Source organism: Chionomys nivalis, chromosome 18 (assembly GCF_950005125.1).
Source record: "Chionomys nivalis chromosome 18, mChiNiv1.1, whole genome shotgun sequence".
Lineage (NCBI taxonomy): Eukaryota > Metazoa > Chordata > Mammalia > Rodentia > Cricetidae > Chionomys > Chionomys nivalis.
In genome coordinates, this window is record NC_080103.1 from 47,143,257 (window position 1) to 47,382,424 (window position 239,168).

The 239,168-nt window shown below is 46.0% G+C and overlaps 1 protein-coding gene, 1 non-coding gene and 1 pseudogene across 3 annotated transcripts; 2 read left to right on the top strand and 1 right to left on the bottom strand.

Moving 5' to 3' along the window:
* Positions 1 to 53,426: 53,426 nt before the first annotated feature.
* Positions 53,427 to 221,104, top strand: Tspan5 (tetraspanin 5). Of its 2 annotated transcripts, none has more exons than XM_057793216.1 (8): positions 53,427 to 53,861; positions 181,880 to 181,930; positions 206,987 to 207,133; positions 210,471 to 210,641; positions 213,042 to 213,167; positions 215,142 to 215,189; positions 215,295 to 215,411; positions 219,102 to 221,104. In XM_057793216.1, exons 1-8 carry the CDS (start codon positions 53,781 to 53,783, stop codon positions 219,165 to 219,167), a joined length of 807 nt encoding a protein of 268 aa, XP_057649199.1. In that variant the 5' UTR covers positions 53,427 to 53,780; the 3' UTR covers positions 219,168 to 221,104. The 2 variants fall into 2 exon arrangements, with proteins under 2 accessions (XP_057649199.1, XP_057649200.1); XM_057793217.1 differs by lacking the exon at positions 53,427 to 53,861 and adding an exon at positions 66,610 to 66,636.
* On the bottom strand, positions 139,492 to 139,586 carry LOC130890312 (U6 spliceosomal RNA; annotated as a pseudogene).
* Positions 221,105 to 235,420: 14,316 nt separating the features above from the next.
* Positions 235,421 to 235,492, top strand: LOC130890317 (small nucleolar RNA SNORD113/SNORD114 family). Its single transcript, XR_009058747.1, has one exon. It is a non-coding gene; the product is annotated as a small nucleolar RNA SNORD113/SNORD114 family (small nucleolar RNA).
* The last annotated feature ends 3,676 nt before the right edge of the window (positions 235,493 to 239,168 follow it).

Genomic DNA, 239,168 nt, shown 5'->3' on the forward strand with positions numbered 1-239,168 from the left:
ACCTAAGTTCTCCTCACTGTTGAGCTGTGTGTCCAGGCCCATAACATAGTTTTTCATGGTCCAACTTTTCTGAGATCAAATTTCAATGGAAAGATTCAAGTATGCATAATTTATTTCTTTTCCATCTTATTTTTTAAGCTGATGAATAACAATCGTATTGTTATCTGGGACACAAAGGGATGTTTTGACACATATACATTGTGTAATGAGCACATCATATGTAATTAGCATATCTGTCACCTCAAACAGTTTTCATTTCATTGTAGTCATTTTCAGCAAGATGAGTGGACCTGGAAGACGTTATGCTAAGTGAGGTAAGTCAGGCCCCAAAGGGCAAATGCTGCATGGTCTCACTCATCTGGAATCCAACGAAGCTAATCTCATAAAAACAGTGGTTATGAGCAGCTCAGGGAGTGTAAGGTTGGGAGAGATTAGTCATGTTATGATTTATAGGGGAGATGTTCCCTAAAATGCAGGCATGGAAGGCTTGGTCCCCATTGTTGGAAGGTGACCTGCCTATTTCTGCCTTATAAGTGCTGGAATTAAAGATGTGCACCACCTACCTATGCCGGACCATTATTTCTAAAGTGATTATCTTATTAGTCCACACACATTTGTAGGAAATGTGCTTTTGTTTTAATATGCGCCCCTCCCCCCAAATGAGCAGTGTGGCCAGCCCTGCCCATGTTTTGCATGACCATGTTTTTACAGACCATGAGTGAACCAGTAAAGAGTACGAGGACTTCCTAAACTCCCGAGCACTGGAATTCAGACAGGATGTAGCCAAGGAGTGAATGCTGTCGGTTCAAGGGAGAGCAATTTGTTCTGAGTTAGCTTTCTCAGCTCTCTGGCATTACCCTAGGAACTGCATTTTAAACCTTTGGGAAATCAGATTTCTAACGCGCACTCCCCACCCCTGGAAAGAACATACTCCCTAAGAGATATCTGTGACGCTGGCAGGCGGCATGCCTGGTTCTCTGTACGAGACCTCCTCATTCCTGTAATCATGGCTGACCCATGCTGTGTTTAAGATGCTGGTAAAGATTTCTGCTCTTGCCTTGAAGATTCCTTCTTTCTGCTATGTATTATTTGTTAAAATGCTATTTAAAAGCAACAATAACCCCTTTAAAAAGTATTCATGGAATTATGACCATGGCCAAAGTTTCTATTTTACCAGAAGAGATGAATATAAATAAAATGCCCTTAAATCTATCCCCGACAGATAAGTGCTAAGGACTGGAAAGATGTCTCAGTGCATAAGACCTGGGTCCATTCCCAGCACTCACACAGCAGCGTACAACTTTTGTAACTTTAATTCTAAGAAGTCTAACGCCCTCTTGTGGCCTCACCTAGCAATGGGCACACATGGGTACACGTCCATGCCTGCAGGCAAACACTCATAGATATAAAGTAAAAGGAAATCTATGTTTTAAAAATCTCAAGTAAAGCTAAATGGAGGTCAAGGTGATCTTTAAAAGCAAATGCTAGCATCACGCAAAGCTTTCTCCTCTCGATAGCTTTCCCCTACCTGTAAAATGCTGTAATTACGTTGTCCAGTCCTGATTTGACATTTTCCCCAGGAGTTAGACTAGGTAAGCTAGATTCTCACAATCTCATACCTGTATACAGAATTCTCCGGCAGTTTGTGGACCATCAACTACGGACTTGAGTGTGTTGTTTCCCTAAGTGACGTGTCCAACAATGCTGTGGCTCTCAAGTAAGATTATCTTGAACCTCATCAGCACCTGGGCCATCCCCCACACATCACAGCCTTCTGGAGTTTGTCTCCTATCTTTGTCCATGTTCCGCTTCCTAAATCGGTCTTCCTAACTACACTGGGGGGGGGAGGGAGGGAGAGGCACTGGAGGAGTGAGGAGTCTTTTCTCAGAGGATTGCTCTCCAGAGGCACTTTTCTCTCTTCAGTGCCATAAGCTGTCTCCACAGGCTGTGCTTTGGAAGCAGCTGTGGCCGTTAAGGGGCTTGTGGTATGAGACATTCAGGTCAGGTATGTGGGAGCATAGATGAATGGACGCAGACCAGGAGATACTGAGGGGCCGTGCTCTTGCTTTCCCAGTGGCACGGTGTCACAGGTCACTGCTTCCCAACAAAGCAGCAGCAGCCACCGTGCCTCAGGACACATCAGGTCCCCTCACACTTAGGCAGTCATTTCACGTGGGAGACACATTGTGCAGTATACCCACTGGGTAGTTTGAATGTCATTGGTCCCCATCATCTCACAGGGAGTGGCACTATTGGGAGGTGTGGCTTTGATGGAATATATGGCCTTGTTGGAGGAAGTATGTCACTGTGAGGACAGGCTTTGAGGTTTCCTATGCTCAGGATACCGCCAGTGTTTCAGTTGACTTCCTGTTGCCTGCAAGATGCAGACTCTCAGCTACTTCTCCAGCGCCGCGTCTACTACACACTGCCCTGCTCCCCGCCATGATGAGAATGGACTGAACCTCTGAACTGTAAACTGCCACCTCACTTATATGTTTCCCTTTATATGAGTTGCAATGGTTATAGTGTCTCTTCACAGCAATAGAAACCCTAACTAAGACAAAAGATGGTCCCACGGACTAGGGTATATCTGAGATAGGCCTGATCATGTGTGTGTTTGAAGGAATGAGGAACTTGGGATTGTGGATGAGAAAGGGCAGTTGAATACTTTAAGGGCTAATAAATGGGCCACACTAAGAGGAGCATGGAAGACAGTGGTGTTGAATGTGATTTGATGAACTGTGGGGGGGGCTTCCTCAAGAGGTTTCAGAGATGTGGCCGAGAGATCATTCTTGTGATAGTTTGGTAAAGAATGTGGCTGCCTTTTGCCTGAGGCTAAAGTGAAGAGTTTTAAATTAATTCCCTTGACAGAGGAAATCTCCAAATATCCTAGTATAGACTGTTGTGTGGTTATTAGTGCTAATTCTAATGAGGATATAGAATGAAAAGGAGCAAGCTGAGCAAGCTGTGTAAAATTTAAAGAGAAAAGGAACACCAAAAAGCGGAATGGAATAAGTCCTGTGTTCAAGGAGATAACACTAAGAAATAGAACAAAGGGAAGGTGACCTCAGGGCAAGAACCCACCCAGCTAAGTTTCTAACTTGTGGAAAGGAACTAAAGAAAAGTTTAGAGCCGGGTGTGATGGTGCACACCTTTAATCCCAGCACTAGGCTGGGGGTCTCTGAGTTTGAGGCCATCCTGATCTAGAGATCCAGTTTCAGGGCAGCCAGGCTTAGGCAGTGAAAGGCAGAAAGTTGGTGAAGTTGTAATTGAATGTGGGGGCCATGCTCCAGCCCCAGCAGGCAGCAGAACTTGGCAGCTTCAGCACGCGGTTCTGGCTTTAGAGTTAGGGATAGAAGAAGCAAGCTATGGAATTTACCCTCGAGTCTAAGGAAAGTCGCTGAGGCGGGGCATGTGTCAGGGGTGTCCCTCAACGGAGGCCCAGAGAGTTCATTGCACGAAGCTGTGAAGTTGAAGCTTGGATTGCCTTGGGGAATCCAAGATGTTAGAGATGCCAGAGTTGTGGGATACCTGCTGGGTAGAGCTGCTGGCAGGGAGAGGAACCAGATGAAGAGGAGAAACGTGTTACAGTCAGCAAAGCTGAATGTAGTTGGAGATCTAATGAGTGCTTTGACTCAGAGATGGTGATACAGAGTTCGGAGTTTGCCCAACTGGTTTTCCGTCTTGCTTTGGTCCAGTATTTTCTCAGTGTGCTTTCTCCCCTATGGTTCGAATGGTAATCTCCTGTGCCATCCATGTTGGAAGTATGTGTTCTGCTTTTTGATTTAAATTTTACAGGGGATGACAGTTAAGAGATTGCATGACTCTCAGAAGATGCTTTGAACTTTTAACATTGTTGAAACTGTGATAGGTTGTGGGGACTTTTGAAGTTGAACTAAATGAATTTTGCATTATAATACTGTTACAAGCGTATGGGGGACAGGGAGTGGAATGTGGTAGTTTGAACGTAATTGACTCCCATAATTCCAAAGGGAGTGACACTATTGGGAGGTGTGGCTTTGTTGGAGTAGGTCAAACCTTATTGGAGGAAGTGTGTCACTGTAGGGACAGGCTTTGAGGTTTCCTATGCTCAGGATATCGCCAGTGTTTCAGTTGACTTCCTGTTGCCTACAAGATGCAGACTTTCAGCTACTTCTCCAGCGCCGCGTCTACTGCACACTGCCCTGCTCCCCACCATGATGAGAATGGACTCAACCTCTGAACTGTAAACTGCCAAATGTTTTCCTGGTCAAAGTGTCTTTTCACAGTGGAAGTAACCTTAACTAAGACACCAGATATAGTAAGGCAGCAGCTGGTGCGGCCTCAGCACCTCCCCCAGCCCTCAGTGCTAGATTCCTGGTCAGGTCTGACGCTGAGACCTCTGTGCTCTCCATTGACCTCCACAGGTTCACTTACAATCAGGAATACCATGCTTGCGTCTGTGCAATTAGCTCACTTGCCGACTGCAATGACCTGAATAAAGTATCTGTTATCATGAAAAAGACAATGAAAATAAAGGTTTTCAAAGTAAAAGTAAGATTTGAATTCTGTAGGCTTTGTTTCTATTGGATCTTCTGCTTGGCATTTACTTGGCCCTTCCTGCCTTCCATGGTCCAAACCTAATATCATGTGACCTACACATCAATCATCAGCTCAGCTAGTGGCCAGCATACCTGAGCCCAGAAGGAAGAAATCCATCGTCTTGCTCAAACTTAGCATCTCTCTAGAGCCTTACTGAACACGGGCTGGTACTCATGGCCAGACAAGTGCCTGTGAAAGTCTTATGTTTAAAGATCAGCAGTGCCTTGCCTAGGCTTTGTTCGTGGTGGGATGACATGACATATAAACTGAAGTTGTGTGGGGGACAGAGTCACGGTTGCTGTATCACATGGAGAATGGTAAAGGAAAACAATGAAAAATCCTGTGTGCACCTGTGTGTGCATGTGTCTGTCCATGTGTGCACAGGGAGAAAGACAGGAGACGCTGCAGCCCTGTGCTCCCATTCCACATCTTCAGAGATGCTCCCCTCTTTTCTCTTCTTGTTGAAGTGGCTCTCAACTCTTTGCCACCAGTGGAATCTCATCTTAATTCACATCCCATGACCAAAAAGCTGAAATGATGCAAATGTTGATATTAATCAACACTGATACACCAAGGATGCATTATCCATCTCTCCGTGTCATATTGGAGGCAGCTAAGGACAGGATGCTTTGCTGGTCCATGGTCCCATGGCTATTATAAGTGGTCAGTCTCTGTCCAGACCACAAGCCTTTTCCTGACCTCTCTTCCACTCTTCATTTCTAGATCCTGCAGGTTCTAGAATGGGGAAGGGGTTTCAAGCTCTCCACGGTGAACATGTCACAGTGTGCTGGGCATACAGTATCATTTCTCCCCAAGCTGTACAACAGCCAGCAGCTGCATTAAGATGTTAATGAGCATCTGCCACTGGATGACTGAAGAAGCTGCCTGTACCAGCATTTCCTACGCCTAGCCAATGCTTGCAGTGTTCAGCTGTGCTTATGGGTTTTCTCCCTGCACACTGATGAACAAACACAAGAGAACTCAAGAAGAGTGAGAACGAGACAATGCTGCCCACTGAGAAAGATGGCAGAAAGCTAGCAGTGGGCTAGCCTCGGGCATGCTGAGGTGAAAGGATAGCCTGCAGTTTAATATTCTAGAAGCAACTCATCAGTGTCTTCACCGATATTCCCAAAGGCGACTCTCGTACTCCACAGAGTTGCATTTATTTTAGAGACAGAAGAAATGAGGTTCAGAGAGAGGAAATTATTTGCCAGAGAGGAACTAAAGCCCCCACCTGGACTTCAGCATGCTACCTTTGGTCCTGATCTGCTTTACATCCGACTCTCCTCAGCCTCTGAACTGTTGAGTGAATGGTACCCGCGAATCTAGCCCAAACTCTACTAAAACACCAACAGTTATTTTTCCTGTGAGCCTCATATAAACTATTTAGAGGGCAGTGGCCTCGCTGATCACATAGAAGGCCAGTTATATAATCTTTTCATTAGCGCAGCTTTCCTGCATTCACCCACCTTGTAGTCTTTCATTGGGCTATCAGTAGACGTCTGACAAATGACGGCAGATGTCAACAGACCTTCCTTCCATGGCCACTCCGTGCTCCCCTCCCGCACTGTGTCATGATTCCTAAGGACAGGTACCAAACAAGGATGAGCACAGTAAGCAGGGCTCACTAAGCTGCGTCTGGAGGCCCCTACTCTGTCAGTGCTGGCTCATCTGTTTGCAGGGTTAACTTATGCTTTTGGAAGCAAATGTCTGTGCAAAGAGTGGAAACTGAACCCCCGAAACCCGTAACATTAGACAACAGAGATGAAACTTTCTCAAGATTTGTAAAGAGAGGACAGGTAATCCAGCGTTTTTACAGAGTGGAAAGGAGGTCATTCGTTTGAAAAGATATGCCATTTCATACCTCAGCGGCGCTCTGGGTCCTTAAAAATGCAGTGCACGGCCACAGGCCAACACTGGCTCAGGGCTGTGTCTTTTAATCCAGCTCTGAGAGTTAGCTCTGAAAGCAGCACATTTGACAGGGGCCATCAGAGGTTCGGGAATGTTCGGGAAAAGACGGCAGTGTGCTGACAGGCATGTTCAGGAAAAAAGAGTATGCAAAGAAAGCCAGTCTGGCTTTGTTATTCCTCCCCCAAAGACAATGACATGGAAGGGAAAGGTGCTTGGGGATTGTGGTGGAAGGAGAGTCACATGGTCTACATAGCTACCATCTGCTTTAGGATTAAAGAGTTTCGGAGTCCTCTGACAGGTAGCAACCCAAACCATGTAAGTCTAGCTTTCAAGAGCTATACTCCCGGCTCTGGGTAACAAACTCAAGCCCGATCCCCCAAAGTCTTTCAATACTGAGAAGGTTTTAGAAATAGGAAAGTGTGTAGATTTGTTGGTTACGTTTCTTGGTTTTGTGATAAAATCACTGGCAAAAAGAAACTAGCGGAAGAAAGGGAAGGAAGGGAAGGAGGGAAGAAGGGAGGAAGAAAGGGTGGGTTTCGGCTCACAGTTTGAAGGTACATCCATCACTGTGTGGAAGGCGTGGGGGCAGGAATCCAAGGCAGCCAGCTGTTCACATCTCATCCACGGCTAAGAAGAATGGAGAGATAAATATGAGCGCTTGGCCAGCTTTCTCCTTTTTCTACACTCCAGGATCCCAGTTCATTGAATAATGTCCCCCACAAGTGGAGTGGGTCTTTCCACCTCCTTAATGTAATCTAGAAAATTCCTTACAGGCATGCCCAGAGACCTGCCTCCTTAGTGATTCTAGTTCCTGTCAAACTGACAGCGCTAACTATCAGGGGGTAGACATGGAGATCAAGGAAGCCTGAACATGGCTCTGTAGTGATATTTTGTGTGTAATCTTGCCTGGAGATCAGAGAGCAGAGTAAAGCCACTAGTTAGCCATAGAAGCCTGGCAGTGGTGGCACACACCCTTCATCCCAGCATTCAGGAGGCAGAGGCAGACAGATCTCTGTGAGTTCAAGGCTACCCTGGGCTACACTAGCCAGGCAGTGGTGGCTCACACTTTTAATCCCAGCACTAGGGAGGTGGAGACAGGAATGATATGGCTGGATGGAGAGAAGAATATAAGGCAGGAGGAGACAGGAGTTTATGCAGTCTGAAGATTTGGTAGGAGCATGCAGTCTGAGGTTTCATAGAGACAGCAGTCAGTCTGAACATCCATGGAGACGAGATTGCTCCTTCCGTCTGAGCGTTGGTAGTGGTTGAGCTGGCTGCTCTGCTTCTCTGATCTTCAGCTTTCACCCCCTAATACCTGATTCTGAGTTTTCATTATTAAGAACAATTAAAATTCATGCTACATGGCTCAGGGAGCCTTCCATAGAGACAACAGTCTCTTTTATCAAGTTCACTCCACAAACATGCCATTAGCCGACTGTGTTGCTGCAAGCTCCCTTTGGTACCAGAATGTAGAGCCCTGCCCCTATAGAGTATCCTCTCTGGCCCCAAACCTTCAAGCAAAGCTTGACTCATAGTTACAGGTCTGGTCTGGTGATGGGGAGTGTGCGGTACCCTTTAGGAGGCTCAGTAGACCAACTGTGCTCTTGTCAAAAGAACTTGATGCATTTTCGAGGTCATTGCTGAATCCCACCCAGTAGCCAATGGGGGCACTCAGGTCCAGATGTGGAGCTCAGCTGAGCTGCTTACTGAAGTGGTTGCGAGCAGTCTGAAGCTTCAGCACCACTGAGCTCAGACATCTGATCTTGTCACGAAGGATGGCAAACTTGTCTGGCTGTTTGAGACGAGAGGCTCAGGGTTACATTCTGTGTCCAAGGACCCCAGCGCATACCTTTAATAAAATTCTGACTAATAGCATGTTTGTGGTGTGTGTGTGTGTATGTGTGTGTATGAGGGGAGTAACCAGAAAGTATTAAAGAAACTGATCAGGTTCACAGATCCTAAGTTAGACTGCCTGGGCTCCAATGACTCAGTTTCTCTCATGTGTAAACTAGAGATAAGCAAGACCGAGTAATTGTAGGAGTAAAATGAACTAGAATGTGATCCAGTTGCTAGACTGATGTAAAATGACAATGATTATCTTGTCTTCCCAAAAGGGGTACCATGGCATCTCAGGGCTGGACACAGCCTTTTAAAGAGTGTCGTTTAAGCTGCAGTCTGAAGGATGTGTAGAAAAGGGACAGTGGAGAGAGCTGTCAGAGAGTGGCTTTCAGGGCAATGATGGCATTTTCCTTGTTTGTACCCCCCCTCAACACACACACACAAAGCTGAGTGGCGGAGGCACTGAGGAGCTATCTCAGTAGCTTTTCCTCCAGAAGGATCCTGCTGGATGAGAGCGGAATGGCAGCCAAAGTGAAGCCACCTGCCAGCCGCCAGGACAGGTGTCAGTGTCATAGGACATAGGACATAGGACAGTCTTGTTAATGGAGTCACAGGGCAGGCGGCTTCAGAAAGATAAGGTACTTGGTAGCAGTGTAGGGAGAGAAGGACATTTTATTGGAGGCGAGGCGTAAGAAGCACAGAAAATGATTGTTTGGCACATGTAGCCTTAGTGAGGAGTTTAAGGTTCCCGGAGCAGGCTGAGAGGTACAGCTGGAAAGTGAGGCTAACTGGGTAGTCCTAGAGGGTTTTAGAAGCCAGGCCAAAAGTGGGGATTTGTCTTGGACGGCACTGAGGAAGTGTGTCTGGTGGGAAGAGATGAACTGGAGGTGAGTGTGATGGAAGGCAGAGGAATTAGGAGTCCGTTGCTGTGTCTGGTTGTGACATCACGAGGGATCGAGCAGTAAGAACATTGAGTGAAGGAGGAGAGAGGAATCCAGAGGCAATCCCTGCAGCCCAGAGGTGGGTGAGGGATGATGCTGGGTCCTGGTGGGGATACGGAATGGATGGGAAAACATTTCACAGTGTAGAGCAAGGGTGACAAATGGTTACTGTATTGATTATCTACTGCTGTGTAAAAAATTGTCTCCAACTTACGGGATTAAAACGACAAACATATATTATTTTTACGGTTTCTGTGGGTCAGCGATCCTGGCATTGGGTCCTCTATTCTGAGTCTGTGAAAAGGCCCCAATCCAGGTGTCTATGGTCTTATCAGGGTAGGGCCATTTGCAAATTCAATCACAGGTCTTTGTGGCAGCCACAGGGAATCTCCACAGTGGTTTCCTTTCTGTTGTGAGACTCTGCCTCCTAAAGAGGGTTTTCACAGTCTTTCAAAAGAGCACCCCTTGTGCTAGGGACCAAGTGTTCAAACATATCACCCTGTTGGGGAACATTTACCATTCAAACCAGGACTAGATGGCATGCTTTCTCCTTCCTAAGGACCACATGCTTGCTGCCTAGTTCTGGGTCTGTGGCCAATGCAGCCATGGTCTTTGTTGATGTCTTTTATTCCTAGTACCACCAAAGGCTGAGAGGATAAGGCTGAACAGAGTTGGCCCTGCCCCTCCCTGGCTCTAACACTGGGGAGAACTGATCCTGCCCCTTACCAGTGGCCTCTCCTGAGCAGCACAATAGAGCTGACCCCGTTGTTGGTGGTGGTGATGGTGGTGGCGGTGTGTGTATGGGGGGTTATGGGTGAACTGGCCCTGAGAGTGGAAGAGTGGAAGAGCTGGACCCACCACGTAGTGGCTTGAATGAGGGAAAGACGCCCTGTGGTGGGCGAGGGAGTTGACCTTCCCTCTTACCAGCTGCAGCACTCGGAAAGCCAAGCTTGCACCCCACCAGGGCAGCATGGTAGAGCTGACCCTGTTGACTGGGTGAGGGGAGGGGGCGTGGGTTAGCCAGCCCTCAAACTGTGAGAATCTGGCTCCACCCCTCACCTGTCTTATGGTGGTGTGGGCGAGGGAGAGACACACCCCACCTCACCTGTGACTGCTGAAAGAGCTGGCTGGCCCTGAGTTCACGAGAGCGCAAGAGCCGTCCCTGCCCATCACCAGCTGCAGCACCTGTACCTCTCCTGGGCAGCATAGTAGAGCTGGCTCTGGTGATGTAGGTGCTGACACCAGGGGCATGGAAACAGAACCCGTCCCTGTCCTTGCTCATTGCTGCATTGGGTGAACTAGGTGGGGTGAACCAGCTCTCCCTGGTGGTGAGGACTGGGCTGACCAACCCTGCAAACACCCAGGCCCAGAACCAGGACTATGGCTTTGCCTACTCCCACACCCACTCCATCTATGATCTCCTAAAGCACATGAAGGGGCTGGTCTGTTAGATCTAAAGCTATAGGACCTTGGTGATACAGGGCAACATCAGGATATCCAAGAGGGGTCTTACTGATGGCCCAGTATTGATACTGTAGCAGAAACTAAAGGCCTCAAATGAAACCAATGACTCTTTGCAATAAACACTTGTAAGTTAAGATACATGGACTAAAGGGTGTACTGAGTGACTCACTGTGTCACACTACAGCTTCCATGGCCAGATTTTTCTTTCTTTTCTCTCTCGTTTTTCTTCTCTTTTAAATTTTATTTTATTTTGTGGGGGAGGTTGCAAGGGCAGAAGCCAGATATGAAGGAATGGGGAGATGAATGGGATTGAGATGCATGATGTGAAAGACACAAAGAATAAATACAAAATTTTTAAAAAGTGATTCATAATGGCCAGAAGGTGGTGGTGCAAACCTTTTATCCCAGCACTCAGGAGGCAGAGGCAGGTGGATCTCTGAGTTTGAGGCCAGCCTGTGTACAGAGCGAGTTCCAGAACAACCAGGATACACAGAAAAACCCTGTCTTGGGGTGGGGGGCAAAGGTGAGCCAACGAAGTCCAATACAAGGGGAGGACATTCGACAAGGATGTGCACACTAGACAATAAGGGTCATTGGGGACCATCCCTGTTGGCTGTGCTGTGATGATTGCCTTTAGGGACTCTATTCAGTGTGGCTAATTGTTGGTGGCTGCAGACCCCTGGCCCCTTGACTTTCTTTGCCTGCCTCAGACCCTTTGCCTGCTGGAGTGAACAACTTGTTTTCCTGTGCCTGCAGCTGCTCCGCGCACGAGACCCTCATGGGCTCCTGATGGCAGGGGAGTGAATTCTGGTGGGTTTTACAGCTGGAGGTCCCAGGCGCTGGGGCGTGGCTATCAGTTAAGGATCTCTATATAGGCTTCCCTGGAGCACAATAAAGTTGGCATTCTTGTTTCAAGGATGACCCGTGTCCCCGTGTCTCTGTCTGTGTGCGCGTGTTTTTAAATCTCCAGACTAGTTCCCGGCTCATGTACCGTCCCCTAGTGCAGGCGCTACAGGTAGTGAAAGAAAATTAGGAATTGTTCCTTTTGTTTTATGTATTGAGACAGAGTTTCATGTAGCCCAGGCTGACCCTGAATTCATTATGTAACCAAGAATGACTTTGAATTTCTGCTCCTCTTGCCTCTACTTTCCAAGTGCTTGGATTATAGATACAGACCACATGCCCAGGTTATGCAAGGCTGAGGATCAAAACCAGAGCTTAATGAATGCTAGGCAAGTAAGTACTCTACCAACTGAGCTAAATCCCGAAGCCTCATCTGCATTGTTATGTGAAATCTTTTGATTTGTAAATACTGGTCCTTAGTTTAAAAATGTTATATGGATTTAAAACATCCTGAGGTTGGATCACGAGAACCTGCCGTGAGGTCGCTGGCACAGGAGCTGTAGTGGAAGGGGCAGGATTGGAGAGCCGAGGCGAGCTCTTGATGTGGAGAAAGATGCATGGATGGCAGGGCAGATCACTGCTAAGACAGCGGGAGCTGGAGAATAGAAATGCCAATCATTTGATCCAGGTATCTGTATTCATATAAATTCTGCAGTCGTATCGATAAGAATGGCTTATTTTCATTAAAGCCAAGCCTTTGAGCCTGCGCTGACAGCCGCACATCAATATAAAATGAGACACTTTGCCATCCTCGGCTCTGATCTCAATTGGACAGGTGGCTTCCTGCTCACTAAAGGAATGGAAAGACAATTGAGCCTTATTAGGTGGGAGGGCAGGCTACACACAACAGGAACACTGGGCTTTGCTTAGAAGAGAGAGAGAGTGGCAGGATCAGAGCTCCCCGTCCCTCAGAAGAGCTGCCTGAGCTGGTCTCTGGCCCATGTTAGGGACGATTAGGAACTGTTTCCAGACAAAGACTTGAGCTTTAGCCGACTCAGAGGAATGTGCTGGGAAGACAAGCAGCTCTCAAGTGTGTCAGAGAGCTGGGCTACACAGCATGGGCTTTCATCCTAAGCACACACACCTCAGCGAAGCTTAATTTATATGCCTTTGCTGAAAGGCTTCGTAAGCAAGAAAACGTCACGAAAATCCTTCTCGCTGCTTCATTCAGCAAATCCACCTGGTACATACACGTGTTAACTGCAGGAGTCACAGTGGAAGTCTGCCATGGTCATTCTGCCCCAGTACCTGAGGCTACCAGGCAAGACAGGTACTCATCAAATAAGAATACGAAAACTTGGATGTATATTTAGTGGGGGAAAGCAGAGGTGCTCTGGGAACATTATTTCAAGTGACTTATCACAAGCAAGTGACTTGAGAATGCATGCAGAGAACCATGAGGTACAGGTTCACTTTGGATTATGTAAGTGACAATGCAGAAACTATGTGTATATGTGTGTATGTATATCTGTAACACACACACTTCACACTCAGTATTCAAATTGTTCTAGTATATCCTTGGAAAGAAAATCATCTTACATTTATACCCAGAACCATAAAGTAGGAGTTGAGCGTTTCTTAGAACAGTGAGTCCCTTTGCCCCTAAAGTGTTTTTTCTCCCTTATGTTGTCATACAGAGGTAGCTATGTAAGTCCAGAAGAGGAGGGCACATGACAGGCAAGGATGTAGAGAACCTCCCATGCTGCAGGAGAAGCATTGTGCTGGGGAGAGCCTGGCAGTTTAGCAGTTAAGCACAGAGTTATCATGGCTCAGAAGTTCCTGTGCTGGGTATATAGACAAGAAAAATGGGAATCTGTGCCCACACAAAACATCTGTGTGGGCATTTATTCATAATATTTGCAATAATGATATAACTGGAAGCTTCTTACCCACCTGGTCCCATAACCGCTTTTAAAATAGTCACTCAGAGGCTTAATATTAATTACATGCTGTTTGGCCTATTAGCTCAGGCTTATCATTAACTAGCTCTTACAACTTAAATTAACCCATTTCTATTAGTTTCTATTTTACCAAGAGGCCTGTGGCTTGTCACCACACATCTTACTTCTTTGGCAGTTGCTTGAATCTCCCTCAACTCCATCTTATTTTGCCCTGCATTTAGTTTGGCTTTTCCATCTAGCTATATTCTGCCCTGCCATAGGCCAAAGCAGATTCTTTATTAACCAATAGTAATAAAACATCCACAGCATACAGAAGGGTGTCCCACATCATCTCCTCTTTTCTGTCTAATTAAAAAGGAAGGTTTTAACTTTAGCATTGTAAAATTACATATAATAAAACAGTTATCAAGCAAAAATTATAGTTATAATATTTAGTCTATTTGTACTTAGCAAAATTAAAGAAACTACTGTAGTATCTATCTTTGTGAGTCTAAATTTTCATATTTAATTTATCTTTCATAATAACTAAGGAAATCTATAATTTTAACTTTTTAACTCCATCAAAGATTCCAGAAGGATATATTACCTAAATAACTGGGAAGTGTATTATAAGCAACTTTCAAAACTCTAGAAATGATAGAGACATCTGGCTGCCTGGACAGTCACCCAAAGTTTTTCTGTAACATTGGGGCATCCATTTTCAGCCTACAGGCCCATAGTATCTGGCAGACTTTTCAATGAAGCAGAACAGTTGAAAGTCTTTCCTGCTTATTTTGGCAAAAATTGTCAGTCACTTTTTTTGTCTGGCAGACTTTTTCATGAAGCAGGAACCCTAAAGAACTGTCCCACCTTGTGATGGCAAGTTTAGCAGTCATTTTCCTATGGGTCCTGCATATCTAGTTTATACAGCATATTGTCTAGCGATCCAGTCAAGAGCAGTTTCTTGCTCAAATGGCTATTGTCACCACATTGAAAGCAAACTTAATAAGGAACATCTTTGATGCCCATCATTCTCTTGAAGTAATTGGTACTGCTAGGAGCAAATGTGTCTCATTGTCGAGAAAAGTCTAAGTTCTTAAAATGCGATATTCTGTGTCTTTGAAGTGTTTGAAAAGTACCTATCTATTTGAACTGTATTTCTGCATATCAAGAAAACCCAACATGACTATAAGTTTGATGATTATAGATGACTATTAATTTGTATTTCTTAACTATACATTACATTTTTAAATGAGCTGCATAAACATAATACCTTAAACAAGAGTAGAAATACTTGCCAGGCAGCGGTGGTGCACACTTTTAATCCCAGCACTCTGGAGGGAGAGGCAGACAGATCTCTGTGGGTTTGAGGTGCCTGGTCTACAAGAGCTAGTTCCAGGACAGCTAGGGCTGACACACAGAGAAATCTGTCTTGAAAAGCCAAAAGAAAAAAAAAAACAGCTAAAAGTACACATATAGTATAATAAAATTGACTTTAAATTTGTATCAATAAGCCAAAATCCATACCAACATAGAGTATTTTGAGATTAACAGTTTTTTTGTTTTAAGAATTTAGATTCAGTAATCTACCCTTTCCCCTCATTTCTATATCATATCACCCTTCTTTTAGAAAGAGATTGACTATGACCATTAAGCATTTATAACCAACCCCCCTTAAATAAAAACATAAACAATATTTTGGGAATTTAGGCATAGTTTTCTAAACTACCTTTCACTAATTGGGGGCACTGGTAATCTTATGGGGATCCTGAGAAAATTTAGAATTATGGTTAAATTGTGGCTGTAGTAGTCTATGAGGCTATATCATCTCAGCCAGTTGTCTTGAAGCTCTGGATCTTAGATCACCTGGGCCACCACTCCAATGGAGACCTCACAAGGGGTCTTACTTGATCAAAACATATTACCCCAGAAGGAACCCACAGCTTCTCCATCTTCTGTGGAAACAAAAGCAGAACCTCTTTTCCAAAGCAACATATCCTTAGACCCAAATTTTGAAGTCAAGATACCTGTATATTGGTTTAGCTTAGCAGCCCCCACAATGAACTGTCTCTCTGTAGTTAACTCATTAATAGTCAAAAATTAAAAGAAAACACGATAGTATACATAATCCAGAATCTCTGTGAATTTTTTATCTTTCTGTGGCTTATTATTATTTTTTTATTATTTTTGCTATCTCTTTAAAAACTTTAATTTCTAAAAACTTGTTTTCTTTCTATAACTGTCTATACCCATTTTTAAGCCTATGAACATATATTAAACACAGCATGACCCATATTTTTGTCAGAATCTGTCTTTATTGCCTATCTGCAGAAGTGGGTGTGGCTAGGACCAGAGTGGCGGCATTGGCTGATGGTTCTGCCCCACTTGATTTTTCAGCAATGGTGGAGGTAGCAATGAGCGTCATGCTTACCACCCCCCACCAATGTTGTCATCAGGTAGCATGCAGCCAGCCCACAAGCTTATTTTTTATCTGTATGAGTAAAAGCTAAATTCACCACATAATGTGTAGCTTATGAGTCTGTCTGTACAGAGGAAACCTACCATGTCACTTAGCTCATGGTGGCTGGTAACTGGCTCCATCTTGCAGGCCACTGTTGGGAGACTCTCTGTACTGTGGCTGGCTTGAGAGACTGGGAATCCAGTATGACTCCATTTTTGTGCATTTAGAACCCTTCTAAAGCTTTTTTAGATCCATTTGTGGATCCATTCCATACATTGGGTGTTATTTGTAACTGGAAATCTCATCCTGCCTGGTCCCACAGCTGCTTTTAAAATAGACACTCAGAGGCTTAATATTAATTATATACTGTTTGGACTATTAGCTCAGGCTTATTGTTAGCTAGCTCTTACAACTTAAATTAACCCATTTCTATTAGTTTATATCTTATCAAGAGTAATGTGGCTTGTTACCTCACATCTTGCTTCTCTGGTGGCTGCTGGTGTCTCCCTGACTCTGCCTTCTTTCTCCCTGTATTCGGTTTGGCTTTCCCAAATTGCTATACTCTATTCTGCTGTAGGGCAAAGCAGCTTCTTTATTAACCATTGTCACTAAAATACATTCACAGCATACAGAAGGGCACCCCCATCATAGTAACAAAGTGGAAACTTAATTGTCTATATGTTGATGTTAAATGTCTATATGTTGATGAATGTATAAACACAATGGGATATAGAAGTGCAGTGGAATATTATTTGTGCATATAAAACAATGGAAACCAGTATGGCGGTTCCTTAAAAAAAAAATCTGGAAATAGAACTTATATAATGTTCCTGGGTATACACCCACAGGATGGTAATTTAGTATACCACAGTGATGCTTGCATATATCCTTGTTTATTGCTGCATTATTCATAATAGGCAGGGAAAGAGACCAGCCTGGATGTGTATCAACAGATGGCCCGATAAAGAAAATATTAAACAACATAAAATGTAGTTTTATACATCCACGAAGAGAAAATGAAATCGTGACATTTCCAGGAAAATGGATGCAACTAGAAGTCATTAAATTAAGGGAAATAAGCCAGACTAAGAAAGACAAATAAATACTTCATGTTTTCCCTGATGTGTGGAACCTAGATTTAAAACGTATTATGTGAGTATAAGGAGAAGAAAATCCACTGAGAAGGAAACTCGGTTTTATAAGCATCTCTAATGGTATTTTGGCATGGGGGGCATTGTCATACAGGATGGTGTGACGTGCCCCAGTGGACAAAGACCTTGAGACCTGGCCAGTGTGGCCGAGTCATGATGCTCAGACCCCGCTGTCATTACTTGTGTTCATTGTGGACAGATAATGATGTGACTTGCGTGGCGAAACCAACTCACGCAACAGACGTCGAGCAATTCTGAGCACGCTTTCTAGGTACGAGGATGAACTGTGAATCCATCAAGAATTTGAGAAAAACTACCAAGATGTGACAGCGACATCAGACTGAAGCAAAACCTTTAAAACAAAAAGAGGAACCGCTCACTCAGTGTGTGTGGTGTGAACGATGTATGCAGAGAAATAAAAATCTAATTTCATGAATATGTTTTGGGGGGAAAAACTACATACGAGGGAAAATGACAGGCTGTGTTAGAGAGGCAGGAAACAGCATTTTAGTGATTAAAAGCAGGATTACAAAATGAGAATTAGACCAACCATAATGGCATGTGCCAATTACTTTGATGATATGCAAAAGCAAGTTCAGGTGAGCTCTACTAACACAGACAAGCCGGCTTGCGTCCTGCTTCAGCCTCATTTTCTCCATTCCTTTTAGTCTTAGTTTCCCCTTTGGTGTTGATGAACAGCGCTTTGAGTTCATTTTGCATTTGTGTTTTCTATTTTCACTTTGTAGTTATTTCTGGATGACAGACTTTTTTTCATATGTTAGGATCCGGCATCTAGACATTCACATATAAGGTTATTTATTATTAGTTACAAACGCTCATTTTCAGGAAAGGATTATAGCTACCACGTTGTCATTGGCAATGGGCAGGCTCAGGTTGATTGGCAGATTCTCAGCAGCACGGTGAGGGCTCCTAATCCACCTGCTGGCTGTCTTGTTGGCTTCTGCTTGTTCATTGCTCGTAGCCAATAAGACAGCTGCTCTAGCCCCGCCCCCCCATCTCTTGTCACATATGCCTAGTGTAATGGCCACAGGCACACAGACTGGAGGCGCATTCTTTCACTCTTTAATTTTATGTGATCTGAAAACCAAGATATTGCTTGTGGGCAAGTTTCTCTTCTCCACACAGTCAGAGGCGATTTTATTAGAACTGTTTTAGCGCAGAGGATATGTCATCATGTCCATGGGAGCACACTTTAAGTATCTCAAATTAAGACTGTTCACATTTCAATGTCTACCTCTGTGCCACTTTAGAACTTGCCGCATTAAAATACGTATCATGCATATTTGTACCTATCAGTACAAGGTGACGTCTGGACGCACTTCCTGTGGGTGAAGTTTGAAAACATTGCGGTATGTAAAGCAGGCCAGCTCAGAAGATGACAGGTTGCGTGAATCCATTTTAATAAAATGTCTACAGTAGGACGTCTATAATCAGGAAGTAGAAATAAGTGTTTCTCAGGGGTGTGGGAAAAATAGGGAGATATTGGGGGCGGGGAGGTCATTGTTCAAAGGTATAGGTTTTCTCTTGAAGCTGATGAAAATGCCTTAAAATTGTGATGGCTGCCCACTGGAGCCTCGTGGTGTGCTGCAGCCTTTCCTCCCAGAGTTCTAAAAGCTTAGTGCTGAGGGTGACGCAGCCGGGAGGTTTGGGAACTGTATTAAGCGGAGGTTTGTGGAGAGGCTGACTCACTGGGGAAACGCCCCTGGGCGGGGTCAGGGCGACCCAGCTCATCTTTCTCTTTGCTTTCTCTAACACATGGTCCCACCACGATGTGGTCTTCAGAATCCAGGAGAGTGGGGACTCATCAATTAGAACCACGAACCCAAATTCACGTTTCTCTTTACAAGTTAATTGCCTCAGGTGTTTTATTATCACGACAAGGAGCAGACTAGCACACAAAACATAACACAAAGCATTGATTTACACATTTTAAATGGCAGCTTTCGTGGTATCGGAACCTTGTCCCAGTGATGGTCCCGTTAGCAAAGAAGACATCCATGGGACCAGCCCTCATCCATCCTTCCTAGCATGGTGGGGAGAAGCTGACACAGCCCTGCCCTGTGAGTGAGACTCTTTTCCTTTCCTCTCCTTATATTTCATTTTCTCACCAATAAACCTCAGGAATACTTAATACCGTTATCTTTCTTTAAAATTTTGTATGCACTGGCTGTTCATAACATGCATTATCTTTAATTTAAAAAATTCTGTTTCTTTAATTTAGTCTGGATTTTTGATGCCATACTTTTCTGAATGATAACCCAAGGTCCCCCCTTCAGATTTTCACCACTGCCCTTCCAGCACCCCTCATATTGACATCCCAACCTTCTTTCGTGCCTCTAACCTTGACTCTTCTCCATTAGTCTCCAGGATTCAGAGTGGAGGGGTGGCTGATACCTCATCAGCCCACCACAATTCCATTAGCGCTTCCCTCCTGGGGCCGAGGCAAGGAGCTGAGGGGAGACGTGACTGATCTGATAATCCCAACTGAACCAGTGACAGCAAATATTTGAGATGTCGGAAAAGGCTGTTGTGTGAAAATTAATATTGGTGTTAAATCACACACAGGCATGATTTAAGAGTTATGCCAAAAATTTAAAAATTATAAAACCACACAACAGGTTGTTCTGTTTCTCCATTCAGGGCAGTAAATTAACATGCTTACATCTTTCAAGTTCAGCAACTTGGCAAGTAACTGCAAGCTGGAGGATCCAAATGTCTCCTATGTTTAGCTTTTTAATGTATCTAACTTGTGGCTGCCTCTCTACCTCCCTACTAACTTAATACACGGCTTCATATTAAGCTGTTTGCATTTTTATAAACACACACGAGACTGGGGGCGGGAAGTCAGCCAGGAGTATGCAAGGAGTTCATGGGAAAATCTTCTTACTTTCAAAACTGGTCCTGGAGCTGATTTGCAGGGAGAAAAGCCACATGTGGTTTATGGACGGTTAGTCGTGAAATCCCCAAAGAGCAAAACATCAGTTCCTGCTGAGAAAGACTTACTGCCTGCTTCAGTCTTTCATGGGCTTTACAGACATTATCCCAAATTCTGGCAATAAACTTACAAGAGAGGCATTATCACTTACGTTTTCTAGGTGAGAGAACCGAAGGATAGAAACACAAAGGGATGTGTCAAGGGTGTGGAGCTGTTACAGAAAGGACCATGTCCAGCACAGGAAAGAAGGGGTGTGACAGGTCTCAGTGTGCAACGCAGGCTGGCATTGAACTCGGATTCCTTCTGCTTCAGCCTCCCAAGTGCTAAGAACCCAGACATGCTCCACCCCACTCCATGTTGACAAACCAGCCAAGACAGTGTCGTGTCCTCTGTTAGCTCGTTCATCTATTGAATTATCCCTGTAATAAACAGCACACTGCCCCGACAGCGGGTCTGGAACAATGAGGAAAACGAGAAACACGTTTGAGATTAGTGTTGTGAATCTAAATAATTCTGATGGCAAACGATGAAAGGCTGTTAGTAGAAGCCAACACCTATATGAAAAACAATAATTTTCTAAAATCGGCCTCCCTAGTCAGTAGGGATAGCTGCCAAAAGAGTTCCCCTGGGTCTCTATTTCATTTACAGCTGTGACATCTTCCTCCATGTATGCTGGGCTGCTTTTGAAGTGAATCTAAAAAAGAATGATTTTTCTTTGATATGTAAAGTTCAAAGTGGCTGTGTTAGTTTAAGAGTTGAAGAATAGCGTGCAGGTGAAAAGAATTTGGGGCTCATTGGTAAACTGTGGCCTCCACCCAAATCACAAATATTTGGATAAAATCAGGAAATCACCAACACGGCAAAGGAGCAATGAAAGGAAACGGACCGCCTAGAAGTCTGGAAGTGGGCTTTGATGCCCCTTGGCTTCATTGTACAATCAGCAGTGAATTCAGGCCAAGACAAACACAATCACAGTACGGTTATTCATCTCTTGGTTGTATGCTCCGGCGACTCACTCAGACACAATATCAACAAGAGCTTCTTTTAGGAGAGGTCTCATGGATGCTCATTATTTCTTTATCGGCATTATTATCACGAGAAAAGCCTTTCCCATGCCCCTCACACTTAAACTATCACGTTGCATTGGGAGTTAGGGATGGGGACATTTTGTAAAATACCCCTATAGTAGAGGAAGGAGGGCAGGGTAGAGGTGACTGACTAGGAATGTCCTATAGTACGGAATATAGTTGGAATCACAAAGATTAATGCTCATATTTTAACGCCCCCCCCACCTGTGAAGATTTTCCCTTCTGTAGCCAAGAGGGAATTTAAGAGGTGATTAAGGACTGTGGTATGCAGAGAATGTCTTGGGTTATCTAGGAGGGCCCAGACTAACCACACCTTCCCCAACTGGCTCTAGAAAACCATACAATGATGAAAGAGTCAGATAGATGCTACATTGTCAGCCTTTAATTACTAATTAGGAGTGCCCCTTTATTACAGAGAAGACTATCCTATGGCTATGCATTTGCCTTCCCTTAACGCTGGTGGCTTTGCTTGGACTGAATAAGACAAACCAAGCAGAATCCTGCAGGCCCACGGACTAAAACCGTCACTGTGGCTAATACCAAACGTGGGCATGGCATGCTGCGGTTTATTGTCATCACTGTTAAAAAAACAAAACTTTATGTATTCTCCACGTATAAAGGCATAAAGGAAAGCATTTAATCTAAGGCACATGTGATAATAAGGTGCAAGGTAAAGTCTCTCTAACTCCCATCAGGCTTGCTGATAGCAGCTTACGGGCTCTGTTTAATAAGCTAGCCTTTATTTGAAAGGGATTGCTCTTCTGCGCCCATACCCCGTTAATGCCATGCACGCTTCCTCTTCCCTATCCTCTGTAGCCCTCTCTCACTACACCTTCTCTGGTTACACGCCACACCCTGCTTGCCCCATAGGACTCAACTAGACTTCATTCTCTGCTGCCAGTGACTAAATGGCCAAAAATTAATGTGTTAATTTAATTAACATATGTAGAGTTTACTAGTGGCAAAGTCACCGAGACCATTCCCTGAGCTTTATGAGGGGCACATTTAATAGGAAGCTAATGAGATCTGAGCTTCATGCCTTTCTCCTTGCCGGTCCCCTTATACGGCCTTCTGCCGAGGCCCCATGTAGCCCATAATCAGTTCCAGAGTTTTATAGAGTTCCCAGAAGTAAACTACCTGGATTGTAAGTGGTCATTGCGCCTTTCCACTTTGACCATCTGCCATGATGCAGTCTCCTGGGACATTAGCATTTGGTTTAATGGGACATAGTTATAGGAGACGTGGTCACTCCTTATACACTTAGATGGTTTCTGGTGGAGCCAGTCTAGCATGGCTTCTGGATGCTTCCTGCTCCTGGAGCTAACCACTAGTATCATGCTGAAGGAAGAAGATAAGACTATGTCCTTCACACCCTAGCATGGAGGGACACAACCAAAATAAAGCTTAACAGAGCCAGAAGTTGTTCTGTGGGAAAGCTCTCTAAGTGAAGGACAAGGTTCTCATCTAGACAGACATTCTTTCCTGTCAGGAATGCGCTTGATGATACATTATATATAATTATAAATGCAAATGTATTTTATGCATATCACAGAGAATAGATCTTTATGTAGACACAATTCTCTTACAGTGCATCTATGTGAGATTATATGCTTTAAGCAGTCCATCAATAAGACACAAATTTTGGCCAGCAATTCTAGAAGAGATGAGAATTCATTTTTTGAACCATCTGTTGAGAGTTTACTTTTTTGTCATTATATAGAAAGTCTTGTTACAAAATTGATATAAAGAGATGATAAAATAATATGCATCAAAAATATGTAGATGATGTATTATAAAAGAGAATCAGAGAATTAAAAAGAGTTATCTGTATTTCTAGATTTAGAGGAACTCTGAATCCATTTTATGACAGAATCTCAGAGGCTGAGTAACTTATAAGGAACGAATTGATGGCTTACAAGTCTGGAGGCTGGAGAGTTCAAGGCTGAAGCGTGCATCTGATGAGGCTTTTCTCACAGCATCATCTCGTGGTGGAAATCAGACAGGCAAGAGACAACACCAGAGTAGCAGTTCTCAACCTGTGGGTCGAATGACATTTTTACAGTGGTCGCGTAACAAATATCCTGCATATCAGATATCTACGTTACCATTTATAACAGCAGTAAGATTACAGTTATGAAGTAGCAACAAAAATAATTGTATGGTTGGGGGTCACAACATGAGGAACTGTATTAAAGGGTCTCGGCATTAGGAAGGTCGAGAACCACTGCACTAGAGAGGGAAGGGGAAGGGGCCAGTAGGAATCGCTCTTCTGATAATGTTACTAATTGTCACTTCAAGATTTCATGTACTTTTATTTTAAACAAAAATTTACATTCATATTTTATTTGGTGCCCTTTTTGAGGGTGCTGGATGGGTATCGAACCCAAAGTTCTGCTTATGTAGGTCTAAGGTACATCCCTAGACTATATGCTTCTGGAAAAACAGTTCATTATCCAAATCTGGCAATATATGGTTCATTGCTCATTGAAAGTCTTTGTCTCACTTGGTCATGTTGCAATATAGAGACATAACCCAAAACCGCAGTGTGATACTTCTGGAAGCTAGATTGATGTTCTGAGCACAAGGGTCAAACAGAGATCAGTTAACACCCCCCCCCCCCAAAAAAAAAAGTCCTTTTTTTACTCTGCCTCTGTTTCCAGGGGAGCCTGAGAGTTAGCTTGTTAAGGTTAATAATACACGGTGCCACCAACTGTGTGACTTAACCAACGGTAATTATTTTCTCACAGTGCTGGAAGCCAGAAGTGTAAGCTGAAGGCATCAACAGGGCTGGCTGCAGAGAATCTTCTCTGGTCTCTCCCTTACCCTCTGGTACTCATTGGAATCAGTGTTGCTTGGCTTCCAGCTGCACCTCTACCCTCTGCCTCCTCCCTAGATGTTTTCCTTGTGTGCACGGCTCACATTCGCCCTACCTCCCTCCTTCCCATCTTCTCTCCCTTCCTCTCCAGCTCAGTGCTGGGGATCAAATCTACAGTGGCGGTGTACGTTCTAAACAAGCTTGACCTCTAAGTTCCAAATTTCCCAGTTTTTATTTTGTTTTGTTCTTTATTTTTGAGACAGGGCCTCACTTTGTGGTCTAGGCTGGCATCAAATCTTCCAAGCTCCTGCTTCACCCTCCCCGGAGTTGAGATTACAGATACATACCTCCATGTTGAAATGGCTTTCTGTTTTTTTAAGGGTAACAGTCTTGGTGGGTAGGGCCCACTCTAATGACCTCTTGTCTTATCTACATCCACATAAGCCCATCTCCAGAGCAGCTCCCATTCTACAGTAGCGTGATTAACACTTCAATCTATCTTTTTGTGGAGACACAGTTCAACCTAGAATTGTCCAATGGCCTATTAGCATTTTCCCCTCTTTATAAAAGCAAGCAAAGATAATACCAAATGTTAACGAGCATACAATGCAGTAATCATTTCTGCGGCTGAAAGGGTGGTTCAGGAGTTAAGAGCACATACTGCTTTTACAGTTTGGTTTCCAGAAACAACACCTGGAGGCCCATGACGGCTATAACTTTGATTCCGGGGCATCTGACACCTCTGGCTTCTGTGGGCACCTGTATTACACACACACACACACACACACACAAAATTAAAAATGATAAAAAAAATAATGCCTGGCGGTGGCGATGCATACCTTTAATTCCAGCACTGGGGAGATAGAGGCAGGGAATCTCTGAGTTCGAGGCCAGCCTGGTCTATAGAGTGAGTTCCAGGACAGTCAAGGCTACACAGAGAAACCCTGTCTCAAAAAAACAAAACAAAACAAAAAAAAACAAGAAAATCCAACAACAACCAAAAATCTTTTGGAGTGATCATTCTTCTATGTTGCTATGGAGATTGTCAATTAGAACAACTAAAACAGAATTTAAGTTCATACCATGTTAAAAAAAATGCCATAAAATCAGAAACTTTGTCTGGCTTTCTTTCCTCAGCTTCAAAGACAGAAATTAGCATGCAGTATGGACTAAATAGAGATTGCATGATGTAGAAATGCCTACACCAATGTCCTAGCAATGGCTAGAATACACAGAGGTAAATCTTGTTATGCCCTGGAGTCTAGACTAAGTATGTCAAAAGTTTTCCCAGCCTGAATATCCATCATAACTTAGGTCTTTATAAAAATAATAAATATATCTTTATAAAACTAACAGAATGTGTTAATTATATTCATGATGAAATTCACACAATGGAACAAAACTATATTTATATATAAGTTAACCATATAGGATAAATACCTATTATATATTCAGTGAGCCACTAATGAAAAAGGTCAAATAATTCAGTTCCCAGTTCCTTCTGAACTAAGAAACTGGTAACAATGACCATTGCCGCGCTATAATTTCTTTACCTTTAAATTTTCATTAAGAATATCAGTTTTGAGCTGGGCGGTGGTGGCACACGCCTTTAATCCCAGCACTCGGGAGGCAGAGGCAGGCGGATCTTTGTGAGTTCGAGGCCAGCCTGGTCTAGAAGAGATAGTTCCAGGACAGGAACCAAAAGCTACGGAGAAACCCTGTCTCGAAAATCAAAAAAAAAAAAAAAAAAATCAGTTTTGTTGGGCAGTGGTGGTGCAGGCCCTAAATCCCAGGACTTGGGAGGTAGAGGCAGGTAGATCTCAGTAAGTTCGAGGCCAACCTGGTCTACAGAGTGAGTTCCAGGATAGCCAGGAATGTTACACAGAGAAACCGTGTCAAAAAAAAAAAAAAAAAAAAAAAAGAATGTCAGTTTTTCTGTCTCTGAGATTCTCTGGCATTCACTCTCACTGGTCTCAAAACTGACCTTTAGTATTTAGTCCATTTGGATTTAAACAATGATGTCTATTATTATCACTTTGCTGTGGAGTTTGCACTACGATATGCTCTCTGACAGCATACTTTGCTTATTTATTTTTGCTAAGGATTCCCTCCCCACTTGCTTAGTGTGTGGCATATACTGGCTGAACCACTGGATTAAAGAAATGGATGAGAACTATGATAAAGGACTGAACTCATGCAGAAAGTCTGGCAGTCTAGTCCGGACCACAGTCCCCTGGTTTTCCTCACCTGAGTTTTACTGACTTTTCTCATGAGTGGTCTCACTCATTCTGTGCTAGGATTTGCAGAAATACCATTTTTCAAAAAGCCCTCATTTTTTTTTCTGCAGAAAGCTGTCGTTTTGCGTTTGTCTAAAATAATAATCGTTATCTATTTTATTTCAAAGGAGGTTTTCTTCGCCTTCAATAAGCTCCTCCAACCTTCTGTCCTGTTTATCTGTCTGAAGAGGGGCTCGCTGTCTGTTCTCACAGCCCGGCAGTTCGTGCTCTGGCCCTTTAATCTGGGTTCTTCATGTTCCCTGGTCAGCGGTCTCCAGGTCCTGCCCACATGGTATGATTAGAAAGCTAAATTCTCCTTTGTTGGACCAAGGTCAGGGTTACAGAGAGAGCCCACTCTGTAGGAATATGAAAACAACACCAACTGCCTTTGAAACATTATTAAAAATTATTTCTGACTGTGCCAAAATACTTTTCGAATTTAACCATTACATGTCCACTGTTTCTGCAAAAGTGGTTATACAACTTCCACATAAAGATGCTGCTATGTAAAGCTATGTCGGTTTATCCCTGTGGGTTGTTTATTCTGTGGGATGGTTTGTATTCCTTTAAGATAGTTTGTAAGTGTTCAAGGCTGGGTCGCCAGTTGAGTAGAGGCTTTTCTGCAGGAAAGGGTTTAGTACAGATCTAAGTTCTTCTCTGAATTTGCATTATTGGGACAAAAGTGATCATCTTTACTGAGCCTCTTAAAAACTAGTCTTTAGTAACAGTGCTAATAAAATACAATCACAACCACAAGGCTGAGTGTGCCAGCAGCCTTGGATGGTCACACATTTTTGTGTTATTTCTTTGATTACATAACACTCAATTTTCTTATGAATGTGAGCTGACAGGTCGAAGGTTCCCTTCTGGTTAATGATTTCTCCACAGATGTTCCATCGACCAGTTGTTAGTTGGGGCATTACTGATACTCAGGCCAGCCAAAGAGAGACCCTGTGGTAATGTTCACTGTGTTGGTAAATTGCCAAATGCCACTTGAACCTGCTGAGGAGCTAGCCCTGGGAATACGGCTGTCCACTTGCCCATTTCACACGCAAGCCTGTTTGTCTCCAAGTGTCCTCTAAGACCCCTTATCTGGGGAGTGAGCTGACTCCCCTGACCCTGTGGCAGGAAGGGAAGAGAACAGAACAACCTAAGGAAAGGCAAAACAAAGCTCTGTGTCCTTGAGAGCAGCTAGAAGGTGAACTGTTTCCAACCAACTTCGCTATTGTTTATCTCATGATATGAAGGGCTTTCTGTGGGAAAGAAAGCTAGGATCTCAGCCATGGGAAAAAAAGCTCGGCTCCAGCTGTTGGTCTCCGCTGGGCTGGGTGTTGACCTGCCGTTGTCTTCTCTACCTGCCTCTCTTTAGGGCGGAGATGCGAGCTCTGCTCCTGATTCTTGATGGGGCTATCCATCTGGCTGCCGTAAGGACATAGCTATCTCAGTTGGTTTCTGCTGGATGTTTGTAACCCCCAGTTTTGATGGTGTCACCTTTTGTTGCTGTTTGTTCTTTTGCTTGGAAGCTTCCCCTGAGGGCACAGAACTCTATTGGGAATCATCTACTTACTACCTGCCTTAAAGGGGCCTCCCTGGTTGACTTCTGCTGAGTTAAATTTTTTTTTATTCTTGAGAGTTGCATAGATATAAATAATGAAATAAGACTCTATTTAACGCACATTTCCCCCTCCAACTCCCCTACACGTCCCTCTCAACAACCCTCTCAACTTCATGTCTTTCTGTCCTTTTTTTCTTTTTTTCTGATAACTTACTAATTCCAGTTAGAGCCTCCATGTGTGTATGGTGTCAGGCCATCCACTGAAGCATGGGGTTCCTATCAGTGGTCATATCCTCCAGAAGCAATGGTTCTCTCTTTACCAGCAACTACCAACTACCAATAGTGCCTTGTTAAGGGGCGGGGCTGGAGATCATCTATCCCAGCTATGACAGTGTTTTTTGTCTGGTTTGATCTTCTGCACGTAGTTGTTCTGAGTTCGTGAGTGCAATAGCCTTGTCGTGTCCAGAAGAGAAGGGGCACCCATCCTTTTTCTGGCTCTTGCCTACTTTCCTGTGATGCTCCCAGAGCCTTGGTGGGAGGGGTTGATAGAGGTGTTGCGTTTGGAGTTGAGCACTCAATATATTTTTTCAGCACTCTTACCGGTTGAGTCTCTGCACTGACCATTTATTGCCCATTGCAAAAAGAAAATTCCCGGATCAAGGTTGAGCGTAACCCAGTTCTACTGGTATAAACATAAATATTTAGAAAATAATTTGACAGCATGGCCATTTAGCAAAATAAGAATAATGTGTTCTACCCTAGAGCCTATGGCTTCCTCAGCTGTGAGTTTTGATAAGAATTACAGTTCTAGGCATGTAACTGTCTTGTGGGGCAGGCCTCAAATCCAATTAGTCACCCTGTAGAAGTCATGCCCCCACAGCTCCACTGAGTGCGTCTTGCCTGGTAGGTTGGTATTCTAGTACACAGGGTCCAGTGCTGGGTAAGACCATTGATGTCTTTTCTCTTTCAGCATTCTGCATGGCACCTTCTGGACCATGAAAGAGGCTGAATATGTTGTATGTCCGATGCTTGGCTGTCTGTCTGGTAGTTGTTACTTATCTTTTACTTGGGTTGGCTGTACACTCAATACATTCATTCATTCAAAATGAAAACTATGGCTACTGTAGACCATTCTCCAGGTTATAGGGTATAGCCTGTCTCAAAAACAAAAACAAAGATGGATTCAGTCCATGCATCCAAAAGTTTTTTTATTTTATTTTATTTTTTTTAAAGAGTGCCAGCAAGGTGACTGAGAGAAGCGTGCCGGGATAAAATGGAGGTGCTATGTAGTAAAAGACAGAATGCTTGCATACACACGGAGCTTTTTTTTTTTTTTAAGTAAGGATAATTTAGTTTTCCCCTTTCAAGATCATAAAAGCACCATATCCATATCAGTTGCTAGAAAGGAAAGGATGCGGTAGAACGGTCCATTATCCCAGGCATACATTACACTTCTCTGGCGTGGCTTAGCATCATTTTGTCAGTTAATAAAGATAAACCATGGATCCTTTAATGGGATTTATATTAAACCACTTCCTTGTCTTCCGGGATGTCAAACTCTCGTGGGTTATCTGCTGTTTCATCAGGCTTCCTCCCTCAGTCTCCTCTACTTTTCTCTTATCTCGGATCCGTGGTGGTGCTCCTGGAGCCTCCATGAGCATCACTCTATGGACATACATGTCTAGGCTCTGGTTCTGCCCCCATCTCTCTGGTGACAGTCAAAGATGCTTCCTCTGACAGACTGGAGCAACCGCCTGCTCACTGTCTCCACCTGAAGACTAATCACACTCCACACTCAGCAGGACCCAAACCCCTGTTCTAGATCCTCCCTGAGTCTTCCTCACTGGGATTAGCCACCAGTGGCTTCGGAGCAAAGACCCAGGAGACAGTTTTGATTCCTTTTTCTTCCTCATACTTCATATGCAGCCCAGGAGTAAGACTTTTATTCTGTCTTGTTGTGTTGTGTTTGAAACAGGGTCTCACAATGTAGACCAGAGGCTGGCCTTGAACTCAGATTTTCCTGCCTTGGCCTCCTGAGTATTGGGGTTACAGAACATGTTACCATGCCCAGCTTTGGCAAGTCTTTTATATATACCTCCAAATACATATGCAGTCTGATTTTCCCCACCCCCATGCTACTATGAGCACAATTTCTTCAGCCTAAATTATTGAATATAGCCTTCTGCTTTCACTGTTTTCTCAGCATCTCTAGCCTCTTTGTCCTCAGTATGGAGACCAGACAGATGTGTGTGTGCGCCCACGCACTTGAGCGCATCCATGCCTCACAGGACCAGGTATCTCCTCTACCATTGTCTTCCTTTGAGGCAGTCTCTCACCGAGCCTGAAGCTGGAGGCACACACTGCTTGCCACCTAGCTGTGGGGTTACAGGTGTGCTCAGCTTTTTGTGGGTGTTAGGCAGACTTTTCTGACTCACCAGCTGCTCCCTAAATAACCACATAGAGACTTAATATTAATTACCAATGCTCAGTCGATAGCTTATGCTTGCTACTGACTAGTTCTTACAACCTACATTAACCACTGTTATCAGTCTGCATGTTGCCACATAACTCCTGGCATTTACTTGTCGTCTTGTTTGTCTGGCTCCCTCTCCATCTGGCTGGTGACTCCACCCGTCTTCTTCCCAGCATTCTCTCAGTCTGGCTCTCCCACCAGATTCTTTCTGCCTAGCTATTGGCCAGTTGTCTCTTTATTAAACCGATGAGAGCAATACATCTTCACAGTGTAGAGAAGGGTTATTCCACAGCAGGGCTCTGAGGATTTAAACTTAGGTCTTCATGTTTGCTCAGCCGACACAGAACCATCTCCCCAATCTCCAGCCTCTTCTGAGACAGTGTTTCACCTTTCCCACGTAGCCAAGATGATCTTGAACTCCAGATCCTCCCATCTTTACCTCCAAGGACTGAGCCTACACACCTGGCTTCAGGTAGATCATTTTGCAAATTAAATAAGCGCTTACTCCAAGCTGGACAAGTGCAGTTGTCAGACTAAAGACAAACTCCATGTCCTTTTATTGTCTATAGGCTCCCTCATGTTCTAGCACACTCCCTCTGCCTCTCCAGTCCCTAACTCCCTCACTCTGCACCAATAGCAATATATCACTAGTGCTCTGGGTGGCCCTGAGCCTTGCCCTATGCCAGCATCTTTGTATTTTGCTGTTCCCCTTCGCGAGAAACACTATTCTTTGGAGGCAGCGGTGGCGTACCCCTTTAATTCCAGCACTCGGGAGGCAGAGGCAGGAGGATCTCAGTGAATTTGAGACCAACCTGCTCTACAGAGCAAGTACCAGGACAGCTAGGGCTACATGCTATTCATTTAACATACAAGTCCTGAATCTTTGTGTAATAATCTAAAAACTAAAGTTCATTCTGAAGAAAGGGCTGCCCCTGGTGGACCTGCTGGGCAGCCAGAGCAGGAACCAAGGGCAAGGTGAGGCCAGAAAGGGTGAGTGGTCTCTGCCCGTGCTGGAAGCCCACCTGCGTGGGCATCTGGTATCTTCGGAACATCTCTTCATTGCCCGGCTCTGTTGCGCTCAGATCTTCTGTTTGCTTTAGCTGGAGGGTGCTATAGCTGGGAACTAAAGGATCTAAGGTCAGGGGTTTGCAAATTTTCCTTAGCATCGGGCACATTTCAGAGACCAAAACCTCTGTGCATGAACAGTGTATGAACCATTCTAAGGCCTCACCACTTGGAACCCACTTCCTTTCCCACGTGCTTCATGCAGGTACTTTGGAAGAGTCTTCGAAATCTCTCCCAAACAGGTTCTGTCCAGCTTTTTCCTTTCAAACGCGGAGGTTTTTGAGCAGGAACTCACTAATGAAGGCAGCCTACATGGTTAAACTCCTAAATCCTCGCGCAGTTTCTCTTCCTTCACATAGTATGGAGATCTACTCTCTGGGTCCATCTTGGGCGTTCGCTGTCTGTCCCCACAGAAAGCACAGGGAACCAAATTCTCCCTAGCGGCTTCGCTCCAAGGTGAAGTGAACAGAAGAGCTGCAAGGCTGGACTGCCCTGGATTCTGCAGCTACTCCACGGTGATCTCATTTATCTAGGCTGCTCCACTTTCAGTCTCGCTGGTAATTCCAATGGCCTGCGCGATCGTTATCTGGCCCTTGTGGGGAGATTAAAAAAAACAAAATCTTGTTAGTTTTAAAGGGAACGTTTCAGTGATTGAAATTTTATCGTCAGGATGGCCATGGAAATTATATTCTGGAAATTAATCATAATATATATATATATATATATATATATATATTCTGCCTTAGGAAATAGCACTGAGACTATGAGCTTACCATTGAAAATGAGGATTGTTAAGTAACTTTTGCTTGTCTTAGGTGACTGACAAGGAGGCCACTGTAGGCTCATTTGCCGTCTAATGACGTCTAATGTATACACTGCATGCATACTTTTTAATGATCCCAAAGTCATTGCCTGGCTACAACTTGTATCCTTGGGAATGTCTGCCAGAAGAGGAGGGACCACGCTCCTCGAGGCTAAGATGAACGCCTGCAATGTGAAGTTAAGCTGGCATTTCTCTACCCCTTGAATTGATGCAGAAACTTGAAGGAGTCTTTCTACACAGTTGTATTTAGGCGGCTCTCCCCGCCTTCCTCACTCATGTGAATTTCTTGTACAATGTACCTTTGCCGGATTGGGCTATTGGTATCTGCATTATTGCATGCCGAAATGAGATGGTAAAACGTCAGCCTAACTGCAAGACAAAGCTCCAGAGAGTGACTCCATCTTTAAAAACAGATTTACTTTTCGTTACACATATGTGTCTGTGTCAGTGTGTGTCACATGTGTACAAGTGCCCTCAGAGGGCAAAAGAGGGTTTTGAATCTCCACCTGACATGGGTGTGAGTAATGAACTCGGGTCCTCTGCTAGAGCAGTCTATGTTCTTAACCACTGAGCCATCCCTCCCACTCCTCCATCTTCTTTGTAAGGAGGCCTGGCTCAAGGGTTTCTCTCCTACACAGACAGTACTTGCCGTCTCTGTCTTCCAGCACACCGAAGCAATACTCAGTGCTTTCATTTCTGATATCATTGTACATTTTCTTTTGATAAAGAAATTTAGGGAGGAGGCCGGGCCTTTGATTTGTGGGGAAACCATGTTCTGAGACTGCGCTGGCTAGTTTTGTGTCAACTTGACACAAGTTAGAGCCATTGGTGTGGAGGGCGCCTCAATTGAGAAGATGCCTCCATAAGATCAGGCTGTAGGGAATCCTATAGGGCATCTTCTTAATAGTGATTGATGTGAGAAGGTCCAGCCCATTGTGGGTGGGGCCACCCCAGGGCTGATGGTCCTGGGTTCTGAGAAGCAGGCTGAGCAAGCCATGGGGAACAAACCAGTAAGCAGCTCCCCTCCGTGGTCTCTGCATCAGCTCCTGCCTCCAGGTTCCTTCTCTGCTTGAGTTCTGTCTTGATGTCCTTCATTGATGAACAGCGACGTGGAGGAGTAAGGTACCTAAACTATTTCCTCCACAAGTTGCTTTGGCCACGGTGTTGTTTCATCTCAGCAATTGAAACTCTAACTAAGGCAATCATCCATCTTTAATGAATAGGAACTCAACAGGAAACCTGGCAGGGAGAAAAGGTTCCCACCTCTGTCCTCATATAAATGAGCGAGCACATAGGCACCCCGACTTCACGCGGCAACTCATCACACGGGCGCTCATCTCAGCATCTAGCTGTGTCTCCCAAACTCAAATTTGCTCACATAGTACGACTAAAAATAAAATTGGAAGTCGAGAAAAATGAATAATTCAACTAGCATACTCAGTCTGGAATATCTGAAAGTTCTTATTTAACACAGGATTGAATTTTCCCAGCTGTTTACATTTTCTCCCTGCCTCTCCCACCTTCTCTGTCTGATTTATATCAATAGCCAAAGCAGCTGCGGATTGAAATACATATGCATTGGTTTTCTAGACTCCGGCTTGACCCTTCTTCCTACCTCTTGCCTCCACCTTTGGTCACTCCCCCTCCCCCTCCACGGTCACGGATCTCAGGTCCTTTGGCTGCTTGTGTACTGAGAAGCAGCCCACCCTGGGTGCGCATATTATCTGGTGCTTGTGGCTAAAGGTATATGACCCCGACAACGACCACAGTCCCTTGATGTACATAGGCTGCTGTGGAAAATGCTTTCTCATTACTGTAGACAAAGCCTTGCTTATCTCAGTAATCCACCATACTTGGATACATGAAGGGCTACCCCCTCCACCAGGAGACTTGGGGGCACTGAAGATCACATAGGCTTAAGATTTCCCAGAATTCTCCACTGAAGAGCAGCATATTGGTACTTGTTAAAGATTCAGATTCCTGGATCCCAAGCAGATACATAAGTAGAAGTACCCAGAGAAAGGGCCTGCAAATCTGTTTATATCAATTGTCCTAGAAAATTCTTGCTACCACACAAAGTTGGAAAGACGCTATAAAGATTTCTGAGGCTCAACGCCAGCAGTTCTGCGAAGATCCAGGAACCAAAGTTCTTGGTGTTTATATTCTATCAGATCTAAAGTGTCAGAGCTATATTGTTAGCAGGGTGCAAGGAGATGCTGGTCCCCATGGGCTACATTCTTGACCCCAGGGAGGTATTCTGGGGCCTGCTGAGTTCTGAGGAGTTAAGGGAAGGGACATGATGTCTTTCAGAAGGAGAAATTGGACTCCTTTTTAATTGTCTTGGCTCCAACCTGGTTAGATCCTGTTCCAGGTATGCACTTTGGATGTGTTCCTCCTCCCCAAATGGTGGCATGGTCCATTAGTGTCACATTCTACAGAGTGTTTCTCCAGTTCACAGAGACTCTGCCCTGCCCAGATGCTGTCAGAGAGAAGGAGGTGGTGATAGACCAGTTAGAGCTGAGATGCAGGCAAGAAGGTAGCATTACAGAAGCTGGAAGTCAGGAGCATGATCATTTCTGGGGTGGTGTAACAGAGGAAGGTACTGGGTTCAACATACACTGTTTGCCTTGAAATTACTTCAACAAGCTAAGGAACGATAATTCTTAGTCTGTACCTCAAGCTTTAGTTTCCCTACGTAATACTAAGTATTTATGGAGTAAATCTGAACGTAAAATTCAAGTTTTTAAACAATTTTATGCCTTTTAACTTTTTTTTATAGAAGTTAAACGATAATTGAATTGAAATGAAAACAAAAGTAGGTTTTTGATTATCAATTACTTTGTATTTTATACCCAGTAACTTAAGCACGTCACTCTGGAATTGATGGATTTGAAAGAAATGCTGAATATTACTTAGTGCTGTTATGCTAGTGGTGTGAAGATGTTGGATTTGTGTATGATAATTTGACTCATATGCAAGTCAAAACATGCACATTCTTAATCAGCAGCTGGTTTAATATGCTCTCCACACTTGTAAAAAATGAAAAGTACCGCAAGCTATTTTTTGCCTTGCCATTCATGCTGTTGGCTGTGCTACTGGGAATCCAGCAAATGTGGTACATCTGGGGTCCAGGACAAAGTCACAGCTTCAGTAGAAAATATGTCCCTCCTGTAGGTAAGGAGAGAGCAAATGTAGGCTTAATTCTACTCCATGCTCTGAGAAGTAATTTTCCAAAGTTATGTGTCAGCTGTGTGTGGGTGGTATGCACCTGTGATCCCTTTCCTTGAAAGGTAAAGGAGGGAGGGTCAGGAGTTCAAGACCACCCCTGGCCAGTCACATGAGACTCTGCATCTAAAAATTAAACAAATAAATATGTATAAAATTATGTGTGTCACTTGATTTTTCTTTCTGAGACAGGGTTTCTCTGTGTAGACCTGGCTGTCCTGGAACTGACTTTGTAGACCAGGCTGGCCTCAAACTCACAGATCTGCTTCCTCTGCCTCCCAAGTGCTGAGATTAAAGGTGTGTACCATCACCTCGCTTATTTGAATTGTTCATCTTTTCTCTTTGTTTTTATTGAGCTATATATTTTTCTCTGCTCCCTTTCTTTCCTCTCCCCTCCCCTCCTACCCTCTCCCATGGTCCCCATGCTCCTAATTTACTCAGGAGATCTGGTCTTTTTCTATTTCTCATGTAGATTAGATCCATGCATGTCTCTCTCGGGTCCTCTTTGTTGTCAGGTTCTCTGGGGCTGTGAATTGTAGGCTGTTTTTCTTTGCTTTATGTCTAAAACCCACTTATGAGTGAGTACATATGATGTTTGTCTTTCTGGGTCTGGGTTACTTCACTCAATATGATGTTTTCTAGATCCAGCCATTTGCCTGCAAATTTCAAGATGTTGTTTTTTTTTCTGCTGTGTAGAACTCCATTGTGTAAACGTACCTCATTTTCCTTATCCATTCTTTGGTCGAGGGGCATTGAGGTTGTTTCCAGGTTCTGGCTATGACAAGCAATGCTGCTATGAACATAGTTGAGTACACGTGGTACGATTGAGCATCCTTTGGGTATATACTCAAAAGTGGTATTGCTGGGTCATTGAAGTAGTTTCCTAGTTTTCTGAGAAATCACCACACTGATATACAAAGAGGCTGTACAAGTTTGCACTCCCACCAGCAATAGAGGAGTGTTCCCTTTACCTCACATCCTCTCCAGCATAAGTTGTCATCAGTGTTTTTGATCTAGGCCATTCTTACAGGTGTAAGATGGAATCTCAGAGTTGTTTTGATTTGCATTTCTCTGATGACTAAGGATGTTGAGCATTTCTTTAGATGTCTTTCCATCATTTTAGATTCCTCTGTTGAGTGTTTTCTGTTTAGGTCTATACCCCATTTTTAAAAAATGGATTATATTTTTCTTTTGATAACCATTTTCTTGAGTTTTTTGTATATTTTGTAGATCAGTTCTCTGTTTGATGTGGGGTTAGTGAAGACCTTATTCTGTAGGCTGCCATTTTGTCTTGTTGACTGTGTCATTTGCTTTACAGAAGATTTTAAGTTTCAGGAGGTCCCATTTATTAATTTTTTCTCTCAATGTCTGTGGTACTAGGATTATATTTAGGAAGTGCCAATGTGTTCAAGTGTACTTCCCACTTTCTCTTCTATGAGGTTCAGAGTGGCTGGCTTTATGTTGAGGTTTTTGATCCATTTGGACTTGAGTTTTGTGCATGGTGATAGAGATGGATCTATTTTCATTCTTCTATATGTTTATAACCAGTTATGCTAGCACCATATGTTGAATATGCTTTCTTTATTCCATTTAATATATTTTGCTTCTTTGTCAAAAATCAGGTGTTTGTAGGTGTGTGGATTGATTTCTGGATCTTCAATTCGGTTCCGTTGATCCTCCTGTCTGTTTTTATGCCAATACCAGGCTGTTTTCAGTACTATTGCTTTTTAGTAGAGTTTGAAGTCAGAGATTGTGATGCCTCCAGAAGTTCCTTTAGTGTACAGGACTGTTTTGGCTATCCTGTGTTTTTTGTTTTTCTATATGAAGATGAGTATTGTTCTTTCTAGGTGTGTGAAGAATTTTGCTGGAATTCTTATGGGCATTGCATTGAATCGGTAGATGGTTTTTGGTAAGACTGCCATTTTTACTGTGTTAATTCTACCTACCCAAGAGCATGGGAGATCTTTCCATTTTTTGGTATCTTCTTCAATCTCTTTCTTCAGAGATTTAAAGTTCTTGTCATACAGGTCTTCCACTTGTTTGATTAAAGTTAATCTGAGATATTTTATGCTACTTGTGGCTATTGTGAAGGGTGATGTTTCTCTGATTTCTTTCTCAGCCCATTTATCATCTGTGTAAAGAAGGGCTACTGATTTTTTGAGTTAATCTTGTAACCTGCTACATTGTTGAAGGTCTTTATGAATTATAGAAGTTCCTTGGTGGAATTTTTTGGGTTGCCTATGTAAACTATCATATCATCTGCAAATAGCGAGAGTTTGACTTCTTCTTTTCCATTTGCATCCCTTTGATCTCCCTTTGTTGTCTCATTGCTCTAGCTAGGTCCTCAATTATTATATTGAAGAGATATGGAGAGAGTGGACAACCTTGTCTTGTTCCTGATATCAGTGGGATCGCTTTGAGTTTCTCTCCATTTAGTTTGATGTTGGCTGTTGGCTTGCTGTATATTGCCTTTATTATGTTTAGGTGTGTTCCTTGTATCCCTTCTCTCTCTAAGACCTTTATCATGAAGGGATATTGTATTTTGTCAAAGTCTTTTAAGCATCTAATGAGATAATCATGTGGTTTTTTTTTTCCAGTTTATATGGTGGATTACATTGACAGATTTTTATATGTTGAACCATCCCTGCATCTTCGGGATGAATCTTGATTATGGTGGATAATTTTTTTTTCTGTGTTCTTGTATTTGGTTTGCCAGTATTTTATTGAATATTTTTGCATCAATGTTCATGAGTGAGATTGGTCTGTAATTCTCTTTCTTAGTAAAGTCTTCGTGTAGTTTAGGTATCAGGGTAATTGTAGTCTCATAGAGTTTGGCAATGTTCCTTCTGTTTCTATTGTGTGAACTAATTTGAGGAGTATTGGTACTAATTCTTCTTTGAAAATCTTGTAGAATTCTGCACTGAAACTATCTGGCCATGGGCTTTTTTTAGTTAGGAGACTTTTGATAATGTTTCTATATTTTTGGAAATTATAGGTCAATTTAATGTACTTATCTGGTCTTGATTTAATTTTGTTAAGTGATATTTATCCAGAAAATTGTCCATTCCCTTTAAGTTTTCCAATTTTGTAGAGTACAGGTTTTCAAAATATGACCTGATGATCCTATGGATTTCCTCCATGTCTCTTGTTATGTCCCCCTTTTCATTTCTGATTTTGTTAATTTGGATATTCTCTCTCTGTCTTTTGGTTAGTTTGGATAAAGATTTGTCTATAAAATATTTTGAGATTAACAGTTGTTTTATAGATTAAGGATTTAGATTCAATAATATAACTTTTTCTCATTTCTATATCAGCTCATTTTCTTTTAGACAGAGATTGACTATGAGCAGTAACATTTTGTAACCAACTTCCTTTAAATGAAAACAAACATTTATAAATAATATTTTGGGAATTTGGATATTGTTTTCTAGACTACTTCCTACTATCAGTGGAGTTTTTCTGTGTCCTAGCAGTTACTCCCAAATAGCCATAAGAGACTTAATATAAATTATAAATGCTTGGTCTATAACTAAGGCTTATTACTAACTAGCTCCTACAACTTAAATCAACCTATTTCTATTAATTTATATATTGCAACATTGTGGTTTTACCTGTTTTCCAGCATAACCTGCTCCCTCTGTGTCTCTTGGTGACACCTCTGATTCTATCTTCTTCTTTCCAGCATTCTCAGTTTGACATTCCTGCCTAAGTTTATCCTGTTCAGCTATTGGACAGTCAGCTTTCTTATTAAACCAACCACAGGACCCTCCACTGACATATCTATGAAAGCTTTTAATTCATTTGGTCGTTTCTGTTTCTTTATTCTAATATAATATATTATATAATATAAATAATATTGTACGTGAACATATGCAGGATACTGGTAAGGCAGCCCCACACAGATACAGCCTGGTTCTTGCAGTCTGCTGGAGAAGACCTGAATCCCTGCAAGGAGAACAGCAAAAGCAACGTGGTCTTACCATCACTTTCTGGATCACCTGTGGGGAACTCAGTGCCCTCTGATAGAGCAGAGAGGCCAGAAAGGGGCTGTCTGAATGATACTTCCTAAAGGACTCAGTTTCTGGGGCTCCTACTCAGGGGCCTCCTAGTTTCTTCTTCCAAAGGCTGTTCTCACCAGCCTTCCTTGGGGGTCTAAGGAGCTATTAGCAGTTGGTAGTTTAGTAGAGGCACAGCTCCCTATATAAAAGAATGCTGGAATAAATGTTTTATACTCTTAATTTTTAATTCTGCTTGATTTCCAAAAGTGAGGGCACGCAAAACTCAACTGTAGAATGTGTATCATGTACATCAAATTTTTATCACATTTCAACTCCAAGAGCAGCTTATTTCTGTCTTGAACTGTACCTGTTTGTCACTCGTTAGTGGATTTTGCTTCTATAGTAAATTATGCATGATATCATAGTTATGATTTCAACCAATTTAAAAGGACATTTCCACAGTGGCAGAACCTTGCAAGCGTCGCCTCTAACCATTTCCAGAGTTTCTTCATGATTACAAACAGAAACTCTGCTCATTAAACATCAATGGCCCCCTTTCTTTTCCTCGGTCTCTGTTAACCCCTTAGTTCGATGTATTCTATGGTTTAATACTATACTCAGCATCTCTTACAGCGAATCACACAGCATGTATTGTTTCATGCCTGAATTGTTTCAGCAGAGTATTAATACCTTCATAGTTCATCCATGTTGTGACAGCTATCAGAATTTCACGCCAGTGAGATGGCCCAAAATGGGAATGAAATGGGTAGAAGTGCTTGCCATGGAAGCCTGATGCCCTGTGTTCAGTTCCCGGAACTCACCAAAGTCTACAGGAGGTGGCTGATAGCTGTGGTCTCAGTCAGCGCTTCTCAGGCAAGGTGGGAACAGAGAAGATGCTTCTGGAAGCTTGCTGGCCTAGAGGATGAGGAATAGCAGAGACACCAGGAAAACCTCAACAATGGAGAGAAACAATTCCCCAAGGTTTGTTCTCTGACCCTCATTTTGTGCCACAGTGCATGTGCACCCGCTTGTACACACACACACGCACATGCACACACGCACGTGCACACACATGCAACACACACATGCACACACACATGCACACACACACACAGAGAAAATGCATGTACACATACATACACACACACTAAGTATTTTTTTGAGAGCTGTCAGAATTTCATTCCTTTTAAGGTAGAAATATCATATACTTAATATAAAATGTAGTTGCTATCCTCGTTTGCTTTTTGTTGCTACGCTAACCATTGTGGTAAAAGTAACTCAGGGTCAGAAAGGGTTTATTTTAGTTTAAAAGTTTCAGCCCATCATCAATAGAAGCCGAGGCAAGAACTGAATTAGAGACCACGAATGGTGCTTCCTGGCTTGCGTCCAGGCTTACATCATCAATAGAAGCTGAGGCTTCTGAATCAGAGACCACGAATGCTGCCTCCCGGCTTCCTTCCAGGTTCATGCCCATCTACCGTTCTTCACAGCACAGACCTACCTATCCAAGGATGGCAATGTCCATGATGGCTGGGCCCTCCTACCTTAATTGGCAATCAGGAAAATGCCCCATCGATATGCCCATAGGCCAATCTGATGGCCAATCTGTCATCTGATGGTCCCTCTTCTCAGGTGACAAGTTGTGGTAAGTTGACATTAAAACCAACCATCACAGTTGCACGTAAATGATTATGATGTATAATTTAGTTATATAATGATATATACATTTCATTTAGCTGTTGATGTCCAGTTGGTTATTTCTACCCTTTGATGGATGGCCAGTGGTCAGTACTGACGTTGTCTTTGGTTTCTTATTCTCAGTTCTTTGAGATGAGCTGAGGACTAGAATTTCTGGGGATTATGGAATTTTCTATAACATCCTGATGAACCACTGGAGGGTTTTCCACAGCAGTTAGAACCTAGTGGGTAAGTGTAAAAATTAAAATTCACTCTTTCAGGCTTGACCTCATTCAAATCAACAACTCAGTCTAAGACAGTCTTGATTAATGTAATTTTTGTTCCTGGAAGCTGTATTCAGTAATTTCTAGAAAAGAAAAGGAGTGGAAGGAGGGGGAAGAAAAACAGAGTGGAAGAGGTGTTTCTAGTATAACTCTATCCTGATCATTAACCACATATGTCTTGCAGGCTGCACTTAATCCATTCTGACCCATGCGTTTACTTTTATTTCTTCCAGTACTGGCTCAATCGGGAATCCTGGTATGTTTTATCTGTGTGGGGATGGTGGTGGTTGAAGAGACAGTCCGACTATATAACTCAGGCTTGCCTCCAATTCACAACCCTCCTGCCTCCACTGAGTACGGGAATTACAGGCTGCATCACTAGAACAGGCCGGGCACACATGCCCCCATGGGCTGTGTGCTCAGTAAATATTGACTGTTGAGTCAATTGATTGTGAAAAATAAAACCTGAACAGACACGATATGTTTGCTAATACCCATTCCTGTTTCTAGACAGCGAGTTCAATGGTCAGTAATTACAGCTGAGTAGTTGCAGTTTTCTTTGGACTACCAGCCAGCTCCCAACTAAAGACACAGACCTATTATCAGTTATAACCTTAGCTTAGGCTTGTCCCACTAGCTCTTTTAAATTAATTTAACCTGTGTCTGTTCATCTAAAGTTTGTCTTGGGGCTTTTTACCTTTCTTTCATTCCATATGCCCTACTTTCCTGGCTGAGTGACCCCTGGCATCTCCCTGTTGTCTCCTTTTCTTTCTCCTCAGATCCTAAGTTCCTCTTCCTACTTACTCTCCCTGCCCAGGAGTCCTACTGAACCTTTTCCCTCACTACTCAACTTTTTATTAGTCTAATCAGGAGCCTTAAGCAGGCAAAGTAAAAGAGCAACACATCTTTACATAACTAAACAAATGCAGCACATCTTTACATAGTCAAATGAATATTCCACACCATAAACAAATGTAGCAAAACTTTACGTAGTTAAACAAATATTTTGCAACATAAACAAAAGCAACACATCTTTGCATAAGCAAATATTCCACAAAACAGTTGCATTGCAAAGTCAAATGTCACAGAAGCAGAGTTCTGTTTTCAAAGATTTTGTTTATTCTTACTTTATGTGTGTGTTTTCTTTGCATGTATGTAAGTGCACCAGAAGCATGCAGTGCCCAGGGAGGCCAGAAAAGGCCATCAAATCTGTAACTTGAGTTACAGACTGTTTTAGTTAAGATTTCTATTACTGTGAAGAGAGACACCATGACCACGGCAACTCTTATAAAGGAAAACATTTAACTGTGGTGACTTGCTTGCAGTTCAGAGGTTCAGTCTATTATCATCATGATGGGGAGCATGCAGGCAGTCATGGTGTTGGAGAAGTAGTTGAGAGTCCTGTATCTTGCAGGCAACAGGAAGTAGTGTCAGCTTCACACTGCATGAAGCTTGAGCAAAGGAGACCTCAAAGTCCACCCCCACAGTGATACACTTCCTCTAGCAAGGCCACACCCACTCCAACAAGGCCACATCTCCTAATATTGCCATTCTTTTTGGGGGCCATTTTCTTTCAAACCACCACACAGACCCTTGTCAGTTGCTACGTGGATGCTGGAAACTGAACTTGGGTCCTTTGCAAGAGTAGCAAGAGCTCTTAATCACTGAGATAGCTATCTCTCTAGCCCCAGAAGCAAAGGTTTTGGAGGTAAAGAAAAATCAATGTTCATAGAGGAAATTCCTGGATACAGTTAGCATGCCCAGAGTTAAATGGAGCAGGCTACAGAAAGGGTTGGATTATATTGAACCTGGGAAAATATTTGTGATAGATAGGCGGGAGGGGTCTGTGGTGTGGGAAATGGCATTTCAGAGCTATCTGGAACTTGGAATGAGGTTGGAAATAAAGGGCACATGCAAGCAGTTTGCCTTCTATGAATGAAGCAGATTGAGAAGGAAACCACTCCAGAATGCGCTGGGCACTGAGGCCAGGCTCTTGATTGACAATCACAGTCTGAGAAAAGAACTGGAAAAAGCTCCCATTCTGGTGAAGGATTTCTCTGCTCTGTTTGTGGACGCTGACAAATGTAAGGTTTAATGAACAAGATTTTTCTCTGTACAATAAGATCCAGAACGGAAATAGAAAACACTATCCTGAGTGAGGTAAGCCAGACCCAAAAAGAGGAACATGGGATGTACTCACTCATAATTGGTTTCTAGCCATAAATAAAGGACATTGAGCCTATAATTCGTGATCCTAGAGAAGCTAAATAAGAAGGTGAACCCAAAGAAAAACATATAGGCATCCTCCTGAATATTAACCTTCATTAGACGATGAAAGGAGACAGAGACAGAGACCCACATTGGAGCACGGGACTGAAATCCCAAGGTCCAAATCAGGAGCAGAAGGAGAGAGAACACGAGCAAGGAACTCAGGACCGCGAGGGGTGCACCCACATACTGAGACAATGGGGATGTTCTATCGGGAACTCACCAAGGCCAGCTGGACTGGGTCTGAAAAAGCATGGGATAAAACTGGACCGCAGAACATAGTGGACAATGAGGACTACTGAGAGGTCAAGAACAATGGCACTGGGTTTTGATCCTACTGCACATACTGGCTTTGTGGGAGCCTAGGCAGTTTGGATGCTCACCTTACTAGACCTGGAAGGAGGTGGGAGGTCCTTGGACTTCCCACAGGGCAGGGAACCCTGACTGCTCTTCGGGCTGATGAGGGAGGGGTTCTTGATTGGGGGAGGGGGAGGGAAATGGGAGGCGGTGGCGGGGAGGAGGCAGAAATCTTTAATAAATAAATAAATAAATAAATAAATAAATAAATAAAAAAGACCTTTCAAAAAGATAAAAAAATTAAAAGAACCAGATAAGGTAAAAAAAAAAAAAGATCCAGAATATTGTGTATTAATGGAAAACGTATGCCAAAACATCCATAATAGTTTTCTTTGTATGATTTCCATGAAGGACTCTTTAAAGTTGTCTTCTAAATATTAAATAATGAAGATATCTTTTTTGTCTCTGTAAGGTGAAACTTTGAAAGTTCACATTGTATTGATTAGGATGTTTTGATCTAAACTGCAGAGAGAGCCTTTAACTCAATCAGTCAGAAGGAAAATGCACTGGGAAGAAGCAGGCTCGCTTATGCCAGCAGCGGGAGGGCAGGGGAAGCAGGAAGGTTTGGAAGGTGGCAGAGGACAGCCACTCCTCACCCAGAGGACAGCCACTGCTCATGCAGAGGACAGCCACTGCTTGTCCATAGGACAGCCACTGGGTCATCCAGAGCATCACAGAGGGAAGCCCAGAGGGTGCATGGTCTTTCTCTACTCTCCTAAGTGTCAGGAAGGGAGCTTCTGATGACCTGTGCCCTACTTCTCATATGGAGAGGGCAGGGCCTAGTTCCCAGATTCTCATAGGTTCAGCTGTTCCCAAAACCAGAAGAAATTGAGGGACTCTTACTTAAAGGAAATGGGATGGCAGAATATATATATATATATATATATATATATATATATATGTAACTTATTTGTCCTAATTTGAATTTATTATCCATTTCCTTTTCATGTATGTTCATGTAGGCATGTGTATGTCATAGCTCTAGAGTGGGAGTGGGTGCTTTCCTTCTATCACGTGGCTCCAACTAGGGATCAAACTCAGGTAGTCAAGGCTTTTCATCAAGTATCCCGACTGCTGAACCATCTCATCAGCCCAAGCTGTAGTAATTTTAAAGTGTAGAAACTCTGTCTTACATTGTTATCTTTTGCTTGGGGCTCTGAAAACTTATTTTTTTAAACATAACTTCTTTATTGATTCTTTGGGAATCATGTACCCTAACTCCACTCATTTCCAAGTTCCCCATATCTGCCTGTCACCCTTGCAGTATCCTCTCCAAAAGAAAATTTAAAAAATTAAAACCAAACAAAAACAAAAACCCAAACAAACAAACAAAAAACCCTCTTCACTTCTCCATCTTTTCTGCCTCTCCAGAATCTCTTCCTTTGTCTTATGACATTGGGAGCTGTGTGTGCCACATGCTAGACCCTTCTGTCCAGTCAGCTTTATTTGAAAATGTTCATTGCATTGAGTCATTGGTCTGGTTCAAGGCCTCTGGTTTCTAGCATTCCATCATCACTGGACCCTCACTGAAACTCCTCTTGGATATCCCATGGCTGCCCTGAGTCATGGAGATCCTGCAGGTATCATTCCACAGGACCAGTCCCTTTGTGAGCTCCAGCAGGCCATAGATTGGGTAGATGTTAGGGTGGGACAATCCACGGTCCAGGATGTGGGCCTGGGTGGTAGCTGAGCTGGTCAGTCTGGGCAACAGGGATGCTCCTCTCAGATGAGGGGCAGAGTCAGCTCTTCTACATCCATGCTATCAGGGTGAGGGGTGGGGCCAACTCTCTTGAGTGCAGGGGAGGGAGCAGGTCTCCTGTGAAGGGCAGGGCCAACTTGCTTGCTGCTGTGTCCAGTGAGGGGCAGGGCCGGCATTCCCAGGGCCAGCAAAGGGCGGGACTGGCTCAGCATGGCCCTCTGATTTTATCACGCGTGGTTCCTATGGCCCCCTGTGGCAACATGAGCCAAAGACATCAGCACAGACTTCGGCTGCAGTAGGACCTTGGACCCAGACATGGTCCCCAGAAGCAATTGAGTTTGGATGTCACTATTGCCCCAGGTGGTACCACAGGACACTGAGATTGGTGTGGCCCTGGCTGCATCATGGCCCTCAGACACCAACATGGTCTCAGGTGACTGAGCAGACCCCGGCATCCACACGGCCCTTGATGGCAACAGGAGCCACTGACATCAACTCAGTTCCTGGCTGCTGTGGGGCCATGAACCCAGACGTGGCCCTTGGCAGCAGTCTGGGATCTGATATCACCATGGCCTGAGTGTCAAACAGGCCACCCACATCACCGCTTTCTCTTCTTCCATTCCAGTTCTTTCCACAGCACAGGAACCGTTCTGCTTCTCCTCTCTCACCACCACACATTTGCTCACCGTAATGGCACTCACCTGTCCGGCACCACAGGGCTCCAGGTAGGCTGTGGATGTCTTCTCACCAGCCCAGGTTTTGAGGACCTTGCCTAGACCTGCCTGAGCCCAGAACGCATCTTCTTTAGTGAATATGCACAGGGCATGGGACCCGAGGCCATAGTGGTAGAATAATCCTGGGTGAGTAGTTAGCGATGGTTTAGAGAAACATAGCATTGAGTTTCCTTACTTTGCAATGGAAAAGAGGGCACAATATTCATTGAACATAGCAAAAGTATTGTTTGATTTTATATCATGGTTTGCTGAGAGAAATGTGTTAGGTTGATTCTATGTGCAAAGTATTTGTGTTGGGATGACCATGGTTTTTATCAGGGTTCTTTGCTTTGCAAATTTGAGACACTCACTTCAAAGTATGTAAAGCCAGGGTGAGAAGATGTGGTAGAAAAATTCTTTGTGAAGAATTTGTAAACCTCTGGCACAGAGCCCTGTTGGGAAGTCTTAGAGAGTGCAGGCTTATGTGTGAGCCTAGGCGGCTGCTCCTGCTGTCTGAGCTGGTGATGCTGTTTTCTCCTCATTTGGGCTCCCTTCTCTCTGCAGAGGAGGCTCTGGCGCCCTCCTGGAAAAGCCTGGAAACGTCTCCATCTGCAGTCAGGGGCACCCTTGCTTTTGGATCCCAGCTAGGGAGAGAGAAGTCTGGTGTTGTCCTAGTTTGTATTCATTCCCTCTGGTTGTTGTGGGGTCCACATGCAGGCTTGGGAGTTGTGAAAGTCTGAGAGAAAGGAGTGAGTGTGAGCTGTTAGGTCGCCTGAGAAGTTCCCTGTGGATGCTGAACAGAGGCAGAACCTGGGGGAAGAAAGAGCAAAGCGCATAGATGGTGGTGTAGCAGGAATGTGGGAGGCGTTGGTGGTGATTCTGGAAGATGGGAGACAGAGGAGAAGCTGTCCTAGTTAGACTTCTCTGCTGCTGTGATAATAAACTCACCAAAGCCAACTTAGGGAAGGCAAGGATTTGTTTCATTTTATAACTCCGAGGTCACTGAGTGAAGTCAGGCAGGAGTGAAAGGCAAGAACCAGAGGGCAGGAACTAAAGCAGAGGCCATGGAGGGGTGCTGCTCACTGGGTTGCTCCCCATGGTTTGTTTGCTCAGCCTGAGTTCTCATAAAACCCAGAACCACCTGCCCAGGGTTTACCCTACCCACAGTCGGTGAGGCTTCCCACATCAATCGCGAATCAAGATACAGTCCCACAATCGTTCCCCTGGGGCCAATCTGACACAGGCAGTTCCTCAAGCGAGGCTTCCTCTCCTGAGATGATCCCAGTTTGTGGCAAGGTGACAAAGCCGAACCAGTGCAGGACCTCAGAAGGAAAGTAATCAAGTCAAGGAGCTTTCTTTCAGATGTGTAGGAATGGCTCCTTCTCTCAAAGCGTCGTAACTAAGAAAGTGGTCTCACGGGCAGGAAGTCCCGAGAAAGAATTCCTTCAAGACTGGATACATTGGTCATGCAATGTAGTTTGACGGCCCAGGTTCTTTCTTCTTTGCGCTCTGCTGTCCTCGGTGTGGTCTTTATTACCAGGTGTCACGTGTAGCATAGCGGATGAAGTTCAAGGGCAAAGTGAGGTCATTTCTTAGATACAAGAAGACTTAGAAAATTCTCCTTATCACATGTGGCAGAGAGAAAAGAAAGAGAGGCCTCCACACTGGCAAACCCCTGGGGTTCTGGGCAAAAAAAGGCAATGGCAGGCGACCAGTAGTATGGGCTACAAAGCAGACGATAGGACATTCAGAGCTGAGGGAAGCAAAGAGACCTTGACAAAAGAGTCAGAGTGGAGGGAGGCAGGAAGAGACAAACAAGATGGAGGCAGGCTGGTGAGCTTGCTAAATGCAGCCTTGGCAGCGGAAACGCGGTTGTAGTATCTTGCTGTTCATCAAGGCAACTATGAGAACACGCTTTACCTGTTTTCACTGCCATTTAAAAAACCCATTAGCTTTTCTGTAATTAAACTTATTAACCGTTTTTCCAACCTCAGAATCTTAAATGAGACGGTTTAGCAAAGTCCCCGTAGATCTCTTCTCTCCTCAAAGCAAGCTGGAATTTATTGGATTGTGATGGATTTATATGAAGTGTGATCGCTTACTTATTTCTGTCTTTATGTTTTGCTTTCTAACTATAAAGGCTATATAGTTTTATTTCCTTGAAAACTGAAGACCAGAGACATGAAAACAAGATCACCTACAATTCCACAGCTGTGGTGGGCATCTCTGTATCTGGAGGCTTTGAGAGGCAGGGCTGAGGCTGGCAGCGAGAGGAAGTGCCCTGCTTTGTAGGAGTCAAAAGGGAGGTGGTTATGTCCTGTGGACTGGGGCAAATATCTGGATAACCAGACAGAAGCCTCATTATTTTACTGAGGTATGTATTTTACATTGTGAGTTTGTTTCTTCTTGGGACTAGGTGTCCGTGGAATGTGTCACGAGCCACTAGGTTTCAAACTGGATGCTCTGGGCCTGCTCATTCAAGTGTGGAATTCCCTGCCCCCGTGCCATGATTCCCTCAGCCAGACTGCAGCTGGGGCTTGTAATGGTTCACTCATTCTGATGAGAGTTTCTGCTCAGAGGCCGTCATGGCCTTAGTCTGAGTTGACCTGCTTGGAAGCAAATGTATACCCTTATCCTGAGGGTAGAATAGCTTAGCACAGCCATCAGCCCTACAACTGCGTCATATCCACAACCACTATTATTTGCCAGGAGATGACGCTTACCATTTTCTATGTGATTGTGAACAATACCGTAGACTGTGTCATATACATAGTACAAGAATAGGACAAACAAATGTGTCATCTAAGTCACAAGATTCAGAAAGCAAATGCATCTATAAAAATACAGCAGATCCCATTCTCACCAATATTTTCGAGTCTCCTAGTTTGCTCCCACCTCTATGCTTTTTTTAATTTTTTAAAAATTTTCTAGCATAGATAGTGTGCTGCTTGAGTTTTGTCAACTTGAGAAGCGGGACTCTCAACCGAGGAGTTGCCTGCCTCAGACTGGCCTGCAGGCAAGTCTGTGGAACCTTCTCTAGAGTAATGATGAATGTGGGAGGGTCCAGGTCACTGTGCTGGTCCTACGACTGGGCAGGTAGTCCTCAGGAATACAAAAAGGCTGGCTAAGTAGACAGGCAATCCAGTAAGGAGCATTCCTCTGTGGCCTCTGTTTCAGTTTTTGTCTCTGGGTCCCTGCATTGACTTCCCTCAGTGGTGGACTGCAACCTGTAAGCCAAATAAACTGTTTCCTCCCACGGTTGACTTGGTCATGGTGTTTTATCACAGCAATAGAAAGTAAACTAAGAAGGATCGCTTACTCATCAAGGAAATATGTGTGCACATACTCTCTTGCCAACATAGTTGTTCTACAACATGGTAACCTACTGTGTATGTTGCTATGCACCTTCTATTTTGTCATTAAGCAATATCACTTAGAGATCATCCTGTATACTGTGCTTTTAAACTTTCTAATATGTCAATACATCAGCATGTTCTTTACAATCATCACCCTTAATAGCTATAAACACCGAGCAAATGATTCATTCCATCCTCTAATATTTACCACACACCTGCGGAGCACCGGTGCATCTCAGATAAGAAGTGACAAGCCACACCCTAAAAGGAGTTTCAGCCTGGAAAAGATAGCCCAGTAAACAAGCAGTTACAAACTGTTGCTAAGTGCCCGTGTGGGTGCTGCAGGAACAAAGGGTGAAGCCTCCAAGATGTTAAACAAAGGCACTGAAGGATCGATAAGGCAAGTTAGTTCATAGACATGAGGCAAGAGGACCCTAGCCGGAGACCAGGAGCATGCGTAGGGTGCAGAGGCACAGACGTGGGGAAGATCTGTAGGAGTCGGGGACAGCCCCAACTACTTGATCTACCAACTTGTGGTCAAGTGTTCAATATAAATAACGCTATCACATACAACTTGCAGTATATAGCTCTTTTCATATCTCGGAGTATTTCTTTGGCTACCTTCCCAGACATGAGACTGCTGAGTCAAAATGTAATACTTTGACCTGAGACATACGGGTAAACTGCTTTCCAAATGGACCCTAGCTCTCACATGTTGCAGCTGCCCAGGCCTGGTGATACATTGCAAGGATGAATGTGTAAACCAGTGCTCCTTATCTTTGAACCTTTCTCATTAAGTTAATGTATACTCTTTGATAACCAGAAAGTTAAATTTCCCTATATATGTTAATTTAGATTTCTTCTTATATCTTTTGGTATGTATGTATTATTTTGAGACTTTGTGTGTGTGTGTGTGTGTGTGTGTGTGTAGCCCTTGATGTCCCAGAACTTGCTTTATAGATCAGGTTAGCCTCAAACTCAGAGAGATCCACCCTGCCTCCCTAATGCTGGGATTAAAGGTGTGTGCCGCAATGCCTGGCTTGTTTTTTGTCTAGACAAAGAGATTCCATACTTTAGCTCTGATAAGCCCTTCTTACGGCACAGGTATTCAGACTTCCTGTTCATGTTTGCTGCCCATAGCCTTTTCTGGTTCGTCTGACAGATACGTTGTTGTGAGGGCACACGTAGTCACATCCACTGGTCATTTCCTTCCATTGTTTCTAAGGCAAGGAATATTTCTATCATGAAGTTTAACAAATATTCTATTTTCTGGGTTGCTTAAAATATATTTAGCTCATTAATCTTCACAGAACTTTGGATATACGACATGACTCAGGACTCTTTAGCTAGCGCTTCTTTGTTTTTCGCGGTCCTCCAAACTGGAAAGGAGTGATTGAATGGTACCTTTTCCATTGATCTTTTGTCTTTTCTTTTTGGAGATAGCACCTCAGGTAGGCCAGAATGGTTAGAATTTAATATGTAGCTAAGGATGACCTTGAACCCCTAATATACCTCTTCCTACTGCCAGAGTGTTGACTATACAGACACACACCACCACAGTTTCATTGATGTTTAAGGCTTTACTTTCAGAGGTGTTTTAGGTTCATGGCGAAGGAGGAGGAAAACTACCTATGGGGTATTAAATTTATATGAAATTCCAAAAAGAAAATAAAGGCAAAACTATGGAGGTATAAAACCTCAGTAGCTTGGGGCAAAGGGAAGTGAGGAGTCTAGGCAGAGCACTGAGGGTTTTTAGGACAGAGAAAATACATGGTGTGACGCTCTAATGAGAGGTACCTTTCATTAGACATTCATGTAAGCCACAGGTGTGCAGCACCAGAGGCGGGCCCTCACCAAGCTATGGAATTTGAGTGATAATTATATGTCAGCAAAGGTTCATCACTTGCCACAAACAGACCCCTTTGCTGCGGAATGGTGGTAAAGCCAGAAACTATGCATGTGTGAGGGCAAAGGCACTTGAGGTATCACTTAAGGATAAATCTCAGTCATCACTTGGATTTAATTCTAGTCCTCTATTGAAATGTGTGCCACCAGCTTAGGAGAGACCTTTCCTCTGACTTCCCCAGAATTCTGCAACGGCAGATCTATTTATATATGGAAAGAATTACAGCAGCGTGGTTAGGCTTAGGTAAGCTCATCAGTGCTCTGTTAATAAAGGAAATCCATTGCTGGAAGAGGACCTTACTCTGGATGAGCTGGATGGAGGGAAAGAAGTCTCTTTCACCCGCTGCTAGCCATTGTCATGGTACGGAGTAGGATTCCTGGTCCTCCGGCCTTCTGGGTACCCTGACTCATAACTGTGTCTCTAACATAGTCCCAATCCTTCTGCAGGCCAGGCGGGCCCAACTAGAAATTTTACTGCAGGTAAAAGTAAACTTGCCTTACCAAAACTTGATTGCAGGTTGCCAGCTTGAAGCCAGTTTTTGAGCAAAAACAGAGGGAGTTACTTAGTAAAACCCTTCTCAGAATGCTCTGACCCTCAAGCCTCCCCAAGCCTCAGAAGTTGCCGCCTGTGGAGCTTTTTTAACATGCAAATTTCTGGGCCCGGTGTGGCAATCTCACTGGGTGGTTCTGGATTTATTTATTTATTTTATCTCTATCATAGATGTTTGAAGACGTAAGCAAATTCCCATAGATGTTGCCACACATTTCTTAGCTGTTCTTCCTTTTCTTCCCACGAAACATTGGCACCTGTTTCCCTGCACTCGTGAAAAGAGTGTGAATACACAATTACTGGGTACCTGCTCACGGATACTTCTCAAACAGTTTCCACCCAGAGGTCAGTGGTCTGCGTCTCTAAAGCCAACTGGGATATGGGATTCCCCCTGGTCCCCCTCCCAACTCCCCGAGGAAGACGGTTCTGTAACTCCTGGATCACTTCCTCCGTTAGGAAGCAGTTGTGTTCCTTAGGCGTTATTCCGTCAAGGATGGGAAGATGGTCGTGCTGTGGAAGTGGACCTGGGACAAGACTCCTCGGGGAGGCTCCCCTTTCTTACCCCCATTTGCAGGATGAAATTCGTCTCTCTGGCCCACGGGAAGGTTGGGTTAGTGACAAAGAGATTCAGAGTATCCTTTGCGACGCCCATACCCCCACCCTAACTCCCCTTGCGCACCCCTCAGCAAAGCCTGTGGTCACTCTCTGCTCTGCTGTTGTGTAGCAAGGGTCTGCATAGCGGTGCAGGAGGAGGACACAGAGGTTAGGCAGCAAGGGGACCCTCTCTAGGTGTGTGTGTGTGTGTGTGTGTGTGTGTGTGTGTGTATAGGGGGTCACCCAACCCACCCTCGTGCCCCGAAGTCACTCTCTTTTCTGGGGTCCCTCCAGAGTAGCTGATGGCCGAGAGAAGGACCAGCAGCTCATCCATCGCAGTCGGTCCCCCTGTCCAGGGTGCTCTGGACCAGCGCGCTGCGGGCTGTTCCCTCGGATCCCCGGGCAGCTTGGGGCTCGGGAAGAAGGGGCGGGGAGCAAAGAGTAGAAACCAAAGGACGGGCGGACCGCGACAAAGGTGGCGCGACTGCGTGGTGCGGCCGCCTCTCGGGAGCTCCCGAGCACGAGTCGAGCGCGCGCGCGCGCGCCTTGCCGACCCGGGCGCCGGGCGGAGCTGCGGGCCGGGGCGGGCGGAGCGAACGGCGGGCGGAGCGAGCGGTGGGAGGCGCGCGAGCGAGCGGGCAAGCGGGCGGGCGGCGGGCAGCGTCTCCGCCGGCATCTGCGCGGCCGCATCTGCCCGGAGCCCGGGGACCGAGCGCCGGACCCGCCGCCTGGCGCACGGACGCGAGGTTCCTGCTTTGTGCTCCGTGCCGATTCGGCGAGTCTGCTCGGCGGTTGCGGTTGCGGCCACCGCGTCTCGGCGGCCTCGGAGGCCCGCAACTGGAGGTGCCGGAGCTGCTCGGTCCGCGCGGCTGAGCCCCGCGTGCCCCGCTGCTCGCCGGGCTGCTCCGAGCAGCGGTGCTCCGGGGCTCCAAACTCGGGCTGGCGGGGAAAGTGTCTTCATGAACCCAGAGGATGTCCGGGAAGCACTACAAGGGTCCTGAAGTCAGTTGTTGCATCAAATACTTCATTTTTGGCTTCAATGTCATATTTTGGGTAAGTTGGAGCGCTCCTGGGCTTCCAAGTGCGTGGCAGTTGGGTGGGCGACGATCCCCCACCGAGGTCTCTGCCTTTACTTTTCGCCGCCCCTGGGGCGTCTGTCCTAGTCCAGGCGAGTGGCGTCTACCTTCCGCCTTCCCGGCTCGAGCGCGGGGGAGAGAAACACTTCATCCTTTCCAGGACCCGGAGGAGGTGAAAAGAGGAACCGAGTCGGGCAGGGGGCAGCCAGGCCTCAGGGTGGCTTTCTTTCTTTTTTCTTTTTTTTAAAAAAGGGGATTGAATGGCTTGATGGGAGGACGGTTCGGCAGTTTGAGGAACGAGCGAGCACACGGATTAGATTTGCTTCCCGGGGGATCTGGATGTTGGGCAGAGCGTGGTGTCATAATGGGGCAGGCTAATCGGGCAGAGCCGACCCCGAGATCCACCTTCCAGCGCCGTTCTGATTGGCCGAGGGCTTGGCTCGGTGTTGCCGCGGCTGGTCTGTGCCGTGCTCAGCGTGTATCTCCTTGCACCATCTCAGGCTTTGTGTAGGATGCAGATGCCGTGGTGTGTGGTTCTGTAATGTGCACGTAAATAACACGTCCTGCATGCTCCTCTCCGGCTGTAAAGCACTCCCTTTGCATAATGGACTGGTCAAGTGGGCGTGTGGGGTGGAGGGATTTATTTCTCTGTGTATCCTTGTGGAATAACTAGTCACCAGTCAACATATGTTTCAGTGTGCGCGTGCCTCACGTCCTCCCTTTTTAAAGGGGTGACACACAGCGGGCCGGGTTTTAGAAAAGCAAAGAAGAAGGTGTGTGAGACCTGTTTTACTGGCTAAGCAGGCGAGCAGCTGCTTGCACACCGGCTTCAAACGGTGCTCTGCTTGGCACTGCCGTGTGCGGGGCGTCTATTGTAATCAGGCTGGGACCCAACTCTTTTGTTTTGATTCTTTTCTGCGACCTCACAAACGTGTTGAACAACCAGACAAAGAGTTCTCTAGGACGAGGGGACAATGGTTGATTGGAAGATTATATTATTTTTCACCCCACCTCTTCCTACTGGATCGTCTTCCTCCCTGGCACCCTCTCTCTTTGGGAGGTAAAGATGGTGGCCATCCGTGGGGGGTATCCCCAAGTTTCTGCGAGGTAAATAAACAATGATCCTATGGCCTGAATATAGAACGTTTTAATTTGGACTTCCCTTAATTGTGGCTGTTTGCTGTATATAGAGACATCTGTGAGAATAGTTATAGATTCTCTTTAGGTTCCGGGTCCCCCTCAGTTACCCACTTATTTTATTATTTTTTTTTTTATCAGAGTGACCACGTGTGTTTTGTGAAAGGACGTGGACTTTGGCAGCATGTCATCTGTTCTCAGGACTGGACCAGATTGATGAGGGGGCATGGGAATAGATAACCATATCCAACCATTCACAATCAGTTTTGTGTCAGTCAGTGATAGTACGTGGTTCCTGGGAGCACCCCCTCCCCCAACTACTGTAAATAGAACAAGAGGAAATGGTTTTCTTTTTCTTTTTCTTCTCTCCTGGACCCTTTCTGGAAATGTTTGAAAGTGGTAGGTAGGCACGCTTCCCAGGGAGGTATTCTGATAGTATTGAACTATGAGAGGCAAGGGTTGTGGAATGGGACTGCAGGGGTGGTGTGTGCAGGCCTCCTCGTTCTGCTTGAGCACTTCCGAAAGTTGCACATTTCGGCTACCAGGCAACAAAAAGCACCCACGGGCTTTCTCTGCAGTTTCATAGCAGGGAGTGAGAAGAAAATAAAAAGGATTGGGGACTGTTTCCCTGGCAGTTTGGCGTAATTTTGTAGAGAGCACAAAGGCAAATTTAGTCCCGTCTCTGGATTAGGTTGCAGCAAAGCCCCTGAGCGGAGAGCATTGACAAAATTACAGATTGCTGATGGCATGGAGCGTTCCAGAATAGGGCCCACATCTTGTCTGATTTTGAAGGTGTTCCTGTGGGCGGTAGGTAGTTTTGTGGGAAGCCAGAGAACAGACTGAGGCTGTGAACTAAATGGGCCCTCCTGGGCAGTGGTGCTGAGTAGGCGCCTACTTCAGAGAGTCCCTTACACTCCCTGTCCCTTTCAGTACCAAGGCCCACCCTTAGCCCTTTCTCGATACCGCTCGATACCGCTCACCGTCTCCAAATTACCTTACATTTAAATGTCCCATTTTATCAGGACCTGGGGCTCTGAGCAGACAGCAGCAGGAAAGCACCCGTGTTATAATTAGAGCAATCCACACTAAAATGTTGGTGACTGGAGATCTGGCAGCAGCTGTAAAAACTTGCACACCTTGGCTCTCCTGAGCCTCCAGCCTGCGTGGTTGCCAGAAATGGCAGAGCCGGTGGTTCAGCTGTACAGTTATGAAGGGGAAATTGCCAACAGAGACCGCGGGTTCCTAATCTCTCACTTTCACAATGACATGCAGACTGAATTAGAAATTCATTGAAGACATTTGAAAGTAATAGTTCTTGTAAAAATAAACGCGAGCACACAGTGGCAGCTGAGACAGTTGGGATCTCTTGCTAATCAGCACTTTGACTGTTAGTCACTTAACTGCCCCGGGCCTTTGTTACCGAGCTCTTACGGTGAAGGATTTGGTTGGATTGTGAGGTTCTTTCTGGGTTTGAGAAAGACTTGGTTGAGTTCTACTCTGCCGGGCAAAGTGAACTAGAAGAGATGAACAGTAGTCTATGATGGAAAAGGCACGGACGCGGAGACTTGCCTAGTTATGGGCTGTGCTTCACCGAGACTCACTCACAGACAAATTTGTTTTTCATTTCTACCTCAATGAGCCTTGCACTTGAGAAAAAAATACCCCTCCCTGAATTCTCCTTGCTCGTTGAGTTATTGGCATGGCAGGCCTGTTTCCCTGTCGGCGCCGTGAATCTCCGGTGTAGTCCTCTGAGTCATTAGCTATATTTTTATTATCAGAATTACAGTTTCATGTGTAAAGTCCCAGTTCTTTTATATAACAGTTGCGATATGCTGAGCAACAAAGCCAGCATCTTGTACAGATTCCTTTCTTGTTAGTTATCACAGGGTGGTGGGGGAAAAACCTTGTTTTTCTTGTTCTATGTTGGAAGAAATTGAGCCAGCAGGAGTTGATTTTATTGAGGGTGTTCATAGGAAGACATTTCTCAGAAACACTGAGTTGTTTCTGGGGCGTAGGAGAGAGGAGGAGAGGTGTTTTGTTTTAAGGTCAGTCCTTTGGGGAGTGAATCCCTGAGTCCCATCACTGACCATTGGTGGATGTTTTGTTCTGAACCTTGACACTTCTACTTAACTGTTTCTCAGCAAGCAACGGGACGTCAGCACCCATCCTGGTTATTTATGGCTGCAGAGAGCGGTGCCTTAAGGGTTAGCAGTTTAAAACAAAACCTCATTATTACAGTTCACAGTTTGGCGACTGGACCACTCCTGGGGATGGCTCTACTCTGGGGTCTCTGCACAGTTGCTGCGAGCTGTGGCTATCCTTTTCTGAGGTCTCCTTTGGGTGGAGAGCCCAGGCTGGTGCTCTCCTGTGGTGGCAGGAGATGTTTCCTGACGGCTCAGCTGTGGTTGTTGGCTGTAGCATGGCTCATGGATTCTGCTGTCTCTCAGGCTTGAAGCAGCTCCCAGGCAGTTTAACTGCACCGCCATTTGGCACATTAATCCAAGCCCCCATGGAGTCTTCTCAGTTATGAGTTCAAGGTCACTTTGTCGAAGGTTACGAAGGTTACGTGGTGGTCTGGTGAGGTTTACGTCAACCTGATGCAAGCTAGAGTTATCCGAAAGGAGAGTACCTCAACTGAGAAAACATCTCTAGAAGATCCAGCTGTAGGATAGTTTCTTAATTAGTGATTCATGGGCGAGGGCCCAGTCCATTGTGTGTAGTGCCCTCCCTAGGCTGGCGGTCCTGGGTTCTATAAGAAAGCAGGCTGAGCAAATCATGGGGAGCAAGTCAGTAAGCAGCACCCTCCATGGCCTCTGCATCAGTTCCTGCCTCCAGGTTCCTGTTCTGCTTGAGTTCCTGCCCTCGCTGCTTTTGATGATGAACTGTTACATGGGACTGTAAGTGAAATAAACTCTTTCCTCCCCAAGTTGCTGTTGGTCATGGTGTTTTATCACAGCAATAATAATCTAAGACGTGATATCAGCCATCTTTAGAAAATGGCTTATTAGAAAAAAATCTGACCCCATTGGTCAGCAGAAGCCCTGAGTTAGTCAGTGGGACCACTTGTTATTTTGTTCTCTGTGCTGTCTGAGGACTAGAGCAGCTATTTTCTGTTTGAAGCCGAAGGTCTCTTTGGTGTGCTTTATGCGACTTTGTGTCAAGCAGAGGTTTATGCAGAATAGATGACAGACGGTTGCATATCATTTATTTCCACAGGACTTAAATTCCAAGAGAAGGGAGATTCGGGGAACCTTGGGCTGGGGACGGGGCCCCAAGGAGGATGTCTTATCTTATGATTCAGTATAAATGGCGAGATGTTCTGGAATGATGGTACATCAGCACTTTATAAGTCATAATTTTTGTTTTAATTTGCTAGACATCTGTTAGCTTCGATGGCAACCATATGGGAGTCTAAATTGCCTTTTGAATTACAGGGAGATGGTAGGAAGAAAGCTCAATGTGGCTACGGCAGTGTCACGTGAGAAGGTAGGGAAGGTGCGCAGACCTCAGAGGGGAGAGTTGAGACTCACCATCTTCCTCCTTCCCTCTGGGGTGTCCGCCCTCGCTGGATGGTGTGCTTAGAGGTCGAGATGGCGCCAAAGGCAAAAGTTGGAAAAGCAGGTAACATCCCGCCCTGCGCAGAGTTTCAGCTGGGAGCTCATTTAGTTGGGTCGCTCTGTCCTGACGTTCAGATTGGCACATCGTTCCTTACAAAAGTGGAAATGAGGCGCTCTTTGGATTTCACGTGGGGTCTTGCTATCTAACCCAGCCTGGTTTCCAACTGTGGCTCATCTGTTATTCCTTCCTCAGTCTCATGAGTGGCTGGGGCTGTAGGTACAAACTGCCATGTGTGCCTAGAACTGTGTGCATTTTCAAAGGCCACCGCTCTACAATTATGATGTCCTTTTAAATATCCTGCAAAAAATTTCTTACAAAAAACACACGATGCTAGTTTTGTGACCAATAAAGAAATTGGAGCACCGAGATGGGAAACGGCTTTTGCGGTGTTGGAGTAGTTAGAGGGGTCGCTTTGGGAGTGTCAAGTCTGTTCTGGAGCCAGAGCCCCAGTTTCTCAGTCTGAAACTTATTTTAGAAGATGCTTGTTATTCTAAAATTAAACATCAAGTAAGTCATTTACATCTGTTCATAATTGAAAAGTGATAAAGTTTTTGCATATGCCACAATTAACACCACCCACAAGCACACACCGAAAAGTTTAGGATGAAATGTTCTTAAAGAGTATGCGAGAATAGTAAATTATTATGGCTGTCGAAAAATTCACAAGTGACAATTAGAGTATGAAGGAGGGTATTTTTGAGTTATATATGTTTATATCTACACATAATAGGACCATCTTCAGGATTCCAACTTTATCTTTCAGTAGGGGATGGTAAGGGCCTCCTGTATGGGGACCCTCTCCCCATCATTTCCTTATGCCCAGTGCGTCACATGTTGTCTGAAACACAGAGATATTTAATAGATGCTTGTTGAATGAATGAAGTTCAGAAAGTTGAGAAAGTCCATGGGATTTGGCTTTCCAGTCAAAGAACCCTTTGCTTCTGTAACGGCAGCCAGCATCTAAGGGGAGTCTGTCTTTGGAACATTTGGTTAGAGAGTTGCATCTGTCTTCAACCCAATGTAATGTCTCTCTGAAATCTTCAGCCTCCCAACTTACTGTTGATTTTGTGTGGGTATTTTGCCTGCATGTGTGTCTGTGTACCACATGCGTGCCTGGTTCCTGCAGAAGCCAGAAGAGGGTGTTGGATCCCCTGGAACTAGAGCAGATGGTTGTGAGTCACCATTGTGGGTGCCAGTGCTCTGAGCCACAGAGCCGTCTCTCCAGCCCCCTAGTGTTGATTTTTCAGTTTAATTTTAAATCTCAAACCTATAGGAAAATAACAACTGATAAAGTTTTATATTTAACAAAGTTATTCATGTTTAAGTTTTCCACTTGTCTTTGTCGTGGGTCGTGATAAAGTTGTCTCCCTCTTTGGCTCTCCCAAACACTTCCAGTGTGAAGTTTGTCTCCAGGGGTGTTCTCCTTGATAGCCACAGTACCACCATTGAAGACGGGAGATTACTCATTTCTACCTCCCAGTCCTTGGGGTCTCCTTCACTCTCCCAATCTCAGTAATACCATCTTTACGGCAAAGAACTGCAGGCCAGAGTGATGCATCATGTCTGCTTATGTCTTTTAAGTCTCTTTCAGCCCCTCACTTTTAGGACCTTGCCACTTTGGAAGATTGTAAGCGGATGGCAGACCGACTGCTTTCAGTGTGGGCTCCTGCAGGCTACTGATGCTTAGGTTCTGGCTATGTATTTTGGGAGGCAGAATCCAGAGGGGATGCTGTGGCTCTGCATCTCATCAGGTAGCAGTGACTTCTACTTACACTGTTGTCCACCAAATGTCTCTGCTCATGTAGCTACTTTGGTTGCTTTGAGACCTTGGGAGGAGCATCGTGACTTAGAACTGTTTTTTGCCAAGTCACTTTGAAGCTATAGACTAGCCCATTTCTTCTTGGCTTTTCAGCTAACTAATATATATCAGTAATGTTTTATGGCTTCTCCCTTTCCATCCTCGTATGGTTTCAACAGTGAACCCAAATGAGTCCCTCTTCTCTTGAGTTGTTTCTGTAAGGTATTTAGTCACACTCACTGCTCAGGCACCCTGGACCACAGCCCCTTACCCTCACGGGGACATCTTTCTTCCTATGGTACAAGCTCTAGGATCCACCACATTCTTCTGTTACTTGAACCTTTATGAGAAACCTGTCTTGCGTGGTCCTTTCCAAAGGCTTATTATCCCTCCCCTGTGGTCCTTCCTTATTTTAAAATAGCCACTATACTGTTTCTAAGCCCACTTTTCATCCTTCGAGGATCCCAGGTCCTAGTATCTCACGGACAGGCTGCACTCTGGCCTGGTCGCAGGCTCTGGTCACGATGCTCCGCCCAAGGTCTCATCTGTATGCACTGTCATGAATGCAGGAACCAGAATGGAACACATTTTCCCCAAGTTCTTCCAAGCCTCCAGAGCGCCGTTACCCTTGAGCTCCCCACTTGTAACAGAGCTGGGTCCTGAGCCAGAAGCCTCTCCTGTGCTGACTTGGCTTGGAAGAGGCAACTCTCACGTTAGAGAGCAGCGTTTAGTTACTCATCGGGAAGCCTGGGAAACTACATTTCCAGAGTCATTATCCTGCATTAAATGAGATTATACATGCGAAAGCACTTGGTAAGAGGCAGATCTCTCAGTGCAAACATTAGTTATTAACTCAGGCTAAACTGCAGTCGTCTCCCGACAGCCAGGAAACATAGTTGGCTCAGGCTGAATTTCTAGTGAAGTTACACCCTCTGTCTTCTTTCCAAGTGACCTGCTAAGCCTATGCACCCAGGGTGGGCACTAATCTCTGGAGCCATACCCTTCATAGTAACGGTTTCAATTTGGATCTGGTATTGCATAGATCTGTTTAAATGTTTATCCTGGCCCATTGCTTTCCCAACTCAGCAGTATCCCTAAGCGTCCTCAAGAGCTGTAGGGGCGTTGTGCACGGGGGAGTTTGAGCCGGTGTGTCTCTCTTCTCCAAAAAAGCTTGGCTGTTAGTTTCATTATTTTGGAATTGCATCAAATGTTTTGCATGGGAAAAAAAAAAGGAGAGAGAAATGCATTAGTCAGCCTTCCATCACTCTGACAGAGCTTGAGGGAACTGACTTAGGATGGAGAGGTGTGTTCTCGTTCACAGTCTCAGTGGTCCTGTTGTTTTGAGCCCGTGAAAGCACAGCACATCATCTTGGCAGGAGTGTGTAGAAGCTACTCAGGCCATGGTGATGGAGCTGTAGAGAGAGGGCAGGGAAAGCGTCATGGTCCTAGGATTCCTTTTAAAGCATTGCCTCCAATGACCTGCCTTCTTCTCGAGAAGCTCCGCACTTAAAGACTCCGTCTCTTCTCAGTAGTCCCAGAAGCTGGCATCTAAGATTTCATGCTTTATGTGGTACACATCATAGCAGAAGATTAAATTAGAAGATAGGAGGATGAAGAAGAGAAATCATTGCAGCCGTTAGAAGTCCATGGGATTCATTGTTTTCGCCAAGGAAGCCTAAATGGCTAAGGTATGTTAAAAAACCTTGGTGTTGGAGCTGAGGAAGCAGCTCATTGGTGGAATCCTAGCTCAGTGTGCTCAGGGCCCTGGCTTGTATCCCCTTCAGTGTAAAATGAAAATGGAAGGTAGGTAGTAGGTGGGTAGAAGGCAGGAAGGCAAACACATAAATGATTAAACAGTAGTGCAGATATGGCATCTTCTCTTTCGGCGTTCATCGTAGGCGATATGACTTCTGTAGGATGTGACGAATTGCAGTTTTACCCCCCCTTTGGACATACTAGCAAGCTAGAAAACCTCCATGTTTTCATTGGGGAATCTGATTCAGTAGGTCCAGACAGGGTATAATTTGTGGCATTAGTGTTGTACTTAAAAAAAAAAAAAAAAAAAAAACCAAAGTCTTACAGATAACTCCCATAACCAGGCTGCGCTTTACTTTTGGGGGTGGGAGAGATGTGTCTTGACCCACCCTCCATTTCCGAGGGATAGGAGGCACACACATGAGCAAAGGGTGCTTGACTCCGGCACAGGAAGCTGCGATGCAGCCCATTTAATCCCGCAAGGAATTTCTTACTAATCCAAAAGTGCCAGTTTTATTTTTAAACCCGAGGGCCCTGAAAACAAAACGAGAGCACGCCTTTAAAGAGAAAGTGTACCACAGTGACTATGTCAGCCATCGGGGCCATTGAGGGGTGGAAGCTACTTAGAGGAGGCAGGCTGGAAAACTGCGCCCCTCAGTGGGGTCTGCCTACATAGCCAAAGATGGCGAGGTGCTTGCCACACACCGTTGCCCCTCTGAAGTGCCACCCTTTCGGCCACAGCAGCTCTTCTAGCCGGCCTCCATGTCTTGGGGTGCTGGAACCTCTGACCTCGATGGCGCTCTCATGAGAGGGAGGCCAGCCAGCAGCACAGCCGCTGTGACGGCTTCACAGGTGACTCTGCTATCGGACATTGCAGGGACATTTCTTCTCCCAGTTCTAGTTCAGCAGTGCTGCCAAAGTATGATGTCTCTGTTTTCCTTACAGTGAAGGCTCCCTCTAATATACAGAGTATTCTGCACGGTGCAGGTGCCCTCCCTCCTCCCCTCCGTCCTCCTCTCTCTCCCTCTCCTCCCTCTCTTCTTCCCCGTCCCTCCCTCCCTTCCCTCCTTCTCCATCTCTAGTCTCTTCCTTCCTCCACCCCTTAAATAAAATGATGTATTTTGATTATACCCAGGTACCTAAAGTGGAGATATTTTGAAAAAGTCGAAATTGTGAATAAAAGTCTCCATTCTTTGAGACATTTCACTGGGGCTAGCCCCACTCCTAGAATAAAAAACAAAATAAAAACAAATTAAAAAAAAAAACCCGTAAAATCAGCGTGGCATACAAACCCTATGGTTATCCTTGTGATACTACCCGCATGTGTGTAAATGATTGCTAATTAAGAATTGTATGGTATAATTAAAAATATATAATCACCAATCTTATTAACAGAGTAGGTTGGTTCAAGGATGGGTGGTGGGACAGTTTGCCACCTTCGCCACAGGCTTGGTGATGCTGTCGGCTTCCCGCGGCTGTTTACTGTTTAGATGTAGATCACACAGCATAGGCTCTTCGGCTTGTCCAACGTTCTTTCCAAATTACACTTGGCACCAAAGCTTGCATTTCTAAAAATCTGGAGGGAACAGCTGGTGCTCTAATAAATATTCAGGTCGGCTATTTTAATGCTGTGTACTCAATTAAGTTGTCCTAATAAAAGAGGAGCACTAGCCCTAAGCATTTCTCAAAGTACAATGTTTTGCTTCTAACAAAAATTTTCTCCCAGTGGAACTATTTCTCCCAAGCAGCCTTAAAACTTGACTGTGCCCAGTAGGTCTTTTGCCCAGCCATGCTGAGGTTCAGTCCTGAAGTCTGCACTTCTGTGGCCCATACCTTTAACTGGCGAGGACTTTGGGCCATTAATTCACTTTCTAGGAAAAATCTTGGTTTTGTTTCCCGAGATTTTCTTCTATGTTCAGACTGGCCTTGAACTCGCGATCTTTGTGCCTCGGATCCCAAGTGCTGAGATCACTGGTACATGCCACCACATTCGGCTTAGGAGAACTGTTCCTATGACATCGCAGTACATAGTAATCCATAGTGCACCTTGACCTGGTGCTCTGGTGTTATGCGGAGTCTGCTGTTACGAGTTTGGGCTTCAAGAATGTGGCAGTTTTTCTTTGGGTTCACCTTCTTAATTAGCTTCTCTAGGATCATGCATAATAGGCTCAACGTCCCCTATTCATGGCTAGAAACCAAATATGAGTGAGTACATCCCATGTTCCTCTTTTTGGGTCTGGCTCACCTCACTCAGGATAGTGTTTTCTATTTCCGTCCATTTGCCTGCAAAATTCAAGAAGTCAAAACATTTAGGCGATGAAAGGAGACAGAGACAAAGACCCATATTGGAGCACCGGACTGAAATCTCAAGGTCCAAATCAAGAGCAGGAGACAGAGCACGAGCAAGGAACTCAGGAACGCGAGGGGTGCACCCACACACTGAGACAATGGGGATGTTCTATCAGGAACTCACCAAGGCCAGCTGGCCTGGGTCTGAAAAAGCATGGGATAAAACCGGACTTGCTGAACATAACGGACAATGAGGACTACTGAGAACTCAAGAACAATGGCAATGGGTTTTTGATCCTACTGCACGTACTGGCTTTGTGGGAGCCTAGGCAGTTTGGATGCTCACCTTACTAGACCTGGATGGAGGTGGGTGGTTCTTGGACTTCCCACAGGGCAGGGAACCCGGATTACTCTTAGGGATGATGAGGGAGGGGGACTTGATGGGGGAGGGGGAGGGAAATGGGAGGTGGTGGCGGGGAGAAGGCAGAAATCTTTAATAAATAAAAAAAAAAAGAATGTGGCAGTTTTCACTCTGCTCCACCCAGCCTTAGGACCTGAGACAGATGACCTACTTGTTGGCTAAGTCTTTTCTTCCTTCGTCAAATGGCATCTTCAGTAGTAGTTTTCATATGATTTTTAGTGCTGGGTCCTGTGTTTGAATGCAGGACCTCACTCTTTCCAGGCAAGCAAGCAAGAGTCTGACCATCAAGGTAAACCCCATCTTAATTACTATTCCTTTTTTTTTTGAGACATGTGTATCACTGGCTGGTCTGGAATTTACTATTTAGGCCACACTGAGTTCCAACTCACAGAGATCTGCTTGCTTCTGCCTCCTGAATGCTGGGATTAAAGGAGTGTACACCACTGGCTAATTAATATTCTTAACAAGTTTATTAAGACCTAGAATCTATCTCGTCATGAGGATGAGAGGAAAGACGTGTGTAAACCACCTGCAGTCTTCTATACATGTTAGCAGTTACCACTAGTTTTTCAACACCATCATGTCTTGATGACTTCCCCTCCCTTCTTTGGAACCATTAAGGTCATTGTACAGTGGAACACGTATTTTTTGTTCCCTGTACTGTTCTGTCTACATAAGTGCACTTTCAGGATAACTAAAGAGAAATAGATCCATCTATTTCCCAGTGCTCTTTTTGCTATCTTGGGATAACACAGAATTCCTATCATGAACACCAGGCCATGAATCCATAGCTATTGTTTATTTACTGTTAATTTCTCACTTTTAGTACCCAAAACATTTGTTGCCTTCTTATTGCTGTGACCTGTAAGAGGCAGCTCAAAGGAGAGGGGTTGGTTTTGGCTCACAGTTCGCAGATACAGCCCATCGTGGCTGGAAGAGCATGACAGTATCTCTATGGCTAGGTGGTCACATGACTAGAACATACATTTTGATAGGCCAAGATGCAGAGAGTAGAATGCTGGCCTTTATGTTTCCTAGGTAGTTCAGTCAACTTGACAGTGAAGAGAAACCATCGCCCCTGGTTATAGCAATTCCTCATTGTCTTTGCAGAACCATACTGCAAATTAGAATTTTGGGCCAGGAAGCCAGGCTGCAGAAGCTCAGCTCCGGTACTCATCCTGATATCTAGTATCGGGCTGAGGGGCTGAGAGTTGAAGTACTCTATCAGCATCTGCTAAACGTGGGTATTGGTGAGCTCTCTAGGTGGCGTAACTATAGTTTCAGCTTCTCACTGTAACATAAACACCACGTATTGGTGCCATGTCTTATCCTGTAGTTTTTGATATATTCCCTAAGTGAAAACCTGTCTGTGATAGCCATGACTTGTGGGTTTCCATTTGTATGTCCTCCCAGGGGATGTCCAGCTAGGATTTGGGCCTACAGCACCTGGATCGTTGATGGACTGGACCATTTATCTCAGTGAATGAATGACTGACTGCCTAGCTTCTCCTCTGGAGCATAAATGGGATGTGCTATGTGCTTGTGTCGCAGTATAGCCACTTGATGTAGAAGGTACCAGCTCTCATATCTAAGCACACTCTTTCTCCTGGCTAGGCTTTCCTATCCCTGGAAGAAAAGGCTTGGGTGTACAAGACTAGAGGCTTGAAGAACAGTGCCACTGGTTCCCGTGTAAAAGCTGTGCTCCGTCCCCCTTGGTCCCCCATGATCCCAAGAGTAAGTTCCAAGGGGCAATTGTTGCAAGCAAGTAGCATGGCCTTGGACATACGCTTGTGTCTTCCTGGAGTCTTTCAGGTGCTTGCATGTCATGTGGGATACTGTAGCCCGTCCTTGGGTTCGGTAGTCGAGAAGGGGGCCAGTGATGTGGCATGTGCCTTGAGCAATCTCCCTCTTGATGCTCCCAGTCTGCTGATGACATTTGAGTCACAAGGACCATCCATTTCAAGCTTATTCTTTTAAATAAGTTCTGTGCGTAAACCTGAAAAATGCTATTTAAAAGGGAAAAAATTAAACATATCTACTTAAAGGCACATGGCGACAGTAATATGGCTTATTGACTTCTAGATAGCTGGTGGAACCTGCTGGTCGGCTAGGCCACCAGCTTGTTTCCTGTTTTGCAGTGGATGTTAGGAGGTGTATGAGTGTGGCACCAAATGAAGAATTTCTTCTCACCTAGAGCAAAGGATTAAAAGGGAGTCGAAAGGAAACAACTTCCTTATTCAAGGTTATTTACAGCTGTCGGTTGAAGTTGTCTCCTGGAACCCTGAATCTCTAGGAATCTTACTTTGGGAAACCCCATGTTTAAGCAGTCTGAAAAGGCAAACTGCGTTAAGTCACAGTCTCTGAGGTGCTGTGGTTGCAGAATGCGTCTGCATGCTTGTCTTCTCTGTGTTCTATTTCTCGTCGAGAACTGGGCATGGGAAGCAGAAGTCTCCACTTCTGAAAAGTTGTGAACCCCATGGTTATGGTTACTGAGGAGCTATAGTTCAGGCACAGAAGGGAACATAATTTGAGGCAGTGTCTGAGACTAACAAGAGGTAAACCTTAAATGCTTTGGAAATCTGGCTTAGGAGTTTCATTCCCCCCTGTCCCACCCCACCTTACTGTTAGGTTCAACTTGGGAGTGAGTATTGTTGTTTGATGCATTTTAAAGCAGGGCACTTTCTGTATGCTTTTCTATCGTGAAAGCAATACGGAAATATTGGCAGAACTTTGAAGGAAGGATGTTTCCAATCCCATTCTTCCTATTCAGCTGTGTTAGACTGGAAACTCCTGCCCAGCTGCCTAGAGCAGTGGACAAATGCACCAAACTGAGCAGCTAGCCAGCCAACCAGGCAAACACCTCAGAGTTTCACGCTAGTAGTCTGTGAGGCTGTGCGTCCCTCAGCTTAGATGTGGAAACTGTTACATCACTGCCCTTTAAGCTTGTTCTTTGAATTTCCCAGTGTCTTTCCCCTCAAGATAGCATTTAGAATAAGTGTTTTTAGTATACAGAGCAATACCTTGTGCATAAACACTGGTTTCACTCAACCCGAAAGAGGGGGGAAGGAGGCAAAATCAATAAACTTCCTGCGGGCATTTGAAAAACCGTGTACTTTTAGAAGGGATTACCAGTGACGAGGAGCTGCAGGATGAGAGCTCCTGTCTTCTTTTCTGTGTTTTTGACTATGACTTTCTGAGGGCAACGTACTGTAGCTGGGATAGCCTGATCACCTGCTTCGTTGTTGGTGCCCCTAGCAGCTAAGGAAGGGCAGCCACCATCCCAGGACGCTCAAGGAGAACAGCTCTGAAGCTCTCTAGTGTTTGAATGTCATAGCAGGAGTACTAAGGAAAAGCGTGTGTGTGTGTGTGTGTGTTGGTCCCAGTTCCTTTCACTTTGCCTGTTGGCTTTTGAGAGAATGAATTGAATGAAGTGCTGTCTAGATGATCTAACTGTATGTGGCATTTTCATTTCTTCCCTGAGTCTGTAATATTTAATAGTTCTTGGTATTCTCGCTGTATGCTGAGAGTTTTAAATTGCTATTCTGTGAGGGTTTGAAATAACTATGTAAGTTTGAAATAGTGTTTTACTTATTTTTCCTTAAGAGAAGGATCAGTATTTTAGAAATGAATGGAAGGCCCCAAAACAACAACATGGAAATTCTTGTATTTTGTGAAATATGTGATTATTGAATTTAAATGTGGATATGTATCGTTACTGGATATTAAGTACCAATTTAAATCCTTGGATTCTTTTAAACATAGGTGTGTACTGTCTTTGTGTGTGTGTGTGTGTGTGTGTGTGTGTGTTGGGGGGATGACCCAAATTACTGTGGTCTGACCTCTAGACAGTTTCACCATGCTAAGAGAATAAAATGTCTATCATAGCATATATAAGATTTGAAACGCTATGGGACCTTTCGTTAATTTGTTTGAAACACACTAGCCAGGGCTAGTCTCAACCCCATGGTAATCTTTCTGCCTCTGCCTCCCCAGTGTCGGAATTATAGGCACGAGCTACCAGACCTGTTGAAATGAACCCTTTTGAAGTCCAAAATAAAGTCTAGAGACAGCTTCAATATTTACAGTACATGCAGAAAGAGCACCATTGCGTTTTTGATTTGTAGATGGGAGCAGAAAATAAACCCTGAACTGTGAGATTATTGCATCTCAGCTGGGGACAGCCAACAGCTCATTCATTATTGCTAAGCACCTTTCAAAACACAGTTTTAATTTTAAAGGTCTTTCCTATGGAACTTCCCCTCGCTGCTCCCTTCTTTCTGTGACTTTAATTGAAGAATCGAGAGACAGAGAGTTTTCTTCAGGGAAGCCAAATCTTTCTTAGTCTTTAAAAAAGGTTAGCCTGCTGCAGGAAGAAAGAAGGTTGGAATCCTTTTGAACAGGAATGGCTGTGCAAATATTTAATTCATTGTTCCTTGGTTGGTCTATTTAGGGCAGAGTACTGGAAGGAACCATGTTTTAATTGGCCCTTTGCAGACTTGATTACGTAACCTTAGGACTCATATGTTGAAAAGGACATGGAAAAGCTCTCTAGTCTCTGCTGCTTATCAAAGTTCTCTTTCCTCACCTGATCTCTCTTAATGATGGATTCTTATTCTCCAAGCACAAGTTACAAGCCAGGGGACAGACCTTTCTCCTGGCTGCTCAGCAGTTCATGAGTCTGAGATGCCCTGGGCCTCACTTGCAGCGACAGTGTACAGAGAGGACCAGCGGGAGTCCCTGTGGCTCTGCTCACAGGTCAGGCTTTAGCTCAGGCCAGCGGTGAGAGTGTCTGCACACCATTTACACACTGAACCGGGGTGCTGTTGGTAGGAAGCCTGCACGCTGAGTCGCCCAGGCTGCCAAGTCCCAGCACTTTGACTCCATTTGGCTCAGCTTGGCAGCTTTGGCACAGTCATTTTGATTAACATCAACCTTGCTTGTGTTAAGTAACTATTCGGATTATTTATTATGTATTACTCTTACGCTTTGGAATGAGGGGCCAAAAACTTTTGCCTCATATGGACTCCATATGCAGCTGTTAAGTTAGCAGAAACACAATTAATTGGCACATAGGCTGCATACTGAATAGATTAAGCTAGACAGCATAGGCATTGTTTGAGATTGTTGTCTCTAATATTTAAGAAAGCTGTTAGGTGTCTGAAGATGTGGGGGTGATAAACAATCTATGAGTTCACATATGTCCCATTTTGTATTTTTATTATTGAATGCAAATATCCGTGGAATCTTTGTTGTTTGTTTTGCTCTGATGAGCTCCAGAGTATGGAATGACATAGCCGGAGAAAAACAGATGTCTCCTCTTTATTTTTGTTATTCTTCCACCCTCTCAAGCTAGACAGGGAATGTTTCAGTGGATAGGAGACAGCCTGGGCTCAGATGTCGGTCTGACACCTCCTACCTGCATGATTGTATCTAGGCAACACCTTTAGGGTCATTGCCGTGACCAGCCCGCTGAGGGTCGCCCAAGAACACTGACAGCAAGAAAGCACCCCACTGTCACTGTGTGCTCTGGGTCACTGTCACCTAAGGAGGGTGTTGTCCGTATCCAGGAATCTCCAGAGCTCATGTTAGGGATGTGTTCCTTGAAGGGTAGAACTGGCCACTTTTGAGGCTTGCTTTCCACCGTCCTCCCGTGGAAGCAACTTGGGAGTCCATCTCTTTTCTTTACCAGTGACTCTTAAGGTTTTCCAGCGGGGACAGCTGCCACACGCTCACATTGCTCACCTCTTCTCATGTTTAACTGCAGCTGCCCAAGCAGCTGTGCGTTGCTGTGGTCCGCTCCTGTGTTGTCTTGAAGCTTTCCTCTTCATCCATGGGGGTCCTTGCACGTGTGCATTGTGTGTGCAGGTGCACGTGTGTGCGTGGGTATGCGGAGGCCGGAAGTCAACTTTGGATGCCATTCCTCAGGTGCCGTCTATCTTGCTTTCTGAGACTGGTTCTTTCATTGGCTTGGGACTCACCAAGTAGACCACACTGGCTTACTTGGTGTCTCCTATCCCTGCCTTCTCAGTACTGGGATTTCAAATGTGTACCACTGGATTTGGCTTAGAAAAAAAAAGGTTCTAGGGAATCAGACTTAGGTCCCCGTACTTGCCTAGCAAGTACTTTACCAACTAAATTATCTTCCTAGCTAGGGGTCTTTTGAGGCCATTTATATATGCATCATAATTACAATTAAATATACATAAGTATGCCTAAAACACCTTAAATATGCTAAGTAATAATTACCCATTGAAATAATTTAATTAAATTTGAAGTAATTTTAATTTAGGAACAAAATAAGTATCCATTTGGCCCCCACTACAAAAAAATTTGTTACACCCAAACAGGTATGTTTATGAAATTACTTAGTTTATTAACATATAATTTATACCGAATATTGCATTCTCTTAATTGAATTTGCCCCTGTACGCTTACAATTTTGAAAATATTTTTAAACAAATGGTGTCTATGAGCTGCTGAACTTAAGGACTCTGGCATTTTGAATTTTTTGTTGTTGTTGTCTGTGAAGTAACATTCTACATCTAAAAGAAAAATGGTTGATGCTATAGTAAAAGATGGCAGCTCTCTGATGGGAGCATCTCTAAGCAGAGTTTGGATTGATTTTCACCTTCTGAGCTATCACGGGTGATTTTTCTTCCTTTGTTGACATAGGAGATTCCTGGAACTCAACTTTTACCGAGACTGCGAGCAGCTTCTGCCTCTTCATGGTGTTGTGGTTCACTTTCTTGTTTTATGACACGTCTCTAAACACAGACAAGTGTCTAAAGATGAAAAAGTGGGCTGGAAAGGGGACGCAAAGCCAAAGCTAGATGGGCCACCGTTGAGGGAATTGCATGCCTGAGAACAGCAGACTGCGCCATTGGCTTCATGTTAACTCAGGAAGTGTCAAAGCCCCTTCCAGGGATGGCTTGCCTGCTCGCTGCCATTATGGCCTGTGATGTGAAGAGCGCATTGAGGCTCTTTTTTTTTTTTGGTTTTTCAAGACAGGGTTTCTCTGTGGTTTTGGAGCCTATCCTGGAACTAGCTCTGTAGACCAGGTTGGTCTCGAACTCACAGAGATCCGCCTGCCTCTGCCTCCCGAGTGCTGGGATTAAAGGCGTGCGCCACCATCGCCCGGCCGCATTGAGGCTCTTGGGAAGGAATGGCTGGGACTGTGAGCTGCAGAGGCATAGCCATCTGTCCTTGAAAGTCACCATAGGCATTGGGAGATCTGTTGTACACCCTACCTGATAGTTATACTACAAGCGAGCTCTACCTGGGTCATTGCTCTGGGTTGTGGTTGCAGGGAGCAGCCTTCAGAGGTGATGTAATGTCTTTCTCTAGACAAAGAGCAGCCTCTGCGGACAGTGAGGCCCCAGCATCCCAAACATTGGTCCTCAGCTCTGATGCCTACCCGCTGAAGCTACAGGTTCCCTCTTTGACCTTTAGAGCAAAGAGAAGCAAGGCCAGAGTGCTGTTCCTGCCGCCTCCTGTACTCTGTGTGATGGGTCCTTAGTGCCCAGTCCAGGAATCTGTCTTCTTCCAGGGTTCAAAAAGCAGACAATGGTTAATTTATAAGCTTTTCTATGGGGTGAAGTCAAATCTAGACTGGACTGAGTCTCTGTGTACAGCTTTTCTATATATCCAGTTAGATGCGCTCTGTGTGGGAAGTCCTCATGTGGGCTTCCTCCACAAAGAGCATGGTTAGGAAGCAGGACTTGGTACCCACACAGCTTGTCAGGTTTCTTAGACCCAAGGAAGGCCCTTAGACACTTCTTCCAGTGTCACTGTGCTTCAAGGGACCTTCAAGAATTGTGTCCCACCGGGCGGTGGTGGCGCACGCCTTTAATCCCAGCACTCGGGAGGCAGAGGCAGGCAGATCTCTGTGAGTTCGAGGCCAGCCTAGTCTACAAGAGCTAGTTCCAGGACAGGAACCAAAAAAACTACGGAGAAACCCTGTCTCGAAAATTAAAAAAAAAAAAATTGTGTCCCGTGTTGGGCGATTTTGAAACTGAGCGTGTTAAGTCCACGTGTGATTGTTGGCTATGGAAGAGGAGCCTGAAACCAGGGGTGTAGTCAGCCCCCTTTGGGGGCTGCACAAACTGCAGCCCAGTTGAGGCAAAAATGCAGAATTTTCCCAGATGCTTGGCCCTTAAGAACAGCTGGAGATGGGAGAGCCCTCACGAGGTGATTCTGAGACGAGGCAGCAAGGGCATGTCTTGGCAGCAGCTGGCCTCTGATGACATGGGGCCAGAAAGACCCTGAAATCGGCTGTCTGGTATTTGTAAGTTGTTTTCAGACCCTTGGCCCCAGTGCCGGAGAATGCTTCCAAGCTCACCTCCCAGGTGGCCAAGGGGAGTTAGTGAAGAAGGTATGATTAACATTAACCCGTCATGTAGCTGGTCAGAGCCAAGTGTAGACATTGGCTCAGAACAATTTTGTTTGCATTTCTTTGTGGTTTCCCTGTAAACATACGCACTTGTTAATCTGCGATGTTCCCCTCCAACCCTCATGAAAAAGAATAATGTCTTTCAGCGGGCCTAAAGTTAAGGCACTAAATGGCAAAAGATGCCCAGGTAGGAAATATGATGTTGAACCTTCCTCCTATTGTTTCCAGGGTGAATCTTACCGGTAGCTGTCAGACCCTAAACAGAAATAACATTTTTTTTATTCACTTAATGATATGAGAAAATTATTACCTGGCTGTGGCTGCTAATTGAGATCCAGCAGGAATCAAGCTGGAAACCATGAATTCAGAAACAGGGTAAAATTAAACATGGATCAGGAAGTGGGTTTTAATGAGATGCTATCTGTGGGAGGGGGACCCCTGTGTCTGAGGGCTGCCACAGATAGGCTGTGGACTGCACAACTCTTCCTTGGTGCTGTGTTGTGTGCGTTAAAAACTGGGATAGTGGCTGCCGCTATAAGCTTTAAGTGGCATAGAAAGTGGGCAGTTCTTTTAAAGTTGAATGTCTTCGGGCGTTTCCGGTGGTGTGAGTTACATCTTGTCTCTCCCATTTTGAAGAGAAGGTTGGTGGTAGGAGTGAGGGGCTTCTCACGGTGGGGCTCCCTCCCAGGGGGAGGAAGTACTTCAAGTGGCGAAGAAGGCTCAGAGGCAGGGGAAGTTTGCGGAATGGTCCGAGAACCCTCCCACTGTGTGTACTTCTCTGCTTGGCCCCACGGGGACACCAAACACAGTGGTTGCTGAAGCTGCCCTCGAAGTCAAGGAAGCGTTCATTGTTTGCCAGTGAGAGTCAGTGTGGGCTTGGTCATTCGGGGACAAAACTGTTGTCTCTTGGCTGTGATTTTTATCTTTATTGATTCTATTCTTTTGAAAAATTCTACAGTGCAGTTTTGCACGTCTGTGGGGCTCTTTGTAGAGAGTGGTAGTTTGCGATGAGGTCAGATGACGTCAGCTCCTGGGGACAGTGTGTTTGTTATCAAAACGAAGGGACTGTGGACCATTTTTTAAAAAAGTAATTTTCCTCTCAATTATACATATGAGACGTTTAAGTGAATAGGTTGACAGAAAGATAATTTTTGTTGTTTTCTGAGACACGGTCACTTCCTATAATCCCGACTGTCCTAGAACTCATTGTGTAGACCAGGCTGGCCTCGAACTCACAGAGAGCCACTTGACTCTGCCTCCTGAGTGCTGGGAACAAAGGCATATGCCACCATGCCCAGTGAAAGATAATTTTTAATATACAGTTATTTTATGGCAAATAATTTTAGGAGAGAGATTTGAATATTAATGTTTTTCATTACCATTGGACATAAATTCTCCTAAAAAGATGAAGACTTTTCAGGCGATTGGAGAGGATGCAGACTACATTTGGATGTGGAACTATTCCCACCTCACATCCAGTGGCCACAGTTACCTGCTGTAAGAACCTATTCTTCTTCTTCTTTTTTTTAACACTTTATTTATTTATTTATTTATTTATTTATTTATTTATTTATTTTTGGTTTTTCGAGACAGGGTTTCTCTGTGGTTTTGGAGCCTGTCCTGGAACTAGCTCTGTAGACCAGGCTGGTCTCGAACTCACAGAGATCCGCCTGCCTCTGCCTCCCGAGTGCTGGGATTAAAGGCGTGTGCCACCATCGCCCGGCTTGTAAGAACCTATTCTGTGCGACAGTTTGACTTTCGAAGCAACCCATGCTAACTTCTTCCAGTCCCTTGGCCCCTGTCTTGGTTCCTGCTCAGAGGAGGCTGGGTCAGGCACCTTCATAAGAACATAGAGATCTTGTCCTGAGTGCCATGCCCTTTCTCTCCATCTCTCTACAAGAGGCTTGTGTAATAGGACTGCAGCGCTTGCTGTCGGAAAGTCTGAGTTTGTATCTCTCTTTTTCCCTCCCCCCAGTTTTCTCGCCGTGATGGCGGTACTGGGGATTGGGTCCAAGGCTTCATTCATAAATACAAGTACTCTGTCTCTGCAATACTTTCCCAGCACTTACTTCTCTTACTTTCCAGGAGTTATTTTGCCTCGGCTTAAACATTTTGAGTCTTGGTTTCCTTGTAGATGAGGTGAGTGTGTTGGGAGATAGTTCTCTGTGGGTCACTTGTGTTTTTCCGTGGGGGCTAGTTAAAGCATCGCTGCCTGGGGGACTAGCCTCCAGCAGCACAGGGCACAAGAGGAATCCACAGAGTCGGTGGGTACTATGACTTTTTTATCTGAGGGGGTTAAGGGAAAAAGACACACACTCTCTTGATGGTTTCCTTCAGACCTTTTCTTTATTCTTTTATATTCTCTATTCGTTATTTTCCTGATTTCCTTCTCTCTTATTCTTGATGTTTTCCTTCTAACTCTACCTTTTAACTTCTCTCATTCTTGATGTTTTCTAACTCATTTTAACTCTGTCTTTACTCTTTGCCTTACAGCTTATATACCCCAGCAACTCTTTCCAGCAATGTAGAAATAACAATGTGGTTACATTCTGTTTTTCAAGCGAATGATTACATGAATACAAGTGAAATCCAGCATGTTTTCATATCCCTTAACATGATCAAACATTTTACATGCAGGAGAAAAACAAAGTATCCCGAGAACCCAAGCACCTTGTTATAGATTAGCAGTGTCGGCAAGCAAGCAATTGTTTTTACTGTCTGGCTGTGTTTTGTGGTTACGAAGAAGCGACCAATCACTTCATTACTTATCTTGAAAGATAATCTTATAAGGAATCTTAAAGGAATCACAAATCTAATCTTTCATATATGAAAAAGAATCAGTCAGCTCTACTTTAAATATTTAGGGTACACACCCACTTATTAATTTTTTTTTTTAGGTTAGGAGATTAGATTGCGGGCAGAAATGGGTATAAGGAATTAATCACTACCTTTGGTCATCATCCAGTTCTAGCAAGAAAGACACGGCGGTTAATAATATAATTGGACTGCTTTGTTCTAATTCCCTGACCTTAATGAGTTTCTCATATGACTATATGCTTTTCTGAAACTTTAGATTATCTTCTCAAGTTTTTCACCTCAAAGGTCTTTGGCAAAATCATCTTAGTCTAACCTTAAGTTATTTTCAAAGCTTTGTTTCAGCTACGATGCACTCTGAAACCTGTGAACATGTCTCCCAACATTACAATTAGAAGAATTTAAACTAGCTGAACTACCGGGAGTCAATTGTTTTCCTTAATCATTAACCTAAGCCGCAGTCTGTATGAGTCCTCAATAGAAACTCAGGTGTTCCAGCTGGGTGACACTTCCTTGTTTTATGTTTTTTATCATCAAAATTCTATTAAACTAACATTATTATTATTATCAGTTAGACAGAACAGCTTAAGAAGAAATCATCTTCATAATAATCCACAGGTAAAAATGCCCAGTAGAACGGGACATATCTATGAGATAAACACACTACATTACAGGCAGTGGGGGATCTCCACACACCCGCTCACACCGTGCCAGATACCAGAGAAAGATGGCAGCCACAAGCATGCAAAGGCACAGCAGAAGCAAAAGACATTCCGGAGTCTGGGTCTGGGGGGTGGGGGTGGCTTGTCTGTTTGAGATTCGCCCATCAGTGATTGGGCTGACACCTGAACTTCAGTCGCCACCTGCTGCCCCTCTGCCATGGTCACCAGCATTAGGCTGCTGGTCGCTTTTGAGCTCAAGCATGTCTGTAAAGTTGATGACTGTTACACAATGTTCGGGTTCTTTACGCTCAGGTGTTCTCAGTCACTATGAGCTCTCTGCAATGTCCTGTGGGAATCTGGGCTTGGACAGCGAGCTCATGCCTTCTGGGAGCTGAGCCCTGCCAGAACCTGGGGTGAAACCCCATCATCCAGGTCTTCTCCCACAAGTATCCGGACAACCATTGGGGAACGGGCCTCTAACTGAATCAGCACCATTGGGGGTCATTACAGCAAGGAACTGCGGCGTGCCATCTCTCCACTACTGAAAACCTGGGCCTGGGGGGACGGACACTGAGGCATCCTCTTTGCAGGAGTCAACTGTTGGTTCTGTATCTCTGATCCTAGGGTGTCGAGCATTGCTTTGGTAGCTAGCTAGCATCCGCCTAGGCTGATACTTGCACTGTACCGTGAGCATCAGCTGTGGTGTTAACTTTCTCAGTGTGGGCTGCTCTGTGTCTTCTCACTGGTCCTCATCCTCTGGCTCCGGCCATTCTCTCCTTCTCTCCTCCCTCCCTCCCTGCCTCCCTCCCTGCCTCCCTCCCTGCCTCCCTCCCTCCCTCCTTTCTCTTGACACTGCACCTCTCCTCCTCTCTGGTGGTAGGGCTGATCTCTGAACAGGATTAATGCCAAGCACATAACAAGGACTTTGCCGTGGTTTTATTCCTATTTTTACTTCCTCCTTCTGGCCCCAGCCTTAGCCATGCTGCGGTCCATAGTGTAGGCAGGTGTCACCTGGCCTGTCTGACTGCCGCTGGGGCGTGAAGCTTGAGGAATTGGTGTTTTCCAGCCCCATAGCTTTGTGCTAATCTCCGCTTTCATTGACATTTCACCGTCCCTGTCTTTGATCGCGTGTGTGGCGTGGACCAAAACGAAACTGTAAAGGCAAAAAAGTCACGCGTGCAAAGCATTGACCTCAGAAGCCAGGTTAGCTGCTGCCATTTCCGTGACAGTTGCCGGGTAAGAGCTGGTTCCAGAGCTCCAAGCCATGCTTGCTTTTTCCTGAGCCTCTGCCCCTCATGCTGGTCTGTCACTTAGGGAGACCCATCGAGCAGTTGGGTCCTTCAGCGTACACTCTTGACAGCTCTTCCCAGGAAGATTTAAAAGTCATCAAAAACATAGCTATGGGACTGGCGATATGGTTCTGCAGGTTAGGGACATCTGTCTGATATGAGTTTGAACTCTGGATCCTGCAAGGTGGAAGGAGAGAACTGAGCCCTGAGCATTGTCCTCTGACCTCCGTATGCTTGACATGGCAGACGTGCACACACACACACACACGCACACACGCACACACGCACACACACATGCACGCACTACACCACACCTAATGCTAGGAATGTGGGTTAGTGTGGAGTGTGTGCTTAGCCATCTGTAGCATCACAAAAGAAGACAAAATTGTATTTTTTTTTTGTAAAATGAAAAAGGAGAGTTAATATATATTTTTTTCCTTGGGTCAGTTTGGCACATGGGGTGTAGATATGGATTCCCTCAGCCAAAAGTGCCACTCAAGGCCCTGTTTCCTTTTCAGTTTGGCTGGCTCTGGGCAGTCATCTTTGTTCTATTTTGTAGCCTGTCCTTTCCCTCCCTGCACCTCACTTTCTTACCTGATGTTTTTTGAGTCACAGCAGATGTTTGTTTTTTAAGGGCTTTATCAAAGTCACCTTTAAATGGTTAATTTACAAGCCGGCTATTAAACCGAATTTTGCAGGTTTCCAGATCAGATGGGCTCAGGTCTGTCTGATTGGGTCCACCGTGGCAATGGCTTTAAACAACAGGACACAGATGCATACATCAGTCAGCATTCCCCTGTCTCACGTAGGGTCTGGTGGTGGACGGCACATCACAGTTCTTTGTCATAATGTGGGGGTGGTGAGTCACTTAGAGCCCATGTCCCGTGATCCTTCAGGTCCGCGTGGGAGAAGATCTGGATGAGGAGTTTCACCCTAGGTTTTGGCAAGGCTTGGCTCCCAGAAGGCATTCCATAAATTGTTTTGCATGCTTGAGTGCCTAAGAAAACATGAAAGTGCTTAGTTAACTGTAAAGTGTTAGTCACATGTGAGTTACTTCCATCCCCTACCCCCCTGTCCTGGTCCCCCCCATCCTGGTCCCCTCCCCACGTCCCAGTCATCCCCATTCCGATTGCAAAGTAGATCAAACTCAGGTGCAGCAGAGAGAGGAGGGCTGATGGAGGAGATGCGGGCATGGAAAATACCCACGATACTGGCCTTTCTCTCCCCTAGTCGTTCTGTGCTCCCTTGCCCTGGAAGGTGTCCAGGCTGGGATGTGGCGCAGCCTCTAAGGAGCGGGTGGTCTCGGCTCTTGTGTCCATCTATAACAAACCCAGAGCTCCTTCCAAGGGTGGTTAGCTTTTGTCTTCTCTACCCCCTCATCTCATGGACTTAGAACCATTTCTGCCTAATTCTCGCCAACACTTTCCTATCTTCATCTGTAGGGATTTTATCGGCCACCATTTTCATGTGTCCAAAATATCTTTTCTTCCAGATCTGTAGACCCTTCTCTATGGATTTTTCTGGAACCCTTTATTGAGTGAACTGGGGGATATATCTGATAAGATAAGGGTGAGGTCACTATGTGTTTTTAAGAGCCTCACTTTGGGACAGAGCAGCTATCAAAGAACCCCTTCCATGTGTGGACTTATTTTTATAGCAAACATTAAAAAATAGCAGACGTTAAAGTATCCATTTAATGAATGGAATTTATTATAAAGAACAAAAAGGGAAGGTAGATTTTTGTGCATGTAATTTGATAGTATTTGAAATGAGAATTGTCATTAGCTATTAATGTGGCTTAACATTTTGTTCTAAGGACCAAAGTGTTATGAGTGTGTTTGTGTATGCATGTACTTGTTAGCGCTCAGATGGGAGTTATGAGTGTGTTTGTGTGTGCAGATATATGTTAGAGTTCAGGCAGGAATTATGAGTGTGTTTGTGTATGCATGTATGTGTTAGCACTTAGGTGGGAGTTATGAGTGTGTTTGTGTGTGCATGTACTTGTTAGCGCTCAGACGGGAGTTATGAGTATGTTTGTGCATATATGTGTTAGCGCTCATGTGGGAATTATGAGTGTGTTTGTGCATGTACGTGTTAGCGCTCAGACGGGAGTTATGAGTGTGTTTGTGCATGTACGTGTTAGCGCTCAGACGGGAGTTATGAGTGTGTTTGTGCATGTACGTGTTAGTGCTCAGACGGGAGTTATGAGTGTGTTTGTGCATGTACGTGTTAGTGCTCAGACGGGAGTTATGAGTGTGTTTGTGCATATACGTGTTAGCGCTCAGGTGGGAGTTATGAGTGTGTTTGTGCATGTACGTGTTAGCGCTCAGGTGGGAGTTATGAGTGTGTTTGTGTGTGCATGTATGTATTAGTGCTCAGGCAAGAGGATCAGAGTGTAGCTTCCAAAAGTCAGTTCATTCCTTCCGCTGTTGGTCCCAGGGATTGAAGCCAGGGTACCAGGCTTCTGCAGCAAGTGCCCTGTCACCAGCCCTGCTCATGTTATAAGTGCCTGGGATCCTTGGTTTTGTATGTAGGAAAGTCTAGATACTGTTCCTTTCCCTATGTATGATGTATTTCAGAAAATGTAGACTTTGAAGTCATTATTTCAGGGTGGTGCCACCATTGTAACCATTGTGGTTCCTTTGTTTATTGGATTTCTCCGGAAGGGTGGCTGTCAATCATTGTGAATTGTTTGAGAAACACAATTGTTCCTCAGAGTGATGGAAATAAGCGGGGACCAGATGTGTTTTAAGATTTTCGGTTCGGGAAAGCACCCAGGGTTGCCACGCTTCGTCTGAAGCAGAAGGCTGACGTCAGCGCCCCTCGGAACGCTAACAACCTCATCTTTGGCAGTGCTGACGGGTGACGTTCTGAGCAGGTCACCACATACACTGAGAATCACTGAGTTGTTCAGGCGAATGTGTCTTGTTGAGATTGCTGAACAGTATGTTGATTTATGGACGTGGAAAACTGAGGCAGGGTGCGTTTTAACATTTCCATCCCAGTTTTACCACAGTCGCCAGGGAGTTTTGAGGCTGTGTGAACAAGATTATGAGGCCACCCTCAGGTAATTCAGGGTTATATAAGGAACCTTCTTGGCTCTCTTAACATCTAGACCCAGTTTTTCTAGCTGACTCAGAATCTTGGTAATCCCCTCACCCATCTCCAGATTTGCAGTGCTTCTTGTATTCCACCTACATTGACGTTACCCTGGTCCAGCCTCCATCCTACATTGACGTCACCCTGGTCCAGCCTCCATCCTACATTGATATCACCCTGGTCCAACCTCCATCCTACATTGACGTCACCCTGGTCCAGCCTCCATCCTACATTGACATCACCCTTATCCAGCCTCCATCCTACATTGACATCACCCAGGTCCAGCCTCCATCCTACATTGACGTCACCCTGGTACATCCTCCATCCTACATTATCATCACCCTGGTACATCCTCCATCTTACATTGATACCTACATTCACCCTAGTCCAGCCTCCATCCTCTTCATCCTACCACCTGCCTCCTGATTCCTCCCTGTGGTCAGAATGTCTGTGTCTATAAGTGACCCTCTTCATTCCTCAGGGTCACCTTGAGACCTTATGCCTTTCTTCTGTCTCTCCAGCGGTTCCCCTGCTTCCCCGTTAGGTTAACCCTTGAACTACTCTGTCATACTTCCAGGACTTTTCCTTCCACACATCTATCATAAGTAGACCAGATCACTATTGCATATTCTGGTATTATTTGGGAACTCGGCATTCAGTGTAAGGTGGTGGAGCCATTGATGGTGTACTCTACATCCAAGCAGGGCCTTAAAAGGCCCCCAAAGACTTGGCTTTCAGTGACAGTGTGGTTCACATCTGTAATCCCCACAAAATTATTAATAGTGTCCCCTTTTGACTTTGACAGTTACTAATTTGAGGTGACAATATGTATGGTGATCCTTTTTAAAGCCCCAAAGCCATTGAAATAAAGGATTTCATCTTCAGGTTCTAGAGAAAGAGAGCCGGGTTGCAGATGCTATGGTTTGATTTCACTCCTGATTGAAGATACATTTTGCTCTAAACTCCGGCACCATATGTAGACGCCTAGGCTTTTTTTTTAACGTTTTGAGGAAGGAAGAACACTCTGTATGCACCTGGGATCTTGGAATGTGATGGTGGGGGGCATTGGACTGTTCTAGAACTGGAAAATAGAAGGTAGTAAGGAAGGCCCTGGTCAGAAGGACTTGGTCAGCATGGGTGGAGGCTGCTGCCTCCTACTCTTTGGGGAGATGTTCTCATTCCAAAGGAATCTGGTCTCCAGGTGGCCATTGGTAAGGGGGACTGTGTGATTAATGAGACTATTTGATGGAGGGGCCTGTGTGATTAGTGGGATCACTTTATTAGCGAGGAATCATGATTAATGGGGGCTATGTGATAAGTGGGGGCACGTTGCTAGTGTGATCACGTGGTTGGAGACGCTGTGATTAGTGAAGGCCATGTGGTGAGTGGACAGACTGTTGTGTGATTAGCGGGGCCATTGACGAGTGTGGGTCATGTGATCAGTGTGAGCCAGGTGATTAATGGTGTAGTGTTGGGTGCATAGCCTTCCCCTTTCTGTGCCCATTTGTATACCCAAAGAATATAGCGTGGACGGTGCCGGGCCAAGCTTGGTGAATCGGGAAGAACAGAAACCTAACAGTGGCATGAGGCCCTGTTTCTAAGGTCTGCTCTCGGCACGTCCCCGGAGACTCAGTTTCCCCTTTTTGAGTTGGCTGACACTGGCCTGCCTCAGGGAAGGCTCTGAAGAATGGATGCACAACAGGCTTTGCAAGGCACTTTCAGATTGCTCGGTCCCTTCAGGGGAAAAGAGCTTTCTGTGACACCGGTCTGAAGATAATTTTTATCAGATTCTATAGCCTGAGGACTCACAACAGCAAAGAGCCCTTCTAGGGCCTGGCTCCCGCACTGCAGGTGGACCAGCCCTTGAAGTGACAGATGCTGGCCAGGCAGCAGGTTCGGGTACCTAAGGAATGTTCCCCCGAGAGGCCTGCGCAGTCAGGAGGAGATGCCAGGAAATGAAATGAACTGCCAAAGCCCTGGCAGGTGGGCAGTGCTCACTGAGGGCAGGTGTGCACCGTTCTCACGTTCAGGTACCTCCGCGGGGTCAGGCTGGAATCTGCACATGCCGTGTCAGGTGCTTTGACCTGCCAGTGTGCACATGAGGCTGGGATGAGGGGCTCCGTGAAGTGTGGCCTGTCTTGTTTTTCTGGGTATCAAGGTTGTATGCCATGTTGCGCTGTACTTGCTGTGGAGAACAGAGCCACCCTGGCATGAGAATGTGGGGGATTCTCCAGCTGGATGATTCAGCAGAGTCTTTGCAAGGCCTCGCTAATGGTTAAATATCTACAGCAGGCTGAATTTGGATTGGCTGAAGAGCAAGGTGAACCGAGGTAATCATAATTACATGATTTTTTTTCAAGTTCTGGCATCTTGTATTCTCTGCCAACCAGAAATATTCTGACAGAACCATGGCCATGCCTCTCCTCGGTGGAGCCTTCCAGATGGTAGCTTCTCAGCCAGTGAGCAGAGGAGAGCTTTGGAAAACCAGGCATGTCTTAGTTCCTCTCCTCGGTGTGACCTAGTGAACTATTGGTCCCTGTCTGTCCTGGGTTTCAGAGCGGGCCTGGTGTCTTTTAAAAGGCCTTGCACAAGGCCCGGTGTGGTGGGGATACACCTGTTATTCCATCAGTTTGGAAGCTGAGGCAGAAGGATTCTCAGTTTGAGGCTAACCTAGGTAACATATTGAGATATTTTTGCCCACTGGGGGTGGGGTGGGGTGAGACAAGCAAAAAAGCCACCAGGCCTCAAATCTTAAGGGAGGAGCAGGTCATTTTTCCCAATAGTAAATGACTCTGTGAATAGAGCCCTTCAAATGTTTTCTCAGAGAGCTCTGTCAGCTTAGTGGACCTAACAAGGTTATGGATAAAGGCACACCTTCCTGTGGGAAGCATAGTACACAGAATGGTGCTACACGAACCCGTTTTCTAGGTGTGGTCCAGCCTGTTCAGTATCTGGCAGTGAGACACCCTTCCCCCACTGAGGGGCCATCACTACTAAGCATTCAGTTCAGCGAGGTTTATAGAATGAGTTTGTCTGGGGCTAGAAGAGAGTTAGATTGTGTCTTTTCTTTGGGAGTCATGGTAGGGGGAGGGAAGACATGTAAACACACACACACACACACACACACAAAGTAGTGTGTAAGCCTGAGAGTGGAGCAGATGGGCATGCTCAAGGCTGTGTTGTGCGGGTTGAAGGACTATTAGGGATTTGCTGAGCAGACCATGGGCCATATTTCTCTATGTGGCCCAGTGACCTGTAATAGCAACAGGGCTTCTTTTGAGGGTCTCATCTCTTCTTCTCTTTCAGCCTTAGAGAACCTTTGCAGCCTACCCTGGGTGTGCCCTACTTGAAACTCTTTTGGTTTTTCAAGACGGTTTTTCCTTGTCGCTTTGGAGCCTGTCCTAGAACCCCACAGAGATCCACCCGCCTCTGCCTCCCCAGTGCTGGGATTAAAGACATGCGCCACCACTGCCCGGCTTCCTACTTGAAGCTCTTACTCAGTCCCATAGATACTGAAGTGTTCATTTTCTGTTATTTCTTGCTCACCTCGATTGTAACCCACTGAAGGCAGGAACTGCTCCACCCACATCAAAACGCAGTTAGTACAAACGGCAGGCTTTCAGGCCGACTTTAGGGCAGATAGGTAGAGTGTGTTTATGCAGGTCATTGTGACAAACTTTTCAACACCATTCCAGTGTTTCAGTGTGTATGATTTTGAAAATGGTGCTTTTTGTAGGGTTGGGGAGGTGGCCCCGTCAGCAGGTACTTGCTGTGCAAGTCTGAGGATGTGTGAACTCTTACTGCTTGCGTCAGAGGCCCAGCATGGAGCATGTCCCTGCGCTAAGGATGGGGACGTGGGGATCCTTGGACAGCGGCCAGCTATTTTAGCCAGATCATGAGCTTCAGGCTCAGTGAGAGATCTTGTTTCAGAAAGTAAGTGGAGAGCAGAAGAGTAAGACAGATGACTGTGGTCAACTCTGGTCTCTACATGCACACACACACACACACACCACACCACACCTCACGGACACACACTCTATTGGTTTTGTTTTAGAAAGGCGCAGACTTGTGGTTGGCAGCCCATCCTCATTCATCTGGTGTCCGTTCATTCATTCATTCACTCACTCATAAGCTATTCCTTTCTTATACCAGACTTTCTCTTCTGTGATTTTTTTTTTTTTTTGAACCTTGGATATTTTTTTATTGCTCTGGGGATTTTCTTCCAACTTGATAATTATTTTGATAAATCTTTATCACTTAGATAGTGGCTTAGAGTTAATTCTTTTCTATTAAGTACCTTTTAGGGTATAAACCTTTTGAGAAATCACCACATTTCATTAATGACTTGTGAGACTTAGCAGCAGCTGACATTGATGATAACGGAGTGTGCTTCGGATAGAAATTCTTGAGGCGGACTTTCCGAGGTGGAGCTTAAGATGTGTGCAGACGTACATAACTTATTGTGAATTTCGGCCGGTGTGTCAAGATAACAGGAGACTGGCAGCAGTTTCTGTTTACTTTTCTCATGTAGCACGTACGATGTGGTCAGCACAGACTTGCATATGCCAGCTTGGATTAACTCTCCAGATACCCCCGTGAGCTATGAGGTGCCTGAACTGTTCTTCATGTGGTGTGGTGAGGGCTTGAGACATGGAAAAGTTGTTCGTGGCCATGGTTTTGTGCCCACAAATAACCCCTCTGAAACGAAAGGGGTCTAGTTATATACAACGTAGATTGCAACTGGAAGATTTTGAAATTGTTCATAAACAGACTATAATATTCTTTTACCAGTTTATGTTCAATGTTTCTTTTAAGAGGTATATATGTTTATTTTATGTAGCGCCGTTTCTTTTTACTTCACGGTGCTAAAAGGTACATAGCCATGATGGTTAGTTTTGAACCCATTTGAAAACGATGTTGTCACATGTCCATTGCTAAGAGACCTTCAGGACATTGACATATCCAGAGCAAAGTGAAGCCAGTTAAGGATGATGAACTTTGCCTTTTTCATTGGGCCACATAGAAGAATGTTAAAGTAACTTCTAGGTCGTAGTAGCCAGCACATGCTCTCTTGTTAGGGTTGTGGGCCACTAGAGGTGGGCAGTCCTGGGGTGCAGTGTGGAGTGCAGGGGATGAACTGTGGGATTCTGGAGAGCAGGGTAACCAGGTTGGCAATCTGGTGCCTTGTAGAGGGGGCGTTACTCTCCTCCAGTTGATAGTTGACCTGAGAGTGTGTGTGTGGGTGCCAGATCTAACCATTTTCCAGGAGTAGCTGAGACTTCACGTATTTTTCAGTTGAGAATTTATCAACTTTCATACTCAAGAAAAAAGGAAATGTAAATGAAAACAAACAGCATTTGACGGTATTGGTGGGGGGCACATTCGAGGAGAAGCAGGAGCCTTCGGAACTGTATCACATCCGAGGACCATCCTGTTGGCACAGCAGTCACGTGGCTGTTTTCAGTTGTCCTTTTAAGGGTTGGCTATCCTGTGTGCATCTCTGCCTTTCCAAGGCTGTTTGCAAGTTAATTTCTTTTTTCCTGAAATTTCTAAGTAGTCTCTTCCCCCAGATGGGAGGTTGGGGCTTTTGATGGGTCTCTGTACAAGCGAGTAATCACTAGGTATATTCTGCGATGCGTTTGTGCTTTCATGCTTGGAATGGGGAACGCTGTTAAGGATCGCATACAGCTTGAGTTAAGGGGTCATTATCTGGGCCTGCTCTAGATTACACAGAGATTCTTATAGCTCTGGTGTTTGTTGTAATGAGATTTGACCTGCCCGGGGAGCTGTAGATGCTTGGGCGAGTGTTCAGGCCTTAATATTGGCATCTAAATTCTAGGCATGTTGCCTGCAACTTCCAGTCTCGAAAAAAAAACTATGTCAATCTGTTCCTCTATAACCTAGTGCTTTCGCCTCCCCCTTTGTTTTATATTTAATCATTCTCTGTGGCTTATAACACTGGTCCAGCCGAGAGATTTACGTCTTTTATTTCCAACCCCATCATTATTTTTATGTAAAAAGTGTGTTTTGAGTTACAACAGTTGAGGGAGATCAAGCTTGGACTCTGTAAGGAGAAGGGAGATGTCCCAACAGAGTTCATATGGATGAACGTTCTGCTCTGCGCCATGTTCCCACTGTAATCCAGAGGGCTTGTTTGCATTTACACGGAAAGGACAGTGACCATATTTGGACTGACTCTAAGCCACATAGATATAGGCCCCACATCGTTCTTGGAGGCAGGGGGTGGGGAGCAAGGTGAGTAGAAACATTTGGAAGAAATAGTTCCCCCTGTTTTCTTTGCATCTCATTTAGATTATCTGATGCGTGACGTTTGCTCCTATTAGTCTAGTTTCCCTCATGTTTTCTAGCCTTTCTTCTGGAAACAATTTCAAACCGAGAGGGGAGTTCAAAGAGAAAAAGAACACCGTGTTCTTCCGTAGAACTCTGTTCTTCACGTTTGTCCGGGTAGCTGCAGAAGGTGGGGCAGGACCACGCCTCCCACTCACGTCTTCTGCCTCCCCTTGGTCTGCGTGAGTTCTTCCTCCTTTCCCTCTCTCTGCCCTTGCCTTGCAGGTCTCTGAGACACAATCTTTTGTCTTCAGCCCAGACTGGCCTGCAACCCACTCAGTCTCCTCCTCGGCCTCTTGAGTGCCGGGTGCAGAACATGAGTCACTACACCTGGCCATGGCTGTGACATTTTGGGGGGATTGTAGAGTCAGCTGATGCACAGAATGTCCTTTCTTTTCTCAGAGGATGCTTTCTGTTCTCTACCTTACTTCAATACTGGCTGAGTTTGTGTCCTTTTCTGGGAGAGAGGCAGGGTGCACTCACCAAGACCTGGAGTTTCTCTCCTCTAGATTCCTACAATGATTCCTTAATCAAATATTCTTTATGTGGGTATTTTATGATGTTTATTCTTTTACCTAGTAAACACACACACAAAACACAAACTTAATCGACGGTGGTTTGAAGTAGTTTGAAAAAAATGTTTGTAGTAGGGTATATGGTAAACACCTTTAATCCCAGTTTTGGGGAGCCAGAGGTAGGTGGGTCTCTATTGGTTTTGAGGCCAGACTGGCCTAAATATTGAACTCCTGGCTATCCAGGACTACATAGGGAGGCCCTGTCTCAGAACACACATGCACATGCATGCACGTGCACACGTACCTTTGTATACACTGGGTACAGACCTTGTGTTACATTGTTCTCTAAACAACATTACATGATGGGTATTTCCATACAGTTTACATTTTCTAGGAATAATGTATAATCTAGAGATGTTCTAAAGTACATAAGGGGATATGCATAGGTCATGTAGAAACAAGGTACCATTTTATGGAGGAGATTTAAGCATCCAAGGAATTTGGTGTTCTTGGGAGCCCTGGAAGCAACTCTGCAAGGATACTGAAGGTAGCTATGCTTTGGGACTCTGGCCTGCATTTATGAGGAAAGCTGGTAAGTTATGCCATCTCGATCTCATGCAGCTCACATTTTAGTGGTGGGGGGGTAACAAATGAATAAGATAGAAAATATGTTAGATAGTAATAAATGCTGAAAGAATCAAGTCAGGAAGGGGAGGAGGGAGGGGCAGAGAGACAGACAGACAGGCAGACAGACAGAGAGGGAGGGAGACAGAGAGAGTTCTTGATAAGAGGGCAGGGAAAGTCTCCCATGGGTTTGATTATAGAGGAATGATCTCAGGAAAGTGACAAAGGCCAGGGCAGGAGAGCAGTCTTGCCCAGCCGCTGGAGCAAAGGCTTGTTGAGAGGCATCCTGGTCGTGAGAGATAGGCGCAAGCAGAGAGATGTTGCTCCAGTACTGGCTGTAAGGGAGAGGAGAAATAATTGGAGAGTTCCGAACACAGGCGATCCAAAAGTGATCTGATTTGTGTCGCGAAGAACTCCTCCTTTTGTTTTGCGGAGCAGAGCAAAGGAGTGAGGTCCAAGGTTAAAGGTAACAGAGAGAAGAATCAAAGCAGGCCAGGGTAAAGTCCCTGTTGGCTTATCAGAGGGACTCAGTGGTTTTCAGATTCATCATCATCGCCAACATCATTACTGTTATTATTTTTGAGACAAGAGTCTCACTAAGTAGCCTTGACTAGCCTGGAATTTGCTTCGTAGACCAGGCTGGCCTTGAACTCAAAGAAATCCAACTGCTTCTGCCTCTGGAGTGTTGGAACTAAAGGTGTGCACCACTATGCCTGACCGAGGATCGGTCCTAGAACCTCATGCGTGTCAGGAAAGCGTGCTGCCTAGAACTTTTCCTGCTCACCTCCAACATCAGAACACATGAGGCTCACCTGGGCTGTTTGTCAGTGATTTCACTAGGAGTCTGGAACTCTCCGGGCCTCACCTGTACTGGCGTGAGAGTGGTCCTTGAAGCAGATGCTGATGAATACAGGAGTGATTTGGGGATGAGTGAATAACTGGTTATGGAAAATCCTTTAGAGATACTTAGCTATGAAGTGTTTTCAGACTCAACGGCTTTATTTTCTACAAACACATTACTCAGCTTAAAAATGTAGCATGAATTTTCTCTCAATATTTATCTGGCACAAAAGATATCACTAAGCTCAGCATTTTTTTTTTAAAATTTGAGAGAAGGTACATATTTTATGGACTAAACACAAAGCTCTGACAGTCTCTTTTTCTGCCCCCTAAATGCATGGTTTTCAGAATGAATGAATGAATGCTACTAACAGGATTCATTCACAAAGAAGCCATTAAATGTTTCAATAGGAAGCTGGACTCAGGGAGTAGATTGGATGAAGCCATTAGAGATGGATAATAGCCAGTTTGTAATCTTGGGCCCAGTGGACCAGATCTGGCTGGCCCTTGCATTATACCAGAGCTTCAAGGAAGGAGAGAGTTTGGCCCTCGGACCAAATGCTGTTGAGGGACAAAGCTTTGAGGAAGTTTTGGTTGTTTTGTGAATTAACTTCTATTTTGCCTGGATAGAATTGGGTCAATTAAGAAAAATGAGTCATGATTTCACTGGCTGATGCTGAAGTCAAGTGCACACAGCCTTTGGAACCAAACTGCGTTGGAATCTCGTTCTGATGGACAAGTCGTGTTACCTTGGGTTTCCTCCAAGGAAGGAACAATTAGTACCTGCTTCCTCAGTTCGCAGAGGGCTCGGAATTTATGCTCATGAGGCACCACTGAGTCTGACATAAACACTCAACAATTAGCCTTTCTCCTCTCCTTCCTAACGATCATTGCTATCACCATGATCACATTTCAGAGACTTCAAGTCTTCATCTGCCTTCTGAAATACAGAAGACTCTTATCTTAGGTACTGCTCTTTGGAGGAAGGGTAGCATTGGGTTGCCTGGAAATGTTCACCTGTGTCCTCTGCCCACAAGACAATGTGTTTGGTGTTGTTCAGCCTGGGTTTATGGTCAGCAGTGGCCGGAAGCCTCTTGCTGTCTGTGCACAACAGCACCCTTCTCTCCCTGCCAAAGAGGTGGGCACCAACTTGCTTCAGGGACGTGTGATGAAAATTAATGAATAACTTAATGTTTGTGGCTCTAGTCCTTTAAATTCTAATGAGCATCAGTTACTGCTCTGACGGTCTCTCCGAGTGCTAGCGTCAAACTGCTCTCCGAAGCAGGAGCGTTGATTAAAAGGGCTTTTCTTTATGTAGTGTGGGGAAATTGTCTCTTAAAATGTGTCCTGTTACTTTTTGTGGCCGTCATTCCCCAGATCTAAAATTTTATCCCTCCCTTGGCTAGAGAAAAAAGAACTCTAATGGAGTAACTTCTCAGAGCACTCTCTAAGAAAATGCTACCTCGTAGTAATTAATTAGATTTGGGGGCCCAGCATCTTTCATTTTTGATACTTTGTCATCTTGTAGCACTTGAGTCTGAAGCAGGCAGCAACCTTCTGAAATTTCTCATTGCAGATTTATGGATACCTTGGATGGTAGAGACAGTCTAAGCTGTGTGTGTGTGTGTGTGTGTGTGTGTGTGTGTGCTTATATTAAGTATTGTAGAGGTGTTAATGCCTACTATTTGGGGATAGATACTATTAAATATGGCCAATAAAATGACTTTATTATTTTTTAGTGTAACTCTGTTTGGTAATATAATACATTTTCATATGCAGCAAAAGAAGGTATTTCTTTGAGTCTTAGTATTGTAATGGACTTTTGCCCAATGTAGAGTTATCTTAAATAACTAATTTTCAATGGGTATCTTTCTGTCCATGGATGAAATGTTAGAGAATGTGAATGTGTGTATGATATTCAAATAGGGTACTTTCCTAACATGCTGTTTTTTACCCTGGTTTGGTACATACCACTAGAGGAGTACAGGGTGGGTTTGGATGGGTCTGGTTCCTGAGAGGATCCGGGCGCTGGACCCAGTGAGGCCTTCTGCCTGGACTTCACAAATCAGTATTTGTTTAATCCCCAAACCCTTTGTTCCCATGATTACTAAATTACAATTCAGCCCCCTGTGTTGTAAACCTGAAGATTAGTTTACACTCTTGATTGATACATAAAGAGAGTTTTATAGTCTCTGGAACCCTGTCTTTTGAGAAGAAAGAACAGCTCTCAACTGTAATTTTGTGAAGGACAGATGAGATTATTACAGGTTTGGTCTTGGGAGGCATGTTGAGGAATGCTAATACTCACCTGTGCTAATCTCTGCTGATTTCCTAGTGACCTTTGCAGTGGTGTCAGGCTGTCCCCTCCCAGTGTCTGACTGCCCCCTCCAGGTGTCCGGCTGCCCCCTCCAGGTGTCCGGCTGCCCCCTCCCGGTGTCCGGCTGTCCCCGCCAGGTGTCCGGCTGCCCCCTCCAGGTGTCCGGCTGCCCCCTCCAGGTGTCCGGCTGTCCCCACAGGTGTCAGTGCTTTGCAGAGACGATAGCATTTGTTAAGGACGTGACCAGACTCTGTACACACAGATCCCCCAAGGAAAGGACAATTTGAAGTTAGATAGGATTGGCATCCGGACTGAGACACGTTTATTCACCAGTTCTGATAGCGGGTCAAACTATTTTAACCTCTTACACAGCAGAATAAGAAGCTAACAGCTTCCCATTCTATCCCCACTGACCTCCTTCTGCAAAGGGAAAGGGAAAAATAGAGAAGCGGGATGGTGCTTATCTTCGAGGTATCAGAATTTAGAGCCTCTTCAGATCTTCCGGGTTTTAGCAGTTCGGTGAATCTTACCTACTCGGTCTCTTATTTCTTCATCACGGATCTGTAATTTTGTAAAGTTCCGTTAGTCACACTCCTCTTTGTAGAGCTGCTTCTTTCTACCCTGCCAGACAGTTTTGGAACTCCTCAAAGCTTAGGCTAAGCCCCTCACCCCCCACCCCTTGGTATTTTCTTTTGAGGAATCCTTCCTTGCTACTGAGTCCTAATCGACCTCATTCCTAAGCCAGAGCAGCTCTGTTACCCAGCGGGCCCATTGAATGTTTTAAAGGCTTCTCAGACCCAGCCAGATAACCCACTGCTTGCTCCTTCATGAAAGCGCGCTCCCGTAGCTTTTGTTCCCCCAGGTTCCCCTGATTTGCATGAAGCCATCCAAAGGGCCTCACACATGCGTGCATGGCTCTCCTGGGGAGGATGTAAAAGGCGCAGTCACTATGGGCCCATTTAAATGGGCCCTTGAAAAGTTAGGCATAGGATTACCACAAGAACCAGCACTCCACGTGTGCGTTCCCAAGAGAACTGCGAAGCAAGTCTTCGAATGGAACGCACACATCTGTGCTCGGTGTCAGCATTGTTTGGAAGAGTGGAAAATGGAGGACACAAAACTCTTGCTATCCAGCAGTGGCGCGTGTGGGTAAACAAATTGTGCTATTTTCGTATGGTGCAGTAAAAGCGAGAGTAGCAGTGCATGCTGCAACATGACTGGACTCGGGGAAAATTATGCTAAACTGTAGTAGTCATCTGCAAAGGACCACACGTGTGATTCATTTCTGTGTCCAGATCAGGCAAACCCACAGTGACAGGGAACATATCAGGCCACAGGGAGAGAGGGATGAGGGTTCTTTGGAGGGATTTGAAAATGTTTTCTGTTTGGGAACAGTATGGAAAGATGTGCTATATTATGAAGCTACTAAGATTTAAAAATAGTGTAGATGGTGATTATGCCCGTCCCCTAGGGCTGCTGTAACCAAGTTCTTCCAGCTGTGTGGCAGGAGCACCAGAAAGCTTATCTGACAGTTTGATAGACAGGAGGACCGAGAAGGAGGTGTGAGCGGGTGGAGCTGCTCTAAGGGCTCAATGGCCAGTATGCTCCAGGCTCCTCCCCTGCACCCGTGTGAGAACTATCTGGCAGTCAGTGGCTTGGAGACCCTTCCCCTTATTTCTGCCCCTATCTTCGTGTGACTTTCTCCCAGTGTGGACCTGTCCAGATTCCCCTTGTTATTAGGCCATAGTTATACCGGAATTGTGTCCACCCGTGGTGACTCCCTTTTAGCTAATTATACCTGTAATAACTCTGTTTCCAAACACTGAAATTCTGGCTATGGCTTTAACGTATGATTTAGGGCATGTACCATTTAGTCTATAGCAGTGACTATTAGGTTGTGTGATTCACTTCAGTTAAGAAAGAAGAGGAAGAGGAGGGCAGGCTGAGGAGATGGCTTAACAGTTAAGAGCACTTGCTCTTGCAGAGGACTTGAGTTTGATTCCCAGTATGGGTAACCCCGGTTCCAGGGGATCCAGTGGCCTCTTCTGGCTTCCTGATTATCAGGCATGCAAGTGGCGCATAGTCATACATGCAGGCAAAGCACCCATACGCATACAAATAAACAACAACAACAACAACAACAACAAATTTAAAGACAAAGAACAAAAATAAGGAGAACATAAAGACACACACAGATAACAGTGCAAACAAACCCTCCCGGACTTCCAACATCAGAGAGGCTCAACCCCTTATCACGGTCCGACTCCATGGTGTCTGCTTGCCCCATCCCTCTGCCTGGCAGCTGCTTCTGTCCGCGGTCTGATGGAAGTTTCTTCACCTTTACATTGCGGCCCCAGTGTCAGATTGCAGGAGAACCCCTGTGTGGCCTTCCAGCATAGGACAGCCTCGTCACTCATAGCCCTGTGTTCCAGTGACCGACCGCTGTGTGGCAAAACGCAGCAAATGCCATTGGTTTAACAGCCACTATTTTCCTACTCGTCGGAATTTTGTGGGCCAGGAATTCAGACAGGACGCAGTTCTCTGTCTGTCGTGTGGAGCCTCCTGGGAAGATGTGAGCGCTGGGGAGAGATTCCATTTGTGTGTCCAGACTGGCATGACTTGAGGCGAGGCTCAGCGTTCCTGCCCCGGCTCCTTCACGGCTGAGATGCCCTCATAGCAGGTGACCTCAGGGTCTTCACACTTCCCCAGGGCATTTAGAGTTCCAGGGACCGGAGTACCAGACATAAAAATAAGTAAGAAACTGCATGGCCTCTTCTATCCTAACCTTGAAGTCACATAGCATCATTTCCTCCGTAGGCCCACCCGGATGCACAATGGCCTTAGGTATCACTTCCCAGTGAACAACAAACTGGAATTCGAGGCCGTGTTTAATAACTGCCCACATATGCAGTTCTATATTGTCAGAATGTTTGAGGTCCCCCTCCCCCAATTCATATGTTGAAGTCTATTCCCCAGCCCTATAATATTAAGTCCCGGGGGCTTTTCTGAAGTGAATAGGTCCTAGATGACGTGGACGTGTGTGTGCTCCTATAAAGCAGGCCCAAGGCAGCCTCTTTGTGCCATCTAAGAGCAGCAAGCAGCCTCACTAGACTTCCGTCTTCAGGTGCCGCAATCCTGCGAGAAGAAATGGCTGTTGTTTTGTAGTTACTCCTCCCTGGTAAATTCGTTTAGCGGTTGCCTGCATAGACAGGTGCTAATCAATCTGTGTTCCTTCACAGTGCCCCTTGGTAAACCATGCATTCCCTTACATCATGATTTAATTGACTTCTGCTTTTCCAGCAAGGCCGGTAGGCTTATTTTCCCAGCTGTTGGATTCCGAGCCTCTCAGTGGCTGGAACAGAGTAGGAGCTTGGTAAATTGATAGAAACTGAAGAAAAGAAGACCCCCCCCCAAAAAAAAAAAACCCATAAGCATTGCAGACCCGTACAGCAGTCTGAGCCAGGATTCACAGACATGTGACCCATGGCTTGGTTGTACCATCTCCCTGGTCCTCATCCTGCAGGCAGTGAGGCCACTTTGTTGACACCTGCAATTAGACACAGCCACATAAGTAAAAGTGACGCTGAATGTTTGCCAAATGCCTTTCCAGAAGCAAATAAACAGAATTAAAAACTTAAGGTTTAAACAGGCCATCGCTGATAGGGTCGTGTGTGCTCATGGATCTCTGTGTTTATTGGGTGGCGGCAAGGTGGGATGTGGAACGCTTTTATTTTTAACAGACTGCCTTTCTCCGAGTTTTGTGGGGGCTGATCATGTTTATTTAACACTCCCTGTGGAGTTTAGCTTGACATCCTCTCATCTGCCTGGCTCCTCGTCTCTTGTAAAAATTCTAGGTGGAGGAGAGTCACACGTGACCGTGCCAGGCACCGTTCACTTACCTCCCTGCGTCTGCACAGCTGCCTGACAGCTGTGTCGGGCTTGTTAGACGAGCGCCAGTTTCCTTTTCCTGCCTGTAAAATTCCCAGGCAGGTTTGCACAGGACCTTTTAAAACGCAGGGCGAGGTGGTTCTGTGATTAACGGTGCAGTTTTCGGTTTCTTCCCTTCTACCGCAAAGACCCCCAAGGCAGTGCAGTATAGTGTCAAGAAACACTGACTGCGGAATTGCATGGACCCGAGTGTGAACTTTGACCCTATCACCTTGTATCGATATAATCTTAGACATGTTAGTACCTTCCATATGCCTTCCCTCACCCCTTCACAAAAGGAAAGGGGCTGAGAGAGGTGTAGGGAGTCAGTTTGCTTATGCCTACAATGATCTAGTGTGGTTTGTCAGGTAGAGAACATTTAATCAATATTGGTTATTAGTTATATAGACACAACTGCTTGGGGTCTACTTGGAATTTATATGAGGAGTATAAAGACTGATCTTTTTCTGGCTGTGTTTCTCATTGGCAAGAAAGCTTACACTGTTTTAGGTCTGGACTATTAGTATAGTATTAGTGAAACCATTCTCAGCTTGCCTTTGTCTAATCCTTGAGGATTTTGCTTTGAAAAGTTTATAGTAAAGAATAAGCATGGGTCAGAGAGATCATGACTCAATGGATAAAGCACTTTCTGCTTAAAGTAAGGACTAGTGTTCAAATCCTTAGCGCCCATGTGAAAAGCTGTAGCCATGGTCAAATGCCTGTAATCCCAGCACTCAAGAGGCAGAAGCAGCCCAGTCAGTGAATTAGACACGTCAAATCGGTGAGCTCTGAATTCAACTGAGAGACCCTGCCTCAATAAATAAGGTAGAGAGCAATTGAGGAGGACAGCCCATTTCAACTTTGGACCTACATATGTATGCATGCATGCATGCGTGCGCGCGTGTGCGCGTGCACACACACACACACGTAAATATATGCACACCACTCACATGCACATGCAGAAAAAGAATAGAAGCTGTAGTGGCATTTCATTTGTATTTTAATAAATAAAGCTTGTCTGGGGATCAGGAAGCTAAAACAATCACACTGGCCAACCTTTCAGACTAGGTAACAAAGGCTCACATCTTTAATCCCAGTAGCCACACTAGTTTGCCATAGAAACCAGGCAGTAGTGGTCCCAGCCCTAGATAGGATTGTAAAATGGGAGGAGACAGCTCTCAGTCTCATTCTGAGGTTTCCTGGAGGCAGGTAAGAGGTCAGAGCCAGCGGCTGGCTGCTCTGCTCTTCTGGTCTTCAGGCTGAACTCCAATATCAGTTTCTAAGTTTTTAATTAATTGTGCTACAGTAAGGTGAAATGAGGACTTTTGGAAACTGAATGTACTTTGCTACATTTTTCTGACGTCTGTGGTAGTTCATGCTGCCAGGTAGAATGTGGGCTTGTTTGTTTTGTGTCATTTAATTTAGAATTGGTGGCTCGTCAGGGCCAGCACTGAATGAGCATAGTCATCTCCCAGGTGGCGGATGAGAGCCCCATGTCCTCTGTTCAGAAGGGCTGGGATGGCGGCAGATGCTGAGGCTTGCGGAGAAGTGAAGTTGGAGGAGGGAGGGTTTTAGAACAGATGGTTTCTTGGATATCTGGGACCTGTCCAGTTCTAAGCTTTGAAACTGATGGGCCAGACCCCGAACTGGCACAGACACAGGCGGGGTTGCCAGAACAAGAAGTGGGGGCCTAGAGTGATGTCTTTGGGGCAGCTGCCGCTGTTCAGCTGGTGGACTGGCACAGTTTGCCTTGGCTTTCTGGGGTTTAGTGAGATGACTGTGTGTGTGTGTGTGTGTGTGTGTGTGTGTATACAATAACAACAATGAGATGGGAGACTGGGCTCTGATCATGTGGGAGTTGTGGGCAGACATAGAAGGGTTATCAACTGCTGAGCCATGCAGGACTTGGATGGGACCACCGTTGACATGGATGGGAAGGGGTGAGTGTAGGAACCAAAGCTACATGCATCCCATGCTCATCAGCCTGGAGTTGTGGCTTGTGTGGAACACAGAGGGATGCTTCGTGGGAGGGCATGGCTGTCCTCTCAACATCAGCCTCCGAAGACTAGAAGCCGCTCTCAGACGTTGCTAACACCCTCTAATACCCTTTTGGAATAGTTAAATGGTTCTTGGCTGGATTCTCCTACTTACCCTGCCTCTCATTAGCTGCATGTCCTTGGGCAAATTATTTAATCTCTCTGTGCCTGGGTAATTTTGTCTACAAAATGAAAACTCGGACTACATGATGTTTTATGTCCAGATCTGACTGAATAATTTTGATGTTTTTTTAAAAAATGTATTTTAGTATTTTCTTTTAAATCTGAGCTTCATAAATTTTACTTAAGACATATATATTTCTTTTTTTGTGAAGATTTAGATAAAACTTTTCAGTAACTAGTGTTAAGGCATTTGGGAATTAGAGTTTACTATCCTGTTAAGGACCTCTGTTTTCTCAATTGGTCTTTATATACAGTCTTGTTCCTTTTGTTGTCGGGACAGCCCTAGGTGAGGAGAGCTAAGGCCCAGAAAGCATGCCATAGAACCATGGGCGCTTTTCATGGGCACTTTGAAGCCACCTGGTTCTTAGAGGCCACCTGGTCCTTAGAGGCCGCCTGGTCAGCCATGATACTGAGCAGAGGAGGAGACTGAGGCCTCAGAATGTTTTCTGGGGAGTGAGGCCGTGCAGTGTGGGCTTCAAGTGCAGAAGGTGGGCCTCAAGCACTTGACCCCTCAGCCCCTTCAGAGCCCCTTCAGTGTGCCTTTCTCATTTGTTGTTTAGTGACATTTGGCAGAGTCACCTGACAGAGGTCTCTCATACTGACTCTCCCCTGATAGGAATGCTGTCTGGTCCTCACCCAGGTCCAGCAGCGTCAGGGTGGGATGCTGTCTCATCCTCACCCAGGTCCAGCAGCATCAGGGTGGGATGCTGTCTCATCCTCACCCAAGTCCAGCAACGTCAGGGTGGGATGCTGTCTGGTCTTCACCCAGGTCCAGCAGCATCATTTTAAGGCAGAACTAATTAAGGAGCTCCAGGTTTCCTCTTGAGCATGGCTGCCTCTTTAGGAACAGGGCTTGGGGCTCGTGTATATTTTTCGAAGCAGTAACCTCTTTCATCCTCACCTCCACTTCCTTCTCCCTGGGGTTTTAACTTGTGGGAGGGAAGCAGAGGGATGGGATGAGAGAGGAGGATTCTGTGGAGTGTGAGGAAGCTGAGGGGCTTGTGTTCACGTGGAGCTCAGAGGCTGGAGTGGATCTGTAGCAGCGTCTGCACCTTGCTCATCCACCCGGTGTCAGGAGATGGCTTTTGGGCCAAGTTCTGTGGAGTTGGAAAGCTTCAAAGAGGTTGATGTGCGTCCTGGGAATGGAATTCTGCTTGCGTCTCATCTTCCTTCTACTTTTTAAGCTCACCGTAGCCACCTAACACCCTGTCACAGTTCCCATGGCTCTGCTACCAGCCCCCTTCCTGTATTTCTCCTTCAGCCTCTTCTCCCTCACTGGACACTTTCTTTATATTAAAACATTAATTTGTTAACTATGTCTGAAATTCCAGCTAATCTAAGTGCCCTGGCTGAACTTGATTGTCAACTCGAGTCTCACTTGAGTAATGAACCGGCTTCATCAGTTTGTTCTGTGGGCCCCACCCACTATGGACAGTGCCATCCGTAGGCAGGTGGTCCTGGTCTGCAGGAGAAAGCTAGGGAAATATGGGCCCTGATGTCCATCATGATGAACTGTGACCTGGAAATGAAAGATGAAATAAACCCCTTCTTCCCAAGTTGCTTTTGGTCTGAGTATTCTATTAGAGCAACAGATAGGAAACTAGAAGGGTTAAGAATCAACACATATATTTAATGTAGTCATTTTCTTGACCCTAAAACTGCTGTTCGGAAGTCTCCCAAGAATCCAGAAATAACAGGAAGTTGGCAGTGAGATTTTTGTAAGGAGAAAGGAGCTGAGGAATTGAGGGTGAGATTAATGGAGAGAGAAGCCAATGCTGGCCACAAAGGAGGGACAATTTGTTAAGTGAGAAGTGAGGGAGAAACTTACCGTGTTGTTGTGTTCCACCTCAGGCATTCCAGTAACTGCAGATTTTAGTTTAATATTTATCTTTAATTTGCATCTGTTCTGAGCATATGCAGGCTTCTTTCCTGGTCCCGGTTCCCTGAGTCCATGGAATAACAGCTATCACAGGAGCATGTACATGCCATCGAGTGCCGTAAGTTACCTAGCGATGATTTAAACGACACCAGAGGATATATATCGCTTATATGCAAACCGTGACATTTGATACAAAAGACTTGAATGTCCTTGGAGTTTACTGCTGGTGGGAACTGGGACCAGGCCTTCATGACTGTCAAGGGCTTTTGTCTTCTCTCTGGCCCAAGGTTTTCAAAAATTGGCAAGAAAGTTGTGGCATTAGCCTGGTTTCAAGGTTCGAGGTACAGAAAGTGTCCAGCAGGAATGTTATTCCAGCAGACGACACAGGGGATAGTGCGGGAGTTTCGAGAGTAGCTAAGGATAGGAGGGGTGGTCCTCGGCTGAGTCTAGACTGACAGATGTTTCTAGAGCCACAGCAGTGCTAAGCAATAGTTTAGCACTGATAATTTATCAGAGTTTCTGCCAGGGTGACTGTGATGCGCCGGTAACCAGTATCTCTGTTTCAGTAGAACTCTGGGACGCGGCCACAGGCTGCTGGGCGTTAAGGTGTCATCTGCATGTGGTCAGAAAGGATGGGTGGAGGTAGGCTGCGGGAAAGCCAGAGCGCAGGCCTCATTCCCACGTGCTTTTCCATTAGCTTCCTGAACTTACACATTTAGTCAGAGGCAAGCTGGCAGGATTGAAAGGGGATAGATGGCATTCATCATCCAGATTTAAATTTGTTTCTCATTAACAGACATTCTGCCTGTAGTGCACCATGAATTAATGTTTTATAACTCTTCTAACTGTCTTATGGAGGGCATAATTAGTCATAAGTGTTTGGGTGTTAGAAATGTTAATTTGTTCAGTGTAGGCATTGAAATGTTGTGTCATTTCGATATTTTTAACAGCACCGAAAGCTCTAAGAGGACGAGAGTGGCCCTGACCTCTCTTGACCTCTGGGAGTCCTGCTGAACTGCCTCTGCATTGGCTGACCTAGGTCACATGCTCATTTCTGGTCCTATCAGCCGGGATGGAGGCATCGTCACACAAAAACCTTTGCCCCAGAGATGTGAATCAGCTTCTGCCCTCAGGAAATGCTGTGGTGTGTGCGTGGGGTGACAGGGCTGTGGCCCAGTTGAAGATGAGGAACCTGGGAGACTGACTAAGAAGACTGAAGATGGAGGCAGAATTCTGACACAGCCGCGAGGCCCGGAAGGTTGAAGCTCTCTTCCTTTTCAGCGTCTGTACTTACGAATCTGGGGATGCTGTTGATCTCATTTCTGGGAGATCAAGCCCCTGCTAAGCTGCTTCCTTAGAGGGAAGTGATTGTTCGGGCCATTGGCCGTTGTCTCTGAAAAGCTGCAGAATAAAGAGCTCTATGAGAAAAACATTTCCAGAAATCAGGAATGGATAAAGAGATGCAAGGGGCCATTTAGTCAGCTAGATGAAGGCTGAAAGTGATAATTGCCTGTGCTTAGGGAAGGTTAAAATTGGAAAGCAATTGTGAAAACACAGTTTAAGCCACTTGGGGGGATGCAGGAGCAAAGTAAACACTTGCTGTTTGGTAGTTACCGACGCACAATTTTAAATGTACACGCCATCCTCAGCACCCCCCCCCCCCCCCCGTTTCTGTTTACAGCTTGTAACAGTTCATACACAACCACCCTCAGAAGATATCTTAGGCTGGGCTGGGCTGCATCCATCACCATTTTTTGTTGTTTGGCCAAAACTTCAAAGTCTACAGAAGCCACCAGAAGCTTTTATGGGGAAAGATTGGCATGTGAGCAGCCAATGAAGTAAGCAGTCTGGGACCCTGTTGTGTTATGATGGAAGGGAGTTTGGACCTCAGTGTCCTACAACGGCTACATTTGCACGATTAGAGAATGCAGAATTATGGATAGAATGTTGGCAGCTGCTACTGTAGCCTAGTGATGTGGATTCTTGCTCGTTCACGAGGTCTCTTTTCTTTTGCTCATTGAGACCATAATAAAAGCGAGTGGGTTTTACTCCCGTCACTTACTGCACAGTTAATATACTTTGAGATCCTTGGGAGAGCGGAGCACGGACACTGTGTGAGAGCCTGCTTCTCTGTGGGGAAACGGTGCTTATCAGAAATTGTAACATTACTGTGACTTTTCCTTCAGAACCTTCATATTGAGATATTTACTGGACCTTGCTATATTTCAGTATATTAGTTTGTGAGGAAAATGTCAAGTTCACATGCCTCTGCAAAGGGCCTTGAACCACCTGCGCAACTCAAAACAAAGCAGGTTTTGGAGTACTCCTGATTAGTTGTGATTGAATCCACAGTGCTGACCTGGGCACCGCCCTGCAGTGTATGTGTTCATGTGTGCTTGTGGAGGCCAGAGTGCAATCCTCTGTTCCCGCCGCCCCCCCCCCCCCCACGTTTGGAGACAAGGTCTCCGACTGAACCTAAAGCTCTCGATTTGGCAAGACTAGCTGTTCAGTAAGCTCCAGGGGTCCTCTTGGCTCTATGTCCCCAGTACTAGGGTGACACGTATGTGCCAACATGACCAGCTTCCACTTGGATGCCAGGCATTCAACCTCAGGTCCTCATGCATGAGCAGCAAACACTTGGCTGACCAAACCATCTCCTGAGCCCCAGGTACTGAGCATTTAATTCTTGTGTCTCTTCTACCTTCCCATACTCTTTAAACGCATGCATTTTGAGCTTGGTGATTGTCACAGTGCCAAGTCTAAAATGGTGGAAAAAAACAAAACAAAGCAAATTCATGTCTTCTTCTTATCTGTCTGTCTGGTAGCACCTGATAATAAATACGTAAATACTTCAGGGGAAAATCTTCATAGTTACAAGTTGGAGTTATCGCCATGAGGGAAAATAGAACATGGGAAAGGGGCAAGGTGAGAGAGAGGAAGGGAGTTGAGATGGGTGAGATTATTCGCGATGCTGCCGAAAACTGAAGCGTGGAGAGGAACTAGGAGATGAGGGGGATGGGGTGGGGATGGGGGTGAGGAGGGTTGGGGTGGGGGATGGGGTGGGTGGGTGAGGAGTACATCCATGTGGAACAGCGTTGGGGAAAGCTTTACATAAGACAGTGGAGGCCGGGTTGCTTGTCTGGGAGTGGTTGCAGTGGTCATCCCACACCATGTCTTCCATTCCCTGTTTTCCTGTGCGTACAGAACAGCTTGTTTTAGCCCTCTCCCCGCTTAGGCCTGCGGAGGAGACTTCTGGCTGTTGGCTTTGTTCGAGGAGTTCACCGGAAAACATGACAAGTGCTGAGAGCTTCGCTTATGCAGAAGAATTTGACTGAAGGCTGCATCTTGTTCTTGTAAATCCTTTGATGCTTCGCCATTGTCTTGGAGCCTTTTCATTCTGCTCGCTGGCAGCTACTGGGCTGGTAAAGCCCTCACCTCCAGCTTGTCTCCGCGAAGCTGGCGCTGGCTTCCTCCTCCCTCTCTTCCTCCTGGGACAGGACAGAAAGCTCACCCAGTTACTTCTTCAAAATGAACTGGACTCATTTTCTGGGGAAGGGATTCTGGGACATTGGCTAGTAGGTTGTGGTTACTCCCCAGTCTGGAATCAGGATTCTAGGGCATCATTAGGTCCAGCCATATCCTGTCTGAGACAGGTGCCTGTGTGACCCATTGAGAAGGTTCTCTGCCCCCATGCTCTCGGCTGAGGCCAAGCGGAGGCAGAATTCACTGTAATTCACTGCTTGCCATACTCTAGAGGCCCAAGACAGAGCACGGGACTAGCTCAGCTCAGAGGAAGGGCGTGTCTTCTATTTTTTAGGAAAATATCCCAGCCACCCAGCCTGGAGTGGGATAACCCTGTGTGGGAGACAATTACACTCAGTAAGCTCTGTGGCCCCCTTTGCCCAAGAAGGCCCTTTTTGTATGCAGTGGAGTTGGGGCTGTGGTGTGGGAGGTCCTTCTGTCTATTTGTTGCTTTTATTGGTTAATGAAGAAAGAAGCTGCTTGGCCCTGTGACAGGGCAGAGTAGATCAGGGTGGGAATTCCAAGCAGAGATAGAGGAGAAAAGAAGGTGGAGTCAGGAGATGCCATGTAGCTGCCAAAGGAAACAGATGCCCTGGAATCTTACTGGTAAACTACGAGCCTCATGGTAAAATGTAAAATAATAGGAATGGGCTAATTGAAGCCGTGAAAGTTAGTTAATAAGAAGCCTAAGCAATAGGCCAAGCAGTGTTGTAATTAATATAGTTTCTTTGTTATTATTCGGGTCTGGGAGGCCAGGAAACGAATGGGTAGCCTCTGCCTGCAGGGCTGGAAAACAGTTTGTCTCCTGTGACAAGGACGTTCCCGAAGGTAGTGGAGACTCCGAGTGAGTAGCCAGGACTGGAGGAGTAGCTGAGGACAGTGGAGACTCCGAGTGAGTAGCCAGGACTGGAGGAGTAGCTGAGGACAGTGGAGACTTCAAGCGAGTAGCCAGGACTGGAGTGGTAGCTGAGGACAGTGGAGACTCCGAGTGAGTAGCCAGGACTGGAGGAGTAGCTGAGGACAGTGGAGACTCCAAGTGAGTAGCCAGGACTGGAGGAGTAGCTGAGGACAGTGGAGACTCTGAGCGAGTAGCCAGGACTGGAGGGGTAGCTGAGGACAGTGGAGACTCAGAGTGAGTAGCCAGGACTGGAGGAGTACCCGTGCCTTCCTACAGACTGCCCTGCTGACTACATTTGTCATCATCTCTTAGGCAGTACTAGAAATGACTGTTTCTCCATAAGAATGACTTCAAGGTATAGGGCCTTAGGCATTCTCAGTAACTTCAATATGTGTAGGGCCATGGGCTTGATACCCAGTACTGCTCCTCCCCCCAAAAACAGAAAGAGAAGGTGAGTTCAAAGACAGATTCCTCATGTCAAATTCTATCCTACCAATGACCATGGTATCCAGGAAGCTTGGGTGGGGACACACACCAGCCTTGTTCACCATTCACCAATGGGTGTTTTAAGAACTAATAACTTTGTGTGCTGTCCTTGAACGCCTTGCCTAAAGCAGTCCCCTGCCTCTGCCTGGGAAGCCATGTCTGTGTCACCATCCGGGCAGCTTTGGGGAAGACAGTAGTAAAAGGAGCAAGGGGGCTTTGGGGTCCACTTGCCTCATTGGTTTTTGAGGGTGGTGAGGAACCCCAGGTGAGCCAGTAGATAATGAAGACCCACGGTGAAGGGCTGCCGCTGACAAGTGGACGGCTTGTCAACAGTCATCTCAGATTAACCGGACTGCTCTCTGTACCCCGGCTCCAGTGTGCTTCTTGGGCTTAGTTCATTCCCCTGGCCGATATGTGCTAAGCACTGAGTGGGCCAGTAATTGATGGTGTCTGTACGCTGGCCTCTGCCCGCCTGGCTCATGATGAAAGCCTGACTTTTATAAACTAAATTTGAACCCCAATAAGAGGGAAGCTGGCTCGGCTATTGTCAAATCTTAATGTTTCTCCTACTGGGAGGCCTGCAGTGGGCTCAGCTGGAGACGATGTTGTCTGAGCCCGAGGCCCTTTCTTCCTGCAGCCAGGCTGAGAACTGCAGATCGCATTAGCCTGCTACACTGAAGGAATGTCCTCCTGCTCTGTGCACCGGAAGCCGCCAGAATAGGTAGCAGGGCCTCCTGGCTCGCTCGAGCTTCCTTTGTATCCTCAGGCCTCAGCCACTCTGGCCCATCCCTCCCGTGCTCATCACTGGCTTTCTCTGTCCCCCACGCCCGAGTTTGGGGAGGTGGTGGTTCTTTTGTTTTCTGAGGGCAAGGGATAAATACATTCTGCTGTAAGCATCATCTATGGAAGAGAGATTGAGGACATTAGTCCCCTACCCTGAGAAGTTATGGTGATAATGGCAAAGACGTTGTTAGAAGCATCCTTTTAACAGCCCCATGACCAAGCTCAGTCATCTATAGAGCAGACTGGACCCAGGTCCAAGATCACAAAAGAGCATGTACCAGTATCTTCTTTTCTTGGTCACCACTCTTGTCTCCAGGCCCAAGACACCACCGGCTACCGCTGTTTCTTAGAAATGGATTTCTACAAACAACTGTGCTTGGTGGCTGTGTCTACCCAGAAGGACCTGCGGAAAGGCTCACACTGAGATGCATCTTAGTTTGCCTCTGCTGCTGAACAGAGGCCCTGCCTGCTGCCCTGGCCCCTGCCCCGCCTCTCTCTCAACTTCAGTCTTGGTTGATCTTCTCCACTGTGGCTGCAAGTGGAGTAGCAGAGACACTTTAAAAAGTCCTGTCCCTGGGCTGGAGAGGTGATAGCTCAGTGGTTAAGAGCATTGCCTGTTCTTCCAAAGGTCCTGAGTTCAATTCCCGGCAACCACATGGTGGCTCACAACCATCTGTAATTAGGCCTGGTGCCCTCTTCTGGCCTGCAGACAGAATACTGCACCTTCCCCTGGTACCTCTCACTTGGCTTAGTTGTTATCTGTGGGGCTTGGGCAGCAGTGTTTCTTAGTAAATGATTTAATGAGGCACCTGGGTTTGAACTATCGTGTTAATTGTTGCCGTTTACTTTCTTGCCCTTCCTGTTCTGCTGCCGCCCTCTTGGCCAGCTTGCGTGCACCCTGACTTGCTGACTAAACTCTCTACCGTTTGGAGTAGTAGGAAAGCTTTCTCCTAGACAGAAACGCACAGGAAGAAAGAAAACGATGTTCATGCAGGAGTGGGGGAAAGGAAAGAAATGAACTTGGTTTTGATAGCGTGAAAGTTTTGGTCTCAGTGGGAGAATCCTCCAACAATCAAACCAGAAAACGCTGCCGTGGAGAGGTTGAATGAGGGCGCATCCTGAATGTGGACTTGTGGCTCAAAGTCACCGGACCAAATGGCCAGTCTCTACTGTGACGGTCTTGGAGGGTTGCACGCTCTTCTTTTGGAGAGAGATACTTTAAAGGGGGCTGAAAAAAAAATGGCTCAAGACCCTACCGGGGCCAGGACACCTGGGTCCCATACACCTGTTGTCTCCAGCCAGTGTTGGGCTCTCAAAGACCGGATCTTTGGTGAGTCCTGGGGAGCAGGGAAGAGGTTGACAGGGCGGGCCAGTTGGAACTGTGGGGCGTAAGAAGACGCCACATGACCCATCTTCATGTCAACTTACTCTGCCTTCGGTTGCTGTGGCGAGAGGGGCCAACCTAGATAGAAACCGGGGTCCCTGAATGGCCCAGCCCCACCTTAGCAGCTGGGGGCAAGAACACCAGTTTTGAGGGGAGAAGTTCAGCGGGTTTTCAAAAGTTAGCTCCAAGAGTTAATGGAAAAAGAAGAGTCCCTGTCATAGGGTCCATATGGGTCCCTGCCACAGGCATTCCACGGTTGTGGGGGCATGTAGGTTCCTGTCACAGGTAACCTTGGTGGGGTACGTGGGTTCCTGTCACGGGTATCCTTGGGGAGTGCACAGATTCATGTCACAGGTGCTCTGGCGAGGGTGTGTGTTCGTCTGCACCAGTCTAGAATCCTGTGAATCCAAACAGACTTTTGGTTCATTCACACCCCAGCAGCGTGTCTCGCATGTTGCACTGTAATGAATCTGGTTCCAAGTTAAAAGTGGTTTTTTTTTGTGAAATCCTGTGGGAAAAAGTGTCAATTTATGGATAGGTGTGGTGTATATAGATTTCATGTAGAGCTTCACAAATAGGTTCCTTTTTTAAAAACCACATACTTTAATTACAGACGGAAAGTATCTAAGAAAAGTTGGACTAAATACACACATGCGCGCGCGCACGCGCGCGCGCGCACACACACACACACACACGCCAATTGCAAATAAATGATACAAACTGCACACAGGAAGGGGAAACACTTACTCCACCACATTAGACTATCAAACCTACTTCAGATGAATATGAAGTCTCCCAGAAACCAAGGCAAAAAGAGAAGCATGGTAGGGAATAGATTTCTTCCCCTTCCTCCTTCCCTTCCCCCATGCCTTCCTCTTTCTCCATCCCCTTTTCTGTCTTGTCTTCCTCTTCCTTTTTTGTTTTTAAGTCTTGGAACTAGGAATTGATCCTCGGTCCTCACTCATGCTGGGCAAGTAATCTAGCATCAACCTTGTTTGTACTTGGGAAAAAGAGTAAAAATGACACAGAACCTTGCTATATTCCTCAAGCTGGCCTTGGATTTATTCTGTAGCCAAGGCTGGCTTTGAACTTTCCTTCATCTGTTCGTCCATCCATCTGTCTGTCCATCCATCCATCCATCCATCCATCCACCCACCCACCCACCCATCCCTTCCAATTATCTGAGATTAGAGGTCTGTACCATTAAGCCTGACTAGAAATCTTTTTTTAAAAATAAAGAAGGAGAAAAGACAAATTATGTCATTAGTTGAGCATCTGTTGTTCCTGTCTGAGATTATGTAGTCTGTCATTGTATGTGTCCCCATCTTGGCTACATTTGGAAGTTCATATTCTATGACAGCTTCCCACCTGCAAGGTTGGTTTTTCATGGGAGTCTTGAGGGATCCCTAGGCTGGACCTTGGCTCTGGCCCCTCGATGAGCTTAATTCTCTTCTCTTAGTTTGCAAACTCAGTTGCAGGGTTGCTAGGAGCTAGAGGGTCTTCACGGAGGTGACACTGGGAGCTGCTCACACCAGTGTGGCAGGTGAATGGTGGTTGGTTCTACTCAGGAAAAGGCCACTTAGAAGCATGAGGTGGGTCTTGCAGTGAGACCAGGGTCCATCCTTCCTACCTTAGGGAGCCGAAAGGTGGAAGGCCTTTGCTCCAGCAGCCTGCCTCGCCTCTCCACAAAGTCCTATGTCCTCTATCTTCTTCTGAATCACAGTCACCTGACGAGCATGCAGAAATGCTTGGAAAGATGAAAATGTATTTTTAACACTGGAATGAGAGCACAGTAAAGCTTTTGAGCTTCAAAATTGGATTGCTTTACCAAGCTGAAGAGTTCTCTTTCTTCTTCCTTTAAAAATACTCACAGAATTGGAGGAATTAAAAAGACTCCGGGGCTGGGAATGTAGCCCAGTCGGTAGTGTGCTTGCCTCGTATGCAGAAGTCACGAGTTCTGTCCGCAGCATAGCAATATCAAGACAGTGCGGCCGTGCACAGCGGCAGCCCTGGCGGTTGGGAGATGATGGCAGGAGGATCAAGAGTTCAAAGCCAGCCTTGCCTACATGACATAGATACTGTCTTGAAAACAACAGTGAGAACACTAGCACCCAGAAAGGCAGGGAATATGTGTTCAGTACAAGGTCTCTTTCCTTTTTCCTTATTTTGGAATTTGTAGGGGAAACCCTTTTAGTAGGTAACTTTTTTTTCACTTTTACATTATTAAACTATATTATGCTCTATCTAAATCTCTTAAGCACCACCCCAGCTCATTCCAGTTGTTTTTTTCATAGATGGACCTGCAGACTGCATATAGTATTAAAGTTCTACTTTGATTGTGCTGCGAGCACCTTGGGCTCCTTCTCATGAGCGGGTCCACACGGGGGTGGCCTGGCACTGTCTCACTCAGCTCCTGGTTTCAGAGCATGGTGGCAGAGATGCAGTAGGTAGCTCTGTTATCCTGATGGGAATGGTTAGGATGGCATTGGGTGTGTGAGTCTGCACAGCATTATGAAACATTTGTGTTTCTAGAGCATAGGCTTCAGGAAGCCCAAGAAATTGCCCTGTGCTGTTGTTTGGTACCGGGATGAGACATAGCCTGGGGGGTGGGGTGGGGCGGGGCTGAGAAAATTCTCCATAGCCGACTCTCAGCCTCTCAGAGTGACGTTCCATCATAGCTTTTCCCAAGACTGAATGATGAAACACTAATGTATATCCTTTTTTATCCTATGCACCCCGGTTTTGAACCTCTCCAGGTAGCATCAGGCAGGGACAGGAAGTCACAGACAAATAGAGTGGTTGTTCAAAATGACCTCAGGTGTTCTGGATAGTCAGGAAAGTGTTTCTCAAGTGCCAGTTGGGCTCGGGCCTCCTCGGAGTGTGTGTGGTTAGGAAGTAAGAGGGGTTGTGTGGCTTTACCATGCTCGGTGGCCCAGGCCCATTGCCTATTGCAGAGCACTTAGAGGGTTGAAGGGGAGGTGTGTGAGTTAGGATGAGGTAGGAAGTGAGGAGCAGGCAGGAAGGCACCCTCGGCAAGAAGAGCTGTGCCGCCTGGCAGCCTACCTAATTACACTGCCCCTCGTGGTTTGTGAACTTCACGTCTGTTCGTTGTTGCAAAGACACTTTCAAGTTGCATGATCCTGAAGAGTTATTCTTGGGGTTAAGACAGCAGGAGATGAAAAGACAGTGGGGTGTTTTGGAGCTTGGCCTTTTGTTTCTGTTCTTTCCTCTGCTGTGAGGTGGCTAACCAACGATAGTTTTGGGTTTCTGATCTATTGACAACATACTGGCCTTGCTAGCAGAATTACTTCCTTTTAAAATAGCTTTAAAAATGTCTCTTTATTTTTATATGTACGGGTGTTTTTGCCTGTCTGTATGCCTGTGCTGACAGACATACCAGATTCCCACAGTTAGAGACTGTTGTGAGGTGCCATGTGGGCAACCAAGCCTGGGGTGCTCTTAACCACCGAGCCATCTTTCCAGCCCCTCGGGATCGCTTCTTTATTTGAGCTTCTGGAATGTGGTCTTTGCCATTGATGGCCTGGCACTGATGAGGCCTGTCTTCAGTGAGCCATGCACATTTGTTCCTGGGGTTGAGAATGCTGTGTTGCAGAGCAGCCAGTAGCGGGCAGGCCGGAGGAACTAACTGGAAGGTAGCGTGACTGTGTTCTTGTTCTGATGTAGATGACAACCAGTAGTTTATGCATGGCATCCTGTTGTCACTACATGATGCAGGTGAGACCACGGGATTGCGTGAGAGCTGGTGAGTTCTGGGGTGCAGGAGAAAAGAAACCACAGGAGAGAGGAGATGCGTTTTGGGGGAGACCATGACGAGGCAGGTCCCATCTGTGAACATGGTGAACGTCCTATCCTGAAAAGACCAGGTCAATTACTCTCCAGCAAACTTCCCCACTGTCTGTGATTTCGAGTCTCTTGGTACATTGTTGTGGGTGGCCTCTTGGTTCATTTTGACCCGGAGCCGCCAGGCGGAACTCTAGCAGTACCTGCCTCTTAGCCCCAGGTCCACTGCCATTTAAGGGCCCACTAGTTCTCTGCACAGTTCTCTGTGTTTGTGGAGATGGCCTTCCTAATCTGTGCAAGTAGGTTAGCAGGGGGAGGCATTTTGATTTTAGCGGGGAGAAATGGAAAAAAAGGAAGAATGTGGCTTTGAGAATGGGGCACTTAGGCGCCCATACTCTGGGGCTTCGTCTGGGCGGGATTGGCGGGTGTCAGCCTTCTGTGTAGCGGGTGCCTGCGGAGGCCAGGGAGAGGAGACTTGCATGAATAGGACTTGGTGGAAAGAGACTTGGACATGGCAGAATGTTTCTGGTTTTCCCCCAATAGGGAAGAGCTTATCTCAGTATCTCCTGTCCCTTCTCCTGCCAGTGTGACAGCATCAGCTGTGCCGCAGGTTAAGTCTGTACCATCAACCACAGTAGAAAATAGTACATTTGCTTTTGAAAAACACTCAGGAGTTACCCCAAATCATCTAAAACACGTGTCCCCAAGAACACATTTGTGAATATAATTAAAAACATTATCCTTCACAGCAAAAGGCCTGGACGTAGTCCAAATAGCCGTCGCGTGTGAATGGCTAACAAAGGGTGGAATAGCCGTACAGTGGAGTACCACACAGCAGCAGAATGGAGTGGAATTATAAATGTATATAGCAACATGCATGGAGATTCAGCATTGTACAAACCCGTTTAGAAGATACTCCAGTGTAGACAAAACTAGTTTGTGGTTATTCGGAGCAACGTCTGGGGTTCAGCACCACAGCGGAACTCTGAGCTGTGACCGTGGTGTGGTCTTGATTTGTAGAGATGGTTGAACGGGTGTGCACACTTGTCAAAACCCTTCAGCTGTACATGCCACATGAGTGAATTTTAAGTCAGTTTTACGTTGAGGTTTTTTAAGAGTCATGTTTAAATGTAAGACGTCTGTGTCATTCCTTATAAATTTTGTTATCAATTATGGCTTTTTTTCTATAGGTAGGAACAAGTTCAGGTTTCAAAAAAATGTAAAAGTGGCATTTTATATTATAACCTGTGTAAAATGGGAATTGTTCATACGCTCAGACTATTATTCCATTTTAATTCTATCTAAACAGCCTCTGGATTCTATTAGTTTTGTAAGGCTTTGGAGACCATTTAAAGTGCATGTTTCCCCAGGATTTTCCTGTACCTCTTTGGCAAGCTTCATACTTATATTGTTTCAAGAGTATAAATAACAGCAGAAGAGAGTTCTTTTGGCGGACTCTGTGTCCTTTCCTGTTGTCCTGCCTCTTTTATGTTAAATCAGCCTGCAGTTCCTGTCCCTTCTGCCTTTGAACTTAGAACACGAGGTCCCTTGACCTATACCTGATGAAGAGAGAGTATTACAGTTCCTGGTGGAAGCTGGGTAGGACAGACGCTGGCTTCTGAGAGCCCTGAGCGGGGGCAGAAAAACAGGGAAGCAAATTGCTACTTGATATGTGCATGGGGGTCGGAAATCAGTGACATCACCCAACTGCACCCCACGTGGTGCCATCACCTGCCCCTGGGGTCCTGTAGAATGCTTAATTGGAGAGTCGGCCACTTGAGGAACCAACCTGTGGTCTAAAAACCTTAAAATTTCACAGTGATATCTTGTCATGGCCAACCAAATGTGATCAAACCCAAATGAAAGGCAGTTGGGTTTCTGAAGATGCCCGTCTCTTGAATGTTTAGGACAAAGTGCATTAAAGTGGGTGATTGAGCTTTTGAAGGGAGGGGTCTGATGTCTGATAGTGTGTTGGAGTCTAGGTCCTGGTTCAGTTATGTGGCCAACCATTGGTGGCCTGTACTTGTTCTTTCTTGGAAAAGACAGACCAGAACGCAGGCACTATGTGTTCTATCTTGGCTTTTTGGAGATCAACTTCAGCCTCTCCCAGATGGCACTCTTGGGGGGCATTGTGTGGGTCAGGAGGCTTGGGGTGCCACTTATCATCACGCTGATTAACTCCATGACAGGGAGGTAGCTCATTTTGTGAGCTTGGTGATCTCAGCTATGCTATTTCATAGGTTGTAATAACCCTGCCACCATCGATGGGGTTTATGGTCACCTGGGAGGCCAATCTCCGCGTGTGTCTGTGAGAAGTTTTCCAGGTTATGTAACTAAGGTGGGGAGACCCACCAAAACAGTGCATCAAAAGGAGAGCATGAGCTGAGAACTAGCAGTTCTAGTCTCATGCTTCCGGAGTAAACCATGGCTGGCTGCCTCCTGCTCCTGCCCGCTCCTGCTCCCGCTCCTGCTCCTGCTCCTGCTCCCGCCCCCGCCCCTGCCTGCTCCCGCTCCTGCGCCTCCCTGATAGAATGGACTGCATCCTGGATCTGTGAGCCAAAATAAGGCCTCCCTTCCTTAGCTTGCTTTTGTCTGGCTGTTTTATTACTGCCTGAAGGCAAGTGACGAATACCCAGGGCTTTCTAGAAAATTAGATGAGATGAACTGAGTGAGCACGGTAGGTCTTTGTAAACCCTTCTCGGTTGGGAAGCTGGCTCTGGACCAGCTGCAAGAGAGCCGAATGCCCGGCGACGCCTCGGGGCATCTGGTAACGCCCTTTTCATTTTGCAAACCCAGGGAATGAGCAGGGAGCGAGGCCAGCGTTTGTGACCCCAGGTGCTGTTTTGTTGACAATGTGGTGTTTTTGAGGCGGGGACAGCGCCCCTTCATTTCCTGGTTTGCAGTGCACTGTTATCAGTTCCTTAATACACCGCAGCGTGACTGGAATCGCAGACCGTGGCTGCCAGGCTGAGAGTCCGTCCGCTCACTGGAGGCTCATTACCTGTGATTGCAGACCCAGGGAGGAAACCCAATGGTGGGAATGGAGCTTGATGAGCTATAGGAATAACTCGGCAGGTTGGTATAAAAGGGTGGGGCGAGGGGGTGCCTTCCACAGTGACATCCCCTCCACACCCTGCTAGCAGGATTGCAACACCACGTGGAAGATTCACCGTCCTTTGTTCTGCTTCACAGTTTTGTCAGAAAGCGAAACAAACAAGCAAGCAAACAAAAACCCCATACTTAGCACAAGGGGATGAAATTTTGGGAGTCGTGATAAGTATTTTTAAAAAGCTTAAGTACATTATTGGTTTTCCTGTTTTGGACTCCCTTCTGGAATTCTATATGTGGCTGGCAGCCTGGTCCCTGGTTGTAGATTTAGGCAATGCGGAGAAGGAAGCAATTATCCAGCTAATGCAAAGAAATCCTGCCAAGGAGCAAGAAGGACATCCCTCACCCCCTCGTCAATTACGGAAAATTGGTGTTTATAGGGAGTTAAGTTTCCTGGGAATCTGCTTTCTCTTCCATTGTCAGAGGCCATAAGCGAAGGCCTGGGCGTGTTTCCGGCCTCTAAGCCGAGGCGGAGATCCCGCTGGTAAGCACCCACCTTTGGGGGCTCAGTTGTGCTTTGGGACCAGGAATGATCTTGGTTCTCAGAGATTCGTTGTCCCTAAAATGCTATAGAGAAAGCGTGCGTTTGCCCACTTTCCTGACTGTGCTTGCTGTGTGGGAACTCGGCATTCTGGAGTACAGCTGTCTGGTGTTCGAGATGACCTTGGTCTGGGTTGCAGCCTGCGGCAGTCCTGGGAAATATTGGGAGGGAAGTGTCCGTCTATGAGCCCAGCGTTAGCGGTCGGGGGAGTGATTTCCAGTCACCTGTCCAGGATCTGCTCTCTCACCTGAACAATGTCACGGTGCTCCCTAGGCCATGTCTGCAGTTTGTAATCTATCCTCTCGACCGAAGAACAAATTGACATATGGCATTCATGAAGACATCTTTAAAGACAAGCTTGCTGCACTATAAGCTATGGTTAGGTATACACTCAGTGACATTATCTGAGCCTCGACCCTAGAGAAACGGTATTTGCATCTTCCAGGAACCCACACACTCCCTTTCCGTAGCCTTCTTAGGCCACGTCAGGAAGCCTCAGGGAAGTGACCCCGTCTGAGTGACATAACTGCGTCTTCTTGGCCCTGACGCTGTTTGGTACTCGCTGTCCTGTGCTCTCGAATCCTGGGAAAGATGGGAAACCTGAATATTTGGATAACAGTAAAAGAAATAAATGGAAGGCCCGTGGGAAAAGAGAAGAAATTACATTAAACATAGTCAAGGAGCCGGGAGGAGAAAGTCTTTAAAAGTTGACAATGGCAATTCTAAGTTTTGTCTTCAGAAATGACAGGCTCGGAGAATGAAAAATGGGGCTGTAACATTTTTGGAAAATTGAAGTTAGCACCCCACGCTGCCCTTTCTTTTACTCAGTGAGACAGGCGGCAGGAACAGATTTCTGTGATCCTCTGCAGTCGTGTGACATTGGCACATTTGGCTCGTTTTTAAAAGACTCCGCAAAGTCTTAGACGTGGAATGCTTTTTCCTTTTTCATCCTGCAGGCCACAAGGAAGTTAGTTCCTTTTTAACTTTCCGAGACACGCTGGTTTTACAAAACAGGAAAATGAAAGGACTCTCAAAAGAGTGAGACAGAATACCCAGTCTGCAGAGTAGACAGGGCCCAGCCTGCTCCACTGGACGGGATGGCTGGCAAAAGGCCCCCATGTGGGAACTGCCTGTGAGGGCTGGGGATGTCGCCTGAGGCTCTGCATTGGGTCTCCGCACGGTGAGAACAGGAACACCTTCAGAACACCGGAGAGGACCAGTGCTGGAAAGTTTGGAAGTGCGCGTGTTTATGGACCAGGTCGGAGCTCTGAGGTTTTAGGGAGCTGATATCATACCCGGCCTGCCTGGTGCAGAGTTCCTGGTCAGGACTCAATCCCTTACTTTTCGTGGAGCCAAGGAAAGGGCAGGCAGCCTAAGAGGAGACTGATAATTAGTCTTACTTAGAAGGTGAGAGACAAATTGGCAGTGTGGATATCCAAGAGAACACAAACGGGTCTTTGTTTTCACCCCAGAAATCTAGAAATCATGGAGGCTGGGCGCCCCCAGGTTCTTCTGTAGCTGCAGGAAGGTTGACCTGGCTGTGCCAAATAAGCCCTATAACTGGATTCCTGGTGCCCACAGCAGTGCCACCTCTTCGCTCCCAGCATCCTGGCGTCTATTTGATTTTGTTTCTGGATGCCACGAATGCACCACCATTTCCCTTCCTTGGCTTCTTCACATTTTGTGGAGGAAGGCTTGGGAACAGCCCTTAGCACATCGTGGCAGGCAGGACATCCGCTACAGGAAGAGCTACTGTCCCTCTGCCCCCTCACCCTTGGCTGGTGGCCTCACAGCCTTCCAGCTGCCAAGGGATTCAGTTCCATGCCTTTGTCTATGGAGCAGGAGGGGGCACCACCTCCTTGGCTCCCTATCTCTGTTTGGAAGCCAAAGTCGCTCCTCGGCTCGGATGGGGCATGTAAGCGGTTGAGTTGGAAGATCAGAAAGGGTATTGTTCCTGCCCGTTGTGTGGTGAGCTGGCAACGGGGTGTGTACCTGCCGTTGTCGTGGTTGTGGGGAGCTGCAGAAACAGTGTCTGCAGTCACACCCCATGCTCCAGGACCCCGCTCCACGCAGACTTTCTGAAGAAGCTGCTTTCCTTCTGATTAACCTGTGCAGTCTCTTCTCTGGAGTTCTGCATTCTAGAAGCCACGTTGCCCAAAGAGAATCGCTGTAGATTTAAAAGCATCAAGCACATTCTTCCTGGTATAAATGGAGAAGAAAGGAGAGTTTGTCTGTTTCCTTGCCTGTTTATGAAATAACTAGTGGGTGACCCTGTTCATCTACATATTCAATGCCCTAGACCTGTCTGTGCTTTTTTTGAAAAACTTGTTACCTTGGAAACAGTGCCCCAGCTTAGAAATTGTATGAGGCCTGCTGTCTATTTTTTTTTAAGCTGGAAAAGTAGGGGAATGGGGAAAGGTTACATTTTTTTCTCGAATATCTTCAGGAGTCAGGAGAACAGGGTCGGGAATGAAAAGGAGAGAGATGTGTTCTTCTTGTAACATTTTCAGAATTCTCCATTGAAATTATTTAAGAATTAGATTTGGTTGGCTGCCAATGAGTGACAGAGGCCCACCTTCTCAGCTGAGGACTTTGCCTCCATGACTGGTGAACTGAGGAAGCTTCGAGAGTTCTGAAAGTTCTGTGCTCCATAGGGGAGGAACCTGGCGTCCAGAGTTGAGGTAAATCACCCAGCGCTCATTTCGGCCTCAGGGTTCAATCTGCTCCAGAAGTCAGGCTTCTTGTCTCAAAGTGTAGTAGTTTTTTTTTTGTTGTTGTTTTTGGTTTGTTTTCTTTTCTCTACGCCCATCCTGACTCAGTCACTTGCTCAGCGTGCCCTGGGAGGTGAGGCTGGGGTGAAGGGTGTGAGAAAGCTATCTGCTTGAAGCTAAACATCAGTTGGCTAGCTTCGCAAACCGTAAGGAGATGGTGATGTAGCCTTAGATTTTAAGTCCCTCGTTTCAGGCAATAGAAGGAATTAGATTGAGTATGGAACTTTCGAAACTCTGAGCCTTTCAAGCACACGCGTGTGCGCACACATGTTCACATGAAGGAAAACAAAAAGATCGCTAGCCGTGTAGGATGGTGGCACGGGGGCAGGGGGCGGGGTGGAAGAAGAGGAGGGAGGGGAACCTGAGATGGGGATGTAAAATAAATGAATAAATTTCACTAATAGTAATTCTTCAAACCTGGCCATATAAACAGGTGGGAGCCAGGATGTCCCACATCCGAGAAAAGTACAGGATGTACAAGCGCCGGGTGGGTACAGACAGCGAAAAGGATGGGGCACAGGGCAGTGGACACACACAGCTCACAGACTGACGGCCAGTCTTAGCCAGCAGCTTCTCAGGTGTAGGGACAGTGTGCAGATTAGGTATGGAAGCATGCAGGCGCAGATACGAATGTTCAGATAACAAAAATCACAGAAAAAATGCTATATAAATCATCAGGTTAATAAAAATCTCTCAACATTTCCTAAAAATTTCCCCTCGTGTGTGTGTGTGTGTGTATGCAAGTTTTATAAAATTTTAGTAAAGATTTGAGTATGTTCTGTATCTATAGTGGGGTGGGGAGTTTGCTTTTAGAGAGGAGATACTCCGTCCCTCTCAGCCCTCCCTTCCTTACACGGGGCGGGGGGTGGGGGGGGCGTCGGAGGATGGACGGGTGGGGATGGATGAGACAGAATGACAAGGAATAACATCTCAGCAATTTTCTATCTTAATTCAAAACAATAATAATCTCCTTTAAAAAAAAATCCCTTAAAGACTCCCTATCCCCTAAATAACCAACACATTCCTCATCTATATAATATTCTCAAAACCTTTTCTGTTTCATCAGAAACTAAAATATCCTGATATTACACTCAGAACTATTTCATGTCACCTGCTTATTGTATTTCCTTTCTCTGTCTTTCAAGGGCTCGAGTGTGTTATCATTTCTGGATGCTCACATAATTTACAAAAAGATAGAAAAGATCAAACAGTATTATAAAATTTTCTCTGTCTTACAATTTATGTGTACAGTCTGCTTTTCCAATGTTATTTTTCCAATGTTCCAAGACTTTGGTTTTGAGTCTATTTTATACACATCCTTATACCACCAAAAAGAACAAACTTCGCAGCAGAATTAGAACTGGAAAAGCAATTAACTTTATACCCTCTCTCACAACTCATGCCATCTACCTGCATGCAGCCCCTCTTCACTCCCCTTATAGTTAGACTTTCCTTCATGTTAGGAAAAAAGCTTCAAATACTTCAGTTAAGTCCAAATTAATCAGCGATATTATGAGATTTAAGCCCAAATACCCACACATTTTGCTGTTTCGTGAAAAAGTTAATCAGCAATACTATGGCACTTGAAGACCAAATATCTACCAATTTTGCTTTAAAATGAAATTAAAATAACCTAGGTATACATTAATTAATCCAAGTAGGCATCTATGATGAGCACACATTGTAGACTCTTTGCTCCAAAACCTGTCTCGTCTAGGGACTTTCAAACATGTCATTTACTTACTACATTTTATTGAGTCTCCCCATTCAGTATTCATGACTATAGGAATTAACTGCTTTTAAAGTCTGTTTAAAAAATAAAAGCTCTTTCCCATACATATGCCTTTCATATTTGTTAGCTCAGAGGGCAGGAGCCGGGTTAGTGTTTTGATTCAGGAAGCTCTTGCCTTCCTCGAGGTTCGTGAAGACTCACTTCTTCTGCTCTTCCAGGTTCCACCAGAATCTTTAGCTGTTATGTTTTTTAGCCATGGCGCTCCAGGACCCTCACTGTGGGGCTTTTGCACTCTGGGTTCCTGTTACTATGAAATCCATGATTCTTTCCCTCCTAGAATCTCTCCAGCATTGACTCCAACACCTACCATGATCCACCATTATGCAAGTGACGTTATTTGCCCCCCCGCCCCCCAATTTATTAGTTGTGTTCTATATCAGGGACCATTTCTTTGGGACCTTTCCTACAGCAACTCATGATCTTCAGCACATTCAACCTGTCATCACAATGGACCTGAGAAAGGACGGTGCAGTTAAGACCGGAAGACCAAGCAAGGGAGGGGGTGGCCTGGTTTGGAGGAACACTGGTCTGAGTCTGACTTTGAGCTTCTCTGTACTGGCAGTGCCGTCTTGGGACAGCTTGGAAATGGAGGTTATCACAAGGCTAATTCTTAGATTTGCACAGTCCAGACTGGCTGAGGATGACCTTGAACTTCCACTCCTAATCATCCTGCTTCTACCCCCAGCTCAGAGGCGGGTGCCACCACACCCAGTTCATGTGTTTCTGGGGACTGAACCCAGGGTCCCTTGAAACTGTAGCAAATCCTCTACCACCCGAGCTACTCAGATGGGTACTGGGATTATATAAAGAGATAACCAGAGGGAGTGGCTGAGATGCCCTCAGCACGGTGCTTGGCACGTGGGAAACCAGTAGCCCCAACTCCTTTTGGAGACCAGTTTACTGATTCGGGACAAAGGACACCTTTACCGAAGCAAAATCATTAGTCACATCTTTTTCCCCTGGGAGCTGCCGGCACCACATGGTATCACAAGATTCAACACACATCCTGGCTCTTTGGCACTTATTAATTCTGGAGAGTTAATTAAAAAGTGGAATTTATTTTAGGAAAGGAATGCAAACAGCGATGCCAGGGTAATCAATTATGTAAAGCTTTATGGTCAGGAGGCAGACCAAGCCTCACAAAGCCTCCTCCTGAGACAGGAACTTTTGACATGAGCAGAAACCCTGTCACCTTTATCGCTGACAACTGTGAAGGAGCTCACTCGCGGATCCGCCCCCCAAATACTTACACTTCGATAAGAGGGAATAATCCTAAAGAGACTCTCAGCTCATCTATTCCAAGACAAATTCTCCTCTCAGCTCTGTTCCAAGAAACCACGCCTGGATAACTATTACACACACACACACACACGTTTGCCAGCTAGGTTTTGGGAATAAGATGGGGAAGGAGGGAGGGAGGGAGGGAAGGAGGGAGGGAGGGAGGGAGGGAGGGAGGGAGGGAGGGAGGGAAAGAAACAAAAAGAAAGAAAGAAAGAAAGAAAGAAAGAAAGAAAGAAAAAGAAAAGAGAGGCAGCTACAAGTCCTTTCCAGTCTTGGATCCTGAGAATGATTCCTGCATTGAAAAGTTCTCTGAGTGTACTATGGAGCAAAGAAGACTGAGGAGCTACAGGAATTGAGATGAGCGGTCTGTGTTTATTCCACCAAAGGAAGAACAGAATGCGCTCCCACCCCACGACTGAATGCTCTTCCCAGTCTTTGCCCTTGAACTTGGAGCCACCTGACCACGGAAGAAAGAGCAAAATGACTCCAGCACTTCTCCATTGGGTAGGCAGTGCCACCCGCCTTCCTGCCAGGCCCATGTGTTCCCCTCCCACCCAGCCCCAGCTCAGGAATCCTTTCTGCCGAGCCACGGGTGATATTTTCTGAAGCACCCTGTGTATCCATGGTCCAGTAGAAAGTTTCAAGGGTAAGACAATGCTGCTCTTCATTTGTGGGTGCCCCCCAAACATTGAACATATCCTGTGTCCTTTAACACCTCCCCAGCCATGATGTCACTACTAATGTCAAGGAAGTAAGGGCAGGTGAGGTTGGGGTGGTGAGGGGAGGCTCTCTTCCGCACTGGTCACCGAATAGAACCTGCTGCCACCCACCACTCCCGGTCAGCAGCAGCTGGGCATCCACAGCCCTCCTTTCCCGCGGCCCCAGATTGGCCGTGCTATGCCCTTACTTGACCCTGGCCTCCACCAGCATCCTCTCAACCCCTCTCTCCTCCCTTGCACCTCTCCTCCCCTCCTGAACCCCTGCTCCAGAACCAACACAAATACCACTACAAGAGAAAAAGAGTTCCTGGCCTCCAAGGCAAAGCTGGCGTGTGCACAGTGTTTTCCCACACAGACCTCCATCCCTGGCCTTGAGCAATCAGATGAACCGGGTTAGCCCCAGCTGGAGCAGCCGAACAGAAAGGACTCACGGTTGATTCTGTTTTCAGAGAACTGGCAGGAAGTAAGCCCGATTGACGGATGCTTAACAAAGGCCAGGGCTCCATTGCCAGCTAACTTTGATGATTTCTTAACCACTTTAAAAAATAACTCTGTTATTAGTTTCCCCACTAAAACCATTAAGATAGCAGGGCAGACAAGAAAACTGGATTACACAGAGTACTTCCGTGTTAAGGCTTTCCCACACAGCGGTCTCTCCCTGTTAGGCTCTTCAAGGGCTGACTCCTAGCTATGTTGTGAGTTCAGGCCTATCCGGAAGACAAAGGCCTGCAGAGGTGTGTGCAGTCAACTCAGGGTTTCAACAAGAGTGTAAAGGGCAGATGTTTAAAAACTCGAAAATGATTATGACATTCTCTGTAGGTTTGTGTTACCTGCCAAATCAATCAAGCGGAATGAACGTTTCCATAGACCTGGAAGAGAACTGGCATATCCATAGCATGGAGTGGTTGGCTAGTGTCTGCTTGGAGATTTTATCAACACACATTGTACTTTTGTTAGCAATTTGTCTACGGAATAAAACTTTCCCATTTCCAGCCATGGTTGCAAACGTACCTGGAACCTCAGCGTTTGGCAAGAGAGGCAGCATGATTCATTCTAGGCCAGCCTGAGTTATGTGACAGAAACCGGACATAATATTTTTTTAAGGGATAGAGATAAAACTCAGTTGTTAGAGTGCTTGCCCCGTAGCTGTGTGGTACCATATGAACTAGGTGGGCTTGTATATACTACATATAGACATATGTACCGCACGCCTGTAACTGCATCACTCAGAAGGTAGAGTAAGCAGAGTTAAGTATAAACTGAGGTTTCTCTGTCCCTCCCTGTACTGCAGCTGCTTCGAAAGAATCATTCAGAGGCTTAATATTAGTTACAGAATGTTTGGCCTAGAGTTCAGGCTTATTACTAACTAATTAGTTCTTACATTTAAATTAGCCCATTTCTATTCATCTAAGTATTGTCACGTGGCCATGGCTTTACCAGTCTGCTGGCATCTTGTTTCTCAGGTGGCTGGTCGTGTCTCTCTTGACTCCGTCCTCCTTTCTCCCTGTATTCAGTTTGGCTGTTCTGCCTAGCTACATTCTGCCTCGCAATTGGCCAAAGCAGCTTTTATTATCAACCAATGACAGCAACATATATTCACAGTGTATAGAAGGGTTATCTCACAGCAGTTAAGAGTTCATGGTCGTCTCTGGATACCTACTGAGTTCAAGGACACCCTGGACTATATAGGACCTTTTCTCAAAATAAAATCCTATCTATTTAAATAAGAAATTAGACATGTCAGTTGAAGGTAATCTTAACTACCTTCTTTAAGAAAAATAAGCTCTTACTTATCATAATTATAAACAAACACATTCTATGTAGTGGAGTCTCTGAAAAGCTGTTTTAGATTGTGGTCATTCACTATTACCAAGCTAGTGCGGATGGGCTCGGTGGTACAAGTGGCATAATCAATCTGGCCCTGCCAAAAAGTGCACAGAAACATCAGCTCAGCCAGACTGCCAATTCTAGCTGATCTCCATTATTCTCTTGAAAGCCAGAGAGAAGTTTGAGAGTCAAGTTGCCTCAAGCTCAAACTTGCCAGGTGGGCTGGAGGCCCCACCCACAGTTGTTGTTTGAATCAAATGTTCAGTAGAACTAGGAGGGCAGAACAACCCAATGTTGTTGTTGATCCGTGATGAGTCAAGGTAGCCACCAACTGAAGGCCAGTGCCCAGGTGGAGTGTCGTTGGCATCAAGAAACAATAACCAAAAGTACATCTGATTTATTTACAGTTATTGCCCTTACATCCCAAAAACAAATTATATCTATATATATGTATACCTAGATATAGATTGATTGATAGATTTTCTATCTATCTATCTATCTATCTATCTATCTATCTATCTATCTATCTTTTAAAAATCTGTGTTTTCCAAAATGAAACCTGACACCTAAGAATATTCCTAATGCCAGCACACAGTCAATGGCATAGGAAGAAGTCCCTTTATTAGGTAGAGTCTGGGAAGGGCAGAGCTAACATACTCTTACCCTAAGCCTTCTCTCTTTCTCATTTTCTGGAAAACAAAAGATTCTGGCTAGCTCTGGATTTTCTCCTGTGTCCTCTAACTTCTCAGATCCCTCCTGTTTTGGTCAGAGTTAATGACTTCAAGCTGTAAGCACGAACTGAGCATCTGAAACCCCAGGGCCAAGAAAAAGGGCAAGAAAACTTAACCGGAACAATTTGTTGGTACTCTGAGACCCACCAAGCTGCGATATACAAGCAGGAACTCCATGGCAGAGGGTTCCTGCTCACCCGGCTTTCATCTTCTTCTAGGACATGTATTAGCATAAGCGTTCACTAGAAGGTCTTTCAGGAAAAGAACACCTACTAAGGTGGAGAAACAAGAAAGCCTTTCAGAACACACTGTGAAGCAGTCCAGGGCTGGTGGTGCTGCCAGCAACCACGCTGCTTACACAGCAAATTCAGAGTCATCTCAGATCCAGATCACTTCCAATTTGGGTCACCTGTATAGCCCAGGTGCTTAGCCATCATGGATGGGAAATGAACAGCCAGGAAAGCTCCTCAGGGAGCTGCTTGCCTCGGCACCTCATCTTTTAGGCCACTCCCCCTGCTTCTTTTATCTCGGGTTTGACTGCTAATCCCTCTGTAGGGTATTAATTACTCTGTCACAATTGCATTACCCCACAAACAAGGACAACACAATAAAGTTCAAAGTGGATTAACTTTTCATTAATTGTATTAAAACATCTTGATATTTTATTAACTACATCTACTAAAACATATTTTGTTATACATTAGACTGTTCCTTTGTCTTCAGTTCAATCTTCTTCCTTGAAAAAAAAAATAGAAATATTTCTAAGTAATCTGGGGGCCCAGTAATTTGCCTCTGTGAGAGAAGGTCATGGTACATGAAGACAAGAGTTAGTGGGGTTCCAACAGCACAGTGACTCGGGATTAAATACCAGCTCGTGGCTGGGGTGGATGAATGCCCAGGATCACTTTGTTATTCATGATTTGAGAACCCACAACTAGATCACCCTCACATGGTACCCTGGGGAATGAAGGTGAAGCTGTGTCAGGTGCCTCCTAGGGAAGCCTGGGTCATGCACTTGCCGTAGCTCCTATCTGGATCACTGCTTCTCCCTGCAGCCGCTCTCCACTCTGCAGCTGGCGCCAGCATCTGAGGCGTTTCTTCACACACTCACTCCATGACTCTGCTCTTCTTATCCCAGCTCCGTTTCTCCCTGTCCAGTCTCAAATGGCACCCAGGCCAAAGCCCACAGGTCCCTACTGTACCTTCAGACACAGCGGAGAGACACCGTGAATTATTCTTGCTATAAGAACAGTAGAACTAATACCATTGTATGGCAACGAATTCAGTCATCCCCATTACATGTAAGCAATTAAAACGTTCCACTCAGAGGCTGGGGGACAGTGCAGTGGGCAGTATGTATGTTCTGAGGACCTCTGCTCAGGTTCCAAGCACTCAGTAAAAAGTCGAGCTGTGGCGGTCCGTTGCTGCTGTAAGCCCAGGGCTTGGGGGTGCAGAAAAGAGGATTCTGGAGGCTCACTGGCTGGTGAGTCTAACCAAGAGGGAGCTCCAGCTTCCATGATACACACACACTGGAAAAATAAGGTGAAGAATGACAGTGGAAGAACATTCACACACATGGGCACTAGCAGCTGCACCTACATCTATATCCCGCCTCACACACACACACACACACACACACACACACCTCTTTTTACCTGAAAAGGTCCTGTAACCAAATCAACATGTATGCCCACGTATTACTAAAGACAGAGGTTGCAAGATTCAGCTTTCTGAGCACTCATAGTGCACAGCACTTAAGGTCAGCTCAGCAAATGCCATGGCACCACATAAATACATTGCCTATGCTTGAGCCAGGTCAGAAAACATATTTGCCAAGGCAGAATGAATACACAAAACAACGCTGAAAGACATTCTACGTAGTAGCTACTTTGACATGATGCCTTCTGCCTCAAAGCCACAACCAGAATACAGTACTGTGTTAAAATCTTACTGTTTTTCAAAGAAAACCAGCCTACAATTCACAATCCCAGACAATGAAGGGCATCCCAAGAGAGACATACATGGATCTAATCTATATGGGAAGTAGAAAAAGACAAGATCTCCTGAGTAAATTGGGAGCGTGGGGACCGTGGGAGAGGGCAGAAGGGGAGGGAGAAGGAAGGGAGGGGAGCGGAGAAAAATATATAGCTCAATAAACACAATTTAAAAAGAAATTACTGCATTTGTAAAAGTCTGTTTTCAAAGTTTCTGTACTTCCCTTGGGCTAACATGTTAGATACGAGTTTTTAAGAAAAAAAACATCTAAAAGTCATTTTGTTTCCTCCTGCTGTGGGTAGATCACTACCACAACACATAGTGAGGGGAACGTCTCTCTCTCTCTCTCTCTCTCTCTCTCTCTCTCTCTCTCATACACACACACCAGTGAAAGAAGCCAGAGGTTGGTGTTGAGCTCCCCCACCCTGCAGTCCTCCCACTTGAATGGCAAGCACTTTATCCTTTGAGCCATCTCTCCAGTGGTCCTGAGCTTTCCATATTCATGGTACCATTCCTCATTCAGATACATAAAATTCTCTATCAACTAGCTTTTAAGATTTAGGCCTAATTGTACAGAAAAGTCCTCTGAGTCCTCAGGAGTGGTGCCATCCGCTGCGTGCCGGGGCTCGGGTCTCTCGGAGGAGTCTTATGCTGGTGTTTATAGCCCCAGTCACCTAGATGAGGAGTAAGGAGAGGCCATTTCACTTCTAGAAACGATGAAACTAGGGTTGAGAGTATGGTGTAAGCCGCGACAGGAAGTCAGTCTTCATTGTTTCCTTTAGTTGTGACATGTTGGGACCATGCATGGGGCAGGAGGATGTTGATGGTCCATTTGGATGGCCATTGAGTTTGTGCCAGACAGTGTTCCCAGTGGGATCTGGTCTGCAATGCGGGGAGTTGACAGACCCTGGGAGAGTGTTCAAGATCTATGAGGGGTCACGGGTCAGAGCTGGCCAGGGATGAGCCTAATCCATTCATTACATGGAGAGGTGATTGCCACTTGTGCAGGGAGCGGGGAGTGTCCCTTAGCAGGGCTCAGATCCACGAGGAGGCGTCTGTCCACTGTGAGCTGTTGATATGTTTGGGGTGGGCTGGTGGAAATGTAGTTCAGCTTCAACGAGTAGGTGAAATATGTGGTAAACCTTTAAAAAAGGCTTGGGGTTGCCTGCTTTTAGTGATAAGGATTACCTTAGGGATTAATGAATTAAGAGAGCTGGAAGGCTAAAACCTCCTTTCTGCACCGTTCAGTTCAACACACATTTTCCCAGGCCACGTGAACCATTTGCCTTGGCGGAAACCCTTGGCCTTTTAAAATGGTACATCGCGGCCAATTTTGTAGCTATGATTTATGCTGGAGTCTGTCGCATTGTGGGTCAGATGAATCCAGTGCTGCCCTCAGGGACCCAGTTGGTGAAGAACTGGTGTCTCCACATCCAAGCAGCGGTGTTAATGGGGCCACTGCTGCCCCGAGAGCCGAGAGCCCATGTTCTTAAGATGCCACCGTGCTGTGTGTGTTCCCTGCAGTTTTGTTCCAAATCGCAGGCATGCTTTGGAGGTAATCATTATTCATACTTTGCTTACAAAGGAAGACAAAGCAGCCCAGAGCCAGAACACTTGGTACTGATGCTGTGTATTGGTGGGTGATAGGAGATCAGTATTTAACAATTTGGGAATGCTCTCTCATGCCAGTCAAAGCAGTGACACATGACCGTTCCGCACCGTTTCAAGTTTGAATTCGTCGCTAGTTGTCTTTATGTTAGGGTGGACATTCTTTGCTTGGAAACCTGCTATTTCTCCATAAAGTGTTTTACGATTCAGCCCATGGCAGTGAGGAAAAGTGTGCCTGGGATGTATTTGCTTAAATCTGTTTCTCCTCATCTCTCCAAGTCAAACCACAGAGGACAAATGCAATTCTGGATAGTGCCCGCACCCTCAATGTCTCTAAGGCCCCTACGGAACTTTGTAGAAATTTTTAACGTGGCTTGAATTGGTAGCCATGGCCAAAGCTGGACGGAACAAAGGGAGGCAGGTGTCTCTAAACTGAAAGGCAACAGGGTAGAAGTGCACCGGTGTCCATCCCCCAAGACCCCGTACCTCCCAGGAAAAATGCGTGTGCCGTTTTCTTTGGAGAAGGGTGTGTGAGTGACTGGATCAGCGCTGGTGCAAACAACATATGGTTAGTTTTATGAGGACTTGGAGACAGATGGCAGCCTATAGGCTAATTATGCCCTGGGCAACAGTCTTTAAACAAATCACTGCAATTGTGACACGGCTCTTACTCATGAGGTAGACAATCTGGAGTGTTTATTGTCATACCACGTAAAGGTGCCAGGTGACGGGGGAAAGGTGCCACCCGAGGGAGCATATTTACAGCGTCTGCCATTTGCATATTGATCTTCCCGGCCAAATGAACAAAGGAAGTCAAGAAACTAAAGAGAATACAGTAAACCATCAGCTAAGGGCAGGGGTAGCTCCGGGGCACACTGGAGATCTAGCGTGTAAGGCCGTGGATTCAGCTCCCTCCCAGCGAACAAATCCACAGCCAAGCCCTCCCACCACACAGGACTGTTTCCTTGGGGGATTTTACTTCTGTCAGCAGTTCTTTTAGTCACCGGGAACGGGATGTTTCTAATGTTCCCGTCATCTGAAAACAGGCTGTCCCGAGCAGCAGCAGGCCTTGGGTGAGCCGGGTGGACAGGGTCACCTCGCAGAGTTCTACCCATGGCTTTTCCCTGCCCATGCCTGTGCCTGTGTCCTTAAGGTGGCTCTCACTCTCCCTCCTCCTCTCCCTTGGCATCTCTTGTTCCTCAATTCATTGTTTTTCATCACATTTTAAACTGAGGTATTGTGGGGCTTTTGTTTTGTTTTATTTATTTATTTTTTAAGTTTTACTAGTGAGTATTTCCTTCCACAAGGAAGGCTTCACAAGGGCAGGTGACTCAATCTGTTCTCTGCAGAGACAGAGCTACAATGTCACATGTTTGCAGAAGTAGGGGAGCGATTCGTGAAAACTCCACGCCACCACCTTCCTCCTCCCAGTCAGGCCACACAGGCCGGGTGTGTGCGTTGCTCGTGGGCTCTGATTGTTGGGCCCACGCCGTCCTGGAGAATAGATTAGGGGGCTCACTGCAGTGTTTGTGATGTCCAGTCCAGCTCTCTGATGTGCGCTTGTTTTTAGACTGTGTGAGCCAACTAAGTCAGCCGAGGAGGGGTCCCTAGCCAGGCTTGTTCCCACCCTGCAGCCTCAATGGTGGGTGTTCCCCGTTTATCCTGTTACATAGGTTTAACCAAGGGAAGTAACCATGGTTTGAAACCAGGTTGTTTGGCATCCAGCCTCTCCTTTGGCTCCCCCTGGAGCGGCTGACGGCTTCCCACACACGAGTCATGTTTCAGTGCTGTTTCTTAAACCTCACAAAACCACACTACATGTATTTCCTACTTAACCTGATTGAGAAACTTTGTGTAACAGTAGTTAACTTAATAGTGCTTTTTAATTAGTTTTTCTTAGTTGTATTAATACGATAAATTTGAGAAATAGCCTAGGAATAGTGTTTTCCAGCCCTCTGAGGAGTCTGGTCCCCCTGGCAGCCACCTCCGTTCACCATGCACCCCATACTCTGAGTAGCTTCCGTCTTCACACTTTGCATGATGCTTCATGTCTTCCCTTGGTAGTGGCTAACTTTGCTTTTGTTGGGATTGCTCCTAGCTACCTCTTCCTCTACTTCAAATTTATTACTTGGTAAGAAGCCTCTGGGTTGAAAGTAATCAATAGGCCTGCCTTGCGGGATCCCATTAGTACGAGGGACATGGCCAGATGCATTCGGACTGATCTGCGGGAATGTATTCTACACGGGTTTGCCTGGTTGGTTTTAGACCTTGGAATCCAGGTCCTTGGGACTTTCCAAGGACTTGGATCAGGTGAGGAATAGCAGGCACTCGTCACAGGGAGACTGGGCTCCCTTCTTAGATGGGGTAGGGCTGTGACAAGTTGGGAGTGTCTACAAGAACAGAGCTGCCCAGTGAGAGAGCTTAGGTCTGATCGAGGGCACAGGTATATAGCACCAAGAGCTCATGGAAAGGTTAGCTTCTTGATGATGTTTCCTTGAGTCCTCATCTCTGATTGGGTCCCTGCCCCCGCTCTGCCTAAGGCTGGTGCCCAGAGGGCACGGACACTGCATTGTGCACTTTGATGCCTGTAGCTCCTTGTCATCTTCCCTCTGCTAACAGCTGAGGTTTGCAGTCAGCATTTGGATGTGTCCCACGAGCAGGGCAGGCTCGTGGTGTGGAGACTGCAGTTTCTCTCTGACAAGGAGGTGAAATGGCCAGCCTTTCTGGGCTTCTGTTGTTTTATATTGTTTAGTTTTGCTTTAGACTCATGCTGGTTTTCTACACAGATCCCAGCCTTTAAAATTGCTGCTAATGCAGGAATCTGTAGCCCACGTCCACACCCGAGGGTGGGCCAAGGCCCTTGCTAGTGTATCTTCATCCATTTGCCATGGCTAGTGTCCTTTCCTGTGATTGGGTGGAAAAGCCACCAGAGGAAATGAAGTATTTCTCCTCCTGTCCCGCAGTCTGCCCATTCATCTGCCTGTGTTTTCAGATTTCAAAATTTGTGTAGCAAATTAGCCTGGACCTAAAGGTTCCCTGTCTGCAGACTGAGATAATCATAGATCAGAAATACTAGAAAAAAGCCTCTGTACAGAATGTCAGCAGACTTGTCCCTTGCCATTTTCCCTAAACAGCACAGTGCGGTTATCACTTATGTGTATTGAGTACTGCGAGTAGTTGAGATGATTGACCGTGTCCAGGAGGCTGTGTGTAGGCTCTCTGCAGATACTCTGCTGTTTACATGAGGGACTTAGCATCTCTACGCTTTAATAGCAATAGGATTCCTAATCTCTAGTGGATAATGAAGAATATAAATGTATATGTCATATATCCTTGATTTACAGATAAATATGTGATTGTTTGTATGGATATGTATGGTTAAAAATACATAGTTAAAACTGTGGTTACCAGCACTCAGGAGGCAAAGGCAGGCAGATCTCTGTGTGTTCAAGGTCAGCCTGGTGTAAGGCTAAACAAAAAAAAAAAAACAAAAAAAAAAAACCGCTGTCTCAAAAAAAAAAAAAAAACCCAACAAAACAAAAAGGAATACATAAAGCTAGAGATGATCTTTCTATGGAAAACATTTCTCGAACACAGAAATTTATAGGGTATATAAGGATAGCTAGAGTATTGGTGTAGATATAAGTATAGATAAATACTCCTATCATATAGAGATGCGAGTATAGATAGAGTACATTGCCCAAGGAGAACTAATTAAGTGCTTATTATTAAGGGTCTTTTGTTGGTGTTTCTTAGTGTTTAGTAACTTAGGTAAATTCAGAAAGGGAAGGTAAGATTGTAAGACGATTTCTTGTTCAGTTTAAAGGGGACACAGTCAGCTTCTTATTACAAAATAAATGGCCCTACTAAGAGGTGTCAGAAGCCTTGTAAAGTTGATACTTTGCAGTATATGTGCAATATGATATGTAATATGGCAAAGCGAGAGCCATCTTTAGCAAAGTCCCCATAGTAAATACAGTAAGACAGTGTTTATGGAAGACCTGTGTTAGCCTTCAGTGTGGGCTCACAAGTACGGTCTACCAGAGACCAAGAGTACAGGGAATGTGGTTGAGATATTTGCTCTCTGATCTTCAAGTCCTCTGCAAAGACAGCAGGGAAATCATACAGAGGCAAGCGGAAAATGAGGTTGAGGGGAAAAGATGTAGGCTAGACATAGCTTTCCAATCAAGACTGTATTTCTGCCTCTTGCTGTTTGTCTGAATTTTTTAAAATATCCACCAAGCAGTATTCTCAGCTATATTTTCCCCTCCTGTTGGTCCTATCCAGCCATTGAGGGAGATTCCTCTCTATCTAGAATTCATAATTTTTGGCAATCCTACTGTGCTCTCTGTCATCTGAACACTTGACCTTACTCTCGGAAAGGTCATTTGGACACGAGATAGCCATGCCCTGGAATTGTCTTAAAATTTCAATGAATGGGAATTTAGCGCATCAGCTGATGAACCGAATGGATGTGTGGTCCTTGTGTGGGCAATGCCCCAGGGTTCGCGTTTTGGCCCTCAAACACTCACCATTTGCCTTCCCTCGTGCTGCCTCTGGTCTGGCATGCACTTCTGTTTTATCATCAGGAGTTTCCCGTGTGTTCCTGCAATCAAGCCGACTAGACCAGATTTTCTAGACCTCTTGACACTTCTTTGTCACCACCCCTATGACAAAGGGACATAAAGTTAAGGTACTATTGATAGCTAATAGAAAAATAGCCATTTCAGTGGGTTTAAAACTTCAAACAGATGGGCTGCCGAGGTAGCTCAGAGGTTAGGAGTCCTTACTGTTCTCGGAGAGGACTGGGGTTTGATTCCCAGCGCACCATGGTGCTCACAATCACCTTTAACCCCAGTTCCAGAGAATCCAGCACCCTCGTTCTTACATCTGAAGGTACACATACACTCTGGTACACACACACACACACAGACACACACAGAGTACACATACACCCCACACTACACATGCACGCATGTGCGTGTGCCCACACACTATGCATAAACACACACACACACCACAGTACACCCCCACACACTACACATAGACACATACTCATATGTGCCTACACACCCGCTAAATAATAAGTAATAAGTAAATAAAATTGGCTCAGTACTCGCTGTTCAAACAGGAGGACCTGAGGTGGAACCCAGGTCAAGTGTGAAATTAACCCCCCCATCCCCACAGGGAGCTGGGAGGCAGAAATAGGGTCCCCAGAAGCATTCAGGCCAGCCAACCTTGCATACACAGTGGTAGACAAGAGACCGTCTCAAATGAGATGACAGGTGCGGACAGACACTCGGCGTTGTCCTCTGACCTCCCCGCATGCCCTGTGGCATGTGCACACCCATACGCTTGCACGCAAACACATGTACACATATATACATTACACCTATCTCGCATACACATACACACACCTCAAAAAGATGAAAGAAATGGCATCGATTTTTCTCCCCAACGTTAAGCTAAATCTTTTGGCTGAGCAGCTTGGTTCTGTCCCCCACAGCGTTCATCATTTGCTGGGCGTTGTGTGTGCTCCTGCCATAGCGCTTGCCTTGCTTACTGAAACAGTGAGTTGTCCTGTGGGCCCCGCTATGCTGTAAGTTCCTGAACATAGGATCCCAGTGAGACCTGCTGTAGAAACCGTGGAGTGAAAGGAGTGACGAGCAGCTTTTAGAATGCCCGCCTGGTTTCCGCAAGCCGCTGGATTCGGCAGCAACGTGCTGGCCTCTCACACGAGCCATGCAAATCAAATCCAAGTTCGGCAGACCTTCCTTGTCACGTAGATGGTGACTTGTTCTGAGTCCCTGGAGTAGAAAGCCCTAAAGCCGTCTTTGCATGTCCTTCCCCCCCACAATGCCTGATACTGCTCGTCAGCTTGTTAGGGTCTCGTGGCTCGTCGACAAGGATTTTCTAGATGAGAAGTGAAGTAGGAAGAATTGCCGTCAGTGTGGACAGAACTATTTTATGGGATGGGGCCTTGAACTGAATGAAAAGAAGAAACCCAACTGAGCACTGGTGGTCCTGGTCCTCTCGCTCTGCTTCCTGGGGTGTATGCACCATGACCGACTGCCTCACTCCCACGGCCGCTGTCCTGTCCTCTCCCATCCCACCCATCACGGATGGTGCCCTCTGTGAGCCAAAGAAAGCCTTCTCTTAAGTCGCTTTGCCAGGGATTTTGGTCACAGCAAGAAGAAATTAACCAACACAGTCCCCTAAGGCTCCTCTTGTGTTTTCTCCTATTCCCACGGCCACTGCCCTAAAGTCTACTTCCGGTCACCTTCCATCTGTGCCTGTAGAGCTCCCTGGCTGTCGCTAGTTTCCTAAGGGCCCTTCACTTCTGTCATCTCTGCCTGCCGTTAAGGTGTCCCTGCAGGCAGTGCTTCAGCAAATGTCCTTGGTGCCTCCTGCCCCTCTGCCCAGCTCCACCCTGAAATAAAAAAGGCTGCTTTCTCCATCTTGATAGCCCGCCCAGGAAGTGGCTGCGTACAACCAGATCAGAGCCTAAGACTTAAGCCAGGCTCAAGCTGTTTCTAGTTCCCTTCGGTGGCCCGCGATTCCTGGTGTGGGAACGGCCAGTACCCATTCTTCTCCTGTTAGCCAGGCCCCACGGGGACTCAAATCATAGTCAGATGCTTGGTTGACCCACGTGGAATAAAAACAGAGAAGTCCAGTGTCAGATGGTATCCGGTTAAGTTCCTGGCGTCTCCATCATGATCATGGGCACTGAATGCGGTGACTACAGTAAGCTGAGTACAGACACACCTAAAGCTGCTGTGTCTTTGTCCACCGTGGGCCCTAACATTGCTCACGACCCTTTTGCTGTGCATGCTGGTCTGAGCTCAAGGCCATTGCTGTTCTCTTTGAATATTTGCTTTGCATATCCAGTTTCAAGTCAGGCCAGGCTCCTTCTGACTGATGTTTTCAGTCCTAGACTTGGAACTTTTAAGTTTATGGGCCTTGTGGGGAGGTGTGTGTGTGTGTCGAGGGGGGTTATTACACATCTGGTTCTTAAAGTTCAACTCTGAAAGCAGGATTGTTTTCCTCATTTCAAAGCCCCACTGTGCCCCTGCCCCCATCTTCTTTCCTTTAAAAGCCTTTTAAGGCCAGACTCCCAGAGACGGTACTCGACTTTTCTTTGCCCATTTTCAAGATCCCTGGTCAGTCTTTCCGAGCCAGCCAGCCTGCTTTTCTGCTCTTCTCCCTGTAACTAAGAGGCTGAGGTTACGCTCCTATCTTAATCCGCCAGTGTGTTTCCGCTGAAGTGTCTGGAGCTCTACAATCCCATCTGGACCATCTCCAAAGAAAGGGGCAGGGGATCCCTTTCCGTATCTGTGTGGGATGCTCCCTACGTCCCGGCTTCATCTTGCAGCCCAAGAAGTTTGCATACACTTTTCATGTAGTCCCCTTAAACAAGGACATTTCTTGTCATCACATTGAAATCTGAGGTGCTTTGGATTTTCAGGTTAGAGATGTTAAATCTATAAAGTCTATGCAAATATTCCAGAATCCAAAAGAGCTCCCCAAGTCCAAACCACATTTGGTCTCAAACCCTTCAGATACAATGCTGTATGGTTATACCTGCATTTCAGGTGAACAGTGAAGCACAGGGCTGGACAGAACACCCCGGCCTCCTTTTTCTTTGCTCTGAATGTCCAGTGCCCTCTAGTGCACCTGCTAGAGTCTCCATCGACCCCTCTGTCTTCCTGGGATGAGTCCAGCTTGTTTCTGCATCTCTGTCTCTCAGACACACCCTACCTGCTTTTCCAAGCTTCTTGCAGGCGGTGCCTTCTCCTGCCTGTCAGCTCTGAACTCCTAAGGTTCTCAAGGAGGTACTAGAAGCAAGACCTGTCTTTATGGTCCAACAGCCATGCTGTGTTGCTTGGCATAAGTTGGATAAACTCTGGCTCATTGCAAAACGAAAGTCATGAGGTTTCTAGATGAGTCTATAGACAGTTTCTTTGTAAACAGATCCCCCCTTCCCCCACCTTTCCTAACACATGGACTACCATTCAAACTTCTTTGATATATAGTCAGGTGTCTCTACCAGTGTGGGTATGCTCTGAGAAATGGTTAGGTGATTTCACTGTTGTTTGAACATGGTGCACTTACCTAAACCAAGATGACTGCATTTTTATCACAGACAGTGGACTCGGGGACCACTCTTGTATATTTGTCCAGCGGACAGAAACATTATTGTGTAATACATGACTCTTCTTTAATATTGCACCTTGGTGGCAGTGGGCATGCCCAATTTCTTCAGAATGTTTTCTTCTGTTCTCCATGTGTGTTTGCTATAAACAGTGCTGGTTTGTGCTGTTTAATTGATGGCTGACTATCCACTGTCAGAGGCCCCCTCAGTGGCCTGAGTGGTGCTAAGCCCCTTGAAGACCAGGAATACCCTTCACCATTAAACAGAGCATTCAAAGTAACAGGATTACTTATGGAATTTCCATATATAATTAGTTTTGGTTGCCCTCCTTTCTCCATCTCCCTGTCCCCCTAAATAGCATGTGTTCTATTACCCTCCCCCACCTCTTCCTCTTAAGCTGCTTTTCCACCCTCCTGGGCCTCTTTCTAGTTTCCTGGCTTCTATCTACACACACACACACACATGCACGCACACACACACACACATACACACATGCATGCACGGACACGCACGCATGCACGGGAAGCTAGGATCTGCACGAGAACATGTTTTTGTCTTTCTGAGCGTGAATTGCAGCATTTAGTATTATAATTTCCAGTTCCATCCATTTTATTTCATATTTATCATTTTCTTTTCTTTGTGACTGCGTAAAATTCCATTGTTTATGTGTGCCATATTTTCCTTTTCCATTCATTGGTTGGTGGACATCCCGGCAGTGGGACTATCATTCATTCCCCTGCCCCTTTATGAGCCTGATGAGTGAACAGAGGCTCATCTGATCCTTGTTGAATTTTTGGGCTGGGAGCGGAGAGACTCACAGGGGACAGATTTATGCTAAACACAAATCATTTGCCAGCCACTCCTTTACAAGGGTCTGTTGGTGAGCCCCTGGGGCAACTTTGCTTCTGCCCCAGCCCACAGGTCCCCTGCACTTGGTGCAGGCTGCAGGCGGCTGTTTGCACAGCAGTTCTCTGCAGCCATCGCTACCTCTGCTGGAAGCCAAGCCAGCATTATTGGTCTGCAGGAAATACATTCCTTGGGCTTGACTCTCCCATCCAACGTGCTCTGCCCCTGTCCAAGGCAGGTCCTCCCGCCGGTCCTGAGTCCAGCGTCTTGGTGTGAGTCACCGTATCCCTGCTGGACTGGTGGCAGCAGAATTCCGGTCTTTGATAGTAAGGTGCAGTGCCCACATGCCACCCGCCTGCCTCCCAGCAGCTGGGCTCCCCCTGTAAAAGCCTCTAGCATCCTCAGCTCCCAGGAGGAAACAAGCTGCTGCTTGTGGCACCAGAGCTCCAATTTGTCACCCTCTCCACTGGCTCTGGCCTTCACCTCCTCCTCTATGGCATCTTTCACAGGGCTGCCGCAGCTGGGCTCCAGCTTGACATGGAAACCATGTGCTCTGGCCTCTGGTTGTGGCATGCGTCCCTGTCCCTACCGCTGCCTCCTTCCTCCGCAAGGTCTGTTCTTTAAGCATGCTATTCTCCCATGAGGCTTGTTTTGGCCGACACCCACTCCTACTTCACCACCATGGTCAGCCACTATGGGAAAATGCAGGACCCGCTCTGCATGGAGCCTGGTTAGCACCCCAAGTCGGCTCCAGTGGTTCCTCGAGTTCTTCCTGACCCTAGAAAGAGTTTAGAATTCCAAGCATGGATTTCAGGAGCCGGAGTGAGGCTGATACTTCTTTTACATTTATCTACAGGACGGCAGCAAGGCTGTGGAGGTCAGAGGTCAGCGTGCAGGATCTGGTTTTCTCCTTTTTTACCGTGTTGTGGGTACTGGAGATTGAACTCAGTTTGCCATACTCGGGCAGTGAGTGCTCTTATTCACTGAGCCAGCCCCCTGGACCTGTAGGCTTTCTCACCTTTTCCCTCTCTTCTCACTAAAAACCAGAGTGCTGCCCCCACCCCCACCCCCGCCCCGTCCCATGTTTCCTGTTTCCTTTTGGCCGCCGAGGCTCGCTAACTTTCAGGAGTTCCCTGAGAGCCCAGGGCATAGAGCTCGCAGACAGCTGGCTGCCTGGCAGCGTTGCTCCTGTCTTCACGGGACACACAGGTGAGTGTTTGTCCTGGGCCGCTGAGAGATGAGCACGAGGCCCAGCCTAACCCGTCTCAGGCTTTCTTGGCTGGGACCGCTGCACGCGCCATTTTTCACATAGCCGCCGGGGAACTCGGCTGCGTGTGGTAGAAGATACAATATATTAGCTTTGGAGAAGAAGCACTGCGAATTCCTACTTGAAAGTACAGCTGGCTATGGAGGGAGCAGCAGAATCAGAGTGGATGGTGTCTCGGCATCAAGTGTCTTGATCATGATTCTCTCAGTGAATGACTTTCAAGGGTATTGAATCAATGTGAGAGATCTATATAGAATTTCCCAGTCAGCAAATGTGTGTTCACAGGGTCTCACTAGATAGTCCAGGCTAGCCTTGAACTTATGATCCTCCTGCCTCAACTCCCTGGGCACTGGGATTATAGGCCTTTGTTACCATGTCTGACCTCAAATCTTCATAGGCATTCTTCCCCGAGAGAGGCTCAAAAGTTGCTCAGAAGTTTGTGTGTAAATCCTGACAGCAGGCAAGCTGAAACACTCGGAGTCTCTTTAAGCAGTGATCAGCTAAGTATGATCTTAAGAGTCTTACTGAAACACTCCACGGGTTCATGAAGCATGAGAGCGTATTTGAAATTTTAACCGACGTGTGGGAATTGGATGTGACTGTGATTTTAATAAAATAAATTTCGTCATGCGGGGAGCAGGAAAAATGTGTCTCAAAAAGGAAAACACCATTTATCTCCTCACGCAAACGGTCCCCTTGCTCACAACTGTCACAGAGGATGTGGCGAGCCATATTGTGCCGGCTCTGGGGTTCATGAGAAGCAGCTCTGGAAGGTGGCATGTAGTGAACGAGTGATTTATGTCCCATGAAAATTCATTCAGCCATTGTCACGCTTCCAGGGCTGCTGACACGTAGGGCAGATAGAGCCCAGTCTCTCCCCATCCAGCATGAGGACAGAAAGGCTGCGGGATTGGGGGTGATGGGCTGAGGCAGACATAACCCGTGTCTTTTTCCAGGGAAGGCGAGAGCATGCTGGCCTGAGGCTCTTGAGAGAAACATCGTCGTTGTATTTAGCGGGGTGATCATAATAAATTAAAGAGCCGTACGATTTTAAAACACCGTTAATGTCATGTCAGGATCTGAGCAAAAGACAAAGTTAAACTAGACGCCTCATTAATAAACGTGTGAAAGTCATTTGCCCTCATTAAGATTTTGAGAATGGGCATGAATGGCAGCCGGGGTCAGGAATGGGAGGCAAGAATACATTTTAAGCCATGAGGACCCAGCGAGGTCGACTCACCTCTGTTAGCTTCTGATCTCACTTCATTCTGTTGGAGCTCTTCATTAGTCTTAGCTGGCAGAATATTAATATGCACATATTAACATGCTGAAGAACAATGATCAAAGCGGCTCTGTTTATAGTTTGTGGTCGTTGATGGACATTGCTATTATTTATATGATCTTGGAAATAATAGGTTTCTTCCTAAAGACTGTCTTTGGGGCAAACATTTGATAGAAATGACAGAATTTGCTTCATAGAAAATCACTTACATTACTCGAGCTCAGAGTGGCTCTGACTACCTGCTGAAGCTGTGCTGGCACTCTGCCACGGAATGGGGGTGAGGTGGAGGAGGTCTCATGATGCCCCACCCGTCCCTGAGGATTTAGACGTAGTTCATGGTTGATGAGGGCGGGAGACCCTTTCTTCAGTGGTCTAGCCAACGGTAAGGTACCTATGCTCCAGTAGCCATGAGATGACAGTGTTATGTCATAATGTGTAAAGGGGGTTGGGTACCCACAGATAAGAAGTGGAACTCTGCATTCTCCCAGCCAGAAGAGCACTAGGCTCGTGTGGAGAGGCAGAAACGCTACCTTTGCTGACCTCACAGATGCTGTTAAGACCATTTAAGAGCTTATTAAAGTTGTGGGAACCTTAAATGGTCCTAAACTTTTTTTAAATGAGACCTACACAAAAGTAGACTTGCTGTGTATCCCTCTGCTTTGTCACCTACCTTCTCGCCTTCTCCTTCCCAAGTCTCCTCTCTGCTCTTCTGGCTTCTCTTTTGGCAAACCTGTCACCTGGAAATGATTATGGTGAAGTAGCAAGAGGCATCCCTCAAGATTAATGCTTTTTAATTAACTGAGTGATTCAGACAGCTCTTGCTATGTAGCTCTGGCTGGCCTGGAACACAGAGATCTACCTTTCTCTGCCTCTTAGTGCTTGGACCGCTTCATGTCATGCTTGCACAGGGGTCATGTTAATCTTCCCTGTATGGTTCCAATTTTTGTATATGTGTTGCCAAAGCGAGCTGGAGAGATGGCTCAGCGGCTAAGAGCACTTGCTACTCTTCCAAAGGTCCTGAGTTCAATTCCCAGCAACCACATGCTGGCTCACAACCATGTGCAATGAGATATGGTGCCCTCTTGAGGAAGAGACCTGGTCGGTTGCCCTCATCAGCTTAGGCTGTGAAACCCAATATGGGCAAATTCAACACAACTGTCATATACGGGCTGCCTATGTGTGCTTCAGCATTGCCAGGGCAATAAACCTTCATTCATTCATTCATTCACCCCTCAAGATATAATATGTTTGTTGGCCAGAAATATGCTATAGCCAAACACAATTCCAATGATCCCAGTAAGCTGGAGCCCTGGGAGCTGTGCAGTGCACAGCTTTGACAGCCATGAGTAGTGTCTGTGGGCAGTTTCCTTTACCACCAGGACCTTCTCTGGGGCATCGTGGTTCTAACTACCTCTTGAGAATTTCCTTGTAAGTATCTCAGCTGTGACACAATTGAAGTGTATTGTTTACTCTAAACCTGACTTTCCTTAAAATTAGGAATCATCTCAGAAGCTCCTGTTACATATTTACAAATATGAAACATGCCCACATGCATGTGTGCTGGGGCCGACACACATACACAACGCACACACTGAATTCTCCCCACATGGTTCTTAAACCCTATGATGGCCATTCCACCTTTCCTTTGTCCTGTTTCACCTTTGTCCTGTTTTTTATGGGGATGAAGGCATCAAACCCTAAGTGCTGCCCCTTTCTGGGCACCGAGCTCCTTCAACACAGTTCTTGAAAAGAAGAGACCTGGCTGGACAGTGGAGGTTGCACACCTTTAATCCCAGCACTTGGGAGGCAGAGACGGGGAGATCTCTGAGTTCGAGGTCAGCCTGGTCTACAGAGAGAATTTCGGGACAGCCAAGGCTACACAGAGAAACCCTATTTGGAAAATCCAAAAAGGAAGAGGAGGGTGGGGACGAGGAGGAAGGAGGAGGAGAAAGAAAGGAAAGGAGGAGTTAGCGACAGGGACTGTGGTTTGCTGCTTTTCTAAGGGACCCATGTTCAGGTCTCCGCACCGCGTCAGATGGCTCATAACTGCTCTGTCTCTTTCTCCCCGGGGTTGATACCCTCTCCTTGCCTTTGTTGGCATTTGCACGCACGCACGCACACAAAACACAAAAATATTTTAATAGGAAGAAAAGGACAAATCTACCCTCATTGTTCCCTGGTGGAGGATGTGGTGTCCTCTGTTGCCCTGTGGTCTCTGTGTCTCTCCAGTCTGATTTCTTCCATTCTCCCCCAGTCTCTGAACATTCATTCCCTGTCTGCTGAGCTCAGGGCCTGGTCTAGGCTGAAAGAGTCGGCAGTGGACAAAGTGAGTCATTGTCCTTCATGGATAGAAACAGCCACCTTTGGGGGCCGGACTGTTTTAGGCCCCTGAACTCAAATGCTCTTCTCCATTTTGCCTGGGGATCTGCCCATGCAGAGTCTGCTGGAATTTCAGGTCAGGCCTGGGGAGATGGTGTCCTGACCCTGTAGAATTAATGCTCCATGTTTATGTCTTTGCAGTTTGTCATTTAGATCTGACTCATTGAGAGTCTGGCCCTTGGGCTGCCTTTTAATCCCCCAGTACCCAGAGTAGTCCCAGTGATGTTGGTCATGCATAAATGCTTCAAGGCAGTGTGAGAGTCTTGGGGTTACCATTCCTCAAAGGTGTCTTCTTCCTTTCCTGCTAGGAATAGATCCCCCAGTACTTGTTGCTTCTAAGTGGCTTACTCCATTCTTAAAAAGAGCCTGTCATCTAGCCAAGCTTCTCATACATACGCTTTGACAATTGTGCTCAGGCAGGAATTTGCATGAAAAGGGAAAATCCAAGGAAACCCCTGTTCAGGTGGGTTCTAGTGTAATTTGGTCGTGTGAACTCTCATTGCTGGTTTACTGGAAACAAGCCTTTACCACTGGTTCCCTGAGGATAATGTGCAGATAGAAACAAACGGTCAGTAGTTGGGACTAGGTCTACTGAAGGATGGCGTACTTCTTGTGTCCCCTGACTGGTGGCAGCCGCACACCCTGACAGCTTGCGCATGTATGTTGATTTCGTGTCATTTGCGCTGGGTGACAGTAAAACTATGATGTGACTTTTAATAAGAAACCTTTACCAGGGGGATGTCTTGGACTCCGTTTTTATAATCCACTGAGCCATGACCTCAGCCAGGCTCTGTCTGTGGACTTCAGCAGGCTGTCAACATAGCTTATGTTCATTCAAGTTCTAAATGCTAGTCCATTTGTCTTCAGTAAGACTGCTGACTTAAAAAAGAGTCCTTTTCATGCGCTCTTGCGTTCCCTGCCCTTCCCCTGTTTCCTATTGACAGGTCTGTCTGCTTGTCACTGCTCCAGTAGCATTACCGAGTAAATGCCGATTGTAACTGCATTTAGCCAGATTCTGGAGCTGTGACTGTTGAAAAGACCCGACCGCTGTCTCAAGGGAGCCCATTCTGCTTCCGCCCTGCTGCCCACTTCATCAGTAGAAGGGCTGTCTTCCGTGCAGTGCCTGGGGGACCCAGGCCCTTCTCTTGTGTTTCTGTCAGCGGTATTGCGCTGTTTTCTGTAGAAGAGGAAGGAGAGGCGATGGAGTAGATCTGTGTCTTCTCACCCTGTGCCCCTTGCAGTCCGTTAACAACGACAGTCACAAGGACATTCAGACTCCCAGAGGAGCTGAGGCATGGCTCGCTGGATACCTCCAAAGGAGGAAAACAGTTTGGTAGCCAGCTCAGCCACACATCCCGTTGAACTAGTTCCAACCTGTGTTTTCAGAACATTCCCGTCATCACACGAAAGCATTTGCAGGGTTTGCACTGTCATGTGTTCTAAACCCTGTCTCATCAGAGAGTTTTCCGAACCCCCTACCCCATTACACTGCCTTTTCCTAAGTGCCGCTATGGCTAACATTCTGTTACATGGTTTTATTTTTATCTACCTGGCCAGAGCTTGACGCAAGCAGACAAGATTCGTTGGTTTGATGCTGAGCCTAGAATCATATCTGACACTTGTCTTCAAGGATGCTTGAACTTTTCAATGGTAGCATTTGTCATCTGTGTGTCATGAAATCCTTGCTGCCCAGCCCTTGTCATAGGTAGGTCACGGATACCTGCTGCTTTTGGTGGGTAGACCCTTGCCGTCCTCAAATGTGCATCCGTTCCGTACCTCATCCAATGATATTTCTCTGCCCTGCTTGTTTGTGGCACGAAAGAACAAGTTAATAGCATACTTCGAGGTCGTCTTGTAAGTAAATGTATTACTCAGAGGAAATTACAATAATGAAGGTGAAATATTTTGCAGATCATGGAGGTAAATGTCGAGAAAATAAAATCTCTGCTTTGCTGTAACCTTTGAAAAACTCTGCTTATGGGCAAAGCAGCCTCTTCATTGCTAATAATAACGCCACTGGGGGAACTGGAAGAAAGAGACGTTTGTCATTAGATGCTGAGCTAACGGCTTGTCTTGTTTGGGTGGAATGCTAGTCCTTGAGGGACAATAGGACTCAATCTGGAAGTCCGCTTGGGAGAGAAGGGAGAAATGCTCCCACTTAGTAAAACTGTATTTTTATGTTAGGGTGTTATGGATAGAAATGGCAAAAAATAGCTTAAGGTGAAAGCTTGTTCTGTGGGAAATGACTCAGGTGTGTGTTGTTGGAGATTCCACAGGGAAGTAACCTCTCCGGAGGGGGAAACAGAACAACTCAGATTCAGAGAGGTCCTGCTACACTGAGGAAAGATGAAGTGCTTGTTGGTTGTCTATTGGCCGGGATAGTTGGCTGATTCAAACTTCTGCTTTCTACCAAGTGTAGAGATAGCGTGAAGACAGTCTGACTGTCCCGACTCTGGGGACACAGGCCTGAAGATGTTGTCTTGGTGTTTGCCGTGTTTGCAGATGCGAAGAGCATCAGGAATCTCCCCGTGTCGTGAGGTCTTTCCAGCTACTGCTTATGAACGTGTTTCAGGCAAAAACCAGAGCCTAATGTCAGTAAAAGGCTTGAAAAAAAGCTGCCCTAAAACAGCGTTCAAGAAAATAGAGTGCATACTTAATATTTTTGTATATTTAAAGGATTATAAACCCTCTGGGGCCTCCGAGTCGCTAATTTATTATCCCGTGCTTACTCGTTGATAAATTTCCCTTCTTGCAGAAAGACAGATGAATAAAGCTGAACACCCACGTTCCCCCCTCGTAATGAAATTGCCTCAGTAGACTACAGTGTGTGGGCTCTTTGGTTTGTTTGTTTTCTTTTCCTGGTGTTGTGATTTGAAGCCCAGACCCAGTACATACTAGACAACACTACCACTGGAAAGAGCCCGGAACAGTTAGCTGAAGCATCCATCTTGACTACATAGTACTGTTTAGCTGCTTATATATTTAAAGTTACTCTTTGAGATGTCCAGGTTTGGAAGGTTGGAAAGGGAGAGTTCAGGCTGGTGGCTTTGCCTCATCCCCACCATTTTACTGCAGACACTAACAAAGAGACATTGTCCCCCTTCGTCTGAAATTCTACTGAGATGTTCCATCTGTGCTGTGTGTGTACACATGTGATACATAGATATATTCTGGGAACGGATCATATAAGCCAGAAAGAGGGCAGAGCCTTAGGTTAGGATTCTGCTGTTCCATTCTAGTGGGGAGGTGGGTTCCTTTTCTTGGCTCATTCTATTCTGTGTCTTTTTTTTTTTTTTTACTAAAGTGTGAGTATTTCCAGGGCCTACATTGTCAAGATCCTAAGCAAACTGTTCACCCTCCTGTACCCAATGCCACAGGGAAGAAATTAGCATTTTGAGTTTGTTGTCAAGATGTTAGAGAAGCCTTGCTGCCTCTCCGTTGGACTGTGGCCCCTGTACCGGCAGATGGACCTGCCACACTATTAGAAGCAACTCTGCTTGGCTGCAATTCTCTGGCCTTTACAGGTGTCTCTGGGAGACTAATGGATGCCCTAGAAGAGCAGGTAGGATGATTGGAGCCCAGAGGGAGCACCAGCCGGAGTGTGGAGTTGGTAGAAGGAAGTTCTCAAGGACTTTCTATGCTCTGCACACGTCAAGCAGGGTCACCAAAGCAGCCCACCTCTGAAGGGTGGTGGGTGTCAGCAGGCAGCCATTCCACCTGCCGCTCAGAGCCTTTGTCTGCTTCCTGCTGCCAATCTCAGTTCTGATGTCTTGCTAGCCAGCGGATTGGGGGCCAGGGAAAACGTGAGACTTAGTTTCTAATTGCTAATTTCTTTAAACATTCCCTTCCCAGGTATAGGAAATTCTTTTTTAAAAAGCTTTATTATTGTCTAGCATTACATTCCAGTAATATTTGAAGTGTTTTTAAGCTTTATATTGACAGAAGGTAGAGAGCTATTTTATTTTTTTTTTTTTTTTGGTTTTTCGAGGCAGGGTTTCTCTGTAGCTTTGGAGCCTGTCCTGGAACTAGCTCTTGTAGACCAGGCTGGCCTCGAACTCCCAGAGATCCACCTGCCTCTGCCTCCCGAGTGCTGGGATTAAAGGCGTGCGCCACCACCGCCCGGCTTTTTATTTTACTTTTTTACAGCTCTAGACTTGAGCCTAGGGCCTTGTGTATCGTAGGCAAGTGCTCTTCCAGGGAGCCACAGGCCAGGCCATCTGTCCTTCTACATTTGGAACGGGCAGTTCTTGAGGCACACAAACCTTTTATTTTTGTCAGCTTGCTTTCAACCGCTGTGCTTTAAAGGAAGCATCTGAGTGATGGACAAAGTGGTCCAAGCCCAAAAGATTCTAAGGGAAGGTTCAGTGCCCTCTTATGGGCAACTGAGCCAGCTCAGCCAACTGAGTTTTGGTTAAATAAGATCCTCACCTCTTGGGCTACATTAGATGGTTGATATATTATACTGTAACAGATGTAACTGTGTCTAGAATGGGTAGCACAGGAAGGTCTCGGTCACTATTATTTATATAAAATCTAGTTAAAATTCTGGTCCACCATGGATATGTTCCTCTTGTGAGTGTGCTTACTGGAAGGTTTAAATAAAGAAGCTTGCATGCTTAATGATGGAATTTAAGCAATAAACAAACTTTTTTCTCACGCATGATTGACATTGGTGTCTGCTTCAGTTGCTTTCCATCTTACTTATTGATGTAGGGTCCCTCAGTTGAACCCAAAGCTCACCAATGTAGCTAGTCTTGCTAGCCAGCTTGTTCCCAGGGCCCCTGTCGCTTCCTAGGCTCCCCCCCCCCCTTTTTTTTTTTTTGCATTTCCTCAGCTTGTATTTGACAGGCCCGAGGAATGCTATTCAGTATTTGTAGAATGCCCCCAATTAAGATTTGCTGCGTGTATTTCTCATGAGCGTACTAGAGGAGAATCCCAGATAAAGGGCTGGGGAGATAGTTCAGTGGGTAAAGTGTTTGCAATGCTGTCATGAGACCTGAGTTTGGATCCCTAACACCCATGCAAAGCTGGATGCAGCAGTGAGTGTCTGTAACCCCAGCCCTCACCAGATGGAGGTCAAGAGGTGAGAAGCTCTGGAAGACCTTGGCACGTACAGCAAGAGACCTACCTCAGAGCGGAAGGTGAAGTCCAACACTCAAGGTTTTCTTCTGACCCATAGGTTCCAGGCACACTTACATTCACGCTTACATACACAAACATGCACCTCTCTCTCTCTCTCTCTCTCTCTCTCTCTCTCTCTCTCTCTCTCTCTCTCTCACACACACACACACACACACACACACACACACATACACATTGGGTGGGGGAGAAGATCCCAGATAAAATGCCTATTTTTGTCCTTTCTAGGGCACCTAGGTGGCATGACTTACCACCGTGTGACCAGCTGTCCAGTAGAACCTGCCATGTCTCTCTGCCCGTAGCCCCTCTTCTGTCTCCCTTCCTTTCCGCCGTGTGTTCTTAGAGGAAAGTCACTGCACACATTTGCTTAATGAACGGAGACCTGCCTGTCCCCAAGCCGGCTTTGGGGAGAGGGTCTAAATAAATTACTTGGAGTTCTGTTGTCTTCTGAGCATGGGACTTTAAAAATAGCTTTGACGGTAGAATGCTGTTCTGTTCGTCATAGTTACAATCTCACTGTGGTGGCCGTTTTAACTCCCCAACTGCAGCCATCCAGCCTCGCTGCAGCCATCCAGCCTCGGCCAGTGCCTGTGGACACAGAGCGTCTGCCAGGGTTTGTCTTCGTGTGCCAGACATGCCAGATGCTGCCCACTCCTGTTCTGGGTCAAGACCCAGTGCTGTTGGTGTGTTTTCTTCTGCTTCAGTTAGTTTCCTGGCATTTTTGGAGGCCTCAGCCCTGTTTGTCCTATATGTTATTTCTGTGGCTATCTACCCTGTTTAGAAAAATGTTAGTAGGGAAACATTTATCGTTTTAATATCTTTAGGTGTTGTAAGGACATAACTGTCAATGATGTCTTTTCATGGTCATTTGACTTTAACTGACTCCTAATAAGAATACATCATTAAAGATTTCCTGTGTAGTCAAATTTGAATGACTTCATATCTAATACTGTACATCACACTATTGTGTGGTGGTTCTGCAGAGTTTTTCTTCTTGGTTCTTTGAAAATATTCCATATCACCCTTAACAAATTTATTAATTAAAAATACATTTTGCTTATTTTTTTGTTGAGTATATAGTCAGTGAGAATTAGACATTTTTTTCCAAATGTGGAAGCCTGTGTATTTTTGCCCCGGGGCTTCAGCAGAGAATTAGTAGTGAAGTCAGGGGTTTATCCATCCACAGTGTTTCACGGATGTGCCTCCCTCCCTGCAGTAGGAGGCTGCTTGTTCATTTCCCGGCCGCCCAAACCCGAAATAATCGCAAGAAACTATATTAACCACAACTCTGCTTGGCCTGCTAGTTCAGGCTTCTTATTAACGAAGTCTTACATCTTAAATTAGCACATTTTTATTATTCTGTGTGTCGCCACAAGGCTGTGGCTTACTGGGTAAAATTCCAGCATCTGTCTCCTTCAGCAGCTACATGGAGTCTCTTTGACTCTGCCTACTTTTTCTCTATAGCTCTGTTCAAATTTCCCACCTGGGTTTATTCTGCCCTGCCATAGGACCAAAACACGTTCTTTATTAACCAATAGTAATAAACCATTTTCACAGCCTGCAGAGGGGAATCCCCCATCACCTCCCCACAGCCCACTGCTAGAAGTGAATAGTGGCTGCTCTGAGCCTAAAGAAGAAAAAGAGGTCAGTAGAAGTGAAATTCCCAGGGTTAAGATTTTTCTCCTGTAGGTTTTCCTGAAATCCTTGGCATCAGATCCCACGTGCCTTTTGGTGAATATTACTAAAGTGGGTGAATAAGTAACAAAAAAGTGTAAACAGAAACATTCAGAGGCAGCAGACAATTCAGTAACTCTTGTTTTCCCGAGAACACAAGTTTAAACTGGGGTTTTTGTTTTTCTCTCTGTACCCGCTTTTCATATACTGTCGTTTATGCCAGGAAAGAACACTGTTTGATAAGAAGACACACAAATACTGCAGTGCCCTTTTCTCTTGCCCCGCGTTGGCTTCACACCCAGGTGACTCACACTCCGAGCCAGGTTGAAAGCCACTGTGACTGTTTTGGGAGCCAACCAAGGCCTCCTGAGCTGCTTCCCGAGACAGGAAGGCAGCTGTCCCCTGGTTACGGGATTGTCATCTGCACATCCTCCTGCAGGAAGGATGGAATTGGCTTTCCCACACGTGGCCCTGGCATGCAATTCCTCTGCATCTCAGGCCAACACCGCACAAGACTTACAGATCCCGGAGTGTTTGTGTGTATGCATCCCGTGTACAGGACATGCACGTGGCTGTGCATGCAAGTGCATGTATCCAGAGTAACTTACTAATCTTATTGTATGGAAAGAATGCATTCATAGCATTTCTGCTTGTGATAGAATTAATCAGAATGAGTAATAACTCCTCCCCAGCACTGTGGTAGGTCTTTCCTATTTAAAATGCAGGATCAGATTTCCAAGTGTTTTGTTAGGTTTTTGTCTTGTGTTTGTTTTGACAAGGGTCTCACTCCGCTGCTTTCCAGCCTCGGTTCCCAAATAGCTAGGACAAGATGCGTGTGCCATTGAGCACAACTTAATTTATTCTTCTGCTCTCAGCACTGGGAGTGATCATGCTTTTGGCAGAGGAGTAATGGAATACGTGATAGCCATCTGAAGATTGGCATTTGTATCAGTTCGGGATATTTTTAAAAAAACTCTTTTTACTTCTTTCTGCATTTTCCTTTTAGCAAAGTACCTAACTTGGTGGTGGGGAGCCTATTTCCTGTATTCATTTAGCCTTTTTAAAAACACCTTCTGGGCGCAGGGCCCTGTTTGGGGAACCACAAATGGACCAGATGGAGATGGACTCCATTCTCTTGAGTCCCCATTCTAGTGAGCAATTGCAAATGTAATTGAAATGGATTATTTTATAAGGCGGCAACTGTGATACAGGTGGTCAAGGTAGCACAAGTAGTCAGTAAAGACTTACTTGAAATGAACCATCTGAAGTGACCCCTGATAAGTAAGAATAGCCCATTCTTCTAAGAGAAGGGTGGCTTCACTGGATGTGAAGGGGGAGCAATTGCTTGGAATGGTCAAAGAATGAAGAGCAGATCACATGACTACGGAGAGAGTAGGGTGCGAAGCTGTACAGGGAGTAGGTGGGGCTGAGGGTACCCGTGCATGCTTAGAAAAGGGCACATGTGGACATATTTGCACAGACTGAAAACATCCTAGGTCAGGAGGCATAATCTCTAGTTCTATGAGGACCTTTCTGGATGCTGCGGTCACTCCTGGTTTTTTGTTTGTTTTTGTTTTCTTGAGGCATGGCTTCTCTGTGGTTTTGGAGCCTGTCTCATAACTAGCTCTTGTTAGACCAGGCTGGCCTTGAACTCACAGAGATCCACCCACCTCTGCCTCCCTAGTGCTGGGATTGAAGACGAGCACCACCACCGCCCGGCTTGGTCACTCCTGTTTTAGTCCCTCATAGGTGAGGTCCCCTTCCTGTTCCAGCCCTAGCTTCATGGAAAGTTCCGGTGTTTGCCGTCTGTTTCTTACAGTCTCTGGAATCTAAAACGGAGGGCAGCATGCAGGCTGTTTCCCTTGTTTTTTTCCTTAAATGTCTGGAAGTGCCTGTTAAATGCTTATTTGGTCTTTAATGTATTTACCGTATCTTTTCTCTTCCTTAGAAAGCAAGACTTTCCCCAGAGGAGGCTCTTCTCAAATCTGTATATCATCCTTCAGGTCTAAACCGAAAGTTTTGTTTCATTACATTTTAATGCATAGTTAATGCTTATTTTGACACAGTTTATATTTATTCTTTGATAACAGAATACTTCAGGGCATGTTGTTCATTAAATCCAGAATTTTATATAAGAAGCCTGTAGGCACCCAACCGAATTTAAACTGTAAATAAGCTAGATATAATGCAGTCATCTCAGATCGCATTGTATTGAAGATGAGGCATTTTAAGTTAGCACAGCGGCTCTCAATCTGTGGGTCATGACCCCCACAGTGGTTGCATAATCAGAAATCCTGCAGATTGATATTTAACATAAATGTTATGATTCATAACAGTAGCAAAATTATAGTTATAAAGTAGCAACAAAGTAATTTTATGGTTGGGGGTCACCACAACATGAGTGTTAAAAGGTCGCAGCATTAAGAAGGTAGAGAGCCACTGAGTGAGTCCATAATGATTCTTTTTTTATCCTCTTTCTAGACAGAGTCTCATGTAATGTAGGCTGTCCTCAAACTCACTATAGCTGAAGTTGACCGCAAGCCTTTAAAAAAACTATATATATATATATATATGTGTGTGTGTATCATATATATACACTATATATACATATACATATATACACTATACACACACACATATATGTATAGTGTTTGTGTGTGTGTGTGTGTGTATCTGCCTGCACAGTGTATGTGTGGTGGACAGAGGATCACTTGTGGGAGTCTGTTCTCTTCTTTCCAGAGATAAAACTCAATTAATTCATCAGGCTCGGCACTGAACCATCTTGACAGTCTGACCTTGAACCTCAGATCCGCTCCTTTACGTCTTGAGGCTGGGGATGAGAAGTGTGCACCACCACGTTTGATTTGCAGTGCTGGGGACAAAACCCAGGGTTTTAAGGATGCTAGGAGCTGGTTTTATGCGTTCTACCAGCTGAGCCAGCTCCCCGGCCTTACAGTGAACCTTGATGATGGTGAACGCTTGTGTGTGTAGCGTGAGCAATGAGTGAAGGTATAACTGGTGTGCCAGAGTGCGGGGTGTGGGGTGCCACGCGGACCCTCCAATCAGCTTGCGCCTTGATCTTTTTATACTGTGAACATAGAGAGTTCAGCCTGGAGCCTCCCTAAACCGCAGTGGGACTTTGGAAGCAGGAGGCTCACATTTCAAATCAAATGAGTTTCAGGTTTAAAAAAAAGTGCTAAAAAGCTAACAGCTAGTCTTGGAACCAGAGACCTTAAATCTTTTCAGGGAGTTGAGGCAAGACACTTCCTTTTATAATAAGGGAATTTTCATATTAGAAAATATCAAGAATCAGATATAACCAGTGGTCTGTTTTGGGAAAACCTGTTGATTCCAAGTCCCTGATAGAATTTAATGCCTCACCAAGAACGCTTTGGGCGTTTTCTTTGCCAGACCGGGTTTGCCCAAGCCATGTTGCTCGCTTTGACCTTTTGATGGGGTCACCCTCAGAAGCAACATGGAGGTGTGCAGATGTGAAGATGGGTCTGTGCGTAAGGTGTGGGGCAACTTTTTATGGAGTATGACTCCATTCTTAGGACATTCTAAAAGGAGAGGTGTATCATATCATTATTATTATTATTATTATTATTATTATTATTTTGATTTTTGAGACAGGGTTTCTCTGTAGCTTTTGGTTCCTGTCCTGGAACTAGCTCTTGTAGACCAGGCTGGCCTCGAACATATCATTATTTTCAATCTTGATCATTACCTCGTCTTTTATTTCTGAATGTTCATTTTCTCCATTATCTATATAGTGTGATTTAGATGGACCCTTTAGAAATGCTTCCCCCATTCCCCTTTCTCCCTCTCTCTCTTTCTTTTTTTCCCTAATTTTTTGAAATTCTGCCACCCAGGAATAACAGTTTTTAAGCCGTCTAGCGTTTAAGATGCATTTTAGTGTTTTGGCCTCGACTTTAATTTTCCTGCTTCTTGGAGATTAAGGTTGGTGCTAAAATGCTATTTTATCGTTTCAGCTTTTATTTAATATACTCTAGTACGTTTAGATAGAAAATTAGGTAATTTAATCCCCACAGTGTTATCTAGCAGTATATTTTACTTACGGTTCCATTTTAAGATGTTAGTTCATAAAATACAGCCTTTAACTTAAATGCCTATTACATAAGAGGCTGGAAATGGGTACTGTTAATTAAATGGACACCATTGTTTGTTAGCCTGGATACATCAAGGTAGCAGTAGGCGGGTCAGTCATTATTTTAAGTCTGCTACGTTTATGAGCACTTCACGTGTCCCAGATGTTCTTGGAGAGGTGAAGGAGTTAGGACAGAGATGATGTTTTTTGAGTGGCGGAGCTTCAATTTCATATGCTCGAAATGCCATTTGCAGCCATCTGCCTGTGTCCTAACGCTCTGTCCATTCCTTGACTTTGCTTTCTCCTGGTGGGCTTTCTTCTTGGCATCCTCTGACTTTGCTTTCTCCTGGTGGGCTTCCTTCTTCGCATCTCCTGGGTTTGCTTTCTCCTGGTGGGCTTTCTTCTTAGCATCCCCTGGCATCCTGATAGTTCAGGAGCTCCAATAAGCAGGTTTAATACTTGAGTAAGAATCTCTGGTTTGCAGAGTTAGGGGATAGGTCAGTTGGCATGGGTGTAGGCATTTGATTCCTAGAACTCATGTGAAGAAAAGCCAGGCATGGTGCTGCCTGCTTGTAATCCCAGCATTGAGGAGGTGGAGTCAGGCAGCCTTGGCACTCAGTGTAGCTTAATTGGTGAAATCCAGGCCAGTGAGAGATACTATCTCAAATAAACACCTTGGAAATGCTTCCTGGGAACTCCAAAGGTTATCTTCTGACCCCTGACCCCCCACACACACACACCCGCGTGCACCCCACGCACAAGCATTCATGCATGCACACATACTTAAGTAGTGCACACACAGAATCTTAGGTTTCATCTCATTGACTTGGTATCCCCAAGCTGATTCCCGTGGCAAGGTAGGGAAAATGCGTTGATCACCAGAACTGGATCATGGGTCGGCATCTCATGTTGCAGCTGCCGGCATCATGGTGCCTAACAAGAGACAAGAAGAAGGGAAACAGACTCCCAGCGTCCCCCAGGCCCCAGTGTTCAGTGATTGTGTGAGGGAATCGTGTTAGCTATACTGTGAGGAACTAGGGCTTTCTCTTGGCATCGTCGTATGCAAAAGTCTAAATAGTTGGACCCTAAATGCCTAGCTGGTTCTTTCTGAAGGGAAATGCTTTAAATAGGCAATTCTTTGTTGTTGTTTTATTGTTGTTGTTTGGTTTGGCTTGGGTTTTGGTTTTTTTTCAAGACAGGGTTTCTCTGGGTAACTCTAGCTGTCCTGGAACTTACTCTGTACACCAGGCTGACCTCACAGTCACAGAGATCTGCCTGCTTCTGCCTCCCAAGTGCTGAGATTAAGGGCGTGTGCCACCACCATCCTAAATGGGTAATTCGAACAACAATTTTTTTTTTTTGTTAGCTAGTAGTTGTTTTTATTTTTTCTTGTTTTATCTTAGTATCATTGGGAGGCAATGGCTCCATAAGTAGACAGATTTCTTCTGCCCTGAGTATGTTTTCCCACATGACAGGGACGAGAGGATACAACTCAGTAAGAAAGCATCTGCCTGCTACGCCTGGGGGCCTGGACTCCATCCTCCACACCATCGAACAGACATACACAACTAAAGCTGAAATGTGATGTGGATTAGAGCCAAGATTCATGTGCTGTTCTCAGGATCTAGAAATCATTTCTAGCCATGTGTCCCATAGAAATCCTAGCAAAAATCTACCCCACATCCACACCTGTGAGTGCTTTTCTTGAACGAGGACCCATAACTATTATTACAAGGACAAAGAGGGATTCCCGATCCATAGACAGTCTCCAACCACTGATGGAAAAGTGCCTGTTGTGGACAGAGAGGAAGTGGTTCCCAGCTTCCGGAAGTTAAATAACTCTTCTTGGGTGGGCCAAGCGGTTGCGATGCCAGTCAGGAAGAGCACAGAAGAATATGAGCCAGAGGATATGCTGTTGGCTGTGTTAATGAATTTGGTCCATACAGGATCAGAACACAATGTATTATGGATGAACCTGTAATAAAATGGGCTCCCTTGGCCCTTCCAGTTTCACAGTTAATGGCTGGAGATTCGCTGCCAGTTGATCTTGGCTCGGAGCTCTGAAGCAGGCTCAGGCCCACCTCTTGCCATTTGGAAGGGAAAAGGAAAGTGATAAAATGTGGTTTTACTCTCATAAGCAATTTATGACCGCTGTTTAATAAAAATTTCAGGAGCGTTCTTTCCCTCCGAGGAGAGTCGGGGAGCGTGGGGGGAACCCGAGTTTAAGGTCAGGTGCGAAGGTCCTCTGTGTCTCCTAGCCTCTCCAACCCACTTCTTGAAAAGAAAGAGGGAACATAGGCTGTGGGCCCAATTCTTCTAACTCAGTCAAGGCTCTTCTTATGCGTCTCCATTTTGACCCCCCCCAACCCCCGCCTCCAAACTCAACCTTCCCTGCTGAGATTTGACTTCAGCCTCATGGGGGTATGAGGGGGGGAGGCTACCCAGAGCCTCGCTTTTGTGCACCCTGACGTGGGAACTTCATTAGCTAGTGTTCAGCCCATTTGGTCTCGCTGACACCGTCATGGTTCTCCCAGGTTTTGAGTGGAGCAGGATCATGCAGTGTCATGCCTGAGCACTGGACACGGAGGACCTGAAAGGACTCTTGGTCCCTCGTGCTTAGTTAAGGAAAAGGGGGTCCCAGGGAATTCTCAGGTGTGTGAGTTTAGAGGGATCTCTTCTGGCAAATGGATGGCAGTGTGGGTCAGCTCTGATGTTCCTCTAACCTGGGAGCCTGTTTGGCTTTGACATTCGCCTCTGCTGCCTGAGCCTGTGATTCTTGGTTTAGGCGATTTTACAGCCAGCATTCACACAGCTTCCCCTCCTGCCTTTGTAGCCTTCAAATGGTTTCTGACCACGATACGTAATGAAGTACGTCTTACAGCACGACACCGAGTTTAAACATAGATGTGTATCTCACAAAGCACTCTTGTAAGAAATAAACATAATATATTCTGAGATTATCTTTCCTGTTTGGGGAGTACTCTTCTGGTTTCTCCTCATTAAATCGGTGCTGCGACTGGCGCATGGTTTGCAGCCTACAGTGGGAAAACTGCCTCCCCTCCCCAGACCCTCTGTGCTCCGTGATCTTTTAGGTCATTGTCGTGAGGGGTGGCTTAGGACATCCTAAGTGACTGAGCACAGCAGAGCCAAGCTGGTGGCCTTTGAGTAGCAGCAGAATGTTCTAGAGGAGTGGAATACAGTGTCTAAGAGCAAATGTTCTGGTTATTGTGTTCTGCTCCATCTGCACTCTGACCCCACCATCTGCTGCTGTAGTATTGAGGAAGTTTCTTAACCTCCTGAGTCACTTTTCCCTCATTCACAACGAAGGCAATAAAACTTTTTATCATAAAATGTTGTGAGGGTTGCTATATAAAGCCTATATTAATACACAAATATTAACAACATTTATAGTACTAAGAGCAAACATCACATGTAACTATTCTAGGTTAGCAGACATTTGTGGTTAGAATTATTAATACAGTATCTTAAGTTTATACACACCCCCAGTTGAGTAACATTTGAAGCCCATTAAGAGAAGGTGGTTTAAGAATAGGGATAAGTCCTGTGTCCCAAAGTGTCAACTCTAAGAAATGGGATTAAGGGAAAACAATACTTTGCAGCAAGATATTTGTGGTTTGGATTTGTTGAAACTCTCTCTGTTACATTCCGCAGACCAACTGGCTTATGCCCAAACAGGAATTTGTTGGGTCCCATAATGGAAGAGTTGGTGAGCATTTCGCTTGGAATTGGCTCTATCCACCTGCCCCAGTGATGTTAGACATCTCTTTCTCCTCATCTTTTCTTCTGCCTTTCTGTGTTGGCTTCATTTCCAGGCAAGCTTGTCCCCAGGCAATGTTAGAAACAGCTACCAGCTGCTCTAGTTTTACGTCCTCTAAGCAGAAAACTGAAGCCCCCAATTAGTTGTTTTAGCTCAGTCGTTTGTCTGGTGGAACCAGAGGGATTCACTAGGCGCAGGGCACCCCTGTTGACCACTTTAGACCCTTGGCTAAGAGAGGCAGCAGTTGTTGGGTGCCACACAGCACATACCCACCCTGTGGATTCCTCCCTACTCAGACCACTCTCTGGGGACGTCCCAGCAGATACCCACTGCACACAGACATCACTTTCCTTTATCCTGGACTTTCTACCTAAGATGTCTGCTTCAAATAACCCCAAATGGGCAATTGCCATCTAAGAACTTCTTGCAAGCCACCCTCATTTCAATTCTTAATGCACTTCCGACAGTGTCCAAGGAGGTGCCCTCCCCTCTTTCGGGATCAGTCCACATAAGGTTCCTTAACAGCAAGCCCATCTGTGTGGTGTGACTTAGAAGTTATCCTTCCTCTGATCCCACTATATGCCCGCCTCTCCCTCTCCTCTGCTTCCCCAAGCTCTCCATACTTGTTGCTTTCGTTATGAACCACAGAACTCAGACGTGGGACGCCCCACCTCCTCAGTGGTCATGCCTTTTCATCCTGTGGTCCAGCCAGCTCCAGAGTCAGCCCTGCATTTTGCTGCTTCCTTTCATCCCCTGGCTGAGCATGAGTCTGGTGGCTCAGTTGTTAGATAGCCCTTACTTTCCCTTGTAATCTCTCTCTCTCTCTCTCTCTCTCTCTCTCTCTCTCTCTCTCTCTCACACACACACACACACACACACACTCACGATGGTGAGTGCTTTGGGTTTAGTGGGGACTCCAGATGGTGCATTGTGGTTTCTAGGGAATTTAAGAAAATTATGGGTCTAGAACCAGAAAAGTTCTGACACACCCTAGAGCCTTTTATCTGCAGTGTGTTAAATATCTAATTAAATAGGAACTAGGAACAAGGCAAACATACCTTTATTCATAAGACAATATTATGTTGCATCATTTAAATCTGTATATAATTGATAAGTTAAATATTACAAAGTCACATATAAATAAGGCTGTGAATTCAGATCATTTTAAAGGGTATGATATTTTGGGGAGAAATTGGAACTTCTCTGAAGACATTAAAATCCTCAAGTCCTGAAACTATTATATGTTCATGTCTATGTGTGCATATACATATATCACATAAGATATGCCAGGCGAGTTGGGCAGTGGTGGCACATGCCTTTAATCCCATCATCTGGGTGGCAGAGGCAGGCAGATCTCTGCATTCAAGGCCAGCCTGGTCTACAGAGTGAGTTCCAGGACAACCAGGTCTATACAGAGAAACCCTGTCTCAAAACACCCCCGCAAAAAAAAGAAAAGAAAGAAAGGGCCAGGTGAGATATACGTGTCAATTATGTTTTGTTTTCTTATGGGAACTTGAGACCCTAATAGTCGTTATTTTCTACTGCGAGAGTTGAAGCGCTGTTGCTGCACTACGATTCGGACAGGAAATTGGTGAGCTAAAGCGATGAGGCCACATTTAAAACCAAACCATGTGATAAATGTTTATCTTAAAAGTACCACTTTGATTAGCATTCTATTTCCTCCATTACTGCTCTGTAAATAGAGACCTGGGTGTTCCTTCTCCCAGTGGCCTGTCTCTTGCTCTGAAATTATAAGCACCTGGGTTGTTTAGAGGTAGGGCTGAGGTTTTTCCCTTGAGAGCGTGGCCTCGGAGTCAGCTGATGCTTCTTGCATAAACTTCAGTTATGACATACCAAGCACAGTTTCCATTTGCATGTCTACGAAGTGGAGCTAGACCGTGGTAACGTTCGTCCTCAGTTGAAGACTTTCCGGTAGGTTTTTATGGTTGCCTCTCCCACCTGACTCAGCAGCCGCGTGTTTTCATGGGATATTTTACGGTCAGCAAAAGCAGCAATGGATCAAGCTTACTTATTTGAGTGGGAAAAGTAGGCATGAGATAGCTGGGTTGGGCTTCAGTAATGATCAAGACTTCCTCTGAAAGAATGGTGTTTACCTTGCCATTATCTGTGTCCACATCTGCTCCGTCGCATCTCAGGACTAAGCGACATGGTTTTCAGCCCAGGAATTGTGCAGCCGTAAGGGGAAGTTACCACTTTTCACAGTCCAGCCCTTTCTTGCCCTGCATTATGGTTTGATTGTGTTCGAACCCTTGGTCCTCAACTGGTAGTGCTTGTTTGGAGGCTGTGGCGCCTAGCGGGAGGAAGGAGACTGTTGAGTGTCGTGCCTGTCTTTAAAACGGACTCCTCTGCCTCATTGTCTGCCTGGATATGAGCTGCTTCCACTGCCAACAGTGTCCTCCCTGCTGTGGTGGAGAGCATTCCCTCAAACAAGAAGCCAGGATAAGTCCCTCACCCTCATGCTGGTCCTTTTAGGTGTTTGTTACGGTGTTGAAAAATGCAGAACTGGGAAGTCACAAACAGAGCCTGCACAGAATGAAGCTCATAAAACCACCAGATCTATCTTCTGGTTTGTAAAAGTAACTCATGTTGTCATTGCTGAAGAAAGCTCTGAGGAGAATATGAATATTGATGCTTATCAGTTACCTATCACTATCTTCCAGGTTACCCAAAACCTTGTAGCATAAAGCAAGCTTAATTTCTCACACGGCTCTGAGGATGAGAAGTCTAGGAACAGCCTCGCTGCTGATCTCATGAAGCTGCATCCAGGGTGTGGGCTGAGGCTCTCTAGTCATAGGGCATGGAGTCATAGACTTGCTCCGAGGGACACTGGCTGTACACTTTGTTCTTAGGTGTAGACCTCTCCCAAGGGCTTTTCACATGACTTCCATTAGTGTTGTGTGCCAGAGAGTGACCCAAACAAAGCCAGCATCCTTCCCAAGCTCATTTCAAATTGATGGTCCATCACACATGCAGTGTTCTGTTGGCCACACCTGCTCTGAGTATGATAACTTAGGAGGGGTGTTAGTACCACAGATCGGGACCATCAGTGCCTCTTGTGATGGTTGCCAACCACAGTGTAAAAGTTACTGTTTTGTTATTGTAACTTAGGTTTGTACCTATGCTTCCCCTTTTCCTCCCAAAGTATTGCAAACTAGAGAAGATCACCAGTGTGCCGGTGTGATGGGCATGCAAGGATAAGTGGCAGGTGCCCCCAGCAAGCTGCTGACTGCTCTCCTGTGCCCCCGCAGCCTTCTCCTTGCCTTCCGGGTCAGCAGTGCACCAAGTATGGGGCTTGGGGAAAGGAGGGTAATGTCAGCAGAGTGAATGAAAGGATCTGGGTGCACCTTGGTGTTACCCTCATCTGTCCTTTGAGGACCCGAAGCTCTGCTGCCTCTGAGATGGGATAACGTATTTAGGATTCAGTCCTGTTGAAACTTGTAAAAGGCTCATCACTCCTCCACCTCTCCATTTCTTGGATGCAGTTCAAGATGCCGAGGCCTCTCTTAGTGTTTGGTGAGTTCTTTCTGTGTCGTGCACACCAGTCCTCTGCTAGAGACAGAGGTGGTAAAGATACTTATTTTTCCCTTTCAGCAGGCTGCCTCTTCGCTCTAGTGATGGTGTCTTTTGCTGTCTAGAAACTTTTTAGTTTTGTGAGGTCCCGTTTGTCACTTGTTGATCTTCATGCTGATGCTACTGGGGTCATGTTCAGAAAGTTGTCTCTAAGGCAAAGTATATTCTCTCCCTTCTCCTCTAACAGACTGAGGATGCTCAGTCCTACTTTGAGGTCCTTGATCCATTCAGAGCTGAATTTTGTGCATATTAGGAACTAGCCTCATTCTTCTATACGTAACTATCCAGTTGGATCAGCACCATTTGGTGTGAAGACGCTGTGTTTTTTCCGAATTATATTTTTTGACCTTAAAAAGAACCCAGTTACAAATTGGGGCATGAAACTAAACAGAGTTTTCAAAAGAAGAAATACAAATGGCTGAAAAATATTTTTTAAAGCATTCAACATCCTTAGGCTTTAAAGAAATGCACATTAAAACTGTTTTTAGATTTTATCTTATTCCAGCCAGAATGTCCAAAATTGTGTGTGTGGGCGGGCGGATCATCTCACTAGTGCACTAGTGACACCATTGTTATGGATGTAATCAACCACTTTCTGATTTAATTTAAGGCCTGCTACACAAGATGGAGCCCATGTCTGGTACCATTAATTTGGCCAAAAACTGTAGCTGGGCGGTGGTGGCGCACGCCTTTAATCCCAGCACTTGGGAAGCAGAGGCAGGTGGATCTCTGTGAGTTCGAGACCAGCCTGGTCTACAAGAGCTAGTTCCAGGACAGGCTCCAAAACCACAGAGAAACCCTGTCTCGAAAAACCCACAAAAGAAAAAAAAAACAAAAAACAAAAAACTGTGGCTTGCTAGGTCACAGTCTAAGGTTGGGGGATTGCTAAATGGACAGAGTTTTAAACTTTCACCTAAGTTCTTATCTTTAGTGCATCTCTCAACCTTTATCACAGATGCGTCTCTTTACACTATATAGGGATTAATACAGAGACCTGTAATTAGTCAATGTGCAGAGGAAAACAGACTATGGAGTATTACCTTCCAGTGGGAAATTTACATCATACGTCATCTTGGAAGAGTAACAAGCAGTGGGTAACTGCAGTATGATGATGTTTGCTAGACAGGACAGTGTCTCTGCACACATGACCACACAGCAGTTATGATTGCATGCACAAGACTTGCACAAGAGGAAGCCAGCCCACATCCCAACAGAGATCAGAGATGGGCTCATGAAACCCCATCCCTAGCTGAGAGCTGTTGGCAGTCGGTGGCAGCAGGTGGGGAGGAGAGTCAGGTCTCTTCAGGGATCTGGCCCTGTGCTCCAGTAAATGGTCTCATACCTGTGCACAAAGGGGCACAGGACTGGGTGAATGGAAAGCAAAGAGCATGTGACATTTGGAAGGAGCAGTAGAGGGACAGGGAAGAAATTGTAGGTGAGAGAATGAAGGTAGATTTGGTTGAAACACATTATTTGCACATATTTCAAAATTTCAAATTTATAAAAGTAAGTTAGAAGTTTGCATCACTTTGTAGAGTGTTGGCTTAGCATGAATATGACCTGATTAAACACCTACCTACCTACCTACACACACACACGATGTAGATTTATGAAGTACATTCCAAATTTTAGTACTTTTATATCGTCACATATATGCGCAGTGCTTGCGGAGGCCAGAAAAGGGTATCTGATCCCCTGGAGCTGTAGACACAGGTGGCTGTGAGTCACCTGGTGTGGGTGCTGGGTACCAAATTCTGGTTCTCTGTAAGAGCAGCAAGCACTCTTGTGGCTCTCTCCAAGACCCCCAAGGGGGAAAATTTAAGTACTTTAAACGTGAAAGTTTTGAAAGCGAGATCCCTTCCTCCTGCTTTGTGGCGAGAGAAGCATTTTGCTCCTGTGGATGCACTATCCTGAGATGGTAGGATGTCACGGCATCTGGGTAGGTAACTATTCTCCGGACCCTTCCCTCAGCTCTTAAGTCACAGACAGTAGAGGGAACTTATGGGTAAACAGTGGCTGATGTAATTTACAGGTAGAGGGTGTCTTGTCATACACACTCAGATTTTAAAAATCAACATATACTTTGGTGAATAATGGTAATAAAAAGCAAATGTAATATGAATTAAATTTGAATGACTGCTTTCTTAGTAATACAGTCAGGAAATTTACCCGTAACAATCAGTATGAAACAAATAGCAAAATGGAATAAATTTGAATAAATTACTGAACAGGCAGTCATAGAACACGATGATAAATATTTCAGCTTAAACTGATACAAAGTATGTCATAAAATATTAACTTTGCAGGAATTTCTATGCTTTGCATTTGATATTTCACCAAATACCTAATATTTCACCCAATAGCACACACATATCAGGCAATGGGGGAATTAAAAACAGTTTTTACCGGATGACTCCACCCTAATATTGATGATCTTGTCTCTGCTGTTGAACCACGGCCATAGTCACTACAAGGACGTGAACCCTAGACCCTCCAACCCTGCCTTCCCCTCCTGCCTGGACCATAAACTAAGGAGGCAGTGTGACAGACTGGTGGTCACTAGTTTCTGGCCCTGCCTCTCTCAGGCAGAGAGACCCAAAGATTTCTCCAGCTCTGAAATGATCCAGTGATGGCCAAGGGTGAAGAGCAGGCAAGGTGACCACAGACAGACTGGTCCTTGCCCCTGGAACAGTGTTCCAAGTGACTTGTTTTCAGAGTGCAACCTCTTCCTAGCCATCCGTTAAACACTTGACTTTGAGAACTGGGTCCCTGAGGTTCCCCCTGTCCCCACAGTTTATTTCCTATGCTGGATCTAGATGCTTCTCTGCATGTGCATGAAGAACTGAAGAGTCCTTTTGCTAGGGATGCACAAGAGGGTGCCAGGTTGTGACAAAAGCTAGCATCTGGGGTGCTGGTCCCCATATCTCAGAGCACCAGACAGTGCCCACAGAGCACCCAAGCTCCTCTGACTCATAGTTAGCAGGAATCCAAACAACGCAGCCCAGGAGTGAGTGAGTGAGTGTGTGTGTGCATGTGCACACAAGCTCCTCTGTCTCATAGTTAGCAGGAATCCAAACTACCCATCCCTGAGCACAGGAGTGTGTGTGTGTGTGTGTGTGTGTGTGTGTGTGTACACATGTGCGTGTGGATGCTCATCAAGGCCAGAAGAGGATGCTGGAGTTCCTTGAGCCAGACTTCAAGCTAGTTGTGAGCCGCCTATAGTAGGGACTTGGAAATGGACTCTGGTCCTCTGAAAGACCAACAAGTGCTTTTAACTGCTGAGCCATCCCTTCAGCTCCATATTCCCGAGTCTTCTCCAGGCCTTCTGTAGAGGGCACGAGACTGTAGAATTCGATGGTTTGGGCCTGGCTTCAGTCTAGTTTCCCTACTCACTAGCTAGCTGGACCACTTCCATTCTGTTCAAGTGGTCCAGAGGCTTCTGTGATTTGGAGCTTAGGTTATGGAGTCAAGCTCCTGCACGAGGTTTTACCGCTGTGCGACCCACGTGAGTTCCTTAGCCTGTCCCATGATCTGTTAAATGTAGTACTCACAGTGCCTCTGCTCCGGGATGACCGTGAAGACTGAATGGCAGAAATGAAAACTGATTTGCAGTGTGCTCATTCTCAGTTGGTAGTGTGTTTCCATTTCCGGCAGAGTGGTGGGCGCCTCACAAAACTGATCGTTACTTGTGTGTCTGGTAAAGAGATGAGGGGGAAGCCTCTCTCTCATTCAGCAGAGATTGGCTTGCATCCACATCAGCCCGGATTTCACTAATGCGCCATGTTAAGTCCTCCAATGAATCTGAGACTTGCCCTGTGACTCCTTGTCGTAATTGCCTGGCCTGGGTTAAGTACGAGGGCTAATCGCTCCGCTCTGGCCTCTGGGTTTGGCTGTTTTGTTCAGTATACTTATGTAAACAGGTATTCTCTATGTAAACATTTGTGGAAGTCAAAATTACCAAAACAGATTAAATATAGAAGCAGACTGGATGCTACATCAGTGTTTTCGTGACGGCGAGAAAACATCATCTGTTACTTTTCGTTCTTGGGGCTAGTGTGAGTTCTGTGGGCTTGATAGTGTTCCTGCAGCTGATTGATCAGCTCATCTGGCGTTTTGTACCACCCTCTGCATCTGAACGTTTAAGGGTTATGTTATTGAAGTGTCTATATCATGGGTCTCTTTCTTCTACATAAAGAGGCGTCCTGGACCAGATCACCGAGAGTGCAGGAGAAGAGCAGAAACAGCTGCTTCTCCAATGGGTGGCAGAACTGCCACCAACTCATGTCCTGGCTCCTCCGCCCGCTGGGGAGATGGGCCATTCTGGGCATGTAGAGTATGGCTTGGATTCTTTCAAGTGATGTTTTTAGTAGAAAGGGGAAAACTGATTCCTTTTCATTGCTCAGTGGCCTCACCTCCTGTTTCCTAGTCATTGGAACTAATGGCTTCCAGTTCCTTCCTTTTCTCTGTTAGACACCGTTGTTCTATCAATATTTCTTTTACATTTTTTTTTTTGTTGTTGGAACTGCTGGCATGTTCTCAGCCAGCCTGAGGGCTGGCATCTGTGTTGTCTGTAGCCTGTCTCTTCCAGGTTTGGATGGCTCACACTCTGAGTCCTTGGGTGTTCCTGGGGTGGGCAGGATCAGAGAGGATACCTGCGGGGGAGAACAGAGGCTGCACGGAGTGATTCTGGGCAAGGCGGTGGGCTCCCCCTTTCATGTAAGGATTTCTGCTGCAGGCTGCCTTTTGCATTCATGCCTATTTTTATATTTTCTTCAAAGCATTTTCTCAAGTGATAACAGTCATTAACTTCTTTGTTGCCAAATGAAGTAAGAGGGATTTAACGCGGCTGGTAAGAAATGAGAACCTCCGCAAAGACCTTTTAGGCGGAGTTGTTCAGAAAGAACAGTTGGACTCCCGAGTTTTTATGCCATTTTTTTTTTTTTGGCCTGAGATTTGGAGAGTATTAAATTGATCTCATATTCTGGAATTGAGCGATCAAAAGAAATTCCTCAAGCCATACGGTCACATGATGCCTATGCACATTAGTCCTTTGAAGGCGCAAGATTAAAGTTCCTCAAGGCCCCCGTTCTGATCGCTCCATAGTTCTCTATCTCTCTGGGCTATTCTGAGCTTTGGATTCGGAGCCGTGGCCTCATTTTGTGGGCTGGTTGTCAAGTCTCCCTGTAATGGCCATAGTCGGCTCAACCTCAAAGGATGGCTCTTGCAATTAAGCAGACGCCGGTGGGTGAAGCAGCGTGCGCTGCAGGTGTCAATAAAACATAAGACAGAAGACGCAAAATGCTAAAAGCTCCGAGAACCTCGCTGTCTGCCCATTATCCAGTCTGAATGTTCTGGTGCCAGTTTGTAGATAATGGCCTGGAATGACCTCCTAACGGCCTCTCTCCTAGCCAGGTAGACAATTCCACTCTTCCTTTTCCATAAAACAGGGCATGCCTTTTAAACCAGGACCCTCTGTGTTTCGTTTTAATGGTGAATCAGAAGCTTCTTGAAGTAGTCCTTCATCTTGCCAGACTCAATAACATTGTACTCTGTTTCCTTAAGGAAGGAAATGCTGGCCCTGACCTCTCAAACTGGCAGCGGGGAGGTTGCGACCTGCCATTTGAAAAACAGTGGTCTGGAAGGCTCTCCGTCCTCATTTCGTAGCATCCTTAGCCCTCCCTGGAGTCCCACACCCCTCATGAAATCCTCCCTCATCTTGGCATCTGGTGCCTTCTATGACCTTATCACTTTTCTCCATCTCATTTACGGCATTTACTGCAAATTGGCTCTTATGCTAATTCCTGATTTACAGCTTATCTCTGTGGCTCGATGGTGAGTGCGTCAGGGCGGTCAGGGCACAGGCTCTGTGCAAACCTCATCCATCACGCCATGCGTGCTACAGAGTGTCCTGGCCGCTGAAGCCCCTGGAAGCTGCACGGTGCCCCGGATGCTCCCCTACCTTTCTGCTGACATTTGAAAGCCACCAAATTAGACCACCATTGCTATTGCTCCAGTGGCTTGCTTATCTACTGGGCTGACTTGATTTCATGCATATCTGCAAAGGAATGGCATTAAGTTGGTGTTGCAGATTTTTAAACCTTGAAACTTTGCAGCGTGGAACGGGTAATTACTTCAGCCTAGAGGCCTGCATCTATCGCAGAAGCGACTTTCTGTGTGTTTCTGTGTTGATCTGTAAAGTGGAGCCTTTTACCTACTGTGTGAAAACATCACGGGGAGGAGGAAGAAGAAGATGGATACCTAATTACACACCAGCTCTCGCGTTTGGAGCTCCGTTTTGTGCTTCTAATGATGGCATTCAGAAAGAGCAGGGCTCATTTGATGTTTACACAAATTATCTACCCAAAGGCTGACCTTATTTAAAGTAAGTGATTCAATTTCAGGAGGTTGTCTTAGTCTCCATTTGATCTAATTTCAGACGCTTGACTCTGATGTAATAGGACCTGCCCTGTGCCTTCTCCACGAACAGATGTTGCCTTGGTCCCCATCAGTATTGGGGCAGTACCTTGATTAGAATACACGCCGTTCTTGTACTTCCCAAACTTTATAATTTGGAAAATAAATGTATGCCGTTTACAAATTTCTTTAAAGCCACCTTCCAGAAGCATCCAGTAACTCATAGCTCAAGAAGATAAACAGTGAGCGAAGCCAACAGTTGAAGGACGAAAACGGAAATGACCACTGAGTGCATTGTCAAATCTGGGAAGGGTCACTGCAGCACCCTTTTGGGCAGCCTTTTTATTTAAATTATTCACAATGGATTTTGTTTTGACATTTTCATACGTGAATACAGTGTATTTCGTTATGACATTTTCATACATGAACACAATGTATTTTTACCATGTTCACCCAGTATCCTCTCTTGTGTCTCCTGCCCCAGCTATTTCCTCTTATTCTTCCCAACTGGGCCCCCAGGAACTTTGATGTCTCTCCCTCCCCTGGCAGCCATTAACTAGGAATAAACTGGTACACACTTCCTATAATGACTTGCTTTTCAAGGCTTGATGAACTTCTCGGCATATTTAGCTAGTCTCTTCATCCGTAGGCAAATTTCTCTTTTGGTCACCCAACACTTAGGGAGACTTTGAGATGGGTTTCGTTGAATTCCGCACTCAGCGAATTTGCAGACAAGTTTCCTTATTTGGATTCCTTCCCATCCTGCCTGCCACTTACCCCAGCTAAAATGTATGTCAGAGGAATCTGGGTTGGTCTTCAAGGAGATTTGGAGGAAATCTCCCTTCAGTATTTAAAGTGCGCGACAAAGTCGTGTTCACGTGGACGCTGGTGCTGAGACCAGGAAGTTAAAGCCGGCGGCTTATTTACGTGACTGGCCGAAAGCTGGTCTGATAGGATCGACATGGGGCACTAATTAATCACCCAGGGTCTCCCCATTCACTAATCATATTGCAGGAAACTTCCCTGCTGACTGAGGCTCAAGGGCAAACCGTGGGCTTCCCGCCAGCTTATTTTTCATAGGCATTATGCCGCTGCAATGAATTAATGCAAGCCTAATATATTCTGTCGGTGGTTCCTTCTCCCATGGCGATCTGCTCCGGTTAAACAGCTTTAAATGAAATTTTATATTAAGTATGAAAAGAACTTTCTTTCAAATGAGGAAGAGGGGATTAAAACACCCTCTCTGTAATCTCCCCCCCCCCCCCACAGTATATACTCTTTCCATTCTGATAGGAATCTGCTAGATTAATTGTATAAGGCACAGATGGCCATGTCTGTAGTTCTTTTCGTTGTCTGAGAAGTGACCTTCTATTAAGCTTAGGGAACTTTCTCCATTATGTTTTCATTGCAGCAGCAGTGTGTTTATTAAATGCCTACTTCACGCAAAACGTCTTAACCACCAGATCTTCCGTCTGCCTCTGTGAACAGAGTTACTGCCTGTACCTGTCCTTGTGAAGCCAAGTCTGTCCGCTTGCCCAGGGTCACATTTGGTAAATGCTGGGGCCTGTTTTTAAGCCAGACTTTGTCATTCAAGGTCTTGTTTATTGGGGCATATTACTGTTTCTAATCCGTCAGTCCCTCTAGACTTTTCTTTTACCTTAGAAAGCGTCAGTGGCCTTAATCTTTAAGTAATAAATTTTCTGTCTTCACAGACTCTTTGCGTTCGTCGGAATCAGCCGTTTTAGAAGCAGGCTGACTTCGTCCATCCCTTTAGTTCACTTTGCCATCGTGGTGCTTTATTCAGAGAGCCAGGGGAAATAAATATAGCTCATTCATATCCCCCATGCTGCTCTTCATCACTCTTCAAAACAAAATTCTAATAGAAAATTCCAGAGCGCGTTCACATGGATACGTTCCAAGGTGGCGTCTGTTGCGAGCTCAGCCCTCCCTCTTCTTCAAGCCGCGCATGGTATGGCTACAACTTGTCTCATATGCAAATGCATTCCCAAGAGTCTGGGAAATAAACTCTTACATAAAAGGACATATATATGGTTCACGTGTCAAAACCCATTCCCCGTCCCTAGCTGCAGAGAGCAGGTTGATTGATATTTGGTGGCGTCTATGGGTTTCCTGCGAGGCGCCTACTCCTTAGTATGCAGAGCGGGTGTTCTTGGCTGAAAGGGATCCATCCCTGTTTCTTTTTATAGTGTCATGAAAAGTTGGAAAGAGGGAAAACTGAGCTGAACATACAGAATAAATAACTAAACGCTGCCGGCAGGCTGCCCTCTTGTTTTCAGGCATCCCCCTCCCGCCTCCTTTGTGAGCCCCTGAGCCAGTGAGGCTGATCAAAGATTCATCAGTGTATAGAGCATTTTATATGGAGGCTGTTTGTCACCCACAACAAAGGACTAATTGCTCCTGGGCCGCCTTTCACATGATAATCAATGAATTTGGATCTCCTCAGGGTGTTCTCTGTATCTTACATTCATCTCGGCAAGTTAGTTTTTTTTTTTTTCCTCTAGGTTTTGATTGAATGTAAAGAATCAGAGAGATGACGTCAACCCAGTGAAAGCATTAAGGGGATTTATAACATGGGCCTGGAAATGTCAGAAAGAGCTGGGAGTAAAGGCACCTGCCACCACTTTCCTTGTGAACAGTGTGATCAGAATTATAACTTGTAGTCTGTTAATAAGGCCCCATAGTGTTTCTAGGAAGGGACATGTTTCTCTTAGGACTTACCGTCTCAGAAGACCCACTGTGGGGTAATTCACTTCCTGTCTGAAGAGGGACCCAAGGTGGCACCTTTGTTACTAATGCTGTCTATGTGTGCTCACTTCTGACATACCCTAACTCCAATGAGAAATTAGACTGTGTTCAACATGGCTTTTTTGGCTGAATGTGGACTATGTGTCTGTGTGATTGTGAATGTGTTCGAGACACATATGTGGCCTTACATTTGAGTGTCATGGACTTAGCTAAACAGACAAAAATCTCTACTTCTCTGGAGCTTGTGTTTCTATAAATACCCCCATTGTGTGTATTTGGAAACTGAGGAGCTGGAGTTTGGATGGCTTGGCCAGGCTCACGTATTTGGGATTCAGACCCTAATGTAAGATGGAAAGGCAGGAAAATGTTTGGAGGCAAAGAGAAGGGAAAGGAGCTCCTCAACCAGGAATTTAGTTGACACCAGCCACTCGGTTGCATCAAAGTGAGAATTTCTACGCTATTAACAACTGATTAAGGTCTTGTCTCCCTTCCCAGCTATAAACCACAGTTTTCCAGGAATTTCCCCCAGAAACCCCATTTGCAGGGGAAGGACACAGACTACTCCACTACCCTCGCATAACCCCAGTGGCTTCTGGTTTATCACATATAATCCACCCAAGGTGTCTCTGGAGCCACCTCGTAATCTCACACATAAAAAAGAATGACGGGAAAAAGATATCTTAGCAGTCTTTTGGGCTGTAACTTGAGAGTCACCAAAATGGGATTCTTGGCATTAAGTCCTCTGAGTCTCCTTGTAGTCTTGGCCCAGATGTTCCTTCGGCTGGCATCCTTCTCTCCAGGAAGGCTACAATGGTCCCCCAGTTTGTCTTATTGCTAGCAGCCTGGCCCCCTTCTCTGCATTCTCTGTGCAGTAGAGAATAAGCTTACAAGATGCAAACCGGGCCCCTGCCCCTATTCTGCTTGGAGTGTTCACTTGGTTTCCCGTGGCTTGGTGGCCCCTGAGCGTTCAGACCACATGTGCTGATCATGCCCTAGATTAGCCCTCTAGCCCTCAAGGTTTTTCAGTTTACAAAACCATCCACCAGGGGTCAGAGAGATGGCTCAGCCCTTCCCAGCACCCTTTGATCTTGCAGAGAACTCAGGTTTGCTTTCTGGTACCTATATGGTACCTTACAGCTCTCCGCCACTCAGCCCCAGGGCTCCCAGCACCTTCTTCTGGCTTCTGAGGGCACCAAGCACACACATGGTACACATCTATATATGCAGGCAAAACACTCATGCACATAAAATAAAATCTTTTTAAAAAGCCATGCGTCATAGCTACCTTGCAAGAGCTTGCTAGCTTTTGCCAGTGTCCATGGAGTAGGACAGGAGATTCCTGAGACCCTACATTTCTAATAAGTCTCCCTGTGCTGTTACTGGTGCAGAGCTGTCCCGCGAGGACCACTGTCAGCCGGGAGCCCTGCGGTCCACTTGCAGACTCCTGAAGGGGCTCACTGTGTCAGACTTTGATCTTCTGCATAAACCTTTGCCTCTGCAGGGGAGGGCTCCCTTGCCTTCCCTTTCAAACACAGAGCAAGTGTTGCTTCCCAGGAAGCTTCCTCTGACAGCACCCCCCAACCCCAATGCCTCTGTTTCCATGGCAACTTGTCTATGCTTCTGGGAAGGCTCCATTCCCTAAGCCTAAGTTGTGGTTTTATTTATGTGCCCCCATTTGTTATTTAATAAAAGGCAACATCTATTATCTCGTCCTTCCTTCCCTCCCTCCCTCCCTCTCTCTCTCCCTCCCTCCCTCCCTTCCTCCCTCCTTCCTTCCTCTCCTTCCTTTTTTCCTTTTTTTTTTTCAAGACAGGATTTCTCTGTGTAGCCCCAGCTGCCCCGGAACTCGCTCTATAGACTAGGCTGGTCTCGAACTCAGATATTGCCACATCTCTGCCTCCCAAGTACTGGGATTAAAGGTGTGTGCCACCACAGCCTGACTTTGTCATTCACCTTTTTACCCCTGGCACCTAACGTGATGCTGGCTCAGCACTGAATATATGAAATCTTGAGTAATATAACCCTTCTCGCACCGTTAAGATGAGGAATCCTATCTTTAAATATTTTTGGGTTCTCTTAAAACGCGTCTATTATGATTTGCTTTTAAGTTCACAAGGTATTTCCGCACAGAGGCCTTGTACCTAAGAACATGGAGCTTCCCGACAGGGTCCATGCGTTCTGGACCTCTTGCTGTTTGACTCAGATGGTGGGAGCTTGGTCACTGGGGTTCATGCTCCGCTGCAGACCCCCTTCTCGTGCCTGGAGTCTGCCATGCTCCCGGTCCATCTCAGCCTCCAGACCCATCCCTCTGATGTGTTTTCAGCCTTGGCTTTATCTAATGGCTGGGGGAGGGGTAACAAATGGAACAGCCCTATCAGGGTAAGCGAAGACTGGTGAGCTGTAAGCCTGAACCTTCCACGTTTCTTTCCAAGAGTGGATAACTAATCCCTCACGTTCCTTTTTACGTGCTTGCATTGCCTGGGTCGTTTCCAAGAATATGGCTTTTATTGCTTACATAGCCTCCCCTCCACATCTCATATCACTAGCTCTTGCTAAAATGCCAAGGTCCAGACTCTCACCAAGAGCTTTCTAAGCCAGGCTGGCCCGGACTGTGGGCATTTCCTTAAGGCCTTCTTCCCCGGGAACAGTGCATGTTCAAAGGCAAAAGCCCTTTCATCCACCCTGGGACGATACTGCCGGCCCATCGTGCTGGGCAGTTCCAAAGAGTCCCCATTCCTGGCAACTTATTCCTTTCCCAGGCTCTGTGTGATGTACTGCTTCCTGCTTCTGGATCCAGTCCTTGGATTCAAGCCCTGGCCGTCCGTGTCCACAGTTCCATAAACAAGCCAAGGGTAGCTTTCAGGTGGATGTGTGGACTACATTATATATTCCCTTTGATGCAAGGTCCTGACAGCTGGCCCAGCAGTTTAGAACACCTGGGAAGGAATAGCACCCTCCTACAGGGCACAGGCAGCCCCTGAGAAGTATGGTTCTAGGCTACTCTAAATGTTTTGCTCATAGCGTGAGAATTATCTGTGCCTTTGGACTCTAGCTGCATGTAACAAAGTCCCCTGAAGCAGCTTGAGCTGAGGAGCTTGTCGTACTAGAAACCCAGGGATGTCGCATGGAAGCCAGCCTCAGAATGCACACCCAGGATCCCCGCGTGAAGCAGTCATGTCCGGTCTCCATTCTCTTCAGCCCCTCTAAGTTCTTCATTGTATGGGAAGACTGATGCTACCAAAAGTCATTGCATCTAGACCCAGACTCCTGGGAAAGGCCACGGTGTGGCTTTGCCAAGGGCTGTGTGCCTTAGGTTTCTCTTACCGTGGTAGAGCACCAATGACCATCAGCTTGGGGAGGAAGGGGTTTGTTTCGTCTTACAACTCTGGTCACACTTCATCCCTGAGAGAATTCAGGGCAGAAACCTGAGGTCTCAGCTGATGCAGAGGCCGTTTGCTTACTGGCTTGCTCCTCATGGCTCGCTCAGCCTGCTTTCTTCTACCATCCAGGTCCACCTGCCTAGGGATGGCACCACCCGTCATCTTCTGGGCCCTCCCATCATCAATCACTAATTAAGAAAATGCCCCCATGGGCCAATTTGGTAGAAGCATTTTCTTAATTACGGTTTCTTCTTCTCAGATAACTCTAGCTTGCGTCAAGTTGAGAAAAACAAAAACAAAAACCCTATCCAGAACACGGAGAATGGTTTCGTCAGACATGTGACCAGCCTTGGTGGACTCACCTGTCCAGAGGAAGGAAGTGAAGTTCAGCTTTTGCGTGTAGGACATCAGACAGAAACAAGGAGTGGTGGGCAAGGGCCAGAAGATGTGAGAAAACCCCTAATAAATAGATGGGGCGTGTGAGCTGGAGGGTGGGACTGAGTTCAGATCCCAAGCACCACATAGATGCAGGGTGGTTGTGGCAGGAGGCAGAGACGAGGAAAGGATTCCCTGAGCAAGCTGGGTGGCCAGCTCTGGGTTCAAGTAAGACTCTTTGTCGGCCCACTGTGTAATGTGGAGAGGAATCGTGGAAGACATCTGATGGCCGCCTCTGGCCTCTGCTCTTGTGTGTGCACACAACTGCCTACATATTTGAAAACATGCATGAATACATGAACCTCTCTCTCTCTCTCTTTCTCTCTCTCTCTCTCTCTCTCTCTCTCTCTCTCTCTCTCTCACACACACACACACACACACATGCACGCACACACGTGGAAGAGAGAGAGAGTGACAGACAGACAGGCAGACATATGAAATTTCTTCTTTCATTTATTCATTCATGTACCTCTCTACATACATACTTATTTTGTACTTTCGGGGATCAAACCTAGGGCCTGTGTATGAGAGCTAAGCATTCTGAGCTAGCATCGCCAGTCTGAAAAATGTCTTTCAATGTGGATCCCCAAAGTTTGTGGGATTAAGTATTTCGGAGCCATTCAGCCAGACTGCCATGAAAAGAAATAGAAAACATTCCAAACTCTAGTTTGTTTGCGTCTCTTAAATATGCAGACACTTGATGAACTATTCTGGAAGGACCCTCGGCCGGTGACAGAAGAAAGAACAGAACCCAGGCGCTTTGTTTGTCTATGTGCTCTATGATTAGAACAAGTCCCGATCTCCTATTATCTGGCAGGAGGTACTGTCATTTGTTTCCAGTCCTGTGTGTACCTGCAGACATGACAAGGCCATCCCTCGAGTGACAGGGGAGCTCTGAGGAGACAGAGCCTATGTTCGTCTTGTATCAGGTGTTTGCTGATGCTGAGGTGAGCCAGGAGTTAGGATGACCACTGTGGACGGCAGGAGCTGCGGCTCACATCGGATGTCTGAAGAGGGATCTGTTTCTTGTTTCCCTGAACAGGGAGATCCGCCTGTTGACTCTCCCTTGGTCTCGTGGACCCCCATAGTCTTTAGCATTAGGTTTATTACTTGTTAGATCTCTATTCCTCAGACAAGGACTGCAGGGCCCTGGGAAGCCTGAGACCCTTCAGAGATTCTTGTTCCCCCAGGGGACACACTACAGCCTTCACTGTGGCCCAGGAAGCCTAACACAGCCTGGCTACTGTGCTGTGTTTCCCGGGCCCTGGCACTTTGTGTCACACATTGTTCTCCTCTGTTCAGGGCCACTGCCCAGATGTCTGGCTTCAGCTAGGCTGCTGTTCCAACATCCGCCAGTCAACTCCTTCATCCCTTCATGGTGCCACAATACTCATGGGTGGTTTTTCTTTAAGATTTATTTTGTTTTTTATTTATGTGTCTGTGTGTGCGCGCCCACAGGGGCCAGAAGAGGATGTTTAATTCCTGCAGATGAAGTTACTGGTGGTCGTGAGCTACCACCCAACCTGGGTGCTAGGACCCACGCCAATTTTCTGCAACAGCAGACTCCATGTCTGAGTCATCACATTCCTGCCCCTCACATGGGCTCCTTGGCAGAGACCCCGTGTCTGTCTGCGTTCACACTACCTCCCATGATGCTTCATCTCCTCACAGTGCCCCCACCCTCTGCCGCCCTGTGCATCCCACTCATTCGCGACTTTCATTGCTAGTCTCTCCCTGCACACCCCAGCTCCCGTGTCGGTGTTACAAAGTAGCCAGTTGTCCCTTGCTTTCCCTGACTTGTCTGAAGCCCTCCAGTGACTGTGTTACAAAGTAGCCAGTTGTCCCTTGCATTCCCTGACTTGTCTGAAGCCCTCCAGTGACTGCATTGCCCAGCAGATCCTGCCTTTCCCATGATGCAACTGTTCAGTGCTGGGACTAGAATTCTGAAGTCAGTACGTACTCAGAGCACGCCAAGGACGGCCCTGTGACCACGTCAAGTGAGAGACACTGACCCTGGCCTGGATGGGGAATGTCCTGTTTACAGATTTGAGTTTTATCCATCATGCCATCTTATCAAGGCAGTCCTGGACAGTTTGTGTAAACCAGGACACCAGAACCCAGTGGCAAGAGTTGGATTGACTCTTCGTGTATTGAATTTTCCACCAGCCCAGACGTCCTTCTTTGCCATGGTCTTGTCTTGGTGTATGCATGTAGCACGCCTGTGTAAGCTGGCCACCCGTGTGCTGGAACTGTAGCGTTGGCTCAGAACAAAGTGCGACAAAAAGCGTGTGCCACGGCTTCAGACAACACCTTCTCCGCTGGCTCGTCCTGCACCATCCAGAGGCAGCCTTAGGTGTACCTGTCCTGTTTATTCAGGCAGAGATGTTGACAATTTCTTTAGACGTTCGGCAGAACGGTAATTCTTCCTTCCGTTGTTTCTTAGGTGGGTACTGGGTCTCTACAACTTTTGCCTTCCCAGCGCTGATCTTGAAATCGTCCCGTCTGGGCAGGTGCCAGGGATGGATCTGCTGCTCTTTAAGCAGACAGGAGTAAAGAGTATCCGTTTAGAAGCTGCCTGAGAACGTCAGTGAGCTGCTCCCTCCCATGTAATTGCCCCAGCCCCCTCCCCCGTTTTTTGACTAAAACTAGTAGAAGTGGTAGAAATATTTGGTGATTTTAAAATAATTTAGTTTTCAAAAATACAAAACGTGAGATTTGCTTCACAGGGAATTCAGATAGCAGCCAAGTATTATTCAAGACAACATCCTTCAGAATTGCCACTAGGTCCCGCCAGCTCCGAAAACAGCACCCAGAAGTCGGTTCAGTCTGTAGAGCAGTGTGTTGTATTTTCCCTGTCCTGGAAGCTGAAGATGGGGCCCCCACTGGAATGTTGAAGGGCCATAGTCTCCAGGTACAAGGTCAGTTGCCATCACACCTCTGCCCTGTGGTTACTGAAAATGTCACTTTAGCTTCCCAGTCGCTCTTGGTTGTCCTCGCTTCTCCTCCATATGCTGGACACGACCAGTTCCTGTCTGCATGTCCAAGCCTCCTCCTCTGGGTCCCTGTGGATTCACTCCAGGCGTCTGCAACCCACATGGTGGTTCTTTTCATCAGTACCAGCCTGCCCCACCCACTGCCACCCACCACACAGATGGTCCCTGAGAAACTTCCTGTCACTAGGGTGATGAATGGGCGCCTTACAAGGAGCAAATGTGCTGTGCCCCACTTGCTCTGCTGACTGCATGCCATGTCCCTCCCACTCGCTGTGTTCCTGCCACACCAACCTCCCGGCAGACTCGGCGGGCGACTTGTAACACTCTTCCTACCACGGGGCAATTTTATTCTTTCATTATTTGATTATTGCCTCTAACCGAACCGTACCCAGTTGCAAACAAGAGCCGTGTCTGCTTGCTTACCTCTGTGTATCTTGAGACGTGTAAGGTCAAGTACAAAGTTGCAGCGAAGAGACACGTGAAGACTGTAAAGGGGTGGATTAGTGGCTTTTTGAAGTATCCATTTAGTGCCGGTTAGGCTGAGACACTGGTCTGTTCCGAGATAATGGAGAGTCTGCCAGGATGAAAATAACTGGATATGGAAGAGGTTTTTCCACTTGACAAGGCGGCAGATGCATCCTTCTGGAATCACCCCATTAGACTTATTTTCCTCTCTGGCTTTGCCAAGGGATCAGTTGCGCTGGTCCTGGAAGCCAAGTCTAGCAGGCTTCCATCACTGTTCCGCTCACTGTTTCCACGGGAGGCCATTCTCAGTTCTGTCAAAAGAATGTGCCTTTGATGCCTAGACATCAGAGGAGCGACTGAGAGGATCGGTGCGAGCATTTCCCAATACCCCTATCCCTGAGCTGGGGCTGCAGACAATGTGTTAGACGTAGCGGGAAAGCACAGGGTGGACGTCCCTAATCTGGAAGCTTGGGTTCGGTTCCCAGCACCCACGTGGCAGTTTATAATTATCTGTAACAACTCCTGTTCCGGAGGATCTGATGCAGGCTTCTGCCTTCTGTGGGCACTGCAAGCAAAACACCCATACACACAAAAATAGATGAAACATTTTTAAAAGTTAAAGGAATAATCAGTAGTACCTATTCCCCGAGTGATCCGGCTCAAGCACCTACCTGTGCAATGCTGGGGAAAACACTTGATGTTTCTAAACCTATTTAGTTATTAGTTAAATATGAGTAATCTCGGGTATCTGCTGCATTGAATTGGTGCGGGATACTTTAGGCCAACATTATTCCACACAAATGTAATTTAACGCAAGCTACAAATAAAACACATTTTCTAGGAATCATACTGACAAAAGAAAAGATAAAATTAATTGTAAGTTTATATTTGCCAAATAGATCTAAAATATTAATGTTTCAACATAGAGTAAATATCAAAACAGCCATTGATGGGATTTTATATTCTTTTAATTCATATCCCATCTTCGTACCCACCTGCTGTGCATTTAACACTTGCCTCCGTACCTCAGTTCAAAGCAGTTGCTTTTCAGATGATCACTGGTGAGTACCGACCACTACTAGTAGCACTGCTTTTGCAAATTTACATTAAAAACAGAATTTCAGGGCCAGACATGGTAGCACATGCCCTTAATCTCAGTACTTGGGAGGCAGAGGCAGTCAGTACAAGGCCAGCCAGCCTGGTCTACAAAGGAAGTTCTAGGCCAGCCCAAGATCCACAGTGAGATCTGTCTCAAAAAACGAAAACAAAAGTAAACTTAATAAAACAAGGCAAAACATTTTCTTAGTGGCAAGACCCTGTTGCCGAAGATACAAGATGCCTTTGGTTGCAGGACAGAGACATCGGGCTGGAACTGACCTGGAATCTTCTTTTCTACTGTGTAGCTTTCATATGACAAAAGGTTCTAGGCAGGCTGTTGGGGGAGAAAAGTCGTCAGTGGACTCCCCAGTGGCGAATCCTGCATGCTACAATACAAAGCTTACCGGGACAGTGTGCCCACAGGTACAGTAATGGCATGGCCATAACCAAGTGCTCTCTAATTAGATTTGAGACCTCCTCTGTGGAGAGAGTTCGTGGCTGGTGAAAAGCCTGGGCACAAGGTGGTCATAGGTCCTTGGGAGCAACATGCTGTTGTTGTTCTGGCAAACAGACATGTTACCAAGCATCCTTCTAAATATGTATATTTATACTCATAGGTTAGTGTTCCTCTCAGCCTTGGTCAGGGAAGCTTCTTTTTGTAGTAGGCAATAGTGCGGAGTCTTGTAAAGCTCCTCAGATGCTAAGAATAAGTGGCTGCTGAGAATAAGCACTCGGCTTTAAGTAGGGCATCCCTGTCAATCTCCCTGAGGCTCAGGGAGCATCATGGAAGAGGGAATAGGAAGGGTGCGAGAGCTAGAAGATGGCTGGGGTGCTGTGAAGTGCTGCCCTCTGGACACCACCATTGCAGCTAAGAACTCCCAGCAGCTGCAGCCACCTGCATAAGACTTACCCAAGATCGTGTCAACCCAATCATTGCTGCATGGCTGAGGGAGGGGCTTATGAAGCTCCGCCCCTCTCTCAAGAACAGTTGGCAACTGAAGCCTGCTGGGGCCAGAGGAGTCATTTTTAATTTGGGAGTGTGACCCGCATTCATTTAGACACTTAGATAACTCCGTGAGTTATCAATGAAAGAGAACATGGAGATGGGAGAGACACATGGGGGTGCCTTGGGAAAGTAAAGGGGGGAGTTGGAGGTGGCTACGATACAGATTCATTGTATGTGTGTATGAAAATTAAAAAAAAAATCTAGAATCTTTGGGCTGAGAGTATAGCTTAGTGACGGATAGCAGCATGGCTGTGTAAAAGGCCAGAGTTGGCCCCAGCACGGCAAACAGAAAGGAAAACAGTATCTTCGCTCAGATTTTGCATTCATCAAATTTAGACAAAAGTGTCACTACTCATTTTACAACTCCGAGAGTGTGATGGACAGGCATTTATGCCATGCACTCGCAGACACTGCCGGGTGGGACCGTGCCGGCTTTGGTTTGATTGCATCTCAGAGGAGTAGCAGGTTACCATTAGTTCCCAGCGCTCCTCTGCAGCCATCTCTCTGGGCTGCAGAACCAGGTCAGCGTCGGGTTTCTGGGCGCCTTTCCTTTGGGAAGCGGAAAGGGGAAAAGCGCTCCAAATGCTGCATGCCTGTCTCTGGGGTTTGGCTCTTCTCTCTTAATTATTTGGAGCTGGAACAACTTGATTTTAAAACAAAACATATGGTCTGAGAACAGTTGGGAGGCCGTTGGGTGCTGATGTAGACCTGGAGGTATGCAGCAAGCCGAGGCCCCGCCCCGTGCCGTTTGCTCATTTAGGTATGGAACACTTCCCGTTAATTTCAAACCTTGCCCCCTTTCCAAATTCCTGAACCCTCCTTTGGAACGACACAAGTCAAACAGGAAACACTGATGCAAAATTGTAAAGGAAATTATGAGTCTCTCTCTCTCTCTTTCTTTCTCCTCTGTGGAAAACCATCTCTTTCCAAGTTTTTTATTCTGATTCTTGAAAGAAAAGAAAAAAATTTCCCACAAATGCCAAGGGAGAAAGGAGACCTGTAAAGAGTAGAAAGTCTGCACCCCACCCCCAGCTGAACTACCCCTTTTCTCCACGCTCAACACCAGCATGGAGATCGCCCCTTTGACAGTTGGTCCTTCTGTGCAGTTGTCTCTTCTTGCTTGAGATGGAGTCTCTTGGAGCTAAGGCTGGGCTGGAATGCTCGGTTCTCCTGGCTCTACCTCCACGTGTTGAGATTGTAGGTGGGTGCCTGTCTTACTTCAGCACCTCCTCTGCTTGCTGGCATCATGATAGGTGACATCCTGATCACATCTCATAAAATTCTGACCTGAACGTGATCCACTTCTGTCCCAGGTGAGAATGGGAATTCATCAGGACTGGCGAGGACACGTGTCCTTGGCCAGATCTCTATTTCTCTACTTAGGAGCTCTGTGATCCATAAACCTTACCGAAACTTGTTTTCTTTTTTCCTTAAAAGGGGCGGTATAGTGCCAGTTTCAGAGTAAAACTGTCCTGACGCTCAAAAACAAAACCAAAACAGCCTCCATCACAGTGAGCGTGGAAAGAATGAGTGCTGGCACAGGTGGCGTGCACCCACCTTGCTGGGCAGGGAGATAGGCAGTTGGCCATGATACCTCCTGCTCCTATCCCACCCACTGCTGGTGTTGAGACTGTGGCTGTCACTGCATCTGGGCCATGACTGCTGCCATAGAGAACTCTAATCTTTGAAAGTCAGACTCTCCCACTAGGGTGCATTTGATTTCATTTGAATCAAACAAAGCCCGAACCCCGCCCCCTGGAGCATTCCTGGTCCCACAGAATCCTGTGTCCTCCTATCCCCTTGTCAGTTGTGACTATATTTTGTCTGGCCCCTATAAATACGGCACTAACATGCCAAGTCATTTTGTTCCTCTACCTTTTTCAGGTCTTAGGTCGGAAACATAAAATGAAATAGCGCATTGGCCAGAAGGCTGACTGTAGTTTGCTCGTAGGGTGTTGAAAACAAGAAATCTTCCTAAGCACCTGTGCTGGCTCGCTTTATGTCAGCTTGACACAAGCTAGAGTCCTTTGGGAATGGGGACTCTCTCAGTGGAGAAAACCTCCCTCTGCGTGTTTGGCCTGCAGGCTAGTCTCAATGATTAATGTGGGAGGGCCCAGATCATTGTGGGTGGTGCCAATTCTGGGCAGGTGGTCCTAGTTGTGTGTGTGTTTGTATGTATATGTGTATGTATGCAGGCCTTGAGAAACAATCTAGTAAGCAGTGCTCCTCCATGGCCTCCAAGCTCCTGCCTTGAGTTCCCGCCCTATCTTCAGTGATAGGCTGTGATGTGGAAGTACAAGCTAAATAAATTCTTCGCTCCCCAAGTTGTTTTTGGTCATGGTGTTTTATTACAAGAATAGAAAACTAACCATGACAGCACTTATTAAAGTAGCTCCCTTGGAGCAAGGGGAGGAGGAGTGGAGACCTAATTATTTTCATTTTTATTTTATTTATTTATTTATTTATTGCCAAAGACACGCTAAAGTTCTTCTGTGGGTGTTTAGGATATATTGCATTCTATCTTATTTAAATGTAGAATTGCTTTGAGCTCTGGGAAGCTCTCCATGTCTGAGTGACTGATTACGCTTTTTTCCCATGCTCTTCCTTCACTTGGCTTTACTGTCTCCCACCGCCTCAGTGTCGGTCCAAACTCCCTGCTGTGAACGGCAAGGTCTTCCTGGGTGGACAGTTCTCAGGCTTCCCTGAAACTGAAGAATAACCATTCCCCCCCCCCCCCCCACTGTTGTGCTCTTTGCCCGTGCTCTCAGTAGACAGCGTTTCTGACATTTAACTTAATCAAGATGTTAGTAAAATAAACAGTGTTCTTACACTGGACCAAAACCGCTCGCCACCCCTCCCCCACCACTTTCTTCAGCGTTCGCAAAGTGCAAGTCTCTGTTGAGACTGAAGACAAGGACTTGGGTGAGGTAGCCAGTCACGCTCGGTCCTGGTTATGGCTTCCTAGCAGGTGGGCAGTCCTACACCATCATCACACAATCTTTGGTGCCCCGATCGTAAGACAGGCTATTATTTTAAATACTCTCTGGTGTGGGGGGGGGTGATCCTGTGAGTTTTAAACCACATTTCGGTTTCAGGGATGTTAAACTGTAAAGGGGAAGACGTGTATCTCTGAGCAGGCAGGATATAGTGAGAGTCAATTAAAGTGGTCAGCCCTTTCCGCTGTCAGCACTTGCACGCCATGGCCCTTGCATCCCCCCAGTGTGGCCAACTGACAGAGCGGCAGAGTAGCCAGCCTCAGTTCACTGTGCATGGTGTGTGTGCGCCAAGTTATCCATGGAGGTACGGGATCAGCTTAGACCAGGAAGAGGTCTGAGGCCCTTGGAACTACAGTTTTAGTTTCTGAAAAAAACAAAACAAACAAAATCCCCAAGATCTGGGAATTTCTCTGGATCACATTGAACTTGATAGGATTCTTATTACCTTTGAAGGAGCAGTAAAAGGATTTGTTGGAGTACATGGGGGGGGGGGGTCAGGACTCCAGTGGGACAGAGATCTCGGCCTGTCTAAATGTGTGACCTTTATGTCCGTGTCTGACGGGTGGCTCAGATGCTTGAACACACCCACACAAATGTTCATTTCTTTCAACATGCTACCTGAAGATTATAATTCATGATGTGAATGACTTTGAGGCACCTGTGGGTCCCTACCCCTTTTCACTGTTATAACAATTTTAAGCAAAGAGGCGATGGTATTTCTTTTCCTAGTTAACTCAGCTTTTAAAAGAAAGCTTTTTTCCCCTGATCAAATAATGTAGTAAAGCAATTAATTAAAAACTTAATTTTTGCCAGACAATGATGTCACATGCCTTTAATCCTAGCAATCAGAAGGCAAAAGACAGGTGTATCTTTGTGAGTTGAGGCCAGTCTGGTCTACAGAGCTAGTTCCAGGACAGCCAAAGCCACACAAAGAAACCCTGTCACGAAAAACCAAAAAAGAAAAGAAACCTTATTTTTGTTAGTAAAACCGTGGTGTTTCCCCCAACACTTACCCTGATCTCCTCCTTTTCTCTTGCAGTTTTTGGGAATAACGTTTCTTGGAATTGGACTGTGGGCATGGAATGAAAAAGTAAGTTGACCATCACGAAGACAAACAGGTTTGGTCCGAGGCCGTATTTTGAATGTTTTGTCTTTGACCACTATGGGGTGAAAACGCAGTTGTCTACTGAGGGGAAGCATCTTCAAGACCATTAGGGTGTCAGCAGTGATCACTACATCAAAGTAATCACTACGGTCGCAGTGGGCAGAGGGGGTGCGACTGGATTTGACCAGGGCGTAGCCTCACCCAGCTACGATGACCTCATTATGCTTCTAAATGTCAGTCTGTGACTTGTAACCTTTCACCCCGCCTCGCTTGTCATTTGAACCCATTTGGAAGATGACTTAAATGTTAAAAAATGGTTTTCAGTGTGCCGTGTGGCAGGATGGAAGCCAAATATAAATTTCTGTTTGAATATCAGATGGACTCGTCACTGCCGCTCAAGAATATGAACAGGCAGCAGCTGGTCATAAATATTGAGAGATGCTCGAAGTCGATTGTCTCATATAGTAGAGAAAAAGGAAACTCTAGAAATACCAAAGGATAGATGCAAAATTGCTGTGAAGATGAGAGTTCTAGGTAGTTTCTGTCCTAATTGATGAGTGCATTCTTGTTTCCCCTGAGCTTCTCAATGAGTCTTTTTGGTTTTCTCTGATCCTCCCTGGGCACCACTGAAATGCAGAAATGAGCCCCACCCTCTCTTGCAACCTGTGACATCGCCACAGCATGATTTGACTCCCCTGCCAAGTACTTCACCTTGTGAGAGTGAACAGTGTTGGGATTGGTCAGCGCTCTGGCAAACTTGGGGCTGGCTTATTCTCCTCTTATCTCCTGGTTGTTTGTCTTCTTGAGTCTGACTGTGCTCAAGGCCAGGGTTCTTCTGAAGTGTTAGATGCCTTAAGAAGCATTATGGGTAAATAGATAGAAGACCTAAACCAAAGCTCCTGTCAAACAAAAGACTCTGAGATGCCAGTGAAATTTCGACAAGTAGAGCCTCTTGCAGACAGACCACATGCGGTCAAGTCAGAGGGAGACCTGAGTTTTACTGCTGATTGAGGGCGTGGTCCTCAGTCCTCCACACTGCGCAAAAGGAGAGGAGACATAAGCTCTGTTGGCAAAATGCTTGCCACACAAACGTGAGGACCTCACTTCATCCCTACCCTGATGCAAAAAAATAAAAAAATAACAACACGGGTGTTGTCACAGATTATTTCTAATTGTGACCTGGGGTGGTAGAGACAGTAGGATCCCTGGAGCCAGACTGAATCAGGTCCCAGTGAGAGACCCCGCCTCAAAAACATGAGATGGACGCTGCCTGAGGTTAACCTCTGACCTCCACATGTGTGTGCACACGTGTGAATGCACACTTAAACACACATGCACTGTACATATGTGAATGCATACACACACTTTTTTTTTTTAAAGAACGAAAATAGGCCTCGTGAAACGGCCTAGAGCAGTGGTTCTCAACCTTCCTAATCTGCAGCTCTTCAACGCAGTTCCTCATGCTGTGCTGACCCCCAACTTTAAAATCTCTTCCTTGCTACTTCCTAACTGTAATTTTGCTACTGTTATGAATAGTATTGTAAATATCTGATACGCAGCTCCCAAGGGGGTCACGACCCACAGGTTGAGAACCACTGGCCCAGAGAGTAAAGGCATTTATTGCCACGCCTGACGACCTGAGTTCCATCCGCAGGCCTCTTCTAGTGGATGGGGGGAACTGACTACTGAGGGTTGTTATCTGAACTCCGTGGCATGTGTGCCTCACACGCACGCACATGTACACACGCAGGCTCTCACATACACACACACAATAAATTCATAAATGTAATAAAATGTAAGGAAAGGCTAAGGAGAAAAAGGCACCACCCCTTTATATTTACAGAGAGTGTCTGTAATATATAAAAGACATTCTGAAAATGCCCTACTGCCCCGCAAACAGTAACCTTTTGAGTCAAAGCCATCCTTATACAAAGTAAGACAAATTAAGTTCCCTGAACAGTAAGTTCATCTGTCACCTTCTCTGTTGAATACCAATCTTCTCCTGGCTTGTGGTTAGCTGCTTCTTCATCCCAGTTAAGCCTTGGGATTTCTCCGTGTGGAATCCGAGAAATTCTCCCTTTAGAACCCTCTGTTTGGTTAAATGCCAGATATCACAGCTTCCTACAGCCCCTTTAATAAGAGCCCATTTCTGGCTGCTTTGAAAAAGACACTGGACACCGTTAAATGAACCAGTTGTCTATCCTAGCAGTAAACAGGCAGTGAGTCATTTTGAAGGGTTTTCTTTTTTCTCTTTATGAAATATAATTATGTTTTTATTTTGTTGGTGGCCTCATGTATCTCTTTTCTGGTGAAATAAAAAAGCTCCCAAAATTGGCAGCATCTCCCAAATAGGTGGGGCACCACCGTGTTCAGAAGAGGGTGACATCGCGGTCCTTTGTCAGGGCCGTGGTACTGCTCACGCTTCTGGACCTCAGACACAAAGCTGTAGCAAGGTTGACGCGGAGTCCCTGCCTGCTTACTTTCTAAGAGAGATACCGGCTGGAAGGAGGTCACTTACCACGAACTGCATCCAAATGCTGGCAAGAAACGCTAAGCGCAGGCTACGTAGAGTGACAGGAGCCTGGTCTACCACTCTACAGTTTGATTGTGACAGGAATAAGGATTGAACCCAGGGCTTTGGGTATGCTAGGCAATGCTCTGTTACTGAGCCATAACCCCAGTCCCGAGATGTTCCTTTTAGAGCTCAGAACCAGGCTTCCTGAGGAGGAGGTGGCATTGGGATCTTTAGGAAGTAAGAGAGATCTACATAGGAACAGGCTGAGAACATTCCAGGAAGAGCTGACAATGGCCTTGCTGACTCTGCCTTGGTAACTGCAGAAGCCCCTTGTCCAAGCAAGACCTTTGATCCTTCACCAAGCCAGGTCTCTAGTTCAAGGTGAGCCCCAGTCAGGTTGAACCTGCTGAGCTAGCACCAGCTTGATCAAGGCAGTAAACTCTTAGAGCTGTGGCATTTCCTTTAAAGGAGGAGGCAAGGACAAAGTTTTGAGCAGACTCAAAGCTGGAATGATGTTAAATCCACTGCAGGGATCAGATTTCCCGAGTACGCAAAACTTCAAACACACTTCTATGGACTGCAGAAGCAGTGGAGGTAAAAATTACTACCCTTCAAACTTACTGTCTATCAGTCCGAGTTAACATTGCAGGTGAATCCTGGAAAAAAATCGTTAAATGGTTTTATCTAAATTCCAAGTTGGTCTTGAAGTTACAGAGAATGACTGTGTCTCCAGGGGAATCTGGTCTGCCTTTAGTTTTCCGTGACCTCAGGGTCTGCTCCTTGGCAAGAATGTTAGCAGTGAATCACCTCTGTAGCACCCTTGGCAACATGTAGCCAAAGTGAACTCATTTATCCCAGTACCATTCCTGGACGCAAAGCTTGTGATGGATCCTAATGCTGGGTCTAGGAAGATGAGTTTGATGAGTTTGACCCCGGATGCAGCAAGTGTATGTACATATTCATAAGAGATATGCTACAGTAATGTTGCAGTAACGCTGGTAGGGAGCAAATGTGCATGTAACAGTTCCCAGGGCACCCTATGTATGCTTGCCTTTGCTTTTACTGTTACAAACTTTCTTTTCCATCAGATGAGGGTCATGTACTGTGGGTTTTCACCCTGTTTGGGAGAGCTGTTGGATCCCACAGAATAAATCCTTCCACATGCTTGCTCTTGAGGTTTCTCCTTTGGGGCTAGCAGACGAAGCGTCTTTTCTCTGGGTGCTCCTCACATGCTGTGGGCTGAAGTCCCGTCGCCACCCTTGGTCATGTTCCTCTGGTCTCTCCATCATATATTTTTTCCATCACTGAAAGAGGAATAGAAGAGTCGTAGCGAGCAGGCCTAGGAGCTGGAGAGATGGCTCGGCAGTTAAGAGCATGTACCCCTCATTCAGAGGGCCTAAGGACAGTTCCCAGCACCCATATCAAGCGGCTCATAAATATTCCAGTTCTAGAACATCCGATGTCCTTCTGTCCTCTGCAGGTACTTCCACTCAGCAGATACCAGCACCGCCCCCCGTGATGTAAAATAAAATAAAAATTGCCATATAATGTAGTCAGGTAATGGAGCAGGAAATTAAGGCTCCCTGTCCCTGGTGAACTTACCTCTGTCCAGGGAGAAACCCAGCAATGCATTTTTACATCACAAGCAGAAGTCCTCCAAGGTGGGAAAACACAGGAAGGGGAAGAATGGGCTAGGGATAGGAGCATACTTTCCCGAGCATACTGGCAGCCTGTGGGCAGGGCGGTGTGAAAGCGGGAATCGGGAAGGAAAGGAAAGAGCCAGTGGGAATCTCTGCGGAAGTGCACCAACCAACCCAAGAAGAACATCTGAGGGGCCGTGGTGTGTTGGGTCCATGTTTGGGTGGTAGAGGACCGGGCAGGCAGGGGCTGGTGCACAGGGACGTGCAAGAGGTATGGTCACAAGAGACAGGCACTTCCCACAGCTCTAGGATAAAAACTGACTGCATGGTCGGAAACAGAATCTGCCTTCCAGTTTTGAGGATTTCTCAGCTGCTGCATGCGAACTGGCCTAGGTGGGTGAGTATGCAGGCGAAGGCAGGCAGACACCAAAGCTTCATACTGATGTAGGCCAAGCCCCACAGCTGGCAAGATTAGGGCATAGCAATGAAAGGGCACAGAGGACAGGGATCGGGATAGCTGCGGGGTAAAGGTACATTCATTTGTACTTTTAAAAGAAAAGCAAAGGACCTCTTAGCACAGCAGGACTGGGGCAGGGCAGTCTAGTCTCGGATATGCTAAGATTTAGAAGCCCATTGGGGGCATTAATTATAGATACTGGGTAGTCCACTGTATATGAGAATCTGAGGTTAGGTTAGAATCTGAGGGGCCATAGCTCAGATGGTATGGTGCTTCCTGGGGTTCACAAGGCCCTGCGATCCATCTCTAGTTCATAAATCAGATGTGGTGGCCGAAGCCTGTAGCTTCATCATCTGGAGGGACGTTCAGGAGGATGAAGATGTAAAGTCATTTGGGGCTGTATAGAGAGTTCGGGTTACGTGGGATCCTGTGTCAAAGAAGGAAAGAGGGAGAAAAGAAGGAAAAAAAATGCCGTCTATACAGGGCTTGATTGTGCGTGCCTGTAATTCCAGCGCTTGGGGACACTGTAGGCAGGATGGCTACAAACTTGAGGTCAGCTTGGGCTAATTGATTAGACCGTGTATTGAAAACAGTGGTAAGAAATATGATCTTTGAAACAATGAAAGAGTGGATGAATAATGAACAGTGGCTTCCTTCTGTTAAATCCTGACCATTCCGTGACCTCTGTCATTGAGCTCCAGAAGTCATCATGGTCCAAGATCCCTAGGGAATTGACTATATATTCACACCTCTTACTGCATGAAAGGAGATAAAATTACATCCGGTTTGTTTCCGGTGTCTGCTCGGAGTGGCACGGCCTTCAGAATAGCACATTTGTGGTTTCTGAGAAATGTCCTTTCCTTTCTATTGTTCAGAATGGGAATCTCTATGATCATCTTGTTTCGTGGGAGGATGAAGGTGGTTTCCCTCTCCTGCGCTGCCCAGCTTCCTTGCTCATTACTTAGTTCCAGGGAGGAGAGGGGGTTGCATCACCAATGACTGCAATGGAGAGTTTTACAGACAGTTGTTGCCAGGGGAGGAGGGTCTTCACTTCCCAGAATAGGAAAAGCTTTTTCTCGATCTTATATGTGACTTTGGGGTTTCCAGTGTTCCCCCACTGCCTTCTCTATCTAACATAGCCCTTCCACTTAGCAAGCTGAACTCCTTGAGGACAGTAGTTTGTGGCCTCTGCCTCACAGTCCCCTCCTGTGTAGCGGACATCCAGATGTTCACAACCACACAAATGAGGTGCACAAAGAAGTCTGATTAAGATAAAAAGCTCCTCCTAAGGAGGTTTCATTTTCAGCCCTGTGATCTGTGCGTTACCTTGGGTTAAACTTTAAGAGAAAGGTTGCATTCTGTTTCAGAAATAGAGAAACCAAGGCCCTGAGATGTGAGGCTGAAATTCCTGCTCTCTCTCTCTTCCTGTCCCCTCTGGTCCTTTGTGATTCTCGCTCACGTTCTCCACCAGTTCCCTAGGTGGGGAGGAAAGAGCAGCTCCACAGCCCTGATCCCAGGAGGGACGGCGGGAAGTGAATCCCGTATTGTGTTTTCCCCGCCTTTCCCGTATTTAGGGACAATTCTGTCTCTTCAGGGCCTTCTTTCCTCCCTGGTGTCTGTATCTAGAAATCTCTTCATCACCATCTCATAGTAGACTCATCTTGTAAGAATGTCCCCTGTGTTCCCAGGAAGGAGCATCGGGAATGCTGGGACCTGGACAGCCAGTCAGATCATCGCAGAGGGACCAGTTCCCATCCCTGAAAAAGGCAGTGGGTGGGGGGACTTGGCTGCCCCAGCTGTGGGGCCCCTTTGAAGAGAAAGGATAGCTATAAGATGCTGCAAGGTCCTTCAGAGATTTCCCTTTACCGGCTGAATTGTAGCAAGTTTGTCTGCCTCCCTCCTCAGCTGTCCTTGTCACACCTTGAAGTTACCTGTTACATCTGAAGCACTGCACACAAGGCCGCTTTTGGTCAGGGCCTGGACGATGGCCCTGTGATCTCTCAGCCCTGAAGCAAGTACAGGACATGATAAAAAAAAAAAAAATCAAATAAAATCTCTGTTTTTGTGTGTAACCCTTGCAATGTTATTCACACAAGTTTCTTAGGTAGAAAAATTCAGACCAGTTCAAGGGTCAGTGGCTTGGTTACTAGCGGTCAGGTCTCCATTCCTGGCCCCTTCTGAGACAGATGCCTGCCTGGCACTAAGATAGTATCTTTTACCCATGCCGAACTGCTTTGGGGCCTGAGGAGAGGACATAGATCCTAGTCTACTTTCTGTCAGAGTACTACTTCCCTCAGAGTAGGGATAAGGCTTTGCTCTGGGACCTGGTGGCTGCTGAGGGGAATGGTTTCAGGTCTAACTGAAGTTTCCCTGCTGAGTCTCTCTGCCTCTTGGTTGCTTTGAGCTGGGCTATATCTTAGTGGCCACCTCCTCCCCTGCCAGCTCCTCTGTCTTATGCCTATCCCTCCAAATTCTGCTGCTGCTCTGTCTAGTGGAGATCATCATGGCCCAAGCTGCCTCTTTCATGCTGCCCTCGTGGTTTCCCTTGGTCACAGCCAAATGCAGAAGAGGCCAGTCCAACCAGGAAAGCCCTTGCCTGCCTCCGATACCAGGGCAGTCAGCAGCCCCCCGCCCCTGTCTCCAGGTTCCCAGGGCAGGAGTGAGTTCCCAGAGTCCTGTCCTTTGCCTAGTGAGCAGGCTCCTGTGTCTGTACCACAGACCACCACCCCCAGGCTCCCTGGTTGTCCCCTTGACACTTTACATAAGCCGTGAGTGAAAAGAGAAGTCTCACCTCCCACACACGTCCCCTGGGAGCGGTGTCATTCGTGAATCACTTATTTTGGATCTGGGTTCTGGGGATCTGACCTCAGATCAGCACATACAGCTGAAACCCCACTGACTGCGCCATCTCCCCAGTGCCTTCGGCAGTCACCTCTAGGGCAGTTGAAGTCCCCTCACCAGGCTCTCTCTCACCACCATATGCATGCCTGGCTCAGCTGGAGTGGTGCCAGTGGCAGCCTCCTGTTAGGCTCTGCCTCCCTCGGGTTTTCTGTTCTGGTGATATCCGAGACAAGAATGTTCGAACCTATTGTATGTTTCTTGATTTCGCTGTGCTGCATTAGAGATAAGAAGCCCCTCTGCCACTGCCGTCTGCAGGTGCCATTCAGCAGGGCATTCCAAGAGGACAGGAGGACAGCTCAGTGGGCAGGTGACCTAGCTGCAAGCTCCTACTCGGCCCCTTCCTTCCTTCAGTGATTTGGACCTTGCTCTTTGCGTGTCTCCCCACCGGAGCACCCAACTGGTTGGTTCGGCATGAGGATGAAGAAATGAGGCATCCCAGGGCCTACTGTAGTCGGTGCTCAGCAGGGCAACTCTCCAGATAGGGATTTGTTGAGCTCTCCACAGAGGCTCCACCAGAGGCTTCCATAGTGCCCAGCCACCACTTACACAGGGCTTCCCAGCACAGAGAGGCATGGGCTTGACCCACTTGAGTGCCTGAAGGACAGATCCAGTCTCTCCGTGACACCCTCGTCTACTTTCATGGCTACACACACACACACACACACACACACACACAGACACTGTTGACCAAGTTCTGTTTCTTTGTCTCCACACATGCCGACAAGACCTTCTGTGCCTCCTCTCTGTGCACATGGCACCACTGTGGATCTCTGCCTCGTGGGCTTGCCCTGTAGACATGCTATGGAGTATCGCTGAATGAATCACTCTAAATGCCCATGGCTGACACAGTACTTGGTTGGCATCTCACCCACACTAAGACAAAATAAATACCGTTGAGTTAAATGACTTGAACGATGCGCCTTCATTTCCTCTAGTCTGAAGGCTGGACGTGTAGATCAAGGTGCCAGCCAGCTATTCAGTTCCAAGAGAAGGCTGCCACCCTGGTCTGCAGAGGGCGACCCCTCACTGCATCTGCCTGTGGCAGGGTGAGAAAGGGCAGGATCTGCTGTCTTCCTCTTCTCACGGTGACACCCGTCAGGTCACGGGCGTCCAGCCTCACGAACGTCTCTGAGCCTAATCTCCTTCAACTGCTCTCACGCTGGTGGTGATTGTATTTCAGCATATTAATGGGGGAGAGAGGCATTCAGTCCTGAACTGAACCGTTATTATGATTTCAGTTCAAATATGCCGCTTAAGACGAGGATGTCCCGAAGTGTGTTTTCTGTATTCTGAGTAGGTACGTGAAAGTATCTGTCAAGTGGCAGAACATGGAACGTGCAACATGGAGGCCTTGGAACGTGGGACACTTCTGTGTAAGGCTGTTTCTGTGTCTGCCGGGCAGCCGCTCACTAGTGTGTGTATGTGGCGGGGGGGAGGGGGTACTCTGTGTTCTCTACCTTAGAAGTTGGCCTAGCCACTCTTCCAACAACTGCTTGGCTACAAGATTTTGTATAGGCCTAAAAGATGATCCTCCTCATCTTCTCAAAGATACCCCGTGAACATTTCTTTTTTTCATGTGCAGGAGGGGATAACTTGAGTCCCTCTGATGGCCTTTCTTGACAAGGGACATAGAGAGGATCATATGCCTTTGAAACAGCTCGCCTTCTTGCCGGTGAGCTTTTTATACTAGGCATGGACTAAGCTGCTCTCACCCCACCATGCCTCCTGAGACTCTTCAGGTCTGGCAAGCTCTCCTGCTGCCCCTCATCCCCTCCCCTCTCCGGCCTCTGCAGCAGTTCATCGAGTAGATGGAAACTTGGGTTTCTACAAAGTGGCTTTGCCAATGGAACATTCTCGGAGGGTCTTTGATACTGTAGGCCCCTGCCTGGTCCTTCTGTGGGTATCGTTCAAAACCACATTTCCGATTATCCAAGACCACCCACTCTCTGAGTAGCTGCGTTTTCTTTGAAATGTTGCACCTGTCACTATCGGTCGGCATGGAAATGTTTCCTTCGCTCATGTTCTGGGGAAGTTTTCAGGCCCACCGCAGTCGGGCCTGGTGTGTGGAGAGGTAGGTGAATCGGGATCCAGTGTCGTAAATACCGCAGAGAGGTCCATCTGGTCTGGGTTTGCATACACATTTCATGTGCCTGTCCCTCTGTTTCTCGTCCAGCAGCTGGAAAGGAATGTGCTTGTGTATGCAAAGGCAGGAGAGCCCCAGGCCCTGGGGTGCGTGTGTGCTGTTTTTGCACTGCTTTTCTGTGTGGGTTGACAGAGAAGAGGCTGCAGGCTGCCAGGTGGCACACAGAGGCTGCTCTGCCGGCTCTGAAGGAAACCACAGACACTCCTGAAGTGCATTGGCTCGCAATACGCCGAAGCTTTGTTTGCCTTTTTTGTTTCTGGCGCTTGCATAGCAACTTCTCTGGAGAAGAGCTCGGCACCCAGAACAGACTCCTTTACTGCAGGACCACGAGGGAGAAGCTGCTTGAATCACGTAGATGGCAGGCAGGACAAGGTGCTGATGAGGCGGGGAAGGCGGGCAGGAAGGTCGGCAGATGCCTCCACATTCTTCCTGAGACGTACTATGTTCATCAAACCGTGGAACGGCCAGCGCTCACAGGGGCAGAGTGCGGTTGAGCGACTAAGAAGGTCATTGCAGAGTTCCAGCAGCCGACACGTCCGGTCAGCTCCCTGGCCGTAGCCATGTACAGCTGCTGGGCGTACAGTGTCACGAGACTGCTCTGTGCGCTCCTTCCTGCTGGACCATTTCTGTGCACCTGCAGAGGCTTCTGTTCCCTCACGGCTTCCCACTCTGTCTTTCTGTGCACATCTTAGATTTTTTCACACACGCCCTTGAAGATCCAATCAGCATGCTCCATATACTTCCGCCCCACTAGGTGTCATCACCAGATGTGGCCCCAGACTTCCTTAGACGGGCATCAAGTAGGACAAGTAGTTGGATCAGGAGAGTTTTCTCCAGTGTAGCAGGGTTAGCATCTCGGGTGCCCCTATGGACGCAGTGGCTCCCTCCTGTTCTAACATCATAGTGATGTCCATGACAGAGGTGAGCTTCCGCTGCATTCTCTTCTTGTGCCAGCTGCTTAGCACAGTGTTTGCAGCTGCTTGATTCATCTCATTTTCGTAATAACCTTATGTCGTAAGGTATAATTTCACAGATGTGTAAATTGAGGCTTAGGCAGGTGAAGGTACCTTACCTATGATCACATAGGTAGGAAGTAGAGAAACTGAGATGCAAAACAATTTTGTCAGATGGAAGATAATAACAGGTGCTAACAAGGATGTAGCAAAGGGAACCCTTGCACCGTGTCAGTGGGAATGTAAATTAGAGCAGCCGTTATGGAGAGAGCCGGAGGGGTTCCGCAAAACATTAAAGGTAGGAACCAGGTAAGGTGGGAGGCTCAGGCAGGAGGATCACACTGAGTTCAAGGCCAGCCTCAGTTTCACAGAGTATTTGAGACCAACCAGAGCTACATACTGAGACTGTTTCAAATGAAAAATTAACAATAGAACTGTCATGGCTTGGGAGGTGGCTCATGCACAGGGACCTGAATTCAGACCCCCAGCATCTATGTAAAATCAGGACAAGGTGATACAATTTGTGACTCAAGCATGGCGGGGGGGGGGGCGTAGTGGAGGTACATATATAATAAGATTCCATGGCCTTGCTGGACAGTACAGCCAAACTTGAGGTTCAGTGAAGGACTCTGTCTCAAAAATAAAATAAAATGATGGAGAAGCAGTAGAAGAAAAAATTCTAGTGTCTATGTCTGACTTCTACCCTCTCCCACATAGCAGGCAGGCATGGCATTCATGCATATATACACCACACACATACATGTCTCTCTCTCTTTCTCTCTCTCTCTCTCTCTCTCTCTCTCTCTCTCTCTCGCGCGCGCGCGCACACACACACCCCTATTTATCCAGCAATCATAGTTCTGGATATAAATCCCAAGGAAGTGAAATTTACATGTTGAAGAGAAGCCCACATTCCCACATTTATTTCAGCACCTTCAGAATAGGCAAGAATGTGAATGGCCTATGTGTCCGTCAGCCAGCGCATGGGTAAAGAACATGTATATATGCAAAGTGCAATACTGTGCAGCCATAAACAGAACCGAGTCCTATGATTTGTGATAGCGTCGATGGAACTGGGGGATTACTTTGTAAGAGAAATAACCAGAAATGAACTCCAAACTGTCTGACTTCAGTCATATTTGAGCTATAGAAAGTGGATTTGTAGAAGCCAAGAGGGGAATGGCGGTTGCTAACTGGAGGAGAAAGGAAGGTTATGATGAGGAATACTGGCCGTGAGTTCTAGGTGTCGGTAAGAAGTTCTGGTGCACCAGCACAGTCATGATAAAGCCCTGTGTAGTCCAGAGAACCATGTGAAACATTCAGATCGTTCCACCACGATGAGGAAATGCTTGAGATAGGGGTTTGCTTTGCATTAAACTCTATAGTATGTAAATTTGTTGACACATTCCATGGATATCCCGGAAGTGCACACAAATTTTATGGTTTTTTTTTTTAATATTTATTATGCATACAATGTTCTGTATATATGCCTTAAGGTAAGAAGAGGGCACCAGACCTCATTACAGTTGGTTGTGAGCCACCATGTGGTTGTTGGGAATTGAACTCAGGACCTTTGGAAGAGCAGGCAATGCTCTTAACCACTGAGCCATCTTCTCCAGCCCCCAAATTTTATGTTTTCAATGTCTTAGCTTAGGCCAGGATGGCCTTGAATTCACTATGCCTTGAGGATGACCTTGAACTTCTGAGCCTCCTGGCTCCATCTCCCAAGTGCATACCACCATGCCCAGTTTTTAGGGCTGCAGATGAACCCAGGACTTCACATGTGCTGGGCAAGGCCAATGTCAGCTGAGCTTTATTCTAGCCCTGAAAGGAAAGTCCATAATCCTGCCATTGTCTGGGCACTTGTGTTGAGGAGCACAGGGAAATTGCAGATTGAGTGCTGTGTGCGGGAAGGTGGCTCTGGAATGCTCTCTGCTGTACTGTGGTGTACACTTTCTGAGCTGCTCACTACCACTCTGTTTAGTACCATGATGGACACAGAAGGATGCCTGTTTGTCAGCTGCCTCTGTTACTATAGATACTGCATCTGACACTTTCCCTTAGCATTTCTCCTTTTCAACACACACTGCTCTCTGCTGAGCGCGGGTCCAGTACTTTGTGGATAATGGAAGTCTTTTGTACAGGAGGATTCCTTCTTTGCAGTTTCAAATTGATACACCAGAAGCCAGTTGTCCAGTTTGTGGGATGTCGATTTGTTGATTTTTTTTAAAAAAAAAAAAAGATTTTTATGTGCATTGGTGTTTTGCCTGCATGTATATATCTGTGTGAGGGTGTCAGATTCCCAGGAACTAGAGTTACAGACAGTTGTGAGCTGCCATGCAGATGCTGGGAATGAAACCTGAGTCCTCTGGAAGAGCAGCCAGTTTTGTAATTGACTGGTGTGTGCCTCGTGTTTATAGTATTACTTTATGTTATGAGTGATTTGTTTTCTCTCCCGCCTGCTCTAGCAGCCATGCTAAAAGCAGTCAAGGCCATACTTCATCATGAATATGAGACACGCTCATGCATGTGTGCTTATTTTTATCAGCTCTTATTAATATAATCTTAATAATGCTTACTAAAATATATGTTTAGGAATACCTCCAGTATTCTTAATCTCCTTTTATATTTTCTTTTTGTGACCACCATTTTAGTCTCTTATTCACCCTCTTTCTGTCTCTGCTCCCAGGGTTCAGCATCTTTCCCTTCCATGTAAGTGGGAAGAAATACTTAATAGAAATCAGTCCATGTGACCCATTGGCCCTCTTCTCACTCCGCTGAGACTCAGCGTCTCTGGGTGGGTTTTCTGATAGTCCGCCAAGAGCAATACATTTGGCATCACTAACCCCTAGGGCTTTGCCTGCACAGTGCAGGCAGAAGCATAAAAACTTGGGACATTCCAACGCTAGGCTGCCTGTGTGCTTGTAATATCAGCTCTGGTCATGGAAGACGGCTGCCAGAAGATGATTTGTGCTCATTTTAAAAACTAAGTTGTTAGTGTTTAAACTCAAGAGCTAAACTTTCAACTTGACATACAGAATTAGGACTTAAACCATGTTAGGTATCACTGGTCAACAATATAGATAAAAGCCTCCAACTTCCATCCAGAACTGCTTATCTCATTGATAATGCTAAGTTGAAAATGGAGTCTCATGAATGACTAGACCAGCATTAATTACTTTTAATGTAAAAATATCAGCTACCCAGCTAAGGTGATCAGTTAAAATCTAGCACTTTCCTCTATCCCTCCTCTGAGCCCCCTAAATAATATTTCCCTCCTCCCAGAATACGTGTGAGCTTTAGTATTATTTAGACATGTATGTGTTCCCCCAAAGTTTTAAGGATCACCAAAGCAGGGCTCCTTGGGTCCAAATGAAAACCAAAATAGAGCTTCCCTTTTTAATCTTTGGGTTTGTTTCTTCTTGATGTTTTGTTTTGTGTTTTGAGATAAGGGTCTTAATGGCCTGGCCTTGAACTCACTATGTAGCTAAGGACGATCTGAACTTTTACCCCTGTTCCTCCATCCCCAAAGTGCTGGGATTGCAGGCTTGCACCATCATGCCCACTAAATGGAGCTCGCTATGCCTCCAACAGCCTGTCGTCAGAGATCTTGAGTGACAGGAGGATTCGGTACTCTCTGGACCAAGGCGTCTGGGATGCCAACAGGATTCCCCCTCCCTGCTCTTGTGTTTCTTCAGCACCACCTTACACTTCTCCACATGGTAAAAAGCCTGACACATGGTTGTGCGTGGCTGCATGACTCTGGGATGTGCAGTAGAGAGAAGTGCCTGTCCTAAATGCAGGGGTCTTGAGGCTTCTCCCCTCTCTGGGCAGGGTCTCTTGTGGAGCTGTGGAGCCCTGAGGCACACGAAGAGGATGAAGAAGAGAAATCCTCACAGAAGAGGGTGATGCCACGGGTTTCTGGTTAACCAGGTGTCTGCCGTGTTCTTCTCACAGGTTCCTAAGGATTTGCTACAAACCTAAGCACCAACTTTATACTTGGCTGACTTAACTGTGACCTTAGAGTTGTGTTCTTCCAGCATGAATTATAATTACTTCTCAGCAGGCATGTACGAGCCCTTCTTCCTAATTTGTCATGTTGAGCTTCAAGGAATTAAAAGTTCAGGGAGAGACCTCATGGTTGTGACACCAGGAAAATGATGCCTTGGCTTCCCGTCATTTTTGTTACCCAAAACTATTGTTCCCAAGAATACATGCAGTGTGTTTTGAAGTTCTGTGTCATGAGAGATAGACTGGTTCTCTGAAGTAAGTGTTGCACATGGCACACGTGACAGCCTCATCCTGCTTTCCCTCCGCATCTAGGAAGCTCACCTCATTCCAGGTGGCTAAGTGAGCATACTTGATATGCTGTGTTCTTGAAGAGTACTGTGGGCGGATGTGCTGTATTACTACCACAAAAATTATAACATATAACATATAATAGTATGTGAGATAATACATGCTATCTGGATTTAGTCACTCCAACACTCATGCACACATGTGCACACACACAATTCAAACACATTCAACTTATTAGGTAATATATAATAGTACAGTGTAAATACATACTTGCTGTTTTGGGAGCACTGGGTTGTTACAACCCCCCCCCCATGAATGTGTGCACACGTGTGTGGGTGTGTGGGGTGTGTGTGTGTGGGGGGTGTGCACGTAGCCCATGCGAGCTTTCAGAGTCTCTAACCCAGGCTGGTCTCCAACTCGAGACCCCCCCTGCTGTTGCCCTGAGTGCTAGGATTATAGGTATCTACTATCACAGTGGCAGTATATGTAAGGTCATCTGTTAATTCTGTTAATTATGTTTTAAGTTTTTTTCTTTCTACTCTGGGAAAAAGAAACCTGAATTAATTTACAACTGGTAACAGTCTGAGTATGTTCTGAAGCCATCAAAAGTAAAGTCCTCAGGGGTCCTACCTGTGCTGAGCAGAGCTCCAGCCCCCAGCACTCAGCGGCACCTGTCTCCAGTGCTGTCTTTTGCTGGAATTTAGAACTAGATAAGGAACCTGGGCCCCCAAATTATCGTTGTTTCCATGGAAACAGTTGAAAGCCTCTCAATTAAAAGTGTCCCTGCAGGCTAGGGAGAGTATTAAAGAGAGTTTCGCTGAGAAGCCAAGTTCTTCTCACAGTAAAGCCAGAGAGGACAGATGAGCACGGGTTCCGCTGTCTACAGTTTAGTGAGGGATCTGCTGTCTACCAGTTGAGATTTCTCTCTCTCTCTCTCTCTCTCTCTCTCTCTCTCTCTCTCTCTCTCTCTTTCTCTCTCTTGCCATCTAGGGAAGAATTTTATCTTGATATTTCAGTTACACTAAGTTTGTTGGCTTTGGCAGAGCCACCTAGTTAATTGTCCTGTTATTTGCTAACTCTTTTACGTTCAACTATGGGTCGCGGAAGTGTTTGGGAACAGTTCGAGCTTTGCCCACACTCAAACATGAGTCATAAATAAAAAGACTGTTTAAAAATATTGATGAGATCCTAAAAGAATCCTAAGTAGCTCATTAAGTACTAACTGCCCACCCATTTGGAAATCCCTCCTAGACTACAATAGCAGAGGTTCACAATATGTATTTTCTTAAAAAGTTATGTTATATGTATATGTGTTTTATGTGCATGTATATCTGTGTGCCACATGCATGCCCCGGTCCCTCAGAGGTCAGGAGTTGAATTTCATGGAACTGGAATTTTGGGTGATTGTGAACACCATGATGGTGCTGGGAATCGAACTCAAGTCTTCTGCAAGAACATCAAGGGCTCTTAGCCATTGAGCCATCTCTTCAGTCCCTTTGCATTGTAGTTCTAAGGGAAGCATTTAGTGTTGCTCTTTAGGATGGAACTTACCTGAGCATGGTGGTGCACATTGATAATCCCAGCCCTCAGGAAGCTAAAGCAGGGGCATCATGAGTTGAGGCCAGCCAGGAATGCATATAAAAACTTCAAGGACATACGGGCTGGAGGTGGACTTTAGAGAAAGAAGAATTGAAGTGTGAAAACAGAAGAAAGAAGAGATATTATAATTTTGTGATGCACTTTGATATATTTTTTTCATTGTTGGTAGCAAAGAGCACTTGTTGCTTTTCCAGAGGTCTTGTGTCCAGTTCCTAATCTAACACCATGGCTCACAACTCTGCAACTTAGTTCCAGAGGATCTGACTCTGTCTTCTGGCCTCCATCAGCACTAGGCATTGCATGCAGTTCACATACATGTAGGCAAAACATATTAATTTTTAAAATAAAATCAAGAAAAGGCAATAATTGCATACTATCTAAGGGTTTCTGTTGCTGTGAAGTGACCACAGCAGCTCTTATAAAGGAAAACATGTAATTGGGATGGCTCACATTGTCAGAGATTTAGCCCATTATCATTGTGTTGCCACATGGTGGCATGCAGGTAGACATGATGCTAGAGAGGAAGCTGAGAGTCCTACATCTTGACTTGAAGGCAACAGGAAGTGGTCTGTCTCACTGGGTATAGCTTGAGCATATGAGACCACCTCCATAGTGACACATTTCCTCCAACAAGGCCACACATACTTCAACAAGGCCTCAATTCCCATTAGTTACACTCTCTTGGGAACTTTTTTTGTCAAACCACCACACATACCTATGAAGCCAGGTGAGATCTCTGCTCGGAAGTGAGCAGTAGAGACTACAAACACAGGGCCAGAGTAAGCCAGCACCAAGTGGTTCCAGAACACACATAGAAAAACTGGATATAGCAGCACACTTGTGTACCCAGCACTAGGGAGACAGAGATGGTGGAACCTTAGGGCTTGTTGGCCAGTCAATCTAGCTGAGTCCATGAGCCCCATGTTCAGTGAGAGGCAGTTCTCAAAACTAAGGTGAAGCATGGTTGAACTCAACCCTTTGGTCTGCAAACACAGGTGCACACTCATCCACACACAGATTGGTACAAATACATAAACGCACACATGTATATATGTAAGTACACACATACGCCCCCCCCCCCACACACACATTTCTTGCCCCAAGAAGCATGCCTTACCATCAAAGACAAAGCCTTAGAGTGAAACATTTTTCAGGTCTCTGGAACTAGAAAGCAGTCAGGGGTTGTTGCTCCAGTATCTGACAAAATAAACTTTAAACCAATTAGCCAGAAGAGATAAAGTCACTTAATGCTGATTAAAAGGAAATCATGACTTGAAACATGTATGCACCAGACATGTGTGCACATAATTTCATAAAATTAACACTGTTTTATGTAGACACAAGTTGCCCCCAATATGATGATAGTGAATGATGTCAAGACCCTACTCTTACCAATAGACGGTCAAAACAAGACAAAACACCCTAAAACAGCTAAGTTAAGTTAAATGACACAGATCAAAGGGATCTAAGAGACAGCTGTAGAAGTTTCATATAAATATTGTAGAATACAAATTCTTCTCAGAATCTCAAGGAACTTTCTCTAAAATAGATCAGTGTTATACTAACTATTAAGTGAGTCTTAACAGTTATAAGAAGATTGAGTTCATTTCTTACATACTGTCTGAGCGCAATGGAATAAAGCTGGAAACCAACAGCAAGAAAACCTCCAGAATGTACACAAGGACACGGACACAGAACAACACACTCTTGGTTGATGAATAGGTCTCTGAAAAATTAAGAGGAAATTTTAACGTTCCTAAAATTGAATGAAAATGAAAACACAGCCCATATAAACTTACATGTTACAATGAAGACGGTCTGAGAGATGAAGTTATAGCTACAAATATGCACCTTTGGAAAGTAGATCGTAGAGGCTGGAGAGTTGGCTCAGTGGTTAAGAATACTGGCTGCTCTTCGAGAGGACCTGGATTCAATTCCCAGGGCCTTCATGGCAGCTCACAGCTATGATTCCATTTCCAGGGAACCTGATACCCTCTTCTGGTCCTCCATGGGCACCAGGTATGAATATGGAGCACAAACATACATTCAAGCAAAACACCCATACACATAATTTTTTAAAAAAATATTTAAAAAGCAGAAGAAATCAGATCTCAAATAAGCAACTTAATGATGAATGTTAGGGCCTTGAAAAAGCAAGACTAAGCCAGACAAAAAACCAGCAGATGGAAAGCAATAATCAAGATCAGGGCAAAATGAATGTAACAAAACCCTAAAATACAAAGAATGAATGAAGCAGTTCTTTAGAAAAATAAACAAGATTGGCAGACTCTTAGCCAAACTAACCAAAAGAAAGTTGGTTATAATTAATTAATAAATTAATGAAATTACAGATGAAAAGGGGAGACCCTGTAACAGACACCAGTGAAACTCATCATTAGGACCCATCCCCCAAACTGTTAGAAATGAATGAATTTCTAGTCTCACATGGCCTACCAGAGTTAAACCAAGATTAGATAAATAGCTTAGATATATTTTTAAAAATATTCAAGCAATAATAATAACAATACATATGAACTAAAATAAAGACCAGGGTCAGATGGGTTCATGCTGACTCGATCAGACCTTTAGATAAGAACACTAGTGCTTCCCAAACTATCCCATAACACCGAGGAGGAGGAAGCACTGTCATCTTATGAGGTCATAATTACTGTGTACCGAAACCTGATAAAGACACAGTGACAACAGAAAGGGAAATTGTAGACTAATTTCCCTGATGAACAATGAACATTCTCAATGATGTACTTGCCAACCAGATTTAAGAATACATCAAAAACATCACCCACCATGATCAAATTGGCTTCGCCCCATGATCAAGTTGGCTTCATTTCAGAGATGCAAGGGCGGTTCACCATGAACAAATCAATAAATGTAATCATCACATATATGACCTCAAGGACAGAAATTACACTGTCATCACAATAGATTCAAATGGACAGAACCCACTATCCCTTCATGATTTAAAAAAAAAAAATGTGCTCTTGAGGGGACTGGAAAGATGGTTCATCAGGTTAGAGCAAATACTGCTTTCAGAAGACAGTTCAGTTCCCAGCACCCACATCAGGCTTGCTGCCCTTACTCCAGTTTCAGGCAAATCTGAAATGACTGGGCTGGCCACTGGGCACCTGCCCTCACTTGCACAGGCACTATACATAATTTATTTAAAAATAAATTCAAATCAAGTCCTCAAGGAGCTCAATAGATTGAACATAGCTCAACATAATGAAGGCTATATGTAGTAAATATTTACCCAGCACTATACTAAATGGAGTAAAGCTCAATGCAGTTCCCGTGACGTCAGGCACAAGATAGGGGCATGTACCTTTTGCATTCTGGGGTTTGGTGGGTATGTGCATACTGTGTGTAGTGTACATATGCAGATACCAGAGGTTGGCGTTGCCTCTCTCTCTGTTTTCCACCGTAGTCTTCAGGCTAGGGTGCTCCACTTCAGGCTAGGGTGCTCCACTAAACTTGCAGCTAGTCTGGTTAGCGAGCCCCAGGAACCAGTTGTTCCCATGCCCGCCCTCATCTTGGGATTAGAGTCACCACACCTGGCTTTTGTGTGCATGGTAGAGAGCTCCAGTCCTTGTGCTTGCCTGGCAACCCCTTTTCCCCTGAGCCATCTCCTCAGACTCCGCCCCCAACACTTTTCTCACTCTGACAAAATATGGCACTTGAAGTCTTAGCCAGAGCAGTAAGTTAAGATCGGAAAATAAAAGAGGTACGGATGGGAGGAGCAATCAGTTCTCATATTTGCAGCTGATATCATTGATACATAGACACTCTAAGACCAGAGAACTCCACCAGAAAACTCAGAGCCGTTATCACCTCCATCAGAATAACAGGATGCAGAATTTCTGAGTACAAATGTACTCAGAAAGTAAACAGCCCCATTCACACTTGCCTGAAGAAAGACCTTGGAACACACCTAACCAAGGAAGTGAAAGACCTCTACAGTGAAAACAGGGAAACAGCGGAGGAAGACAGGAAAACGTCCCACGCTCAGGGATTGGGAACTTTCGTACTGTGAAAATGACTACATTCCCAGAAGCAACCTACAAATTCCATTCATTCCCCATCAAAATTGCAATGTCATTTTTCACGGAAATAGAAAAATCTTCAATTCATAGGGAAGTACAAAGGACTCCTGGTAGACAAAGCCATCCTGAGACAAAAGGACAATGGCAAGTTGATTGGTAGTGTGTCTCGGGGACGGCCGAGCTGAAGTAACAAAGCAGCATGGGACTGGCCCAGAAGCAGCCACTGAGATCAGTCGCACGGGGTGGAGGATCTAGAAGTCAACACGTGCAGTTAACAGCTGCCTGAAGAACATACATTGGAGGGGCTGGAGAGATGGCTCGGAGGTTAAGAGCACCGGCTGCTCCTCCAGAGGTCCTGAGTTCAATTCCCAGCAACCACATGGTGGCTCACAACCATCCGTAATGACATCTGGTGCCCTCTTCTGGCGTGCGGGTATACATGGAGGCAGAATGTTGTATACATAATAAATATATAAATAAATCTTAAAAAAAAAAGAATATACAATGGAGAAAAGAGTCTTTTTAACACACGATGGTGGAAAACTGGATATCCACAGGTAGAGGAATGAAATAAGAGCCTTATCTCTTGCTGTACACCAAGCTCAACTCTAGATGGACCTACGACATTAGCATAAGCCACGAAAACTCTGCAGCCAGTAGGGAGGATGTTTCCAGGTATTGGCGTGGGGGCTGGAGAGGTGCTTGGTGGTGATGAGCACTTGCTGTCCCCTCCCGGAGGACTGGGGTTTGGTTCCAAGCACCCCCGTTTGGCTGCTCATAGCTGCCTGTGTGGCTCCCCCTCCAAGGGCTCTGACACCTCTTCTGGCTTCCTCCAGTACCTGCGCACAGGTGTGCGAATACACACACATAAGTAAAAAAAATCTTAAAACTCTGCTGGCATTGGCAGGAACTTCATGACTAGGACTCATAAGACAGTTGATAAATGTGATTTTAGGAAATGAAAAGCTTCTGCCCAGCAAAGGAAACAGCCCAGTGAGGATAACAAAATGGAGGAAAATCTTTGCTATCTGACAGAGAATTGATATCTAGAATATACAAAGAAATAAAAAATACCAAAGGAACCAAACAGTAAATGGGCTTTTGAACAGACAGTTACCAGAAGAGGAAATACAAATGGCCAATAAACATGAAAAATTGTTCAGTTAGCCATCAGAGAAATGCAGATAAAAACACCATTCAGATCCCATCTCACCCCAGTCAGAATAGCAGTTATTAAAACAACAACATCGAACAGTGGTTTAGATGTGAACGGAAGAGAACCCAGCGGTACTGCTGGGGGATGGGAACTAGTCAGGTCACTATGGAAATCAGTGTGGAGTTTCCTCAAAAGACACAAAATAGGCCCACTGTATGACCTGAATATACACCACTCCTGGATATTTACTCAGAAGACTCCAGTCCACATAGGACAGAGACACTGACAGTCAGTGTTTGTTACAGCTCTGTTCTCCATAGCTAAGCTGTGGTACCTAAGTGTTCATCAGTGTAGGAGTGGATAAAGGAAATGCAATGTGTACACACCAGGAATTGTGTTCAGCCATGAAGAAGAATGAAGTTGTCGTTTGAGAGAAATGAGTGATGGAGACCATCGTGTTAAACAAATGAAGTTGTCCTTAGGATGACAGATCCTGTTTCTCTCTCACTTATGGGTACTAGGCATGAGAGATACATAAAATCATGTATGTAGATGTCTAGGGGAATTCAGAGGGCTAAAGGAGGTGGGGGAGAACCAGGAAGGGGACGTTAGCAAGATTGGGGTGTGGCGGTATTTTGTTCAAAGTACATTTCATGGTTGCAAGTACATACTTGCCTTAGATAACTAAATTAAAAAACAAAACAGCAAAACTAAGGAGGCTGGGAAGATGCCTTAGTTTGTAGGACGCTTGGTGTACAAGCATGAGGACCTGACTTCCATCCTCAGCATCCGTGTGAAAAGCTGACTGGAATGGCTCATGCATGTCATCCAGGACTGGAGAGGCAGACAGACTTTTTCCTAGGCAAGCGAGGATAATTAGAGAGCCCCAAACTCCAGTGAGAAATTCTGGCTCAAAAAGAGAAATAAAATTAAAAAATAGCCGGGCGGTGGTGATGCACGCCTTTAATCCCAGCACTTGGGAGGCAGAGGCAGGAGGATCTCTGTGAGTTCGAGACCAGCCTGGTCTACAAGAGCTAGTTCCAGGACAGGCTCCAAAACCACAGAGAAACCCTGTCTCAAAAAACAAAAACAAAAACAAAAAATTAAAAAATAAACCAAGAGAATGGTGCCTGAAGAATAACAACCAAGGTTGCCCTCTGGTGTACACACATGCACACTGCACTTATGCATGCACACATGCATGCACACACACACTGCACATATGCACGTGCGCACACCCACTGAAAATGCTTAATAAAGGTAAAGTTGCTGGAAAGGAATGATAAATACCCAAGGTGATATGCTAGTTACTTCCGTCTGATTCTCAGGTACTGTAACCACCTATGACAATGTTACATTGTCCTCCAAAGGAACATGTACAATTACTTTGTATCAATTTAAAAAACTTAAAAATTGTAAGGAAAAGGGAACATGTTCCTCTTTCCCTTGCACCTCTGCTGCTTTGTCTTTGATATCGAGTAAATCAGGTCTACTTCTCCCATAATGAACTTTTCAGAGTGTATTGTGTGCACTCCCAGCGTGCTTGGCCACTGATGAACGAAGCCAAAAGTGAAGACTTTAACTGCCCTGGCCAGTTCAGAGGCATTAACTTCCAACACTGGGGCCTCAACTTCACTGCTTGCTTTCTGTTTGACGTCTCTAGCAACAGTTTGTTTTTCAATATCATTTGTGTAAGTACAGATTTGTTTTGGTGTTTCTGTGTTTTTTTTGTCTGGGTTTTCCCTCCTAGGGTGAATGTCCAAGTTCTCAGCTTAAACACATGACTAGATGTATCCATGGGTCTGTGTAGTCGCCAGAAGGATACCGCTTCTACACCACATCCTTGTGCACACACCTTCATTGCTTCTGCTCTGAAACTGCCCACCTTTCCTTAGTGAAAAGCCCTCGACATTTCTGCTACGGTCAAGCTTCACAGTTGAGTGTCATAATTTCTCTTCAAAAACGCTCTGTTGTCCTCACGTTGATACTCCTAAAAAGACACAACCCAAAACCCTTAAAATGCTGTTCCTAGAATGTTTGAATGATTTTCAGGTGGATCGAAAGTTAAAACTCCTGCACTCAGGTTTGAACGGCACCACCTGGGAAGCACTTGCAGGCAAATGCCTGGCCTGTTCTGCCGGAAAGTGCTGAGACAGACATCTGCTCCCGTTCTAAAATAACCCGTGACCTTCAGCCCGTCACCAAACTGTTCCGACTTACATTTTCCTCATCCAAAATTGGATGCATCAGCCTGTTCCAGGTTGGTGGCAGTGCTGTGTGGACAGATATTCAATACCTGTTTTCGGTTGTATCGCAAACAATACTGCAGTTGTCTATAGGTATTTTGATTTGATAGTTGAAAAAAAATGTAATAGGAAAGTAAGATAGCGGTGGTTCCGGATATTCCAGACTTTGGGTTGGTTCCAAAAACGCTGTCACTTGTCTCCATAGGACCCAATCTAAGTATGCCCATCACATGTTATAGAAATGGTGTCATAATTTCTGGCCGGTTTCGATGTGTTCTCAGACTCCAGAATGGCGTTCTTTTCGATGGGTATTGTTTGTGGGGAAACATCATTACTTTGGATTCTTTATGTAATCAAAGGGTAGAAGAGGAAAGGAGTAAGGGGGTGACTTGTTTTTTTTGTTTTTTTTTTTTTTTAGTCTCCACCTCTGCAGCGAACACCTCCCAAAGCTAACATAGAGCACTTGAGTGCAGAGCACATACATGGTCCTTTGGGACCTGGGTGGATTCTGGGGGATGACTTTTCCCCGGGAAGCCTTGGGCGCTTAGGGCCAAGCCTGCAAAGTTCATTTTCAAGCTGCTAGCTCCACCTCGCCCCCGTATTTCTGGAGACATGCCTAGGGCTCCGATTGGCCCTGGGAGGCTTATAATGGTTGCTCTGTCTGTTCCGGGGGTTTATTTGTTGTTACATCCACTTTTTTACTCAAAACCGTATGTATTTAAGGGCGCCGAAGCAAGGGTATCATCTACACTTCCGGCATCCGGGGCCCTACGACGGTACTTTAGTTATTGTGCAGTTCTTTATTGTTTTGCCAAAAACATAAACAGTTGATCTTGTAGAGAAATCTGTTTCTCTCCCTCCCTCCCTTTCCTTCAGTTTTTCCCTTCTTACTTTCCTTTCCCTTCCCCCCTCCCCTCGTATTATCTTCCCCTGCGTGGTCCCTTACCGATCATTCCAAATACAGATGCCTGCCAAACGTTTTCTTTGAGAGGGGACAGGCAAGTGAACTAACCCTCACTTGTTGGCAGTTTGGCCCTGGCTTCTGACTCCTCGTGTCTTCTCTTCCTCTCCCAGGGTGTCCTCTCCAACATCTCGTCCATCACTGACCTCGGTGGCTTTGACCCCGTTTGGCTCTTCCTCGTGGTGGGAGGCGTGATGTTCATTCTGGGGTTTGCAGGGTGCATCGGAGCACTTCGGGAAAACACCTTTCTTCTCAAATTTGTAAGTATTGCCGATTCCGCTCTCGGTTTGCGTTCCAGGCTCTTACACCAAGAGGACACTCTTAACTACAGGCAAGATGGTAAGCGTACCACAGGCCTAGGCAAAAAAATATGGCCCATTTTTATTTCAAGAGGACTGCCTTCTGCACCTGCCCTAGGCATGCCTCTTTGGCAGTGTAAGTACTAGCCAGCCTTGCCATGCATGGAGGCTTTGTATGCATATGCAGCAGAATTGTCTCCAATCCCTAAAGTAGCCTTAGGAAGGAATGAGGTGTGTAGGGGTGTGTGTTGTGTGTGTGAGAGCGCACACATGCAGGCGGTGAGTATTGTACACAGAAAGCTGTGCAGATAATGGTCTAGGAAAACTAGGCCCTGGCCCAGCTTCTCTAGCCTGTCCAGATTGCATAGTTTGGATAAACGTGAAGGCAGGGTCAAGGTGAAAATCGTCTGTGAGCAGAGTGGCACCTTTTGGCTACTTTACAGCGTGTGACTGCTGTATCTGTAGAGTAAGAACTTTAGCCGGAGGGCAAAGTAGAGAATGAATATGTAGGCCTTCCCTTTGGAGCTCCTTTCCAAGCAGAACATTGGCATATAGAACATATTTGTATCTTAAATAAGAATGATAAATATGGCTACCTCTGTGTAACAGAAATACAGCTTCCTTGTTGAGCGATGCCCTCAAATGTAACTTTAAGCTGCTTTCTGCACTTTGGAGAATGAGGGGTTAGCCTACAGTGCACACAGCATGTCTGTTTCTGCCAGATGTTTGGTATGGATTGAGTTTGGCCTTGTCGTGTGTGGAGACTGGCATTCTAGTGTTTTCTGTGGGAAAAAACACTCACTCTCCTCTCCAAAGGTAGAGGAGGAAAGATTGAGGAGGACAAGGAAGTTTCCAGAGAGCAGCTTTGTGTGATGCGCCTGCCGTTACAGCCGTTCGCACCCCTGCGGACACATCTGTCATTTTCACTTCAGACCAGAGCCCGTCCTAGGACTGGTCTGGACAGTCACATGTCAGCTGTATTGTCCCCCAACATTTTTCCTGAGTGTCCCTTAGAGGAGACTTGCCGTTCCAATCCTAGGGTAGCCCATTTCTAATTGGGGCTCCCTGAGAGTCCTAGTGGATGTTTCCCTAAATCTTTTTATGTGGCTCACTCCAAGAAGGAAGACCTGGATGTCCTTGGTCTCAGACATAGTTTAATGAGGAGCGAACCTCCCCCACCACCCCGTGCCTGGTGGGAGTGGCTAGTTCCCCATGGTTCTAGCTGCCTTATCTCCCAGATTGACTCTTTTCTACACAGGCACACAAAGAGGCTGTGTGATCCTGCCTCTCCCCCCTTCCTCCGCTGCTTTCTTCTTTGAGTCAAGGACCTATGGAGTCCCGTCAAGGAATGTTTGTCTGTAATCATGACCTGCCAGTGTTCTTGATATGAGGCATCTCTACGGGCCAACCTGGCTTCACTCAGCTTTCCTGGAAGCCATGACCTTCCCCACGACTTAACCATTGAAACCCCCGTGCTCTCAAACATGGTTTCCGTGAGCAAGGCTTTATTTACTATAGCAGGTGCCTTCTGAAAGCATCATGTTCTTACCTGTATATCTTGGAGAATATTTAAATGGCTTCTATTTAGTATTAACAGTAGAAACTGGCCTAGAATTCTGAGCAGGAGCTATAAGATAAGTAGGAAATAATGTCACCATGCCTCCAAACAACCTCAAAGGACATATTGTCCTAAGAATAGGAAAATTGCTGGGGGAAACCCAAGGGATAAGACTGTGAAATAGAAGTGGCCTTTCGTGGCTGGCTGATGCCCTCACATGAAGCTTCAGGACCCTTTCTGCATCTTTGAAATGGGGGAGATGGCTTACAGAGCCAGGCATGTAGGTCTCTGACAAATATTGATATGAATTGGGTTTGGATTCAATATCCGATGTGTATATTACATAACAAGAGACTTTACCAGGGCAACTGTGAAGTGAGCCCTTCTAACTTTTGCGGAGGTGAGAACAGAAATCTCAAGGCTTTGTGCCACTGTCAGCTGTTTCACACGCATGCCAGTTTGGGTTTTATTCCTTCTGTGGTGTGGAGCCTTTATGTGCCCATGTTTGGGGTGGTACCATGTACAGGGAAGAGGGTTTTATATGAAGAAGGCCTGGAGCATACTTGCTAATTTTTTTTCTTTTCTAAGGAAAACAATTGGAAATTGTTGGTACCACTGATAATTGAGAACTTTGTTTTATTTCCATTGAACTCTCTGAGGACAGACAGATAAGGAGCCGCTCAGTGAGAGCCTGACGGTGGGGCCTGTGCCTTGGCGTCCTAGGGTTGGTCAGACACTAGTTTTGTCCCGGCCCCCATAAAGACACACTTGTGGCCGTGAAGAGAATGGCCACACCCCACCATCCACCTGGCATGCCCTCGTGATTCACCTCAAGATCACAGAACAGTCTGAGGAGGGTAAAGATGCAGGAGGAGGGAGGTGTGGAAAGGCTGGTGGGTGGAGCGGCGGTCGGATGACTAAAATGAGACGCTACAGTACGTACCTACGTGGAAGAGAAATTTCCCCAGGGCGCTGAGCACTTTCCCCAGGGCCTCATGCTCCCTAACCTTATGCGGTGTTACCAGCCTTAGCCAGAAGTCTCCTTTTGATTGCATTGTGGCGTTATTTAAAGTGTTTCCTGAGGCTGCTGCTTCCCAGACAGGAGGCAAGAGCAGCTCGTGTTCCTGAGAAAGCCCTTAACCCACGGTTTCTTTTTCACGGCTGGAAATTGTTAGCGTGTCAGTCACACCCCCTCCCGCTTCCTCTCTGACCTCTTTCACACCAACAGATCTGTTTCACACCGTGTCGGAGGCGCGAGGAGGAATTAAATCAGTGGATCCGGCACGGGATAATGGAGTGCACGTGGAATCCAGCCACGGTAGCAGATGACAGGCAGCTGTAAAACATGGGATAATCTACCTTTCAAGTTAGGCAAAGGGCTTCCTAGAGGTCAGGCAGAACGTTGTTCATACGTCTGGCAGTACATTAATCACAAGCAGTTCATTAGGCCTTAATGTGGGTCTAATGAGAAATTCCTATGACTCATGTTTGATTTGGGCTTTGTTGGTTAATTATCAAATGGAACACCAGAGACCAAAATGTGATTAGGAGCTGATCTTTAATTTTTGAAAGTCGTTTCTTGAAGTGTAATAGTTCATTAACAGAGCTTAAGAAACAGAAGGCTCCAGTTTGGAGATGTGCCCCAGTTGAGGGCAAGTACAGTCCTTTCCGGAGCAGAGCCCCTAACTCCGCGTGGGCTAACCCTTGTGACCATTGCCTGTTGTGTTTCTTTCCTCGTAGTTTTCTGTGTTCCTGGGGATTATTTTCTTCCTGGAGCTCACTGCTGGGGTGTTGGCGTTTGTTTTCAAAGACTGGATCAAAGACCAGCTGTATTTCTTTATTAACAACAACATCAGGGCTTACCGAGACGACATTGACTTGCAGAACCTCATAGACTTCACCCAGGAGTATGTAAGTGCAAGCGCCCCTTCCCCTCCCGTGGAAACGGCTTCTCGCAAGGGGGACGCCCGTAATGCCTTGTGTGTCTTTACCAGCGGGGAGATGTCCGGCTGACTTTTCTGCCTAGCTTTCGGTTGTTTGCGAGCTTGTTCCTCTTGCTCCACAGTTCACATTTGTATCCCACACAGAAACGTTCTGATTCCACTTGTCTCAACTTGGGTTAAGGTAGCAGAAGAAAGACATAACTCTCAAGTGAAACGGTGATCACCATGACTGTACCCTTGTCAGTCAGAAAAGAAATAGCTTTTCCGTGTGTTTAAAGTTCTGTTTGGCTAAATATCAATTTTCCGTCTTCCTTCCCCTACAGCTCACAATAACTAACAGGGTATTTGTTCATAAAGCTCCTCAAATGTACCTATCCAGCTACCCCATGTGTGTAGTCCTAACCAAAAGTTAGCGATCTGTAAGCCTGCTGGCTTCTAACAAATGAAATAAGAGGACCCTCCTCTCCTGCCACACAGGTGTCTGAACACAACTGTGTGACTGGCTGCTCCTCTTCTGCCAACAGACCAGGCAGATGTCTTGTCACTCAGAATGCAAAGTATGACAGACAAGGAGCCAAGAGACACAAAGTCTCATTGACTTTGTACTAACAAAAGCTTGAGAGAAGAAAAAGTGAGCTATTGTCTACTTTCCCCGGCTATTTGAACTTGATGCGCATGGTCTCATAGTAGCCCCAGGATGTTATCGTCCCACAGATCAGCAGGCCCTCACACACCTCCAGTGGAGCAATAGGAATAAGCCAAGCAAACTCAGTCTGTGGTGTCAGTGGCCATAGGGTTTAGGGCAAGATCAGGGGCCACACAGAGGCTCAGTGAACCAAGGTCTTGCTTTGAGTTGGAAAGGTTGAACTGGGTGGCACTTACCTCGGAGAAGGCCATTCGCTTCAGCATCGAGTGGGGGTTTAGGAAGGCGACCCTTCTCAGGGTGCTCAGCACTCGCTGAGGTCTACAGCAAGCTGTCCTCGGGTATGAGATGCAGCCCCCCGTTCACCTCAGCAGACCACCGCAGCTGTTAGGTCTTGCAGAATACAAGCTCACAGCTTCCCAGCCAGTGTGCCTGAGTAGTTTGCAGGACAGAGCTGATAGGGCTTCATTCACAGGGAAACCTATGGTGCCCAAGCCCAGAGGAGCAGCGGGGCCTGCAGAGCGTGTGTTCACACATGTTCCGCACATGCTGCCTGCCTGCTCTGCTCAGCAACACATAAAAATGTGACTCTGGTCGTCTGTTCTGGAGTTAAATGTTTCGACATAACTATTGGTCACCAACGCCCTAACGTGGCCAAGGGTTGTTTTAGTTTAAGAAGCCAGGGTAGCCCAGAACAGGAAGGTGGTAGGTAGGTTATGGCCAGCCATAATCAGTCACTGAATGGAATGAGCATCTTGGTTATTTTATATTTTAATTAGCTGATTGACTTTGTAAAGATGAATATATAAAAATATGTTCTTTAGGACTGGAGAGATGGCTCAGGGGTTAAGAGCATTGACTGTTCTTCCAGAGGTCCTGAGTTCAATTCCCAGCAACCACGTGGTGGCTCACAGCCATCTGTAATGAGTTCTGGTGCCCTCTTCTGGCCAGCAAGCATACAGACAGACAGAACACTGTATATATAATAAATAAATATTTTTAAAAAAAACAGAGTCTGGAGAGATGGCTCAGCAGTTAAAAGTTGGCTGCTCTTCCAGAGGACCCAGATTCCATTCCCAGTATCCATATGGCAGCTCACAACTCTCTGTAGCTCCAATTCCAGGGCTTCTGACTCCCTCACACAGACACACATGCAGGCAAAACACCAATGAATACAAAATAATAAAAAATAAATTATTAAAAGATGAAATAGATTCAGCATAGAGACCAAGATAATGAAAAATTAACCCTCCAAGGTTGTACAGAGATAGAGTTTATTTACTCTGTTTTTTGGTTGTTTGGTTTGTTTTTGTTTTTGTCGTTGTGGGGCTTGGACCCGAGGCCTCGCCACGTTTGACCACTGTACCACTGGATATCAGCCGTGATGTTCATTGTGTCGTGAAACGGCGACAGCCCTAGTGTGTGCACTGTCAGAACTTACCGAAGTGTCTGACGTTCATCTGATGTCACTTACACTCGGTGACACTGTTTAAGAACCATTAAAATAAGATCAGATCCTCAGGCCCAACCAAGTTGCCTCATTGGATGTCGCCAGTGTTGCTAGTGTTTTATTTTTCCTTCTAGAACGTTCTTGTGTATCCCTCTAGAATGTGGCCAAGCCAAATAGATCTTGAGGCCCCGGGGCTGGGTGTCAGGGGGTGGAGCGCAAGTGGCTGGTCACCTCCCAGCCTAGACAATCTTCTAACTCTCTCCTATTTACTCTAGTGGCAGTGCTGTGGGGCTTTTGGAGCTGATGATTGGAACCTAAATATTTACTTCAATTGCACAGATTCCAATGCAAGCCGAGAGCGATGCGGTGTGCCCTTCTCCTGCTGCACTAAAGACCCCGCGGTAAGAGCGCCGAGCCCACGGTGGCTGCTCTGTGCCTGTGCTCACTATGGGCGTGATGGCAAAAGGATTTTGTCCCCGTATCTCTTCTCATAGGCTCATGCCTGATTGTAGCTTCTCCATGGGGATGCTGTGCCCCAGGCTTCCCAGTCAAGACAGGATGGCTGGTATTCATTTATCGAGTGTGTGCATTTGTTCCTATTCTGAGCCTTGGTGTGTGTCAGCTCATGGGAGGTCAAAAAAGGGGGTCCCTTTCTTGGGTGGAAAAAAAAAAACACGGCATGTGGAGTACAAGTGACTTCTCCCGAATCACAGTGCTCACAGGTGACAGAGATGGGTGCCTCCCAGACAGGCTGCCTCTGTCCCTCCTTCATGAGAATGTGAGGCTCCCAGGTGAGCCATCTGCAATAGCTTGGGTTTATTAAGCTTTTCTTCTCATATGATTTCTTGGAAGGTAATTAGGAGTAGAGGAGAGATTGCGACCTGACAGGATTGAGATGTTGGGAGTGCTGCTTAGGGAGTCACAGTGGCCCAGAGTGTGGCATAAGATGGCAATAGCGGCTGCCACTTTTGTTACTTTAAAAAGGAAACATAGAACCCACTCAGAAGTCACTCCTTTTTACTACATGTCACGCTGTGTGCATGGTTTGTAGAATAAAAACAAACAAACAACAACAAAAAAAATGAACCTTCTAAGCCAGACACACGCCTTTAATCCCAGCACTGGGGAGGCAGAGGCAGGCGGATCTCTGTGAGTTCAAGACCAGCCTGGTCTACAAGAGCTAGTTCCAGGACAGGCTCCAAAGCTACAGAGAAAACAAAACAAAAGGGACCGTTTGTATTGTAAGTAAAAAGCCAGAACTGAGGGTCAGTGGGTTAGCGACACTTACTTGAGGAGTAGCTATTGCCTTTCTTGGACAGGCCTGCCCTTGCCTAGGAGCACAATGGGTGCAGACAGACTCCACAGGCTCCCCTTGTGCAAGTCTGGAAGCTGGGGTTCCTTTACAGAGTACAGCGGCTAGCATTTTTAGAGGGTTGAGCTGTTGGCCTTCCTGCAGGCTGCCCATCTGGAGGGCGGATCAGCCTGGGCTGAGCATCAGTCTAAGAACTCTGCCACCCTGCCTGTGGTTCCCTTCCAGCCAGCCTGTCTTCCTCCCCTGAGGCGGGTCAGTTGGCAGCAGGATGTCCAGCTTGAAGTCTGTGGATCCATTCAGGCAGCCTAGGCCCACACTGGCCAGCGTGCTCTGGTTTTCTATCGCTGTCTGTGAGAAAAATCGGAAGCCTCTCCAGGAGTCACTGGGCAACCGCAGATCCTCAGTAGGTCTGTCCTGTGCCGTGAACTCAGAGCTGATGAGGTTCATATCTGACCCCCGGAGGGGAAGAAGCAGCTAGCCCCCAGTATTTCCAACCAGATCCTGGAGATGTCAGGCTGCCTGTTCGACACATGGCCAGTGTTTTGCTTTGTAATTAGTAACATAATCCTTTTTCATTAAAACAAATAAAAAACTTTGACCTAATTTTATTGATTATAAGGGACAAGGACATATTTGGGGTGCATGAGACTCTAGATCTAATCTCCAGCACTATTTTTTTTTTCAGTAGAAATTATCAAAGAGCATAAAGATGGTCATTTTGTCCTTTAAGTTTGATTTTGGTCTATGTCTCCATTTTCCCCAAGCCTTGGAGCTTTCTGAGGTTTGGCAGTATTTTTAATCTTGATCCTCCCCCCAACATAATGGGCCTGCTATATTCTCAGTTTTCCTCATCTCTAAGGCAGAGAATGTCTTACTCCATACTTCTGAAGTTGCTCTTGTAAGCTTGTGGCATTTGATGCACATGGCACATTGAACGTGGTGCTGTGGTCTGTGTGCCCTCAATGGGTTTCACCACCGACTCTGCAGGGCCTCCTATTTATTAGTAGATAGGCTTTCTGTTGAAGACGAGTGAATTTCACTTTTCTCTTCCTTTCTTCCCCAGGAAGATGTCATCAACACTCAGTGTGGCTATGATGCCAGGCAAAAACCAGTAAGTGGAACCTGCCCTTGTGTCCTAGCGCACAGCGTGTCTGGAGGAGCGTTTGCGCATGCGCAAGACTGTATCCGTGACACTCTGCTCTCTTCCCTTGTAAAGGAAGTTGACCAACAGATTGTAATCTACACGAAAGGCTGCGTGCCGCAGTTTGAGAAGTGGCTACAGGACAATTTAACCATCGTGGCTGGTATTTTCATAGGCATCGCATTGCTGCAGGTAAGACGTGGGTCCTTGGTAGTAGAACTCAGACAGTGGTACCCAGAGACACCTCATCAGGACAGGATGCTTGCTCAAGCTCCTCAGTGCCATAGCTTCCGTGACATGCAGGCGGTCCTGGGAACAGACCAGAACTATCAGGTTTGTGTTTGTTGAAGGTCTGGTTCTAGATCCGGAAACATGTCAAGAAACCCTGCCTCCTTCTCCGCAGGAAGAGGTTGATGAGGTTACCCACTGGCATCCCATCGGTTTTGAGGGCTGCCTCGTGACAGCTGGGGTAGACATGGCTGCTCAGAGTGGATCTCAGCAGTAAGGCTAAGGCTCTGTGGAGTTTCAGAGGATGTGTTGTGTCTCTTGTCTCTCTGGGCCAGCTTTCCAGAGGGCTGTCTCAGGAGCTTCCTGTTGATGCGATAGTTTCTGCAGAGGGTCACAAATGGGCACACACTGGAAGGGAATGAAAGAAGTCTGGAGTGAATAGAAAGGCGTCCTGTGTTCACGGAGTATAAGACTGAGTATCACTCCAATGGTGTCACTACTCGACGGCCTAGAGGTTCTGTGCAGTCCCCACCTCAGGTCCCACCTCCTCGTTCACAGTCATGGCCAAGCTGGACCTGAAATGACATGGGAAAATAAGAACCAGAACAGCTAAATAAAACTGGAAAAGATCAGAAGATGAAGAATCCATTTTTCCTAATTAAAACTCACTACAAAGTAGCAGGGTTCCAGACAGAACTTCTGTGAGCTTTGCTTTGATAAGGGACTCAAAACTATTCAGTGGGCTACAGAAAAAGGGTTTCCAGGGATAGAAAAATGGCTCAGTGGTTTAGAGCACTGGCAGCTCTTCCAGATTCAATTCCCAGCCCCCACATGATAACTAACAATTGTCTTTCAGTACAGGTCTATGGGATCTGATGGCCTTTTCTGGCCTCCATACACATGGTGAGAATGTGGTGTGAAGGCATTCATGGAAGCAAAACACTTATACACATTTTAAAAAAAACTTTAAAAAAATCTTTTTCAAAAATGGTGCAGAAATACTGATTTTTCTCTCTGGAAAAGACTGACTGTTAGATGCCTGTCTCATATCATATTTAAACATTAACTTAAAATAGATCAAAGACTCAAATGTAAGTGTAATATACTATATGTTCGTAATGCAAGCTATTAAAAAAGATTAAAGCAGGACGGTCACTTCAGAGTGCACAGCCAGTGCAGCCTTCATAGACCTTGGTGTAAAAAGCAAATGAACAAAACTCTCGATATAAAAGCCAAAGTGATGAGACTCTAGAAGAAAATATGGTATAAGTTGGTGATTTTTATCTTGGACAGTTTCCTTAAAAGGGCATGATGGCAAAAATATAACCACCAAGTAAAGTAGATAACGGGACTTCACCAAAATATGAAAGTTGTACACGGAAAATGATGTCATTTAAGATTACTCATGTAATAGCAGAAAATATTTGCGAGTGGTTACCTGAAAGGGATCTCAGTGCCTAGAATATATAAAAGGGGCTTATGCCAAACATTAGGAAGAAAGGCCAGCCTGAGCTACCTTGCAAGACCTGGTTTAAAAGCGAACGGAGTATTTAAGTAGACATTTCTCCTGCAGAGATAGAATTGGCCTATTACATGAGAAAAGATGCCAACAGCATTTGTCATGAGAGAACTGCAAATCAAAACTATAGTGAGAAAACCATTGTACACCCACCGGGTGGCCGTAATAAGAGAGATAATGGGTGTTCATGAGGATGGAAGATGGAGCGTTCACACACTTCTGGAGGGAGGAAACTAATGGCTCACCTCTCCAGAAAATAAATACAGAGTTACTATGTGACCCCACAATATTCCATGAATGCCAGCCAAAAGGATGAAAATTTACATTTGCCAAAACATTTGCACGCACATATTCATAGCATCAAGTACTGGAGACAATGTAGAATCCATCAATTTTCAAGATTCTGGTATATACTTACAATGGGGTTAGTACCCAGCCATCAAAAAGGAAGGAATTGGCTAGGTGTAGTGATGCGTGCCTGTTGCCTCAGCCCCAGAGAAGCAGACAGATGACAACTACACTGTACAGGAAGACCCTCTCTCAAGAGCAAAGCAACACAAATAGAACAACTGGCTGGACATGTCTTTGCAAGAGTCACCAGTGTCCTTCAGCTGCTTTTGGTCCCCCTCCCCACACCTCCCCACACTCCCCATCTGAGCTACCCACCCACCCCATCTTCACAGTGCCCTGGGAGCATCTCAGGATCTCACCATCCCCACCTGTGCCCCTATATCAGAACGATCACCCACCCAGTCAGCCTGGAGCTCTGCCTCCTGTGTTTCCTGTCTCCGCCTGTGGCCTTGTTGATGGGGTTTGACGCTCTCAGGAGAGGGAGGATGAAACTGAGGAACTTACCACATCTCAGACACAGTGAAGTGGTGGGGCCTTCCTTCAGAAGGTCACACACCTGACCTCAGCAGGGAGAGATGGGCAGGTGCAGCGGCCGGTGCATGGATCAGACAGGCTGCTCACCAACAAAACTGTTCCCTTCCTGTGTGGTTTCGTTGAGGTTCATTACCCGAAAGGCAGGTGAAATCCATAGAAGGATTGGAAGGCCTCGTGACCTTCAATCTTCTGACTTTCCCATGTACACGTGGGATTTCTCTGGTCACAAAGGCAGGGCGTACATGTTGAGGCCACCTCAACTTTCCGTACGTTGTATTGAGACGTTCACGTAAGTTCTTTAACTTGTGTCTTATAAAGAAAATTGGTAGTTGGGTCATGCGGTTTTACAGCACTGTAATCAATACCTTGTAGAGGAAAGAAAGAGAGGTTTGTTTGGTCTCAGGGTTGAGAGGCTAGTGCCCAGCATGGTGAGGAAGGCATAGAGGCCAAGAAGCTCAGAGACAGAGAACACCTTTGCCACTGTCCTTAGCAACCCACTTCTGGTTGCTAAGCTACAGTCTCAGTGTCCTAGAACTCCCAAAACAGTGCCACTAGCTGGGGACCCATGAGATTGTGTGGACTTCACATTCGGACAGTACCAGTGGATGAACGTGGAGAGCATTTAGTTCCATGAAAAAGGTCACAGGTACCACGTCCTTACTATCTGACACCATTTTCATGAGAAGTACAGAAACGGGAAACGCCATAGAGAAAGTAGATGAGCGCTGTCTATGCCCCGGGGGGCGGGGGGGGGGTGTAGAAATGGCTTCTCTCTGTACAGGGTCAGCTCTAGGGCAATGAACATCTTTTGCATTTAGTATTGAAGAGCTAAAGTCTTGATAAAATTATGGGTTTTATAGAACATTAATTGCATCTCAGTTTTTCTTGTCTCTCTCTCCACCCTCTTTTTCAGCCGATGGTTCTGAGACAGGTCTCATGCATCCCAGGCTGGCCTCAAACTTGCTATGTAGCTGAGGATGACTTCCGGTGTGTCTGCCTCTGCCTTCTCAAGAGCCAGGATTATAGATACCTACAACCGTGCCTGTTTTTCTGTGGTGCTGGAGATAGAGTCCAGGTTTTATGTATGCTAGGCAAGCTCTCTATAGACTGATTGAGCTACATCTCCATCCCCTGTATATCACTTTAAGAATCAGATTATCAAACGAGACGGGGGGCGGGGCAGACTCAGTGGCCAAGGAAAAGCCAAAAGTGAATTCTACCGTCTAACTTGGTTTTCTTCCCTCTTTTAGATTTTTGGGATATGCCTGGCACAGAATTTAGTGAGTGACATTGAAGCTGTCAGGGCTAGCTGGTAAAAAACCCTGTGACCACTGCTGCAAGACACTGGACTGACCCCCTCGCTGACCCTCCTGTGCTGACCGATGGCGGGCTGCAGGGACCTGGTCCCGGGTCCACAGTCCCACCTCATGGAGCTGCCAAGAACTTAATTCCTGTCGGGGGTAAAACTGGGGAATGCCGTTCAAAGACGGGCCTTTTCAAAAGAAAACCAGAACAGCAGGAAAGCCGCTTGAAGGGCTGTGCCATGAACCTCTTCTGTAGCCGTGAACTGATGGACGGATGGATGCTACCAGGAAGGGAAAGGGGGGAGGTCGGGCACTGCATGTACTTGAATTTGTGGAGAATACAGTGCTGTCCACATCCTGGCTAAAACTTAAGCCCTTACCCTCCAGGGCTAAGTGTTTTGAAATCTCTCCATTCACACGTTCTCAGAACCTGTTGCGACTGTCCTCTGTGATGGGATTTTGAGATGGGCGGAACGGGTCCCGTCCAGGGTGCACACCCTGGAGAGCCCCTTAAGAAAGCCGGGTGTTTGGAGCAGCCAGTTAGGGTAGCAGAGATTGTGGTTCACGTTTCCGCAGGACTGATCTTTCCTCTGAGCGGCCAGTCTGAGCTTTATCCGTGACCTCCAAGGAGAAAACGAGGCTACTGAGAGGCAGTAACTAAGCGCTCCTATCCCCCACCTTAACCAACTAGTGTTCGGGTTCTTCGGATACTCCGGAATACTCTGGGCTCGTTTTTGTGTTTTGTTTCTTTTTTCTTTCTTTTCTTTTCTTTTTTTTAATCGGTTATTATTTTGGTTCTTTCTGTCTCCCAAGGCAAAGGCTATGATACAGTCCTGTGTAATGTTTTCCTATTCAGCTTCAAGAGTAAGTTTTTGTACAATCCTCACCCGCATGTGCTGTGACCCTGAACCCACCATGTCCTTTTCCAAGAGACACCTGAGAGCACTCGTCAGCGTTTATGTCAGAGGTCCCCAGCCTTGGGTGGTCGTGGCATGTTGTCCAAGCCATGCGTTCATATGCCCCATGGGCTCCCGGTCTCTCCCAGCTTCCAGCTCAACTTTTGTACACTCCCCGTCTTCCTCACTAAAGCTCCGTTCCAAAGCAGGGCTGACACAGTCGAAACACATCTGACGAGGGTCTTCTTGCAATTTTAGTTTTGCCATATATTTAAGAAAACAGAAACAAAATCAAACCTAGTCTAGTGCATGGCCAAGAGCTCTGTCCCCATGAGGTGACCTCAGGGTAGGAACAAAGCACAAATACTTGAGGGGCCGCACTGAGGCCCAGCCAGGGTTCTGTGACGCTGGGCAGAAAACCACCTTCAAGTCCTGCTTCTGCCTCGTGCCTGCTGGGAGGGTGGATTTGGGCCCCAGATTTTCACCCAGCTTGTGGTATTCCCTGGGTGTTGCTGTCGTGGGGAGCAGGTTTGAGATGATGGGTTGCCGGGAAGGCTACAGCCTGTGAGAGCAGCTCCACTTTTGCCAGCCACCTTTCCGAGTTAGCAGGTTAGCACGGTTTTCCACTCCCATGACACTGCATCACCGTGGCTGACAGACAGTCTGCTCCGCGGGAGGACGGGCACCCCTTTCCAGTCCCATCTCCTCAGTTTGGGTGTGTGTGGCCCTGCATGTGTGTATCTGTGTCCGTTGTAGGTAGAGATAGTCATTCCATACGTGGACGTGAGGTTACATGACTCCGTACATGTCCATGCTGTCATTTGTGATGTCCTCCTCAGATCGGCACTTCTGTCTCCTTTATTACCTCATTCTCCAGTGAACTGCATCTGGCCAGTTGATTCCGAATCAGGCAAGATTTCCCCCACCCTGTGGCAAACCCAGTGAAAGCCAAGCCACAAACCCAAGTGAGTTTTAAATTTTAATCGCCTTTATTTTTTACACTCGAGAGTGACTGTAATAAAAGCTGTCATTAATAAACTTGGTTCTACCTGACATGGGATTATGTTGTTTCTTTCTGAATACTTCCCAGATGCTACCGTGAAGCATTCTGGAATGACTGGTTAAAACACAAAAGGCTTGCGCCAGGGGTGTAGCTCATTCCTCGTGTGCCTGAAACTTTGGGTTCAAGTCCATGTCCCAACAGCTGCCACCACCCCCAGAGTCCCTCAGAAGGTAGGTTGGAACAGGGATCGAGGACTCCCACTGCTGAGTTCCTGTGATGCCGATGAAATCAAAGGTTGATTTTGAGAAACACCCATCAGTCCTGAGTGGGAAGGGAAAGTTGTGGTTGTGGGGGCTGAGTCTGTCTGAGTTGCTAAACGTAGACAGACAGAGCAAGCGCCCTGTAAGTAGGTGTTCTCTGTCCCGGAGTTGTCTTTTACTTGTTAGAGACGCCTTGGGGACCTTGTAAAACGCAGATCTCAGACCTTGACCCTGTCATTCTGGGCTGTGTATTTAATACACCGTGGGCCTAGGTAAAAGTTACAATTTTTATAAGAAAGAACTTGCTAGTAGTCCCTTGAAACTATCATCTTACCCTGTTGGAAAACACCACCTTGCGTGTGTTTCGATTGTGAATTATTACTGGAAAATAGTCTTGTGAACGGATGGAAACAAAACCTTCCATTTCACGTACTGCTCTAAGACCGGACAGAACGGTGTGTCCCCAGATGTGAGAAACACAGTGTCTTGCCTCCCTGGATATAGGAAACAAAAACATTTTGATTTTGAAGAGATCTGTTTGTGACTGAGGATGGACAGCTCTGTTGATGTTCCTTACTAGCTGATGTTATGGGGCCTGGTCATCCCCTCCATGCTTTGGCAGCAGAGAAAAGAGAGTGACGAGGGTGCCTCGTTTACAAGGCTTGAAACTAGCAGAAGTGTCTTCCTCGTTCTAAGTAGACACTAGACTTTAGGAGACTATTACCGCTTCTTTTACTTCTATTGTTTACTGGGTCTCATAAAGATCACCTCTGTAATGTAAAAAATGTACAATTCATGAAAAGAACAGTAAAAAGCAGAATGCATCAGCGAGTTCTCCAACTCCCGTTTCTTTCGCCAGGGTCTAGCCCCTTGGCATGTCTTTGGGTTCCCTTGCTGCCCCAGGTCACAGGCTTCTCCCCTCCAGGAGACTCTTAGAAGGGACTCCGTCCAAGCCTTTGCTTTTTTGGAACAGCATTTGATCATTAGGGGCTGGTGTTTGTGTGGGCAGGAATGGAATCGTTTTGCAGTGTGTGGCTCTCCCAGCGTCTGTTTCCGGCTCTCTTGGAGAAGAGCCCTGGGAAGTGGGTGGGATGAACAGTGAGGGTCAGAGCCCAGTGACCTGGCAGGCCTGCGCCAGAAAGCCTTGCCATTTACACATTGGTGCTTGCTCCTTCCCTTGGGAAATCTGTGCAGACCTCCAAGGAAGGACTGGGCACCTGTCCATAAACGCTGGCCGCTGTGGCCAATGCCACAGGGCTGGGGACAATGACAGTGACGTACTGCCCACACTCAACAAGTGGAAACCAAATGTACAGCAAGAACAAGCAGGGTTGAGTTATAACTTTTGGTGGAATCATTTGACTAGGGGCACAGGAAGTGGGGAAGAAACTAAACTCTGAAGCTACCAAAGCCACCTTGCCGTTTATTTGTTTGAGAAACTTGCTATAAAGGTAGAGTCTATCGTACTGTGGCTTTTAGGACATTCTTGGTTTGAGGAATTAATTATGGCTTCCCTCTGGAGGCTCACTGCTCCCTTGTAAACTTGCCAGAAAGTTGTCCAGTCCCCTCCCGGTTAGCCTGAGCTAACCGGAACGAGAGATAAAGCCATTGTCCAGAAGAGCAGGCAAAAGCCTGGTTTTACACGGTGGGTACGGATTCCAGAAAGAACCAGTACCCAGCAAGACAAGCTGCCCACGTGGTTGTCACCTCCCTGAACCCGCACACTGATTAGAACAGAAAAGTTTTAGTGGCCTGCCCTCTAGTGTCAGCCATGGAGAACTGCAGCCGCCTGGAGTTGGCGAGGGAGGCTCCTATGCAAGCTCATTCCAGGATTGGGAAAACGGTAGTACGGAGGGGGGGAGGGGGGTGATGGCAGGTGCCTAGGTGCTTAGGGAAGATAGGGCCGTTCCTTCATGCTCCTGAAACCTGGGGCTCATTCTGGGAGCCTAGGGAAGGGAGTGTTTTTGTTCCCATCAGTACTTATGCACTGATCTTGCCACCTTGCTGCAGCAGGCTTGTGCAAGCCTGGTGGAAACTGGCTGTGCCTCCTGTGGTGCAGGCTGATGCTGATTCTAGAAGCCAATTCTCGCTGTCACCAGGCATTTACCTCCACTCTGGAGGTGCTATGTCTTCCAGGCATGTGCCATCCTGGTGGAAGGTGGCACAGGCTGCACCCTCTTTCCCAGGGCACAAACCTCCACTTAAGGGTTTTGTGGGGGCTGAGATCCCAGGTCCTAAACTGCACTTCAGTTCTTCAACATAAACTATCCAGAACAAAGAAGCAGACTTTGCTGAACTTTCCTCTAAAATCATCACTTGAGGGCCTGGTGGAGTTTGGCTTTGATTTGAGGATTTCTAACTTTTTGTTGTTTTGGTTTTTGATTCTTATTTTAACCAGATCTTGTTAAGTAGCCCCAGTCAGCCTGGTGCTTCCTGTTCTGTATCTCCCTTCAAACTTGCAGCAATCCCCCTGCATCAATCTTCCAAGAGGTGTGATGACAAATTTTGTACCACCTGGCTACAATCTTGATTTGAGAGAATGTGGAGACCATGCTCACGTGCTAGGAGTTGGTCGCAAGCGAAATGGTGTTTTCCAGTATTTTATACCCTGATAGTCTAACAAAACCTCAGACACTGGCCTGCAGAGTGTAGCGAACGCAAGGAAGGCAGATTCAGGTAGTATGTCCATAATTCGAGGAACACCAAGCTTGACAGCAGCTACCAGAAACTGAGAAGCACAGGGAACATACAGTTCTAGCCTCTCGAACTCTGAGGGAACACATGGCCCGTTGAAGCTGTTCTGTTGGTGTATTTTTTCCGATGGGGTCGGACAGAGCTCGGTGCCTGTTGGTTTTTGCCTTGAAGGGGCCTGCTGCGAGCTAAGTGTTTTCCCTGGCAGGCCCGCGTCCCCACAAGGTTCTCATCTGTTGATTGGAGGCAGCTGAACCCTTTGTGCACATGATCTCTGGCCTATGCTCTTGTAAAATCTTGCTGCTTTCCGGTTTTGTTAAGATAGAGCCTCAGTATATACATGGGGCTAGCTTTAGACTTGTGTTAATTTAGGCTGTTATAAACTCATTCTTCCTGCTTCAGCCTCCCAAGCACTGTAATTCCCAGCATGCACCACTATGCTGGGCTAATCTTGCCACCTTTCGTGTACTTTAAATAAAGAATATCTTATTATATTTAAGATTATGGTGGTGCATTCTGTATTTATTTGAAGCAAATTCTCGTAAATACCACCTGCTACAATGTTTGAAATCACATAAATAAAATAGAAGTAAAATGGTCTGTGCCTTTTGTAGTCCCTCATGTTGTTACTAAAACACCACAGAGATTCACTAATTGTCAGTTGCAAGCAGCTGCGGGTCTGAGTGGCTCTTCTGCCCCTTGAACCAACAGCGCACAGTCGGGAAAGTACACTCTGTTCAGGGCACCGCCACAAACTCTCAGGTAAGTGTCTGAGGTGTAAACCACAGTGGAATCCCCACAGACTTGTTCAGAGCTAAACTGCCATCTTCCCAGGGAAGACTGGAGTCCAAGGATTCACTATGCGGCTATAGTTTGCAGATGCCAGGCGGTAAGGCCAGGTGTGGCGCATGGAGGGGTCGTGGGCACTCAGCAAAGGAAGGGAAACCTGTAGAGCCAATGGGCTGGTGACAGCGTTTCATTTGCAGTAAAGATAGCTTGAGAAGTCGAGCTTCCCGTCCAACGTGGCAGCGAGGGAACCAACTACGGGAATGTTTTAAAAACAATTTGGAAAACTTGCTAGGATTGCCTATCACAGCGTGTGGTTAAAGGCAAAAATAGTATCAGACTCAATCCCCATTCCACTCAGGTTGTCACCAGGCTTACTTAACATAGCTGCTAGTCAAGTGGGCTCCTGGCTCTGCAGCATCGGGGCAAGTTCTCTCTAGTCTTGGAGGACATGAGGGAAGCCAGCTGCTGCGGCTCGGATGACTATATCCTTGATATTTTCCTGGATTGGATAAAGGTGATTCCAGGTTTGAGCGATGGCTCAGTGGTGAAGAGCGCTTGCTGCTCGGGCGGAGGACAGGAGTTCGATTCTAAGCACGGCGGGTGGGGCACAGCCATCCGTAACTCTAACTCCAGTTCCTGGGAATCTGACCCGTTCTGACCTCTGCAGACATCAGACATGTACCCAAGACACATAGATGCACGATGCACAGGCAGGTAGAAGGCTCATAAAACAATGTAAAGAAGAAAGGCGTCTCTAGAGAAACGATAGAGGGGAGGGGCTTCGGGTGATTGGTGCACGAGGACTCAATGATCTTGAGGGGGCTGAGCCTGGAGGTATTTGTTGGTCCTCCCTTCCGGCAAGTGCAGAGGACCAGGATATGCTGTGAGAACTGAGTCTTCACCAGACACGGGAACTCCAAAACTTCACTTGCACCCTGACCGTCGCTTCTGCTGCCTCCAGCTGCCTCCAGAACGGTAAATAATACTCTTTTGTTGTTACTATGTGGTTGCTGGGAATAGAACTCGGGACCTTTGGAAGAGCAGGCAATGCTCTTAACCGCTGAGCCATCTCTCCAGCACCCACTCTTTTGTTGTCTATAAAATACCTGGCCTACAGTACTTATTTTAGTACTACAGTGGACTGAGCCACGGCTCTCCCCTACTTTCTCTGTCCCGCTAAAATTCCTGGGGCCCAGAAACTGGCAGGGAAGTTACCAAGTTGTGGGTGCTGGGGACGGCTGGGGAACACAAGCTTCAAAGTAGTGATTGGAGGCTTCAATTTTATTTTTTTCAAGGTTGTAACCAAGATCTTAAAGCGCCATTTTCTGGGTGCATGGTAGAGCCAGCTGGGAACACTAAAGTCCCGGCCGCCCTCCCAGGCATCTTTCTGAGCTCCCAGGTGGAGGCAATGCACCGCCAGGACTTTCCCACCTGCTCTGCGGAGAGATCTGCAGGTTCTGAGCACACGTTCTGACTCAGCAGTTCTTTTTTATTAGTGATTTTTATTGAGCTCTACGTTTTTCTCTGCTCCCCTCCCTGTTTCTCCCCTTCCCTTCAACCCTCTCCCAAGGTCCCAATGCTCCCAATTTATTCCGGAGATCTTGTCTTTTTCTACTTCCCATGTAGATTAGATCCATGTATGTCTCTCTTAGGGTCCTCATTGTTGTCTAGGTTCTCTGGGGTTGTGATTTGTAGGCTGGTTTTCTTTCCTTGATGTTAAAAACCCCTTATGAGTGTGTACCATACAATAATTGTCTTTCTGGGTCTGGGTTACCTTGCTCAAAATGATGTTTTCTAGCTCCATCCATTTGCCTGCAAAATTCAAGATGTCGTTATTTTTTTTCTACTATGTAGTACTCCACTGTGTAAATGTACCAAATTTCCTTATCCATTCTTCAGTCGAAGTGCATTTGGGTTGTTTCCAGGTTCTGGTTATGACAATGCTGTTGTGAACACGATTGAGCATCCTTGGATATATACCCATAAGTGGTATTACTGGGTCTTAAGGAAGGTTGTTTCCTAATTTTCTGAGAAATGGCCACACTGACATCCAAAGGGGCTGTATTCTTGAATGGGACTGGAGAGTCACGGTTCTAGCAAGCTCCAAGCTTGCTGGTGCTGTGGGATATAGACAACCCACTGGCTTGTTCTTACTTGGGAGCTGGGATGACTGGCAGGACCCTGGCATTGAGGGAGTAGTTGAGTGGTAGAATATGTCCCTCACATGCACAGGGCCTGGCTCAATCTACAGCATCCAACAAAGATGAGAGCACCTTATTGTTGGTCATTTCTGCCCATGTCTTCTAATTACTATGCTGAAACTGGATTGCAAAAGTAAAACAATCCCGATGCAGAAAACCAAAATAGTGTTTAGTATCTAGAGCTAAATGTTATTAACACTATATGTTTGTAATAAGAATTCTGTTTTAAATGGTACAGTAAGAGGCAGTACACAGTGTGGCTGTGCCGGCCTGTAATTTCAGCACTTCAAAAGCAGGATCAATGCAAGCTCAAGGTTACCTGTGAGGCTCTGTGTCACAAAACGAGAGGAGGTGCAAACACATCTTTAAATGTGTTTATCATGAAATCGGGATTTCACTCTTCATTGTCAATGAGTAGTTTAAATAGTTATAGTATTTTGGGCTGCATGGTGTTCAAATAGATTGTGTTCTCAAAATTCGGTCCATGAGTGGACTTTTTGCAATTCTTAATGTGCAAGAGTCCCTGGGTTTGAATCTGTCTTCTAATCCGAAACTGTTATGTCCCCTCTTTGCTGTTACTCGTTCTGTGAACATGGTGGCCTTTATGGAGGGTGTAAGGCTGTCACGTCTAGTCTCGGGGTGACGGGAGGGGTGCGCTTGCATTTTCACTGTTCTCCCTTTAGATTTCTAACACGATATTTACTGGGACTGCACACAAACAAGGCTTTTCAGGGCGCTCAGCCTTCTTTAAAGGAGTTAGATGAGCCGAGTCGGAGACGTTTGAGAGGCAATGCGGATTAGCTATCACTTAGCAGACCCCTGTCCACCAGCTGTTACAGATATGGGCTCTGCACAGCACAATGCAGCCGCTGGAACCTTTGTTCCATTTCCTACACTTAACACGTGGCTCTAGATAGATTCTGACACTGGAATAATTGAATCAAATTATTAAAAGTAGATACCTATCAGATATCAGATACCTACTGATTTATGATGAAATAATTTATGATTTAGGGTAAGTATACTTTTATATATACCCACTAATTTATTGTGATAATCTATCATAAACTAATTTTCTGATACCTACTGATACAAAACAGAACAACACAATATGCAAAGTTTTAAAGTAAAAAGTAATTTAAACTTTTTACCTTTTGTTTGCGTGTGTGATGGCGTACCTGTGGAGGTCAGGAAACAACCTTTGGGAATTGGTTCTTTCTTTTACCAAGTGGGTTCTAGGGATCAAACTTTGTCAGGCTGGGTGGCAAATGTCTTTACCCACTGAATCATCTTGATATCTCCAAAATTAAATTTTTAAGTGTGTGTGTGTGAGTATGAGAGAGAGAGAGAGAGAGAGAGAGAGAGAGAGAGAGAGAGAGAGAGAGAGAGAGAATGCAGTGTCTGTGGAGGCCAGCAGCAGAGGCTGGTGGATCTTCTGGAGCTGTAGTTAGAGGTTGCTGTGAGAACCGAACTAAGGTCCTTTGGAAGAGCAATACATGTTCTTAACCACTGAACAATTCCTGTCCTTTCCCCCTGTAATTTTTAAGGCTTTGTACTTAAAAGGGGACAGCTATAAATGTCACTCAGTGGTTGGGTGTGCATGTAGAATGTACAAGGCTCTGGACATCAATTTGAAACATTGTGGAAAGAATTTAAGGGAAAACCATTTTAATGTATTTACCACACACAATATTAGCATTGCTTTCATCCTGATGGAGCATTAGGATGTTCATTTCAACAGAAGCCAAATCTGCTGTGTGAGAGGCACAGTGGTCCCTGAGGATCTCTGAGGGACTCGCGCTTGCCCCTCAACTCGTACCAGAATCTATTGATGTTCAAGTTTTTAACAAAGCGGTATAATGTCAGTATTTAACCTAGACACACCTTTTCATAAGTAATCTCTCAATTACTTGTCACCCACAACAAAGTGTAAATATTATGCACATGGTTAGATTGTATTCTTTGGGGAATAATGAAAGAAAGGGTTTACTTGTTCACTGCGGATGTAATTTTGTGTATAAACTTCCAGTGCTTGCTTGGTTGACTCAGCAGAGATGGAGCCCTGCCCCCCAACACACATCCATTTTCTCTCTCGCCCTCTCCCTGTCAGTTTTGTACACAGACATGCGTGTGCGCGCACACACACACACACACACCCATCTCATTGCTCTCCCCAATGACTTGGTTAGGATGTGAGGAAATAAGAAAATAACAAGAACGTTGGCACACACCAGTAATCCCAACCCTGGGAGGTGGAGCTGGGAAGTTCAGGAGTTCAAGGTCATCTTTGGCAGTAGAGCAACTTCAAGGCCAGAGTGCGACTCTCACTCCCTCATACAAGAAATTGACTCTTAAGAGTATATTATGTCTTTTCAGAAAAGAATAACTGGGGCTCTGATTTCAAGTTCCAATTACGTTTCTGCTGTTTTCTTGAGTAACTGCTAATGCCAACTCTCAACGTACATCTTTTGAACCTCATGTACGACAAAAATCCTACTAATTTCTAGGATATGAGAAGGAGGTCAGGAAAAGCACTTGAGTGGGTTGAACAGGGCTTCCTCCTGCTCTGTGCTGCAGAGGGAGCCTTCAGCGTGTTCATTTCACTATTGCCTGTCACAGCCAGACCACTTTCTGTCTGCTCTTCTCAGGGCCTGCCCTCACTGCCACACTGCCCAGGTTGCTTAGATTGTGTCTGTGTTAACAAATCAGACTTGGGTTACTCTAGGGACAACTGACAGTTATTGGGATTGTATTAGCATTCTAAAAACCCATTTAGAGGCAAGTGGGGACAGTTCCCTGCTTCAGAATAAAAGCCCATGTTTTAGAAGAACACAGGCTTGCTACACAAAACAAAATTACCCTCAAGCTGTCTTGCTATTCAGTCAACTCAGCTGCTCTCACAGAGTGTCAGACCCAGTGACCTGATCACCACACAGATTTCTCATGGCTTTGGAAGGGTGCCAGCAAGGGTGGATTCTTTTTGAGGCCTCTGTTCCTAGACGGACTCTGGTTTTTATAAGAACACTCAGATCATTGTGGGGGTCAACACTCATGGACCCAGACCTAATTACCCATCAATGATCATCAAAATGCTACCACCATAGAGATTACTACTTCCACGCATGAATTGGGGGGAGTAGATAGGGGAGTGGCTTTCCGTCTACAGCACTAGAACGTGTGTGAACTGAGTCAGTGAGAAGACACCCAAGAGCTTGGTGTGTTTACAGAGCTTGCCTATCCAAGGGTGAAACAAGACCCTGCCCCCTGGATTACACCACTACAGATTCTCTGCCCTGCTCCGGGCTGCCTACGACAGTCAGCGATGGTCATGTCTTTCATCCCAAGTTCTCTCAGGATTGTCTTTACCATCTTCTTCCCCGGCGTTCCACACCAGTCTTCTCTTCATTGTGCCCCTGTCTGTGTTAAGCACTGAGGATTGAGAAGCAGCTGGGATCCTACCCTGCTGCTAGCCTGCAAGTCAGAAGTCAGCAGACCTCACTCTCAGATGGTGAGAGAAGGCACGTGATTCCTAGGCTAGAATGCCCTGGCTCCACGGGAGATGTGCTTGGTGTTTTTTATCATCCTTTCCCCCGAGGCCCACTGGGAACAGTGGGCCAGGTGGGTGTTACAGATACACAGCTGAGCACCATGAGCCTAGGAAGCCCAGTACTATGAAAGAGTCTACAAACAATCAGGCCCAGTTTTGCCCAGGGGGGACTATGTTATTTACCTCTACATTAAAAAACAAAAACCAAAAAAAAAAAAAAAAAAAAACCCCAACAACAACAAAAAGAACCGCTCTTGGTCCCAGGGAGAGGCTGGATCTCTTATACAAGGCTGCTTGCTGTCTAATTGGCCTTGAAAAGAACTTCAAACAAAAGCATTTCTGTCTTTTCACAGAAATCCAGAAACACAAGACAGTCAAGAAGAATTGTCTCCCGGGATGAGACACATCCCTCCCTCCTGCCTCCCCATTAGTAATAATTCTGGTTCTGGAACAAACCACAAAAGAAACAAAGCAATCTTTTATACAAAACCCTTGGCTTTGCCCCTCCCTCTATACAACAAAGCATTAAGACATCTAAGGTCCCATTTATGTTTTCCAAGTCCAGCCTTTTGTTTCCATTTCCTCCTCCCGTGTGGATGCTAAGAGTCCAGGGTAATCTTCAGTCATAACATGCTACTGTCTCTGCCTCTACCAACAGTCAGACTTAAAGGTTCCCATCTTCTCCTCCTGCAGTAAACACCCCGTGACTCTCCAATGTCAGGTCAGAAAGGTGGGCTTGTGGTTTTCTGCCCCTGGGAGTGGAATCTGGGAGTTCTTGGTTCTATGGCTGATCAAGATGACCTAAAGTGATCTTGATGCGCTAATGACCAGGCTTGCAGCATCCTCCTCCGAGGGCAGGGTCCTATCAGGTTCACGAATGCTTCTAACATCTGGGTTCTTCCTTTCCCTGGTTCTTATTTTTCACCCCTTCACCTTCATGGTACTTAATCTGGCAAGAAGGAAGGGTTAGTGTACTTGTGGGGCTCAGGTCACCACCCTTAAAAATGATGAGAAAGGAAAGGTGAGGCCAAAAGGGGCTGTCTCTAGCAGGAGTTTGCCTTTTCTGTTTCCCTTTCTGAGAGCTATAGCATGGATTGGCAAACTGGGAAGATAGGAGTTTCCCAAGCTTGTTATATTGTCTCCTGAACACAGCTGGGATTCTGCAGACAAGGAGGACAGAGCTGGATGCTGAGTAAATACTTGCACTATCACTACTGAGCCCAGGATAGGAGCAACTGGAGAACCACCGCAAACAGGCTGCCCATGTGTACTTAAGCATTGCCAGGGCATAGATGGTGATGATGGTAATGATCACTACCAAAGCACTTTCAGGCCACTCACTGATGCCAAGTGTCTTCTCAAATACAGCAGTGGGATGAGAAGTGTGGGCACTTTTCCTGACCTGGGTTGGTCAAGCCCAGAGGAAACCAACCACCTTTGACAACTGCCTATGGGATTTACACCTTCCAGCGTGCAGCCTGTGCGCCCTTTGGTAGCATGAGACTTGGAACGTGAGGTCATTTTCGGAGCCTGTTAGGCCTTTCCTTCCTCAGGTGCACATCCTCCTATGTGCCTGATGCCACCAGACAGTTCATGAGCAGGGTGGGGCCTTGGCTGGACAAAACTTCTAGTTGGTTAGCCGTTTAACACAAGTAGGCTTATTTTTATGGGCTGTCTATACAGCGGAATTGTAGGTGCTTGGGCCACATCCTGGTGTTTTGGCTGTGGGATGAAGTCTCCCAAGGGAAGCCTCAAGAAGTGGGGAGCAGTGAGCTTGGCTTTGCGGGATCCTGCCTCCATCAGGACCTCTCAGTCACGGTATTTGGCAGAGGTAAGGGTTGTGAGTCAGTCAGTTTTTCTGAACTCGACACAAACTAAAACCACTTGAGAAAATAGAAATTTAATGGAGGAATTTAGTCTGTCAGGCCTGTAGGCATGTCTATGGGGTATCTTCTTGATTAATGATTGATGTGGGAGGGTCCAGCTCGCTGTGGTCCCTGATTGGGTAAGAAAGCAGGCTGAAGAAGCATGAGGAGCAAGCCAGGAGGCAATATTCCTCTGTGTCTGCGCTTCAGTTTCTGCCTCCAGATTCTTGATTGGGTTCTTGCCTTGTTTTGCCCCAGTGACAGACTGTGACATGCACATGTAAGATGAAATGAGCCCTTTCTCTGCCATGTGTTTAGAGTCCTGATGCCTGTCACGGCACAGAGAAATCAGGCGAGAACAGGCTGCATTCCTAACCTCATCAGAAGGGACATTGTAAATCCCTGCAGTCACTATGGGATGCTGCCAGTGTTCTGTGGGGACCCTGGTGCCAGCATCAGCTCCCTCCTGTCAGTGAGGTGGGTGGGGCCCAAGCTTGAGACGGTCCTGTCATTTCTCATTCAGTCTGACCTTCAGACTATTTGAAGGAGGGAAAGCAGTGAAACTCTGTACAGCCATAGAAATGTCCTTGAGTCAGTTGCTCCAACTTCCTGTGCTTGTGACACGTCCCATAGAACTGCTCTTTTGTCCCTAAAACCCACTTCCCTCCTTCCTTCTGGAAATGGCATACATGTGAGATCTCCACAGGTCACCTTCACTTGAGCCTTCAGGGTTAAGGTGATGTGAGCTGAGCAAGGACTCTCATGGGTGGGACAGGCACGCCCGGCCCCCAGTAGTCCCAGAGCATCACGTTGCCCCTGAAATGCAGGCTCCTGGTTACCAGAGCTCCCCTCATGTCCCCCTGGGTTTGGGGATTGAACCAGGAGCCGTACAGGTACCGAATGTATGTTTTACCACTGAAGTGCATGCTCAGCCTCCAGTTCTCCCTCGTTTGTGTATGTGACATACATGTGTGTGTTCGTATGTATGTGTGTGCACGTGGAGGTCACATGCTAACACGAGTTGTCTCTCTCAGTTACTGTCCACTTTAGTTTTGAAACTGAATCCCTCAGAGAACCCAGAGTTCATCAGTTCTGCTAGGCTGGATGGCTGATGAGCATTGGGGAGCCTGTCTGTCTGTCTGACCAGTGCTGGGACCATAGACGTGTGCCATAAAGCTTGTCTTTATGTGGGTGCTAGGGATCTGAACTCAGACCCACGTGTAAGCGTGTTACCAACTGAGCAATCCCCCACCCCTTAGATTTATTTTTAAAGAAGTCAGAGAACTAGATCTCTGTTACGTCATTCAAAATTTCAATGGCTATATCCATTTGTTTTCCTCTTAAAAAAATTCTATGTGGACCAAACAAGCAAGCCTGAAGGCCTCCATGCTATCTCTGGCTTGGGGAAGGGGAAGGGATGTCTTGGTCAGATCATGGAAGGTAGGGTACTAACTGATGATTCTCGTAAAGGAAGGGGCTTGCCATCTCTGTCCCTTTTCCATGTGAGCTGTGCCTGCAGAGTGCTGATTGGGTGAAGATCAGAATAGTGGTTCAGAGGCACGGGAAGAGGGTGACAGCACCGCCATGAGAGTCGATGACAGCGCTAAGAGGGAGTTTGTGCCAGTGAGCTGAGCACCAGCCCCACGCGTGGTGACAGCCGTACTCTGCTCCTGTGGCCCTCACACTGATATGCAGGATGGTGATAAATGGGGAGGGAGGAGGTGAGAGCCAGATACCTAGAGGAGGCGCTGATGTGGGGCTCCTGGAGGTCTGGGTTTATAGAGAGAATGTGGGACTTGTTGAGTCTAGGAGGGTTCAGAACAATGGGGCTGTTAAGATTAGTGGCTAAAAGTAGAGGACCTTAACAGGTCAGATTTATTTATTTATTTATTTGGTTTTTCGAGACAGGGTTTCTCTGTAGCGTTGGTGCCTGTCCCAGAACTCGCTCTTGTAGACCAGGCTGGCCTCAAACTCACAGAGATCTGCCTGCCTCTGCCTCCCGAGTGCTGGGATTAAAGGCGTGCGCCACCACCACCCGGCTTATTTATTTATTTTTTTTAAATTTTCATCTATCTATCTATCATCTATCTATCTATCTATCTATCTATCTATCTATCTATCTATCTATCTATCTATCTGTTTATTTTGAGGCAGGATCTCACCATGTAGCTCTGGCTATCTTCGAATTTACTATGTAGACCAGGCTGGCCTCAAACTCACAGAGCTCTGTGTGCCTCTGCCTCCCAAGTGGTGGGATTAAAGGTGTGTGCCACCATACCTTAGTCAGGCCAGGTGGTTTTTAAATGAGAAACCAGTAATATCTAAAAATAAAACCTAACATTTGGGGGTTGGTTTTTAAAACTCAATATAACTTAAACATCCAAATGTAAGGAAAAGGTTAGGTAACTCTGGTACATCCAAGTACTTGAAGAGTACGCGGCTATATGTCACATAAATTGAAATTACAGGCAATGTTCCTGGTAGAGAGAGAATAAGGGCCTTTTGTTTACCCGCTAAGAATGTCTAGCAGTGCAGTGTGTACGTAGCTGAGTCATGAGTGGAGGACTAAACAAGGAAGCAGGGGGCATGGACGAATGAGCGAATGCCAATCTTTCTATGGTTCCTTCTGCTTTATACTCTCAGAATGCATTTCTCCTAAATTGATTCTCAAATTTTCACTTCGATGTGAGCTTCATGCGCAGCTCTTTGGGTTCAGAAGACAGACACGGTGTGAGGACAGCCAGCATGCCTTGTTGGCTTGTGCTGGTTTTAGTGACTGTGTATGTATTGATAAAACAACAACCAGAACCACCTGAGCAGAGCCGCCATTGCCAGAGGGCTAATATGGCATGTAGGTGAAACCCAGTGTTTAAATTTTTCCCCCAGATTAAGAGCATGTAAAAAACGGACACTAATTACGGCAAAAGATCCTTGGAAATTCTGGAGTATTCTCAAGGATCGTATCCTTAGATTTTTGTGATTTTCCGCCAACAGGGAAGCGGAGGGATGGTGTTGGATTAATCATGACCGCTGATGCTGTATGAGCTGTTGGCTGTGTCTGCAGGTCTGGGAGGCTGAGGTCTGCATCATTAAGGGAGAGTAGTAAGCAGGGAGCTAGGAGAAGAGTTTGGCATGAGGGGAGCCCCTTTGTATAGATTGAGTGGCTTCACATGAAGGAGTGATGCACAAAAATGTGTGGCTAAGGTTTCCTGGCAAAACAACGGGGTGAGTTTTCATTGGATGCCTCTCTTCAGGCAGTGCGTTATCTTGCTCTCTTGGGGCTCAGGGGAAGCCCCTGCATTTCTGTGATCTGATGGGGGCCGGGAGAGAACGCAAGGGGTGAGAAGGCAAGCAGAGGAGGTAATAGTTACTGGAGACGGCCATTCTGTTGTCACTTCCCCTCATTTATGGTGGACATTAGGACATGACACAGCAGGCGTGAGAAGAGTATGTTCTATATGGTGTGTGTGTGCACGCATGTGCGGATATGAGCCCGTGTTTGTGACACAATGTGTAGGAATCACAGGACAGCCTTCCGTGTCAGTCCTTGCCTGTAGCATGATCAATAAAAACCCAGAGAAAGATACTGGGGTTCAACCTGAGGGTCAGTAAAGCAAAGCAGCAAGCCACTGGCTCTTACCTCTACCTCAGTCTGAAATGGCGATCCTGCCTCCAGGAATCTCAGAATGAGACTGTGTCTGAGAATTGTTTACTCTATATTCCTCTATAGTGCTGGGATTAAAGGCGTGCACCACTCCTGCCCGGTTTCTGTAGTGAACTAGTGTGGCTCCTGGAATTAAAGGTGTGTGCCTTTGTTGCCTGCTCTGTAAGGCTGACCAGTGGGGCTGTTTTACTCTCTGATCTTCAGGCAAGCTTTATTTATTAAAATACAAATGAAAGCTCACTACACTTGCCTTCCACCTTGAGACAGGATGTCTGTTCCCTGCCACATGCCAGCAAGCTGAGCCAGCCTGTCCTCCACACCCACCTGGTCTCTGTGTAGAAACACTAAGGCTACAGATGGGTGTGGCTGTGTCTAACTTTACACAGGCTCTGGGGATCTGAACTTAGGTCCTCATGTTTCCATGGCAAATGCTTTACCAGGTGAGTCTTCTCCTCAGTCCCAGAATGTGATTAATGACTCCCATTCTTCCTTTCTTCCCTTGATTCCTTTTTCATAGTGCTGAGGATCAACTCCAGAGCGTTGTGGTTGCCAGACAAGGTTTCACTATGGAGTTATCCCCCAGCCCCTTTCTCCTGCTTACCTTACTTGTGCAAGGAAATCACTGGAGAATGAAGTGCTGTGCACTCTGGTGGCCGAGGGAGGAAAGGAAGTGGAGGGTTAGAATCATCTTACGGTTGGATGTGGTTGAAATAAAGGGCAATAGCAATAGCCTGTAACATTTCGGGAGTCTGTCGAACAACCCTGACCACCAGATCAAAAGAGAGCTTCTCATGCCTGGAGTAGGGGTTTTCTTTGACTCGGAGAAAGCACTGCCAGTCGAGATGAGAAAATTTCATTTAAACTATAAACGTAGGTAGATCATGAGTAGTATGATTGCTTATGACTTGTTCAGGCATTCTTACTGTTACATTTTACTCTCCTCTCCTTCCTCTGTCTCCCCCATAATTAGAACCCCCATTTTCCCATTTCCTCCATCAGGTCATGTATACATTGCGTTTCCCTCTCTATTGTGTCCTCCATCCCTTATCCTGGCGGGGTATCTTTTTGATTTCCTGATTTTTATAGCTACTCCATGACATGTACTCACATCTGAAGATTTGGAGCTAGGAGCCTCCAGTAATAGAGAACTTGTGACATTTGTCTTTCTGGGTCACCTCACTGAATATGATCTTTGCGAGTTCCAGCCCACAGGGTTCATGATTTCACTTTAACTTACAGGTGAGCAGTGTTTTCTAGTGTAACTATTACCCACTTATCAGTTGAAGGCCATTTAAGGTGTTTCCATTTCTTAGCTATTGTAAATGGAGCGTATGACTGGACTAGTGTCTGTGCAATAGGATGTCAAGTCCCTTGGTTATTTGCCAAGAAGTGGTATAGCCGGCTTATGTGGTAGATTTATTTAATTGTAGCTTTTGGAGAATTCTCCACATTGATTTCCATAGTGGCTGTGCGAGTTTGCGATCCACCAACAGTGAATGAGGATTCCCTTTTCCCTGAATCTTTTCCAGGATTTGTTACCAGTTGTTTTGTGGAGGGAGGCTTGCCATTCTGGAATCTTTTTTAAAAATTGTTTTTATTGAGCTATATATTCTTCTCTGCTCTCCTCCCTTCCTCTCCCCTTCCTTCCTCTTTTTCCCTTTCTACCCTCTCCCATGGTTCTGATGCTCCCAGTTTACTCAGGAGATCTTGTCTTTTTCTACTTCTTATGTAGATTAGACCCATGTATGTCTCACTTCTCTTTGTTGTCTAGGTTCTCTGGGATTGTGAATTGTAGGCTGATTTTTCTTTGTTTTATCTCTAAAAGCCATTTATGAGTGAGTATATATTATATTTGTCTTTCTGTGTCTAGGTTACCTCACTCAATAGGATATTTTCTTGATCCATCCATTTGCCTGCAAATTTCAAAATGTCATTTTTCTGCTGTGTAGTACTCCATTGTGTAAATGTAGATTTTCCTTATCTATTCTTTGGTTGAGGGACATTTAGGTCATTTCCATGTTCTGGCTATGACAAATAATGCTGCTATGAACATAGTTGGACACATGTCCTTGTGGTATGATTGAGCATCCTTTGGGTATATACCCAAAAGTGGTATTACTGGGTCTTGAGGTAGGCTGTTTCCTAATTTTCTGAGAAATTCCATACTGATTTCCAAAGTGGCCGTACCAGTTTGCACTGCCATTAGCAATGGAGGAATGCTCCCTTTACCCCACAACCTCTCCAGCATAAATTGTCATCAGTGTTTTTGATCTTGGCCATTCTGACAGGTGGGGTTTTTTTTTTGTTTTTGTTTGTTTTTGAGACAGGGTTTCTCTGTAACTTTGGTGCCTGTCCTGGAACTAGCTCTTGTAGACCAGGCTGGCCTCAAACTCACAGAGATCCACCTGCCTCTGCCTCCAGAGTGCTGGGATTAAAGGCATGTGACACCACCACCCAGCTTCTGACAGGTTTAAGATGGAATCTCAGAGTTGTTTTGATTTGCATTTCTCTGATGGCTAAGGATGTTGAGCATTTCCTTAAGTATCCTTCAGCCATTTTAGATTCATCTGTTGAGAGGTCTCTATTTAGGTCTATACCCCATTTTCTTTATCGGATTATTTGTTCTTTTGATGACCAATTTTTTGAGTTCTTTGTATATTGGAGATCAGACCTCTGTCTGATGTGGGGTTAGTGAAGATCTTTTCCCATTCTGTAGGCTGTCATTTGTCTTGTTGACCGCATCCTTTGCTTTACAGAAGCTTCTCAGTTTCAGGAGGTTCCATTTCTCTATTGTTGCTCTCAGTGCCTGTGCTATTTGGGTTATATTTCGGAAGCAGTCTCCTGTGCCAGTGTGTTCAAGTGTACTTCCCACTTGCTCTTCTATGAGGTTCAGTGTGGTTGGTTTTATGTTGAATTCTTTGATCCAATAAAATGAAATCTTAAAATTGTTTTGATTTACATTTCCCTAATTGCTAGAAATGATGAACATTTCTTGAGATATTTCTTAATTTGGGTCTCAGGCCCATTTTGAGTTTTTTTTTGTTTTTCTTTTATTTTGTTTTGACTCTGTGTGTTAAGGTCTTTAAATATTCCAGAT

Bases quoted from the DNA above. Each gene is read 5' to 3' on its own strand.
- Tspan5 (XM_057793216.1), top strand. From the start codon at position 53,781: ATGTCCGGGAAGCACTACAAGGGTCCTGAAGTCAGTTGTTGCATCAAA. The intron at 207,134-210,470 runs GTAAGTATTGCC...CTTTCCTCGTAG, and splicing joins ACACCTTTCTTCTCAAATTT to TTTTCTGTGTTCCTGGGGAT. The intron at 213,168-215,141 runs GTAAGAGCGCCG...TTTCTTCCCCAG, and splicing joins GCTGCACTAAAGACCCCGCG to GAAGATGTCATCAACACTCA.